The 245191-nt window shown below is 48.7% G+C and overlaps 15 protein-coding genes, 3 long non-coding RNA genes and 1 pseudogene across 40 annotated transcripts; 12 read left to right on the top strand and 7 right to left on the bottom strand.

Moving 5' to 3' along the window:
• Positions 1 to 17071: 17071 nt before the first annotated feature.
• RESP18 (regulated endocrine specific protein 18) lies at positions 17072 to 20980 on the top strand. Its single transcript, XM_036319588.1, is given in 6 exon segments — positions 17072 to 17225; positions 17372 to 17419; positions 17422 to 17502; positions 19298 to 19348; positions 19351 to 19401; positions 20958 to 20980. Coding segments are annotated over 6 exon segments (408 nt in total).
• A 3879-nt stretch (positions 20981 to 24859) lies between these two features.
• Positions 24860 to 40912, top strand: PTPRN (protein tyrosine phosphatase receptor type N). 3 transcript variants are annotated; one of them, XM_036319218.1, is made up of 24 exons: positions 24860 to 24991; positions 26404 to 26454; positions 26683 to 26796; positions 27520 to 27616; positions 28495 to 28756; positions 28840 to 28887; positions 29023 to 29194; positions 29623 to 29754; positions 30560 to 30594; positions 31263 to 31531; positions 31727 to 31813; positions 32117 to 32196; positions 32372 to 32436; positions 33094 to 33312; positions 33747 to 33947; positions 34045 to 34192; positions 34344 to 34417; positions 34657 to 34734; positions 34809 to 34928; positions 36045 to 36211; positions 39049 to 39102; positions 39750 to 39814; positions 39950 to 40023; positions 40242 to 40912. In XM_036319218.1, exons 1-24 carry the CDS (start codon positions 24877 to 24879, stop codon positions 40311 to 40313), a joined length of 2799 nt encoding a protein of 932 aa, XP_036175111.1. In that variant the 5' UTR covers positions 24860 to 24876; the 3' UTR covers positions 40314 to 40912. The 3 variants fall into 3 exon arrangements, with proteins under 3 accessions (XP_036175111.1, XP_036175110.1, XP_036175109.1); XM_036319217.1 differs by having other exon boundaries at positions 29014 to 29194; XM_036319216.1 differs by having other exon boundaries at positions 28840 to 29194.
• A 703-nt stretch (positions 40913 to 41615) lies between these two features.
• DNAJB2 (DnaJ heat shock protein family (Hsp40) member B2) lies at positions 41616 to 49479 on the bottom strand. Of its 6 annotated transcripts, none has more exons than XM_036319222.1 (8): positions 48936 to 49254; positions 48230 to 48339; positions 47222 to 47275; positions 46928 to 47050; positions 45769 to 46168; positions 45524 to 45594; positions 44475 to 44681; positions 41616 to 41827 (listed from the first exon to the last, which is right to left on the bottom strand). In XM_036319222.1, the coding sequence occupies exons 1-8, from the start codon at positions 48998 to 49000 to the stop codon at positions 41823 to 41825; spliced, it is 1035 nt and encodes a 344-aa protein (XP_036175115.1). In that variant the 5' UTR covers positions 49001 to 49254; the 3' UTR covers positions 41616 to 41822. The 6 variants fall into 6 exon arrangements, with proteins under 6 accessions (XP_036175115.1, XP_036175113.1, XP_036175114.1 ...); XM_036319220.1 differs by lacking the exon at positions 41616 to 41827 and adding an exon at positions 49312 to 49479 and having other exon boundaries at positions 42471 to 44681; positions 48936 to 49035; XM_036319221.1 differs by lacking the exon at positions 41616 to 41827 and adding an exon at positions 42471 to 43402 and having other exon boundaries at positions 48936 to 49252.
• A 6091-nt stretch (positions 49480 to 55570) lies between these two features.
• Positions 55571 to 61898, bottom strand: LOC118661627 (tubulin alpha-1D chain). 2 transcript variants are annotated; one of them, XM_036319847.1, is made up of 4 exons: positions 61754 to 61898; positions 57870 to 58092; positions 57381 to 57529; positions 55571 to 56605 (listed from the first exon to the last, which is right to left on the bottom strand). In XM_036319847.1, the coding sequence occupies exons 1-4, from the start codon at positions 61754 to 61756 to the stop codon at positions 55622 to 55624; spliced, it is 1359 nt and encodes a 452-aa protein (XP_036175740.1). In that variant the 5' UTR covers positions 61757 to 61898; the 3' UTR covers positions 55571 to 55621. The 2 variants fall into 2 exon arrangements, with proteins under 2 accessions (XP_036175740.1, XP_036175739.1); XM_036319846.1 differs by having other exon boundaries at positions 57870 to 58119; positions 61754 to 61771.
• A 1869-nt stretch (positions 61899 to 63767) lies between these two features.
• LOC118661086 lies at positions 63768 to 69948 on the bottom strand. Its single transcript, XR_004969133.1, has 2 exons — positions 68463 to 69948; positions 63768 to 64562 (listed from the first exon to the last, which is right to left on the bottom strand). It is a non-coding gene; the product is annotated as an uncharacterized LOC118661086 (long non-coding RNA).
• Positions 69949 to 70057: 109 nt separating this feature from the next.
• TUBA4A (tubulin alpha 4a) lies at positions 70058 to 74120 on the top strand. Its single transcript, XM_036318615.1, has 4 exons — positions 70058 to 70200; positions 72167 to 72389; positions 72686 to 72834; positions 73076 to 74120. Exons 1-4 carry the CDS (start codon positions 70198 to 70200, stop codon positions 74045 to 74047), a joined length of 1347 nt encoding a protein of 448 aa, XP_036174508.1. The 5' UTR covers positions 70058 to 70197; the 3' UTR covers positions 74048 to 74120.
• A 1349-nt stretch (positions 74121 to 75469) lies between these two features.
• STK16 (serine/threonine kinase 16) lies at positions 75470 to 78848 on the bottom strand. Of its 3 annotated transcripts, XM_036318616.1 has the most exons (8): positions 78784 to 78848; positions 78252 to 78440; positions 77460 to 77679; positions 77072 to 77205; positions 76785 to 76905; positions 76564 to 76659; positions 76036 to 76157; positions 75470 to 75931 (listed from the first exon to the last, which is right to left on the bottom strand). In XM_036318616.1, exons 2-8 carry the CDS (start codon positions 78335 to 78337, stop codon positions 75793 to 75795), a joined length of 918 nt encoding a protein of 305 aa, XP_036174509.1. In that variant the 5' UTR covers positions 78338 to 78440; positions 78784 to 78848; the 3' UTR covers positions 75470 to 75792. The 3 variants fall into 3 exon arrangements, with proteins under 3 accessions (XP_036174509.1, XP_036174511.1, XP_036174510.1); XM_036318618.1 differs by lacking the exon at positions 76564 to 76659; XM_036318617.1 differs by lacking the exons at positions 78252 to 78440; positions 78784 to 78848 and adding an exon at positions 78032 to 78222.
• Positions 78849 to 78890: 42 nt separating this feature from the next.
• GLB1L (galactosidase beta 1 like) lies at positions 78891 to 90532 on the top strand. 3 transcript variants are annotated; one of them, XM_036318613.1, is made up of 17 exons: positions 78891 to 79075; positions 80474 to 80592; positions 80778 to 80944; positions 81210 to 81360; positions 81519 to 81579; positions 86681 to 86775; positions 86876 to 87050; positions 87135 to 87193; positions 87299 to 87420; positions 87526 to 87566; positions 88085 to 88203; positions 88517 to 88591; positions 88694 to 88783; positions 88915 to 89028; positions 89324 to 89455; positions 89727 to 89942; positions 90105 to 90532. In XM_036318613.1, exons 2-17 carry the CDS (start codon positions 80524 to 80526, stop codon positions 90372 to 90374), a joined length of 1956 nt encoding a protein of 651 aa, XP_036174506.1. In that variant the 5' UTR covers positions 78891 to 79075; positions 80474 to 80523; the 3' UTR covers positions 90375 to 90532. The 3 variants fall into 3 exon arrangements, with proteins under 3 accessions (XP_036174506.1, XP_036174507.1, XP_036174505.1); XM_036318612.1 differs by having other exon boundaries at positions 78892 to 79075; positions 80485 to 80592; XM_036318614.1 differs by lacking the exon at positions 88915 to 89028 and having other exon boundaries at positions 80485 to 80592.
• Positions 90477 to 97013, bottom strand: ANKZF1 (ankyrin repeat and zinc finger peptidyl tRNA hydrolase 1). 2 transcript variants are annotated; one of them, XM_036318610.1, is made up of 14 exons: positions 96771 to 97013; positions 96466 to 96615; positions 95359 to 95471; positions 95050 to 95152; positions 94737 to 94930; positions 94227 to 94339; positions 93988 to 94135; positions 93495 to 93723; positions 93163 to 93309; positions 91991 to 92462; positions 91529 to 91640; positions 91230 to 91397; positions 91008 to 91093; positions 90477 to 90803 (listed from the first exon to the last, which is right to left on the bottom strand). In XM_036318610.1, exons 1-14 carry the CDS (start codon positions 96808 to 96810, stop codon positions 90680 to 90682), a joined length of 2199 nt encoding a protein of 732 aa, XP_036174503.1. In that variant the 5' UTR covers positions 96811 to 97013; the 3' UTR covers positions 90477 to 90679. The 2 variants fall into 2 exon arrangements, with proteins under 2 accessions (XP_036174503.1, XP_036174504.1); XM_036318611.1 differs by lacking the exons at positions 94737 to 94930; positions 95050 to 95152.
• Positions 97014 to 97167: 154 nt separating this feature from the next.
• ATG9A (autophagy related 9A) lies at positions 97168 to 114386 on the top strand. The gene is given in 35 exon segments (XM_036318625.1): positions 97168 to 97321; positions 98258 to 98314; positions 98699 to 98830; positions 98928 to 98971; positions 99737 to 99801; positions 100581 to 100742; positions 100936 to 101077; positions 101316 to 102064; positions 102146 to 102299; positions 102403 to 102582; positions 102952 to 103200; positions 103561 to 103739; positions 103845 to 103962; positions 104770 to 104995; positions 105170 to 105315; positions 106894 to 106940; positions 106942 to 107122; positions 108194 to 108331; positions 108584 to 108770; positions 108968 to 109069; positions 109235 to 109418; positions 110236 to 110357; positions 110867 to 110976; positions 111173 to 111238; positions 111411 to 111536; positions 111691 to 111767; positions 111851 to 111914; positions 112027 to 112112; positions 112320 to 112377; positions 112585 to 112689; positions 113086 to 113260; positions 113395 to 113507; positions 113731 to 113825; positions 113900 to 113968; positions 114109 to 114386. Coding segments are annotated over 33 exon segments (4734 nt in total). The 5' UTR covers positions 97168 to 97321; positions 98258 to 98314; positions 98699 to 98727; the 3' UTR covers positions 114221 to 114386.
• Positions 110383 to 117906, bottom strand: ZFAND2B (zinc finger AN1-type containing 2B). 6 transcript variants are annotated; one of them, XM_036318619.1, is made up of 10 exons: positions 117779 to 117906; positions 117593 to 117668; positions 117226 to 117320; positions 116921 to 117052; positions 116640 to 116791; positions 116060 to 116155; positions 115888 to 115948; positions 115733 to 115800; positions 115120 to 115192; positions 114514 to 114918 (listed from the first exon to the last, which is right to left on the bottom strand). In XM_036318619.1, the coding sequence occupies exons 2-10, from the start codon at positions 117645 to 117647 to the stop codon at positions 114874 to 114876; spliced, it is 777 nt and encodes a 258-aa protein (XP_036174512.1). In that variant the 5' UTR covers positions 117648 to 117668; positions 117779 to 117906; the 3' UTR covers positions 114514 to 114873. The 6 variants fall into 6 exon arrangements, with proteins under 6 accessions (XP_036174517.1, XP_036174512.1, XP_036174515.1 ...); XM_036318622.1 differs by having other exon boundaries at positions 114514 to 114805; XM_036318620.1 differs by having other exon boundaries at positions 117593 to 117665; positions 117779 to 117891.
• A 33-nt stretch (positions 117907 to 117939) lies between these two features.
• On the top strand, positions 117940 to 124144 carry LOC118661085. Its single transcript, XR_004969132.1, has 3 exons — positions 117940 to 118072; positions 122876 to 122936; positions 124087 to 124144. It is a non-coding gene; the product is annotated as an uncharacterized LOC118661085 (long non-coding RNA).
• Positions 124145 to 124210: 66 nt separating this feature from the next.
• Positions 124211 to 125070, top strand: LOC118661988. Its single transcript, XR_004969559.1, has 2 exons — positions 124211 to 124243; positions 124328 to 125070. It is a non-coding gene; the product is annotated as an uncharacterized LOC118661988 (long non-coding RNA).
• Positions 125067 to 131071, bottom strand: RETREG2 (reticulophagy regulator family member 2). Of its 2 annotated transcripts, XM_036320566.1 has the most exons (9): positions 130641 to 131071; positions 130301 to 130407; positions 129668 to 129698; positions 129166 to 129301; positions 128654 to 128738; positions 128222 to 128365; positions 127962 to 128056; positions 127667 to 127802; positions 125067 to 127173 (listed from the first exon to the last, which is right to left on the bottom strand). In XM_036320566.1, exons 1-9 carry the CDS (start codon positions 130901 to 130903, stop codon positions 126524 to 126526), a joined length of 1647 nt encoding a protein of 548 aa, XP_036176459.1. In that variant the 5' UTR covers positions 130904 to 131071; the 3' UTR covers positions 125067 to 126523. The 2 variants fall into 2 exon arrangements, with proteins under 2 accessions (XP_036176459.1, XP_036176460.1); XM_036320567.1 differs by lacking the exons at positions 129668 to 129698; positions 130641 to 131071 and having other exon boundaries at positions 130301 to 130406.
• A 2097-nt stretch (positions 131072 to 133168) lies between these two features.
• On the top strand, positions 133169 to 137763 carry CNPPD1 (cyclin Pas1/PHO80 domain containing 1). Its single transcript, XM_036320571.1, has 8 exons — positions 133169 to 133252; positions 133681 to 133789; positions 134589 to 134670; positions 134833 to 134953; positions 135038 to 135166; positions 135757 to 135818; positions 136199 to 136316; positions 136528 to 137763. Exons 1-8 carry the CDS (start codon positions 133184 to 133186, stop codon positions 137062 to 137064), a joined length of 1227 nt encoding a protein of 408 aa, XP_036176464.1. The 5' UTR covers positions 133169 to 133183; the 3' UTR covers positions 137065 to 137763.
• A 148-nt stretch (positions 137764 to 137911) lies between these two features.
• On the top strand, positions 137912 to 145544 carry SLC23A3 (solute carrier family 23 member 3). Of its 2 annotated transcripts, XM_036320564.1 has the most exons (12): positions 137912 to 139451; positions 139817 to 139974; positions 140093 to 140190; positions 140371 to 140444; positions 140618 to 140799; positions 141104 to 141227; positions 141410 to 141524; positions 142486 to 142739; positions 143291 to 143396; positions 143694 to 143861; positions 144829 to 144924; positions 145015 to 145544. In XM_036320564.1, exons 1-12 carry the CDS (start codon positions 139287 to 139289, stop codon positions 145305 to 145307), a joined length of 1833 nt encoding a protein of 610 aa, XP_036176457.1. In that variant the 5' UTR covers positions 137912 to 139286; the 3' UTR covers positions 145308 to 145544. The 2 variants fall into 2 exon arrangements, with proteins under 2 accessions (XP_036176457.1, XP_036176458.1); XM_036320565.1 differs by lacking the exon at positions 142486 to 142739 and having other exon boundaries at positions 141135 to 141227; positions 141479 to 141524.
• A 1031-nt stretch (positions 145545 to 146575) lies between these two features.
• Positions 146576 to 227328, top strand: NHEJ1 (non-homologous end joining factor 1). Of its 3 annotated transcripts, none has more exons than XM_036320570.1 (8): positions 146576 to 146692; positions 151017 to 151193; positions 151555 to 151767; positions 157012 to 157150; positions 157756 to 157814; positions 222968 to 223085; positions 224158 to 224276; positions 224898 to 227328. In XM_036320570.1, exons 2-8 carry the CDS (start codon positions 151017 to 151019, stop codon positions 224970 to 224972), a joined length of 900 nt encoding a protein of 299 aa, XP_036176463.1. In that variant the 5' UTR covers positions 146576 to 146692; the 3' UTR covers positions 224973 to 227328. The 3 variants fall into 3 exon arrangements, with proteins under 3 accessions (XP_036176463.1, XP_036176462.1, XP_036176461.1); XM_036320569.1 differs by having other exon boundaries at positions 146597 to 146692; positions 150973 to 151193; XM_036320568.1 differs by having other exon boundaries at positions 146629 to 146692; positions 150913 to 151193.
• LOC118661436 lies at positions 181224 to 182784 on the top strand (annotated as a pseudogene).
• Positions 227329 to 237869: 10541 nt separating the features above from the next.
• On the top strand, positions 237870 to 244532 carry IHH (Indian hedgehog signaling molecule). Its single transcript, XM_036318544.1, has 3 exons — positions 237870 to 238568; positions 240984 to 241245; positions 243111 to 244532. Exons 1-3 carry the CDS (start codon positions 238251 to 238253, stop codon positions 243767 to 243769), a joined length of 1239 nt encoding a protein of 412 aa, XP_036174437.1. The 5' UTR covers positions 237870 to 238250; the 3' UTR covers positions 243770 to 244532.
• The last annotated feature ends 659 nt before the right edge of the window (positions 244533 to 245191 follow it).

The raw sequence follows: 245191 nt of genomic DNA, 5'->3' as shown, positions 1-245191 counted from the left end.
ATGTTCAAACAAAAATTAACCAATAAGGAAGCCTTGACAAAGGAGAGCCAAATGCAACAACAACAAAAAAGAGCCAATGCAGAGAGAACCATGAATCTACCCGTTCTGGATTCCTCCACAGCACATAGCAGGTGACATTTCTAAGCTTGCATGTATGTGCCAACACACATTTATGCACACACACACATACACATGTACATGCTCATGCACACATATTCATATATACAGGTATTCATATATACCACAAATTTATATATACACACAAACACACACATATACTAGTACACATGCACAAAAACACTACCCCACACATATACCTGCATGTACATACTACACGTGGTACCCGTCTCCTTTCACCTGACATGTAAAAGGGATCGCTGCCTCAAAAGCCCAGCTCCCCCTGCCAAAGCCGCTTCTCCCACAGTAGGGTGCTGAGGGGGGAGGGGCTTTCTCTCTCTCATTTTTAAATTTTCTTCTTTATTTTTTATAATTACTGTTATCTATAATAGTTATAGAGATAATGATTTTTCCATTCACAGTGGAAAATCTTCCTTTTAAAATAATATTTCTTGAATTAAAAAAAAAACATGAATCAACTTTAAAAAATAATCCAATAACAGTACTAGTACAATGATACAAAGATAAGCCAAAAATCATGTTGGTGGTTCCTAAATAACTGGTTTTGGGAAAGCTGTGTTAAGCTATAATGCTTCCATTTTGTCAAATTAAATTTATTTGTGATTTTTCAATAACTGTATTGAGATATAATTGCCCATTTAATGGTTTTTAGCATATTTATGGAGTTGTGCAACCATCACCACAATCGATTTTATTACATTTTATCATTATCCCAAAGAAACCCATACTCTTCAGCATCACACCCATTCCCCCTTCCCCCAGCCCGAAGAAAATAGCAATTTACTTTCTGTCTTGTTGAATTTGCCTATCCTGGACATTTCACATTTCATATCTTTTGTGACTGGCTTCTTGCTTAGCTTAATGTTTTCAAGGCTCATCCATGTTGGAGCATGTATCAGCACTTCACTTCTTTTTATTAATGAATAGTATTCTATTGATAGATATATCACATTCATTCATCAGTTGATGAACATTTGGTTTGTTTCTACTTTTTTGGCTGTAATGAATAATGCTGCTGTGAACATTTGTATAGAAGTTTGGTGTGGGCATGTTTTCATTTCTTTTGTGTGGATACCTATAATAGTTATAGAGATAATGCTGGGTCATATGGTAACTCTATGTTTAACCTTTTTTTTTTTTTAATCCTCACCCAAGGTTATTTTTCCACAGATTTTTAGAGAGTGGAAGAGAGAAGGAAAGAAACCAATCGATTGGTTGCCTCCTGCATGTGCCCCGACCAGGGTCCAGGCTGGGGAGCGGCCTGCAACTGAGGTTATGTGCCCTCACTGGATTCAAACCTGGAACCCTTCAGTTCACAGTCCGATGCCCTATCCACTGAACCAAACCAGCTAGGGCTGTTTAACCTTTTGATCAACTACCAAACTGTTCTCCATAGCTGCCACCAACCGTTTATAAGGGTTTCAGTTCCTCTACATTCTCACCAGCACTTGTTACCATGTCTTTTATTCTAGCCATCCTAGTGGGTGAGAAGTGGTATCTCACCCTGATTTTGATTTGCTTTTCCCTGATGGCTATAGAATTTAGCATCTTTTCATGTGCTTATTGGCCACCTGAGTATCTCCTTTGGAGAAATGTCTATTCAGATCCTTTCGTTTTTAAAACTGGGTTATTTGTCTTTTTATTGGGGTTTCCACCTTTTTGCAGCTTTGTTAGGGTCTGCTTGTGAACTGGAGAGGGAGAAAGATTCAGGATAGGAAAAAACAGACACAAACAAACCTGGATTCTCTCCCACCCTACCCCATCTACCTGGATTGAGGAGGGTCTGTATCGTAGCAAGGTCAATTCCTGAATTGTGTAGGCTTTCAGGAAAAGAACCTGGACTCTCCAGCCCTCACTGACTGATGCCCAGTTCCATGCTTCATCCTCCCAAGGATTCTAGAACTCCTTCCAACTCTCCTCCCAGGAAGCAGCTAAACTTCTTCCTCAGCCCTAGCCTGTCCACCTATCTGTCCATTTAATTTTTGTAGCCATCTGAGGCTCTGCTCTCCTGTCTGTCCATAGGCTGCCTCTTTGCCAGAAGTCTCTACTCTTACCTGAAAGTCTATGCCAAGGGAGAGTGAGATCCAGAAGATCCAACTGGGGCCTTTTGAAGGCTTTTGTCAAACGTCCCTGCTAATGCCATTCTCATGCCCTTAGAGGGACAGAGCCAAGTGGGACTGCAGCTGGTCAGACCCCTCCAAGAGGTCATCGACCCAGCCTTCCAATCCTGGCAGGTTGCTCCAGCAGCTTATGCCTCAAGATCAGACCTGAATTGCTGCAGGAGAGAGGCCGGGCCTGTCAGATATAGGGATAGAGAGGGAATCCCCACCTCGACATTAAAAGCTCTTTCCCCAAACTTTTCTGCCTGAGCTTTCTCATCATACCAACCTCTGGACCCTTACCTCCCCGGACCCTGGGCGAGACAGGGGTGGTGGCCTCCCAGTGTCACAGGGAAGCTGTTCACACTGGGTCTCTAGAGAAGCACAGTATCTGGAAGAGTCAGCATCCATCTCCTTGGGACTGGTCCAACCCACTGGTGCTATCTGAGTGCTCCAGAGCCAAGAATAATGGGGTCCCCAGTCAGAACCCCTCCTCACCCCCACATATGCCATACTCTGAATTGGGCAGCGGGCAGCTCAGTGTATGGCAATGGAAGACATGAAAGGTGGGGTGGAGCGTGGGAGGTGGGTTCCTCAGAAAAATGTGTCTGACCCTTTCTAAAATCAGTTTCATGGTCGCAGGGTTCAGAAGTTTTGAGTTCAAATTGCTACTACTATTACTAATAGTGTCTAATGTGCGAGTAATACCTTAGTGTTTTAGCACGCTTTCCATCCTCAACCTCACTTAAGAAACAACAGCATTATTATTAAATTCCCACTTGAGCACTTACTATATGCCACGCACTGTGCTAAGAAAGTGACATGCATTATCTCCTGTAATCCTCTCACCAGTCCTCTGAGGTTAGTCATTTCATGGATGAGAAAACTGAAGCTTGGCAAATTTAATTACGTTTCCCAGGGTCACAGAGCTAGTAAGAGCAGGGATTCAAATGCTGAGGTGGGCAGAATGCAAACTTCTGTGCCCTAGCCAGTCTCTGATCCCTCCAATGACCTGTGGTCCCTGTGCACTTTGGGGAAAGCAACTTCTGGTTTTGGGGGTGGGCCAATCAGACTCTCCCAAGTGTCAACTCTCAGTCCTTTCACCCTGCAGGACTATTCTAGAAGGATGATATCACTCAACATCTGAAGACCAGAAGACACCCAGGCTCTATGAGACCAGCATGAGGAATGGGCAAACAGCCTTCACCACCAAAACCACTGGGCTGAGGTGTGTGAGGCCTGCGGTCTGGAAGACAGAGCAACTGGGAAGAGCATGAATGTTAGGGGTACAGGTAGGAGCTATGGGAAGTCCAGTGAATTGAATGAAGAGAGCACCTGGAGCACCTGTCTAATTTTAGCCAGAAACAATCTCATGCTCCATTCGTGATATCTGCAAAGAAAGGGATTAGGAAGTATGTCTGCTATTTGCTGTCCCCCATCTTTGTCTTCTAGGGGCAAGCATGAAGAGAAACTTTAACTATTGTTCCCTAAGATGAGATTCTTTCAGGAATTTTGAAATCCTTTATTTGGGCTCTCTCTCTCTCGCTCGCTCTCTCTCTCTCAAATATTTTTATTGATTTCAGAGAGGAAGGGAGAGGGAGAGAGAGGTAGGCCTGTTTGGGGCTACTGAGTTGTCCAGCAGGGGTCTGGTGATACACCTTGGACTAAGATCATGGCAGCATCACTGGGAGGCTCCTAGCTGGGGTCCATCCAAAGGCAGCCTGCATCTGAAAGGTGCTTTAGCCCCTCACTCCTTTCAAAGAAATTAGTCTCCACCCCTGTCACCATGGTAGCTGGGCCTCCTTAGCTTGGATTGGTTGCCAGACCACATGTTGGTCCTGTGACTGACCGCAGGATGGGAACTGGTTGCCATGGTTCTGTCAAATACGCAAATAAGGAACTGCCATTCTTCTTCAGGCTCAGGGGACCGACCAGGCCTGTCTAATGGAAAATCCCAGGAAGGAGACAGGATTAGAGGTGGGGATAAGGGAAGCGCCTACAGAATCTACTTCAGACTTTTACAAGTTCCTGAATCACTCATCTCAAGGCTTATTTAGACCAAGACTGCTATTGAAATTTTTTAATTTTGTGGGGGAGGGATGAGGAAGAGAGTGGCAACCCTGCCTCAGTGCATTCATTGAAAATCCCTTGCTCCTCCCCATTTTAGGATGTCCTTGAGCTATTTCCTACTTTGACGCACAACCTTGTAGCTGATTAAGGACTTGGGGGGAGAGAAGGGGAGGCAGAGAGAAACGTCCAATCCCCCACACTTTCCCTCATCTTCTCAAGAAGGGCAATTTCAGGCTGACCCAAATCTGGATTATTAAAGACAATTCTCAATTAAACTTTTTCTAGACTTTTCTGGAGGCAAGATGGACAGGATTTGGACATGGCCAGAGTCAGGTGAGACAGGAAGTTTGGGGTGTGGTGTTCTGAGAGCACAGCCGCTGGTTTCAGATCCCTTCCTCCCACAGATCATTTCGAAAGCAGTGAAAAGCGAGGTGAACTCACAGCTGGAATGACAGCCATCTCCACCCAAGCTTTCAAATGTGTCTTGGTTTTCTTCCATTTGTAGAAGGAAATCCCTCCAGACCCCAGGTCAGGCAGGCCTGGGACCTTACTCTGCTTTTTGATGGTCACTGTGTCCCCTGAGCATTAGGGTCCCCGACAGAGCAGTCATGTCAGCCCTGACCCAAGAAACCACACAAAGATTCTGCAGCCAAAGGTTATGCACATTTAACATTTTGATGCCAGTGGTCAATTTGCCCTTGGGAAAGGGAGACCAGCCATCGAGCCATCATTGCTCAGCTCATACAACTCCAGATGTCCCAATCCAAGTTCAAAGGCCTGAGAACCAGAAGCATGATGTCTGGCTCAAGCAGAGAGAGCCAACTGACCCTTCCTCCACCTTTTGGTTCTATTCAGGCCATCAGCTGGGTAGCTTATAAACAGAAATTTATTTCTCAAGGTGCTAGAGGCTGGGAAGCCCAAAATCGTGTGAGGTTACAGCAGAAAGGCACCTTCTATAAACCAGGAAGTAGGCCTTCACCAGACACCAGTGCCTTGATTTTGGACTTGATTATAGTTCACATTTTCCCTCTCCTTTACCAGCTAATTTTTTCTTATGCACTGGATCTATTTGGTTGAGATATGGTAGTGACTTTGAATGATATTCCTTTGAAGGGTGTTGACTTTGTTCTAACAGACAATTCAATTTTGGGCAAAAAAAACTTGAAGCCTGGTTAGGACAAGAATAGTTCAGTCCTGTCTTAGTCCAGGGATGTAATCCTTAGTCCTGGGACTTGGGATTTGCAGTTCACCTTGGGTGTGGTACTTGTAGGATTTCAATAAAAACCCCATGGTGTTACCAAGTCCCTCTAATTTTACAGGCCCTGGACCCCAAACGGTCTCTCTAACACTGTGGAAGCTTCCAACATTTCTGTTCAGACATTTTACTTTTTCACTAGGTTCCTTGAAATCTCTCTGTAAATGTGCCATTGAGAAGGCAGCTAAGACTTTGAAGGAACTTTGCACATGGATTTTGGTTTCCCCTCTCTGTAGCTCACTCGTTTCCCAGATGTCTCCTTCAATTTCCAGCTGCTCTGGTGTTTCGCCAGCCTCTGCTTCCTCGGTCAGTCACACTGCCACTCTCTGCATGAGCCATATCTCCCCCTGTGCTGCAGGCAATGGTAGGTGAAGTGTCCTCAGGGGAAAAGCTTGTTAAATGTGGAATGCATAGAATCCTTTTTTCAAGGATTATATTTCACCGCATTTTTCTTGCTTTTGGCTGGTCTCCATGCTTCCATACAGTTATTTTTATATTTTGTCTTGTTAGTGGGAGGGTCTGACACAAGTGATTTTGTCACTCCAGGCACTGGAGGTTTATCTTGTATCATTGATGTGTGTTATACATAATATTTTTAAATTATTGCATAAATAATATGAGGCCTAGGAGCAAATGAGTGTGAACATTCTCTGAGAAGTATACTCCTACAGGACACAGGGACAGATGCTCTTTGGCTAGCACTGTTGGAGAATGTGTTGGTAGAGGGCAAGAGTGGAACAGATCGACCTGTTAGGAAGCATTGTTTTGGCCCAGGGACATTGGGTGGATTGGATGGGGCTTTCTCAGTAGAGCTGAGCATCTCCAGCTGGTCATGCACTCTACCAGAGGCAGCCTGAACTTCAGGGGGAATTCAGACTCATGCTCTCCAAGGAAACAGCTTCTGACTCCTGTCACCATGGCAACTATGCTTCATCTGTCTGGATTGGTCGCTGGGGTGACATCATCATCACTAAGTGACTGATCCACACAGAAAAGCTGGTTGCCATGGTGCTAAAGTATGGAACCCTATTCTTCTCCAGGTCTAAGTCCTTGACTGAACCTAAAGAAAAGGAGAGCAGACGTGGAGCCAAGGGGAGGCCCGCTGTCAGGCAGGTGCTGAGTCACTCCGCCTCAGAACTTGCCCAAATCAGGACTGCTATTAGAGCATGTCATTTATTGGGGAGGGGAGGTTTATGTTGTAGAGGGGGAGTCCTCCAGCACAGAAGCACACAGATTACAAATCCCATGTTTCCTCCCATTTTAGAGCTGCCTTGAACTGTTCCCTTCACTGAGCAAAACTTTGAGGCATCCCCATCCCCCACCCCCTGCATTGCCAGAGTCGGACAACCTACCTCTGAATTTTTTGAGCGGTTTTTGTTGAAACTCTTTCTGTGGTCTTGTTTGGTGCCAGGGCAGGTGGGTTCCAGCCAGAACCTCTGAAGTAGACTACATAGGACCAGAACAGAGGGGATGTTGGGGCGGGATGCAGAATGGATTCGTGGTGGAGGGTGGAGGCCTGGTTTCTGAACCCTTCCTCCTGCCAGACATCGTTCATACTGTGAATGTAAGGCAGAGCAGGACCTCAAATGAATTGCAATCTTTCCTCAACCACGCCCACCCCTCCCTCCGCCACACTTATGATAGTCATTTTTCCCCTTGGGAAAGGAACTTCCTTTGAACCCCAAGTTCAAAAGGCTTGAGGATCTGCTTGGTCTTCTGAGAATATTGCTCTCAGAATTAGGGCCCCTCCAATAAATACCAAAAAGAAGCACAGTATCAAAGCACAGTATCATTTTCATAGCTATTTCCCTGGTAGTTTGACATCTTAAAGTGGAGAGAGAAGCACTCCCACCTATGCTCAACCTACCCAAAGAGCATCTGTCCCTGTGTCCTGTAGGAGTATACTTCTCAGAGAATGTTCACACTCATTTGCTCCTAGGCCTCATATTATTTATGCAATAATTTAAAAATATTATGTATAACACACATCAATGATACAAGATAAACCTCCAGTGCCTGGAGTGACAAAATCACTTGTGTCAGACCCTCCCACTAACAAGACAAAATATAAAAATAACTGTATGGAAGCATGGAGACCAGCCAAAAGCAAGAAAAATGCGGTGAAATATAATCCTTGAAAAAAGGATTCTATGCATTCCACATTAAACAAGCTTTTCCCCTAAGGACACTTCACCTACCATTGCCTGCAGCACAGGGGGAGACATGGCTCATGCAGAGAGTGGCAGTGTGACTGACCGAGGAAGCAGAGGCTGGCGAAACACCAGAGCAGCTGGAAATTGAAGGAGACATCTGGGAAACGAGTGAGCTACAGAGAGGGGAAACCAAAAATCCATGTGCAAAGTTCCCTCAAAGTCTTAGCTGCCTTCTCAATGGCACATTTACAGAGAGATTTCAAGGAACCTAGTGAAAAAGTAAAATGTCTGAACAGAAATGTTGGAAGCTTCCACAGTGTTAGAGAGACCGTTTGGGGTCCAGGGCCTGTAAAATTAGAGGGACTTGGTAACACCTTGGGATCTTTATTGAAATCCTACAAGTACCACACCCAAGGTGAACTGCAAATCCCAAGTCCCAGGACTAAGGATTACATCCCTGGACTAAGACAGGACTGAACTATTCTTGTCCTAACCAGGCTTCAAGTTTTTTTTGCCCAAAATTGAATTGTCTGTTAGACAAAGTCAACACCCTTTTAAAGGAAGATCATTCAAAGTCACTACCATATCTCAACCAAATAGATCCAGTGCCTAAGAAAAAATTAGCTGGTAAAGAAGCAGGAAAATGTAAAATATAATCAAGAGAAAATCTTTTTTTAAATATATTTTTATTGATTTCAGAGAGGAGGGGGGAGAGAGAGAGAGAGAAACATCAATGATGAGGGAGAATCATCGTTCGGATGCCTCCTGCACACCCTCTCCTGGGAATTGAGCCGGCAACCTGAGCATGTGCCCCGACCAGGAATCGAACCGTGACCTCCTGGTTCATAGGTCAACGCTCAACCACTGAGTCATGCAAGCCAGGCAAGAGAGATATGCTTTAAATATAATGACAAGGATTACTTGAAAGTAAAATAATGAAAAAATATATACCATGAAAATACTAACCAACAGAAAGCTGTTGTGGCCATCTCACTATCAGAAAAAGTAGGCTTAAGATAAGCAGCATTACTAGAGAGACAGAGGGATATTTCATAATGATAAAGGGTCAATTTTTCAAGAGGGCATACAGTCCTACTGTGGATGCATCAAATGACAGTTTCAGAAAAAACAAAGCAAAACTGATTGAACCTAAAGGGAATATAGACAATTCCACAAATCTATTAGGTTATAATAGATAGTTCCAGCACACAGAAATCAATACAGATATTAAAACACTGAGCATTCATCAACATGACTTCCTTGATATTTATAGAACACTAAAACCAACAATTGCAGAACAGATATTCTGACTTGAGCCTGGGCTCCAGCACCTTCTGCCTCATCTGATTTGGAGCCGGCTCAGGGGTCGTCTCCACACCCGCAGGCCCGTGTCTGTGGCCCATTTGGATGCAAGGTACCCCCTTGTTTCTGAGCGGAGCGCCTGACAGGATGTCCCTGCAGCATGTGGAGGAAAGAGCAGAGGGCTCCCATCCTAGAGGCTGCATACAAGTTCTGGCCACCCCTTCCAGTTTGTGCCCTGAAGGGACCTCTGGTGATACAGCGACATATCCACAGTTACAAGTGCACAGAGGGCCCTGGAGCCTCCTGGGTTTGTGAAAATGGGGTCTCTGCACATCAGCTGCAGAGACCGTCCTGATTCCCAGTCCAGCTCTGCTCCATCCTGGCTGAGAAGCGCCGAGGCCTGGTTCTTACCTGTGAAATGGGAATGATGTGCTGGGCTGGCTCCTGGTGAGCACTGGCTGGGCGGCAGGGATGACTCTACCTTCTGCAGTGATAGGAACGGCCAGCAGAGGGAGACAGCATCTGCCACCTCCTGAGAAACCCAAAGCAGGCAGCTGGACTGGGTGGAAACCACACCTGGTTACCCTTCAGCAGGGTAGGTGGGAGGCTGAACTATGGCTTTGGGGCCAGGTGGTCACCCAGCTGCCCTGGGAGGCCTGTTCCGCCCACCACTCTGCAGACGGGTCCCCTCTGGTAGCCACACTGCACAGGCCGAGCCCTCCAGGAGGTGGACGTCAGCAGAGGTCATGGCTTTTCCGGGGGGGGGGGGGGGGGGGGGGGGGGTGTCTGCACCCCGCTGTCTCGCAGCGGTTCTCAACCTGTGGGTTGCGAACAATGAAAATACATCCTGCATATCAGATATTTACATTACGATTCATAACAGTAGCAAAATTACAGTTATGAAGTAGCAATGAAAATAATTTTATGGTTGGGGGTCACCACAACATGAGGAACTGTATTAAAGGGTCGGGCATTAGGAAGGTGGAGAACCACTGGCACTCTAAGGGGTTGAGATGGGAATTTTGGACTGGAACGCGCGGTGTTCCCTGGGCAGAATGGCTTTTCCCGGGCTCTTTGTCCATTGGAGTTGAAGAATGAAATCACGGACTGAAATCACAGATGGAAGATGGTATAGTAAAGGTGGAAATTTATTGAAGAACAAGTAGACTCCCACCGAGTCCCTCTTCCCTGCGGTTTATAAAGGCTGCAGATCTGTGTGCCTTGATATCTCCTCTGATTGGTCACCACCCTTCTGATTTGGTCACTATAGCAACTTCTGAGCTCAAAGGTCAAACCTCGCACAGGACACGTGAGCCTCTGCTCCCTCATTGTTCTCCTATTCCCTCTGGGCGTTCTTCCTCCTTCCCTTTATTCTGTAAATGTGTACCTTTTGCTACTCCCAGCTCCCTTGTCTTATGGAAATGTAACTTCTGCTCCCTGCTCCCTTGTTTTATGGAAATGTACCCTTTTGCAACTCTGTAACCCTGTGTTTTTTCCATGGACCCCTTAATTTTTAAAATTTCCTAAACCTGCCTATTTCACCCCCCAAAATTCCTATTTTTCCCAAAAAACTCCTTTCAGGGTCAACTCACCTGCCCCTCCCAGACTGGTTTGAGGACCCTGGGGCTGCAGGCAGGACCTGGGGGACTAGCGACAAGCTGAGGCTGAATGGGGACTCCAGGGGGTGAGAGTTGCTACCACAGAGGTGGGGTGGCATCAGGGAAATGGACCAGGCGGCAGCGGGACAGAGCCATGTCTCACAGAGCGAATGCAGTAAGTCAGCGGTTTGCAGACCCCAAATCAATTTCTTTTTGAGGTAAAACAAAATCTGCCAGGGGAGGCAGGCGCTGGAAGCCAGACACAGGAAAAATAATGGTACTTTGCAATCTAAGCCACAGAGAGCGAGGGGAGGCGGGGCCTTCTCCACACAAGGCCCTCCCCCCAATGCAGCAGGACTTTGCCAAGGTTACCAGCTGGGAGGGACCACAGGACGAAGAGAGCAGCTGCCCAGAGGCACTTGTGCAATGACAGGCCCACTGTCTGCTGCGGGTGGAAGAGGAGGAGTGGGGGGAAAGGTGAAGCCCATCAGAGCAAATGGCCACAGGGTGAGGGGCTGCTTACCCAGGGGTCACAGGTAAAGGAGACACAGGCTGTGGGTAGCCCAGGGTTCCATTTTTAGCTCTGACCTTTTGCTGCTGTGTGCCCTTGAGGAAGTTGCTCACCCTCTCTGTGCTGCAGTAGCCTCACCTGTACAATGGGCCACAGCTGCTCATCACAGAAGTGTGGGGTGATTGTGTGAAAGACCCCACTTGTGAAAGCCCCCACTTATCCTGAGGGCTTTCTGCTCCCTAATCAGCCTCACTATCCTTCCCTCCCCGAGCCTTCCAGGAACTCCATAGGCTCCTCTGGACCTCTTGCATGGACTCTGGATGAGCCACTGCTCTCCTGTGTCCTTTCAACCCCAGCTGTCACAGTCCCAGCAGGAAAGAGCACGCACAATTTTCTGGAAGGACTTTGGCAAAGGGACTGTTGACAGGTGTGAGAGCAGGGACAGACAGCCAACCAGGGAGGTAGCAGCCTGGAAACAGAGACCATCCAAGGTCTCAAGGGAGCAGGGCCACGTGATCAGGCAGAAGTGCTCACTTGAACAAGGGGGCAGGTCCATGTGAACACACTTGAGAAGTCCTTCTCGAGTGAGGATGGAGGAGGGGCCATGTGAAAATGGAAGGAGTGTGGCCAGGAGCTCCCAGGAGCTGAAGAGGCAGGAAGGACCCTCCCCTGGAGCCCTTCCAGGGAGCACAGCCCCAGACACCCTGATTTCAGATTCTGGCCCCAGAATGGGGAGAGCACATGTTCCTGTTTGTTTAGGCCATCTGTAGTCACCGGAGCAGCAGCCTCAGGAAATAGACCGCTCCTTGCCCCTTTTGGGCTTTGACTGGGTTCTGGGAACAGCTGAGCCCTGTGCCCCAGGGAGACCCCCTAGACCTCTCACTGCAGGGGCTCACAGGGAGATTCACCCCTGTGTCTGTGCCTTGGCCCTGTCCCCCACTCCCCCGGGGGCTCCTCAGCAGTGGCAGTGCAGAGGGCACACCAGGGCAGGCTGCTTGGTGGGAAGTGCAGGCTACGTGGCTCAGAAACTCCTCCCCACCTTGCCGAGCCCCCAGCTGCAGGGTGCTGCAGAGTACTCCCCAGCCCTGCCCTTACCTCCCAGGCCTTCCCCCTAATGACTCCAGCCTGGGCCTCTGCTTCCTGGAGCACCTGGGTTGACAGGAGCCAAAAACTGGGTTGTTGTGCCCATATTCTAGATGCCAAAACTGAGGCTCAGAGAGGGGGAACAGAGGTCCCTACCCCCAGCCCACCTCCCCCTCAACTCAGCCCAGCTCACAGGTGGCACCCCCAGCTGCTGCCTGGTTGCCATGGTGTCGGAGGAGGAAGAGATTTCTGAGAAGCAATCCAAAAATACACACCAGGTGGCCCCTCCATACTCACTTCCTCTCTCCAGCTTCAAAGTCTCCTTTTGTGTAGGTAGGCGGGGCCTCTTCCTGGCCAGGCAGCCAAGAACAAAGGAAGTCAAGGAAGTGGGTTCCGGGTAGTGGGTTCTGGGACCCCAGGTAGTGGGTTCTGGGACCCCAACCTCACCTAGCAGATTTCCTGGGCCTGGGCGCCATCACCCTCCCACAGTTCCCAGACCACGCGGGCTGTTTCCTGCCTCCCTGCCTTCGCACATGCAGTTCCCTCCACCTCGAATGCCCTTCCTCATCCTTCAAATCCCTGCTCAGCTTTTTTTTTTTTTTTTAATTAAATCTTTATTGTTCAGATTATTACATATGTTCCTCTTTATTTTCCCCCTTTAACTCCCCTCCTCCCAGTTCCCGCCCCACCCTCCGCCCTCACTCCCCACCCACTGTCCTCATCCATAGGTGCACGATTTTTGTCCAGTCTCTTCCCGCATCTCCCACACCCCTTTCCCCCCCAGGAATAGTCAGTCCATTCCCTTTCTATGTCCCTGATTCTATTATAATCACCAGTTCATTCTGTTCATCAGATTATTTATTCACTTGATTCTTAGATTCACTTGTTGATAGATGCATATTTGTTGTTCATAATTTGTGTCTTTACCTTTTTCTTCCTCTTCCTCTTCTTAAAGGATACCTTTCAGCATTTCATATAATCCTGGTTTGGTGGTGATGAACTCCTTTAGCTTTTCCTTATCTGTGAAGCTCTTTATCTGACCTTCAATTCTGAATGATAGCTTTGCTGGATAAAGTAATCTTGGTTGTAGGTTCTTGGTATTCATCACTTTGAATATTTCTTGCCACTCCCTTCTGGCCTGCAAAGTTTCTGTTGAGAAATCAGCTGACAGTCGTATGGGTATTCCCTTGTAGGTAACTGAGTTTCTTTCTCTTGCTGTTTTTAAGAGTCTCTCTTTATCTTTTGCTCTTGGCATTTTAATTATGATGTGTCTTGGTGTGGTCCTCTTTGGATTCCTTTTGTTTGGGGTTCTCCGCGCTTCTTGGACCTGTAAGTCCATTTCTTTCACCAGGTGGGGGAAGTTTTCTGTCATTATTTCTTCAAATAGGTTTTCAATATCTTGCTCTCTCTCATCTTCTGGCACCCCTATAATTCTGATGTTGGTACGCTTGAAGCTGTCCCAGAGGCTCCTTACACTATCCTCGCATTTTTGGATTCTTTTTTTCATTTTGCTTTTCCGGTTGGGTGTTTTTTGCTTCCTCGCATTTCAAATCATTGACTTGATTCTTGCGCTCCTCTGGTCTGCTGTCAGGAGTCTGTATAATATTCGTTATTTCAGTCCGTGTATGCTTAATTTCTAGTTGGTTCCCCAATATAAGATCGAGGGTCTCATTAGTTTTCTTGTAGATCTCATTAAGTTTATCGGCGGCTTCTAAACAGTTCTTGAGAGACCTTAAAAGTGTGGTTCTGAACTCTATATCTTCCATTGACAATTTTGTCCTGTTTCTTTGTCTCCGCATTTTGTTATGCTTCCTTGGTGCACCCCCTAGTGGTCTTTGTTCGCAGTCTTATAGTTAAATCTTGATCGTTGTAGCTAATTCCAGGGAGGGTTTGACCTCCAGGCCAAGTGGCTATGAGAATCAGCTGTGTCAGCAGTGAGAGAACTTCTGTCCTCTAGGGAGGTGCTAATCTAGCCTTTGCCTGAGGCTATCCGGCAAATGCCTGTGTGCAGGGCTTGGGCGGGGCGGGTCGCACAGGATCAACAGGGTGGGCCGGAGAGAGCAGTTATGGCGGCTCTCAGTCCTGTCCCCAGGGGCTCTGCCTCTCTGAGTCCCAGCACCCACTGCAAAGCTCAGAGGGAAAGCTACACTCGCTCTGACCGAAGCCAGACAGTCCGGCTTCTCCCGTTTGAGTCTGGGTCCCTAAAGACTCGCCCGGATCTGGAGCTCAGATTCTGTGACTCCCTCCCGATTGAAAACGCCAACCGCGCCCTCCGCCGCCAGCCCGCTCTCGCACTCCGCACCTCAGAATTTGACTTCAGCACTGCGCCTCCTCTGAGTGTCCGTATGCGTTTCTCTTTCCTCCTAGTTGTAGGACTTCCATTCAGCCAGCGTTCCTGTGGTTCTGGGTGATGTCCCTTCCGTTTTTTGGTTTCACTTTTGAAGTAGTTGTTCAAAGCAGCAAACTCCAGCGTTAACCTATGCCGCCATCTTGGTTCTCCCCCTGCTCAGCTTTAACTCCACTGGAGAACCTTCCCTGAGTCACTTTGGGCTCGCCCTGCATCCTGCACCCACCCCAGTCACAGCTGTTTTCTGGATGATGCTCTCACTGGGCGGTGAGGTCTTGGAGATGCTAGCTTTGCCTTTGTACCCCAGCCCCTGGCACAGACAGGTGCTCAGTAATTCCATAAGGAAGGGAATAAGGGAGGGAGGATAGGAGCAAAGAAACACCTCTCATAGGATTGGAGCGGATCTGGACTGTGAGCACCTGGCACAGGGCTGGGCACGGAGCAAAGCCTACTCCCTTCCTGGCACCTCTACTTGAGCCTGGGCTCCAGCACCTTCTTCTTCATCCGATTGGAGCCGGCTCAGGGGTCTTCGCCATACCCGCAGGCCTGTGTCTGTTGCCCATTTGGGTGCAAGGTAATTATACCAGGATGCAGACGTGCACTTGACTTCATAAGGAGCTAATGTGTTTGGGAGAAAGCCTCCAGTCTCAGAAATCCCGGACTGGGCAAACTTGCAGGGGCCTGAGGGCTGACCTTGAGCAGGGGTTTTCTAATGGTTTTCACACTGAATTCTTTCTGCAAACAAAGCCTTACCTGATGGCCATTATATAAAACAGATGGAAACTAAGCTGATTGGGGCCGAAGTGGTGTGTGTTGAAGGTGCCCACCTGGGAGACAGGACCAGAGTCCCCTTTCCCCTGTAGCTCTGGGTCCCGGGGAGATGAGAGTTCGAGTTGGTTCTGGTGGTGGGATGGGGCAGCCAGGAGAGAGGGAGAGCCCTGGGGAGAGTCAGTGGCTGATATTTACTAACTGGTACAGAAGGGCTTCAATATTGTCAGAACTACGTGTTGTTCATGCCCGTGTGGCTGGGCCAACGAACTCATCTTTCACAAGAGGTCAGTCTATACCAGTGGTCGGCAAACCGCGGCTCTCGAACCACATGCGGCTCTTTGGCCCCTTGAGTGTGGCTCTTCCACAAAATACCACATGCGGGCGCTCACGTACAGTGCAAAGTTGACTTAAAACTTTAAGTAAAGTTTAAGTTAATTTTAGGGAACGTTGTGGAGTGAAAGAAGATGTAGTGTTGAGGATTGAGAAAGGCATGTTGAGATGGTTGGGACATATAGAGAGGATGAACGAAAGGAGATAGACGAAACAAGTATACAAGACGAGTGTGGATGGGAGAGTTGGAAGGGGTCGACCTCAGCGAACATACCTCAATCAGATTGAGGACGTTTTTAGCAAAGGCCAACTTAGGAGTACCCCAATTAAGTTAATAACAATGTACCTACCTATATAGTTTAAGTTTAAAAAATTTGGCTCTCAAAAGAAATTTCAATCGTTGTACTGTTGACATTTGGCTCTGTGGACTAATGAGTTTGCCGACCGCTGATCTTTACAAACAAAAATGAAAACATGTCCTTGGAAAAAATCATAATGATTTCAACCTTTAATGTTCTCACAGTTTCTTTTTTTTCTTTTTTTTCCATCTTGAAGCAATATTTTAGGGGAAGTATCTCTTGTCTAGAGGAAATATTTATATGAACTCAGCAATTCCATCAACTTCTCTTTCTCTTGTGAAAATCAAGTAAAATTAAATTTAAAATTGTATCTGAAAAAAAAGAATATTCTTTTCACATGTACATGAACATTCACCAAGATAGAGTATATGTTGAGCTATGAAACAAAGTCAAGACAATTGAAGTCATACAAAGCATGTTCTCAGACCACATTGAAATTAAAATATAAATAAATACCAAAAACCTTTAAAAATTCCCAGTTGTAGCATTAATTCTAAGAGATGCATATTGAATTATTTAGGAGTGAAATGCCATGATGTCTATAAATTACTTTTAAGTGTACTTTACCAAGAGAAAGAAGCAATTGTGACCAAATCTTAATAATTGTTAGTCTGAAGAAAAAAAAATAATTGTTAGTCTGGGTGGTAGGTATGTGGGCATTCATTAGATTCTTCTCTTTTTTAACATTGACATTTTTCATAATAAAAATTAAGCTTAATAAACAAAATATCGAAATGCCAGTCTAGGGTTGAGAAAGCTCACACACCAACCTATAACCAAACAAGAGTGGAAGCAAGAGTACAGTTAGTTCATTAGCTAGTTAGTTGTTGCAATAGCTCTACCAAAAAGAGTACAGTGATTTGAACCAGGGTGGTGGAAGTGATGTGGAGAGAAGTGGATAGATGTGCAATATACTAGTATTTTGCATTTCAAATCCATGTGTGCTGAAGATCTTTAGGAAGATGAGGGTAAAGTGAGCATCAGGGATAATAAAAATAAACTAAATACAGAGCATCTACTGTCCAGTCCTTGTTCATATTTAATCCTCACGACAAATGTATGAGGTTAGTACAATTCACAGCCGCATCTTACATGCAATCCATTTCTTCTACTGTGGGTCACGAATAGAGGCGGTAGTCCGGGACCTGATTTATATAAAAAAGGAGCAGGAGCCTGGAGGTGGGACCCTTAAACGGAAGAAGGAGTTGGGTAGGTGTTCCCAGGGGCAAGGCCGGCCTGCGATTGGCCGAGCTGCCAAGAGAGGGCTGTGCAGATCAGCCACGCACGCGAGTGGAAAGCAGCAGCCCAGCTTAGCCGCTCCGGCGGCGGCGGTCTCCTCCTTCTCCGAGGCTTAGGTGGGGAGCGCGCCGAGCCTGGGAGGACGCGGCGCCCGCAGTGGCCTGGGGTCGCCGGGGGCTCCGTCTGCTCCTCTGCTTCCTGCTGCTGCACAGCCGCCCAGGGGGCTGCAGAGACATTAGTGGCCACGGTCAGGAGGAAACCTGGGAAGTGCGGGCAGGGCCAGAGAGCGATCCTGAAAGAAGTGGGGCAGGGGGCCTCGAGGTTAGGACTTAGGAGGCAAAGAATATGTTTAGGGACGTGAAAGAGATAAACTGGAAATTCGTGAGGAGGGCGGGAAAATGGGCCAAGGAATCTGGGCGACCGCAGGAGAAGAAAGATGCGCCGCAAGGCCGGAGAAGAGCTGCCCGGGGCTGAGGGGAAGGCAGGGGACCAGGATCTCGGGACAGGAGCAGGGATTGCGGGTACCGGGGTCCTGGCTCCGGGGAGAATCTGGGCCGAGAGATGAGCCAGGGCTTGTTCATAAGCCCTCGGAGCCTGCTGTCCGCTATCCGGCTCTGTTAAGAAGGGGAGGGCTACGCCAGGGTAAAGCGAGGCAAGCGAAAGGGTGCAGCCTTTCCCTCCGCTCGGCTCCGCGCCAGCCGGGACCAGCGCAGACTCAGCTCCGAGCGGCCAGAGACCAACTGCGCAGCCTCGAGGATTCCCGCCTGGGGCGCGGGGAAGGCGGCGCGAATTCCTGGTCTGACGCCAACTCTCCCCTCCGGATGCTTGGGTTTAGAGGCCAATGGAGAGGACTGACGAAGAATTGTGGGAGGAGGCCCAGTGGCGGGGGACAGGAGGGGAGGAGCGGAGTTGCGGGGAGAAGAGGGTGGCGGGAAGCGGGGCGGTGGAGGACCGTCAAGCCTGGTGGGAATACCTCGTACTTCACCGCCCCGAGCCGCCTCCAGGTTCCGGCACCTCTCAGCACCACGGACAGCACCTGGCGTCCTGTGGGGCTGACCCAGGGTGCCCAAGCCCCCTCTTTTCCTATTAATCCAGCGGTTCTCAACCTGTGGGTCGCGACCCCTTTGGCGGTCGAACGACCCTTTCACAGGGGTCACCTAAGACCATCCTGCATATCAGATATGTACATGACGATTTATAACAGTAGCAACATTACAGTGATGAAGTAGCAACGAAAATAATTTTATGGTTGGGTCACAACATGAGGAACTGTATTTAAAGGGCCAGAAGGTTTTAATCCCAAAAGCGCTGCCTCAGAGAATGGTCTTCTCTTCCAGAAATTCTTTTCTTTCTCAATAGGATCCTGGAGTTTCTGCTCCTTCCTAAAGCCAGGAATTTGATATTAAGATCCATTTGACTGGGGAGAATGCCCTGTTCTTAAGGCTTGTACATAATGAGTCATGATAATTCCACTACAGCAAAAAAAGGACTCCCCCACCCCTACCACATCTAACTGCACAGCATTAGGGACTATCATCCCCACCTTCTGTCCTTTGCCTAGGCTCAGTTGGGCTAACTGTGGCCTTCAGGACAAGGGTCCAGACACGCAAACCCTATACTTCCTCCTATAAAGTTTCCAGGCCTCCTCTTGAATACCCTTCAGGCTTCAGATCCTTTCCCGAGATGCAGTTCACCTGCTTCCCGGGCCCCACCTGTTCACCTGGTTTTGTATTCCATGAGTGTAGCTGTATGAGTCTCTGCTTACCTCAGCCTCCACAAGCTACTCTTTGCCTGTAAGCTTGATTCTTACCTGGAAGTTGGTACCAAAGGTGAACGAGGTGCAGGGATTGAAACACAGGGCAGGTGGTGATGCGGGAAGGGAAAATGAAAAGAAGGAGCACTTGAAAGGAGGAGGGGATCTGGCGAAGGGGACAGAGACCAAGAAACACGGGGGTCATAGTGGAAGGAAGCTGCTTTTCTTCAAGTGGAATTTGGAAAGGCTCTGGCCCAGCTCTTTGCTGACGCCACCACTTAGCCTTTAGATGGTCAGGACCAAGTGGGAGTGGGGCAGCTCTGGCCCTTCCTAGGACTTACCACCCGATCTTCCAGAACTTGCATGTTGTACTCCAGCAGATTGTGCCTCAAGGTGAGTAAAGAGCTGGAGAAGAGAGGCTGGGGCCTGGCCAGATGTGAGGGGAGTGGGGATAGTGAGGGGCTGTTTGATCTGAGAATGGGCTTCCTTCTTCAAATGTCTCTACTTGAAACTTCCTGTCATGCTCACCTGATGGAGAAGAGGTGATATGTGAGTGGGGGTGGAGTTGGATGGGTAGGCTGTTTGCCCTTGAACACTCTTGGGAAGGGCCCAGCAGAGTCTTCTAGAAGTATAGAAGTAGCCCCTGAAAGAAGTTATCATCTAATTGCTTTGGACTAGTCCCAACCCCTGGCCCTAGCTGAGTTTTTCCAGGGCCAGGAATCCTTACGTTCTCAGCCAGGAAAACACACACACACACACACCACTCTTTGGCCTGGGCTAGTCGCTTGGTAAAGTTCAGAGTTAATTCCTTGAGATGCTTGAATTCTTCAGAATCCAGATTGGACACATCCGTCTAGCACTACCATCTACCTTTCTAGATGGGACATTGGGGCCCAGGCTGAACAAGGGACTTACTCAAAGATGCATAGCAGGTTCATGGCAGAGCCAAGTCTGGACCCAGCCCTTTCCCCACCAGCCCCTGCCTTTCCTCTCTGGGACCACAGTGGGTATTGGGCTGTTCCAAACATCAGACTCCCCCACATTGACAAAAGTCTTTTTTAAGGGACTGTGACCTGAATTATAATAAAGTGGCAACCAGAGGAAAATATAAAGGAAGTCCTCCCAGGCAGAGAGCACTGCAATGACAAGTGTTCTGAGACAGGGATACCATGGCATGTTAGAGGAACAGATGGAAAAGTCAGGGGGAGAAGATTATGTGGGAGAAGTAGGCCCAGGACTGACCATACTGGGCCTCATAGATCATGGTAAAAAACTTGAATTTTATTCTAAGTGTAGTGGCAACTTAACAGGGAACTTTTAAGGAAGGGGATTTCATAATGTGATATATGATTTTAAAAGGCCAGTCTAGTGCTGCTGGGGAATGGATTGTGAAGAGCAAGAGTAAAACAGGCCTGTAAGGAGCCCATCACCCTGGTCCAGGAGAGACTGAGGAGGCCTGGACTCAGGTAGTGGCAGTGGAACTAGCACCCCCAGCTGGCCACTCCATCCAGATGCAGCCTGCATCTCAGGGGGCTGCCAGCCCCTCCTGCTCTCCTAGGAAACTGGTTCCCTTGGTTCCCACTCCTGTGAGGTGGCAATTGGGCTTCCTAAGCCTGGATTGGTTGCTGGGTCAATGCACTCAGAGCCAAGTGACAGATCCACTTGTGAGGGACTGGTTACCATGGTGCTTCTGCGAATGCAAACAAGGTGCTGTCATTCTTCTCCAACCCTGAGCCCAAGGGAAAATCACAGGAGCCAGGTGAATTATGTGTGGGAGCCAAGGAGACAGGCAGGTGGTGGGCTGAGTCACTGGGCTTACTCAAATCAGGTGTTGAAGCTTTTGGGGAAGGAGAGTGGATGGGGGAGGGGTGACCTCACCACATACTTATTCCAGTCCTTTGTTTCTTCTCGTTTTAGGGCTTCTTTGAGCTCCCCGCCCCCCATCGTAGGCTGCAACCTTGTCGCTGATTAAGACCTTGTGTGAAACTGCTCTACGCCATTGCCCTCCCCATTGTCCTCCAAAGGAGGGCAAAGAGGGCGGTTCTAGGATGAGCCAAATCTGGGTCATTAAAGTGGACTTTCATGCAAACTCTTTCTGTTATTTGTCCTGAGGCAGGATGGGTGGGGTTTGGACCTGGCCAGGGCCTCTGAAATGAAAAAGGTGAGACCAGGAAAGGAGGTGGGGGTGAGGAGAGCACAGCTCCTTAGTGCTGATGGAGGTTGGTCTGTCTTGTTTTCCTCTTGTTGACCATTCCTAAAGTGGGGAAAGTGAGGGTGAGACTGCAGCTGGGTGAGACTACCCTTCCCAGCCCGCACCTAGCTACATTGTGTGGTCTAGTTGCCCACCCTTCCATGTCAGACTGGCCTGCACCCTGCGGTTTTATGAGGGTCTTCGCCTCCAACATTACAGCCCCTGCCAGGGTTCTCTCACTCATCCTGTTCCCAAGAATCAACAGAGAAGTGCTACAACGTGTACACATATTAACTATTTTGACTGGCTCTTGCCAGTTTGCTCCTAGGAACTGAAAAATATTAAAAGAGAGTGGGTGAATCTGACCATCCATGCTCAGCCCAACAGAACACTGGAATATCCTATATGCAGAGCTTTATACATCAAAGTACTCTTACTCATTGGATATTCACAGGTATAAGCAAATGGGTAGGTATCAAGATTTGGTGTCTCTAAGGGGTAATGGAGTTGTTTACATATACAAATAATCACTGTACAGCTAAAAACATAAGTTTGTATACCGAATATAAGTTATCGTTAAGTAATAACCTATGAACCTCTCAACAATGTAAAAAGTAAATATGGCCGAAACCGGTTTGGCTCAGTGGATAGAGCGTCGGCCTGCGGACTGAAGGGTCCCAGGTTCGATTCCGGTCAGGGGCATGTACATGGGTTGCGGGCACATCCCCAGTGGGAGGTGTGCAGGAGGCAGCTGGTCGATGTTTCTCTCTCATCGATGTTTCTGACTCTATCCCTCTCCCTTCCTCTCTGTAAAAAATCAATAAAATATATTTTTAAAAAAAAGTAAATATGATAAAAAATAATTTTGAAAAGGAGATGGGATCATTTGCTCTGATATCAAGACTCAGTATAAAGCTACAGTAATTTTAAAAGTTTGGTATTGATGAAAGGATAGACAGGTAGATCTATGAGACAAAGGGCCCAGAGATAGACATGCAATGTGGACATTTTATTTATAATAAAGATGGCAGAGAAGAGAGGGTAGTCTTTTCAATAAGTAGTTCAGGAACCATTGGGTACCCTTGTGGAAGAAAAATTTACTTTTATTCATAACTTAAAACATACACACAAATAGAATCCAGGGAGATTATTGGCCAATGTAAAGAATTAAACAATGAAGTTTATTCCAAAGCTTTAAGCCATTTGATGGTTTTATTTCACTTTCCTGAACTCCTACTTTGCAAAACTTTGTGATGATGCAATTAGAAGGTAGTATGAGATAATAACGTCATGTCCTAATGGTTGGAAAAGATTTCTTAAAAAGGAAGCAAAAGTGCTAAAAATAAAGTAAAATGTGGTACATTTAATACATTAAATTAAGACTATTGCCCTGGCTGGTTTTTCTCAATGGTTAGAGCGTCAGCTTAGGGACCAAAGGGTCACAGATTGGATTCCTGGTCAAGGGCACCTATCTGAGTTGCAGGTTCCCCAGCCCTGGTAGGGATGCCTGGGAGAGGCAACCAATCAATGTGTCTCTCTCATGTTGATGTTTTTATCTCTCTTTCCCTCCTCCCTCCCTTCCATTTCTTTCTCCATCTCCTCCCTCCCTTTCACCCCCTCTAGAAATCAATGGAAAAAATACCCTTGGGTGAGGATTTTTTTAAAAAGATTATCTATAAACTCTTCCTTACAGCTGAAGACAGTGTGAATACACTGTCTCTGCTGCTATGTGAATACAAACTTCTTCCAGCTGTCTGTTCTGATGAGAATGGAAAAGAAAGAATTTTTAAAGTCAGTGGTTGTCCAGTAGAAATATAATATATCATTACATATGTAAGTTTAAAATTTCTAGTAGTCACATTTTTTAAAGTAAAAATGAAATAAAGCTATGTCAACTCTCCTCTGCAAATTATTCAATTGGAAGCATACATCATCACCTATAAAGCATTTTGCTTTAAAAATTTTTTTAGACTTGCCCTAGCTGGTTTGGCTCAATGGATAGAGCGTCGGCCTGTGGACTGAAGGATCCCAGGTTTGATTCCGGCCAAGGGCATGTACCTTGGTTGCAGGCACATCCCCAGTAGGTGGTGTGCAGGAGGCAGCTGATCAATGCTTCTCTCTCATCAATGTTTCTAACTCTCTATCCCTCTCCCTTCCTCTCTGTAAGAAATCAATAAAATATATTTTTAAAATAAAAATTTTTTTTTAGATTTGATCCCATCAATACTTTAGGCATAACTTCCAGTTTATAGGAAATAAAATGGAAATATATATACAGGGGAAATACTAGTATATCATGAGGAAATAAACAGACAAAGTCAGAAGAAAAGCTGACCTCATCTCTTCAACACAAAAATATTAAAAATTGGAGATGGGGAAGGGGAGGAACTCTGTCTATGCTAATTGAACAGAATTAAGAAAATAAACCAAACATAATGGGGGTCTATGACTCCTATTTTGAACAAAACAGCTGAAAGGGGCATTTTAAAACACAATTTGAGAACTTTGAATATGAACTGAGCATCAAATAATAGTGGACATTATTGAAATTTTTATTGGATGTCATAATAGCATTTTGATTATGAGAACATATATTTCTTGGAGTTGCATATTGAAACATTTATAAGGAAAATGTGTATTATTTACTTTTAAGTACTAAAAAGAAGCAAATACGACAAAATACCAATAACTGTTAAGTCTAGATGGTGAGTGCATGAGTGTTTACTATGCACTACTATCATTTTTTTGTATTTTAGAAAGTTTTTACTGAAAAGCAAGAGAGTAAAGTGATCAAATTTGAACTTTAGAAAGCTCACTCCCTAGCTCATTGGGTGACAAAAGTGGAAGCCGAACAGTCGTTAGATGATTGCTGCAGCAGTCGCGAGGAAAGAGCACAGTGGTTTAGACAGGATAGTGAATGTGGAGAGATGTGGAACAATGGGAGATACAGTATTTTGCAGATGGGCCATTTTTTTAATAGACTCCGGGTGGAAGAGGGCGAAAGAAAGGAGAGTCAAGGCTAAAAAGGAAAGCAAGTATGCACCAAGTGTTTAGTATGTGACCGTGCAATCATTGTTCAAGCGATCCACACGAGCGAGGTGCTATCAGCACTTCCATTTCACAGATCAGGAAAGGGCGAATAGAGGTTAAGCGACTTGCCCAAAGTTATACCCTCAGTAGGTGGCATTGCAAGCACTGGAATCGAGGCGCACACAGAGAACCGTTCCCGCTCTTAATTTAGATACCTTTGTGGTCACTTTATGCTCCCCCGCTCGCGTATCTTTCCTGGTCCCCCTCCAGCTATAACCCTTTTTGCCAGCCCTGTGGCTGGGAAATAGAGGCGGTGGTCTTTAGGGAAAAGCATATGTCGTCAGGGAGAGAGCCAAGTGGGAATTCTCGTGAGGCACATATTTGGTGGAGGAGGGATGGGTGGGTAGGTCCCCTGCTAAAACAGTGCTCTTACGCCACGTATGACGCAAATCAGCTAAGCGTAAGAGCCGGGGGCGGAGATGTCGTCACTGCCCGCCCGGGGTTGGCCAAGTTGCAGCGAGAGGGGCGTGTAGACCCCGCCTCGTAGGTGGGTGGGGAGTGGCAGGCCCCGCCTTGGACCCTCCGGCCGGCTCCCGCCGGCGTCGCTGCAGCTCAGGCTGGGCAGCAAGCGCGCGGAGCCGGGAAGGATGCGGCGCCCGCGGCGGCCTGGGGGTCCTGGAGGATCCGGAGGTCTCCGGGTGCTCCTCTGCCTCCTGCTGCTGAGCTGCCGCCCGGGAGGCTGCAGCGCCATTAGTGCTCACGGTCAGGAGGAAAGGGGGGAGCCGGGGTGGAGGAGTATGGTGCCGGGAGCAAAACTCAGTGCGGGGTGCGGGGAAGTGTCTCCAAGGTGGGGATCTCGGGTAGAATCTGTGTGGAGTCGGGTAGGGGGAGGCCTGGCGAGATGAGGAAGACAAGAGGGCGTCAGACAGGAAAGGGGCGTAGGCCTGGAGGCAGGGCTGGGAATACGGGGCGGGACCTTAGAGAAGTGGTCTCAGGGGAAGATCGCGGGTTTGGGGGGAGGACCAGGGGTGCGTGTGGACAGAGGACTTATAGACAGGCTCCAAGTCCACGGGAGAAGCAAGTCGTGCCGAGGCGCCCAAGTGGCGACCGGTGCTGAGGGGTGGCGAGGGGGGTAGGAGGAGGGGGGGGGCATCCTGATCTCCGGGAGGCAGGCGTCGGGGCCCGAGCTTAGGAGCCCCCGCTCCCTGTAGAAAATCAGGCCAAGGGGACAGTCGGGGTTTCTCTTTGTGCCCAGAGAGCCCGATTGCTGTGTTCTGATCTCCGACAAGAGGGCGACAGCTGGGGGAGGGGGGCAGAAGAGGGTGAAGAGGGAAGGGTCTTCTCCCATCCCCTTCCCCACAGCCTGGCCCAGTGCTGACTCACATCTCGGACAGAGACAGTCAGCGCTGACTCATGGGCCGGGGGAGGGTGGGGGTTAGGGGCTCGTGGGAGAAGGGGTGCAGCCTAGCCGTCTGGCGTCCTCCTTCACCACGGGCTTGGAGGCAAATGAAGGATACTTCCTGTGGCGCCGTGTTGGTAGGATGGTAGATGAAGGCTGGAGCGAGCGGTGGAGGGGTCAGGTCCCGTGGAGACTCCTCGCCGTGTCACCCCTCCCTTCCCATAACTGCTTCCAGGCAAGCCCTCCACGGCTCCAGGCTCCAGGCTTCAGCACCGCGGACAGCGCCAAAGAACCGGGGCCACCGAGAGTGGGGAGCACTGCCTTAAAGTCACCCCACCCTTTCCCCTTTCCCACGCAGAGGGGAGATGTGCGAGGGTTTTTACCGCTTCTGAGTCCCGGGCTATCATAGTCAGGATGCTTTTGGAGATTTGGGGAGGAAAACCCCCCTTTTCTCAGAATTTGGCCCCAAACTCCCCCATGGTAATTCTATGAGAACAGAAGTGTATGACCCCACGCCCATGCACATGGAAAGCTCCTTTTCCCCATCATTCAGTTAAGCAAACTGAACCTTTAGGGAAAGGATCCAAGACTCACAGATGCTTAAAACCCAAAGCCAGACGCTGTGTTTCCTTCTCTTAAGAATTCTAGGCCTCTTCCCTTCTCTTCTTTAGGATGGAAAAGTGGACCCATCTGCTTCTCTCTTTCCCAGCCTGTCCATTCATCTGACTATTCTATGTGTGGTTGTCTGAACCTCTGCTCACCTGTCTCTCTACAGGCTGTCTGTTTGACCGTAGACTCTGCTCTCACCTCGAAGTCTGTATTCAGGGTGAGGCCTGGGTATAGGATTTACAAGATGGGGGGGCACAATAAAGACTTGGGGGGAGGCCTAGAAAGGAGACGGGGTACTGGGCTTGGGCAGCAGGGCAAGTAGCCTGGAGGAGCAGACCTCTCGGAAGCCAAGAGAGGAGATGTGGAGAGTCCTGCCCATTTGCAACCTGGACTTTGAAAGGCTTTTTGTTCACATCCTGTATTAACACAGCTTTTCTGCTCTTAGATGGCTTATTTGGACAGTGCCAGGTGGGAGTGGGGCAGGCTCGGCCCCTTTTGCAAGTCACGTCCCCAGTTCTTCAACGCTTACAAGGTGTGCTCCGACAGCTCATGTCCCAAGGTGAGGTCTGTGTGCACTGGAGGAGAGAGGCTGGAACTTGATTTGATAAGGGTGGGGAAGTGAGGGGCCACCTGACTCAAGGATTTCTCTCATGAAACGTTTCTATCACACCCATTCTTAGAGCCACACCTTTCCAGGCCTTGCTGGACAAGGAAGCAAGACAGGAGTGGGGTGGGACCCTAGAGATGGGCTCTTCACACTTAGACTCTCTGAAGGAATCCAGAGGAGGCTTCTAGAAGAAGCCACTGGAAAAAAGAAAACTAAGGTTCAGGATTAACAAAAAGAAGAATAGAAATAATAATTATGATAATGATAATAGCATTTATTGAAAGTTCACTATGTGACAGGTACTATTCTAACCATTTTATATTGTGCTATTGTAATTATCACAACAATCTTAGGAGGTATAAACCCCCATATTACAGATGAGAAAACTGAGGCTCAGAAAATTTCAGCAAATTGCCCGAGGTCACACAATTAGTGAGTGGCAGAGGACTGAAACCTAGTCTTAGGTTTGGAGGCAGTCTGACTCCAAAATCTGTTCCTGAGGGTGGGAGGAGGACAGCTCAGATCACCCACCAGGTCTCCGGACCTCTCCACTGCTCCTGCTCTGCCAAACTCAATACACTGCAAGGAGGGGTACAGTGGAGATCTCTACTGGCCCCTGTCACTGGACCCTCAGACAGTGCTGAGCCAACCTTACCCTATCCTGTCCCCTGGCAGGATTGTCCTGGCATGATGACCTCACCCAGTATGTGATCTCCCAGGAGATGGAACGCATCCCCAGGCTTCGCCCCCCTGAGCCCCACCCAAGGGACAGGTAGGCTTTATTTCTCAACCACTAGCACCATAAGGCTGGTGGGTCTGTGGTCTTGCTGGTGGACAGAGGGAGGGAGGAGGGACATGGGTGCCAAGGTCAGCAGGCTGAGGTATGGGTACAAGAAGTTCAGGAATGGTCATATACCCGGTAGGAGCTGAGTTCATCCCCAGGGATCCAGCAAAACAGAGGTATTTTTTAAATGTTGTAAAAACTTGGATATTTGGTATTTTAAAAGAAGCATCAAAATAGTCATCCTGGAAAAATTAGAATTTTATTGGACTGAAGTTGTTTAATGTTCAGTCTCATTACTGTGTGGAATTGTATATGGTAGTTATACTGTCATTTTTGTGTGCTAAGGGCCTCTGAAGGCATTGTTCAGACCCTGTAAAGGAGAGGAAAGGAAATGAGGGCATGGGGCACAGATGATGATACCATTTTGAAGAAGGCAGAGTGGGGCAGGGGTGCAGAGTATTGAATATTTGAACCTACATGGAGAGTCAGGAGTGGGGACATGCACACAGGGGCAATGGGGCAGTGCAGCCACGGTTCATCTAGACAGGCTCCAGGCTGCCTTCCCCTGCTGCTGTTCTCCCCTTCTCCATCCCTAGCCTCACATTTCCTTAGCTTCTGCCCCTGTGTTTCAGGGACCCAGGCTTACCAGGGAGGCTACTAGTATAACTTCTTCCCCAGGCTTGGCCTTCTGGCCTTCCCCATGCTACTCTCTCCTTCCCTGAGCCTGCCTCATTTTGTAAGAGGTCAGCCTCACTCTAAACTCCTGAGCCTGTCTGGCCCCATCGGCTCTGCCTTGTAGGCTCCGTATGCCCTTGCCCCACACCAACCTCCTCCCCCTCCCCCCCACACTTTGCTTTCCTCCCCAGATCTGCCTTGGTGCCCAGGAGACCTGGTCCTGCTGAGGAACTGCTTTTACAGGGCATCCCTACTCGTCCCGCCCCTGCAGCCCCACACCGACTGCTTCGACCTCCAGCAGGTGGAGATGGGGCTGGGGCTGGCTCCTCCCTGTCCCCTCTGCAGGCTGAGCTGCTGCCCCCGCTCTTGGAGAATCTGCTGCTGTCCCCACAGCCCCCTCACCCTGCCCTGAGTTATGAAGCTACCCTGCTGCAGCCCTACCTGTTCCATCAGGTGAGCCCTACACACTGCCCCACCCCCGCCCCAACCCCCCAGCCCTGATGTCTGCTCTCACTTGCACCTCTGGTTTTCCACAGTTTGGCTCCCGCGATGGTTCCCGGGACTCAGAGAGCTCCCCAGGGATGGTCAGTGTTGGCCCCCTGTCCAAGGCTGAACCCCCTGCCCTCTTCAGCAGAACTACCCCCAAAGGCATGTTTGGGGCTCACCCTGGACACTCCTATGGGGACCCTCCAGGGCCTTCACCTGCTCAGCTTTTCCAGGAATCAGGTCTGCTCTACCTGGCCCAGGAGCTGCCAGTGCCCAGCAGGGCCCGGGCACCAAACTTGCCAGCACAAGGGGACAGCAGCCAGGCAGAGGACTCCTCAGAAGGCTATGAGGAGGAAGGACTGGAGGGTCTCAGGGAGAAGCCTCCTTCCCCAGCAGAGCAGCCAGGTAACAGAGTCCTCAGCATCTGCCTATAGAGCTGCTTGGGGGCGGGGCAGGGGGGGGGGGTCTATCCTGACTCTCCCTGTACTTGTTAATTTGTCTTTAAAGCCATTCATACATTGAACTAATGTTTACTGATAACCCGATCTATGCCAGGCACTAGGTAGACAGTGTGGATACAGTGTGGGGGGGAGCTGACATGACTTTCAGATGGAGAGTCTAGGTGTCCATGGTGGGCCTAAGTTTGGTCTTGGCCCCAGGAAGGTCTTTCCCCCAAAGTGTGGACAAGGGCTGGAAGGGGAGGACATTAGTGCCTTGGTGTTTGAGAAAAACCTCTTAAATATGCTAGTCCCCTCCTACCCCCAACTCACACATCTGAGTCCTACAAGTCCATATTGCCACCAGCCTTTAGCTCTGTGTTTGGCTCCCAGCAGATGTGACTCTGCAGAGACTGGCAGCTGTGCTGGCGGGCTACAAAGTGGAGCTGCGTCAGCTGACCCCTGAGCAGCTCTCCACTCTCTCGACCCTGCTGCAGCTGCTGCCCAAGGGTGCAGGACGAAATCCGGGTGAGTGTTCAGGCAGAGAGACTAGCAATGGTCTCGTGCCCCACCTCTCAAGACCAAATGTAGCAGCCTAGAGGGGAAGGGTCAGGGTCAGGGTCAGAGTTCTTTTGAGACATGGAGTCATTGCCAGCAAAGGGCAGGGAGCAAGGGGGTGCAGTGATGAGCTGAGGGGTTAGACCAGAAAAGGACTAGCGGGTGGAAGTAATGGAAAAAGAAGTCAATAGGAGGTGTGAGCAGGAATCAGGAGACACTGGGAAAGGTAGGTGGATGATAATGAAGACCTAAAGAGGGTCATGGCCAATTCAAAGAAGGCAATATGTATGCGTAGAGGGTGGACTGCACAAATAGTTTTGAGCGGTGTGGCCAATGACAGAGGGAAAAGTTAATAAAACAATTAAGAAAGAAGCACAGAGCCCTAGCCAGTTTGGCTCAGTGGATAGAGCATCGGCTTGCGGACTGAAGGGTTCCAGGTTCGATTCCGACTAAGGGCACATGCCCAGGTTGTGGGCTTGATCCCCAGTAGGGGTTGAGCAGGAGGCAGCTGATCAATGATTCTCTCTCATCATTGATGTTTCTGTCTCTCCCTCTCCCTTCCTCTATGACATCAATTAAAAAAAAGAAGCACAGAGACATGAGGCCAGGCTAAAGATGAGACCAATGATAGAGTCTTGGTCACTGACTGAGAGGAAAGAGGCCACTGCAGGTGTAACAGGCTCAGGCCTCTGGCCCTTCCTCCCATCTGTGTTGTGTGGACCTTGGCCTTGGCCCTGGCCCTTTGCCCAGAGTCTTGTTTTCCCTGTCTCCACAGGAGGGATTGTAAACATTGGAGCTGACATCAAGAAAGTGAGTTCCCATTACCTCTCTGATTCATAAGTGCCCCACGGCAGCAAACCCTCTTGCTGAAATCCAAACCTCAGGATCAGGACCCAGAATCTGTATTCTCCAACCCCTCATTTTGGGGAAACTGAGGCCCATAGTCATTGCCTAAGTTTCACCTCAAGTTGATGGCAGAGCTCAGACTAGAAGCTAGCATTTCTTGATTCACTGCTTTTTTCAATACAATCATTTGAGACCATGCTCTGAGGAGCCCTAGGGGAAGAGGGGCGCTGTGAGCGGGCAGGTTCCTAGTGCTCTTGGAACTTGAGGAGCTCTATCTGTTTCATGTCTAAGATTCTGTGGCTAAATCAGAGTCTAAAAACTATTGCCTGCCTATTCACCGTCTACCTACCCTAACCACGCTCCCCAGATCCCCCCCACTCCAGCCCCATCCTGTGGATTATCACAGATCAGGTTCCACTCATTCAATCCTTCATTTATTCATCTACTTGGCTTACTTTTTTGGGTGCCCTCTCTGTGCCTAAACCTGCACTGAGCCCTGGGGATACAGAAAGAAACAAGTCCTAAGCACCACTGCAGGAAGCTCAAGGTCCAGGGTATAGACCCCCAGCCCAAACCCACCCCCAGTCCTTCCACTATACAGAGACCATACTTTTATCATCTCTTCTAAACAGACAATGGAGGAGCAGGTGCAGGGAGATGCAGCAGAGCCTGCACCCTCCCTGCCTACACCCTCCCTGCCTGGATACCCCACTGCCCACCCCACCTCCGCTAAAGCCCAGCAGGTGCTGAGCTCTGAGCCCCCCAAAGCTGCTGGCCCCCCTGCCATGCCTGTCCTGATGGAGAAGAAAAGTCCACTGGGCCCGAGCCAGCCCACGGTGGCGGGGCAGCCTTCAGCTCGGCCATCAGCAGAGGAGTATGGTTACATTGTCACTGACCAGAAGTAAGGGCTGCAGCCTGGGGAAGCCTTCCAGTCCCCTGGGGGTTGGGCTGGCTTGCCTGGCAGGAAGCAGAGAGTAGAAATCCACATGGGAAGCAGACAGGGGGGTGGGCTGCTCTGCACCCTTGGAGGTAGCCTTTTTCAGCAAAGTGGCCAAGGGAGTTTCCACCTCTTCCTCTGCCTGCTGCCCACCTCCAGGCCCCTGAGTCTGGCTGTAGGAGTGAAGCTGCTGGAGATCCTGGCTGAGCATGTGCACATGTCCTCGGGCAGCTTCATCAACATCAGGTGGGGCTGGTATCAGGCTGGGGAGGCAGGTGGCTTGAGTGGGGAGGTGGCTGGAGGAGCTCAAGGGAGGAGGGGAAGAGTCCAAGGTAGGGTAAGAGATGCTCCCAGATACATTGAAGGTACAGCCACAACTAGCCCTGCTGCGGGCCTCATCCAGTGTCTCCCTGGCTTCAGATACCCTTGTAGGGCATCTCTGATTGGCTCCAACCCCATTTTCTAATTGGAAGAGGGTCAGAGCTGGCCTCTCTTTCAGAGTCTTGAGTCTATGGTGGGTGAGGCAGTAACTTAGCTCCTATTCGGCAGTGTGGTGGGACCAGCTCTCACCTTCCGCATCCGGCACAATGAACAGAACCTGTCTCTGGCTGATGTGACCCAGCAAGCTGGTAAATCCTGCCTGGCCCCAGCCCCAGCCCTAGTAGGATATACCCAGGCGCATGATGGATGCTCCCTTTGAAATAGTCCAAGTCCACATGAGCTCCACCTGCCAACTGGCATAGCATGACATGAGGTGGGGACCACATGGGGCTGGAGAGAGCCTGACCTATGTCCTCCCTGTAGGGCTGGTGAAGTCTGAACTGGAAGCACAGACAGGGCTGCAGATCTTGCAGACAGGAGTGGGACAGGTACGAGCTAACTGCACAATCAGTCAAAGCCCCAGAGGGCTCACGTTTCCCACAAGAGATGGAGGCAAACTTGACAGGAGAACGGGAAGCTGAACCCTTGAATAAACTTGGCTGGCTCACCGACTTCTCCAAAGCAGCCCTTCCCCATGCAGTTTTTTTTTCTGGCCAGCAGATGGCCCCAGTGGCTCCTCCCTGTAGGACCAGCCTTCCATACATAGGAAGGCAGCATGCTTGGCAAGAACTAGTGGAAAGCACATAGCCTTCGGAGCAATCTCTAAATTCCAAGGGACAACCTTGCACAGAAAAACATTAAACTCAAACTACATTTCGATTCTTCATCCAGCACTGATGCCTCACAGTCCATTCGATTCCTTGGGTTGTCTCTCCACCTCTCTGGTTCCATTTTTAACTGCAAGGACTCCTGGTGGGGTCACCCACTAAGCCTCGAGTAGGGTAGTGTGGCTGAGTTGGTCTCACGGGGACTGAGAAGGAGGATTTGGGGTCCATCTGAGCCCTTCTGCCTGTGCCACCATGCCTCTGTGCCCAGCTTTGCCTCAGGAGTTATCTTAGCAGGAGTGTGGCACGGGACAGGGGTGAGAAGCAGCTCCTAAATCTCTCCCCAGCATTGCCCCCCTCGATTCTACCTTGTTCCCACAGAGAGAGGAGGCAGCTGCAGTCCTTCCCCGACAGGCCCGCAGCACCTCTCCCATGCGCTCAGTGCTGCTGACTCTGGTGGCCCTGGTGGGTGTGGCCGGGCTGCTGGTGGCGCTGGCCGTGGCTCTGTGTGTGCGGCAGCATGCTCGGAAGCGGGACAAGGAGCGCCTGGCAGCCCTGGGACCTGAGGGGGCCCATGGCGACACCACATTTGAGTACCAGGTGCGTAGCCCCAGAAGCTTGTAGAGGAGAGGGAATGGAAGGGGCCTGGGAGCCTGGGTCTCACCTGGGATGAGGGTGGGGAGTTGGGTGGGGAGTGAGTGCCCATCCCTCGGAATGTTTGGGAGGTGCTGGAGGAGCCCCAGGGGGAGTGTTTTGAATGGGTTGGACTAGGAAGCAGGTGGTCCCTAAGTTCTTCCCAGTTCTACAGTTCTGGGGTTCTGGGATCCCACTCTGTAATATCTGAGGTAGTCATAGGCACCACCATGCAGAACAGCCCCCAAAAGGACAAGGGCCAGGGCAGGGAGCTCCACCCCAAAGGAGATGGTGTCATTCAAAATCAATCAAGGATGAGCCTAGGGACCCAGAATTGAATGCAGGACCCTGTTGAAAAGCTTCAGGCAACCCTTGCATCCCTCTGGATCCTTCCTCTGCAGGACCTGTGCCGCCAGCACATGGCCACAAAGTCCCTGTTCAGCCGGGCAGAGGGTCCACCAGAGCCTTCGCGGGTGAGCAGCGTGTCCTCCCAGTTCAGTGATGCGGCCCAGGCCAGCCCCAGCTCCCACAGCAGCACCCCGTCCTGGTGCGAGGAGCCCGCCCAGGCCAACATGGACATCTCCACGGGACACATGATTCTGGTCAGGACCAGCCTGGGCCCAGAAGGGTGAGGGGCAGGATGGTGGGAGAAGCAGGGCTGACAGAGTGGCCCAGAGCCAGGCTGTGGTGTCCCCGCAGGCATACATGGAGGACCACCTTCGGAACCGGGATCGCTTGGCCCAGGAGTGGCAGGCTCTGTGTGCCTACCAGGCAGAGCCCAACACCTGTGCCACTGCCCAGGGGGAGGGCAACATCAAAAAGAATCGTCACCCAGACTTCCTGCCCTGTGAGTGAGCCCTGCTGGCTGACCTCTCTCTGCTGGGCGTTCTGGAGGGCTTGGGGGAAGAGGCTGGGCTCCTGGTTCAAGCTGAGAGGCAGAGATGCCAGGACCCCAATAACTGGAGGGGCACCTGGGGTGGGATGCGGGGTCTGTGCAGATGATCACGCCCGCATCAAGCTGAAGGTGGAGAGCAGCCCTTCTCGGAGTGATTACATCAACGCCAGCCCCATTGTAAGTGGTCCTGGCTCCTGCCCCCACCTCTACCCCATTTTAATTCTTTTCCCATAAGCTCCATTCCGGTATGATCACCACCCACCCCACCTGAGGCCCTGGAATTGTGGGGCCTGATATCCTAACATGGAAATGGGGGGTTCTCAGGCTTTCCCAGACCCTGGCCTGCTCCCTTTGGCCAACCCTTTCCACAGAGGCATGTCCCATTCTGGCTCATGGTGTATCTTCCCGGCCCCCAGATTGAGCACGACCCTCGGATGCCAGCCTACATAGCCACACAGGGCCCGCTGTCCCATACAATTGCAGACTTCTGGCAGGTGGGTTCTTGGAGGGAGGGCTTCTCCAGGTCCCAGTGAGTTTAGAATGGAGCTTACTGAGTCTCTGTCCCTAGATGGTGTGGGAGAGTGGCTGCACTGTCATCGTCATGCTGACCCCACTGGTAGAGGACGGTGTCAAGCAGTGTGATCGCTACTGGCCAGACGAGGGCTCCTCCCTCTACCACATATATGAGGTCAGCAGGACCCCACGGATAGGGGACAATGGGAGTGGGGAACGTGGATGATAAGCATTCATACATGTATGAATATTAGAGGTATATACACATACATATGCATACACACATATATTCACATACAGTTCAGGGCCCAGAAGCATTGTTAAGGACTTATCATAACAGTTACAGAAATCTATATATATAAAAGCCTAAGCAACCATTTCAACCAGTTGCTGTGACATGCACTGACCACCAGGGGGCAGACACTCAATGCAGCCAACCTCCCACGGCCAGCCAACCTCCCATGGTCCCTCCCCCTGGCCAGCCGTCCTTGATGAGCTCAATTGCTGGCTAGGTGGAAGGACCCCACCCATGCACAAATTCGTGCACCAGGTCTCTAGTAAAACTATAAAACTGCTGAAACTGAGGCAAGAAGTTAAGAGCCAAAAGACAGAGAAGTATGCCCAAAGACCATGATTAAGACCTACTTCAGTTAAGCCCAACTTAGCTCTGAGCTCCCTGGAAGCCAAAGTGAAGAAATAAATACCATTAGTCACATGTGGCTTATGAAAAATAGGAACGAACTTTTCCTTTAGGAGAGAGGACCGGTAGGGAACTGAGGCAAAGCAGGGGAAGGAAGAACCAATTCCCAACCAATGGGAGGGTCCCCTGTATGACAGGAGACACCAAGAGCACCACAGAAGCTCCTCGTCGCCAGATGAGCACTGGATGGTAGCTTTTCATCACCAGAGGAACACTCAATAGCTTTTTTAAAAAAAGTTTTTGTATTGGTCTTGCTCATAAAGAAAAAAAATCAAATGAAAATATTGCAGAATGTCAGTTTGTGTGTAGCACAGACACTTTCCTACACTGTGTGAGGAAGAGGAGGGAGAAACTGGCCTCAAGAAGCTCATACTAGTTATGTCTGGGTGGAAAAGCCACCGTTTGTCCTAAGCAGTAGGTAAGTGCCGCAGGCAGCTAGGATTCTCGGGCACCGCTGGTTGGGTAAGCGTCTTGAGGATTTAGAATTTGAAGGGGCCTATGAGGCTGGGAGGATTTGGAGAAGCCAAGGAGCGAGCACGCAGACATGGAAAGGGCCCGAGGTGCTCAGACCCGGACCCCATTCCTGGGCAGGTGAACCTGGTGTCTGAGCACATCTGGTGCGAGGACTTCCTGGTGCGGAGCTTCTATCTGAAGAACGTGCAGACCCAAGAGACGCGCACCCTCACGCAGTTCCACTTCCTCAGCTGGCCGGCAGAGGGCACTCCGGCCTCCACTCGGCCCCTGCTGGACTTCCGCAGGTGAGCTCACTGGATGTTGCTGGCCCGGGCGATCAATGGGGCGTCCTGAGGGAGGCTCCCAAGAGTCGGGGATCAGGGGGCTGGGAGCTGGGTTCCCCACGTTCCCCTAGCCCACCAGATCCTCCTGGCCTTGGGAGACAGACCCTCCCTGACTCAGAGCCTGGCCTCATCTCCAGCTCCCCCTTCCAAACGGCCCCAAACCAGGACTGATGCTCTCTTTCCGTGCCCATCCCTCCACCTCTGTGGTCCAGCTCCATTTCTTCTCTATCAGGCCCTTTTTCTCCCCTGCCTCTCTGTCTAGCTCCTTCTCATTTACCTACTTCTCCCAAGAGAGGCTCACTTTATTTCTGGCTCCTCCCCTCTCCTTCTCTCTCTCTACTTGGCCCCTGCCTCCTGACTCTCCGGTTTCCTCCTGTCCTGCACTTCCTGGCCTCTGGCACTACGTCTGTGTCTGCTGTCCCCTCTCTCTCTCTTACTCCCTCCTGCCCATCTCCCCTCTTTATCCCTCTCTGCCTCTTTGCCTCTATTTTTTATTTCTCGTTCCCTCTGACTTTCCTTCTCTTTCCCTCCCTTCCCTTTCCTCTCCACCCCCCCCCTCTTTATTTTTTAAATCTCTCTGTATCACTGTCTCACTCTTACCCTCTAGCCCATTTCTCTCTATCTGTACCCTTTCTTGTTCCCAACCATCTGTTTCTTCACCTCCCTCCCATCTCTATTTATTTCTGCCTCTTTTGTCTGTCCTCCCTTCCCCTTGTCTCTATATGTCTCCATGTCCCCCTCTCTTCCCCCCCCCCACACATACACACACACACACACACACACACACACACACACACACACAGCTGCCAGTGTCATTTTTGTGATCTGCAGCTAGTATTCTCACTCCAGTTGCATAGTCACAAAAGTGATCATTGGCAGGTGTGGCCGCTGCATGGACAAACAGACAGAACACAGGGCCAGGGACCACCCCAAAGGCTGCTGGGAGAGCTGGGGTTAGGGAGACACAGAGAAGGGACAAATCAAAGGGAGTGCCCGAGGATCTCTGGATTCTCGGGGGCTCAGTGGAAAGGGGTGGGGGCTGGGACAGGAAGCTGAGGGACTCACCCTGTCCTGACACCTAAACCACAACCAGGCAGGCTTCAGCTTCCTGTGCTTTCCTCTCCCCAGACAGGTGGCTGAAGCCTGCCACACTGGCAGGGCCTGCCCCGCACGAGGCCTCCTCCTGCTTCTGCGCCCCTGGCCAGGCTAGCCTGAGGCTTCTAGGTGCTGGGCAGAGAGCAGGGGAGCAGAGTTGGGTGAAGACCTGGGGAGAGTTTCTGAGCCTCAGAACAATGGTTTCTAACTGGGGCCCATTGGGCCTGAGGCACTGGCTTCTCAAAACCAAGGCGGGGGCATCAGAGCTATTTCCTGTTTTCCACATTTTAAAAATCTTTCTAGAACATGGACCCATTTTAAGGCTGCCCAGGTAAGCTAAAAGGTTATGTTCCTTTGCTTTAGGCTGAATTATGTAAACTCAGTTTGCATTAGGCACCCAGAACAAATCAAATGCTATTTAATATTGTATTTACTGAAGGTCCGCCAGAGGGAAGTCTCAGAAAGTGACCCCGAGCAAGTTCACTGACCTCCCTCTGTTTCCTTACCTGTGAGATGAGGTGATGACCCAGCCGTACTGTAGTGGGTTGTGGCAAGAATCAATAGGATAAAGTCTGCAAAATCTAGTTTAAGTGCCTGGCACAGAGCAAGGCTCAATTCTCAATACTCTTTATTATCATTATTATTAGATGGTTGGGAACCACTACTGCAACTTCTGTTCAGCCCCAGCCCTCTGACATGTGAATCAATGTGCTAGAAAACCATGTGGACTCCTTTAAAGCCACTCAAAGTCACCTTGCCCCTACAAGTCTGGGGGAATCTTCCCCTGAAACAATTTGTTAACCCCTAAGACAGTCCTCCCTATTCCTGGCCCATTGCGGGTATCAGGATTCTGTAGGTTACTCTCAAAGCAAGAAGGTTATAATGGGCAAGGGCAAGTCAGACTGGGTCACTAAAGGAAGAAGAAATCCTCTGCTCCTTGGTGAGCTGTGGTGAGGGCAGCAGAGAAGAGTCTGAGGTCCAAGTGGACCGCAAGTCTGAATGTGACCCAACCATGGAGTGCCTGTGCTGAGGTGAGGCTGATCCAGGGGGATAGGCAGCAAGCAGCATAATGCTTCGGGTTGAGGGACTGTCCTGCCCTGGTCAAAGGAGCTTTGTGCCTAGAGCTATAGGACCTCACAGCTGATGAGCACTGAAGGGAACCTGGTGGTGAAGGGGTCAGTCTGGGCAGTTGAGGAGGACAGAGGGGTGGAGTAGTGATGTAGCAAGATAGACATCTTTGAACTCATCAAAAAGCCCATCCTCCCTGTACTTCTGGGAGCTGTGGCTGTTAATATTATGTATTATCATTAATAGTAACTACATTTATTGAGCATCTACTGTGTGCTAGACCTTGCACTTAGTTATTTACATGGATTATCTCATGTAGACATAAGAACCCTAAGGAAAAGTTTACTATTATCACCCCATTTTACAGGTTAGAACACTGAGGCTCAAAGAGGTAAAATCAGTTGTTCTAGGTGTGTAGTTTGGGCACAGAGCTTTTAAGTGACAAGGCAAGCCCAGTGCTACCTACTACACCATCTCATTCTTTGCCTTCGGCCCTGACTCCTCTCTCCAGCCCTCTTCCCTCCTCTGTTCTGGGCTTGTGGGGAGAAAAGAAAGAGAGGTCCACAGATGTGTGTTTCGCTTTTCCTTTCCCTCTGCTGATGCTCACTGGCCCTCACACCCATTTCTTGTTGCAGGAAGGTGAACAAGTGTTACCGGGGACGCTCCTGCCCCATCATTGTGCACTGCAGGTGCGTGGAGACGGGCTGTGGGATGGGGATGGCAGGGGACAAGACGATCGACCTAGCCCAGAGGGCCCTGAGGTGGGGCATTCCTAAAACTCGCTCCTCTGGCCCTCCGCCCTGCCCTGTGCACATCTCCATGCACACCACCTGCCTGTCCCCCGGGTGCCTGCCGGCAGTCTACAGCCTGGGGCTATCTTCAGCTTACCTTGTTTTCTAATGGCCCATGAGCTAAGAATGGTGTTCACATTTTTTAATGGTTAAAGAGGAAAAAAGAAAAAGGAGCAACAGAGACTATACGTGACCCACAAAGGTAGAAATATATACCATCTGGCCATTTACACAAAAACCAGCTGGAAACCCACCCCATTTCCTCCTGCCTCCTCCACCCTAGGGTTGAGCCCAGGCTCTTCTTTCTTATTGGCCCACTGCCCAAGTGACACCCCAGAGGCCACAGGCTTCCAACTCAGGGCTCAGTTCCCCGGGCCCAGGTGCTGTAACCGTTCCCTCAATCTTGGCTCACTGACACCCTCTCCGAGCCAATTCTAATGGCTCCACCAGTGTCCTCCCACCCCAAGCCTTCATATCTCCTCCCCGCCTCCCCCTATCTGCTGGATCCTGAGCTGAGCCGAGGCTGTGGCCCTCTCCTGTTTCAGTGATGGTGCAGGGCGGACTGGCACCTACGTCCTCATCGACATGGTACTGAACCGCATGGCAAAAGGTGAGGACCTTCCCCACGGTGCCTGCAGCCCAGCCCCAGGCTTTGTCCAAGCCTCCCATCCCAGGATGGCCCAACTTTCTGGGTCCTGTCCTCCTCTGGACACCCCCTGAGCAGCCCTGTGCCCCCTGCCCCCAGGAGTGAAGGAGATCGACATCGCCGCCACCCTGGAGCATGTCCGTGACCAGCGACCTGGCCTGGTCCGCTCTAAGGTGACTGTTCTTCCCTGCCCCAACCCTCACTGCCACCTTTCCCCCAGGAAAACCAGCAGCAGCTGCCTCTCCCGCCTGCCTCCCCGCCTGCTGTGTACCTCCCCCAGGAAGACTGCCCCCCCCCCCAAGTGACCTCCCTGCTCCCCTTCCTAAAGGCCCCTGGAGGCCTGAGCAGAGACCAGGCCTTCCCATGACCCTCCTCCCACTGCCCTTCCCAGGACCAGTTTGAATTTGCCCTGACAGCTGTGGCGGAAGAGGTGAATGCCATTCTCAAGGCCCTGCCCCAGTGAGCCCGCGGGGCCCCCAGTGGGCAGCCAGGCTCCGTCCCTTCTATGCCTGTGTGAGCATCTATCTGTGTACTCATTCCTCATTCCGCACCCGCACTTTGGCCCCTCCTGGGCAAAAGCCCTTCCAAGAGGAGTGTTAGGAAGGTAGGGGAAGTGGGGACGGGCAGGCCTGCTCAGCCTCACACACGTGGAGCCCCAGGCGTCCCATGGGGGAGCTGGCAGCCAGCCAGGAGGAGAGTTGTGGGCAGTCACTGCACCCAACGCCGCCTCCTGCCTGACTTCCCTGACCCACCTCTCACTCTCCTGGATGCTCCTAACATGTCTGTAGGGACACCCCCTCCTCCCACCCTCCAGTGTGGACAGAACAGGGTGGAAGGGCACCACACCCAGCTTCCCCTGCTTCCCCAGCCCCTGCTGCCTGCTGTCCTGGCGCCCTGACCCACATTCTGGCCCCTCCCTCTCCTGCCCTCCCCCTCAGAGCTCCTCTCCCAACACCCTGCCTTTTGTCACGTGCTGCTCAACTCTCTCCCTCTGGCACAGAACATTTCTAGAAAAATCTACTTTTGTATCATTGTGAATAAAGTTAGTGTGTTGTGTGTGCAGCTGCAACCTGGACTCCCACGTACTCCTGTCTGCTCTGCTTCCAGCCTCGGGCCGCAGCCTGTCTGGAGCCAGCCTGCCAGCCTGCGGTCCTCGGGCGGGGCGCAGGCTCTCCAGGGTCCGAATGGAAACGAATAACCAGGCCTCCTGGGTGTCGGGCAGTGTCCTAGGTGCCTACATACTTAGAAGAGGTGGAGCTAGGATTCGAACCAGGCATGCCAACCCTCTTTCATGCCTCTCCTCTTAGATCCCAGGCAGCTGCTCTGTGCCCTTGGGCCTCAGGAATGATGTACGTTGTGCAGGATTGAGATTAAGATTAAACAAACTGCCTGCCACGCCTCAGGCAAAATTAGCTAAACTCAGGTAGACCAAGGCTGAGAGATGTCACAACAGTCAGTCACCTGGTGGCAAGGGGCACCTCTTCCCGATCCCTTTACTCCCAGAACTGCCCTTCCTGTATGGTCCCAGACGCGCCCTCCCTGTGTATCCTGAGCATCTTTGGACAAAGGTGGTGGACACAGAAATGAGACGACATGAACCTTGGGCCTGAGCTCCTTGGGAGTTACGGCCACTTCACCTTGCCAAGGCTCAGTCCCCCTCACCTGGCAAACAGGGCAAGTACCATCTGCCACTTGCAGGGAGCGAAGGGACCAGCGATGAGACCGCTGGTCCTCCTATGCCTCACCTGGGCTCGACTGAGGCGCATGCATTTACTTGTTTAATCTTCATACATTCCAGTATGTTTGACCTCTCAAAGGCTAGGAGTGGGCAAAACCACCACTTGGCAAAATTCCAGAAGATCTCTCTCCCTCAAGACAGAAGCTTGAAATTCTTCTTTCAGGTTAGGCTGCTTCCTTGCTTTCAGAAAAATACACTATGGACCCTTTGGCTATGGACGATGAGGCCAAGCGTTTATCCTGGAATGGGAGAGAGAGTGCGTGGTGAGCCACACCGCCCTGCGTGCCGATGGGAAGGTGCTTGCCCCATGGCTGGAGGGGCAGCTCTACACGTATCTGTAGAACAGGAGAGGTACCTGGCTTTCTCCTCCCTGGGTCCTGATGAGCTGGGGGCCTGGATCTTGAGTGGGGCAGACCTGTGCCACTCCACGTGGGGGAGGCGGGCCCCTGAGACCCGCCACTGGCTTTGGGCTAAGGAAATCTGTGAAAGGGCTCAGTCTATGTACATTTTTACAGGCTCTCACCACATGTTCCCTGCTTTTTGTTGTCCTTAGGCTTTCAGTCAAGTCATACCTTAGTCTGGTCCTAGCTGTGCTGCAGTGTGTTGGGACCCTGCATAAGGGGAAACACAGCTGCCTGGGAAAGCCATCTGTGGGGCCCCAGGAGGTGAGGGCAGAAGAATGGGAGCACTTCTCAGGATTCCACACGTGCTGTTTTGGGGGGGGGGGGGGTAGCAGACCAGCCAAAGAGGGGATGTCTGCTGTCAGCTGGGAAGGCTTGCAACCTCTAGGTGTTTGGGTAATAAAGGAAGGTGTGTCACCCACTGGTCCCATAGATCCCCGGGCCTCCCTGGGAAGGAAGGACACAGGAGCAGAGCACCACCGAGCTCTCCAAACTCAGCTTTATTGACCAACTTCCAGTGTTTCCCTCTGGCCTGAGCTCAGCCCAGCTGGCTTTGATAGGTCTCTGAGACACAATGTCACAGGGTCTGGCATACCCCAGCTCCACCACTCCCCTCCCTGGCCATGGGGCTCCCCAGGCAGGGAGGAGGAGAGGCAGCTCAGCTGTGGTGTTGGAAAGAATGGTCAGCAGGGTCAGAGGCCATAGAAGCCATACAAGCAGCAACATGCCTGGAGTTCCCATCGCATGCCAATCCCAGATCCACACGCGCGCACACACACACACACACACACACCCCAGAGGGCCCTTCCCTTCAAGCTCTCTGCCAGTCCACACCCATCAGCTTTTAGTGATCCCGTCCCAGCTGTTCCTCAGACCCCTGTACTGTCCACAAGAAAAGAGCCTCTCCCAGATGCCACAGGGCTTTGATTTCTACACATTTCTACACGCTAACCCTGCTGCTAGCAAGAGGTGTCAGGGGAATGGAAGCTCAGACCATTACCCCTTCATCCACATTTTCACCATCCCTGCTAGGGGCATATCAAATGATAAGTTCTCCCCATCTCACAGCCAGTGACAGGCCGACCTGGAGTGGAACTACATGTCCCAAGATGCACAGCTCCATAACCACACACCACTTCCCCCAAGCACAATCTATCAGAAATGAGGCAGGGTGTGTTGCATTCTGGGACTAGTAGTCTCCAAGAGACAGCACCAACCACCCAGTGAAGAGTTTACAGGCTAAGACTACTGACGTCTCCCACCCAGACCCCACCCACCACCCAGGCCCAGCTCTATGCTCAGCACAGGTGAGGGAGAGGAATGGAGAGTCCCCTCCCAGCCCACAGAGGAGGGCGCTGTCCTGTAGGAACTGTGCATCGACTCTGGATCCCGGACATCCAGCTCAGAACACATCTGGGAAGAGAGTGGGGGTGGGTGACAGGAGAGAGGGTCAGCAGCAAGCCGTGGAGGGTGGTGCCACAGAGCATGCAGACCTGGACTGGCCCTGTGGCCTCTCCCTGAGCCCTGACGCATGGTGAAGTGGGATGGGGCACGGTCCCCTTGTAGGCCTCCCTCCTGGGCACCCTGGCTTTATCCCACTGCTCCCGGGTTAGCCAGCCTCACCTCTGCCTAGTCCCAAGGCCTAGGGCAGGCTGAGGCAGCAAGAAGAAGGGAGGAGGAGCGGGCTCCGGTTCCGAATCTGGATGGCCCAGAGGCTCCCACCCCACCCAGCCAGCCTCCCCGGAAGACCTTATGGCCCTACCGGCCACAGCATCTTCCTCGACACACAGAGGCCTTCTTGGGGAAGGAAGAAGGGAGTCCTAGCCAGACAGCAGTGAAAGCAAGCGATGCGGCCCACGGGGAATTGCAGAGTAAGGAAGAGCAGCAGCACCAGAAGGGAAGCAACAGAGACAGTCAGAGCTCAGCACAGCACAGAAACCAGGGCAGGGTGCCCGCAGCTGGACAGGGGGAGCCGAGACTCCCCAGTGGAGCTGCCGACTCGGGCTCAGAGAACCCCAGGCCAAGTCCTCCTTCCTTGACATCATCAGCAACACAGGTTGCTGGGCACAGAAGGCCTGCCCCAAACCACTAATGCCCCTTAGAAAGCCCCCATCACATAAGAAGTGCATCCTGGCTCCTCAGGTCCTCCCACCGCTGGGCTTCACCAGGGACCTATCAGCTCAGCAGAGCAAAGCCTGAGTCCACACCAGAGGGCAGGGGACCTGGAGGGAAACTGTAGGGGGAGCATGGGGTTGGAGGGGCCACATCCCCCTCTGTTCTGACAGTGAGCAGGACCCAGGTCACCCAGAATTGGGGTGGGTTGAGCTTGGCGATCAGAGGATGAGGCACTGAGCGGCCTTAACCTCCACGGGTGAGCCAGGTTTGGCTGTGTCACTCCTTGCACTCTCCTGAGTCCCCCCCATGCCCGGATCTTGGTACTGGGCCTTGGGCTGCCCCTGCCGTCTTCGCTGTGCGTCCCGCCCACCTGCCGGTTTCTTCCCAGCTGCCTCCATCTCTGACAGGCTGTAGGCCATGGCAAGCTGCATGTCCTCATCCTCCTCCAAGAAGCTGCTGCCAAAAGGGCGTGAGGCAGGGGACCGCTGCACCTGAGCGCCCCCAGATCTGGAAGTAACAGCCGATTGCTGTTCCCGACGGCTCAGCTCCAAACCCAGTGCCAGGTCGTCTGGGATACCTACAGGAGTCACAGGCACCATGAGGCCCCCTGGCCCAGGCCAGGGGAATCCTGCCAGGCTGGCCCCATGCAGCACTCTGACCACTTCCAGCTCCTCTTTTGGAAATGGCATCCATGCATGTGAACACCTAGCATAGTGGTTATGAACATGGGCAGGGATTCAGTTCCAGCATGAGCTCCCGCCTTGGGCAAGTCATTCTACCTCCCTGAGCCGCCTTCCCTCATCTATAAAATGGGAATGATGAGAAATCCTGCACTGCCAAATTGTCCCGATGGTTAAGCCAGACAGCACAGTGTTCCCAGGGTCAGCAGGTCGGCAGGCATGAAAGGGTAGCCATGGCGACCACCCTGTACAGCAAGGAGTTGTGGTAAGAGTTCAGCTCCAGGAATCCTGTGTCCTGAGTTTCATTCCTGGATTTCCTCCTCACTAAGTAGGACAGAGCCTTGGACCTGAGGGTACTTGGGTTTATAGCCATTTAACTGTGCTGAGGCACAGCTTCCTCAAGTGAAAACTAGGGCAAACACCAACTGCCCTGCTTTCCCCGGCTGTTTGAAGACTATAGAGGACATGGTATGCATGCAAGTGCTTTAAAAATAGTAGAGTTCTGCAAATGCACCCCACTAATGATGACAGTCATTAGCTGTGCCCTGGGAGGCTCCTCAATTCCCTGTCCTGGTCCCCATCCCCATGATCACCATCCAGAGATCCTGCAAGTCTGGCCTGTGGTTGCCATTCCCTCCCTGCTCTGAGGGAGTTGAGACTGCAGCAGTTTGAGGAGGTAGCTTTGGGGCATGGGGCTGGGGCTTCCTGCCAGGGACTGAGTGACAGGGCTGCTCCTCACCATTGATCGAGACTGACTTCAGCTGCCCGTCCTCCTCCACTTCCACCCGCTCCTGCCCGTTCTCCATGATTCTGTGGGAGACAGCACAGGTCATTCAGCGGGCATGCCTGAGTCCCACAGGCGCTCGTCCAGGCTCTGGGATGCTGCAGTGAACAGGACAGACTGGGCTCTGCCCTCAAGGGGCCGACTTTCTAGTTGTATGCAGCTCCCCCTCCACCCAATATGGTCCCAGGAGGAGCCCTCACCTGCGTGTCGTGATGCGGTGTCCCTGGACAAAGGCGGTGGATGTAGAGACAGAGCGAAAAGCACCAGCCCCAGGACTGAAGGAGAAAGACGAGGAGGAGATTTCTGGCATTGGGACAGAGGAGGAGGAGGAGAGGTTGTTAGACCGGGGTTGTATGCAGCAGGCTGCAGTCACAATGGGCCAGGAACCTGTGTGCTCTCTCCACAGGCAGGGCTCCGGATGCACCAGAGAGCCTTGGAAAAGCCAGGAGCTGAGGCGAGGGGTTCCAGGATGCAGAGATGGTGAAAATGGGAAGGGACAGCACTTACCAGTGTGTCCAGGGAAGGAGGTAGAGAAGGCAAAGAAGGGGCCTGCGGGCCGGGAACCCCGGTTCTGAAGGTCTGAGAAGGGGCCCAGTTCTTCTGCAACAGTAAGCAGATTAACAATCATCTGGTGAAGAGATTTCTTCAAAAAAATAAATAAATATGTGAATCCTGCTTTAAAGTCTAGAAACATAAGCTGCTAATCATAAATCCTAAGTCTGATTTTTTTCTCGTCTGCTTGAACTTATTTATAAATAAATTCCTTTATAATATTATAGATGAAAAGGTTCAGTAGTACATTCTGTCCACAATAAAGAATAAAGGAAGGAGGTGGGAGGGAAGGAGTGAGGGAGGACAGAGAGTTCCTTCCATATAAGAAGAGCAGGACGGTGTGATGCCAGGCCAACACAGTGACGAGTCCCGCTCTGCCATCTGCTGTATCTCTAAGCAAGTGATCTGAATGTGCCTCAGTTTTGTCATCTGCAAATGGGGATAAAATTATCTGCCTCACAGAGTTCATATTAATCATTTCAAATAATGGTAACTGTTTTTGTTTGTGATGGCATTATCACTGTCACATGAGGCTTGGAGCCTTGCTTCATGGCTGTCATTGTGGAGGCCTAACAATGTATCATTGTTATCGTTTCATAAGACAAGTCTCTGAAGTGCCACTCCTGGGTCACGTGAGTTGAGGCCTGTGTAAGGTTCTGTCCCCGCTCTCACTGGATCCACCCCCACATCTTCCGTCTGTGGAATTCTGCTTCCCTCTCAGCCTTCCCCATCAGGACTTCCCAGCTGACGGAGAGTGGGCCTGCAGGGGGAAGTCAAGCTAGTCAGGGGCCTCTGGAGTCCACTCACCAAAGAGCTCCGCAAAAGGGTCCCCAGTCCCGAAGAACTCCCGGAAGACCTCCTCGGGGCTGCGGAAGGTGAAGGTGAAGCCAGGCCCACTACTGCCAGCTTCCGCCCGAGATGGGCCAGTTCCTGGAGGAGAGGCAGATTGAGGAGGGGGCTTAGAGTGTACATCCTGGCCGAGCCAGGGGACCCCACCTCAGGCATGGCCAGGAGCCCCGAGAGAGCATCCATTGTGAGCAGCTGCCCTCCCCCTCTCCTCCCTGACCCACTTCCATTTCTGGGCCCCACCACTCCACCTACCTGCTCCAGTCAGCCCTTCCCGGCCATAGCGGTCATAGATCTCTCGCTTATGCTCTGGAAGAAGAGACCAGGTCATTTCTCTCTGCCTCTGGGATAACGGCCTCCCCTTTTGGCCTAAGTCCCTCAGAAGACTGCCCAGAGACTGACACTTGGGGGCAGCAAGGTGCAAAGGGGACAGGGGTTATAGGTTTTAGCTGCAGCTCATCTGTAAAATGGACATAACAGCACCTACCTCTGAGGGTTGTTGCAGGATTAAATGAGACAATTCATGGAAACGGCTTAACACAGTGCCTGATACATAGTAAGTGTTCTGTAAATGTTAGCTCATTATGACTGTGTTATTCCTGGTCAGGGCTTAGCCTACGTGTCACTTTCTCAGAGAGGCCTCTGGGGCCATCGCAACATCCCTCTCACGTCCCCCTGCTACTTTCCTTAGGAAAACTCTTGTCTATCTATTTATTTGGGTAATGTCAATCTTCCCTGACCAGAATGTGATAAACCCATCAGGGTGAGGACAGTGCCTTCTTGTCCTCCATTGTTCCCCAGTACCCAGCAAGGGCCCAGCACCATAAACATTCAATGAATATTTTTTGAATGAATGAGAAAAGGACTTGGACTCATATTCCAGCTGTGTGATCTTGAGCACGTTACTTCACCTCTCCCAGCCTCAGTCCCCTTGCCAGTAAAATGGGGGTGATAAATTCTGCCTTGCAGGATGGCTGCGAACACTCCTGGAGATTACACCCACCCATGCCTGGCACAGAGGCGGCTGGGCATACACGTCGGGCATCCTCTCCTTTGTCAGGACCCATGTTGCAACTACCAGACATTGGGGAGCAGACACTGAGCTCAGAGGATTAGGGGAAGAACAAAAAGGTAGTTTGCACAGAGTAGGTGCTCATTTGAAGGAACAAGGTCCCAGAGTCCCTGTGGGAAATGTGTGTGTGTGGGGGGGGGGGGCAGGAAGTGGGGGTGATGGGTGCTGCCCTGCTCTGTCCCTGGCCTTACGGTCTGACAGCACTTCATATGCCTCCGCCACTTCCTTGAACTTCTTCTCAGCAAACTCTTTATTATCCGGGTTCTTGTCTGGGTGCCACTGAAGAGCCTTCCGCCGGTACCTGCAGGAAGTGGGTTCAGAGGGAAGGGCCGAGGGACAAATGCAGGCACTTCCCCTCACAGAAGAGAATGACCCACTTTCCCATTAGCCAGCCCATGTCCTTTCATCCGTGAGCCTGTTCCACCCCAGCTGCTGGGCAGCCTCCGCTGCGGTGCTTTAGCGGAGGCCTATCGCTAGGACTGCTTGTAGTAACAGGTGATAATGTGGGGGTGAGAAGGCCCAGCCCTCACTCTCCCTGGGGCTCCATGGGGCTGGGGTTGCAAAGGTGGGGGGGGGGTACAGGTGGCCATGGAGGGTAGAGGGGCAGTGGTCCCTCCTGGTCAGTGCCTGGGCATCTTTACCCAGCATCCCGAGAAAGCCCCCATCTAGGGGCTGGGGGGGGGGGGGGGACTGCAAGGGAGGGGAAGGGAAAGTTTGCTAAAGAAGGACCCAGCTCCCAGCAGAACTTCACAGCTATGGACGTCCTCCTACTCATCGGGGGTCTCCCTCCTCCCTACAGATGTCAAGGGCCTGGTTCTGCGTCTGAAGGGCCCCAAGGTGCTGGTGGTGGGAGGTGGCGGTGGGAGAGGCTTTGCGGTGCGCAGGGGAGGCACTTACGCCTTCTTGATGTCATCTGCGGAGGCACTGGGCGGCACGTCTAGGATCTCATAGTAGGATGCCATGGCAACTTGTCAGCAGTCAGGCGGGCCTCCGCGGGCTGCAGGAGAGAAGGACGAGTCAGGAAGAAAGACCCAAGGGCGCCTCCCTGGGGCCGGAGCCCCCCCAGGTGGCGGGCGGCGTTTCCAGGGGAAGCGGAGCCCACCGGGCTCTGCTCGCGGCGGTGACTAGGCTCGCTCGAGCAGCCTTATCGGCCCCCGCAGGCCGGTGCCACCGGCTATCTCGGTGCCCAGGCCCAGGGAGCCCTATCGCAGCAGCCCCCTAACTCCGCAGCAGGGCCCAGAGCCCCCAGTCTGAACAGGCACCCTGCCCGCACCTCCTCCGCCCGGAGTCCTGGGGCCCCTGCGGCGCCCCGCCCCTGCACCCCGCAGGGAACCGTCTGGCACCCGCTGCCGGGCTCGCGGCTGCTGCGTAGGACGCTCCCGGCCCAGCTGTGCGCGCAGGCATGCGTCAGCTGCACGGAAACTACTAGAGTCAGAGGAGGCCGGCCCGGCCGGTCACCTGGGGTGTGGGGAGGGGTGGGGGTGGGGTGGGGGTGCTGCTGCACGGGCTGCCGGGAGATGGGGGCGGAGCCGGCTATTTTGGGCTTGCACCGGGAAGACGTCATCCCCAGCTGGGACCTGGGAGACCGCGGCGAGCTCCATCCAGGCTGACACACTTGCCAACCAACAAGCCACCTGGCCCCTGGTCCCGCTGTCGCTTTTCTCTAAACAGGCTCAATGATCGATAGTTAACTCACCCCGGAGGAAATCGCCACCTCAAGGACTCACAGATTTCCCCTTTGGACCTAAATCCTCCCCCTTTTTCAGATTCCACCTCTAGTCCCAGGTCCTCAAAAGAGGACAGACCTGCCTCTCTCTCATAGCGTCTTGTGGCATCCTTAATCACACTTGTCAGAGTGACAAATGAGCATTTATTTGTTTATTTGATTGACATGTACTTCGCCCACTAAAATGTAAATTCCACAGGGCAGAGCTTGTGTCTTGTTTGTACTAGAGTATTAGGGCTCAGGTACAGTGGTGGGGTTCAGAAACAGCCATTGGATGATTAAATAATGCACGGTTGCCAGCCTCTTACTGGCAGTTTTGACACATTTGGGGAAGTAGGGTTAAAGGGGAAGAGGAAAACCAAAAAAAAAAAAAAAAGGAAAAGAAATTTCCTGGTTTTAAGATTTTCCTTCCCAACGTGATCCTATTAAGTAGACTTCTGCCTCAAAATGACTCCTGGGTTCAAGCTTCATGGGAGATTTAGAGAACTTTCCAGAACTGGCTCCTGCTTGATATCCACCAAGCATTAATTGCACATCTTCTCCATAGTAGATGTGGCCAGGATATAAAAAGGAGACTGTGGCCCAATCCCTGCCTCCTCAGGCTCAACTCGGTAAGATACCAGCCCGTTAATACAGCCCACTGGGAAACCCCTAAGGTTTGGAAATAGATCTGGATTTGCAGCCTGACAGTACTATGTGATTTGGGGAAAACTCTAAGGACGCCATTTTCCCTCCCTAAATACAGGGAAAGTCTAGGGCTGTTTGAAAGTCAGATGAGGTGGGGTATGTAGTCAGTCGTAGTACAGTCTTCCCTGGCATCATTATTGGCCCAAGCAGCAATGGCTATGAAGCCAGAAGGGTGTTCAGGCTTTATGACCCAGAAATGCTTCTCTGAAGAGAAGGGCTTGAGCCAGACATGGGCAAAGAGAGTGGTATTTAGAAGTGGTATTCAGAGGGAGTATTTAGAAGCTCATTTTGGCTGAGTAGCTCAGCTACATCCTCGAATAAGAGAACTTTGTCCAGTTGTCCTGGCTGCCCACAGTCTGAGCCTCCTGCCTACATTTGGGGAATTCCCATTGCGTAGGTCTTGAAGGCAGCCAGGCCAGCCACCGCCTGCCAGAAAGCCCGGACACTTGCTCTCCTAGACTTCTCGGCTCCAAGGGTGCAGGCAAAAGACACAGCTCTGCCAGTGGCAAGCTCCCACTGGGACTCTGAATCTGGATCAAGTCACAGAAAAGCTGGGACAGTTGAGAATTCATTTCTGCATTGTGATGGCAGTGGAGCCAGCAGTGGCCTCTAGTGTCCGGAGGAGAAAATGTCAGCCTCGGTGCCTGGGTGGGAGGGGGCCTCACTGCAGTGGGCAGAGGGACTGGCAAGCTGTCCTGTGCCCTGACCTTGACGGTGGTGCCGGCTGCCCACGTTCCCTTGGAGCTTACCTGTTTGCGGAGGCTTGTTTGGTGGCCCTAAATACTGATTCTGTGTGCTACCTGACACCTCTCCAAGTCTGTGTGTGTGTGTGTGTGTGTGTGTGTGTGCGTGCTTTTTTAATTTGCCAGAGTTAGTTTCTGCTTTTTACAACAAAAGTCTGACTGATCTTGGTATAAGAGGAAGGAATAGGTTAGGTCACTCTAAAATCTTCCAAATCTCTTTCTTCTTACTTCTCTTATCTCCACAGACATTTTTCTAGCACCTACCATGTAAGTGGTTGTATTAAGAATAGGAATACAAAGTGGCTTAAGTTCCAGTCCCTATTCTCAACAAGATGAAAATATAGCTGGGACATAGACAAATGACAGCTGGGAGAAATTATATAAAACACATCTAGCAAGCAGGATTCATCTCCTTTGTTCACAAAGAATTCCAACAAATCAATAAGAAAAGACAAACAATGCCATTTTTTTAAAAAATGGGCAAAGAGCACAGACAAGACAGTTCGTAGAAGAGAAAGTACCGACTTTTAAACAATTGAAAAGATGCTCAACTTCATTCATAATAAGAGAATTATGAAGGAAATCTGTGACAAAATACTTTCACTTATCAGATGATTGACCAAGATTAAAAAGTTCAGTACATCGTATGGGCAAGGCTGTGGGCACAGGCATTCTCATACACTGGTAAAGGGAGAGTAATTTGGTATAACTTCTAAACAGAGCAATATGGGGTATGTTAAAATTAAAGGTGCATAGCCTTTGACCACGATTGCAAATCTAATAACTTATGGTTGAATATATGTGCAAAGACATATACACAAGGGTTGCAGCATTTTTTTCAATAGCAAAAAAAAAAAAAAGGAAACAACCTAAATACCCATTTAACCAGTACACTGGCTAAATAAGTGATGGAATGGAATGGAATACTAAATTGCCACCAGAAAGAATGAGGTATGTTCTAACACAGACTATCTTCTAGATTTATTGATAAGTGTGTGTGTGTGGGGGGGGGGGGGGAACAGGTATAGAACAAAGTGTATGTAGTTTTGTATACACACAGTATGTATAGATGTCTCTGGAAGGAAACACTAATAAAAAGTCAACAGTGGTGGCTGCCAAGAGGGGAACCAATGAAGGAAACATTTTCATGGTATAAGTTTATTTTTGTTCATCTCGTTGGTACTTTTGAATTCTGAAGCACGTGTACATAACTGTACAGATACATACAGAATTTTTTAAAAATTGGGAAAATAGGTTATTGGCAAGAAGCTAAGCAGCCTATGCCAAGCACAAAATGAGTGATAGAGACACACGCAGTAGGGGCCGGGAGGATCTAGAGGAGGCAGAGCTCCCAGGGTTGGATGGGTTCCGGGTGACCGTGACCTCAGCTGGAAGGAATGACAACATTGAGACAAGCAGGGGGAGTGGCATTCCAGGAGGAGGGAATGGTGGGAATGCCGCTTTGGGGGCAGGCATGTTCCGGACACATCAGAGGCGAGAAAATAAAGGTGTTGGGTGGGATCCAAGGCTGGGAGCCTGTCTCTTGTGTCTGCCCGCAGGAGATAATTGTAGTCCAGCTTTAGAGGCATCACGGATGAAAGCATTCCCCTTCACTGAGGGAGTCCTCAGGAGCTCGGCTGGGTCACTCCCAGCTGCCCCATGGAGGTCAGAGTTGCCACCTCCACACACGCACACCCAGCCCAACCTAGGCCTGCCAGCACCTGCCAGCAGGGTTTCTAGCTGGGAGGCCTTTCGGGTCTGAGAGGAGGTGGCCTTACAGCTGCCCGGGGTGGGCTGGCTGGTACCGTGGACAGGAAGGGAACCTGACTGCCTCTCTGGATGCCCAGCATCTTGGCAGGCGAGGCCCTCCCTACTGGCCTCCCAAGCCTTCACCTCACCTCTTATGAGATGTTGGGGGGTAGGGAGAGGACTTTTCAGAAGGCACTGACAGCCCCAAAACATAGGCCCAAAAACACCTCTGCTCTTGTTCAGCCCAGAAACTGGACCCTTGTTACCATTGCCCACCCCCAACACATGCCTGGGCAGGGCAGAGTAAAGGGGAGTGTCACCCCCTCCCTGCCTTTGAGGCACCTGAGTCACTGTCTGGGAATTGGGCCTTGGCAGGCCCAGAAAAGGTGGTGTCTGGAGGGGGGCCTGTAACTCCTATAGGCAGGAGGGGAGGGCACTTGAAGGAGGGGAGGGCAGCAGCATAAGCTTTGGCCCAGGTTGGCCTGGGGTTTGAATCCTTACACCCTCCTTTACTGGATGAGTAACCTTGGGCAAACCTCAGTCTCCACATCTATAAAATAGGCATACATGTAACACATACTATTCAACAAATACTGAGTATCTAATAGAGGTTGGGCAGCATTCTGATCCTGAGAGTAAAATAGACTCTGTTCCCATGAAGCTTCCAGCCCAGTAGGTATAACTGTATTGACCTCAGGATTAAACCAGGTAATGTGGACATAGGGCCTAGTAGATGCTCAATAAATGACATGATTGCTTGGAATTTGAAGGACTCTCTGCCCAAAACCTCTTCCCTCCCCAAGTTTGAAACCAATCGAGAAAGAGAAAGACATGAGTCAAATAAAGATTTGAAAATCCGTTCTCTTAGTGAAAAAATAAACAGCTTTGAGGATATAGCTGAGCTATTGAGCCAAAATAGGCTTCCAAATACTCCCTTTGAATTAAATCCCCCCCCCCCCCCCAGTACTACACACATATACACACCACTTCAGGCCTCTCCCTCCAGGACAGAGCTTCCCGTGTGAGCTTAAATCCTCACATTGAGAAGGCTTGCTTTCTCTGGACAAATTACTCCAAGCTAGAAGGAGGAAATTGCTATGCCGGGCATGCCCATTTTCTTCTCTAAATCCCCCACCACTCTGTTGCTTCCACTCCATCCTCTACTTACTACAAAGTAATTATTGAAACAAAAGTGACGGGGACAGGTAATGGGTCTCTGGGAAGGCAGGAGTCACTCCATTTCCGGTGTCGCCCAAGGTGCAGGTATGTGTTTTATTAGCCTGTTTTCTCTGAGATCCATTCCTCCATCTTCCTGCCCTGCTGTGTCTCAAAGGCTGCGCCCTCTTTTTCCTTGGCCTTTTTGCCAACTAGCTTCTGCTTAGGTTCAGCCAATGGGAGACACTGATCGAAGATTGAGGGTGGGAAGAAGGGAGAAGCCAGGGTATTTCTCTCCCTCTTTCAAATCAAGGGGCACCTCTGACAGTGGTTGTGTCTCCTCCATGGCTCTGACTCTTGCCAAATTTACCTCCCTCCTTAGTCCCTCCTGGTCATTCTGGGTAGCTCTGCTGTGGCTTCAGCTCCCGCCTGGTGTCCCAGTTCCAAGCCTCTGGCATTATCATCTCATCCCTTGGCCTCCAGCCCTAGGGGTGATAGCAGCTTCCTGATGTTACTCACTTTAGGGTTGGCTTCCCAGCATCCACTCCTGAGAGCAGGAGGCTGCAGGAAGGACTGCAGAGGGCAACGCTGGGCACCGAATCTCGCTGGAGGGTTGGGGGTAGGGTGGGGTTGCTCAAGTTTCTACAGCTCCGATGGCTGAACCAATCCTCCCGCCCAGCGGGAGCTACAGAAAGTCCATATACAAAGATTTTAGGGGCAGCCATCTGGTTGAAAGTGAGGGCTAGAAGCTGTGCTGGTATAACACATGGCATTTGAAAAAAGGGTCAATTGTCTTCATCAAAAAATGGCGAGTGTTGATGGAGCTCGCAGGAGGGCAAGCCCAGCCCCTCCCCAGCCATTCTTCCATGGTTACGGCCACAGTGCCACTGTTCTGCCTTAATGCCAGCTTCTGGTCTCTCTAAACCCAACTGCCTGCCTGAAGAAGATAACTCCCTCTATAGAGTGAACACCAGCTATGTCAGACTGTGTCAGCTACATCACAGACTCCTCTAAGGCACCGCTTCAGACCCGCCTGGCCTCACCAGCGCCAGCTGCAGTCTTGTGAGGCTCCGACCAGCTTTACATACATGCTGTTTAGAAGCACCTTACCTCCTGTCCCAGGGGTTCTTTGTTGACGCTGCAGCCCAAGGGTGTGCCACCCAGAAGTTCAGGGGGGCTCGTGCTTAATGGACTAGAGGTTTAACCAATGGCAGAGTGGAATCGGTGCATCAATTCCCCCATCCTCACCACCACTCCTACCCAAGGAATGCTTCTGAGATGCCATTTATTCAGCTGCATCTGCTCTAAATTCTCCCTCCTTTCCTGCCTTACACCCTCTTCCTAGGATCACACCCATTAATGAAATCTGAAATCAGGTCTGCTTTCTGGGGAGCCCAGGCTAAGATACCAGCTTTCCTGTCTCTCACTGAAGCCCTCCCCACATGGTTTTCCCCAAGAGAAAAAGACATTTGTGAGACAATAATGCCACAGCACTTTATTTAGAATAGATACAAAGGATTCCCCTAGTATTCATCCCCCTCCTCCTCTTCTCCCTCCCCCTCCACACTATCCATGCCTACCTCCTCGTAATCCTTCTCCAGGGCAGCCATATCCTCCCGGGCCTCAGAGAACTCACCCTCCTCCATGCCCTCGCCCACATACCAGTGCACAAACGCCCTCTTGGCATACATCAGGTCGAACTTGTGGTCCAGACGGGCCCAGGCCTCGGCGATGGCGGTCGTGTTACTCAGCATGCACACGGCACGCTGCACCTTGGCCAGGTCACCGCCGGGCACCACAGTGGGTGGCTGGTAGTTGATGCCAACCTTGAAGCCTGTGGGGCACCAGTCCACGAACTGAATACTGCGCTTGGTCTTGATGGCGGCGATGGCGGAGTTGACATCCTTGGGCACCACGTCTCCACGGTACAGCAGGCAGCAGGCCATGTACTTGCCATGACGGGGATCACACTTCACCATCTGGTTGGCAGGCTCAAAGCAGGAATTGGTGATCTCCGCCACCGACAGCTGCTCGTGGTATGCCTTCTCTGCGGAGATGACTGGCGCATAGGTGGCCAGGGGGAAGTGGATGCGTGGGTAGGGCACCAGGTTGGTCTGGAACTCTGTCAGGTCCACGTTGAGGGCCCCGTCAAAGCGCAGGGAAGCTGTGATGGAGGAGACGATCTGGCTGATGAGGCGGTTGAGGTTGGTGTAGGTGGGGCGTTCGATGTCCAGGTTGCGGCGGCAGATGTCATAGATGGCTTCGTTGTCCACCATGAAGGCGCAGTCTGAGTGCTCCAGGGTGGTGTGGGTGGTCAGGATGGAGTTGTAGGGCTCGACCACAGCTGTGGACACCTGGGGGGCTGGGTAGATGGAGAACTCCAGCTTGGATTTCTTGCCATAATCAACAGAGAGCCTCTCCATCAAGAGTGAGGTGAAGCCGGAGCCGGTGCCCCCGCCAAAGCTGTGGAAGATGAGGAAGCCCTGTAGTCCTGTGCACTGGTCAGCCTAGAAAGTGAAGGCGAAGAGAAATGTGGGTGTGAAGCACCCCTGACAAATGGGAAAGAACCCGCTTGTGCTGTCTCACATTCCCTCCATGTGTCATAAAATCCTTGGAAGACTTTTTCCAAGATTGTGAGGTATCCCTTCTAATTGGCAGCATCTTCCTTGCCTGTGATGAGCTGCTCTGGATGGAGCAAAACAGGGCCTGATAAGGTCGGCCCACTCTCTCCTCCTCATCCCTCTCCCTCTCTAAAGCCTCCTGAGGTCTCTAACCAACAGCTCTCTTGAATCTTGTAACATAATCATGTTTGTCATCACCGTTTGCCAGCTCTACCCATACCCGTGTTTCCCTGATTTAACTCCAGATATTTCTGGAGGGTTTCTCCAACAATCCAGGAACTTATCCCCAAAGTCAGTCATAGAGCCCTGGGCCAGCATGATTTGGATCCCTGCTTTTCATAAGGCCTTCTGCCCTCACCCCTACCACACAAGGTGATATTCTAGGGATGCTTATGGGCCTCCATCACTTGGCCAGGCAGCCCATGGACAGGTTTGCCCTGGTGGCCATGCTGCCCAGGATTGGGCCTGTTGCTGTAGAAGATAAAGAAGACGTCCAGCTCCTGGCTGCAGCTATACACTGCCTCCCCTGACCAGGATGCAGGGCCCTGATCCTGTGTGTTTAAGACTTTTCCAGGAGGCTCTCCCAAGGGCTGGCGCTGTCCTTCTCCTATCTGGCCTCCAAACCACAACAAGAATCCCCAGCCTTTAGCCATTCTCTCACCAGCTTCCGAATCCGGTCCAGCACCAGGTCAATGAGCTCCTTTCCAATGGTGTAGTGGCCTCGGGCATAGTTATTGGCAGCATCTTCCTTGCCTGTGATGAGCTGCTCTGGATGGAAAAGTTGGCGGTAGGTGCCCGTCCGAACTTCATCTGCAATGAACAGAGTTTTAGGCCCCACTCCTCTTGTAGCCTGGCTCCCAGAGCCCCAGGATACCCAGGAGAAGTGGGATCTCTAGGCTCCAAGTCCTACCCTGGAGGAGCCCCATTCACGTTGCTGCTATTGCCCTTGACTTTACGTGTTCATCAAGAAAAGGAAAGGGATGTGGGGTGACGTTGAAACCCTAGAGCTGAGTGACAGTGGCTCTGCAGATCTGGAGTTCTAATTGGCTGCAGTAACTGGGAACCACACACTCCAGTGCTATCCAGTTGTAGAGAAGGACTTGCTGTGGTACCTGGGACAAGGCCATGGAAGAGATGGATCATCACTCACCAATCACAGTGGGCTCCAGATCCACAAACACAGCCCGGGGCACATGTTTTCCAGCCCCAGTTTCACTAAAGAAGGTGTTGAAGGAGTCATCCCCTCCTCCGATGGTCTTGTCACTGGGCATCTGCCCATCTGGTTGGATTCCATGTTCCAAGCAGTAGAGCTCCCAGCAGGCATTGCCAATCTGCACGCCGGCCTGGCCCACATGGACTGAGATACACTCACGCTGAGCAGACAAATAGCAGAAAACACCCTTAGCAGAGAGAAACGTATCATGCCTGGACACAATTCCTGCCTTCTTGCCTTCCTTGAGTGGTTCTCTGGCTGAGGGCAAAGTTTCTTGGACTCTGCTCTCCTTGCCCCACCCCCTGTGGCTAAGCATTTACAGGTGGCATTGAGGACCAACAGGCATTGGTTCTGGGGGCTGGGCCAAACCCCTCAGGGGAAGCAGAAGATGTGGGCAGTTCTCAGCTTATGGAGTCTTGCTCAGGGACTAAGCATCTTGAGGAATGTTGAGGGGATCAAATGAGTCTGGCAGAGAACCAAAGTCAACCCACTCATGTTCAGAAAGAAATTAGGGGCCACTGGTGAGGGAAGCAAGATCCAAGTGAAGTTTCAGGAGTCAAGGATAAGGAAGAGGTTTATAGAAGCAGAAAGAACTCTGGATTCATGTGACAGCCAGAAATGCCAGTGAGAAAGGAAAAAGAGGGCCTGGAATCGACATGCATGTGCTATCTTTCCCCTTGGGTGCGCATGGCCCTGGAGTGGGGTGGGGCTGGAAAGAAAGGTCTTCCTACATGATTCAAGGCTGGTGGTCAAAGAACCCTTGGCCCCTGAAACAAGACTGTTGGTCTAAGAAAAGAGAAAGGTCAGTGTCCTTCCTGGGGAGTCCCATGAGAATCAAGAAGGCTTGACTGTCTTGCTTCAGCAAAGATTTATTGAGCCTCTACTATGTACTGCACACTGTGCTGACACTGGGGACACATAACACCTATCACTCAGTCCCTGCCCTCAAGAAGCTCACTGTCTAAGGAAGGGAGAGCTTCATAAGTTAACAGATGTGTGGCAGTGTAGTCGGTGGGGTACCAGAGACGTCTCCCAGACCACTTCCCTGGGTACTACCAGAGTACTTCTCTGCTTGAGAAGTAATTTCCACAGACCTTACAAATAAAATGAGCACATTCATCAAATTTCCCCAAATTAAGGCTTAACAATACAGAGGATGCGAAGAAATGGGAACTCTTACACTGCTAGTAGAAGCCTAAAGTGATGTATCTCAAATTAAGAAGAATCATATAATATGATACCATTTATATAACCAATACTATGCATCATTGACAGATAAATTTATATATTTACTATATAGTCTTGTAAAATGTATATATTGCAAAAATAAAGAAAGCAAAGGAAAATATTAACCGAACTTGGAATAATGGTTCTCTCTGGTAGAGATGAATGTAATTGGGAAGAGATCCTTTTTCTTTCTTTTTTTGAGATCCTATTTCTTTTTTTTTTTTTAAATATATTTTATTGATTTTTTACAGAGAGGAAGGGAGAGAGATAGAGAGTTAGTAACATCGATGAGAAAGAAACATCGATCAGCTGCCTCCTGCACATCTCCTACTGGGGATGTGCCCGCAACCCAGGTACATGCCCTCGACCGGAATCGAACCTGGGACCCTTCAGTCCGCAGGCCGACCCTCTATCCACTGAGCCAAACCGGTTTCGGCAAGATCCTATTTCTTAAAGTGGGTAACAGGTGTTCATTAGATTATTCTTTATACCTTTTTACATATCTAAAATAGTTTGTACATATTTTAACGAGGACACTTTCTCCATAAATTTAACATGTCACTGACATTTTTATCCTATATAATAAAACCCTAATATGCAAATTGACCAACTGGTGGACCGGTGGAATGACTGGTGGCTATGACGTGCACTGACCACCAGGGGGCAGACACTCAACACAGGAGCTGCCCCCCTGGTGATCAGTGCGCTACCACAGGGGGAGGGCTGCTCAGCCAGAAGCCAGGTTCACGGCTGGCTAGCACAGCAGCAGTGGTGGGAGTTTCTCCAGCCTCCGCTGCAGGTGGGCAGTAAGGAGTGAGGGGTCCCAGACTGCGAGAGCCCTGGACTGCAGGGCGCGGAGGGGGATCGGGCCTAAGAAGGCAGGCAGACATCCCCTGAGGGGTCCCAGACTGCGAGAGGGTGCAGGCTGGGTTGAGGGACAACCCCTTTCCCCGCAGTGCACAAATTTCATGCACCAGGCCTCTAGTATGATATAAGGGCCTTGACTTATGATTTTTAGATGACTAGGATTAATCCATAAATCATTTGTATCCCAGCCCCATTACTTGTGTACTTGCCTCGAGCAAGTCTTAGCCTCTCTGTTGATGTCCTCCATTATGACAGGGGGCAATAATAAGAGCCCCCTCCTAGAATTTTTTTTGAGGATTAAGTGAAGGAATGCATGCATGTTGCCTGCCTCATTTCATGACACTTTCTAGGGTGCACCATATGCTGGGTCCCCCTACTAAACCCCTCAGCCCCTAATCACTGAGTCATAGAAAGAAAAGTTAATGAGTTAATCTGGGAGGGATTTAAGGACACAGGAGTTCAGAAATCCGCAGGTCCAGAAGAGAGAGCTGACTCAGCTTCTCAGCTCACCAACCACCTGGCCAGGCCAGGGACAACTGCTGCACCTCCGAGCCTGGCCGAGCTCTGTCTACCAAGTCAGACCCTGTCCTGCTGCCCTTGCTCCTTTTTCTTGACTGTAAAAATAGCACAGTCTCGTACCTGTATCCAGCAGGCTTTGTCATTATGTTGATTAGTCCCATATATTAAGCATTAATTAGTTCCAGAAACTATGCTAAGTGCTTCACATACATTTTCTCATTTGATCTTCACAACAGCCCCCTTGAGTAGGTATTTTTATTAACCCATTTTACAGATGAGGACAGTGACTCTCAAAGAGGTTAAGCAACTAGTTCAAGGTCATGAGCAAAATGAGGAATATTCAAAGCAGGGACAGCCTGGCTCCAACTATGTTCTTTTTTTTTTTTTTAAATATATTTTATTGATTTTTTACAGAGAGGAAGGGAGAGAGATAGAGAGTTAGAAACATCGATGAGAGAGAAACATTGATCAGCTGCCTCCTGCACACTTCCCACTGCGGATGTGCCCGCAACCCAGGTACATGCCCTTGACCGGAATCGAACCCGGGACCCTTCAGTCCGCAAGCCGACGCTCTATCCACTGAGCCAAACCAGTTTTGGCCCCAACTATGTTCTTAACTGCTCTTCTATCCTGCCTATGTGGGAGACAGGTTAAAGATAGCAAATGATCCCACACCCAGACAACTCTGGGTAACTGGAAGCACCCTCCCTCTCCGCACCCTCCTTCTCCGTACCCCCCTTTACTTCCTCCCCCCCTAATATGTAACTGCAGTTGGGCAGGGCTATGAGGGTGTATCCCCACAGCTGGGAGATGGGACCACAGTGAATCTGCCATGGGGCCCAGGGTGTGTAGGGCAGTGCCTACATTTTGTGTTCCAGTCCTGCTTACCCCACACTCCCTACCCTGAAATTCAGAGCCCTTTAGCAGCCCTGTTCCTGAGTCCAGGCTCAGGAAACACACACACACACACACACACACACACACACACACACACACATCCTGGTTACCATCACCCTGTTCTTCTTCACCCCTGCACATACCCCCACATATCAGCACATTTGGGAAGGAGCACACACATCTGGAAGTCTCTTTCCCCCATCCCCACCTGCCCACACACTGTAGTACCTGACTCCCAGAGATTCCTCACACCACCCACCTGGGCCCACTGGGACCCTCACTTGCATGCTTAGCACCCCACCTCTGCTCACCATGCTGTTTGGCTGAGTGCTGACTGGGGTCTGTCTGCTGCTAGATGGAAAACAGGGATGGGTGCGTGAGAGACCCACAGCCTCTGGCCTCCTATACGCTCTGGTCTGCTCTCAGGGTGGAAATGTTGTTAGAAACATCCCCGGGAGGGCAGGCCTGTTGACTTGGTTACCAGGCAGCAGGCAAGTCCTGGTCCTGGGCCCAAATAGGGGAGGGAGGTGGCGTGTAGGTGGGGCTATGACGAGTCTGTGGTGAACTAGAACAAGGAGTCCTCGGACAAGAGATCAACCTCAGGGCCTTTGGGTGGGAACTCTGTCATAGAACATAGGGAATAAGAGCTTGGTTTTAGCCTCAGCTCTGGGCCTTTGGGTGGGAACTCTGTCATAGAACATAGGGAATAAGAGCTTGGTTTTAGCCTCAGCTCTAGCATTTAACTTTTTTGCCTCCATTTTCTCATCTGTAGAATGGGAAGAGGGGAAATTGTGAGGGTTAAACAACAAACTTTCTAAGTGCTCTGTCCAGAATTGCTGCTGTTCTCCATGGGGAAAACACGCTGATGAGCAGGGCTCGGGGCTATTTGTCGGAGTCTCTCCCTATTTCAGTGCAAGTTGTTGCTGGTCTCGCCTGCCCTGATTTCTCCACCGAAGGACTCGCCCTATGGCCTTAGGCAAAGTTATGAAATAAAAATGTTAATCTCTCACATTCTGTGTTGTAGTTCTTAAGGTTGCTTCACCCCTTATCTCCTTTGAGACCCTCAACTTTGTGAGGTAGCCAAGGTGGGGCCTCCATTCCCACGATGTCTTGCCCGAGGTCACATGGGGGTTAGTTAGTGGTAGAATTAAGAATCTGGGACTCAAGCTCGGCGCTTCTCCGCTTTCCACGTGGCAGAGTTGTCTCTGTCCCTCTTCCCCGTCCTGGGTCTCTATTTTCTTCCTTCCCTTTCTCAGTTGCAGTGGTGGTCATTCTCTTGCATACCCCGCAACTCCCTGGCCTCCCTCTAGCTTCAGCAGCTTCATTTGACTAAACCACAACCCTACATAATTCATTTCTTCACCAAGTCTGTGCCTGCACTGACCCAGCGAAATAGTGGAAAAACCCCAGAACCAAGCTGATGAATCTGACTTTGAATTCATGACCTCAAATGGACCCTAATGCTGCCTGGAAACCACACAACATCTCGTCTGTCATTTTTCCAAATAGCAACCATGACCTGGAATAGGAATGCCATATTTAGCAAATAAGAGAATTTTATCTAGCAATCCTATCCAGGAAGTAGTTGCTACTGTGAAATTTCAGTCACTGTGGCAATTAGTGGGGGTTATTTTGAGGGAGGGGCTTTTCCAGAGTCCTTCTCATCACAGTTTACTAGGGAGTGACCCTGAATATCAACATGGCTACCTCTGACTTGGGTTGTAGACTGAAGTCTCCACTCTTCCACCTGGACCTACGAGGCCAAGACCCCCAGAGAGAAGACACAGTCAACCAGCACTTCAAAGGTAAGGAAGCCCCGCCTCCTACAGGGCTGATTCATGAAGCCACGGACCTCAGGAATTGTCATCCTGGGAATTATTATTCAGATGGAGGAATTCAGGGCCTACCCACTGGGCCCCAAACTCTGTTATCTAGCACTTCGTTAAACTTTTTAAAAATATGTTTTTATTGATTTCAGAGAGTGGGAGGAGGAGAGAGAGAAACATCAATGCACTGCCTCCTGCACAGCCCCTACTGGCAATCGAGCCCCCAACTCAGGCATGTGCCCTGACTGGGAATTGAACTCTGACCTCCTGGTTCATGGGTTGATGCTCAACCACTGAGCCACACCAGTCGGGTTCTTGTCTAGCACTTTAACTTCTCCCAACTGGACTCCCAGTTGGGCTCAGGGTCAACCAAGATTTCACCAGCTCTAGAGAGAGGCAGCTGGGGGAAGAAGCCTTATGTAAAACGGAATAACGAGACAGATTTTTAAAGCACATTAATGTACCTAAGTTATAAAATAAGAGGCAGTCAATACTCTAATTCCTTCAACAAATATTTATTGAGTGTCCACTATGTGCCAAGCACTGTAGCGGATGCCAGGGTTACAGTGGTGGACAAAAAGAGTCTGTGCTCTTAAGGAGCTGACATTTTCATGGGCAAACACATAACAAATTAAGAAGACGATCTCAGAGAGCCATTGCACGTGAGAAAACAAAACCGGACAATGGCCCCAAAAGAGATGGGAGGTGGGGGCTGCTGCTGAGAAGGAGCGGCTCTCTAAGAAGGTGACACTGGAGCTGAGAGGGCATGACAGGGTGTTAGCCATGCGGGATCTGGATAGAGCGCTCCAGGCAGAGAAAATAGTGAGTGCAAAGGTCCATAGGTAGGAGTGAGCCCCATGTGTTCAAGGAAACAGAGTGAGAGAAGGGGAGAGCTATACAAGATGAGATCACAGAGCTAAAGGGACTTGGAAGGAGAACAGCTTTTATTACAGGTGCAATAGCAGGGTTAAGCAAGCATCATTGCCTACGTTGTGTTTTAGAGAGATTATTACAGCTGCTGTGTGGAGACTGCATTATAGGGGTTCAAGAGCAGAAGCAGAAAACTGGTTAGGAGGCTACTGTAGGCATCCAGAAATGGGGGGTGGGGCTTGGACTAGAGTGGGGACGGTGGGAGGTGGCTGGGTTCAAAGTAGTGGGACGTGCTAATGTGTGCAGCAGACCTACCCAACAGCCTTACCTGCCCCTTGCCTCCACTTCTTCTTTGCTCGCAGGGTCCTGATTTGTTTAATTACTCCCCTTCCACTTGCTCAGGGAAGATGGCTTTTCCCCAGACCTAGGAGTGAGTAGAGAGCAGTTTAAACCATTCATGGTAATTCTAGTCCCTCCTTCCGGAGATCGGTTTAGGAATGGGGCCAGTGAGCTAAAAGGGGAAGTCTGCAAGGATGCTTTAAGGAAAGGTTTTTCTCCCTGATAAAAAGAGATGTGGGAGGAAAACCCCCTTTTCCTGTGTCCATTGGAGACATGATACTTGTAGCTGCTGCAGGCATCTTGTGATCATGAGCGAAGCTGCCACCAGCTCACTGAGGATGCCAGAGCAGAAAGCTGGAAATACTGGGTTATTGGTGACATCACTGAAGCAACCCTGGAACCGCCCTACACTCAGAATTCTTGTGGGATAATAAATACCCTCATTGTTTAAGCTGTTGTTACTTAGGCTTTTCATTATTTGCAGCCAAAAAAAAAAATCTAACTAATAAAAGAGGAGAAGGAGAGAGGGAAAGAGGAATGCAGGGTGACCCTAGGCTTTTAGCTTAAGCATGTGGGTGGAAGGTGATACTGTTCACTCAGACTCAGAAGCCTAGGACAGAGCAGGTTTGGCAGGGAGGGGGGTGAGGGTATTGAGAGTTCTGCTTTGAATGTGCTATGTTTGAGATGTCTCATGGGCTTTCAAGTGGTGATGTCAACAATGCAAAAAGTCACATGAGTCTGGAGTTCAGAGAAGTCCAAAATGGAGATGCAAATGTGAGAGTCATCAGCATATAGATGCTATTTCTTTTTATTCCATTCTTTCACTATGGTTGGGGAATGTGTAGACTCTAGTTCTGTTCCTTCTGGATAACCCTACAAATGTTGTAACTTTTTATTAAGGACATTTAAAAATACACTTACAGTAGAGATAATATAATAAAACCCCATACACTCATCACCCCCCTTCAACAGTTGCTTTTTCAGGAACAAAAACAAAGAAAAGAGAGAGCCCAGGACTGAGCTATGGGAACTCCCTTTAGAAATAAACCATGAAAAACTACCAAGAAGAAGTGGCCAGGACAAAAACCAGGAGAGGAGGTGTCATTAAAGCCAAGAAAGAAGTGTTTCAAGGAGGGAGGAAGGACCAACTATGTCAAACACAGCTGAGAGGCTGAGAAAGATGAAGATAGAGATGTAAACATTGGCAAGATGGAAGTCACTGGAGAACTTGGCAGATCATCTCAGTGGAGCATGAGAACCAAGCCTGCATAGAGAGTGGGGAGGAGAGCAGATATGGAGATATCCCTTTAGGAAGGTTGGCTGTGCGAAGGAAGGCAGCTGGTAGGTGCTCCAGTCTGAAAGGAACAGAAGGGTGTGCACTAAGGCTCCACTCCTCCTCTCCCAGAGGGCGTCAGTGGAGTCATTTGAAACTTTGAGGACCTTGTTGCTCTGCTCCAAGATGGAGGTGTAAGATTCTGGGAAAAGGTTAGAAAAGACAGAGATAACAATGGCCAAGGGGGAAAGTTTAGAAATCCAAAGAGAGTGTGTTTTGCTGGACACCCATGTATGGTAGATGAACTAAGCAATGATTCAATGGGAAGAGTGAAGTGCCTGGAATCGTCTTCTAGATTCTGTCCATGTATGTGACTGTCTAAATGTTTTCAGTTTGGTAATATGGACCATTACCTGCATATCCATGCAGAGCTACGGCCCTAATTCAGAAGCATCTGTATATATCCTGAGGATATACACACAGTCATGCACAAAATGTGTGCATGCACACAATCAGAAGTAGACTCTTCATTCCACTAACATGCCTTGGATAATTCTCCCTGCACCTTCTCCATTTTCCCTGCCAGAAGGCCTGCTCAGGGGTTTTAAACTTCTTGCCACAGGGGTCAGGGTAACATAAAACTGTAAGGTAGGCTGAGCATATGATGTTAAATGGCAACAGATACTTGTCTTCTGTGTCAGGAACACAGAATGGCATGTACTGAGTGAATTGGAGCAGCTTGTTGCCTCTCATAAAGCTCCATTTGTTGCCGTATTGGTTTCCTGTTGCTGCTGTAACAAATAGCTACAAACTTAGTAGCTTGAAACAACACAAAGTTACTATGTTACAGTTCTGAAGACCAGCTATCCACAGTTGGTCTTATGTGGCCAAAATCAAGGTGTTGCAAGTGTTGCCTCCTTCAAAAGACTCTAGAGGAGAATCTGTTCCTTGCTTTTTCCGTCTTCTAGAAGCTGCCCACATTCCTTTACTCGCGGCCCCCTTTCATCTTGAAAGCTAACAGTCACGCCTGACCTTTGCTTCTGACCTCTCCTTCCCTGACTCTGACTCTCCTGCCCCCCTCTTCCACTTGTAAGAACCCTTGTAAGGGCTGATCCCACCCAGAAAGTTCAGAATTATCTCCACATCTCAAGATGTTTACCTTAATCACGTCTGCCAAGCCTTTGCCATGTAATTTAATGTAGGCACAGGTTTGGGGATTAGGATGTGGGTCTTTTTGCAGGACTGTTATTCTGCCTACCACTGTTGCTAAATGGGAATGCAGGCCTAGTACGGCCAGACCTACCAGTTCTTTTCAATTAAACCTAGAAACCTGCATTTTTATTTTTATGTTATTGACTTTTTCCCCCCCAATTGATTTCAGAGAGAGGAAGGGAGAGGGAGAAAGAGAAACATCATTGGGCTGCCTCCTGCACGCCCCCTTCTGGGGGTCAAGCCTGCAACCTGGGCATGTGCCCTGACTGGGAATCAAACCCGGCAACTTCCTGGTGCATGGGATGACACTCAACCAACTGAGCCACACTGGCTCAACCAGAAATCTGCGTTTTTACATGACTGTGTATAAAAAAGTTAACATAAAAGGCCTGAGATTGCTATCCTTAGAAAGGCCTGCTTACAAGACTGGCCCTTGGCTGGCATCGGGGAACTTGGCGTTTGCAGTGTTCCAAATCAGCAGTTAACTGACAATGATGGTTTGTTGTGCCTAGACTCTTAATCTAAATAATATAATTTATGCTGAACAGCTGCTTTTATTCCAGGAGTCTGGAATTGTTGTATGTGCTAGGCAAAGGTGCCTATGTGACTGACACCCAAGAAAAACCTTGGGTGTTGAGTCTCTAATGGGCTTCTTTGGGCAGAAACACTGCAGAGAAATATTGCTCCACTTTTATTCTGGAGGAAGAACACACTTTGTGAGCCCTTATGGGAGGGAGAGGGTATAGATCACTCCACACACCCCTTCTGTTTTTTCCCCTTACAATCTGCCTGTGTATTGTCCTATGTCCCTGTAATAAACCTTAGTTGTGAGTACAATTTTATGCTGAGTCCTTCAAGTTCTTCTAGCTCAGTGGTTCTCAACCTTCCTAATGCCGCGACCCTTTAATACAGTTCCTCATGTTGAGGTGACCCCCAACCATAAAATTATTTTTGTTGCTACTTCATAACTGTAATTTTGCTACTGTTATGAACTGTAATGTAAATATCTGATATGCAGGATGTATTTTCATTGTTACAAATTGAACATAATTAAAGCATAGTGATTAATCACAAAAACAATATGTAATTATATATGTGTTTTCTGATGGTCTTAGGCGACCCCTGTGAAAGGGTCGTTCAACCCCCAAAGGGGTCGCGACCCACAGGTTGGCGAACCACAGGTTGAGAACCGCTGTTCTAGCTAATCTCCTAACATATGGGGTGGTCTTGGAAATGCCCCAAAACAAAGACAATTCCTGAATTTGTCATATTCTAAATGTTACAGGGGTTAACACTGTGAGAGCCAAACAAAACATTTCTGAAAGCAAATTTGGCCTCCAGGCTGCCAATTTGTAAATTCTGGCTTCTGAGATGTCTACCCTAATTTTAGTCCCATCTCTGAAGTGAAAAATTCATCCCACACACTAGCACATGCCTACCATGTGCTAAGCACCTTCATTGGAACTAGGGATACAAAGATGAATAAGATACAGTCCTTACCTTCAAGTTTGCTATGTAGTAAGATGGAAATGTGCACAAATAAATGCAGCATGATGCACTACACACACTACTACAAACGAATAAAATAAGAATCCAGATAGCTGCTTACAGTGCTTTGCCATGTCTATACACATTCCTAAATTCATCTGGTCCTCACAATCTGAAGTTATCCCACTTTTACAAATGAAGCATCTGAACCTGAAAGTCAAAGACGTTTAGGGTTTTGCCGAAGCTAAAATCTCTTTTGGTCTTCGTTGTTCGGGGCTGGGGTTGCACAAGTGGAAAAGAGCCAGGGGAGGTCTGCAGAGGCCAGGTGTTCTGTTATCACCAAGGTCCTTGCTCTGTAGAGACCATGACCCCATTTCCCAAAGCAGCCTCTCTCTTGCCCTTGTCAGTTTTTTGTGTGTTTTTTTTTATGAATGAGTCTTGTTCTTCCAACCAGAAGGTAAGTCCACTGGGAAGAGAGACCTTGCCATGTTTCACCATATTCCTTTCCCTGCCTTGCCTAAGTAAGATCTCGTTCAGCTCTTTTGTTGAGAGAAGGTTGCATGCTAGGTATTTTGTCCTACTGTGTTGTGTTGTCAGAGAGCCCTGGCCCTAGGAAACACTATGGTAGGAGCGGCAGGTGAATCCTTTCTAAGTGACTAGCAGGTGGGACAGGTTTAAGTCTGTGCCGGTGGGCACATGGGGCACTTCCTGGTGAATTTCCCCGGTGAAAGGAGACGGCTAGGAAATGTAAGGCACGTCAAGGAAAGCAGAGGTGGATTGAGGCGTTCATTCTTGCAAGCAGTGGAAATGAAACATAGAAAGAGGGAATGGCTTCTGCTGAGGCCTCCACCTGAGTGCTGATGCTCTAAAGATGCAGGTTGTAGCTCCTGCCCTCAGCTGAGGGTCAGAAGAGGACATGAAAGCCAAAATCCGCCTCGATATCAGTCTTCGCTTCCTTTTTTCCTCTTCCGCGTCAACAAGCGTTCTGATACCTCACAGCAATGCTTTCAGGGTGGAGTCGTCTCCTATTCTCCGATGAAGAAGCCAAGGGTTCAGTGGCATTAAGTCACCTGCCCAAGGTCACATAGGGCAGTCGGGATGCGAGTCCAGTGCTAAGGACTTCAGGCCAGAGCTCCCGCGGCCCCCGGGATCGGCACCCTGGGGCTCAGGCGGTGCAGCTCGCGGTCCTCGGCCGCCCACAGGCGTTGGCCAAGGCCAGCTGTCCCGGGCATGCAGCCGCAAGGGGTTCCTCGAGGACCGGCCGGAGCCAGGCGGCCTGTGGGAGCCGCGGGAGAGGCAGGGCGGGAGGGCACCTGCGCAGGCCTGCGGCAGCCACCTGGGGCGCACAGCCCCGACGGCGGCGGCCTCAGCCAGAACACCTGCGCGCCCCGGCCCCCATGACGCAGGTGCAGGCGGGACGCGCTCCGGCTCCGCGCCCCCCGTGCCGGCAGCGGAGCTCGAGAGCCCGGCATGGGGGCCCCAAACCCTGAGCGGGGAGTTCAAGTCCCGATTGCTTCACGTTCGCCAGGTGAGGGACCAGGGCGCGACTGGCGGGAGGCCCCCGCGCTGGCCCCACCCCCGGAGCCGCCGGGCCCTCGCGGGGCGTGGCCTCTGGGCCTCGGCGCCTAGTGGGCGAGGAGCGCGGGCCCGCCTCCCTATATAAGGCGGGTGCCGCACTGCAGCTAGCGCACTTCTCACTGAGACCCGTCGCCCGGACTCTACGTGAGACCCACCGCCCGGACTCAACATGGTGAGTGCGGCCCGCCAGGATCCTGCCCGCCCCCTAACTGTCCCTCTCCCTCGGGGGCGCTCGCTCTGGGGATGCGCGGAGCCCTCCATCTGGCGTTCCGCGTCTCAAGGAGGCGCAAGGGTGTTTGCCTCGCCCCCGCCCCCACCCCGTCCGGCTACTGACTTTGGCCGGGCCGTGTGGTCCACTTTCAAAGGCTGGGGAAGGGGGAGGGTGGAGTGGACTCTTCTCCAGGAGAGAGGAGCGGCCCTGGAGATCCCTTCCTGCCCCACCAAGCGTTCGCGCCCTAATCCTCCTGCGGGGAGTCACGCGGTGCGGCGCCCAGTTTCCGCGGGCGAGGGAGACCCGCTTGGCTGCCCTCCGCCGCCAGCCTCACCCCACCCAGTCCCTGGCACGGACCGAACACGTGCTTGGCGCCAGAAGGTGGAAGGGGATCGGGTGACTGGATCCAGCATCCCCTTTGCCTTCGGCTGCGTGTGCATCCCTCCTGCCCACAGCCTCCCCCCGCCGTGACTCAGCACCCCGCTTCTGAGCCAGGAATGGGGTTCGGTCTCGTGAGTCAGGCCGGCCCCTCTCCAGCGGGAGCCCGGGGGCGCGGACGGGCAGAGACAGCTGTAGCCGAGCGGGAGCCCGGGCCCAGGCCAGGTTGGGGGGAGGGGAAGAGGTGTGTGTAGGGGGTGGTATTTATAGCCCAGGAACGGGGGCCGAAATCCAATCCTCGCTTTCCGCTGGGATGTAATTGGAAAGAGGGGGGGCGAATACAGGGCGGGGTGCAGGATGGCGTTCATGCTGCCTGGGGCAAGGCGGGTTACCTCTGTGCCTCACCGCGGGTTCCGCTTCCTTTTCTGAGTATTTGGAAATCTTCACCCTGCCATTTCCGTGTGGGACAGGGCGGCCGCGCGGCCTGGCGCCGCACCACTTTGGCGCGTCAGGGGTTACTTTCAGACAGGCAGGGGCCAGCTTAGGGCTGCGACTGTCCCAGTGCTCACAACCTTATTGCCCTCACCTGCCCTCTGCACGCACCAGCATTATCGCTGCTATTTTCCTGAGGCCTGTCGCCTCGGATGAAGGTGGTAAAGACTCCCAGAGTGCAGTGTGTGTGTGTGTGTGTGTGTGTGTGTTGGGGCGGGGAGGGAGAGAAGGGAGCAGGAGAAGGAGCCAGATGGAATTGATCCCCAGAGCCAGATGGGATTTAAAGGTGGGGGAGAGGGCATCCTGATGCCAGTGTGGTCAGTTGATGCCAGACTGGAAGGCTGAGATACCTCTGCAGCCCACAGAAAAGAAAGGGGGAGAAGGTTATATGAAATTTCAGTTGTTTATCCTCCAAGCAAAGATTAAGCGAGTGGGGGCCTCTAGCTATAAACTGACAGGTCTGGAAAACCTGTCTTTTCTCAGGCTCTTCAGAAGCTGTTGTTGTGAGGGTAGGAATCAGGAACAGCTAGAAAGTTGCTTGTCCTTGTCTCAGTTACTGCACTTGCCCTCTCCACCCTCCCTGAGTATTCTGTGAGTGTGGGGTCATGTGGAGCCACAGCTCTTGCTTTTTTAAAAAATATGTTTTTATTGATTTTTAGAGAGGGGGGAAGGGAGAAGGATACGGAAATAGAAACATCATCAATTGGCTGCCTCCTGCACAAGCCCCCAACCTGGTCATGTGCCCTGACTAGGAATCAAATTGGTGACCTCCTGGTTCCATGCTCAACCACTGAGCCACACCGGCTGGGTGAACCTCAGCTCTTAGTTAACAAGGACCCCATGGAGTAGTAGGCTAAGGGGCTGGCCTGCCCTACTGGGTGCCTCCAGTTGGAGCCTGGGCAGGCTGCCAGCCTTTTCTGACCTCTGTCCAGCCCCAAATTTCTACTTTTGCCAACTGAGTCATCCTAGCTAAAAGGTGATAGGATGGGAGAGAGGTTTATAAATGAGGACTTATGGATGTAGGACTTATTCTCTGTCCCCTCTTTTTATTCCTCAGCGTGAATGTATCTCAGTCCATGTGGGGCAAGCAGGTGTCCAGATGGGCAATGCCTGCTGGGAACTCTACTGTCTGGAACATGGGATTCAGCCTGATGGGCAGATGCCCAGTGACAAGACCATTGGTGGAGGAGACGACTCCTTCACCACCTTCTTCTGTGAAACCGGAGCTGGAAAGCACGTGCCCCGGGCAGTTTTTGTGGATTTGGAGCCCACTGTAATAGGTGAGAGAAAGAAGGGGGTGGAATTGAAGGGAGTGGAGAGTGACTCTAACGCTTCTTTCTGGTGAGAGTACCTAGACCTGGCTTTCCTCACCCTGAAAACTTCTCACTCAGTTTGAATCTAATCGAATGCTGGCCTTGCACAGCAGGTCTGGGTTTCTCTCACACTGGTATCTTGGCCTGGCAGAAGGATGAGCTATTCCACATATCTCACTGCAGCTACCGCACTGAGGGAGGGAGGCCCCGGCTGAGCACAGCCTGTGGTTTGGGCCCTGACAGTGTGGTTTGTGCCCTTGCAGATGAGATCCGAAATGGCCCATACCGGCAGCTCTTCCATCCAGAGCAGCTCATCACCGGGAAAGAGGATGCTGCGAACAACTACGCCCGGGGCCACTACACCATTGGCAAGGAGATCATTGACCCAGTACTGGACCGGATCCGCAAGCTGGTGAGAGTCTGGCATGGACGGGAGGTAGCTTTTGATGATGCTAAGGGTCAGGAACATTTTTTCCAGGCCTTTTTGAGGGAGTCACTCTAATTGTACATGTTCCAGAGCATGTTGCTGCTACAGAACACTCATTAGTCTGTGCCCTGACTCCTAAGATATTTAGTCTTTTGTGGAGCGAGAAGATAGAGTTCCTCAGGACCCTCTCCCACCTACATTGCTCTTTCTCTTTCTTGTCTTTCAGTCTGACCAGTGCACAGGACTTCAGGGCTTCCTGGTCTTCCACAGCTTTGGCGGGGGCACCGGCTCCGGCTTCACCTCACTCTTGATGGAGAGGCTCTCTGTTGATTATGGCAAGAAATCCAAGCTGGAGTTCTCCATCTACCCAGCCCCCCAGGTGTCCACAGCTGTGGTCGAGCCCTACAACTCCATCCTGACCACCCACACCACCCTGGAGCACTCAGACTGCGCCTTCATGGTGGACAACGAAGCCATCTATGACATCTGCCGCCGCAACCTGGACATCGAACGCCCCACCTACACCAACCTCAACCGCCTCATCAGCCAGATCGTCTCCTCCATCACAGCTTCCCTGCGCTTTGACGGGGCCCTCAACGTGGACCTGACAGAGTTCCAGACCAACCTGGTGCCCTACCCACGCATCCACTTCCCCCTGGCCACCTATGCGCCAGTCATCTCCGCAGAGAAGGCATACCACGAGCAGCTGTCGGTGGCGGAGATCACCAATTCCTGCTTTGAGCCTGCCAACCAGATGGTGAAGTGTGATCCCCGTCATGGCAAGTACATGGCCTGCTGCCTGCTGTACCGTGGAGACGTGGTGCCCAAGGATGTCAACGCTGCCATCGCTGCCATCAAGACCAAGCGCAGTATTCAGTTCGTGGACTGGTGCCCCACAGGCTTCAAGGTTGGCATCAACTACCAGCCACCCACTGTGGTGCCCGGCGGTGACCTGGCCAAGGTGCAGCGTGCCGTGTGCATGCTGAGTAACACGACCGCCATCGCCGAGGCCTGGGCCCGTCTGGACCACAAGTTCGACCTGATGTATGCCAAGAGGGCATTTGTGCACTGGTATGTGGGCGAGGGCATGGAGGAGGGTGAGTTCTCTGAGGCCCGGGAGGATATGGCTGCCCTGGAGAAGGATTATGAGGAAGTTGGCATCGACTCCTATGAGGACGAGGATGAGGGAGAAGAATAGACCAGCTGCCTGGAGCCCACTCACTATGTTCATTGCAAAATCCTTTCGAAATAAACAGTCTCCTTGCACGATTTCTTGTTCCCTCTGTGATGTGAGTACTTGAGCTTCTGCTGCCTTCCTTTGTGCTGCTGCTGCTTCTGCCCTATTTGCTGCTCATGACCCTTTTCCCTTCCATGGCTGAAGGTGAGACTTGCCAAGGATCCCTTGCCAGACTCAGGAAACATGACCCCAGGGACCTTGATGTAGGATCCTAAGGGGTACCCAGGATAGGGAGGAAATGAGGACTGAATCCTGGACCAGTCTGTCCAGCCACAGCCTATTGAAGGATATGAGTCTTCACTTCTTTTCCAAGTAGGAGTTTTAAGTCGAAAAGTTTCTGTATTTGAGTTGGACTAGACCTGTTCTTCCTGCTGCTTCTGCATTCACCGACTCTGGAAGCAAGGCTTGGCCCAGGCACCTCTGTGTTACGAGGGCTTGGGAGTGGGGCTGAGCTGGCCCAAAGTTCCTTGGCATGGAGCCCAGTCATAAGCGTGGGGGATGGGAGGGAACAGGGCCGTCTCCTCGAGTTGTTTATGTCACTGCATAAACAGCTTTGCATAGCTTACTGTCTTGCTGCTTTGCTGGGGGCTAGGGCTGTGCCATTAAAAGTCAGGTCGTCTCCCCTGTTTGTGCTTTCTTTCTGGCCTCGGTTCCTCTGCTAGCTGGTGGGAGCCTCTTGCCAGGGCCCTGGGGAAATTTCAGCTTTGCTAATAGGCACCCCAGGACCCACACTGACGTCAGCATGTGGGGGTGGGCAGGGTTGGGGGAAAGAAGCTTCAATCTCAGCAGCAAGCGATGCCAACCCTGCCCTTGCCTCCCCTCCCTGTGATTCAGGGACGCAGTGCCCTTCCCTGGGGAACAGGTTTCCAGCCCAGCAAGGCAGGGCCCCTGTTTACTCAGCAGAGTGGGCAGGAAGTGGCAGTTGGATGCTGCCACGCCACACTGGCCTCATTAATCATTAACCGTGTGTGAGCTAAAACCATCTGGGAGAGACTGTGGGCCAACATGGCTGCCTCCTCCACTCCCTTTGCCCCCAGGCTGAGGCTGAGACCTGTTATCTAGCTGTCAAGCTTCCTGGGATGTCTCCACCCAGAAGCCCTTGCCTGGCAAACCAGCTGGGCTGCTCTAAGCGATCCACCCCTGGGAAGGAAGGAAGGAAAGAATGAGTTGAATGTGTTTTTTAAGGGACCCTGGTTCCAGTTCTTGGCATAGAAGCCTGCTCAAACCAGAGCAACTTTAAGTTTTTAACTAAGTCAAGCTAGAAGCCAATGCCAATCATGCCTCCTGACACAACACCAGTCCCGCTTTTTCCCAGGCTGTTCCTTGGAAATGACCAGACTTTGGGCCCCTTATATCTCCTCTCCAGGAACAATGAGACTAAGATCCACACCAAGCTGCTTTCACTTTATTCTTCTATTTATACACTCTCCTGCTCCCCGATTTGGAAGCAGACCATGATGTAAGCTTGGCAGTCCTGCTCAGATCCTTTACCAGAATCTATCAGTTTGCCTTTCTCCATCCCCCACCCACCCCAACTCAGGCTCCCTGTCCAGTTGTCCTGAGGAAAAAAGAACAGAGATAGAAGACGGAGCTGGCTCTCCCCAGCCCCCTGCCCCAGCTATGAGAGAGCAGGCCTAGAGAGAAAGGACGGAGATTCCAGTGAAGGACAAGGCACAGGGGCCACCTCAGCGTGGCCACTGGTTGGTTCAGATTTGGGTAGTGTGCTGGCCTGGAGTTGGGGGTTGCAGTGCTTCCAACTGACTGAGGAGGAATGGAATATAAGGGCGCTGCAGGGGGTCCACAGTCATCATCGAGGCCAGCAGCTGCCGCAATGCTGAAGAATGCCTGTGGAGGGAGGGAGGCAGGGTGACTGAGGGGCACCCATCCGCCGTGCCGAGGCTCCAATGTCAAGGAGAGTCTAACGTGCTTGGTGCCCCTTCATCACTCACCTGGGGCTTTGTGGGATGCTGAGTTGGTTCTGTACAGCCAGGGCCACACTGTCCCCCTTCTGGAACACCATGTCATAAGGGCCTTCCCCAAACATCATAGCATATAGCACACAGCCTAGGGACTGAGCATAACTGGGTTATTCCATAAAGGGGGCCAATGGAGATGGTAACTCTCCTGTTAATTCTGTTAATTCTGTAGTGAGAGGAGACTACATAAACTAAAAGGACTACGCTAATGTCAGCCACATGACAGAGAAACTGCCAGTTAGCTGGAGGCCTCTGCAACCCTTGCTTAGCTACTGCCTTCAGCTGTGACTCTTAGCTGTACCAACCCTGTTCAAAGGGCAGGGTTTTACCACTTCCTGAGCAATTGAGTACAGTGTTGGTAACAGTTCTCAGGAAGGAAGTTGAGGGGGATGGGGACATACATGGTTCTTGGGGCCCCATGCACTGGAAACCAAACACCTGCTCCTCCACAGGAGGTACAGAGCAGCTCTCCCCCCAGATTCCCACCCGCATGCTCCTCACCCAAACATCAGTCCGCTCATCGATGACACAGTGGCTCTGCACAGAGAAAAGCTCCGGGGCCCGGTAGGAAATGGTGCACCGCTGGGCTGCCCAGTCCTGGAACAGTGGCCCCAGAGCTCAAAAGTAGGGCACAGGGCATGGTCATGTGACCAAATTGGGGAATACACCAGAAGCGGTAAGGGATTGGGAACAGGTGGGAAAAAGAACCTGCAGACTCTTACCTGCAGGGCCAGAGCTTGGCGGGAGCTCTCCACATGGATACGTGCTTGCTTCATGGAACCCAAGTCCATTAAAACCGGCTGCCCCTCATCTCCAAGCAAGATATTGGTGGGCTTCAGATCCCTGTCGGGAAGTGGAAATGACCCATGAGCATCTCTGGTCAGGAAGGCTAGAATCCCAGGGAGGCATAAGAATCATGGGGTGTTCCTTAGGGGGAGAGCTCAAACCTCTCATTTCTCTTAGTGGGGCTCTTTCTGTCCCAGAAAGTACACAGGGTGCTCCTACTGACCTGTGGGCATAACCCTGGGCATGAATGGCTTCAAGTCCTCTGCAGATGCCCAGCAACAGCTGAAGGATTTCATCTTCAGTCAAGAAGTTGCCTTTGTCTTTCAGCCTTTCTATCTCATTCCACAGCGTACCTCTCTGCAACACAAATATCCCCACAGTTGGTTTTTCAGCTTCTGTTCCCTGAGTCTGATCCCTTCCCTAGGTTAAAAGTTACCAACCTTTTCACCACACAACCACACCCTACAGTCCCATTTGGATTCCTCTAAACTCCAAATTTGAAGTGATCAAACCCAAGACATAGCCTCTGATTCCTAATATATTTGACTGCTCACACAGCTCTTGGTTGGTGGCCCTGTTGCAACCCCTCCATAGCCAGGAGACTTTCTGACCTTCAAGTAAGGTAGTAGCAGCCAGGCCTCATGTTTTGTGCCCCGCTCCTTCAGACAATAAGCCACGAGGTGAAGAATGTTGGGGTGATTGAAGAGGTGATGCATATCTGCTTCTCGCTGGGCCTCCTCCACATCCTGCTGCTCGTGACACAGGATTCGCTTCAGTGCGTAGAAGTGTCCATCATGTAACCCCTCCACTAGGTCCACATAGCTGAACCCACTGTGGGCCAAAAGGGTCAGTGAAGGACCACGGTCATCTCCCACACTGCTTGGACCCAGAGGAACTCCCTTGGGGAGAATGGGGATGTCTTTCCCAGTTAGTAGGAACCCTCCCAAGATGTGACTCTAAGAGGAGTTTGAAGATTATTACACTTTGAGCTCAAGAGCTAGGACACAGTGATCTTTGAGGTCCTGTGGTCTTAACCCAGTGTTCTGCACAGGACAGATGCTCAATGAACATTAAATGAATAGTCTACATTTAGGTGCTGCGAACCTGGCACTGGCAAGACATTTCATATGCACTATCGTATTTAATCCTCACAGCTCCATCAGTGGCACAAGACAGTAATTATCTCCATTGAGCAGATGAAGAAACCATGGCTTATCAAGGTCACACAGGTCGATCAGGAGGCCTGGCTCCAGAGTCCACTGTCTTGACTAGCCTGTTACTAGGCTCTGTCGGGTGAGTTAAAGGATAGGCTACAGAATAAAACCTTGGTGCCCCTAATCATGTGCAGACTGCTGTCTTTCAATCATCATAACCCTGGGGACTAGTCATTTCCAAGCACTCACCCCTCCCCCAGTTTCTGGATGAAGAGGTAGCGCTTATTGTCAATGATGACAGTTCCCGGAGAGCAGATACACAGCGCGTGGCCCATAGTGTCTCAGTCATCCTCCTCCGGGGCGGCCTGAGGTGCCAAAGGGCTCGTCCAGGTTGAGTGGGCTCTTCCCGGCGACACGCTGGGGGCCCAGCGGGTCATGCTGGAAGGAAAAGAACGGCAGGGTCGCGGGTCGGACACCGTCCAGACGACCCTGAAGTACTGGTGTGGAGAGCTCAGGCCCAAGTCTCGGAATCGAGAGAAAACAGGTCCTGGCGATACCATCTCCAAGAAAGCTGGGATCGGGTGTCTCAAGGCCGAGGCCACGCAGCGACTACCAGCCCGCTTCCTCCACCACCCGCCCGCCTGTGGGCGGCCCCGGCTCCCACGCCCGCTCGCCGCCAAGGCAGGGCCCGGGAGTGCGAGGCTCGGGCCCATCCCTTGCAGAGTCCACCCCCGGCCTCGGCGTGCAGACCCGGGTAGGCCAGCCGAGCTCCCCCACTGACCTGGCTTGGGCAGCAAGGAAGCGCCAAGAACCGGAAGCAGTGGGTGCGTCATCATTCAGCGCCGGCTAACGGCCCGCGGTGTCCTAGCAACCGCCGGGCATCCGGAGGATGTAGGGGCGTGGAGTGGACAAGCCGGGGGCGGCTAGGCCTGCGGGAGGACGGGTACCTGGGCCCCAGGGAGGGTTCCACACCTGGCCTTCTGTAGGGGTCAGGACGCAAGCACCTACGACAGCGGGGAGCAAAGCCGGGCTCGGCCCGAGGCCCCCAGGACCTCCACTTCCCAATGCTGGAGGTAGGAGGCCTCATACCCACGGCGCGCTGGGTGGCCGAGTACAGCGCAGGCCAGGGGGTGGGGGGTACGCGGGGGGCGGGGAGGGGTGTGTGTGTGTGTGTGGGGGTGGGTGCTGGCGATCTGGACTTCTGGAACTCTAATCGGTACAACCCTGGGGGCTCTGCCTATATCGCACTACCCTAGTCTCACTGGTTAAGAGCTCAGGCTCTTGAACCAGACTAGGGTCTAAATATGGTCCTAATACTAGCCTACCAGCTGTGGGCCCTCGGACAAGTTATTTCACATCACTCTCCCTATCTATAAAATAGCTACTCACTGCCTAAGGTTAAGTGCATGAACCGTGAGGCCAGATTGCCTACTTCAAATCCCAGCTCTACTAAACTAGTTGTGAGACCTTGAACAAGCTACTGAATATTTCTGTTCCTCAATTTCCTCATCTGTAAAATGCAAATGATACTTATCTACCTCATGGAGTTGTTTGAAGATTAAATGATATGTGAAGTGCCTAGCACGATATCTGTTGCATAGCCCTCAGTAAGTGTTAAACAGAAGTATTCTTCTTCTTATTATTATTATTATCCTGATTCTCACATCTCAAGCTTGGGACTGTGAAGGCAGGAGTAATGGAAATTCCCAAATTCCCAAGCCTTGGCACCAAGCAGCTGTCCTTGACATTTCTCGCACAGGCAGGCAGAGGTAACTTAGAAAGGGGCGCACACCCAAGGAAGATGGAATAGACCTTGATGGTGCCTTTTGCTGAAATCGGGCTCTCCAGGAAAAATATCTGTTTTGTAACCTACCTCCCCAACCTTGCCCTCCCCCTTACACATCACTGGAAAGATCTCTCTACAGTTTCCCTTGTTTCTAAACCTGTTTTACTCATCCCCTCGGGGTTCTGACATTTATCTAGATTTAACCTGCTACATGTGGGCCCTGTGCCTGAAACTGAGGATTTAAGATGAACAAGGTCCCAACCCTTGAGGAGCTCGCCTAGGTCTAGTAGAGCAGGGGTTCTCAGTCTTGAATGTGCTTACGATCGCCTGGGAATCTTGTTAAAATACAAATGCCGATTCTGAGGCCTGAGGCAGGACCTGGGACTCTGCATTCCTAACAAGCTCCCAGGTGACTCATAAAGCTGGTTCACAATGCAAAGGACTTTATCGCTTCCTAAAACTAACTTGCGCTATGCATTTCTATGGCACAGTAAATCAATAAATGAAGGATGGGATAAGGTTAATGATTATTTTTTTTTGGTCTAAATAACGTAAACCACCTTTTATGGGGGGGGGGGGGGGGAATGTAGAGGACTTTACAAACTAGTAGAGGAGCCGGAGACGAAAGTCCAGGCTAATTGCCTGGCAACTTGAGGTGGTCTCCGCCCCTCCTTGCTCACTGAAGTTCCCGCCCAGGAATCCGCCACGTGACAGTTGGACCGCAGGCTAAGCGCCATGGCTCCCAAGAAGCCTCTCTGCTTTCCCTCCTTGCTGCTGCTCCTCCTGACGCTGCTGCTACCCCAGGTGAGACAAGAGGATTGAACTAGCCTGCGGTGAGACCGGATTAGATCTGGCGTAGGTGACAAAGTGAAAATAACAAAACTCTCGGCCGAGCTAGTTCCATCTCTTCTGCCCTTGGCAGACGCCCATGACCCCTCCTCCCAGCCCTTCCTCCAGACCCCTGCTGAGCACCGCCTCTCCCTTTGCAGGCAGACTCTCGGTCGTTCGTCGTAGATCGGGAACACGATAGATTTCTTCTGGACGGGGCTCCGTTCCGCTATGTGTCTGGCAGCCTGCACTACTTTCGGGTACCTCGCGTGCTTTGGGCTGACCGGCTTTTCAAGATGCAAATGAGTGGCCTCAACGCAGTACAGCTGTAAGAAGGGCTCAGGAGAGCCACGGAGGGGTGGGATTTACTTTTCCTACCACCCCCTTATGAAGGGGGTCGGGACAGGAAGACTGCTTGGGTATGATGAGGAGTTAGAGCTCCAGGGCTTCCAGGCCAAGGGTGGGAAAGGGTGGGCCAGGACCTCCTTCCAACAGCTTCCTGGAGATTCCTTGCAAGGCCAGGAGCCCTTATGCCTGCCTCCCAGGCATTTCCCATGCAAGCCTTGGGCCCTGTTAACCTCTTCCTTTCTCAGTTATGTACCCTGGAACTACCATGAGCCAGAGCCTGGGGTCTATAACTTTAATGGCAGCCGGGATCTCATTGCATTTCTGAAAGAGGCATCTATAGCGAACCTGTTGGTCATACTGAGACCAGGACCTTACATCTGTGCAGAGTGGGAGATGGTGAGTTAGTTGAAGGGATAGAACCAAAGCCACCCCCGTGGGGTTCCTAGGCTATTCCCTTCTGCCCATACTCTAGGGCCACTTCCAGCACTATACTTAATTTCTTCTCAGACAACAAAACCCATATGCTGCCTTTGTTGTCTTTATGTTTGTCTCAGGGGGGTCTCCCAGCCTGGTTGCTTCGTAAACCTAATATTCATCTGAGAACTTCAGATCCAGGTGAGTTGAAAGAAAAAAAATTTAACAAGGAAAAAAAGCAAACAATGACAAAATGGGTCATTTGGGTGCCTAAAACAGAAGAGACCATCCCCAAATTGGAGATCATACATTCAAATATATATTGAGTGTTTCCTTTGTGCCCAGCAGGATGCTAGGAACTGGGGAACTAGACAGACTCAGTTCCTGTGCAATGGAGCTTACTATGTAGTGGATGAAACAGATTTTTTAAGAAACCAAAAATCTGGCCGAAACCGGTTTGGCTCAGTGGATGGAGCGTCGGCCTGCGGACTGAGAGGTCCCAGGTTCGATTCCGGTCAGGGGCATGTGCCTGGGTTGCGGGCACGTCCCCAGTGGGAGGTGTGCAGGAGGCAGCTGATCGATGTTTCTAACTCTCTATCTCTCTCCCTTTCTCTCTGTAGAAAATCAATAAAACATATTTAAAAAAAAAAAAAAAAGAAAGAAACCAAAAATCTGTAATATTATTGCAAGTTGTAAAAATACCACACAAGGAATAGACAAGTTGAGATAGTGAATAACAGAAAAGACCTCTTTTAGGTAGGGAGGTCAGGAAATGCTTTTCTGAGATGACATTCACTTGACTAGGGAAGGAAGCGTTCTGGTCATCTGAAGAGTGAAGTGAGAATGACCAGGTAGAGGGGACAGTGTATTATAAGGCCCAGAGATGGGAAAGAACATGGCATGATTGAGACCAGCATGGCTGGAGCATAGTGGGTAAGGGAGAGAGTGGTATGACGTGAAATTGGAGATAGGAACTGCCAATGCAGGACTTTGTGGGCTATTCTAAGGGGTTTGCATTTTATTCTAGCATAGTGGAAAGTCATTGAGTTTAATCAGAGATGTGACATGATCAGGTTTGTTTTCGACTACTTTAGCCTGGATGTAGAGAATGGGTTGAGGGGAGTAAGGATCATGGTAGAGAAACCAATTGGGAGATTAAGCCTGTAGTTGAGGAGATGATGGCTCCTGGACTATGGTGATGGTGTTGGAAATGGAAAGAAAAGAGCAGAATTGAGATATAGGTTGGAGATAAAATCACCAGGACTTGTTGACAGATTTGATTGAAAGGGTAGGGGTGGCGGCAGTGTGAGTACCTAGTGAAGATGGTGGTGCCAGCCCCACAGATGTGGCTCAGTGTTGAGTGTCGATCTAGGAACCAGCAGGTCATGGTTCGATTCCTGGTCAGAGCACATGCCCAGGTTGCTGGCTCTATCTTCAGTTGGAGTGTGCATGAGGCAGCCAATCAATGATTCTCATTGATGTTTCTATCTCTTTCTCCCTCTCTCTTCCTCTCTGAAATCAATAAAAAAAAATTTTTAAAAAATGATAAAGTCTTGATGGAACACCAATATGCAGTGTAATTTTTTTTAAATGGTTATGATGATGAAGCTTATGTGTAGTCTCACTTCCTTTTTTTATATAAAGATTTTAAAATTGATTTTGAGAGAAGAAAGGAAAAGGAGAGAGAGAAACATCAATGTGAGAACAAAACATCGATCAGCTGCCTCCTGCATCTACCAGGGATCAGGCCTGCAACCCGGGCATATGCCCTTGACTGGAAATCCAAACAGCAACCTTTCGGTGCATGGGATGACACTCAACCAGCTGAGCCACGCTGACCAGGGCTGCAATCTCCTTTTTTCTCAAGAATACCAGTAACCTCTTTAATAACTCCATGGCGATTTCTCAGACCTCATCCTCCTTGACCAACCAGCAGCATTTAGCACAGTTGGTCACTCTCCTTTGAAATACATTTTTTTCGTAGCTTCCATGATACTACACTTATCTGGTCTTTGCCCCTCTCCCCACGATCTTTCTGACCACTCCTCAATCTCTTACTGGTTCTTCTCCATTTCCTTTTCTGCTAAGTGCTTGAGTGTTTCAGATCTCAGTCCTTAGGCGTTTCTCTTTTCTATGTTCATGCCCTATACCCATGGTTGGCAAACTGCGGCTCGCGAGCCAAATGCGGCTCTTTGGCCTCTTGAGTGTGGCTCTTCCACAAAATACCGACTTCTGCGCATGGGCCACGAAGTTTCAATCGCACAGTACGTGGTATTTTGTGGAAGAGCCACACTCAAGGGGCCAAAGAGCTGCAGTTTGCTGACCACTGCCCTAGACCAAGCATGTCAAACTCAAAGGCTAACACAGGCCAAATAAACAAAGTTTAAGTTTATGTGGGCTGCAAAAAAAACAAAAGCTTCAATTTTTATAGAAACATAGGTTTATTTTGATAGAGACATGCTGAATACAAAAGGCTGAAATAGCCGGAACCGGTTTGGCTCAGTGGATAGAGCGTCGGCCTGCGGACTGAAAGGTCCCAGGTTCGATTCCGGTCAAGGGCATGTACCTGGGTTGCGGGCACATCTCCAGTGGGAGGTGTGCAGGAGGCAGCTGATCGATGTTTCTCTCTCATCGATGTTTCTAACTCTCTATCTCTCTCCCTTCCTCTCTGTAAAAAATCAATAAAATAAAAAAAAAAAGGCTGAAATAAATGAGTAATTGTTAATATAAAATAATAGAGCATTTTAATAAAAATTAATATTTTTTTCTTGAATATTAACTTACCAGACACTGAATAACTGCACAAATTAATCAGCGTAACGCAAATAAACCTATTTTTCTTGTTCTCCGAAAGCAAAATACTTCCTGTTGCACACAGCAAACAAGTCAGTACAAGACTAATGACGTGGCAATCAGCTGCTAAAATATTTGCTGCTAGTATTAGTGGAGAGAAATGGTGCGCCTGCACATAAGGCATGTAAGGGAAATGAATGCAACACGATTATAGTAATCAGTCATTAGCAAATGCTGTAGTTCGTTATTAATAATCATGTATAACAGGATATTGTAAAGATTAAGTTACAAAATTTTAATTAAAACGTTTCTTACATACTATTATATTGGCTGGGCTGAAAAAATATTTGTTGGGTCCTCAGGCTGCGAATTTGACATGCTTGCCCTAGACCCGTGGTCGGCAAACTGCGACTCGCGAGCCACAGGAGGCTCTTTGTCCCCTTGAGTGTGGCTCTTCCACAAAATACCACGTGCGGGCGCGCGTACAGTGCGATTGAAACTTCATGGCCCATGCGCAGAAATCGGTTTTCGGCCTGGGCAAGTCTATTTTGAAGAAGTACTGTTGATATTTGGCTCTGTTGACTAATGGAGTTTGCCGACCACTGCCCTAGACAATCTCATCTATTTGCATAGCATTGAACTCCATTTATTAGCTAATGACTGAAATATGTTCTCTCCAAGACCTTCCTTTGGCCTCCAAACACATTACCCAACTGCCTTCTTGACTTCTGCATTTGGAGATCCAACAGTCATAATGATACAACTAAGCACTTGATATTGCCTCCCAAACTAGCTATTTCAACAATCTCCCCCTGTCAGTTAGTGGTAACTCTATTTCCCAACTGACCAAACTAAACACTATGGTGTAATTATTCATGTATATCTTTCTCTTGCACCCCACGTCATAGAATTCTGTCAGCTTTACTCTCAAAATATATTGAATTCAACTACTTCTCATCACCTCCACTGCCACCACTCTGGTCCAAACCACCTCTCTCCGCTGGATTATTTTAAGCTTCCTAACTGGTTTCCCGTCTTTGCCCTTCTCCCATGTAGTCTTATTCTCAATACAATAGCCAGTGTGATCCTGTTAAAATATGTTTATCATATCAGATCATGTCATTTCTTTGCTTAAACCTCTCCAACAGGTTCTCATCTCACTCAGAATATGAACCACAGGTTCCTTAAAACGGCCTACTAGTTCCTACCTCATTGTCTCGGTCACCTTCCTGACCTCTACTCTTCTCACTGTTCATGCTAGCCTCATTGCTGTTCTTTAAACCCTCCAGCCCTTCTTGCAGAATCCCCTTCACAGTAAGGTCTTCTCTGGGCCAGCCTTTAAAATTTAAGCTCCCCCACCTCACTATTTTATATCTTCCTTTTCTGCTTTATTTTTCTCTCCTTGGCATTAAACCACTGTGTTTTTTACCTATTTACCAACTGCTTCCCTCACTGGAAAGGAAATTTCCAGGGATTTTTGTCTATTTCTTTCTATTCTATATCCTTAACACTTACAATAGTGCTTGGTGCTAGTCACTACCCATAATTTTTTGTTGAGTGAGATTTAATGTATGCTTGGATTAAAGAAGGCAATAAAACCTGGGCCTCCTTTATGTAGAACACAAATATAAAGGAATTAAATATTTTATTTTAGTCTTTCTTAGAATTAAGTCTTTTAAGGACACAAAAATATTCTCCAAAATAACTTTCATCAAATCCACCTTCAGGAGTCTGCTATCTGCTAGGCATTGTCCTCAATGATAGGGACCAAACAAATGAACCTGACAAAATTCCCGCTCACTAGTGGGGAAGACCAACAGGAAACAATTACAAAAATAAATGCTTAATTATAATTGGGTATGTGTTTGAAAGAGAAGTATCAGGTGATATGAGAGTGTGTAACAGGGGGATCTACCCTAATCTGGGATTATCAAAGGCTTTCTTAAGGAAGTGAAATATAAGTTAAGACCTGAAGACTGAGTTGGAGTTGGCTAGGTAAAGGCAGTGGGGAGAGAGTGTCAGGCAAAGGTAATAACATACATGAAGACCATGAGTATGAATCAACAACAATCACAAATAGGAGTTGAGAATTTTAAGCCATGAAACCTAATATAATGCTCTTTCAGCTGATGACTGAAATCACCTGGACTGTCGTTCACATCAAGGTGTAGGTCAGGCATTCTACAGTTCTGTGAATTCCCATGTTAGAATACACACTATAGCTCCATTAGATGTGTTTAACATTTTTCTTACATTCAAAAAATAAATTTACAAGAAACGTTGCTTTAAGGTTTCATGTGCTCAAATTTCTTGCCATGCAAATAGGGTTGAGAGCTTTTCACAAGTTACTGCTTTCCACATTTAGTTATGGACAAGTGGGATGCAAACTGCTATTCCTACAATCTCTCCTACAGTTCAGGCAGCACTGAAGTTACTAGCATTGATGCTAGGAGTGGGGATTGTGGAGGTGGTGGTGCCCTAATGAGCAGAGCACTGCTCCTTCCTTTAGACTTCCTTGCCGCAGTGGATTCCTGGTTCAAGGTCTTGCTGCCCAAGATATATCCATGGCTCTACCACAATGGGGGCAACATCATTAGCATTCAGGTACAAGTGGAAAGTTGAATGGGCAGGGGGAAGGAGGTTCCAGGGGTTCTTAACCTTCTCCACCTCATGGCTGAGCTCTACTTTTCCTTTCTCCTGGCAGGTGGAGAATGAATATGGTAGCTATAGGTCCTGCGATTTTGCCTACATGAAGCACCTGGCTGGGCTCTTCCGTGCACTACTAGGAGATGAGATTTTGCTCTTCACCACAGATGGGCCACAGGGACTCAGATGTGGCTCCCTCAAGGGACTTTACACCACTGTAGATTTTGGCCCAGGTCTCCTGAGCAAGGGTTAGGGTGGAGTCTGGGGAAGGGTCACCTCTTCTGTGATGTTTATCTTTCACCCGTTCCTTTCTGCAGCTGACAACATGACCAAAATCTTTGCCCTGCAAAGGGAGTATGAACCTCACGGGCCACTGGTGAGAGGCCAGAGGGGAGGGCAATCAAGGCAAGAATCACAGGTGGGAATGGGTTGAGCTCGGTTCCCCATCTTGCTCATGGTGGCTCCTTTCACTTCACACTAGGTGAACTCTGAGTACTACACAGGCTGGCTGGATTACTGGGGCCAGAATCACTCCACACGGTCCATTATAGCTGTAACCAAAGGACTAGAGAAAATGCTGAAGTTGGGAGCCAGTGTGAACATGTAACTGGACACTGGGGCCAACATGAATGTAACTGGGTGTGGGGGATGAAAGTTAAGATTCCATGGGTCAGCACATGCTTTCCCCCCCACCTTCCTTCATTTCAGGTACATGTTTCATGGAGGTACCAACTTTGGATACTGGAATGGTGAGTCCAGATTGTCCCTGGGGTGGAAGCAGGAAGGTAGCAAGGAATTAGAATTTGAGGGCTGGGTGGATTAGGATATCTATAATCGTAATGGCCATCACTGCCCCCATCTGATGGCAAAATTCTCTGCATGTGCATAGATGTATTGAATTAATTAAATTGGAAAATACCACATGATCTCACTCATTCATGGATAATAGAGACCATTATAAACTTTTGAACAATAATAGATACAGAGGCAGAGCTGCCTCAAACAGATTGTCAAACTGCAGCAGGAAGGCCGGGGAGGGTTGCGGGGCAGGAGGTAGGGGGGTAAGAGATCAACTAAAGGACTTGTATGCATGCATAGAAGCATAACCAGTGGACATAAGACATTGGGGGATAGGGGAGGCTAGGGGACTGTCTAGGGCGGGGGGATAAAATGGACACATATGTAATACCCTTTGTAATACTTTAAGCAATAAAAAAATAAATAAATAAATAAAAAAAAATAAATAAATAAATTGGTTCAACACCAGGTGCTGATGAGAAGGGACACTTCCTTCCAATTACTACCAGCTATGACTACGATGCACCAATATCTGAAGCAGGGGATGTTACATTCAAGCTTTTTGCTCTTCGAAATGTCATCAGCCAGGTGCCCTACCACTTCATTAAGTACCAAAGGCTTTTATTAATTGGGGAAAGGGAGTGCCTAAATTGTTTATAAAGAGTTCCCAGAAATCACTGGTGGTTGTCTAGGCCACTAAGCCCTGTGAGCATCCTATAAAAACATTTTCTACTTGCCCAAATGGGACTACCTGGGGAGATACACACAAGTATGTGTAAAATTACAGGATCTTCATGACCCTGAAGCCATTCCCTGGATGCCAGGTTAAGAACCCTGTGCTAGGGTCTTGGAATAGGGGTTGTGTGGTTTTTCTATGGCTCCTGAGAGAATTTGGGCTCAGTTCCAGGAAATTCCCTTGGGACCTTTACCTCCCCCCAGCCCCAAGATGATGCTCGGACCTTTGACCCTACACCTGGTAAGCTCTTCCCTCTCTCATGATTCTACCATATTATCTTCTAAATAGCCCTCTATTCTGAAACTTCCCTTTTATTCTGATACTGCTTCCTTATTCTAATAGGATGGATATTTGCTGGATTTCCTACACTTACTGTGCCCCCAAGGGCCCATCCATTCAATCTTGCCAATGACCTTTGAAGCTGTCAAGCAGGTAAGGCATAATCCTACAGCCAGTAGGTAAGGCAACTTTCCTCACCAGCTATAGCCAAAGGTTCCCTAAGTTCCACATCTTCCCCATTTTTTATATCAATTTATCATAAGTACTCATTCTTCCACACTTAGGACCGTGGTTTTATGTTGTACCGGACCTATCTAACGCATACTGTTTTTGAGCCAACACAATTCTGGGTGCCAAACAACGGAATACATGACCGTGCCTACGTGATGGTGGATGGGGTATGAACCTAATTCCAGGCTACCTTGTGAGCCCCACTTTCCTCTCCTCTCAAGCACCCTTTGGCCTTAAGTTCCCCTACCTACCTTTTCCCACTGCCTGCCCACATTTGCAGGGGTCCAGGGATAAGGTGGGATGAGAAAGCGTTTGACGAAGGGTAAGGTCCAGAATGGAGAGTAATTGACAGATGAGCTACATGCTCTTTGCCCTCCAAATAAGTACCCTAATGTGGCTTCCTGTTTGGTGGCCAGGAGCTAGATGCTGAGCCCTTCCCATCACAGATCTTCTTATCCACAGGTGTTTCAGGGTGTTTTGGAACGAAACACGAAACACAGACTATTTTTGACGGGGAAAATGGGGGCCAAACTGGATATCTTGCTGGAGAACATGGGGAGGCTCAGTTTCGGGTCTAACTACAGTGACTTCAAGGTGAGCTAGCTTTGCCCCTCCTCTCACCCCACAACTTTATTGACCAAACTCCCTTAGAGGGACGTCCCACAGCTCCAGCAGCATCTGAGCAGAGGAAGAAAAATGGAAAGATAGGGGCCTAATGGAAGATAAGCAAGAGCCATGTCCTTAGCAAAGTAGTGGCTTTTAGGAATCTGGACTTGGCTACTAGTTGCATCTCGGGGTTTGATTAGGGACAATTTCACCTTAGAGGTTATTGAATGTGATGACTTTTCATTTGCCTTCTTCACAGGGCCTTTTACAGGCACCAATTCTGGGGCAAACAATCCTTACCCAATGGCTGATGTTCCCTCTGAAAGTTGATAAACTTGTAAAGTGGTCGTTTCCCCTCCAATTGCTGAAAAACTCACATCCTCAAACTCCCTCTGGCCCCATCTTCTACTCCACAACGTTTCCAATTTTAGACTCCGTCAGAGACACGTTTCTCTTTCTACCTGGATGGACCAAGGTATTGCTGATAGTAGTCGTCGGGATGAGGGTGGGAGGTGGTAAGACAGAAAAATCATGGAAGGGGGAACAGAAATTATTCCTCTGAATAGAAACCCAAAAGAGGATAATTCTACCCCCCTGAGAACTGACCATTTATTTTCCTCTCCTCCCACCATGACAGGGTCAAGTCTGGATCAATGGGTTTAACTTGGGCCGGTACTGGACAAAGAGAGGGCCACAACAGACCCTCTACGTGCCAAAACCTTTGCTGTTTCCTAGGGGAGTTCTCAACAAAATCACATTGCTTGAGCTAGAAAATGTGCCTCCCCAACCCCAAATCCAATTTCTGGATAGTCCTATCCTCAATAGCACCTTGCATAGGACATACATCTACTCCCTCTCAGCTGATACACGAAGTGATTCTGAACCAATGGAGTTGAGTGGGCACTGAAAGAAAGGTAACCCTTGGACCTGGGACATGGAGTGGGCAGAATCCCTTGGTACTGGCCAAGGTGACCACAAAGAATCAAAGGCCAAAACAACTGTACAAGTGTAGTTTCCTTGCCAAACTTTATTGAGATTAAAATTCCAGAGACAGTACCAGCTCCACACATCTCTATGGCACTGTCTTTGTCTGGGCTCCCGAGTCTCTCATCCCAAGTTTCCAATACTCCGGTTTCTCGGGAAGAAGCAGCCTAGGACCAGTGTAAATGTGCCCTCTCAGGGTCTGAGTTGGCCCTGGGTGGAGCTGTGAGATCAGGAAGAGGGCTTCCTGGCCTGACAGCGATGAATCTGGAGGCAGCGTGTGGAGCAGAAAGAGAAGTCAAGGTAGTGAAAGGGAATGAGGCCTTGGAGGGACGTCCCACAGCTCAAGCAGCGTCTGAACAGAGGAAGAAAAATGGATGTACAGGTACCCAAAAACTTCTCGATCCAAGTACCCCTGCCCCTCTTCCTGCCATTTTTGTTTCCACTCCATAGGTTCAAAGAACTTCTCACACCCCTTCAACAGCCTTTGTCTGTAGGCACTCATTCTGCTTGCCCAAACGTGGTCCACCCATCATCACTCCTGCCCCCCGCCACATACCCAGCATTGGCGATTACAGAGTCAGGAATCTGAGGGGTAGGGGCTCCCAACTGAGCAGCTAGTCGGCGCTCTGCAGCCACAGCTCTCTGAGGGGAAGAGAAATTGTGTCAAGGACAAGGCCCCAAAGGTGGATGGGGTACCCAAGAAGTGACAGTTGAACATTGGGAAGGGACTAGACCTCTAAGGAAGTCTTAGGGTGGAAGAGAAAACCTCCAGCCTCACCTTCTCTCTGTCACTGAGAGCAGCAAATCGCTGCTGCTCTTCTTGCTCCTGCTTTTCCTGCTCCCACTGTTTCCGCTGCTGTTCCTCCCGTTGCCTCCGGGCTGCCTTCTGCTCCCTTTTCCGCATAGCCTTCCGTGCTTCCATTTCTGATGTCAGTGGCCCTGGCACCTGGAGGATTTCGGGGAAGGTATGAGGTAAGACCTATACAAACTATCCTTGGTAAATCTAAACAGTAGAAGAGATCTAGCCAGGATATATGATGCAATCCCACTCTGCTGCTGCTTCCTTTCCCAGCTGACCTGAGCCTTGCTGTAATCATAAGCATCTGGATTCTTCTCCATGAACCTTCGGAACTCATTACGTGTTGCTTTGTCAGCTGCAACCATATATGGTGGCCGAGTCCGGAAGTCCCTAGGTGTGGAAACCCCCAAAATGGGTTCAATTTGCCTATGGCATCTCCTAACACCACCTCCAGTGGTTCTCAACCTTCCTAATGCTGCGACCCTTTAATACAGTTCCTCATGCTGTGGTGACCCCCAACCATAAAATTATTTTCGTTGCTACTGTAATTTTGCTACTGTTATGAATCCTAATATAAATATCTGATATGCAGGATGTATTTTCATTGTTCACGACCCACAGGTTGAGAACCACTGGTTAACCAGACCAAGGGGAATACTGTCAAGTAGCTAATGCCAATGTTAGTCTTCAGATCATCCTCTCTATACCCTAAAGGGCTCGCTATGGGGACCCTTACTTACCGGATGGTGGGGTCAGCACCTGCCTCTAGCAGCAACTGAACCACTGAGCCTCTCCCAGCTGCAGCTGCTGCATGCAGGAGGGTGAAGCCACTGGAGCCCAAGGGGGCATTGAGCAGAGACAGAACTTCAGGGTCTACGGGGCTGGCAGCTAGCTGGATTTTCAGCATTCCAGTATCCCCAGCTTTGCAAGCAGCGAGAAGCTTGTCCCAGAGCTCTGGCTGACCAGGGACCTTGGCCTCATCCATGAAAGGCTCCAAAGGGACTGCATGTGAGAAGGCCTTGTCTTCTTGAGGTTGCTGGGGAAGAGTCACATGTGCCCCAGCCTCCAGGTCTTGGCTTTTCTCCCTCTTATTCCTTTTTCTCCTCCTCCGCTTGGGCAATACCTCAAATTCACGAAGATCCAGGGTCCCTATTGTCGACTCTACTAGATCCAACTCTACCTGGAAGCCATCCTCTCCCTCTGACTCTGAAGCTAGGGAAAAACACGACATATTAGATCCCTCTAAAGAATAAAGGGAGGGTGGACAGATGTGGGCTACCCCAGATGCATAAGAATGTACATATAGAGATAATCCAGATTATCTTAAAATAAAATTATCTGTATTGTCATCCAAGATAAAGTAACACATTGAGAGCTGAATCCATTAGTACGATATGCAGAAATGAGGCTCTCAGGCCAGACACGTACAGTCCCTAGATCAGGGGTGGGCAAACTTTTTGACTCGAGGGCCACAATGGGTTCTTAAACTGGACCAGAGGGCCGGAACAAAAGCATGGACGGAGTGTTTGTGTGACCTAATATAAATTAATATAAATTCAAAGTTAACATCATTACATAAAAGGGTACGGTCTTCCAAGAGTCTGCAGCCCAGGAAGCATCCAATAAGACAGGTAAATTCTGAGATTCATGCAACACATTTAAACATCTACTTCATGCTAAGACTTTTCTGAGTACTGGGGCTATATTAATGAACAGAAGCAGTAATAGGAGATCTGGAAAGGTCACTAAACATGTCTCAGTAATTGCTATCACATATCTCATTATTAAAAGACCTGTGTGTGTTGCATGAGGCTCATCTATAAATAGGAAAGCGAGAGTAGGGGATTTGCTACTGCATTACCAGGACAGACACCCAGATAGAGATTTGACAGTTGACAGGTGGTACTCAAACCTTGTTTGGGAGAGTCCTCATTCTGCCTTACTGCCCCATTTTCATCACTGGGGACCTTTCTTTCTTCCTCAATAGCCTTCTTCTCTCGCATTGTCTTCCAGTATGAGTGAGGTGAGTCCAACCTGACTGTCTCCCGGGGGTCTTCTCCTGCCATAAAACAAAAGATGTTGCTCAAGTTTAGCTGAGGAGAACCCAGCCAGGTTTTCTCAATGAAGATGGGATTGGGCTGCAGTCCAAGGACTAGAAAATCATCTGGATGAACAAATGAGAACCTGAGATTTGGTTTAGAAGGTACCAGGTCTATGGAGTTGGAATTGGGGTCAAAGGCTCACCATGGATATGCAAAGTGGTCAGCTTATGGAGCACACGCTGTAGTTCTTTGAAGGTGGGTCTGCGGGTAGCGAGGGGGATATCCCAAAGTCGGGGATCCCCCCGTTGCAGGGGTGCCCCTTGGCCTCCGAAGAACAAGGAGCGGCCAGAGCGGGGGGCACGCAGCAGTATTGTCCCAGCCTCCCCCAACGCCTTAGCCCAGCCTGGCTCTGCCAGCAGGTCACGAACGTCCTAGAGAAGAAAGTCACAGCCCTGTATATCTTCACTTGTTTAAATCTCCAACCAAAAAATGACCCCATGTGTAGGAGTGAGAGGTAGAAATTAACAGAGGGAGGAAGGACAAGACTAAGATTACTGAGGATCCATCCTATTCTACCTTAACCAAAAATAATGAAGACTGGAAGATAAAGGAGTCAACCTCTTTACTGTAACATTTAATAAGTTGAGGGGAAAAGGTATATTAGTGGACCACAAGATCTGAGATGCCTAACTTACCTTGTATAGTGCAGCTTCATTGTAGCGCCTCAGGTTGGCTCCAGCAGAGCGAGAAGCCCCACCCCGGGCATCATGAAGTCCCTGGGCCGTACCACGCTTGGCCCGTACTGTGTAGCGGTGAAAGGTTTTGTGTGTCACCACTTCTCTTCTGTAGACAATACAGACTCAGTACTGGAAACCTGGTACTCCCAGTTGGGAAGGATCCATTCCATCCTTAACCCCTCACAGCACCCTCTCACCCTTGGAAAATGGCACCAGCAAAGTGCCCAGCTGCAGCCATGAGTACCACGCAGTGTCTAGGACCTCCACTCTGCAGGTTTCGTAGCAGCAGTTCTGACTCCTCTGGGAGCACCTAGATGACAGGAGCAGCACAAACATATCTGGTTACATTCATCGAGAGTAAGGAACCAAGTGCCAGTGCTAACTGCTTCACATGCATTATCATTTAATACAACCACTTGAGGCATGTCTCCACTTTATATAGACAAGGAAATGTGAGGCTTGTAGAGTTAGTCAAGATCAAGTGGTAGAACTATAATCCAAACCTAGATTGGTCTGTTTCTAAACTTAATTCCATCACACTTGACCCAAGATTCAGGCCAGTTCAAAACAAGACTGTGCTGTCAAGCCTGACACCCACACGCAATAGGAAGGAAGGGGAGAAGTGAGAAATGGACTGAGCGAAGTGGAAATCTATGCTGAATGTACAAAAGGTTGGGGTTAACCACACAACCTGTGCTGTCACTTGCCTGGTGAGGGCCTAGGACACAGCGATAGGCATAAAGAAATTGGCCATGGGCATTTTGGAAAAGAACCCGATGGGAGCAGAAGCCTTGGGATCTGTTAGACTTCTCAAACTCAACCCTCTCTTCATCCAGTATCTGTAAGTCCTCCTCAGGGGCTGAGTCTGAGTCTTCTGATCCTGAGATGCTGGAAAGATCTCCTGAAACATGAGATATATAAGTTTGATGCCTCATCTTTGAACTTCACTCAAGCTCCTAAATGAGGGCCCTCTTCCACCCCCATGTCCTGCCCCCACTAAGGTCTCCCAACAGACATCACCTGTGGAGCTCTGCTTTTCAAAGTCCAGGGCAGACAGGAGAGGCTTGTCCTTGAGACGCTGCTTTAGGTTAAACCGATGCCAGTCAAGCTTATAATGTTCCCTCTGGTAGGAGTCAATGAGGGAAGCAGAATGTGGAAATATGCCCCAGCCTGGCCTTTTATGGTACCCAAGACCAGCAGTATGACTGGGTAACACCAACTGCCTTATTCAAAATGTGAACCTTTATTCATTAAACACAAATGTCTATCTCTCCTCACCCACTGTTCTACTTTTGCCTCCACCATTTAGTTTTGCACCTGGTGTTTTACCTGTTCCTGATGGTTCTGGAAGGTCTGGTCACAGGTTGAACAAAATAACTTCCCTGAAATATCCAGAGGACCCTGGAATGGTTTTCTTTCTGGGCTTGTTCTCACCCCTGAGCCTAAATAAGGGAGAGTAATTAGAGGTGGAAAGGGAGTCCAAATGGATAGTACCTGGAATTTTATTCAGGGTTTGATATATATAGCAGAGGAAGATACAAAAGAAAGAGATGGCATTTAAGGAATTTATAGTCTAGTAATCAATAAATAAATAGCACATGCCCAGCTGGTGTGGCTCAGTGGTTGAGCATCAACCTATGAACCAGGAGGTCACGGTTCAATTCCCCTTCAGAGCACATGCCTGGGTTGTGGACTCAATCCCCAGTGTGGGGTGTGCAGGAGGCAGCCGATCAGTGATTTTCTCTCATCATTGATGTTTCTCTCTCTCTCTCTCTCTCCCTTCCTCTCTGAAATAAATAAAAATATATTAAAAGAAATAAATAGCACAGTAATCACTTTATACAATAAAGATGCTTCTGAAAAGATACGTGTAAAATGATTATAAGTCAAACATTGTATTTAAATTAACCAAAGGGATTTAGAGGAATCTTGCAGAAAATATATATTGGTACGGTTAAAATTATTTTTAACTGTTCAAAAACCACTTCCTGAATGCCAATTTTTTAGTTTACGTTTCCAATTACAGTGTGCAGTTTGTTTAAAAAAGGTTCAAGAAAAACATAGCCAGAGACAAACTAAAGTTGTACATAACCAAATATGACATTGTTTTACATTCAGCATGAATGAATGATTGATTGGAATCCAGTTAAATTTGTACTATAGGAATTTTAAAAAAGATCTAGGAGTTTTTGAAGTGTTTTTGTAGGTAGTGGCATTACTGAGACAAGAACATAAGCAATGGCAAGAGACTTATTTGGAGATAATTCAGGGGTCTGGGTTAGTGAATTTAAGATACATTTTATCCCGTGGAAACAGGTGTCAACAAGGGCTCCTAAACTGGGAAATGCCAATAGGAATGTGTTCTCTGGAGGAGCAATAAGCTGCAAAGCGCCCTGTCATGTTTCTCATGGGTTCACCCCAAATCTTCCCGGATACCTGGAGAGGAAGTCCGCAGTGCCTGGGCCAGAGTCTCCCCGGGACGGTGTCTCACTAGGCTCAGGCCCCGAAGGACCGGAGCATCCACGCTGAGATCAAACAGGGAGACCGGCGTGGGAGCCTGGGCTGCTGCTGGAGCCGGCGACATGGCTGCGCAGAAAAGAGGGGAGAAAAGCAGAGCCCTCCCCAAGCGAGATCCGACCGCCGTGTCTCCTGCCTGCCAGACTCGGTCTCCACCGCGCTGCAAGCAGGCTCCAGGAGTCAGCTTTGGGGCTGATACGTGACCCCAGCCCGCTTTCTCATACCTCCAGTCTCCGGCCACACAGGAGTGAAATGGGAGAGCATCCGGCTTTAAAATCGAATCCAACAGAGTTAAAATCACTGAGGTTCCCAAAGCGACCGCTCTTCGCTTCTCGTGCGATGAGCTCCATCAGTGACTAAGCCGCGAGGACTCCTCCCGGCCCTCCGAGGCTGCACCGCAAATCCCAAACTGCTGCGAGTTACGCATGTCCGCAGTTCCAAATCCGGATGTCGGCAGCTCCACAGCAATCTCGTCACTACGGGGCCGCGAACGGGACAATCAGCAGCGCCCTCACCTGAGCCCCGCCCCACGCAAAGCCCCATTGGTCTTCTGCCGCTCAAGACCCGCCTTTAGTCCCGCCCCCGAAGCGGGGGGAAAAAAATGGGCCGTCGTGTCCCCGCCCCATCATGCTCATTGGCCAGGCTGGCTGCTGGTGACAGTAAGTGGCAGGCGCCGGGCCTAGCGCTCTGGGTCGGGTCGAGTCCTACGAAGCTGTCGGATCCCCAGAATCACCGGGGTCACGGTTCCTGAGGTGAAGCGCGAGACCGGTTACTGGTATGTCAGGGCCCGGGCCGGACCTGGCCGGGGGCGCCCGCGGAGACCTGAGTGAGCTCGCGGCGGGTAACGGGGGAAGGGGCGCCGCGGGCGGGGCGGAGGCGCGCGGCCGGAATGTTTTGATAGCAGGGCATGCGGGCGGGCGCGCGCCAGCGGCGGGGCCGCGCGCAAGGTTGTCCGCTGTAGGGAGCCGAGCCCCGGGCGTGACCCTGGGGCGCGCTGGGCTCCAGTCGTGGCAGCTGGGTGTGGGGAGGCCACCCAGCCCACCTGGGGTATCCGCTGTCGGACGGGCTCTCACCTCCAACATCCGCAGGAACCCCTGAGCCCAGGCCCGGCCGGCTGGGGTTCCATGGGCCCTGGGTCCACATTGCCCGGTGACTGGCGAGTTCCCCGAGGGTTTGACCAGCTCCTTTGGACCCAGGGCTCTCACTAACCCAGGGAATCCCACCGGGGTCGGCCGGGCCGTGCTCCAGGGCCCCAGGACCGGGTGAGTGCCACCTAGACCATGCCTGGCTCCGTGGACCTCCAGAACACACAGTTGGTCCAGGATCTGGATCTACCCCGACCCGGTCAGGACTTCCCATCCAGGAGTTATGCTTGCCCGCTGGCCCTTCAGTGCTAGGGGAGCAGGAGAAGAGGCTGGCCAGAAAGGTCTCCTTGGGTTTGCGGCTTTGTGGACCCTGTTGGCCTAATTTCTGAGGCTGAGGTGGAGCAATGGAGAGATCTCAGGCCTGCACTGACTGGGTCTCCACAGCTTCAATAAGCCACTGCTTGAGCTGAATGAGTGGTCCTTTATAGTGCTGCCAGCGGAAAGCGCATGACCCTAGGCTGTCCCAGGCTTGGCCCCTCTTGGTGGGGTGGGGGGCATGCCTGCAAAGGTTGTTTTTTTTTCCTGTCCCCACTCTACTCTCTGGGGCCTGACATCTTCTCCTCCAGCAGCTGCAGAGCCAGGACATCAGAGCTGGAGTGAAGCAGACACTGTCCATGGAGCAGGTAAGGCCATGTGCTTATTTCAGACCTTTGTTTACAAAATGCTTCCAAACTGCTAGTCTCTTAGGAGACCAGGCTGCTCCAGAAGGGCAGGGAAAGGGCCCCTTCTCTCTACTAATAGAAAATGAAACAGATCCCCCAAAGGGGCGGAGTCTGGCTTCAGGCCAGCAAGCCTCAGCATATATTCAGTAAAGGCTCTGGGAATGACTGACCTCATTGGCCAGTTAAGGTCTCCCAAGCCCTGAACTTACTCCTCCTCTGTCTTTGAGTCAAGAAGACGGTAGTGGAAACCAAGAATTCTTTCTCACTCTTGGTCTAGTAGGCAGGACAGCAGACCAGCAGTATGGGGGGGCTGACCCTCGGTCTCTTTTTCCTCATTTCTGGCAGGTGGATAAGGTGGACAGGGGGCGGTGGTGATGGCGCAGTTTGACACTGAATACCAGCGCCTAGAGGCCTCCTACAGCGATTCACCCCCAGGAGAGGAGGACCTGTTGGTGCACGTCCCTGAGGGGAGCAAGTGTAAGTTCTTGGCCATGACAGCCAGAGCTGGGGCATGGGGGAGAGTTGGTGGAGTGGGGAGCAAGGGGCTCTGACATCTCTACTCCTGTGCCCACAGCACCTTGGCACCACATCGAAAACCTCGACCTCTTTTTCTCTCGAATATCCTTTGTGTCTCTGTGTTGGAGCTGTGGGACCTTTAGCCCCTCTCTAAGCCAGGCCTCTGGTGGGAAGTTGGGTTGGGTTTGACTATAATCCCTGTAAGGGGGATGGAACTATTGAGGTTAAAAGAGGATGGGGGAAATAATGATTGTTCTAAGTAATGATATCCCACATTTACCAAGAGCTATGTACCTTTCACTTCTTTTTTTATATGTTGGGTTGTTTTTTTAAGTATTTGTATTGATTTCAGAGAGGAATGTGGAAGGAGAGAGAGACAGAAAGATCAAGGATAAGCGAGAATCACTGCCTCCTGCACGCCCCACACTGGGGATCAAGCCCACAACCCGGGCATGTGCCCTGATCAGGAATCGAACCGTGACCTGCTGGTTCCTAGGTAGACCCTCAACCACACTGGCCAGGCGGTGCCTTTCACTTGTGGTGTTTATTTATAAGGGACCTCTCTAAGAGTGCTCCTCCTTTTTGATGGGATGCTAATAACCATAATAATTAATGTCTTTTGACTCATTCTGTGTCAGCTCTGTGTTAAATACTTTACATGCATTGTCTTAGACCCAATAATCCTTTAAGATAGGTGCTGTTATTCCAAATATATCACTGCAGACAAAAGCTTAAAGAGGTTAAGTACTTGGCCAAAATTACACGGCTAGAAAGTCATTGAGCCAGGACTTAAGCTCAGTTATGTGACACCAAAGTCTGTGCTCTTAATTGCTGTCTCTACAAACCACTTTTTCTTAAGAATTACACGTTTATAATCTACACCAGAAGAATGGCTTCACTTGTATGCTCATCGGGGAGATCTTTGAGCTTATGTAAGTATAAAAAGGGATGGATCATTTGGTAAAGGAATACATCGCAGTCTTTACTCTTCTTGAGCTCACCCCTGGCCCTACCTGCCAATGCATCTCAGTCCCAGGCTCAAAATTCTGCAAACCTTTGTATTTCAGGGACTGGATATGGCACCAAAATTTACAGCCTTCACCATTTTTATCTCCCATATAAGCTTTCCAAGTTCTGTCTCTCCCATGAAGAGAATTCAGACTTGATCATTTCATCAGAGCTCCAGTGGAATGGGCATGCTTCAGTCAGAGATGCCAGCCACTTGAGAAAAGTGTCTCTGTTCTGCCGTGGTTGCGCCTTAGACCTGCTGCTGGGCAGAGAGCCTTCTAAGAGGAAGGAGCCATATGACCTTGCCAAAGAGGAAGGGGTTGGGAAACCGTCCCTCAGTAAGAAAAGAGTTCAAATCCCCAAAGGGCTTCTAACGACTATATCAAAAGGAAGTCAGGGACCAGGAACCAGTGACAACAATCAAGACTTTTGAAAGAGTCCAGTAAGCAGTGGCAGAGATTACTGTGAGGCGAAAGACAGAAGCACACTGATTCTGTAGGGCCTGAAGCTAAATGCAAAAAATAGGAGCTTGTTTGTAGGGCTGAGCAGTAGAGAGAGCCCACGAGGAGCTCCCCAGCCCCTCCATTTCCCAGAGGCTGCTCCCTAATCTTGTCCCGCTGCTTCCAGACTCCTCTCTTTTCCACACTATTTCACTGGTGCCTCTCTGACCCTTGGGCTGCGCCCCCTCTTCCCAACTCTCCAGGCAGTTCCTCTTTGTGGTTGCCTTCACCACTTTTCTGGTCAGCTGTGTGGACTATGACATCTTATTTGCCAACAAGATGGTGAACCACAGTCTTCACCCCACCGAGCCCGTCAAGGTCACTCTGCCAGATGCCTTTTTGCCTGCCCAAGTCTGTAGTGCCAGGTAAGGGCTGCAGGTCAGAGGGCATCAGAGCCTGTAGTTGTGATCGAAGGTGGGGAATGGAATGGAATGTGAGGCAATAACACATTCCCTAGAACAGAGACTCAGGCCCAGCCTTGCCAAATCCTCCAGGAGAGCAGCTTATCTGCCAAGACTCCTTAAAGGCACCCCTTCTCGCCATTTTTTACCCCACCAGGATTCAGGAAAATGGCTCTCTCATCACCATTCTGGTCATCGCTGGTGTCTTCTGGGTCCACCGGCTTATCAAGTTCATCTATAACATTTGCTGCTACTGGGAGATCCACTCCTTCTACCTGCATGCTCTGCGCATCCCCATGGTGAGACTGGGAAGTTGGGCAGTTAGCGCCACAGCCCAAGATGCCTTCTTCACCTTGGTAAGGGTGGGGTGTATTCCTGGGCATCAGGCCTCCTTGGCTGTCATTGGCAGGTGAGGGAGCATCTGCTTAAGAGCTCCACTCAACTAAGCACAGGACCCTGGGCCTCTCAGGTAATGCAGGGCAATGGGTCAAGGCAACCATCCCACCTTCCACACCTTGTCTCTTCCCCACCCCACAGTCTGCCCTTCCATACTGCACGTGGCAGGAAGTGCAGGCTCGGATTGTGCAGACCCAGAAAGAGCACCAGATCTGTATCCACAAGCGTGAGCTGACAGAGCTGGACATATACCACCGCATCCTCCGTTTCCAGAACTACATGGTGGCACTGGTTAACAAATCCCTCCTGCCCCTGCGTTTCCGCCTGCCTGGCCTTGGGGAGGTTGTCTTCTTCACCCGTGGCCTCAAGTACAACTTCGAGCTGATCCTCTTCTGGGGACCTGGCTCTCTGTTTCTCAATGAGTGGAGCCTCAAGGCTGAGTACAAACGTGGGGGGCAACGGCTAGAGTTGGCCCAGCGCCTCAGCAACCGCATCCTGTGGATTGGCATCGCCAACTTCCTGCTGTGCCCCCTCATCCTCATCTGGCAGATCCTCTATGCCTTCTTCAGCTATGCTGAGGTGCTGAAGCGGGAGCCTGGGGCCCTGGGAGCACGTTGCTGGTCACTCTATGGCCGCTGCTACCTCCGCCACTTCAACGAGCTGGAGCATGAGTTGCAGTCCCGTCTGAACCGTGGCTACAAGCCAGCCTCCAAGTACATGAATTGCTTCTTGTCACCTCTGCTGACACTGCTGGCCAAGAATTGCGCCTTCTTTGCTGGCTCCATTCTGGCCGTGCTTATTGCCCTCACCATCTACGACGAAGATGTGTTAGCTGTGGAACACGTTCTCACCACCGTCACACTCCTGGGGGTCACTGTGACCGTGTGCAGGTGGGTCGGGTAGCAGGTGGGAGCGAGCTGACTAGCATTCCCTGGCAAGGCTGATGTCTCACTGTGACCCTGGTCCTGCAGGTCCTTTATCCCAGACCAGCACCTGGTGTTCTGCCCTGAGCAGCTGCTCCGCGTGATCCTCGCTCACATCCACTACATGCCCGACCACTGGCAGGGTAATGCCCACCGCTCGCAGACCCGGGACGAGTTTGCCCAGCTCTTCCAGTACAAGGCAGTGAGTGGAGTTGGAGTTAGGGCCTGCTAGAAACTGGCCGATAGCTTGGTGGTGAGGCCTGGGATCTCTCCTGCTCTCATGGCCTTGGTCCCTTCCCTTGTAGGTATTCATCTTGGAGGAGTTACTGAGCCCCATTGTCACACCCCTCATCCTCATCTTCTGCCTGCGTCCACGGGCCCTGGAAATTATAGACTTCTTCCGCAATTTCACTGTGGAGGTCGTTGGTGTTGGAGATACCTGCTCCTTTGCCCAGATGGATGTTCGCCAGCATGGGCATCCCCAGGTACTCGGAGAGGAGGGGGCAGGTGGCTAGAGACAGTGCTGGCAAACTCCAAAAAGGTATCTCTCCTGAGCCAACACCTCACAAAACAGCAGCCCTGTCTCCAGGCACACACTGCTTGATAAACAGGAGCCTGGGCTAGATTTTAGCCCTAAACTGGCACCCTTGGCCAAGAAGCTCCCTGAGAAAGGCACAAACCAAGCAATTAGCTCAGTGTGTGGCCACTCCTGGGGTGGGCACCAGGGCCCTGGACAAGATACAGCAGTGTATTGCGGTCTCTGTCCTCCAGGGGTAAACCTCTCCCTAGCAGGAAAGGTACAAAAAGGGTTCCTGTAAGAGAACTCTCCTCTCACTGTGGCCTTTCTTGTGCAGTGGCTATCTGCTGGCCAGACCGAGGCCTCAGTGTACCAGCAAGCCGAGGACGGGAAAACAGAGTTGTCACTTATGCACTTTGCCATCACCAACCCTGGCTGGCAGCCACCACGTGAGAGCACGGCCTTCCTGGGTTTCCTCAAGGAACAGGTTCAGCGGGATGGAGCAGCTGCTGGCCTTGCCCAAGGGGGTCTACTCCCTGAAAATGCCCTCTTTACGTCCATCCAGTCCTTACAATCTGAGTCTGAGGTGTGTTCCTGGGGGCTGGGAGATGATGGGCAGAGTGGACTCCAGGAGCTGGAGTTGAGAACTGGGCATGGGGTGGAAGGGCCTACCCCAGTGGTTGGCAAACTGGCCCCTTGAGTGTGGCTCTTCCACAAAATACCGCGTGTGGGCGCGCACGTATAGTGCGATTGAAACTTCATGGCCCATGCCACGGGGCCAAAGAGCTGCATGTGGCTCACGAGCCACGGTTTGCCGACCACTGGCCTACCCTATAGTTTTCCTTCTCTCTGTTTAGTCTGTGTCATTGGTTCCTGATATAAAAAATATTGGGGGCCCCAGAGGCTTCCCTCCTGCCCTGAGAATTCTCACCCCTTTCTTTCATAGCCACTGAGTCTTATTGCAAATGTAGTGGCCGGCTCATCTTGCCGTGGTCCTTCACTGCCCAGAGACCTGCAGGGTTCCAGGCATAGGACTGAAGTCGCCTCTGCCCTGTGCTCCTTCTCCCCTCTGCAACCTGGTCAGGTTTCCACGGGCCGGGCTCCCAGTACCATGACAGGCTCTGGGTGAGTAGAGGTGGGCCAAGATGGGAGGGCATGGCAGTAGCACCTAGCATTTTATATTGGTCTCAGAAATGTTAATAATTGCTGTCTCTGTGCTGGGCGGGACAGGATGGATGCCAGGACAGCCAGCTCTGGGAGCAGTGTGTGGGAAGGACAGCTGCAGAGCCTGGTGCTGTCAGAATATGCATCCACTGAGATGAGCCTGCACGCCCTCTATATGCACCAGGTGAGTGGGCCGCAAGGAGCAAGGCCATGGACCCAAGGTAGCAGTTGAAAAACAGAATAGAGGGTTTTAGAGGTGGAGAAGCAAGACGTAGGTTCAAATCTCTACTCTGCCATTTACCTGCTCTGCAATTTCCATTCCAACATATACCCTCTTACTATCCATTTAGCCAAGCTTATTCTCATCCAGGGCCTTTACCCACTGTGGTTTCCCCTGCCAAGAACCCCCTTCCCTGAGATATTGATATGGCTCCCTCCTCCTTATCAGATCTCTGCTCTTAGCTTTTCCATGTGACAGTCTCTGGCCACACTGAGTAAAAACTTCCCTTGCCCGCCCTTCTGAATCTTCCCACTCCATTTTTCTCCATAGCATTTAGCACCATCTGACATATTGTATTATTTCCTTATTTATTTATTTATTTATTTATTTATTTATTGTCTATTCTCCCCCCTTCCTCCCTCCTAAGTATATAAGCCCGAAAAGGGCTTGGATTTTGATCTGTTTTTCACTGCTATATCCCCAGCACCTAAAAGAGTGCGTGGCACTTAGATCCATAGTTTGTTCTTAAATCAAGTGACTAGATACAATGGGTGCTATTATAACCTTTGCACAGGCTCATTCCAGGGGTCTGCTAAGAATTTAACCTGTAAAATATTGTATGTATGTTACACACTATTAACACAATAGATACTCTGGTCAGTGATTCTAGGTGAGATGGTATAAATGGGAACTGGCTGATACCATGGTGGGGAGCAGCTGTTTCAGACAGATACCCTTCTGTTCCCAACTAATGAGCCTCCCACTTCTCAGCTCCACAAGCAGCAAGCCCAGGCTGAACCTGAGAGGCATGTGTGGCACCGCCGGGAGAGTGATGACAGTGGGGAGAGTGCTCCTGAAGAGGGGGGAGAAGGTGCCCGGCACCTCCAATCTATCCCCCGCTCTGCCAGCTATCCCTGTGCAGCTGTACCCCGGCCTGGAGCACCGGAGACCACTGCCCTGCAAGGGGGCTTCCAGAGGCGCTACGGTGGCATCACAGGTATCCAGTGGGCGTTCAGGAGGACACAGCCTTTCTTCGCATCCCTCTTGGTGAAGAAAGAAGTGAGAGGGACCAGGCCAAGGAGAATAACCCCTCTCTGTCCCCACACAGGGCAACCCTTCCCCTCATTCCTGTTTGTATTCGTTCTAAGAGTATGTTTACTTGTGTCTCTAGATCCTGGCACAGTGCCCCGGGCTCCCTCTCACTTCTCTCGGCTGCCCCTTGGCGGGTGGGCTGAAGATGGACAGTCAGCATCAAGGCACCCAGAGCCCGTGCCCGAGGAGGGCTCTGAGGATGAGCTCCCCCCTCAGGTGCACAAGGTAAGGGCTCCAGGACCTGTTAACCGCCAGAAATAGCAACTTCCAGGCTGAGGTCAAAGCTCACGTGAAGGAAGTTGGGCCTCTCAAGCAGAGATTCTGCACCCTTTCACCCAAAATACACTCCCCTTTCTTTCCTCGCCTGCTCTGAAATACAGGCCTTGATTTTTCCTTTGCTTACCTCCCCAAGAATCAAGCTTTCCTTTTCTTTTATCTCCAGGCTTCTTTTAGGTAAGCAGCAGATAGCTGAAGACTATCTCTACTACCAACCCTCTTCTCTCCACAGGTCTAGACAAGGCTGAGGAGGGTCCCTATGCCCCAGGATGCAGGCATCTGTTGCCCTGCCATCCCATCCACCTGCCATGGAGGGCTTCTCTGAGTGTTGCCTGGCTCCACGCGTATGGTGTTTGTGTGTCCGTGCCTGGCCAAGAGAGGTGCCAATACTAGGCTCACCACAGCCCCACGAGAGAAATTGGGGGCCTAGGACCAGGGCACACAGGACTCTAGCCTCATCCCCAGGAACCCACTTGGCTCGGAGTGTGGTGCTAGCAACTGGTCCCCAGCCCAGCCCCAATACTGCCACCTTTGCACCTACCCCTACGAGTTTCCAGAGGACTGCCCACCACAGAAGCTGCCAACCAGGGAGAACCTGTGCCAACTGTGGAGTGGGGAGGTTGGGCCTGGACCCTCAACCTCTGTGGCCTCCCTCTCCTCACCCTGAATAGATGAGCAGCTCAGGCTGTGGCCCTTACCTCACCCCCAGTTCTCCCAGTGCTACAGCCTGCTCACCTCTCCCTTCCTGCACATCACTGGCATGTGAGCTGCTTGCTCTGGTTCTGTTCGCTTGTTGCCCTTCTGTTCAACTTTTGATTTGCATTGGCATAGAGGCCCTAGCTCCCAGCTCCTCTCACGCTATCTTTTGACACTAAGGATGGTTTCTAAATTACAGGAGCAGGATGGAAATTTTTTGCTGCCCTGTCCAATTTTTCAGATGGCTCCTGGGAGACTGAGGCCTTCCTGGCCCCCATTACTGCTTATTGTACCCCCATCCCTCCCACCTCCTGCACAAGGGACGGGGTTGGAGTATGCTCTGGTCCGTCTACCTCCCAGCAAGAGAGCTCTGACCTGCCTCCTGTTGTCCCCTAGAGGGGGACAGAGGGGCGGCAGGATGGCTTCGCCCTCGGCTTTGGGCTGCCGCATTGCATGCTGGGACCCAGCTCTTACCCTCAGCCCCACCCTCGGCTCTGGTCCGCTGCGGGGAGTGGTGAGTTGCGCTGCCTGAACTCGCCGCGGGACGCGGTGGTGACTGTGTACAGCTTGATTACCCTTAATAAAGAAGGGACTTTGACCAGGTCGCGGCCATGTTGTCTCCACCGCTAGGGTTCGGGGAACACGCGGAGTGGGGTACATGGGGTCCCTACAGGTGGCTGGGGACCGGGACAGGCCCCGTAGGAAAGTGGGCCTGTGCGGTGTCAAGGACATACCGAGCCAGCTGGCTTAGCAAAAGGGCCGTTTCCGAGCCAAGGCTCCTTGGAGGTCAAGGTCTCCAGCCGGATGGGCGGTCAGATTTCCCGCTCTGAGCACGTGACCGAGCTGACTCCGCTGGTTTGTTTCGCCTTCCCCAGCGCCCCTTCCCCCGCCCCTTCGGTGACACATCGCCAATGGCTGGGAAGGGACTGGGCGGTTACGGTGGGCGGAGCTGCTGCGGAAGAATGCGGCTCGAGTCCGGCCCCACATCCGTGTGGAGCGGACTCAGCCCGGCGTCCCAGCGAGCGAGGGGCGGCCGGCAGAGGCGGCGGACGTGCCCTGCGTGAGTGCGCCGAGTGCGTGGCGGCGGCGCAAGCGCGGAGCGAGTGGGCGGTGTGGCTGGGACTGGGTCCACGTGCATCCCTGACAGCGACCCCCGCGGCTCCATGACCCGAGGTCGCCCGGCATCCGTGCCCCTCCCCAAGCGGCTGGCCCCGTTCGCCTGTCCCGCAGCCCCCGCAGCCTCGGCCTGCGGCCCCGCATTGCCATGGTGACTGTGGGCAACTACTGTGAGGCCGAAGGGCCCGCGGGTCCGGCCTGGGCGCAGGGTGGCCTGAGCCCCTGCTTCTTCTTCACCCTCACGCCCTCGGTGCTGACGGCCCTGGGGACTCTGGCCTTGGTGCTGGCCCTTCCCTGCAAGCGGCGGGAGCGGCCAGCAGTCGCCGACGCGCTGTCTTGGGGGGCCGGTCCTCGTGTCGCTCCCTACGTGCTGCAGCTGCTTCTGGCCACACTTCAGGTGGCCTTGCCCCTGGCCAGCCTGGTTGGTCGAGTGGGCACTGCGCGGGGGGCCCCACTGCCAGGTTACCTGCTGCTGGCTTCCATACTGGGCACCCTGGCCGGCGCCTGTGGCTTGGGACTGCTCGTTTTGGAACGGAGCCAGGCGCGGCAGAAGCTAGCAATGGGCGCCTGGATCAAATTCAGCCACAGCCCCGGTCTCCTGCTCCTCTGGACTGTGGCTTTTGCAGCCGAGAACTTGGCTCTGGTGTCTTGGAACAGCCCACAGTGGTGGTGGGCAAGGGCGGACTTGGGCCAGCAGGTGAGGGGCCTCATGGGAGAGTGGAAGCATGGGTGGCAGGGGTTGGGAAGAAGGATGTCAAGTCTGGTCATACTGGCTCCACGCTTTGGGGTGACTCTTAAGGGAAGAGGGAGGGGCTGACGCTGGCTGGGAGCTGATAGCCAGCTGGTAGGGCGTGTCCGTGCTGAGTCATTGTGGATTTTTCTTCCCAGCCCATTAGATGCTGGGCCCCGAGGAGGAATCGGGGTGCGTGCCCATGGTTCAATCCCCAACCCTGTTATTAGTAGTAACAGTGGGATTTGGCCCTGTTTGATACTCTCCTCACATGTTTCATTCTAGGTACAGTTTAGCCTGTGGGTGCTGCGCTATGTGGTCTCTGGAGGGCTTTTTGTCCTGGGGCTCTGGGCTCCCGGACTTCGTCCCCAGTCCTACGCATTTCGGGTCAATGAAGACGATCAGGATGTTGAAAGGAGCCAGGTACACCTCAACTTCTGAACCTTAGGGTCTGTCTTAACTTCATTTCCTGGCATCATTTTTTCCTACCATAATAAACTGTTTCTTACCCAAACCTCATATTGTGCCCTGTTAGCCTTTCTGATCCCATCAGGGCTTACTTGTGGGTCTAAAATGCCTGGGGTCTGCACTCCCTTACATTTTTCCTAGAAGGTTTCTGGCTAGTGCACTTCTTTATGATTTCTAAGCTTCCCTCTATGTGTTTCACCGTCCTAGGTTCAGTCAACAGAGGGGCCACCAGCATCTACCTGGCGAGACTTTGGCAGGAAGCTCCGGCTACTGAGTGGCTACCTGTGGCCTCGGGGAAATCCAGCTCTGCAACTTGTTGTGGTCATCTGCCTGGGGCTCATGGGGTTGGACCGGGGACTGAATGTGTTGGTGCCCATCTTCTATAGGGATATAGGTGAGGGAGAGGGGTGCCAGCTTAGCACTCTGGTCCTTCATTGGACTGGTTAGGGGTGGGGGGCGGTCAACCCAGGGCACTGCGACAGAGTTGAGAGCTGGGTGGTCAGAAAAAAGCTATGGCTGGTGCCTGGGGCAGTCTCTTCTGAAGAGGGGACTAGGGGGCCATAAGTGGGCTCAGACTCATGTTCTCCATAGTAAACTTACTGACTGAGAAGGCACCTTGGCACTCCCTGGCCTGGACTGTTACCACCTATGTCTTCCTCAAGTTCCTCCAGGGCGGTGGCACTGGCAGTACAGGTATGGGGGACTATCACCCTGGTTGGTACTGGCCCCTCCCTCTCCTCCCCATAGTTCCCTCCCACAGGCATTCCTCCCCTGGACTCTTTGGTGCTTTCTGACCTTTCACATCTGGGTGCTGGGCTGATGTCAATTGTCCCCTTAGCCCTACTGAATCCTCCTCAGGCTTTGTGAGCAACCTTCGCACATTCCTGTGGATCAGGGTGCAGCAGTTCACATCTCGGGGGATGGAGCTGCGCCTCTTCTCCCACCTGCATGAGCTCTCACTGCGCTGGCACCTGGGGCGCCGAACAGGGGAGGTGCTGCGAGTCGTTGACCGGGGCACAGCCAGTGTCACTGGGCTGCTCAGGTACCAAGCCCATGGAAAGGAGTGTGAGGGGGTGGGACAGGAAAAGCAGGGGGGCCTGAGAACTGACCCAGCTTGGGGAGCTGCCCCTTCGCCCTCTTCCTTTTTCTAATAAGGTTAATGTACATATGCTCTGTAATAACTTAAAGTAGATTGTGAGCATATCTCTTTTGAATTCTACTCACTTCTTCAGAGGTTTCCACTGCATTTAGTATGCTGAGTTCTGCTTCTTGGCATTTTTACATGTATATGTGCAGACTCCCAGAACTAAAGTGGTATTGTGAAGGTTTTTCCTAAAACAGGCACAATATAGGGGTCATCCTCAGAGTTGCATTTTTTTTTTTACTTTTTAAATGTATTTTTTATTGACTTCAGAGAGGAAGGGAGAGGGAGAGAGAGATGGAAACATCAATGAGAGAGAATCATTGATTGGCTGCCTCCTGCACGCCCCCTACTTGGGATTAAGCCCACAACTTGGGCATGTGTCCTTGACTGGAATCGAACCCAGGACCCTTCAGTCCTCAGGTGACACTCTATCCACTGAGCCAGACCACTAGGGCCTCACATTTGATTAACAAAATGTTTCGGAGATGTATTCTCATTGGAGCATGAAGATCTCCCTCTTTCATTATGATAGACCCAGAGCATTCTGTAGTTTGGGCATGCTGTGTTTACTTTAGCCATCCACCTCCTGAGGGGCATTTAGCTTGATTGCAGTCTGTTGCTGTTGAAAACAGAAAACCACACTGAAACTGCTAGAGGTAGAGTTGCTGGCTCTGAGCCCATATACTTTTCTTTGTCACTTGACTTCCCCTCCCAGCTACCTGATATTCAACGTTCTCCCCACACTGGCTGACATCATCATTGGCATCATCTACTTCAGCATGTTCTTCAACGCCTGGTTTGGCCTCATCGTGTTCCTGTGCATGAGTCTTTACCTCAGTGCGTGCTGCTTGGTGAAACCAGCTCCCTGAACTCTCCAAGGACTCCCTTGAGCATGAGCTCTGACCCCACTTGGGTGACCCAGTTTGGAAGACTATAGATTAGTGGACTTGAATAGTCTCCTCAGCTCCCCAATAATGGTGGATGGGCATACTCCTCTGCCATGGAAATGTTAGCTTAACCTGTGTGGAGGGCCAGGGCATCGTGGTCACATTAGGTCCCGTGTGGATACGAGTCAAGGAGAAAGCTCACTATGTCACAGATGCAGCTTGCCTTGATTTGCTCATCAAAAGCATCTTCACAGATGAGGCTTTGTACAGGCTGCAAAGATATCTTGGACACAGCCTCTTCCCTCAGGGAGCTTAGGATGTTCTCTCTTCAGAACCTGGGTCCCTGGGCTGTGACATAGGGTTAGTGTGTAGTAGGCATCAGACATACACATGTGGTTTCTGCTGTTGAAAATGTTGTCTTGATCTCTTCTCCTTTTCCCTCCTCCTTTCATGCTATAGCCCTAACCATTGTGGTCACTGAGTGGAGAACAAAGTTTCGACGTGATATGAACACACAGGAAAATGCTACCCGGGCACGAGCCGTGGACTCTTTGCTAAACTTTGAAACGGTAACAGAGGCCTTGGTGGCAGTGGTGTGAAGCATGGAAATATGGAGGTTTGTGCCTGGGACCACCGAGGCTGCTGAGGAGCTGGGGGGTGCAAGATGTGCTATTTAAAATTAGGAAGGAGGGATTGGGGATCTGGAAGCAGTGATCCAGGTGCTGAATGCTGCAGCCATGTCAAATGGTGCTTTGAATTCATCAGGTGAAGTATTACAATGCAGAAGGTTATGAAGTGGAACGTTATCGAGAAGCCATCATTAAATATCAGGTGAGCACGCTAGTTTGAGGCCTACTGACAGCAATGGCCTGGCCTTGTGGCATTACCAGAGCCAAAAAGAATAAAATTTGGGCTGTGAGGTTGAAGGTGCCTGGGCCCAGGTTTGGATTTGGTGATGGTCAGCACATATGTGACATTCCTCTCTCCCATGTTATTTCCACAGGGTTTGGAGTGGAAGTCAAGCGCGTCACTGGTTTTACTAAATCAGACTCAGAACCTGGTGATTGGACTTGGGCTGCTTGCTGGCTCGCTGCTTTGCGCGTACTTTGTCAGTGAGCAGAAGCTACAGGTGAGGGAATTGTGCTAGGGACAGGAAAGAGGGGGCCTGGGGTCTATGTCTGGCCACCAGGCTCCTGGGTGGGAAGCAGAGAGATGACAGGAAGTGGGCAGGGTGATAACCTGAAGGCCTCTGGTGGATGATCCTCTTCCCTGGATCTCCACAGGTCGGGGACTTTGTGCTTTTTGGCACCTACATCATCCAGCTGTACATGCCCCTCAACTGGTTTGGCACCTACTACAGGTAACCTGATCCCTGGCCCTCACCTGGGCAGTGCATTGTTTCCCCAGCTCCTCAGAGGAGCTCCAACCATTACCTGCTTGCAGGATGATCCAGACCAACTTCATTGACATGGAGAACATGTTTGACCTGCTGAAGGAGGAGACAGAAGTGAGTGAAGAGAGAGGAGTGGGGCTTGGGGGAGTGAGAGCCGCGTGGTATTTCTGGTGTCTGGAGAATACCAGACCTGTAACAGCGCCACGCCTTGGTGACACTCTCCCAGGTGAAGGACCTTGCTGGAGCAGGGCCCCTTCGCTTCCAGAGGGGCCAGATTGAGTTTGAGAATGTGCACTTCAGCTACGCTGATGGGTGAGCCCCTCCCCTTTTGCCGTCCCTGGACCCTTTCCCACTGTCTACTTACTGCCTTCCTGTCCCTCATCCCTGCTTCTTAGCCATCCCTGCTTCTTGGGAAGAGAGCCCACACAGGGGAGGGTCAGGGCCGAGTAGTAGCTCTGGTGATGGAAGGGGGCACTGGGAGTGCAGCAGGCCTGCTGACCATACCCGCTCTTCTTGCAGGCGGGAGACCCTGCAGGATGTGTCCTTCACTGTGATGCCTGGGCAGACCCTGGCCCTGGTAAGAGGAAACCCAGCCACTTGGCCCAGCCTTCTCCATCTTCCCTTATTCCAGTGCCCATGGTAGCTTGTCACCCAGGCTGGGAGTTAGAGAGCCCTGTCATGTGTGGTCACATGTGAATTTAGCAGCCTCCATGGACATTGGTACCCTCTTGGAGAAAAAGCCTTAAAAGCCAACAGGCCTAAGAAGGAGTTTCCCTTACAACAGGTGGGCCCATCTGGAGCAGGGAAGAGCACAATTTTGCGTCTGCTCTTTCGCTTCTATGACATCAGCTCTGGCTGCATCCGAATAGATGGTCAGGACATTTCCCAGGTGAGGTTGTTTGGGAGGAAACTGTCATTGTGTGTAAAAGAATGGTAACTGCTGAGCATCCAGCGAGAGGAGACCTCACCTCTTCAAAAAGCTGGGGCAGGAGACCTTAGCCTTTCTAGCACCATCTTACTTACACTAGAGTCATGTATGGTGCTGTACACGGTACAAAGATCAGCAGCAGTCTAGGGAAGCAGGGAGAGAATGGGACTTTTCTCTTTAGCGATGGGGAAACAGACTCAGAGAGGTTGAGTGACTCGTCCACACAGCTAGGGCTTGGGGTGGTGGTAGCAGGAATTTTACCCAGGGCCTCTCATCCCATGTGCTTTCTGCCAGCCCATCCTTCTTCCTAGGCCTGGGGGGATCTCACAGGCCAGGAATATGATCTCTTGGCCCCAGGTGACCCAGATCTCCCTCCGGTCTCACATTGGAGTTGTGCCCCAGGACACCGTCCTCTTCAATGACACCATTGCCAACAATATTCGCTATGGCCGCATCACAGCTGGGAATGATGAGGTGCAGGCTGCTGCCAAGGCTGCAGGCATCCATGATGCCATTGTGGCTTTCCCCGAGGGTGAGCTTCCCTGGCCCTGTGTTGCCCTGGGCTGTTACTCCCTCTGTCCTCTGTTCCATCCCTTCCTTGCCTCATCTAAACACAGAAACCAAGTTTATCATGTGTGACCTGAGGGAGGTGGGCAATATCCACAGGGTATGAGACGCAGGTGGGCGAGCGGGGACTGAAGCTCAGCGGTGGGGAGAAGCAGCGTGTCGCCATCGCCCGCACCATTCTCAAGGCCCCCAACATCATTCTGCTGGATGAGGTGAGGGCCCTGGGCAGCCTTCACCACCACCCCCCCCCCCCCCCCCGCCCTGCCTGTGCCCATGCCATTCCTGCGGGGCACTGTTTTCCAGGAATTCATGCTTCACAAAACACCTTACAGTTCTCAAGTGCAAACAAGATACTTTTTGATACCTGAGACCTTGGCCAGCAGCTTGCTGGGAATTTGGGTGGCAAGGGCAGTTTTACCCAGACCCTCTCTGTAGGCAACATCAGCGTTGGATACATCTAATGAAAGGGCCATCCAGTCTTCTCTGGCCAAAGTCTGCGCCAACCGCACCACCATTGTAGTGGCACACAGGTACAGGACCGGGGCAGCAGGCAGCGGGGCCACTTTTGGGGGTGCGGTGGGTAACTGGTCTCTTGACTCCTCAGGCTCTCAACTGTGGTCAATGCTGACCAGATCCTCGTCATCAAGGATGGCTGCATTGTGGAGAGAGGACGGTAAGGGGCACGGCAGGATGAACAGGCTGGGCCTCAGAGAGGAGCTCTCGCGCTCCAAATCCGTTATCTCTGCGGGCTGGTGGCGAGGACTCTTGTGGTGAAACTGATAGCTGGGACTTACACTTTCCTCCTTGCTCCAGGCACGAGGCCCTGTTGTCCCGAGGCGGGATGTATGCGGACATGTGGCGGTTACAGCAGCAGGGACAGGATGAAATCGCTGAAGATACCAAACCCCAGCCTAAGGCATGGTGACCAAAGTTGTGGCTACTTCCTTCCCAAAGGGTCACTGAAAGGGAATAAGATGTACCCTTCTTCCATGGCATATTTTATCCTGGTCTTGGGGTGCTGTGCTAGCCAAAGTGGGGGAAAGGGACCTTTCAGTAAAGCAATTTTTGGGGAAATAAAAGTGTGGACTGTGCTAGGACCACTGTGACTTCATGTTGTAGCACATTGCAGTAGGCCTCTACTCTTAGATTGGGTGAGCATTCTTGACAGGACTCTACTTGTTTTGGTTGGAAAAGAGAAAGAAACACACCACTTGGATGTGCTATTAACTACCAATATCCTTTATTCCTCCCAGGACCCTCCCTGTCCCCACACGTGCAGGCAGCCCCAGTGTAAGGGGGATGACATGATGCAGGGAGTTGAGTGGGGCCTGGCCAGCATCCCCGAGGGCCCAACCAGGGAACAGTTCACAGCTGCTATCTCCCACGTAGCTGGAGGGCCAGCAGGGCCTTCTATAGACTGAGTTCCACAGTTGTTTCTCTTGATACTCCCTGGAAACAGCCTTTGCGTCATTCCTCGTCTTCACTCCAGGCTGCTCTTGGCCTCCTCTCCCTGTGGACCTTAGAGATGTGAGGGCCACAGTCCTCCTCAGCTAAGCCTCCCTCCCCAAGCCCAAGGCCCTAGCACAGGCTGCAGTTGGACGGCTTCAGGCTGCGGCTTTGGGCCTGGAGCAAGGAGAGGGGGAGGGGAAGACAGGGTGTGATGTCATGGAAATGAGGGGGCAGTCCTCACTTCCAAGCTCAGCATGGGCCGGAGTCATACTGAAAACAAAAAGATAACCACCATTCCAAAACTTTCAACCACTTGGAAGAACCCCCAAAACTCCTATTCCCAGTGCAGGACCCATCTCTACCCCATCCTCATACCTGCTGCCGCTGGTACTCTGCCTCACTGGCTGACAGTGCTTGTGCTAAAGCTAAGTCTTCTTCCTCCTGAGAACTGGGAGAGAGGAGCAGCTTAAGTTGGATGACAATAATATCTAAAATATAAGCATCTGATCTGTTAGGCACCATTATGTTGAACACTTTTGAGTATTATCTCAATTTCTATACAACCCTACAATGTAGGTATTAGTATGATCCCATTTTATAGAGGAAATTAAGACCCTAATGGGTTAAAAAAACTTGTCAAACGTAATATAGTTAGTAAGCTTAATTTTGGGCTCAAGTACCTAACTATTACCTTTTTATTCTTTTAATATATTTTTATTGCTTTCAGAGAGGGAGAAAGAGATAGAAAAATCAATTATGAGAGAGAATCATTGATTAGTTGCCTCCTGCACACTCCCCAACTGGGGATCAAGCCCAGAACCTGGACATGGTCCCTGACTGGGAATCACACAGTGACCTCCTGGTTCATAGGTCGATGCTCAACCACTAAGCCATGCTGGCCAGGCCTAACTATTATCTTGCAACAGATCAGAGTGTTCCCACCTATCTCTTTCCCACATCCCATCCTCTTTCACCAGAGAGTAGGTACCTTGGGACCTGGGGTTTGGTCTCTGCCAGGGACAATTCCAGGGCTCGCTGCAGAGCCTCATCCTCACTCTGCAAAAAAAGAGAAACAGGACCAGTTGCCTTGGACTTTACTCTGTGTGGGTTTGCTTCTGTCCGTTCAACCTCTGCTCAACTCACCAAGCCATTCTGCAAAGCAATCACTGGAGGGGCAGTCCATGATGGAGACTGGGCTGTGGCTCTAAGGCAGACATTCAGGAGGCAGAGGTCAAAAAAAGAAAGAAAGAAAAATAAAAGAGGTAGAGGTCAGAGATAAAGGAGGAAAAGGGAGAGAAGAAATGGGGAGGCCTACCTGCTGGGAGAGGTAGATGAAGGCAAGGTCTGACTTGGGCTGGGGACGGTGCTTGTAGAAGAAGCCAGACCTTGTGTTCTGGAGATGGCAGCAAGTCTGTAGGGAAGAGACATTCTTGGCATGTGTCCTAGGGTAGTCAGCTCGCATGCTCCTCCCAGGCCTTACCAGGGAACTCAGGAGGGAGTTCCTCCAAACAGTCTGGAAAAATATGCACTTGAAAGTTAAGAGCCGAAACCGGTTTGGCTCAGTGGATAGAGCGTCGGCCTGCGGACTGAAGGGTCCCAGGTTCGATTCCGGTCAAGGGCATGTACCTGGGTTGCGGGCACATCCCCAGTGGGGGATGTGCAGGAGGCGGCTGATCGATGTTTCTCTCTCATCGATGTTTCTGACTCTCTATCTCTCTCCTTTCCTCTCTGTAAAAATTCAATAAAATATATTTTAAAAAAAAGAAAAGAAAGTTAAGACTCCCTAGTCAAAGAGGACAGGGTTCAAACTTCCCAGCTTGTAGTTATAAAGACTAAGTCAGTTCAGAAGGATGGAACGGTCCCATAGGTTAAGTAGAAGACTTGGCTGCAATTACCCTGCCAGGCTGGTTGGGTGCCCCTTCCCAGAGCAATCATGGTCCAGTGGGTGACGATGCTTGATGCAGAAGTTTCGGCCACAGCGTTCACAGGTCAGTTTCATCATTTCCCGCTGCCGGCAGCCAGAGCGTTCACACTTATTGGTGAAGATCTGAGGTGGAGTTGGGAAGGTTTGTCTCTGCTGAAACTGACCCCCTTTTCCAACCCAGTAAGAATAGTTGTTCAGGTGTCCAGGCATCCATAGCCCGGCTGGGTCATGGCCAACCCCTCCAGTGCTTACCTTACGTTTCTGCTGTGCTGGATCCGAGCGACAGTCTCGGTCAATGTGCTCCCCAACAGCGCGGTCAGGCGGCTCCCCTCTGGCCACAGGCACAGGCACATTACAGAGTGGGCAGACAGGTACTTGGATATCCTATAGTTAAGGAACAGAGCTCAGTCTGTGACCCACTCCCGCTTCAACCAAATCTCTGGTCCTGAAAGAAACTCAGACAATAAAGGAGAGGAAGCAGGAGGCAGAGGAATTGGAGGGATTCCGCATGCATCCTCCATCACCCTCAGACTGCATGCATCCTCCATCACCCTCACCTTTTGGTAAGCAGATCCACAGTGATGCTGAGCATAGGCCACATGGTCTGCACAGAAGATGCCCGAGCAGGCGTCGCACTTGAGCGGCAGAAAATCTGCAGGGAATATGTCAGACTGCAGGTCCAGCGGGACCCTGACATCGTTCCGGGTCGCTCAAGCCTTCCACTCCGAGGAAGGAAAACACCACCTTGTTTGCAACAAACCACCCGGCTCTAGTCCACGCTCCTTAGCCACGCCCCCTTTGACACCGTCCCAACTTCGAGCCCGCCCCTCCCGGCATTCCCAGCCCCGGGAGCCCACCCTTCGTCTCGTCTGCACCTCCAAGCCCCTCTCCACCCGGTCCCACCCCCTCGCGCTCCGCCCTCACCCAAGCGCTGACAGCTCGGCTCGGAACAGTGCGCCCCGAGATCCGGAAACTCCATCGCTGGGCCGGGCGAGGCCTGCTGGGAGAAGAAGAAGCGATGCTGAGCATTTCTAGGGCTCCCGCTCCGGGTCCGGACTCTGGGGGGGCTCCCTGCCCCTCCCCATCCTCTCCCCCGCCCAGCCGTGTTACCGGAGCCTCTGCGCCTCCCGGTCCAAAGGTCCCACTCCTCCCCCAGCGCGCACGGGCGCACTGACGTCATCGCGCAGAGCGGCACATCTCGCGCAGTCGCAGGGCGGCCGAGCGGGCCGAGCCCCGCCCGTGAGTGGGAGGGGGTCGCAGACTGAGCTCTGTTCCTCGGCTGTAGGATATCCACGCACCTGTCGCCCACCCTGTAATGTGCCGGTGCCGGGCTAGGGACTGGGTTGGTCCTGCGCCGGGACTCAGCTCCGCGTAGGGCGAAAGGACCCGCGAAGCCGAGCACAGGTGATTTGTTGGGGAAGGAGGATTGGGGTGGATTGGGATCTTTCACAAGACGGTCCTTCGCCCACTTCTCACTCTACACCTGGCCATTTCATTCACGGCCACGGCTGCACTTACTCTCCCCCAGCTGACTCCCATACTTCCCCAAAGTACGGATTTCTCTCCAGAGCTGCAGATCCTTCCTTCAGGCTTTGCTCTGACGCCCTTTCTGTAAGGCTCCCCGAACCATCCCCAGTCTGAGCTAAGCACACCGGCTATGTGACCTCCCCGGGTCTGTTCCAGCATCCGTGTCATCTTATTGTAATCGGCTGTTTACACACACAAATATACTGGGAAGTCAGGAACCACGCCTCCCTGGTTCTGTTAGGTTCCTGGCACCCAGCGCGGTGCCTTGAGCTGTGTGACTTCTGTGTGAATGCGAATTACCCACAGAGCTGGTTTTAAATGTAGATTCCTGTGTCCCGGAGCTTCTGATTCGGGAGGAAGCACCCAAGCACACAGATGATCCATGTACAACACACTTTGAAAAACGTGAGACTTGAATATTCCGAGTGCATATTAAATATTTCTGGAATGAGGCATGAGAGTCACCGGACTGGTGTTCTGCTTTTCCTCCGGCAGCTTCCAGCTTCAGCACATTTTGCTTCTCACGTGCCTCTCTGGCCCCTCATGACTGGGAATGGTCGCACCCTTAAATTTATCTTCCCATAAATTTGACCATGAGAGCACATAAGTTTAGAGTTGAGCAATGTACTCCAAAATGGAGGGTTAACCCAGGCCACAACTGGAAATGAGAAGACACTCCCTTCTTATTCTTCCCCTCTCTCCCCCCTCTAACTTTTGGCTCTATTTCACGATGTGTTTGCTTCTTCCGAATCCTTCCACGTTCCTGTCACTGGATGATACATTCAAAGAAAAAGACATACAGGGTAATATGTCAGTACTTTCCAGGGTCTGACAAGTGTTATTCAAGCCAAAACCTAAGGGGTGAGTAGATTTTGGCTAGGTGAATCCAAGGAATGTGGTAGAAGGAGATGGCATTCCAGGCGGAGGCAACAGCAGGGACAAATGAAGATAAGAGAGAACCAGGTCCTTTAAATGAGCTTTAAAAAAAGCTTGGGGTATCTGAATCTTATGGTATATGAGGCAGGCTAGAAGGGAAATGAAACTGGAGAGCTAGCAGAGGCCAAATCACCTCAGGTATTGGAGGCCAGTTAGTATTGAGAATTTTAACAAAAATACAATGAGAAACTATAAATAGTTTTAAGCAGGTAGCGACATGATCAGACTTGAATTTTGGAAAAGTCACTTTGGCTTCAGAGTAGAGAAGAGATTGGAGGAAATATGAGATTGGAAGAAAGGAGACCAGGTAGGAAGCTGTTGCTGTAACCCAGGCAAGACATTATGATGGTCTGGACCAGAATGGGGACAATACTTAGGTATAATGAAAACTCAGTAGAGAGGTTAGATATAAGATAGATTTTTAAAAATAAGTAGCTTTCAAGTGTGTCACTGTAAGAATAAATGGAAAAAATAAATTCTATTTCCACAGTAATCACAAAGTACAACATAGTCCCTGATTTATGATGAATTTATGATTTTTCAACTTTACAGTAATGCAAAAGCCATAGATGATCAACAAAAACTGGTTAGACTAAGCTATGATGATCGGTAGGTTAAAGGCATTTTTTGTATGTCTTTATTGATTTCAGGGAGACAGAGAGAAAGAAGCATCAATGATGAGAGAATCATCAATTGGCTACCTCCTGCATGCCCCTCCACTGGGGATCAAGTCTGCAACCTGGCCATGTGTCCCAACCAGGAATCAAACTGTGACCTCCTGGTTCATGGATCGATACTCAACCACTGAGCCACACCAGCCGGGCTTAAAAGGCATTTTTGACTTAATGGTATTTTCAATTTACGGTGGCTTTATAACCCCATCAAAAATTAAGGAACGTCTATATTCAGAACAATGTTTTTAAAAGAAAAATTCCAACTTTATCTGCAAGAAATACTTTGACCTACTTCTATGCAAAAATTTCAACCAATTAATATATGGGACATCTTTGACCAATCCTTCAGGGAAATTCTGGCAGCTGCTTCCCTTAATCTGTCCTTATGCCCTGAGGTAGGCTGTGAGTGGCCATGTGTCTACATATGGAATGATGTACCTCAAAATTGTCCCTCTAAAGGTCAGGAGGCTGGGCTGACTTCTGTCTTCTATAAAAATTGGGAGTTACTGCTGGGGGTGATAACTCCCCCGGCCCACCTCGCTCAGCCATTCTACACCTGACTAAGCTGCAGAGACTTTGAGGAAAGCCCAGGACAGAAGTGCTGAGGCTGTGCTTTGAGGTGGGAAGCCATCAGAGCTCAAAGGAACTGTCCACAGCAGCAGCTGAAGTCAGAAATAGGCCAAGTAGAGGTAGAACAGAGCACCAAGAACACCTGCTACATTTAGCCAATCGGATTCAGTTTGAAATCAAGGCCAAGAGATCAATGTTCATAATACCATTGGGCCTGTAACATATAAGTGATGGGATGTCCATCTGCCATACTGTCACACTGACAGAAGGACAGGAAGAGATTATTATGTGCAATACTTTGACTGATGGGCCACAGTGAGCTCCATAAAAATAGATTGATCTTGTAGTTCATACACATGGATTTAAGTTACATCATTACCTGACTCTTTTGCATCCTCCCAAAGTCCGCAATCCCCAACAAAACTGTGGCTAACTGCCATTACTTCATTGGTTTCACTTTGTCTCTTAAGATAGTTATAAGTTATACCATTAGATTCAGGACACTGTATTTCTCAAAGTTTGTCAGAATCTCTGGTCACAACCTGAAGTCAGGCTTATGACATGTAGGAAATTCTTGATCCAGGTGTGCACCTAAAGGCCATCTGCTGTGAGGATTCAGCTTTTGAAAGACAATTGTCAAAGATCTAGTCATTTGTGAATTCCAAGACTCCGTATCTGTGCTAACCGCTACACTATGGAACCGCACCCAAGACTCCGTATCTGTTAGATCCAGCATTAATCCTGTTAGATTTAAAATTATGAAATTGCTAATGTGTGCCTTTTTTAACTAAAAAACACACACAATAATTTTGTATGGTTTAATCTAACCTAAGCAGCACATGTCACAGCCAAGAATTATTTTTCTGACCGTCTAATCCTCAGTCTGCTGGGTTTTGGAACCCAGACATGTCAGCAAACAGTCACTGTCTGAGAGTGTGGTTTAAAGTCCATACACCTTAAAATCAGGTGTGCCAAATTTCTATGAACCTTAGTCCTTCAAACTTCCACCATTTCCTGCTAATCATGTCTGTGAAGAACAATTAGGGTAGCTGTCATGTCCTGATTTTAGTCAAGCAGCCATAAAAGTTAGTGTGGTGAGGAACTGAGTGTGCCATTTTGGAAGCAGATCCTCCAGCCCTAGTCAAGCCTTCAGATGACTGAAGCCAGCCCTGGCTAACATCTTTATTGCAGCCTTGTGGGAGACCTTGAACAAGAACCACCTAGCTAAGCTGCCCTCAGGTTCCTGAGCCTTAGAAATAGTGTGAGAACATGTCTGTTGTTTTAGGATGCTAAGTTTTGGAGTAATTTGTTATGCAGAAATAGGTAATCAATACACTTTGGTACTGCACTTTTTTCCAAGTTGTATGACACATTCAGAAATGTGTACAGGTCAATGAATTTTCATGAATTGAACACTCCCACATAACCAGCACTCAGATCAAGAAATAGCCGAAACCGGTTTGGCTCAGTGGATAGAGCGTCGGCCTGCGGACTGAAGGGTCCCAGGTTCGATTCCGGTCAAGGGCATGTACCTAGGTTGCGGGCACATCCCCAGTGGGAGGTGTGCAGGAGGCAGCTGGTCGATGTTTCTCTCTCATCGATGTTTCTAACTATCTCTCTCCCTTCCTCTCTGTAAAAAATCAATAAAACATATTAAAAAAAATAAAAGAAATAGAACATTACTACACTGGCCGATGTGGCTCAGTTGGTTGGGCACCGTCCAAGCACCAAAAGGCCAGTCTGATTTCTGTTCAGGGCACATGCTCAGGTTGTGGGCTCGATCCCCCATAGGGGGTGTACAAGAGGCAGCTGATCCATGTTTCACTCTCACATTCATACTTTTCTCTTTCTCTCCCTCTCCCTTCCTCCTTCTCTAAAAAAGTCAATAAAAATATTTTTAAAAAGAAATAAAATACTACCAATCCCCAGAAGACCCCCTCCATTCACGGCTTCCCTTCCCCCAAGAGTAGCTACTATCTTGACTTCTAACAATATTAATGTACTTTATATAAATGTAATCATATATATTCTTTGTATCTATTTTCTTTTACTCATTTTATGTATGAGATTCACCCATATTTTTGTACTTATAGTTTATTCATTCTGTTTAGTTATCTGAATATACTACAATGTATTTATCCATTGCACAGAAAACTTCTGTTATATTTACCATATGTATTTCTCCACAACATTTTGCCACATTTGCTATATTATTTTCTCTCTCTCTCCACATACATCATATATTAATATACTAATTCTTACTTGTTTATTTTATTTCCAAACAGTTTGGTACAATTTACAGAGAACAAATCCCTTTACCTCTAAAATATTCAGAATGTGTATCCTACAAATAAGGATATCCTCATATATAATCAAAGTGAAATGATAAAAATCACAAAATTTGATCTTGAGACAATCTTTTTTCTAATATACAATTGATATTCAAGTTTTACCAGTTGTCCTAATAGTGCCCTTCATAGTAAGTTTTTCTCCCATCCAGGTTCCGGTGGTGAAGTGCACAGTGGAAAAAGGATGTATCGTTTTGGAATGTTGAGGAGAAGGTACCCATGGAACATTCAAATGGAGATATCTCATTGGAAGTTCTGGGAAAGGAGCTAAGATTTACAAGTCATTAACATATGAGTAGAAGCTAAGTGGGTGAACACTGAAAGTGCCCAGGCAGAATACAAAGAAAAGTGAGCCAGTGACAGAACCAATTAAAAAAAAAAAAAAGCATTTAAGGGAGCAGGTGGAGCAAGTCCAAGGAGACTTTAATTCAGTGGTCGCCAACCTTTCTGACCTCACAGATCACCAGTGGTCGGCAGACCACCGGGGGGCGACCGATGCTTTAGTTGGACACTAAAAGCAAAACATGGTGATATATTGTCCTTCCATAATGGGATGAACAGTTCTTAGAATCTCTGTTCTTGATCTTTTGTACTTTTAAGGATCATTGAAATCTACTGTTTTGCAATATCTCTTGACCAGAAAAACAATTCTGCCTAGCACTATTATTAATCTCGTCTGAAAGATTTAATTTCTGCCCTCTGAAGTCCTACAGATAACCCTTCAAAGTCTGAAGGCAGCTAATGTGACTCAACTCAGGTCTCTCTCCTGGCTTAAACATTCTCAATTCCTTCAACGTAGTTCCCATATGACGATTTTCAGCCTTTACCTCTGGAATCTCCTCTCTTGGGAACACTGCAATTTGTCAACTTGTCCACAAATGTAGCAAGACTCCTCTGGCAGTATTCTAACCTGTGCACAGTAAACCATAGGTATCTTCCTCGCTTTGGAGACTATTATTTCCAGTAACGTAGCCTAAAATTAAATTGTTTATGAGCAGCCATATTACATTGTTGGCTATTGGAATGTATAGTTAAGTGCACTGCCCTGGTCACAATATAAACATATAACCAATTCTCCTTCCTCCAGTCTGTACTTCTACAACTGGTTTTTATTTAGCCTAATTGTAGGTTTCACATTTTTGCTCATTTTTCTTTCACTCATATGAAAGCTTTCTTCTTGTTCCTTTCATCTTGGGGCAGGAAATGGCCTGGACACCTGATACAAAATTGACATAGCAACCATCAGATGAGGGTGAATGTCAAGAATGATTCCTCATGCCCTAGCTGGTTTGCTCAGTGGATAAAGCATCGGCCTGCAGACTGACGGGTCTCAGGTTCTGTTTTTTTCCTTTTCTTTCCTCAGGTTCGATTCTGGTCAAGGGCACGTACCTGGTTCCTCCGTTGCAGGCTCGATCCTCGGTCTCAGCTAGGGCGTGTGCGAGAGGCAACCAAAGGATGTGTTTCTCTGTCTCTCCCCATCCCTTCCACTCTCTTAAAGATCATTGGAAATATATTCTCAGGTGAGGATTAAAAGAAAAAAAAAAAAAAAAAAAGGACCCTCATGGAATTCCAAACCTATGGTCAATGTTTTGATCCAACTACAGGCTTCTGTCTTCAAATTTCAAGTTTAACAAGAAAATCGATTAAAGGTGGGTATCTTTCTGATTGGTTAATTCTCATTTTTAATTGCCTATTTATGATTAGAACTGTTTTTCCATTTTCTTCTGAGATCTCTAGATGATGAAAAGTTTCTGTTCCTTCAGTGGAAGTGGACAGAGACTCAGTTATCCCTGAGGATTTTCTCAGGCAAATGTGAAACAAATGGAAAGAAAAAATTTCTCAAAGCTTACAGGAGATGTGGCATAGAAGCCAACCTCAAAAAGTCAGGTAGCATTGCCACATGGATCCTCCAGCTGGAGGCTGAGGAGGTGAACTCATAAAGGCCATCTGCTTAGTTCTGGGCTTTCTCCAACATTGTTCTTCCCTAAAGAGCAAAGGTTCCGTGTCCATTCTTTGTGAAGTCAAGATATTAGATTGGTTCTCGAGTGTCCATGTCCTTGAGTGTCTCTCCACTTGTGCACTATTAATGGACAGGGGCTTCCTGTTCCACTGTGATTGCTGGAGCCACTGCTTGGATGTGGATCCTGGCTCCACCCTTTAGTAGGACTGTGGCCTCCTGGAACGTTAGACTGTCTATAAAATGCAGTGAATAACAGTGTATCTCAGGATTGTGAGGGGAAAAAATAAGTATCAACTCGTTTTAGAAAAGTGCTAAGCATATTTTATGTATTCAATTAGTGGTAGTTACTACTCTTTAAAAAACGTTTTTATATAAAAAAAAAAAAAAAACGTTTTTATTAATTTAGAGAGGGAGAGATAGAAACATCAATTGGCTGCCTACTGGGAATTGAGACCACAACCAGGTATCCTGACCTGGAATCGAACTGGCAACCTCCTGGTGCATGGGATAATGCGCCACTCAACCAACTGGGCCACACAAGCCAGGCAATAGATACTATTTCTTTAGTATTCCTTGGTCTGAAATCAGTTTTGATACAGGTATAGGTCCTGCTTGTTTGGTCTCCCCTGTATATATAAACCAGAGCTGAGTTATTGCATGTAGATGGGTAAGAGTGTTAAGGTTGTAGGAAACATAGTAGAAAACTACTGTTATGGAACCAAATTTGTACTGATTGGGAAGACGAGGCAATTTCTTCCTGCATACTTTATTCATATATGCTAAATCTCTCTAAACACGTAACCCCATCAGGGAAAATTGCTAGGGCTGTTAGGGTAATCCCTGTTTCTTGCCTTGTTTTGCACCAGGTAAATAAACATCCAGGAATAAGATTGGGGACAAGGAGGTAAGGGGTGAGGATGGCACAGAGCAGAGTGTAGCAAGCAGTTCACAGTGAGGCAAGCAGGTAGGCAACAGCATTTCTTGCCAATCAACATTTTATTTTTCCAATCAACACCTGCACAGATGTTACTGTCCACTTCCTCACTCTAGTAGGGGGTCCTACCACACTTGAACTACTCTTGGCCCAGCGGAGCAGGTCTCCTTTTCTTCCCTGGGACAGTAAGAAGCCCCTCTTCGCAACAAGACAGAGCTCCTGCTCACTAACACAGTGCTGTACACGTGCTGTGGGATCCCTGCTCTGCTCCTGTATCTTAAAAGGCTGGGACGAACTAGGCCAAGGGTGCAGTGGAGGTTCCACAGGCTACAGTAACCTAAGTGCTCAACTACTGGCCTGACCCACCACCCCAGGTTTAGTCTGTACCTCCCAAACAGGAGCCTCCTTAAAGTTTAGCCAGGGAGGTGGAGCTGGCAGAGTGGGGATTCAGCTGCTAAAGACAAGACACAGCAGGGAAATAAAGCAGAGAAGAGCACAGGACAGGAAAGAAAAATGATAAAGTGTCTAAACGAGCGGGACACGAGGACAGACCGGCACAGGTCCCTGAGGATAGGAGGAAAAATAAAGAGAGAGACCACTAGGGTTTAGGGCAGAGTGGAATGAGAATAGAGATGAGGCAGGGAGGCAAGTGCAGGCTGTGGGAAGAACTTCCCTAGCCCTGTTCACATCCACTAACCCAAATGTAAAATTATTTACAAACTAAAAACCAATCCCAGGCACTGTAAGCAGGCCTGGGACAACAGGCAGGCAGGTAGGCAGAAAGTGAACTATCACCTGACAGCCAGCTTCCCCACGTACTGTCACTCCTAATAGTAGAGAAAGGAGAAAACAGTGACAGCCCCAGCCAGAAAGCCTTATTACTGTGCCTGCAATTTCTTCCATGGCTCATGGCTCTGCCATGGTCTCAGCTTCTTGGTCTGACTGTAGCAGAGAAAGGGTGTTGGGCCCTAGGGGTGGAGCATCATGGGGCTCTGGGGATGTCTCTGGCCCCAACCCCAGCTCTGCATTCAGCTGCTCCAGCTCCCCCTGATCCAGCAACTCGAAGTCCTCAGAGGCAAGTGCCTCTTCTTCCTCAGGGGCAGGCAGGGGCTGGGGAGAGTCCTGGGGAAGAGGTGGGAGCACTGGGAGGGAAGGGACTGGGTCACTTTCAGCAAGGCAAAGTAGAGGTGACAGGGTGCTCGAGGGCGTGGCAGGGTCACCACTCACTGCCTCTGGGATCAGTGTCTCTACTGGTCCTCCAGGGGAGAGCTTTACTTCATCCGTGGGAGAGCCTGCCCCATTGAAGTGCGTGTTCACAAAGTGAAGGGGGGATGAGAGCCGAAGCAAGGTTTCCTTGGCTGCCACAACTTCCTCCTCCTCCTCCTCTTCCTCCTCCTGCTCCTCCTCCTCCTCCTCCGAGTCCAGGTCTTGCCTTGAGAGGACCTCAGGGGGGCCCAGCAGGTTTTCGGGAGGGGCCATCTCTGTCTCCTCTCCCTCGCCCAGCTCCCGGCTCAGGGCTTCCTCTGGCTCACTTGGCAGGCTCTGCTGGTCCAAATCTGTGCAGAAAATAAAGGGTTAGGAATGGGCCTGCTATTCTGAATGACCATAACAGGCCAATATGTTCAAGACTGAGAACTTGGGCCCCAGCCAGTTTGGCTCAGTGGATAGAGCGTCCACTTGCGGACTAAAGGGGTCCGGGGTTTGATTCCAGCCAAGGGCATATGCCCAGTTGCAGGCTCAATCCCCAGTAGGGGGTGTGCAGGAGGCACCCGATCAATGATTCTCTCATCATTGAGGTTTCTACCTCTCTCTCCCTCTCCCTTCCTCTCTGAAATCAATTAAAAAAATATTTAAAAACAAAACAAAAAAAGAATGAGAGCTCGGGACATGCAATGCTGAGCTAGGCCTAAGGTGTTAAGCAGGATCTTGAGGTAGAATTAGAGGGTCAAATTTCCAAAGAAAACAGTTATGGGGCAACAATTAGAGAGCACGATCAGTATCTCACAAAAGGGAACAGGAAGATCGGGAAGGGCAAAGGATTGCCCATACCTTCAGAGACATCAGTTAGTTGTGGAGTTGTGGCCCGGGATACTGAGAAGCCGCCACTCTCCAAGATAGATGCCTCCTCATCTGACAGCTCTGAGTCTGTAATGGCCAAAGCCAGTGCTGTTTTCTTCACATCCACCTGCAGGAGAACCAGGATGAACACAACAGACAAGGGGATAAGAGAACCAGTTTTCTAGGAGCACCCCCTCACCAACTCCCACCCCTTGAGAGGTATCTGCTCTAGACCAGAGATTCCCCTCAACCTTCTACTTGATAACCCATCTCCTTTGGATCTCACCACCGGGGAGAAGCCAGCCAGTTCTGCCTCGCTTTCACTCTCTGTGTCTGCCAGTGGCTCATCACTTCCGGGGAGTGCGTTCTTCCCTTGCCGCTCTAGAGAAGCAAGAGCACCACGATACTCACCAAGCAGGGACAGTAGTGGGGGGCAAACCTGGCCAAGGGACTGGAGAATATCTAAATTCTACGGTGTTTTATGAGCCATAAGCCAAGGCCCTCCCTGCGCCCCCCGCCCCCCACCGGGTTACAGGAGCCCCTTACTCCTCTTGTCGTGTTTGTGATGCAGGGTGTCAGCTTCTGCCTTCATGCTATAGTCCAGCTGCATGAGCAGGGGCTCGAGGCGAGTGTACATCCTCTGGATCAGCTCATGATAAACCACCAGGGGCCACAGCAGGATACTCAGCACTAGAGGATAGAGCACCCACTCAGAGCTCCCTATGCTTATTTCCTAAGGGCCCTTATTCAACTGGTCCATGAACAGAAAGGGCTGAAGGAAGACAAGGTCCTTTCCTGAGGCTGTATCCCCTGCCCTCCTCCCCGATGACTCCTCCACTGTTACTAATACTATAGCAGCCCTTGGGAATCTCTATAAATGGGCAACTGAGCAGAGAGAGAGCACAGTCCTCCCTGTATGTCGGTCCAGGGAAAGATGATGAGAGGGCTTTGGGAAGGGCATGGTTAGACTCTACTCACAGACAATGTAGGAAATCATAATCCCTGGAACATAGTGTCCCAGCACAGCCAACACAGCACAGCCAGAGCAGACTCGAGCACAGAACTGTGGAGAAGAGCACAGGGTCAAAGGACTTGGGCTGAGGTATGTGCCCCACTCATTTGGGCAAGAAATCACTGCTCAGCTGGTGAGAGGAGGGGTATGTCCTCTAGGAATATGGTGGTATGTCCTCTAGGAATATGGTGATTCAGTCTAGTCAAGAGGATGCCCAAGACCACCACCTGGTCAGGAAGTCTGCATTAGCTGCCACCAAACACCTGTAATTCAAACTGGTCTGCCTTGCAGGAAAGTGTCAGAACATCAGCTTATTCCTCGAGACAAGACTGCCTCCTGTACTAGGCTACCAGCTGTGAATGTTCCTCAAGTAGACACTAGGTCTCTTCCTAAAGTGTCCAAGCACTCCTCCCCACCCCCACCCCAACCTCTTCTTCCCCACCTGCAGGGAACTGTTCTGTGACATGGGGGAGGTTACCTGAGCTGGATTCTGCCTCTTGTACTGCAGCAGCTCCTGCAGGTGAATCTGGAAGGTGAGCCAGCTCTCAGCCAGGTATCTGCACAACTCGGGCACACTCAGCAGGTGCGGCCGGGCGCCTGACCCCGCACCCTCACTGGGGAGACATGACATGACCCCTGGAGGCCTCAGACACCAGTTTCCTAAGCACTTATATCCCTCTGAGAATGTCAACGAGATCGTCAGTCTAAGGAAATGGATAACCCTACCTCCCAAAGGGAGGCTGTCCTGGTCCAGGGAAGCAAAGCCCAGAGCTCCCAACCCTGTGCCCCCAAAGGAGAAGGCACACAGACACCTGCACAGGAACCTAGAAACAAGCTAATTATCAGTCCATTCGCTACGCACTCTGCTGGGGTCTGTGCCTACAGAAGCTGCAGTGCTGCCCGGCACCACGGTGACACTGGCACTTTGCAAAGCAAGACAACATGTGGGCATCTGTCTTCAAGAGGCGGCCTGCACTCACCTGTCAGAGTGTGGCTCCTCTGGGGATGATGCTATAGAGAGAGGAGGGGACAAGTTACTGAGGGGAAGGGGCTCTGGGAGGCGCTCCCCCAGGCGGCCGGTCCCAGAGGCCTGCCGCCAGATGCCAACTGCAGGGAGCATGATGGGGTACCGTTTGTATGCGTCTCCTGTTTTAGACCTGGCCCTTTTCAAACACAGGAACTACATCTTATTCATGCCCACATCCCGAGCAACTGGCACACAGCCTGGCACCTAGTTACTCCAAAAAGCCTATGAAGTAAATGCGTGAGTTACGCACGCACGCACCACACACACAGAACGGTGAGGGCCAGCACGCATGTAACTCCCATCACACAGGAGACCTCCCGATGAAGTCAGTTCGATCATCCCTGCTTGACAAGTGAGGAAACGGAGGCAAACAGAGACAGGGTGGCTTTGACGAGGCCGCACACACGGTAAGGGGCGGCGCAGACCATGGAACCCAGGCAATCGGGCCGCAGAGACCACAATCGGGGCCACAGTCACAGGAACACCCATTCCGAGACAGGGGCCGTTCCTAACGGGAGGGCCTGCTGCCCACCCCCCTCCCCACGCACCCCACCCCGCAAAGCTAACTGCAGGAAGTGACACTCACCTGCCATGTCAGGGAGGAAGCGAGGCTGCCAGAGATCCAGCAAAAAGTAGGCCAAGAGCGAGACGCTGAGGAGGAAGATGGGCCGGAGGGACGACGATGACAGCAACCTTCGGGAGAGACAGGCGCCTCATTGGTGGAGGGGCGAGCGCGGCCCCCGCAGCCATCGCCAAGGGCGGGCACGGGAGCCTCCGGGCCTGACTCGGGACCCGAAGCCGGAGTCACCGGGCCACCGGGCCACCGGGCGCAGGACGGTCCTCACAAACCCGGGGTCGGGTCGCGCCCCAGAGCCAGTGTCCGCCCCCGCGCGCCCGGCCCCGCCCCCTTCCTCCGCGGCCGTTACCAGAAGAGGCCGTTGAGCGCGGCCGCCGTGACCAGGCTGTGCAGCGGCTTCTCCCAGACCAGCAGCCGCTGCGCCGCCGCCAGCACCGGCTCCCAGCCGCGGAGCCGCAGCCACAGCGTCGTGGCCAGGCGTCCCACCGCCTCGGCCGCGGCCGCCTCCTCGTCCGCCTCGCTGGTGGCCTCACCCATGCCGAGGCTCAGAACCGGGCCCGGGCCTAGGCCCAGGCCCCCGCCCGCGTTACCCCCGCCACCGCCGCTCGCCATCGCCCCGCCGCAGCCGCCGCCCGAGCCCGCGAGGAGCCAGGGCTGCGCGGCCGCCGCCGCCGCCGGGGGCGCGTCAGGCGGAAGGGGGCGCACGCCGCGGAGAGCGCCGCGGAGGCAGCCGCCGGGCAGCACGTGATGGCGGAGCGGCGGGCCGGTCACGTGACGCGCCCTAACCGCCCGGATGGGGCGGCCCGCGCCTGCGCGCAGGGGCTGCCGGTGACCGGCTCCTACGCAGGTGTGCGCTCCCTGCTGGAGTCGGGACTCCGGGCCGGCGCCAGGTGGTGTCCGCCTCCTCTCGACAGAAGGACTGTGTCTGAGTGTTTCCCACCCCAGCCCCGTTCCTTCCCCCTGGGTGGCCCGGGACTCCGGTGTGATGCAGCCCGAAGGGGCAGGGAAGGGGCTCCCAGGGCCCCCCACCCCCGGTAGGCGCTGCTGCTGCCGCTCTGGCTGGGCGGCCCTCGACGGACTGGTCCACCCACGTCCCTCCTCGAAGGGTAAACAAACCCCAGCGTGTGACAGGGCCGACCCAACAGCAGCGTCACCCACTCAGAGAAGTTGTTTCCTTCCCGTGTCTTTCTGTAAACTTCCCCGCCCCCGTGTATCCGAGCTCCTTCCAGTCCCCTTGCTCAAAGCAGGAGATTGTGGTCAGGGGATGAATTTAAAAATAAAACCCCGTTTAAATGCTGTTTAACTCTTTGGGAGCATGTTAACACCCTTTATTGAGGCTTCCAGGTACCAGGCAGTTTATAGTCCCTTGAACCACTTAATGCCTGCAATAACCCTACAAAAGACATGTTTCATTATGTTTAAAATGCGGAACTATACCAAAAGGTATACAGCAAAAAATAAGCTTCCCTGCTTGCTTGTCCACAGTTCCTCTGTTACCCGCGAGACCTCGGTTCTTGTCTTGTTGAGGGAAAGAGATCAATCAAGAGACAAAGTGTAGAAAAGCAAGAACTTATTGGCCGCAGCAAAAATATACTTAAGGGAGTGAAACAAGGAAGGGCATAAACGAAGCCACAGGAGAGCCGGGCTGGGCTGCCCCAGCTCCCTGGGAAGTCAGAGAACAGGGGGCCTTGGAGACAGGCTCGGCCCTGGCTGGGCCGCCGCTGCCCATGGCTCCCCTGGTTACGAGTCTCCTGGGGTCCCTTAGGGGGCTCTGGGGGCATGTGGTGGTGGGGAGGGGAGAGGACGGAAGCTGTGTTCCCTGGAGGGAAAGCAGGTGGGGACCTTCATTTTCAGTTTAAAAGTTTGGGCATTTAGGGGAGGTCTTACAGCTGGATCAATAGAATATTCATCAACTTTTTGCTGATGTACCAAAACGAGATTTATTTTCTTGATTTGTCCTTGGGTGTGGCTGGCAAATGGCACTAAGTGGATTTCTGTTATCTGTCTCCCGGAGTAGGGTGGTTTAAACTACCCTCTGGTTGGGGAGAAGTGCAAACTGTTTGCTCTTACGTATCCTTGGTTTAGGGAAGACAGGATTTACTGGGTGGCTGTCCTGGAATTTTCCTAGCTTCTTACTATTATACAACGCACCCACTGTCAAGTAGCTTGTGTGTTCTTGCCAGCTCTTTTTAGGTACATTGCTGTGTGTGTGTGTGTGTGTGTGTGTATCTCCCCTTTTAGAAAACAATTGGGGAGCAACTCGCGGTCCTGCATCTTCGTTTTATTCCCATTAAAATCTACATCAGTACGAAGTCAGCGCGGCTCCTTCATCTCCAATGCGGCACGGTTCCCTAGGAAATGTCCCCACTTCTCAAATGGGGGGAGGGCACGCTGGGCTCGGCTCCGTGACCTGCCCCACGCGGGGCGAGCGGGCTTCGGAGCCCGGCGGCTTCCCGGCCTCCGGAGGCAGCGCCCCGCCCCGCGGGCGGCAGGAAGTGCCGACGGCTGACTCCGCGATACCCCCGCGGCTGGTAACGCCGGACGGACGCGCGGCGCGGCGCGACCTCGGCTCCGCACGCACAGCCTCGCGGCCAGGTCTCCTCTCTGCTGTTCGAGGTGAGCGATCCGGCCTGCGAGCCCGGGGCCCCGAGCCCCGAGCCCCGAGCCCGGCGTCGGGAGCCCCGCCCGGGGCGGAACAGGAAGAGGCGCCCTCCTGCCCGGCCCCGCCTGCGGCTGCGGGCGCGAGGGGAGGGGCGGCCCTGGCGAGGGCGGCGGCCCGCGCGGAGGAAGCCGAGGGCAGGTGGACGGGCGGGCGGGCGGAGACAGTTCGGCAGCCCTCTTTCAGCTCGTCCCCTTCCCGTCCACCTTCGCAGGGCGGCGACTGGCGGCGCGATGGACCTCGCCGGGCTCCTGCTGGACGAAGAAGGCGCCTTCTCCCTCACCGGCTTCCAGGACTTCTCGGTGAGCGCGCTGCCCGCCTCCTCCCCGGCCTCCCCGCGCTTGGAGCCCGGTCTGAGCGGGGTTGCGAGTTCGCCTGACCGTCTGCCCGGGAGTCGAGCTGTGCTTACTTGCCCCGGCCGGTTGGGCCCTGGGCAGAGCCGCGGGGTACAGGCTTGGGGATAGAGGTGGCCAGCGAGGGCTTTTCCCCGGAGAGCCTCACTTGGGGAGCCCTCAGTGGAGGAGGACCTTCCCCCTGTGGGTAGGCTGCTATTGGCCATCCAGCCGGAGAACGCGGGGCGGGGTGGGGGATGGGGGGGCACCCGACCTGCTGGTACGAGCAGCGAGACAGGCCTGCGGCCCCGCACCCCCTTGTAGCCCGAGGCCAGGATATCCTCTCAGTCATACCCTTCCTCGCCGTTACCCTCCACCACCCTCCTGCCCTGTTTCAGTTCCTTCCAGGACACCAGAAGCTGAGTGCCAGGATCCGGAGAAGACTCTACTATGGCTGGGGCTGGGAAGCGGACTGTAGCTTGGAGGAGCTCTCCAGCCCCATGGCAGGTGAGACAGTGTTGTGTGACCCGGCAAATGGGAAGCAAGAAAATGGGGTTGTCAGTGGGCACCAAAATGGCTAGGTGCAGACACTTCATAGCTAGTTTACTAGTAGTTGGTATAAGCGCTGGGTTTATTTATTTGTATTTGTTTATTTATTTGTTTACTTATCGCCAGCTGGGCCACTTACTTTTATTTTAAAAAATATGTTTTCTATTGATTTTAGAGAGGAAGGGAGAGGGAGAGAGAGAAACATTGATTGGCTGCCTCCTGCACTCCCCCTACTGGGGATTAGGCCTGCAGCCCCCAGCATGTACCTTGACCAGGAATTGAACTATGGACCCCTCGGTGCATGGGACAGTGCTCAACCAACTGAGTCACACTGGCCATGACCAGGACTGGGTTTATATTTCACTTTTTTTTTTCTTTTTTAGCCCAAATGAGTAAAAAACATTGCTATCTTACAAATCTTTATCACTCTTGTTTTGTATAACAGGATTTTCCAAGAACATGTTTATTTCTCAAATGAACAAGAGTGGGAGACAAATTTAAGTAACTTCAGGTGGCTGGTAAATAAGCCTTCCTACTGGAAGGAGCTGCAGTTCAAACTTGGGATGGACTTTTTGTCTCAGTGTGGGAGAATTGATCTCTGTTACTATGGTCCTGTCTCCAAGACCTCAGATAATAGAGAGCTCTCTGGGTCTTCTGCTGAAAGAAGTGGGGACTAGTGTGTGTGTGTGGGGGGGGGGGGGGTTGAGGGGGGTGGATGGAGTTGTTTGCTTACTCTGTTTTCCTTCTGCCCCTGAAGACATTGCTGTGGAATTGCTCCAGAAGGCAGCCCCCAGCCCTATTCGCCGACTCCAGAAGAAATATGTAGCCCATGTGTCCCGGTGAGCCTGGAATTGAGGGGGACAGGATGAAAGTGTTTGGAACCTAGAAAGAAGGGAATGATTATCTCTAAAGAGAAGCTGTAAAAACACAGGGATGGGCCTCAGGAGTTACAAGAGCTGAAAAGCCCTTGGGTTTAATTACTGATCCTTTCCACCACCCAGGGAGGCATGCATCTCCCCGTGTGCTATGATGCTGGCTCTGGTGTACATTGAACGGCTCCGGCACCGAAACCCGGACTACCTACAGCATGTGTCCTCCTCTGACTTGTTCCTGATCTCCATGGTAGGACAGCCCCTCCCCTCATTTCCCTGGTGAGCCAGGAGCCCAATGTGAGCTCTGTTGACACCACCTCTGGTGCCTCTGCAGATGGTGGCCAGTAAGTACCTCTATGATGAAGGGGAGGAGGAGGAGGTCTTCAATGATGAATGGGGAGCTGCAGGGGGTGTGGCTGTGCCCACTCTCAATGCCCTGGAGAGAGGCTTCCTGAGTGCCATGGTGAGTAGCTTCTCTCTCTCTCTCTCTCTCTCTCTCTCTCTCTCTCTCTCTCTCTCTCTCTCTCTCTCTGTTTCCCTAGCCCATCTTTATGTTCCTTTCACCCTTTGTCTTTTCTCTCTCAGCCTTCTGTTTCTTAATTTCTCTTTCTGTCTGTCCTCCTTGTTAGTATCTTCCCCTTTTAGCCCTCCGGACTAACTATAGTCTTTGAAGGTGCCTGGTGTAGTGAGGCCAGAAATGGAGCATCTCTGCTCCCCCATTCCTCCAGGCCCACCTGGGTACACTTTGAGACAAGAGTTTATCCTACTGGGTGCTGATTATTTGCTTCCAGACTTTCTCTACTCCTAGCCTCATGGGTCATTAGCAGGATTATTTTCTCCCTGTGCCATTAATGGAGGGTGTAATGTGAATGCAGATATGTGATGATTAAATTAGTTAATATATAAAAGCTCTTGGAATAGTATTTGGCACATAGTAAGTGTCAAGTAAGTATTATGCATAGTGGCAGTTGTAGTACTGTTGCCGCTCTGGTTATTAAATGATTGTGGCTCATGTCTGAGCCTGGTTTGGTGCCCTTCTCTTCGTACCCACAGGATTGGCGTCTCTACACTGAACCTCGGGAGATATTTGAAGTGCTGAGCTGGTTAGAGAGCTGGTAAGTTCTAGGAGTTGAGGGGCTTAAGGGCTGAGGCCTAAGCCATAGGAGCTAGACAGAGATAAGGGTCTGTGTTACCGGGGGGTGGGGGGGGGGGAGGTAAGGGGGGCGAAGGGAGGAGACAGGGAAGAGAATTGTCCAAGACAGTGGCTCCCAAACCTGCCTGCCCTTTTTGTAATCAGTCAGTCACCTTTGGGAGAGTGGGAGAAGATTATAAAAAAATACAGATCAAGATCTCACCCTCAGTTTCTGGGATCAACAGACAACCTAGGAATCTATACTTTTAACAAGTTCCCCAGTGTTCCCTGGTGGGTCCCTGGGAGAATGTAGGTACCATTGGGCCAGCTGCAGATGCTCTGTCTTTTCTCCCCTCCCAACAGTGTGGCTGAGCATCAGGGACGGCGACGGGGCTGGTACACCTACACAGACCTGTGTGTGCTGCTGGAGCAGCCAGCCTGGCAGCTGGCCCTGGGCTCTCTCTGCCATCGGCTGGCAAAGGTGAGAAGGAGTTAGGAAGGATAGGAGGCTTGAGCAGGTTGATGTGTGGTTGGGATGATGTAAAGCAAATGCTAAAAGGGTTTAGGAGAAGATGGTGACAGAGAGCTCTAACTTGAACTTCTAGAGACGGGGTGGGTGTGTTACGACTATCAGAAGCAGATTTTAGGGGGAGGGTAATTGACACTGACCTTTCTTATCTTCTCTCCTGCAGCTGTCCTGCCTGTTAGCTGTGGCATACGTGAGCGGTGTGGCCCTGGCTGTGGCATCGGTGGCTGTAATACACCAGTCTTTGGGGCTGTCCTGCAGCCTGTCACCGGGCCCCCCAGACCTTGGACTGGCTTCCAGGTGCCTCTTGGAACCCTGCATACCTTCTCCTGTGCCACAGTGCCTGCCATCTCCTGCTAATGTCTCCAGCTTCCTGGAAGGCGACGTAGGGCTGCGTTCACTCTGGGGCAGTCTTCTGGCCTCACTGACCCCCCCACCATTGCCTCCCCCAGACCCTCCTGCCCCTCCTACTCTTCTCCATAACTGTCCCTTTTGCCAGAAGCTCCAGAAAGACTCACCAACCTGTCATGCCTGCCACCATCCCAACCATACGGGGCCCCCAAGCCCCTGGTACCACTCCCATGGCCTGGCTCCACCCTGGCCCTGGAGCCCAATGCCTTCTCTGCTCCCACAGCCCCAGCAGTGTTCCATTTTCAGCATCATGGAGCTGGCCCGCCTCAAGTCTTTCATTTTCCCAGGCTAGGTAGGGTTCTGAGGAATGCATGAAGAGGACTTGGGAGTCCCTGAGAACCTGAGGAGTAATGCTTGATTTAGATCCTCTCTACCTCTCTGGGTCCTTGGCTGGTCCCTTGTTATTCTGGGTGAGGGAGCTTAAGGGGTTATGGGGCTAAAGGACTACAGGTCTCTTGTTCTCCTGGACCTCAGTAGCTGGCTGCTTGGCCAGGGCAGTGATGGCGCCAGGGAAAGCTTCAACCAGGGGCAAGCCACAGGTGGATAGAGGAGAAGCCCTTGTCTCTTCATCTCCTCTAGGCTCTGTTAGACTTTAGCTGTTTAGTTCTCTGGGATGGAAGGGAAAAGGTGGGAGATGGGAAATGTGGGCGAGGGAGGGAGGAAATGTTGACCAGGTCTGTGTGACGTCTCTGAGGCAAGAGAACCAGGGATTGATAGGGCCAAGGTGGGAGCTCGGAGGGAAGGCAGGGGAGGTGGGGAGCCCAGTCCGCACCTGCCCCTGGAATGTAGTCTAAAGGAGCCTGGACTGCTGGGACCTTCGACCTTGCCCTTTTGTCTTCCAGCCTTATCATTCAGTACCCTACTCCTGGGCTTCCGCTCTTCTGGTTCCTCTCCTGGGTGTTCTCTTCACAGGCCTCTCTGGCCGCCGCTTTGTATCTGGGTTTTTCACGCTTTTGTAGAACTGAGGTTTCAATAAACAGTTTCAGTTGCATGGCCTGGACTCTTCCTTCTCTGGCAGCCCTTGGAAGCCTCCCTGCTTCCCAATCCCATTACCTACGACTCATTCTCTCTGAGCCCCATTTCAGAACTTCCTGTTTGATAGTCATAGGTTTCCATTCCAAACTTCCCTTCATCCCTGCTCCCAGCACCCTGGGGTCACTAACGCTGCCCAACTTGGGTGCATGGGGCACGGATGGTGACTGTGCCATGTTTGGGGTTGGCCGTGACTGTTGAAAGTTCTGGGTGAGCACCACCCTTGTAGTTTCTGAATCACATCTTAGAGAGGCCAAGCCACGTATCCAGCAAAGCCCCATCAGCTTCTTGAGGGCAAGCCCCAAGGACACCTATGAATCCTGGCTTCCAATCCAGTCTGTCACGTGGTGGTAGTTGGTGTTAAGAGCAGTCCCAAGCTGGGTTATCATTGGAAGAAGGAAAACCTTTCTGGGCAGCTGGACTGAGGGTATTTGAGACTGCTTATGATGACTCATAGCAGGAGCCTACTGCCTGCCTTCTGGCGGGCATTTTGGAAATGTATGAGGCACTTTTTGCTGCAAAAATTTGAAGGTATGCTACTGGCATTTCATTGGCCTGGGCAGAATGCTAGATATCCTGAGATGCTCAGGACACCACTTATTAGGAAGAATTCCCAAGATGACTTTGGAGTGACCGGCTGCACATCCTGCATAGGAAAACCCTGTTCATATTGGACCCTAGAACTATCTAACTTCACATGTAAACACAAAGCCCTTTTGGCACATTTTAAAAAAGACTCCGTTTTCTAGAAATGCACCTCCTTGCAAATTAAACATTACTTTGCTTTAGCACTTTACCATGAACTTTGTACTACTTCGGAGCATCAGGTCACCAAGGACAGCACTACCTGTGGTCTGGTCCATGAGTCCACGGGAAAGGACCAGTGTCGGCATTGTGGCTACTGCATCCACAGGGATTCATATGGGGATGGGGACTGGATCACTTCACTGCCTTCTCTTTCAGTTGGGCCCAAACTTTCACATAATGAAATACCTTTTATCATAAATTATTTTTATTTCTCCTTTATGTTACCATGAGGACGGTATATAGGTTGTCATGTATGTCATTCATTACCCATCCATTACCTTTTAAGGTAGTCCAAGGGCTTTGACCCTGAAAGGGTAGAGGACTGTAGTGTAATGATGGTTCTAAATTGCGGTGGAGAGGAGGGAATAGAGTCTAAAATCTTCCCAGGTTATTTTCTAGATCTCCTCACCCCTCTTATCCTGCTTTACAGAGATGGAGATTCTTGGGGGAGGAGTCCAGAACATGGCTCCCAGTTAATGGATGATGGAATTTGCACAAGAACTGGGCAAAGGTGAAAGGGCTGTGTCCTCTCCCAAATCTCTCATTCCTTCGCTCTGCTTCATTGGCACTCCAACCACTCCAGGCAGCCAAACTCTGACTTTAGCCAAACTCTGACCTCTTACTCTACTTAATTCTGGCTCAGGGCAGTCAACACAAGAAGAAAGGCAGGACAGCATGAGCCGATCACACCCCCAAACCATCCAACTCAGATCTGTGGGCTCCCAACAAACCCGGGCTCCCCTGTCTCCACAGCTTGCTGTCCAGAATCCCTCCTCCCACTCTTGGGCGTCTCTAAGTGGGCCTCCTCCCTGGGCCCTCGGCTGTCTTCTGGCTTTGCAGGTAGGAGGCAGATGTGCAGGAGTTGGTGCTGGCTGAAGGGGGTGTTTGGGGAGTAGATGTGGCATTAGAAATTCTCTGGAGCCCTGACTGGTTTGGCTCAGTGGATAGAGTGTCAGCCTGCGGACGGAAGAGTCCTGGGTTCGATTCCGGTCAGGGGCATGTGCCTTGGTACGTCCCCAGTAGGAGGTGTGCAGGAGGCAGCTGATCGATGTTTCTCTCTCATTGATGTTTCTAGCTCTCTGTCCCTCTCCCTTCCTCTCTGTAAAAAATCAATAAAATATATTAAAAAAAAAAAAAAGAAATTCTCTGGAAATGTATTTCTGCCTAGTTCTGAAGACCACCCCTTCCTGTACCTCCACCTGCAGCATATTTTGGTCCTGGCTTCTCTCCTCTGTGCCTCGCACCTGCTTCTGCTTCGAAGTCTCCCCGCAGGAGGACTCTCTTACTCCCCTGCCCACCTCCTGGCCTCCAGCCTCTTTGCATGTGGTGTGTCTACCACCCTGCAAACTTGGATGGGCAGCAGGTAAGTGGGGGCTCCCTAGAGGGAGAGGGCAGGTTCCGGGGGGGGGGCTAGGAGAACCTTGGGAAGTCCTTTTGGCTGCAACCTGTTTCCAGACCTGCTGGGGCTGCTGTTCCTACAGGCTGCCTCTTGTCCAGGCTCCGTCTTTTGAGTTCCTTGTCCCTGCTCTGGTGTTGACCAACCAGAAGCTGCCTCTGGCCATCCAGCAACCTGGAAACTGTGAGCACCGAGCAAGGCTGAGGGTGGGGTTGGGTGCTAATCTGAGTGTACAGGTGTAGGTAGGTACAGAATTGAGAAAAGGCACCTTGGGGGTCTTGGAGCTGTGCAGGCATCAGCTAGGACTGCACTGCTGTGGGTCTCCATCCCATTTACCTCCTCTCCATGCCCCCAACTTTACAGCCTCCCACTTGCTGCACCCGTGTGAGGGACCTGGCTGCCATAGCCTGGAGCTCCGGAACACTTCTCTCCAAGAGGTAGTGCCTGGGGCTAGGGAGGCTCTGGTTTCCATTATGCAGGGAGTGAGCTGCTCTGAGAGGAGCCGGTGGGGGTGCTCTGCGGAAGGGACCCACCCTGGAATTAGGAGGTCAAGCCAACGTCAAATCGGTCAAGCAGAATGTTTTCTCTGTCCTCTCTTCCACTCCACTAGGTGTCTGGGGCAGTGGTGGTGTCTGGGCTGCTACAGGGCATGCTGGGACTATTGGGGGCTCCTGGCCACTTGTTCCTTCACTGCGGACCCCTGGTACTGGCCCCCAGCCTGGTTGTGGCAGGGCTCTCTGCCCACAGGGAGGTGGCCCTGTTCTGCTCCGGTCATTGGGGGCTGGCCTTGCTGTACGTAAGTCCTAAGAGGCGTGGGGTGGTGACCAGCGGGGTGTGCAGGACAGGACAGGGGGAGGGCAGAGTTGCTGGCCCTACCAGATTGAGCAGCTATCTGAGCAGGGACAACTTTGTGGATTCATTTGTTTTCCCTAACTTGCGCACAGTCTTCCGCTGACCCCCAAAGTGCCGTCCCTCCCCGTCCATGGGGGCTTTCTTCTCTGGGACCCCTTTTGGTGGAATTCTGCCACTCCTGCCTCCATTGCCTGCCTCAGGATGCCTGCTTCCTCCTGCTCCTCAAGTTCCTTCTCTCTCCTAGGCTTATCCTGCTCATGGTGGTCTGTTCTCAGCACCTGGGCTCCTGCCAGTTACCTCCATGCCCCTGGAGGCCAGCTTCAACCTCTTCAACTTGCACTCGAATCCCTGCCTTCCGGCTCCTCTCGGTATGTGGGGGTCTGGGCAGGGGCAATCAAGATTAGAAGGGCCAGCATAGTACACTTGCTCAACCCACCCCCTACTCTCTGGCCTCTGTTACTCCTCTAAGGCTGGCCTGGAAGGATCGGGGGGGGGGGGGGGGGGGGGGAGGTAGAAGGAGGTTCTTTTCCATCTCAGTTTTGCCCCTCAGGTGCTGGTCCCAGTGGCCTGTGTGTGGATCATCTCTGCCCTTCTGGGTCTCAGCGTCATCCCCCTGGAGCTGTCTGCCCCCACTGAGGCACCGTGGTTTTGGCTGCCTCACCCAAGTATGTTTTCTCCTAGTCCTCCATCCTCTTGCTGAAATGAAGGTGTCTCTTTCTTTCAACTCAAGATTTAATGAACTTAATTTCTGAGTTAAATCCTGTGTTTTCTCAAAACACACAGGAGAGAGAAATTGCCATTCTCAGGGGCAATGCCAGCCCCTCACCACAGATGTCTGCAAACCCCAGCACTCTCTACTGATCCTCCTTACCCAATTTACACATTTATGTTACCTACCCCACAGGCATTTGAGTTAGTTACCTGTGTATAAAGATTGCTTTTGAGTCTTTGCATCTGAAATCTGCTCATTCATCCATTTAATAAAGGCCTGTTGAGTGTCGATTAAGTGCGAGGTACTTGATAGGGAACATAGTGATAAACATGACATGCATAGTACCTGTTCTCATGAAACGTATAATCTATTGGGCAGTACAGATCCTAATTAAGTAGGCATCCAAGTAATGCAAAATTGCATGTGGCAAGTGTAACAATGGGGAGTACATTGTATGATGAAAACTTATAATGGGGAGTCTGACTTTATCAGAGAGTCAGGAAAGGTATTCTTGAGGAAGTGGTCATTGAGGTGAGATATGAGTAGGAGCTAACTGGGTGAAGGAAGACAGAAGAGCATTCTAGGTGGAGAGAACAGCATATGCAAAAGCCCTGTGGTAGCCAGAAGCACAGCAAATATAAGGATCTTAAACAAGGACAGTGTATCTGGAGTGAGGGAAGTCAGGCAGAGTGTGGAGGGAGATGAGGCTAAAGGGACAGTGGTAAGGTCAGACCCAAGAAGACCGGTAGACCCTGGTAAAAGGATGGTTTTTATTCTAAGAGTTTGATGGTTTTCTCCTAAAACATCTTCACAGGCAATGGGGCCTCTAGGATTCTTGTAGCACAGTTCTTTGGAGGTGGGGGGATGCTCCAGACTTGAGTCTGGCCCCAAAGTCACTCTTTCTCTCTCTTCAGCTGAGTGGGTCTGGCCCTTGCTGACACCCCGGGCTCTGGCTGCAGGCATCTCCATGGCCTTGGCAACCTCCATCAGCTCCCTGGGCTGCTACGCGTTGTGTGGCTGGCTGCTGCATTTGCCTTGCCCACCTCCACATGCCTGCAGTCGAGGGCTGAGCCTGGAGGGCCTGGGAAGTGTGCTGGCTGGGATGCTAGGGAGCCCGTTAGGCACTGCATCCAGTTTCCCCAATGTGGGCACAGTGAGTCTTATCCAGGTATGTGGATGGGATGGGGTGGGGGCTGTGCTGGAGGTGCAGGAGAGGGAAGGGAACTCACATGACTGACAGCTGTGTGCTATACTCTGTTAGGCACTTCACATCAGTGTTCTCATTTAGGGAGGTGCCTAGAAGTGGTAAGGGGCTAGGAGTGTAAGGAAGACACCAAATCAACATTGAACTTCTTCTATGCCTCGGGCACTGTATTAGGGCTGGGGTTCCAGTGAAGAATGAGTCAAAGTCCCTGCTCTCTTCGGGACTTCAGAGAGGGAGTGGTGGACAATTTGAGAAACACACACACACACACACACACACACACACACACACACACACACATCCCCCAGAACATAAATAACATAATTTCCCGAAAACAAAGCAGGTAGTGGGGTAGTGGTTGAGTAAGGGAGGCCCCTTTAGGTAGAGTGCTTGGGGATGCTCCATGGAAGGGTAACATTTGAGTTGGGATCCAAATGGTGAGAAGAGGCCACCAGGCCAACACCTTGAATAGTCAAAGAGGTGGCTGTGTTTTCTAACGTCTCTTCTTCATGTAGGCTGGATCTCAGCGAGTGGCCCACTTGGTGGGGCTGCTCTGTGTGGCGCTTGGGCTCTCCCCGAGGCTGGCCCACCTCCTCACCACCATCCCGCTGCCTGTTCTTGGTGAGTGAATGTATCAGCAGAACTGGTATTGACCTAGTATCCCCCTAGTATTGACCTAGTGGCCCAACTGGTTGCTGTCGCTGGCACCCTTTTTTTCTGAATAGTCTCCCTGATACATGGATATGTATGTCAGCTGCCTTCCTTTTCTCAGCCCAACAGAAGCGCTTGATTTGGCTTCTGGCAGAATCAGAAACTGCCTTTTGGTCATCTCTCTCCGTCACAATCTGCCCCACCCTGCAATACCCCCTGCTATGCCAGCCCTCACTCAGCTCCTTTGATGACTTTCCTATGAGACAGGTGGAGTGCTGGGCGTGACCCAGGCTGTGGTTGTGTCTACTGGATTCTCCAACTTCCACCTGGCTGACATTGACTCTGGGCGGAATGTTTTCATTGTTGGCTTCTCCATCTTCATGGCCCTGCTGCTGCCGAGATGGCTTCGGGAAGCTCCGGTCCTGCTAAGCACAGGTGGGAGGGAGAGGGGAAGAGTTGCTCAGTATCGGGAAGCCAGGGCTTGAGGCTTGAGGCTCTCTGAATTGCAGGCCCTACACCCTTTTCTGGTCTTTCGTATAAATAGTTCATCCATTTGTTTAGCAAATATTTATTGAGCACCATGCAAGTTCCTTGGGATACAAAGGTGCCTCCAGATGTTACAGTCTAGTAAGAGAAATTAGATGTGTAGGCACATAACAGGAAAGGTTCAGATAAAGAGCTGTGCTGCTCAGTGGTGAAGAGATGGATGACTTATGGATTGAGATGGTCCAGGTAAGTTTTATGGAGAAAATATGTTGAGCTGGTCTTGAAGGATGCTAAGATTTAAGCACATTTGGTGAGAAGGTCATTCCTGGTGGAGGAACCATCATAAAGACATAGAATGAGGAAGTCATAGGGGATGCCCTGAGAGCAGCAAATAGCTTAGTGTGTTAGTTCAGCTTAGCAAGCAGCAATGGTTCTCAACTGAGAATGATTTTGACAATGTCTGAAGACATTTTTGGCTCTTACAAAAAGGGGATGGGGAATTGTTACAGGCATGTAGTGGGTAGAGGGATGCTGCTTAGTATCCTACAGTGCACAAGACACCCCTCCTCAAAGAATTAGCTGGTCTAAATGATTAGTAGTACCGAGGTTGAAAAACCCAGGCTAGAGCATAGAAGGTAAGTGGGAAATAAGGTTGGGGGTTTTAATACAAAACTTTCCAGAGCCTGGAACAATCAAAGCATATCTGGAGGGCATGTGGATGCTCAGGAGATAGGGTGTTGAGCAGGGATCCTGTGAGAAGGGCCAGGGTGGAGAAGAACAAAGGATGAAGGGGGTGGAACTACGATTCAGAAAGATCTGTCCTTAGTCCAAGACTTATATTTAAGTCTGGAAGTATGAGACTCATTGGCCTTGCATAGTATCAGGGTTCCCCACCTGCCTGGTCCCAATCCTATAGGCTGGAGTCCCTTGGATGTGTTACTTCACTCGCTGCTCGCAGAGCACATCTTCCTGGCGGGCCTTTTGGGTTTCCTCCTAGAGAACACCATTCCTGGTAAGTTGAGGTCAGGCCCTAGACTGGGAATGGCCAGGAAGCCAACACTCCCTGGATTGGGCAATGGCCTGACCGACTTCTGTTTTGCAGGCACACGGCTTGAACGAGGCCTAGGTCAAGGGCTACCGTCCCCTTTCACTGCCCAAGAGGCTTGGATGCCTCAGAACTCCAGGGAGAAGGCTGCTCAAGAGTATGAGCTTCCTCTTCCCCTCCAAAACTTGTGTCCCTGCATCCCTCAGCAGGCCTGTTGCCTCTGCCCATTGCCTGAAGACCCTGGGAATGAGGAAGGAGGGCCCGCTGAGCCAGGAGAGACAGCCGACTTGCTGCCTGGTTTTGGGGAGCAGTACCCCCGGTCTAGCAGAGAAGAACTTAGGCCCCATTAATTCCAGGATTCATACTTCCGCTCTGGTTAGATTGCTCTGTCTCCCAGCTTGCTGGAGAGTCAGCTCCCAGGTTCTATTTTCTCTTAGGGAGTGTGTGTGTGTCTGTGTGTGTGTAAAATAGGTCTACTCACGGGTCTTGTTTCCCAATAGATATGTTGCCTTTCCTTCTCTTAATTAAGTCCAACTGTTTCAGAGCAGAGGCCATGAATGAATAAACGAGATTTTGCCTGTAAACTATCTATACTTGAACTCTGGCATTCACTTAAATATTTACTGAGCGCTTCCCATGTGCAAGGCCCTGGAACTACAGGTATGGATAGGACAGGGTTCCTGCCCTAGCTGGTTTGGCTCAGTGGATAGAGCGTTGGCCTGCGGACTGAAGGGTCCCAGGTTTGATACTGGTCAAGGGCACATGCTTGGGTTGCAGGCTTGTAGGAGGCAGCCAATTGGTGATTCTTTCCCATCATTGATGTTTCTTTCTCCCTCTCCCTTCCTCTCTGAAATCAATACAAATATATTTTAAAAAACCACTTATGGTTTTAAAAGACTTATGTAATTACTAACTAAAATCCAAAGCAGAAGGCAGTCTGTATCGAAGATTAAAACAATGCTATGGGAGCAAAGAGGAAAAAGCAATTAATTCTGACTTGGGTAGTGGGAAAGGCTTTATTGAAAGCAGCAGCTCTGAGGCTGGCCTTAGCAAGAGGAAGATTTGGGGTTGTGGAAAATGCACCAGAACAATTTTCCAGCTCAGGTATCCAGCTCAAGAAAAACCGTAAGTTGTCCGAAGTACAAGATGATTTGAGGGATTTCAAGCTTCTCAGTGGTGATGAAGCCTAATTATGGCAATGTAGGGGAGGCAGGGGAAGTGACATTTATTGACAAGTCCAAATACAGGACTCCTCTCCTGCACCTCACTGGGCATAAAAAAAACAAAACAAACAAACAAAAAAACAATGAGACTCATTGATCGGCTGCCACCTGCACACCCCTTAATGGGGATTGAGTCTGCAACCCCGGCCTGTGGGCATGTGCCCTGACCAGAATCCAACGGTGACCTCTTGGCTCATGGGTGGATGCTCAACCCCCGAGCGGCCCGCCCGACATTCTTTCTTTCCACGGGGCCAGCCCCGCTCCCCCTCCCCCTCTCCACCAGCGGGCCGCCCTGCCTCTCCCCCTGGCCAAGGTGGACCTCCAGGTCTGAGCGCTCCTCCAATCAGCTCCGTGGGTCCAGATGCCCCGCCCATGTCGGCCCAGGCTCCGCCCTGTGTCCCTAAGGCCCCGCCTCCCGTGGGGGGTGGGGAATGGCTCTAGTCTAGGCCTTTCGGTTTGCGTGGGCGGCAGGCCTGCCGCGGGGAGGGTGGGAGCTGTTGCAGCCGCTCACGGTAGGTGGGGTCGGGCTCGAATGGGGACCAGAGCCGGGCCGAGAGGCGCGGGGCTGCTCCGACCCTGCGTGGTGCCGCGCCCACGGGCGCTTTGTCCCAGGAGGGACCCGCGCTCGGCCCGCGTTCCTGGGCCGACCTCCCGGGGTGGGCGGGGCCTCGGGGGCCGCGCGCAGCACAGCCAGCCTCCCGGCCGCGAGGCGGGGTCGGTGAGGCTACTCCTCGGCGGGCTACTTTGTGCGAAAAAAGCAGCGGGTGGTTGGCTTTGTTACCCCTGAGGGGTCCCGAGCCGCGCCCCAGTGCAGCCGAAGCTGTAGAAATGCTGAGGCGGACGGCGAAGGCCCGTCGGGCGAGGGCGCCGGGCGCGGCTCCTGGGCTGGGGCTGGAGTCGCGGGAGCGAGGGTTCGTCCCTCCCACGGGGGCGGGGCGTGGCCCAGCCCAAGGGTCGCCGGGGCCTTGCTGCCATCTGCTGGTTGGCGGGGGAACTGCGCCGAACTGCAGGCCGAGGGGCGGGGGTTGGCGCAGACCCGCGTTCCCCGGTGACTTCACCTTGCTGTTGGCCCTGGGCGCACCCCCACTTCCTTCAAGAATAATAAACGGGTTTGCCGGTGGCTCAGTGGTTGAGCTTGGACCTATGAACCAGGAGGTCACGTTGGATTCTGATCAGGGCACATGCCCGGGTTGCTACTGGATCTCCAGTTGGGGGGCGTGCAGGAGACAGCTGATTAATGATTCTTTATCATTGATGTTTATCTCTCCCTCTCCCTTCCTCTTTGAAATCAATAAAAATATATTAAAAAATAATAAACGGGAAAATATGGTTAACGTGAGGGTGAAAGGGGATCTTGAAGAATAAAAGAAAAAGGGGATAGAGAGCCTTAGACTCAATAGGACGTGGGTGGCGCTAAATATCTGACCTTTTTATGTGGCCTGTTGACCCTGGCCACACTTTAAACTCCTCCCCTACCTCGAAAACAAAAAAAAACCGACAAAAAACCACCACCACATCCCTACAGTTTGATGTTCCTGAGCTTCCAGGCTTTCTGAAGTGACCGGCCAGGATAACCCAATTTTGGTGAATCAGACAGTACACTCGAGGTAGTGCCACTAAGGGAGAGTAGGGTTTGGCGACTTCACTGTGTCTGCGACCTTGTCAGTGAGTTCTGGTGCAGTGAGGATTACTTAATCACGGTAGGAAATGTGACTGATGTACCATTCAACAAAAACATTTTGAGGCTGCTGCAAATGAAAGTCACAATATTTCACTTGTCTACCCACTGTACAGATTAAATTATGTTACAAAGCTGTGTTTAAAAAACTAGGTTATGGTTGGAAGAATAATGGCTTAGACCAGCTGTGGGCAAACTACGGCCCGCCCCCGGTTGAAATGAATAAAACTATTGAAATAAAAGACCGTACCCTTTTATGTAATGATGTTTACTTTGAATTTATATTAGTTCACACAAACACTCCATCCATGCTTTTGTTCCAGCCCTCTGGTCCAGTTTAAGAACCCATTGTGGCCCTCGAGTCAAAAAGTTTGCCCACCCCTGGCTTAGACTGAGATGGAAATGCCTGGAACAAACCATGTTAACTTTGTTAATGAAACCCAAGGAATTTTCTTTATATTCTGAGATGCCCCCCCCCCCCACTTCACTTTGTATTTATATACTGAAATAATAAAGGACATTATAACACTCCCCCCCTTTTTTAACCCACAAGAAAAAGAAAACTTCTTGTCAAGTAGCCACAGTTGCTGACTATCTACTAGGTTAAGGCTACAGATTGAGTTGTTGAAGTAGAAAAGTTGCTTTCTAGTAGTTCCAGGATGTGCAGTAGGGCAGGGCATCATCGATGGCAGTGCCCTAGGGTGGGGATGTGGGGGCTGAGTGAAGTGGGCGTTCATCATCTCTACCTCGGTGATGTACTCTGCCTTGTATTCATGACTTCTTAGTCTTTCAGGTTCTTCTTGAATTGGGATTTGGGCTTTCCTGTTTGCTCTGGACCCAGTGTTTATTAGCTTCTTATTTGTGTGTCATTGATCCCTTTGAGAATTTGTCCATAGCCGTGGACTTCTTCTCCCCAAATGAATGTATGCATGCATGCACAAATTTTGCATGCAATTCCAGAGGACTCATATACATAGATTCTAGATTAAGAATCTGTCTTAGGAAATATATATTTATATTATATATGTAATCATTTATTATATTTGTCATTATATTATATATATTTTTAGTATATGTATTTTGTTCAGTGAAAATAAAAGTGTTATATATATACTAGAGGCCTGGTGCACAAAAATTTGTGCACTCGGGGGGAAGGGGGTTCCCTCTGCCCGGCCTGTGCCCTCTTGCAGTCTGGGACCCCTCGGGAGATAATGACCTGCTGGCTTAGGCCTGCTCCCGGGTGGCAGAGGGCAGGCCCAATCCCTAGGTGCAGCCCCTGGTCAGACTCAGAGCAGGGCCGATTGGGGAGTTGGGGCGCTGCCCCTGTCATGCACAGAGCAGGGTGGATCGGGAGGTTGCGATGCCACCCTCAGTCACGCTCAGGGTAGGGCTGATTGGGGGGTTGGGGCACCGCCCCCTGTCATACTCAAGGCAGGGTCGATGGGGAGGTTGCGGTGCCACCCCCGTCACGCACAGACCAGGGCCAATCGTGGTTGGGGCGCTGCCCCCTGTCACAGAGCAGGGCCCATCAGGGGGGTTGGGGCTCTGTACCCTGTCACACACAGAGCAGGGCGGATCAGGGGGTTGGGGCGCCGCCCTCTATCACCCACAGAGCAGGGTTGATCAGGGGGTTGGGGCGCCGCCACTCTCACACTCAGGGCAGGGCTGATGGGGAGGTTATGGCTCTACCCCGTCACAGAGCAGGGCCCGTGCGGGGGGGGGGGGGGTTGGGGCGCCGCACCCTGTCACACACAGAGCCGCAGGGCGATCAGGGGGTTGGGGAGCTCCCCCCTATCAGGCACAGAGCAGGGCTGATCGGGGGTTCGGGCGCCTTCCCCTGTCATGAACAGAGCAGGGTGGATAGGGAGGTTGTGGCCCCGCCCCCATCAAACACAGAGCCGCAGGGCGATCAGGGGGTTTGGGCGCTGCCCCCGTCACGCTGATCCTGGTGCCAGGAGGCCTCGCGGCTCTGCTGATCCCGGTGCTGGGAGGCATATTACACTTTTACTATATAGGGTAGAGGCCTGGTGCATGGGTGGGTGCCGGCTGGTTTGCCCTGAAGGGTGTCCTGGATCAGGGTGGGGGTCCCCACTGGGGTGCCTGGCCAGCCTGGGTGAGGGGCTGAGGGCTGTTTTCAGGCTGGGGGTGACTGAAGCTCCCAATCGCTCCTTTTTTTTTTTTTTTTTTTCTGGGCCAGCTTTAGCTTTGAGGCTTGGCTCCAGCTCTTAGGCCTCCGCTGCTGAAAGTAGGTTTCTGGCCTTTGCTTACAATGTTGCGATCCTGCTGGCTGAAGCCCGGCGGACTAAAGCAGGTTTCTGGGGTTTTGTTTAGCTTCTATATTTGTTACATAGTTGCTTAGATTTGCAGCCCAGAGGCCTGCAGCGGCAGGTGGGGAACGTTGGAGTCCTCCATCACTGAAGCAAGCAAGCCTCATGTTAGTTTCAAGCTGCCTGGCTGCCGGCTGCCATCTTGGCTGGCAGTTAATTTGCATATTGCCCTGATTAGCCAATGGGAAGGGTAGCGGTCGTATGCTAATTACCATGTTTCTCTTTTATTAGATAGGAGATATATATATATATATATATATATATATATATATATATATATATATATATATTCTGAGAATTTCCAGAGTTTTGTTTTTAGATAATGATCAAATAATTTGAATTTTCTCTGATGACACTTATGATTTATGATGTTTTCTGAGACAAGAACTATTCCTTCTCCTAGAAGTTCTGGGAAAAGATAACATTGACATATTTCTTAGGAATGTGATAAATATGCAACAAGAATGGTTTAGGTTTCCACATTAAGTTATATTATTAGAAATCAAAAATACTAATACCAATATGCTGAGGCTTAAACACTATCGTAGAAAGAGATATTTTATGCCCTCTAGGAACTTAATATGGAAAAAAAATTCCTCAAAATTCTAAATAGATTTTTAGTGGCAAAGAGTTAGTAAGATTGGTGCTCAGTTGGTTATATACTGAGGTTGGGGAGACGGGGTGATGAGTGGGGTAGAATATAAACCCATGTTTTCTGTTTTATTAGGGAGGAATTTCATGAGACTTATTTGATATTGAACTGTCTGCTGGTCTTCCCTGCCCCCAGGCCTGTAATATCCTGGGACACTGCTAATTAAGACTTTCCTGCAGATGGAAGAACTGGAGCAAGGCCTATTGATGCAGCCATGGGCCTGGCTACAGCTTGCCGAAAACTCCCTCTTGGCTAAGGCTTATATCACCAAGCAGGGCTATGCCTTGCTGGTTTCAGATCTTCAAGAGGTGTGGCATGAACAGGTGGATGCCAGTGTGGTCAGCCAGCGAGCCAAGGTAAGTGTGAAGAGAAGTACTGCTGTGGTAATGGGTATAATTTATTTCCTACGGATGGCCAGGGGACATTAACATCAGCCAGCTTGCTAGCCTTTCAGTTGTCAAGGAAGGTTGAGTCAGGTTGAGATAATTCCAATTAATATCCTGCACTTCTACCGGTAGCCCTGGGATCTTCCCACATGGTCTCTGTATTAGTTTATGTTCTGCATACAGTCAAGGCAGAATTGTGAGGTAGGCCAGTTGGTCTCTCTTCTCATGCCTCTGTCTTCATGTTAACTAGAGTTTTCCTTTGCAGTTACTTATGAAGAAGTCAGTTTCCTCTTAGCACCCTCACCCTGTACAACTCCCGCTACCTTTTTAGGAGCTGAACAAGCGCCTGACTGCCCCCCCTGAGGCTTTTCTCTGTCATTTGGATGAGCTGCTTCGCCCACTGTTGAAGGACATTGTTTGCCCTGGGAAAGCTACCTTCTCCTGTGAACGTGTGGCGGAGGCACTGATACTGCAGGTGCGGAGTGAGCTCTCTGGCCTCCCCTTCTGTTGGACTTTCCACTGCATCCTGGCTAGCCCTTCCTTGGTAAGTGAAATTCAAATATGGGTAGGGGAGGGGACTTCTAGCTGCTTTTTGAATGATTTTAATTGAATTTCTTGTGACATTTTCCATCCTGTTTTATATGCAGAATTTACCTATTTTGTTTAAAACTCCTGTAACTTTTTCTAAGTAACACCAGGGGGCACTGTTCCCTCAATAATGCTTGTTCTGGGACCAAAACATTTGAGAAGCCCAAATGATGGTTAATCTCATTTTGCACTACACAGCCCTAGAAACTCAGAATAGTGAGATCGGGGAGGCAGTTCTCCTTGGAGGCTGATGAACTCTAACAGTTTTTCTTTCAAAAGAATACTGATATTACAGTTGAAAATATGTAAAGAAAAAACTATTCTAGGCCAGCTCCTCTAATTGGGGAGCTTCATTAAGAGGCAACAGTTTTCAGAGTGAGATGAGTTTTGGTTGGCTGTGGGAGGCGTGAGTATTGAACAATTGATTAGTGATTATGTTTTAATGTAAAATAAAATAATTATTTTTGCAAGAAGAAGAATGCCATCCCAGGGAAATCCCAGGACCTGAGGAAGCTTTATAGGGAAAAAGTTAGAGCCAGTGGACACTGGCAAGGACGTAGGTGGATACTATTTCAAGTTCATGTGTGTGTCTGTGAGGTCACACAGTCATAATTTTTGTTTGTTACTCATCCTTGTGATAGCTTTTAAATTTTTTTGAATGAGTAATTCATGAAAAGACAAACATTTCAGACATTTAAGGGTATACAGTGGAAAAAAAAATAGGTTTTCTTTCTACGCCCTTTCCCAGTCTCTCATTTTCCTTCTCTAAAGGAACTACTGATATCAGCTTGTGAATTCTTTAAAAAAAAAAAAAAAAATATATATATATATATATATATATATATATATATATCTTTATTGATTTCAGAGAGGAAGGGAGAGAGAGAGAGATAGAAACATGATGAGAGAATCATTGATTGGCTGCCTCGTGCACACCCCCCACTGGGGATCAAGCCCACAACCTGGGCATGTGCCCCTGGCTGGAATCGAACCTGGGACCGTTCAGTCCGCAGGCCGACGCTCTGTCCACTGAGCCAAACCAGCTAGGGCTCTTGTGAATTCTTAAAGAAAGCTCTGTATAGGTACATGTATGTATGTATATGTACACATAATCAAATATTATCTGGGTATATGTATGTGTTTTCACAAATGACAGCATGCTATTTATATGGTTCAGTACCTTGCTTTTTTCACTTAATTGTGTAGAACTTAGAAATTACTCATCACAATACATTTAGTCAGGCAGGGTATTATAGGCCTGGGGGCAGGAAAGTAGGAGAGTACCTGTTTCCTCTCTACAACATAGTGTATTCACATTAATAATTTAATAGTTCTTAGGTCTCTGCAGAATATTATGGAATATATAAAGCTTCAGGTCTCTGTTTTCCAACTCTGAGCCCATTTCCACTTCTGGCCAACTTATCTTCTCCTCCTTTCCGTTCTGTATTCTTTCTAGTATTTAATGTAATTCTTTTTGTTGTTTATAGGTATTTTTCTAATGTAATTCTTGGTATTCTATATTTTGACTTTCAAATTTGTCACCTCTTTGGCCATTTTATAATTCCTAGGACTCACATGCAAAGGTTTGTTTTTTTTTTTTTTTTTTTTTTTTTTGTGTGTGTGTGTGTGTGTGTGTGTGTGTGTGTGTGTGTGTGTTAGAAAGAGCAAAGACCTCAGGCTTTGGAACCAGCAGACCTGAATTTGTAACTCAGCTCTGCCACTTTCATTGCTTACATGATCTAGGATAAGTTACTGAATTTTTATGAGTCTCGGTTTCTGTATTTGTAAAGTGGAGATACCAATTACAACCTTACTATGGAGTTATGAGGATTAAATGAGAGGACATATGGAATATTACTTATCCTTAGCATTATAGTGGACCCGTGAGGGCAAACACTCCAACTTCATAATTTTTCTCTTTTAGAAAGGATTGAGACCATGAGAGTACTTGGGGTTAAGCCATTTTTACATCTAGGTAATCCCAGAGCCAGAACTAGAACCGAGGTCTCCTAATTCCAAGTCTGTAACCCTTTTCACTGTATCCAAACCTGATACGATTCATCTTGAGATGGATAACTGCCATTCTGCTCTCCTGCCTATGACTTGTGAACATTTCTATGAGAAATCTGAAGACACTGTGGGAAATTATAAGCAGCTTTCCCTCTGGAGAAGATTGCCAACTCCTGCTTCTGTATCCACACACTTCCTGACCTCCTTAACTCTTGCGCTCTTTGAGGGCATAGGCCTTGTGGGGTCAGAGCACATACTAGGCACAGAGTAGGTATTTGTTGCACTAACTTGTTGAACTGCATCTCTTCCTGTATTGCTGTCTGTAAATGAAGGGGGTGGGGTGGGTGTGCCCCTGCCCTCCAAAAGCATTTCAAGATTTTTCCTTGTAGTGTCTGTGGATTTGCTTTGAAATCCATTCCTTCAGCCGCAATGCCTTGTTCTGATTAACTGATCTAAGTTAGTGTTCATCTAACTTTGAAGTGAGTTATACCCCAATGATTCAGAGTGATGTAACTCAAGCCTATGAAATATTTTAGAAGTTAAAATATTTACTGATAAAAAGCTGCCCCCCTCCCCCCTTTGCTATATAGACCCTGGGGTCCAATAGATCATTTTAGTTGCCTGGTACAGCATTACCATGTTTAATTAGACATGGAAATTATTAAAACCTGTTTCTCATCATGTTTCATGTTGTTATCCTTATTAATACTTAAAGAAATGGCTATTAAGGTGGAAGGAGGCTGGTTAATTAACTTTAGGAGTTTCTGTTATTTGAAGGCTGTCACCAAATGGCTGGTGATGCTGCTTGTGCAATTACTTTCTATTAAATATATTTTTGTTGATTTTTAGAGAGATGGAAACATTGATGAGAGAGAAACATTGATCTGCTGCCTCCTGCACGCCCCTGACTGGGGATTGAGCCAGCAACCAGGCATGTGCCCTGACCTCTTGGTTCAAGGATTGACGCTCAACTGCTGAGCCACACCGGCTGGGTAGCAAGTGCAGTCAGTTCAACTCACCAAATATTGACTTGCTTTCATACAACTGTTCACCTGTTTTTCTTCCTGATCTATCTTGAACAGAACCAAAGTTACCAAAAACAATTCCTAGGAGAGAAGGTTGGGTCTAGTGCAGATAAATTTTCCCAAAGCATAACTGCCACATTCTGAACAGCACTTCCTGGAAGCTTAAGTTTACACCAAGGATCTGAGCTGGCAGACAGCACCAGTTGGGATGTACTGAGTGATGGAAAGAAGTGACTAGTATCTATAACTGGACTCGATTTCTGGCCTTCCACTTTGTGCTAGTGCCCCAGCATTTCTTGGGTCACGATGCTGGTACAAAAGCTGCTGGCACTAACCCCTAACACCTAACACTCCCCCCCTCCCCTCCGCCCCCAATGAGAGAAATGTGGAAAAAGTCCTTTTCTCTCCAGTTGAGCCACAATACAATTGGAGTTTTTAGTAGGAATTTTTACTAGAAAATTAATGGAAGACAAAAACACAAAAATCTGCAGAGTTCAGACTTCTCATCCTGACTGAATAAGTCTGGCTTGCACATCTTTAATTTTTTAAATATATTTTTATTGATTTCAGAGAGGAAAGGAGAAGGAGAGAGAGATAGAAACATTAATGATGAGAGAGAATCATTGATCAGCTGCCTCCTGTATACCCTCTACTAGGGATTGAGACCACAACCCAGGCATGTGCCCTTGACCGGAATTGAACCTGGGATCCTTCAGTCTGCAGGCTGACGCTCTATCCACTGAGCCAAACCAGCTAGGGCATGGCTTGCACATCTTATAGGACACTCCCGGACCGCCTCCTCACTTCAAGCCTGTGTAGGGTATCTTGCTTAAAAGTTCTCTGTTTTAGATTGAGGGCTGGGGTTGGTACACTATGGCCAGCAGGCCAACTCTGGCTTGCTGCCTATTTTTGTAAAATTTTGTTGGAACCCAGCCACCCTCATTTATTACATGTTGTCTGTGGCTCCTTTCATGCTACCAAAGCAGAGTTGAATATTGCGACAGGGACTTATGGGCCGCAGAACCGAAAATATTGACTCTCTGGCCCTTACAGAAAATGTTTGCTGACCTCTGGTCTAGGGCATTTCTTAGTGCCTCCTTCAGCTCATCTCCTTGGGGGAAGGGAAAGAAACTCTGATAACATCCTCAAGCCACAAATAGATTATTGATTTTAGTTATTTTCTTTGGCTAAGGCTTTTATCTTTCAAAGGCTAATGGACACTTTGCATAGGCGAATTAAATGATAATTTTGTATTGCTGTACATTATCACATGAGAACACCATCCTAGCTGCACTGCAGTATGGCTATGCTTGTGACCTTCTTACCTCTTATTAAGACCAAGGTGTGTTGGTGGTTTATTTCCTCTGAGGCTGGTCTCTTAGTGACTGTCTTGCTTCTATTACAACAATGGCCTTAGACTTTGTGGCATTGGTGGAAACAGATTGAAACTCTGGGCTCATTCTGGGCTATCATCAGCCCTGAAATGGCTCTTCACTAGTGTATGGATCAAATTCGACTTTGAAGTCTCTCTACTTTCTGTGATTTTTGTCTCCTTTTATACTCCAGCTAGCATACTCTGTTGTAGCCACAATTAATTTCTTGAAGGTTTAGTTGGCTCTTCTGCTTTTGTGCCTCAGTCTCTGCTAAAAATTGAGTTAGCACTTTCCTCTTATCAGCTGTACCACATCCTTCTCTTGAAATCACACTTTCTAGGTAGCTATTCATGAGTATTCTTTTGAAAAAATGTTTTTGTAGATTTTTAGAGAGAGAGGTAGAGAGAGGGATATATAGAAAGAAATATCAATTAGCTGCCTCCCTGCTGGGGATTGAGCCCGCAACCCAGTCATGTGCCCTGATGGGGAATCGAACCAGGGACCTCTTGGTTCATGGGTCGATGCTCAACCACTGAGCAACACCAGCCAGGCCATGAGTATTCTTTATTCTTCCCATCTTTTTGTCTGTGACTCAAAGAAAATCCTTGAACTTCTTTAATATACTTACTTATTATATTTGTGTTTATATTCATGTAAATGGATTGCTTGCCTATGACCCTGTAAGTTCCTGCGAAAACATTTATTCTTCAGTATTTTTTTCTAATTCCTAATGCAGTATTAGGGAGTATTTTATAAGTATCTGCTGGTTAATTGCTATCTCTTCCATGAAAGGTCTCCCAACATTTGATTCGTCCTCTGATGGGCATGAGTCTGGCATTGCAGTGCCAAGTGAAGGAGCTGGCAACATTGCTTTGTATGAAAGACCTAGAGATCCAGGACTACCAGGAGAGCGGGGCTACATTGAGCCGAGGTGAGAGGACATTCTTTGAGATACTGAGTGGGAAATGGTACAGATAATCAAAGGTGCCTCTGAAAAGGGGGAGACTTTATTTGCTTTAGAGAGGGCTTCCCCAAGGGTGGGTGCTAGGTTCTGACCAAAACTGGAGACTTGATGCTTGGTGACACCTCTCTCTGCCTGGAACACCTGGCTGGCACCCAACTGGCCAATAGAAGCTGTGACTGAGTCCAGACATGCCCTAGACAGTGGCAAGGAAAGACTTTGGATAGGGGCCAGCAGCTATACAAAATTGTACGAGGGCAACATGAACTTGGGACTTTAGGAAGTTGCATAGCTCCAACTTCAGAGTAAAAATTCAGTTTGACCTTTGTCTTTATGTTGCGAAAAACTTCAGGAGCACATGCTGCCACCGATTCTGTTGTTTGTTGCTAATCACCCTCTCCTCCTGTTTGCCCACACACTCTCATCCCTTCTCCCACTGGACTAGGTGAGTCTGGGTATTGCATCTTTGTGCTCTTTCCCAAGAAGAAGTTTTGGGCTCTGTTTCCTTTCCATCTCATAGGTAGGAAGCTTGTCCTAAGACTCACATTTCTTTTCTGTATCCTTTCTTATTACAGACCGGTTGAAGACAGAGCCATTTGAAGAAAATTCTTTCTTGGAACAATTTATGGTAGAGGTAGAGTATTTTTTATTTCCTTTGTCCTGTGCAACTTGGCTTTACTTCCTTTTTCCAGGTGCCCGAGTGGTGACTTGCATTTGGGTGTTAGGTGCTTGCATGGTTGGAAAGCCCTTTCTCTGAAAAAGTTGCCTATAGAAAGTCTGATAAAGCTTGAGATGTACATGGGGAAGATGGGGGAAAGAAGAGGTAAGAATGTAAAAGGCAAAGTGGGCTGATTAACATTCATAAAACATCTCTGTTAAAGTACCTAGGTATTTCATTTGGAATTTTCTAACCTTGGAAAGCTTGGTTGCCCAGTTGCTAAATCTTTGCTTGTTGAGATCTGATCGCAAGTCTGGACTGTGGATCGGTAGGCGGGGAGGGGTAATTATTATTACTTGTCGAGGCCCCTTTAACATCTCGCAGTAGAGGAAGGTGGAAAGCACAGGGCTACCATTTGGGGACTGTCTTGTGGGCACAGTAGGCTGTGGAAAATCACAGTGTTTATACAAGGGGACTGGCAAAGGAATGAATGGGGAGTAGATAATTGTGGCCTGTCAGAAGCTCCTGCCTAGGTTTCCCTTCTAAGGATTGAGCTTGGCCAAAAGAAACATCTGTTAAATGCCAAACAGGGGGAGTATTATTAATAGTGACCTTTGATAATCCCAGTCAATATTGATCTTCTCTTTCTCTAACTCTTTTGGGACTTGTTGGTTGTACAGTTAGTACCTTAGTATTATTGCCTTGTTTTCTAATTGTATATGTTACTCAAGTTGGTACTTTCTTATGTAAGTAAATAATGCTATTATAATACTATGTTATATGTAATTTATTCATATTTCTATCTTGTCTTCTAAGTGAATTTGTAAACTCCTTGTGGGTAGGGGCTGTCACTCAAATGTCTTTTGAACTGCAAATTAGTGCTTTTCACAGAGCTAAGCATAAAGCAGGTGTTCTTAAGGTGGGACTTTCTGTTCTGCCTCTGTGTATTGACTGAGCAATGACTCCATAATGCTTGGGGTCTTAAACTAAGGACAAAAAAAAATGCGAGTAGAATGCTAAGTCCATCTATTGAAGCAATTGTAACTCTGGAGAAGGAAAGCATATATTGTTAAGTCCTGAAGCAGAAAAGGTTTCAAGTCTTTATGGGGAAAGAGAGACCATTAAACCTAGACTTATAGTAGAGAGAGACTTCCTAGGCCCATTTTCTGCCAGTTAGCTTCCCTTGTCTATAAGTTTGGGGATAAGGTTAACATAGGCTGGAGATGACATGGTTTGTACATCAGCCCCTTAGTTAAACAATGCAAAGCTTACTCTTAGCTCAGCAGAGGGGTCCCTTCTTGATCTAGTGCCTACAACACTGGCCAGCTTGGTTTCTTGACATTTTTCTTTATGTACTTTACGCTTCAGCCATATAGAATAACTTTCAATCACCAAAGGTGCTTTTTCTCTAACTTTATATCCTTGAACACATTGTTCCCTTTGTCTGAATGCCCAATGCCCTGGACTTAACTACCTTGTAAACTTCTATTAATTTTTTAAGTGTCAGCTTCAGCCTCTTTAGGAGACCTTTCAGGACTCTCCTTTTATTTATTTATTTAAATATATTTTTATTGATTTCAGAGAGGGAGAGAGAGATAGAAACATCAATGATGAGAGAGAATCATTGATCGGCTGCCTCCTGCAGCCTCCTATTGGGGATCGAGTCTGCAACCTGGGCATGTGCCCATGACCCGAATTAAACCTGGGACCCTTCAGTCCGCAGGCCAACACTGTATCCACTGAGCCAAACCAGCTAGGGTTAGGACTCTCCTTTTAAAGATAATACTTCATCCCTGCTACTGAGGTACATTGGAAAAATTGGAGGCTCATCTCTTCCATGCTGTTGGGGTGGGTAGAAACCTACAGACCTGAATGTGAAAGCATATAGAGCCCTGGCCGGGAGACTCAGTTGTTTAGAGCACATACGGGAGGCAACTGATTAAAGTTTTTCTCTCTGTCTCTCTCTCTCTCTCAAAATCATTTGAAAAAACAAAACAAATAAAAACCCCCACACATATCCTCAAGTGAGAATAACACACACACACACACACACACACACACACGCACACAAAACACAAAAGAAAGCATATAGAATCCAGGTGCTAGTCCAGGAAGGATCTTAGTGTTTTTGAACCAACCACTTCAAGAATACTGGTCCTTTAGGCTTTGGGTGGATATCATCCAAACCTCATAGACTTGTAGAATTTTATTATATCTGCAAAGGATCTGAGAGACAGGTAGCTGTAGCTTTCCATTTCATAGATAAAGAAATTGAGCCTCTGACAGTGGATAGAGCATCAGCTTACGGACTGAAGGGTCCTGCGTTCGATTCCGGTCAAGGGCACATGCCCGGGTTGAGGGCTCGATCCCCAGCAGGGGATGTGCAGGGGGCAGCCGATCAATGATTCGCTCTCATCGCTGATGTTTCTATCTATCTTTCCCCCTCTCTCTTCCTCTCTGAAATCAATAAAAATATATTTTTTAAAAAAGAAAAAGAAATCAAGCCTCTGAGAGGTTAAGTGCCTTGCCTAAGGACATAAAACTATAGCTGTATGTTTGGGACTGCCTACATTTATTGTCTAGGATTACCCCTATTTTGTTTTGCTACTTTGGTTGTACATTCCAATTAGAGGAGAGTTAAGGGCTAGGATAATGTGGAATTCTTGTGACCTCTGGGATCACTGAATGTCCTGCATCACTGCTAGAGCTGAAAGGATTCCTAATGGGACTGCAGAATCTCTGATGGTCGCTGCATCTTTTCAGTTACTCTGCTTGCCTGGGGTCCTACAAACAGGACACAGAAGGGTCAAGGGGTCATTCAAGACTGAGCTAAAAGGATGTGCCATCAAAATAAGCAACATAGGAAGATAAACAAACCAGGGACAGAGAGCTCGGGATGAAGGTGCAGGAGGGCCAGGACTGATGTCAGAGGGCCATGCGGTCAGTGTCTGGGGTCTGTTTTCCCTAGTTCTTGTTGGGACTATTGCTGGATAAGAGGCCATAGAGATAGGGCAAGGGGCAGTAGGACAGAGGTTTCTAGGATACTAAGACCAGGAAAAATATTTAAGGATTGAACAGGGGTTATTTATCCATATTTAGTCCTTTTTTCCCCCTTCCCCCCAAGAGCCTCTGATCTCTCATTTCCAGGGAGCCCAAGGGGGCCAGGTGATGGTGGCCTAACTAGAGGGGAAATACTGGCAATGTTGATACAAGTCACCTGGGTGGAGTGGCTGTTGGCTTGATTCTTAGAGAGGGCAAGAGCCCTTTATAGAGCATTTCCTAGGACTAGGGGTTGAAAGTCACCTTTAGCCCTAGCTGGCATGGCTCAGTGGATAGAGCGTCAGCCTGTGGACTGAAGGGTCCCAGGTTCGATTCCGGCCTAGCGCACATGCCTGGGTTGTGGGCTCGATCCCCAATAGGGGGCTTGCAGGAGGCAGCCTATCAATGATTCGCTCTTATCATTGATGTTTCTTTCTCTCCTTCTCCCTTCCTCTCTGAAATCAATCAATAAATAAATTAAAAAAGTCACCGTTAGCAATAGAAGACGAATCAAGGAATTGGGGACTATTATTGCATGGCAGTAGGAACTATGTTAAAGGGGAACTTTAGAATGATTGGGCTGGCACAGCCCACTCTCAGTCTAGTCCACTGGAGGGAGTTCCTTCCCCTGGCCCTGTCCATGCCTTTCTCTTTCCATCTGGTTGCCATCAGGCTGTGCGGCTGCTGGCGGGGCTCTTTATTTATTTATTCCAGTGTAATGGGGTGAGGAGGGAGCTGGCCTAAGGCTGGCATTCCGAGGCCAGGCCACTGAGCCACAGGCGGTTTGCATGGGTGTGTGAGTCACTGGGGCTGCATGCTGCTCAAACCAGACTTGGCCAGGCTCAGGGACAGGCAGCCCAAAATAGAGCCCCGCCCTCTGCAGCTGGCAACCCCTGGCTAGGAATCAGCCCTTGACACCAAAACCTGGGCAGTTGCAGGAAGTCGGCTTTCTTAGGGAGGGGAGCCTTAACAGAGATAGACATTTTGCAATTCTCTTTTCTCTCTTCAGAGGAGAGTATTCAGCAGAGCAATCACTCCTGTTGCTGTATTCTGTGAGACTTAATCTGTTCAGTATAATACTTTAACCAACTCTATATAGTTTTAGTTATATAACTGCAGTTAACATTGATTTGACTCAGCATCCTAAATGTAGCCATGGCCTTTGTGTCCTGTCTAGTTTTAGTTACTATCTTCATCCACTGTCTGGTTGCAGCCTGATTCTAGAGTAGATCTTTCAAGCAATGAAGTTACTCATTGCAATGAAATTATTCATTGCTGCTCTTAGGAAGAGTGTATCACTGAAGATGGGGAGTTTTTTAACTTGAAAATTGTTATCCTGTTAGGTTCATTCACAGGCAGCTTCTACTTGGTTTTGGGGGACTGGCTTGCCATTCTTTGCCTGCCCCTTAAATGTTAGTATTGCCTGGAATTGTGTCCTTGATCCTCTCACTCTTCACTCTCTTCCTGAGTTACGTCATCCAGATCCTAGTTTTAACTCTCATAGTGCACCACTGAGCACCAGGTTTCTATCTCCATTGTGTTTCAGGCCATATTTCTTCCTGCATGCTTGACATTTCCACCGGGATGTCCCACATGCAACATGTCCAAATTAATACTAGACTTCCTCAAACCTATTTCTCTTCCTATATACCTTATCTTGGGGAATTGTACCATTATCCACTCAGGTGTCTAGCTAGAAACTTAGAAAAAGTGGGAGTTATGTACTTTTCTGTTTGTCCTTGCTTCCAAAGCCCAACTTGTCAGCTGTCTTTTGAATCTGCTGTTTTTCTATATTCCAGCTCCCATGACCTTAGATTCACCATACCCTGCTCCGTTTTTGGTTTGACCATACAACAATCTCCTAACTTTTCTCCTGGTCAGTACTGCTCCCCTCCAGTTGAACTTGCAGTTGTGTCAGAGTGACCTTGAAACAAAACCTGATTATGTCACTCTCTTGCTGAAAGTCCGGTAGTGGTTCTCTATAGCCTATAGGATCAAGTTCAAAACTTCTTGCATGTCACACAACTTCATTCATGATTCGGTCCTGCTGACCTCTTCAGCCTGATCCTCAGTCACTTGCCCATAGTATCCCCAATTTCACTATTCTGAAGTATTGACAGCTTCCTGCCCATATATCTCTGGACCCATTTGCTTTGTATTCTCTTTGCTCTTGTCCCCATGACAAACTCCTATTTAACTTCCACAACTCTGCTCAGGCATCATGTCTTTTGTGGGTTTTCCATGATAATTTTTCCTTTCCTTAGCCTGCTCTCCTTCTTCCAAGCATAGGTATGCTATCCTGCTATTCACAGCCACCTGTACCTACCTCTGCCACTCTGGTCTGAGCCACTGTCGTCCTCTCCCTGCATTTTTGCAATAGCCTCCTTACTGGTATCCCTGCTGCTACCCCTTCCCAGCTTCTGGCCAACAAAATGATCTTATTAAAACATAAATCACATCATGCTCCTCTCCTGCTTACGATGGCCTACAAAACCCTGCATGATCTGGATCTCATTACCTTTCTGACCTCATCCCCTACTACTTTCTCCCTCACTAACATACTGCAGCCACACTGGCCTCGTTATGTTTTTCTAACACCTGCCTTTAGACCTTTATGCTGCTTGTTCCCTCTGCCTGGGATGCTCTTTCTTCAGATATTTGTGTGGCCAACTCCTTTATGTCTGTATTAATTATCTATTGTTCTATGACAAATTGTTCCAAAACTAGTGGCTTAAAACAGCAAACATTTAATATCTCATACAGTGTGTGAGGGTCAGGAGTCTGGTAGCAGCTTAGCTGGGCAATTCCAGTTCCTGGTCTCTCATGAAGTTACACTCAAGATTTTGGATGGGAATGCAGGCATTTGTCATGTGCTGGAGAATTCGATTCCAAGCTCTCACACGTGGCTGTTGGCAGGAGGTGCCATTTCCTTGCCACATGGCCTCTCCATAGGGCAACTCACATGAACATCCCTGGCTTCCTCCAGAGCCAGCAATCCCTGAGAGACCAAGACTAAGACCAAGATCAAGATCACATTGGAAGCTGTAGTCATGTTATAACCCAATCTCAGAAGTGACATCCCATCACTATCTTGCTGTATTCTCTTATTAGAAACTAGAGGCCTGATGCATGAAATTCGTGCAAGGGGCTCAGCCTCGCAGCTCTGGCTGCCTGTGGCCCCGCAGCCCCGAGGTCCCGCCCCTCGTCCACTGGTCGTTCTGAAAGGTTGTTTAGGAAGGTTGTTCTGCCATCTGTTCTAATTAGCATATTAGCTCTTTATTATATAGGATGAGTTACTAAATCCAGGCATATTCAAGGGGAGGGTAATTAAGTTCCATTCTTAAGGGGAGGTGTGTTAAAAAAAAATCTGTGGACGTAGCTACATGGGCAACAATAATGTCTATGTTCAAATATCACCTTCTCAATGGAGTTTACACTAACTATCCTATTTAAAATTGTGAGCCACATGCCTGCCCCTCTGCACTGGCACTCCCATTTTACTTTGCCATTCTCAACTTTTTTTTAAAAAAAATACTTCTTTATTAACCTCAGAGAGGAAGGGAGAAAGAGAGAGAGATAGAAACATCAATGATGAGAGAGAATCATCGATAGGCTGCCTTCTGCACACCCCCTACCGGGGATCGAGCCCGCAACCCAGGCATGTGCCCTTGGCAGGAATCGAACCTGGAACTCTTCAGTCCACAGGCCAACGCTCTATCCACTGAGCCAAGCCAGCCAGGGCCATTCTCAACTTTTTATTTTTTCCATAGCCCTTATTTTCCAACATATTACCATAACATCCACTTACTTGCCTATTGTGTATGGTCTGTCTCCTCCTCCCTGCTAGAATGTGTAAGCTCACCAAGGAGAAGGGTGTATGTTTTGTGCACCAATCCCTAGAACAGTGTCTCTGCAGAGTGGGCACTCAAGAAATATTTGTTGAGTGGATGAAGGAATCATATCTTCCCATTCCTTTTTAGTGTCCCTATCTTATGACTAGTCCATCAACTTATCACTTATTGGTAGCCTGAGGCTCAGACAGTCCTATGGTAAATAGATGGGTAGCCTAAGGAGAGGACCACTGTTAGATTGCCATTCTATTACCTGCCTTGTTTCTTTGAAACTTAGTTTACTGAGAGATAGTTCCCAACACTGAGATGAAACATAAACCTTGAATCTCTTATCATGGAAAGACCCTAGAACCTCTTTTCTAGATCCAGGTAAATTAAATATCTCAAAAATCAAAAGAATAAGAACTTAACGAAATCCTGGAAAAAACATTAGTCATAGAGCCAAGTTAAGTTTCTTCTTTCCTCAGTCTTTCCTCTCTCTGGGGTCTACTTCCACAGTTGGGAGCACTGCTCCTCTGCTATGCACCTGTTGTTCAATATGTAGAGGAAGACATAGGATTCAGAGCATGTTTGTCAGTATACTCATGGGCATCATACAGAAGGATAAGCCTAGAGGCATCAGAATGTCCTCCCTACCATTGTGTGTGTCACTTCTCTGATCCAGAGACACTTGCAGTTAATTCATTCTTCTGGAATTCAGTATAGTGCATGTGCACTATGCCGGCTTCTGTGAGCATATAAAGTTTGATAATATTGTCATCAGAGAGCTCACTGTGCTTAATGAGTGATAGTAGGGGCACATTAGTGGAGCGATTGAAAAAAGCTTCCTGTAAAAGGTAGCTCTTGAACTGGACTGTAATGATTTGTTTTCAGTTTTCTAGAGAAATATTTGGAAGGTAATTTAGGTGGAAAGTACATAGGCAAAGGATATATGATAAAAACAAGAGTGGGTGGGGATTAGTAGGAAATGAGGTTAGCAAGATAATAATTAGAGGCCAGGTTGTGGAGGGCCTTAGATGCTGGTCTGGAAGATGGGTGCTTTATTCTGAAGGGAAATGTTTTTTAGCTATTTTTCTGCCTGGAATTTGTTTATTTGCCCATTTCAGTCTAGTTAACATCTATCATTACATGCAGTGATTCTCAAACAGAGGCACGTCTCCTAGGAAGGAGATGGGGGCACTTCCTTCTCACAGTTATTAATTACTGTTGTAGATAGCGGGAAGCCATTGAAAGTTTTGCCTGAAGAATTGACATATGAAAGTAATCTTTCAGGAAGATTAGGCTGTCAGTGGTATGCCTGTGTGATCTGAAGAATAGTGGTACCATTGACAGGCTGGGAAAAATCATGGGTGTGGCTCAATTAAATCTAATCTTGGGCATATAAAGGAATGGTTTTCCTTATTTAAAACACAAATCCACCAGTATTTGAGCTCTGGAATGAAAATCTCCAGGGAGGAAGGGATGGCTGCACATGTTTCTCAACTATATTTCTTCTGAATTTTGCCTTCTCTTTGGGGTTTTTCTCACTGTGACTCCTGTAGTCACCACTGAGCCCTGCTGCCAGGGGTCACCACTTCTTTTCTTTGGGCCCAAGAATATGTGAAAAGGCCCCTTTCTTTATTTTCCTTTTATAAAGCTTTATAAGGGCTTATACTTTCAAAAGAAATTTATTTAAAATCAGAGGGAAAACTAAAAGAAAGTCAATACAGAAAATGCAAATGGGTAAAAGGACCCATTTCCAAAAGATAGGCTTCTGATTCTGGGAATCTCAATAGTGAAGGACTTTATCATGTTCCAAATTCTCTTACCTGAAAAAAAACCTCAAAACCAAATGTTTAAACCCAGATGCCTATAGAGGATAGGCATGTAACATAAATATGTGTATCTGGCTGGACAAAAGACAGTAGAGATTTGTGGGAGCCTGTGGAAAACTAAATCATACATCCCCTGTACCTAGACCTAGATAGGCTAGCACTACTTAACAGACACTGCTCCAGGGAGTTGTGTATCTCACTTCATTCAAAGGAAGTTACCAACTCTTCTAAAATAAAAAAACTATTTTGTTGTTCAGCTTCACCAAATCTACTGTTAGTCTCTCAGGTGGTTTTAATCTCCAGTCTGAGAAATGCACTTAGTTCAGAATCGAGTTTGAGGCAGTGTGAATTGATGCCTTATTTCTGGGAAATATATAGCCCCTTTAGCCCCAACCTATAAGCTTCACATGCTTCTGGGGCATTTTGCTGTGATTCATAGTTGAATCTTCCTCTTTTCCTCTCTTGTAGAGGAAGGGTTTCACAAAACTCCATTGGTTACAGTATGCCCATTTAAGAATGCCTTCGCTTATTAAAAAAAATCGATGGCTTATATATAATTAGTGTTAATTTGAAAACATAAGATGAAGATCTTTTAAAAATGTTTTTTATTGATTTTTTCTTTTTATTTATTTATTTTTAAAATATTCACAGCAGTTTTATTGTAATAATGATTTTTTTTTTCTTTTAGAGAGAGAGGAGGGAGAGGAATAGAGAAACATCGATTGGCTGCCTCCTGCATGCCCCCTACTGGAGGTCATCCCACATAACCTGGACATGTGCCCTGACTGGAAATAGAACTAGTCACCTCTTGGTTCATGGGTTGATGCTCAACCACTGAGCAACACCAGCTGGGCAAGATGAAGATCTTTTTCAATACATACTGAATTTAAATGGATTATAGGACATACAAGTGGGAATTCAGGAAAGTCTAAAAAATAAGGTTGAAGCTTAGGTTGAAAAAAAGGACCTATAGAAATAGATTTGGGAGTCATCTGCAAAGGAACAGAATTGGAAAATGGATGCATCTTTTGCTGGGAAGAGCAAGGAGAAAAGAACAAAAGTCCAATGATGAGATTTTGGGAACAGTCATAATTGGAAGGAGTCATAAGAGCCAGTGAAGGAAATGTGAGTGAGATAGGATGAGGATCTAGGTAGAGGAGTAAGTTAGCCAAGAAAGAGGAACTAACCATTATCAAGTACATACTGTGCTTGTGCTAGACACAGTGTTAGGTGCTTTATCTAAATTATAACTTTCTAAAAAAATGTATATATATATTTTGATTTCAGAGAAGAAGGGAGAGGGAGAGAGAGATGGAAACATCAATGATGAGAGAGAATCATTGATTTGCTGCCTCCTGCACGCCCCCTGCTGGGGATCCAGCCTGCAACCCAGGCATGTGCCCTTGACCAGAATTGAACCCGGGACCCTTCAGTCCACAGGCAGACGCTCTATCCACTGAGTCAAACCAGCTAGGGCTAAATTATAACTTTTATTCCTTACAACAAACCTGTGAGGTTAGTGACATTATCCTCACTTGAAAGATAAAGAAGCAGAGGCTCAGGGGTTACGTAATTGGTTTCAAGTCACTCAGCTGATTTACTCACATTTGTCTTTATCCATGCTCTTCCTGTCCAACCAAGTAGGGTGACTCACAGTGTCACATGTGGGAGAGAGACCAAAGAGAAAGGGTGACTGCCTGACTGCCCGAGGAAAAATCCTTTAGGCCAGTGGTCGGCAAACTGTGGCTCGGCAAACTGTGGCTCGGCAAACCGTGGCTCGCGAGCCACATGCGGCTCTTTGGCCCCTTGAGTGTGGCTCTTCCACAAAATACTGGCTCTTCCACAAAATACCGACTTCTGCGCATGGGCCATGAAGTTTCAATCGCACTGTACGTGCGCGCCCGCACCTGGTATTTTGTGGAAGAGCCACACTCAAGGGGCCAAAGAGCCGCATGTGGCTCGTGAGCTGCAGTTTGCCGACCACTGGCCTATCCTAACATGCCATGCCCATCCTCAGTGCTTCCCACTGGGTAGGACAGTGATGGCGAACCTTTTGAGCCCGGCGTGTCAGCATTTTGAAAAACCCTAACTTAACTCTGGTGCCATGTCACATATAGAAATTTTTTGATATTTGCAACCATAGTAAAACAAAGACTTATATTTTTGATATTTATTTTATATATTTAAATGCCATTTAACAAAGAAAAATCAACCAAAAAAATGAGTTCACGTGTCAGAGGTGACATAGGTTCGCCATCACTGGGGTAGGAGCACGTGCTGATTCCTGTGGTGTAAATACTCCCACGGTGACTACCGTCCAGCTGCCAATGTGATTCTCTATGTCTCTGAACATGGGATGGGCAAGGAATGGACGCAATTGGCTTTCCCGAGCCGGTCCAGCTGGTTTGCCGACCACGGCTTTAGGCGATTTGTAATCTGGGCAATATTAGCAGATTGTGGTAGTTTAAGAAGGATCAGTTGAACAGGCATGGAGACATCGAATGTAGAACCCTCATCAGAGAAGTCTCACAATAAAAAGGAAATGAGAGCTAGCTGGAGAGCTAGAAGCGGCTTAAGCAAAACCCTTTCTTAAGATGGGAAGACACATATGTTTAAAAGCACAGGAGAAGCCATTGGAAAAGGAAAGTGTGAAAGCAGGGACCTGCAGAGCTGAGCAAGTGGAAGGATTAATACTTCCTCTAGGGTTTGTGGACAGCACCGAGGCACAGGATGTATTTGAAGATAAGATGACTTGATTTCTGCCTATTTCCATCCCCTTTCCCCAGGAGATGTAGTTTTTCATCCCAGAATTATAAAGTCCTTTCCAATGGCATTCAGTCTGCCTTGCTTAAAAATAGGATCGTGTTGCTTAGTGTTGAGCAGCCAGGAGGTCACGGTTTGATTCTTGGCCAGGGCATGTGCTGGGATTGTGGGTTTGATCTCCGGTAGGGGGCGTGCAGGAGCCAGCTGATGAATGATTCTCTCTCATCATTGATGTTTCTATCTTTCTCTCCTTCTCCCTTCCTCTCTGAAATCAACCAGTGAGCTTCACTGGCCGGGCTAGCTGTACAATATGTAGGATTCGTGGGCATCCTTGTTATCTCCCATAGGGAACTGTCAAGGCAAACATTACTACAAAGTCTCAGGAAGCATTTTTTTCATTCTGTGTGGGAGATCTTTGGTCTATTTGGAAGCCTCAGTTCTATATGGATAGTACTTATTAAGCACCAGCAAAAATATTAAACCATGATAGTTAATGTTTTATGATACTGAAAAATTAAAACATGGTATCTGCCCTTGAAAAATTGACTTTTAAGAGAGATTAGACCACTGAAATTTACACATACAAAGAATATTCTAAATACATAGAATGTATGTTATCCGAGAGGAGGAAGAAATAGATTCATTTGATGGGACCTAGGGTTCATACCAGGCTACTTTGGGTAAGGTATTTATGGAAGAGATGAATCTTGAGCTAAGAGTTCAGAGGGATTTTGTATAATAAGTGGCTGCCAAAGGGAAGACACACTGGATGTTTTATTCAGTTACACAATCTGAGAGGCTCCCCTGAGGTGTGGTGGTTTGAGGGAATCCTTCAAAAGCTCTTTGGCATCTGTTACTCTTATGCTTGAAGCCGGAGCAGTTCTGATGTTGTACATGGTCGCTTAGAGTCTTTTACTCCAAAGAACCCCTTCTGAATTGATGTGAGTAAAGCTAGGAATGAGGAGGAGCTTTGAGACAATAGGATGACAGCACATCTTGGCTTAAAGAAAGAACAGTTGAAGATCATCTTGGTATTTCGTTTTGTGAAGTCCCCAGCAGCTGGGGAGTGAGCAGAGGAAAGTGCTGAATTTATGGGTCCCTAAGGAGATGCAAGTCTCATGCAGAGTATCCCTCTAAATTTGGGGTAACCTCTGATAATGAGATAAATAAGAATCAATATAAAATGGATGAGATTAGCCATCTATAGAAGTAACTCGCCCAACTGTTTGTAAATATGTTATTGCTTATGAGACAAGGTTGCAAATCTCATCAAGGGCCTAGGCAGGGAATCATGACATCTCTGATACCTCCTTGTACAGAAGATTAGAGCAATCGAATTTTATGAGCTTTAAGGGAGTTTATCAATTTAAGAATATATCAAGCCTCTTCATTTTACTTATGAGAAAATTAGGGCCCACAAAGATAAAAGAACTCTTGTGTAGACAACTGATAGTAGATTTTGGCATCAGGACTCCGAATTTAGCACCAGAACACAAGGCTCTGAACTTCCAGTCCAGTATTCTTCCATCATGTCCCGTCGCCTTGCCACTTGTTACACAGCTACACATGGAACTTTTTTTTTAAAAAAATGTATTTTTATTGATTTTAGAGAGGAAGGGAGAGGGAGAAAGAGACAGAAACATCAATGATGAGAGAGAATCACTGATTGGCATGTGCCCTTGAACGGAATCGAACCTGGGACCCTTTGGTCTTTAGGCCGGTGCTCTATCCACTGAGCCAAACTAGCCAGGGCTACACATAGAACTTTATGTGGACAGTAGGCAAGACTGGCTCCCACTTCTGAGCAGTATAGAGACCTAACTTAATTGCAAGATAGGAAAATGGTGCATGGCTAGAGGACTCTGCCCCAAGTACTGCCTCATTTCTTACACTGCCTTCTTTCTTCCAACTTTTGGTCTTGCACACCTCTAGGCTCTTATATGCAATTTGAGAAAAACTGTTAAACAGTTAATTCATGACATCTGAGGAGATGTACTAACAGAGGGGCAGAATGGCATAGAATTAAAAAAGAAAAACCAATGAGTTGCACTTTTTAAATTTATCTAGCACAGTGCCAAAGCAATACTATAGTAGAATGTGGATTAATAATGTGTAGCTCTTTCCACACAGTGTATATGAACTATCCCATACAGTCATTTACTGGTTTGTTTGTTTTTTTTTTGCTTTTTTCTGTGTTCAACAAGTAGCACTCTCACTGTTTATTCAGCTTCCCAGGAAAAGTCGGCTAAAGATATATCAGTCACTGGAATGGTATAGCCCCCACCTTGTAAAATTGACATTTTAATTTCAAAAATACTCTCTTATGATTTTAGTTAGCATCAGTCAACCCTCTAGAGTCTGATTATCCTAAATTAACTAATGAACACCAAATTAGGGACTTGGACCTCTGGTCACCCCTGCAGACCCCTGTAGACTCCCCACGAGATGCTGCTTGAGCAGCCACTCAGGGTCTCTCAGTCCATGTATCCATTGCCCTTCCCCCAACGCTTCCTTTTTTTAAATATATATGTATATATTTGTTGATTTCAGAGAGGAAGGGAGAGGGAGAGAGATAGAAACATCAAAGATGAGAGAATCATTGATTGGCTGCCTCCTGCACGCCCCCTACTGGGGAATCGAGCTTGCAACCCAGGCATGTGTCCTTGACCAGAATTGAACTTGGGTCCCTTGAGTCCACAGGCTGACGCTCTATCCACTGAGCCAAACTGGCTAGTGCTTCCCCAACACTTCTTATTGAAAATACTGAATGCTGGGGCTCCTCTAACTCCATTTTAGAGTATCAATCTGGCTTTAAAAGCATTGCAGGCAAGTAGCAGAGAGTAGTCATTGGACGCTGTGCCTTTTGTTCAGTGCAATACGTATGTGGACTTGACCATACAACTCCTTTCACTGAACCTGCCATGTGCAGTAAAAAACCCTCCCATCAATGTTGGGGCTTTGCCGAGCTGGAGAGGCCCTTTGGGTGGTGAGAGGGAGGCGTGGAGGGGGTCTCTCTCAGCACTCTCTTAACTCATAGGTTCCCTTTGACTTCATCCACCAGTGAAGAAAGTGCTCCTTTACCTCTTTTTCTTTTCTCATTTTATGAAATTTAGTGTCAGAGGAGATCCCAGAGTTTTGGTGTAGAGAGCCCTAATCTAGAGAGCCCTAATACCCAGAGTTTGAAGATTGGTTCTAGCTTTTCTGATCTGGTCAGAACCGCCTGGATCAACTAGCAGTGCTATATAGACCATAGCCCTTCTCTCCTGAAACTGCTTCTGAGGCCTTAAAGCCTGAATCAAATAGCCATTGTACTAACTCGTATTGGGGCTTAGAATGTCAGTTTTCAGCTTGTCCTTATATATAAATATAGGTCTCTCTAGATATAAAAAGTGAAAGAGTCTGTAAGTTGCTCTTTTTTTTTTTCTATACCCCCTTTCATGGGACAAGCTAATGAGATGCATATCATTAAAGACCTGATGTTTTGTGGGACGGAGCCTTTTAAACTGGATGTGCCTGGCTTAGTCATGGCAAATATTTACCAAAAAAAAAAAAAAAAAAAAAAAAAAAAAAGGGACATACCATATAAAATTAGAGTTCTGAAAATAGTACTGAGAGAGGGAGAAAGAAAGAAAAAAAAAAAAAAACAGTGCAGAAAATACAGGCCAGTCTGTTTGGGGAAAAGGGAAAAAGAGATAAAATGAGAGAAACCTCGGCAGTAAAAACAGCATCTTGGTAAACAGACTATAAAAAAAATTGTGACCTGCTTTCTGGCAGCCCCGGCGGCTGTCGAGCGGGTGAAGGTGGCGGAGCTGGCGTCTGTGTGGACACACGGTGCCCGGGGCGCACGGCTCCCCTGGCCGCGCAGGGCGTTAAATTTAGCCACATAATGATGGGCCTGAGGACAGCCTCTTGTTGACCACGCCATAATTACTGCTTCACTTTATGAATTTTATTTTGCTTATTCTGTTTCCTCCTTCTTTGGCATGAAGGAGGCCTGGAGTGGGGGGAGTCCCGCCCCCACACTCCTCCCTTACTGGATAAATGAGTCTTCATAGAAACATGGGCTCTTGGGCCATGAGGGTAAAGAGTAAGCTTCCTTGATTAATCAGAAAGAGAGGAAGGTTTGCTGGTCCCTAAGGCTTTTGATTGTTCATAGCAGAGTCAGAAGTGAGACTTGCTAGCTCTACCTCTCAGAACTCTTGGAGAAAATCCCAGATATCTTTGGTCTTAGAAGGCACTTCCATGTGAGTCTATAGAGGTTGACGCTCTTATTCTGTTTGTACCCCAAGAGCTAGTCTCCCAGGTTTGTTGGGTTTTTTTGGTCTTTGGTCCTAAACTCCTGGCTACCTACTTGGAAGTTTAGTTTGGTCAACCTGCATCACGAAGAGGTACATTGTTTTATATAGGTTAGTCTTGGTGATAACTGGGTTCTTGAAGCTGAGGGTCTAACATAATCAAGTGACTGTTCACGTAGCATGAAAATACTTGATCAAAATATTTTTGAGACCTCAGATTTTGTTCTTCTTGGGGGATGATGCAGATATTCTTGGTTTTAGAGTTAAAACAACATGGTTTGGTAGAGCATACCATGGAGTTTGTCAGAGTGGTGCTTGGAGGCTTAGCTTTACCTACCACTCTATGGAAGGGGCCAGAAGCCCCTGGTCTCAGCAAAAAGTACTATATTGGGGAGAGAAAGTAGGCTGTATAAAGGGCATTGGAGGGTTGTATAGAATAGGTGCTGGGTCATTGGGGGTGAAGTTCTTGAATGGTGACCTAGGCTGGTGGCTACTGATGGCCCCACAGTGGCCCTCCAACTGAGGAAGTGGTGGAAAAGGAAAAGCAAACAGGGGTTGTGGTCAGGGTACTGGCTTGTCTATCATTGGCCAGGACTGTCCTGTTTGTATGTCAGGGGTGGTTGGGCTTCTCCGAAGCAAGGCAGGATCGTGTCAAGGAGAGGCTTCTTGCAGCTCTTGTTTTCCCAAAACAAAGGAAGCTCCTTGCATTGCTGGAAGTCGCGTGCTTGGATGCTGAGTTTGTTATTGCCTGATAACCTGGCCACCAATTCCTGCCCTCCTCTTCACCCCGGCAGCCAGGGCCCTAGTGGGGGCAGCTTCCTCTTCCTCATCCCGGCAGCAGATTCACTCTCTATTGTATCCAGAGGGGAAAGAGAGGAGAGCTAGCCCTCCTACCCCCATACCTATCCTCTTCGCTTCTCATGGAACCTTCTAGAACAGTGCTTTTCAAAATAATTTGACACATGGTTTTACTGTGCATAGCTAATATGCAGCACATGCCACATGTGACAAGTTGAATAATACTCAAACCATTTTATACCCTGGTCATTGAGATGCATCCTCCGAACCTGTGTTTGGATGTCATGGTAACATCAGATTGCTGTAAAAGTTTTGAAATACTTACATTCAGTCTCTATGCTTACCTCATTATGGGCTAGTAACAAAGAGTTCCTGGATTAGCACCAGGCTGGCTGCTGATCACACTGAATAGCATTGTTTTAGTCTAGAACCTTAAGACCCAGTGAGTCTTAAGGTGAGACATAGACCCAGTGAGACATAGAGCTCCTACCCTAACCCTGTTTAATAGGGGATGCATAGAAAAAGGAGTTATTAAGGACATTTTAGGCAATAAGAAATAATCTGACCTCAGTTGCCATGCCATGCCAAAGAACTCTGACACTGAGGTGGAATGTTGGACTAGAGGGTTCAAGCTTTCTTTCCCAGTGCCGAGGTTCTGTTATTCTAAGGTTAAACAGTGAGGCCAAGAGATAAAGTTAATAACCACGATGATTTTCCTTTAGGGCAGCAATTTTCAACCGTGTGCTGAAAGAATTTTTAAAACATGCAGTATCTGACTATTTAGTCAGGGGCACTGACCGCCTTCCCCTTAGATTGTCAAATAAAAAATGACAACAGCCAGCACAAGAATAGCCTTCTGAATCAAAATTATACCTATTTATTTGTCAGATTGACCCAGAAAATTTTTTTTGGTGTGCCAAAAGGTTGAAAATTGTTGCCTTTGGGTACTGTTTCTAACCTTAAACTGCAGCTCTAGGTGATGTAATGAGGTAATGAAAGAAAAGGAGTTATGTTTTTCATAGAGTTTATTTACTAGTGTGTCATTACTGCCTGGATATGAGGTCTTTCTTCTACAGATTGATCATGTGTTTGGTCAGCATTATCTTAATCTTCTGTTAGAAGGCCACCAAATTGTTTCTAAAAGTTGAGAGATCTAGGATTGAAGGGAAAAGTAAATATTGGCAGAGTTGGTGGAATTCAAGTAAGAGATAAGAAATGGGTCTTTGATTAGAAATGTGGATTATTGGCAGGGTTACCTGACAGCCTTAGTTGGGGGTGGGGTGAGGCTAATAGCCCAGGTCCATAGGACAGCTGGTTGGAAAGGACTTGGCACACGGTCAAAGGTTATTCTTTGAAAGAGAGAGAGAGGAATAAGGGGACTGAGAGGGAAGACTGTTTGTAAAACAAGACATGATTTTAAAGGGCTAGAGACTTCCATGAGGAAGGGAGCATGAACCTTCTGGGTTCCACCGTTGCCAGAGGATGGAAGGAAAAGAAGTAGGCCCAGTCTCACTTCTGCTTCCCTCACTAACTTCAGGGATCTGCAATCAGGAAAAGAAATCAGATGGAAGCCCCCAATTAAAGAATTCTGGCCACATGTCCCTCTTAAAATTGATCAATGCCTTGCTATTGACCTTAGGATGAAGTCCAAACTCCTTAATAAAACCATTAAGGCCCTTAAAAAAAAATTATATATATATATATATATATATATTTCAGAGAGGAAGGGAGAGGGAGAGGGAGATAGAAACATCAGTGATGAGAGAGAATCATTTATTGGTTGCTCCTTGCATTCCCCACACTGGGGATCGAGACTGCAACCCGGGCATGTGCCCTGATGGGGAATCGAACTATGACCTCCTGGTTCATAGGTCGACGCTCAACCACTGAGCCATGCCAGCGAGGCCATTAAGGCCCTTTTTGATCTGATATGTACTTGCTTCTCTGGCTTCATCTTCTCTTCTGCTAGGCTACACTGCCCCCATTCATACTCCCTACCTTCTGTCCCAAATTTATGCTTTAGTCACAGTGAACTACTGTCAGGTTCCTAGAGCCCATTATTCTCTCTCTTATCTCTGGTCCTTGGCACATGCTGTTCCCTCTGGAAACCCCCTGGCACCACAGCAAACCTTCATACCTGCATAGCTCCTGTGTGTTGCTTAGATTTCAGTGAAGATGTTACTTCCTCTAGGGAATTTTCCCTGGCTCTCCGGTTTAGTTTCGTTGCCCTTCTTATGTGCCACTTTATTTGTTCTATCACAGGCCCTATCAACACTGTGTTATAATTACTGGTTTTCCTGGCTCCCTCCACTAGATGGCCAGGGATATTAACTATCTTTGTTCAACTTGTTTGCTCCATTGTAAGAACTCAGTAACTTTTGTGGTGCTATGCATTCTGCAGAGAATTTTTTTCTTTATTATTTAATTTAAGCCTGATAAAATGAGCAGGCTTCATTCAGTAACATTCAACACAAATATACTGATCAACTATTCAGATAAAAAGAAGACTAAAAAGAAAGAACAAATTTCCATACCCTTTTTTTTTTTTTTTTTTACCTCTTCGGGCCACTTCGGGGTGAGGAGCTCTGATGGATTAGCTCAGAGAAATTAAGTGATCCTGAACCCCACAAGTAATTGCAGTTGAAACCAGAACCTCATCCTTCGACTTTCTAGTACAGAGCTTTTTTCCACTATCTCACACTGTCTCAAAGGCTCTGTTCTAATGAACTATATTTGAGAAGGGAGGATGCTCAGAGACTAAAAAGTGTTCCTGTAACTCTTCTTAAATCTGCCCATTGAAACATAGACCTGAAATTATAGAAAAATGGCTAAGCACCAAACTGGAGTATCATCACATAGAAGGTCAAGAAAAAAATGTTAGGACCATGAGACATGGAATGAGCTGAGACACAGTTGGAGGGGAATCCTCTATCTTGGAGAAGGATCTGAGAAACACTGACATTTTCAACTGCCAAAATGTTTTCCTTGGGGCCGCCCTGAGAACAGGATAGCCAAGTGGGATGAGAACAGAACTGGAGGCCGGGGGGTTAGGGGAGTTTGCTGGCTCTCTTCCCAACTCTAGCAATTTCTCGGCCACTGAACAAGTAAGGTAGATAAGCTAGAACCTTTAAGGCTGCCTCTCAGCCCTTTTTGTCCTTAGGTTCTTGGGAGCTAGAGGGAATTGGTATCGCCCAAATCAGCGGGAACCTAGTCTGTAGCAGAGCTGGCCAAAGGCCAGGTTCAAAATTATTCCTGGGCCTTGGCCTTGGGCAGGGGAGAGCGTGGCCGGGTTCTCTCACCAGCAGGGATCAGTAAATTCTAGCCATACAGGACCCAGACGCTCTTTGTCCAGCAATGTTTTCCCAGTGTCTCCTGGGGAGTGATTCAGGGCCAAGGTGACAGTGGGTTTGGAGCCCAGATGAAAGGATCGCAGGGACCACAAGACAAGATCCCTTGTGTGGTGGCCGGCTGGAAAGAGGAGGGAGTGAGTATGTGCGGAGGTCAGTGACGCAATTCTCCTGGCTCGCAGAGATGGAGGAGGAGAAGGCTCGTGGTGTGTCTCCTTATAAAGAGGCCCTTACCACATGAAGCAGGGGGTGAAGGTGACCCCACTGTGAGTCACCCAGGAAGGGACGCCGTGTGCCCAGAGCCCAGAAGAGAGGACTTGTGGATTTCCCACTCTTTCCTTCTATGATGTTTTGCGTAATATGGTTCCTTTAGTCACTCAAGCTGCGCTGCTTCTTTGTCTTCCAGTCTATTCTTGCTCCTCACTCTGTACTGTCCCTGATGTGTATGGGTTTTCGGTCTATCAATTTGTTTTTGATTTCTATTGTTGTTGTTTTTTAATTTTTTTTTTTAATCTGAAGGTTGATATCTGTTGATTGCAAGAGACCCAAACCATACTAATTGTGTTTGCCTTTGAGAAGATGGCCTGGGGGCTCTTTGCTAAGCGGGTTGTTCTTAGATTGTGTTTGCTTTCCTTCTTATCTTCAACCAAGGCAGGTATCATATCCTGGACTGGAATCTGAAGGGATTCTAGGGGCCCCCTGGATTCAATTGCCTGCCCTTTGGTTGAAAGCAGCTCTAGTCTGGCCTTTATTGAGGTTTGGGATTGCAGAGAGCTCTGGGGAGTGTCCCTGTAATCAGCTAGCCACCAACCCCACACTGCCTTGTAATAAAGCAGCTCTATATTTGTTCTGTTTATAGTCTCCTCTGTAATAATGCCATAGCCCTCACTGTTCTCTCTCTTTGGGGAGATTTTCTGGGTAATAGAAAATTTTGAAATGTTAAAGAGGATTGTAGGCTCAAAATGTTTTTATCTAGGATGTGTCTTAAGTTGGGAAGATGCCTAGGAAATCCAGGCAGCCAGTGCTCTTGGGGAGGAGTGTGTTGTGGTGAGCTTGTTGTGTGTGTGACACTGCGGCATAAGGACCATGGGTGAGGAGGGGAGGTCTGGGAGAAGCTGTGGGTGCATGCGGTGTGGTTGTGTAGTTGTGGAGCACACTGCCCTCGTGGTGGTAGCAAGTGGAGAGTGTGGTTGGAATGGGGAGTGTGAGAGGTGTGCAAAAGGGCAAGTGCAATGATGGAAAACCCTATTTTGGCAAATTTCAAAACTGTCAGGTTTGTTGGATGGTGAGACCTAGAAGTTTAGTCTCAGAATGGAACCTTTAGAAACTCACATTCCATTCATTCTTTCAACTGACAACCCCTTTCCTCTGGTCCCCAGACTTTCCAGGCCTAGGCTCCGCACAGTTCTGCTGACATTCCTTCTTCTACCTTCCGGTTCCTTCCAGTTTCTCATCTCTTTTCTTTGTAAACCAGGAAGAAGTCAGAGACAGACTGTTATGGAGAGGAGGTGAACAGTAAGCCACCTTGATCTAGGTTAATGAGAGCGAGCCGGATGTCCCAGGCTGATGGCTTTGAAGTTTACCTCTGTGGTGAATACTGGGAGTTGTTGTTGCCAGGGCTCTTGCTAACAATTCTGATTCCTTCTTTCCCTTCTCCCCCCTTTACCTTTGCCCACCCCCAACCCCCGGATTCTATAAATACTTTATTATATGGCACTAGTAAAACTTCAAGTATTTTTTTTTATTAGAGCTACATAATATGGTAATTGTGTGACAGAACACAGCTCCCGTGAGCAGCCCCCACCCTCTTCCTAGGTGTGGCCTCTCACCACCTCGGCTTGGGCTAGGCCGGCAGGCCTCTCCATTCCTCTTAAGTGTGTGTGAAGGGGGCTGGGTCAGCTTTTCAGACAGAGCTAAGGGGTCAAGGCCTTTGAGTAGGATTAGGCAGAGGAGTAGAGGCACTTCTCTAGTTTTAAGCACAATCTGTCCTGGTGTGTGAGTACAGAAGGAATCTTATTATTAGCATTAATTTTAATCACTGCATAAGGCCACTTAACCTGCCTTTCCTTTACTAGTGTTGTCATATGCCATTGAATAGGTGTTGAACTTAGACCCAGGTCCAGGGGTGCCTGAGTTTCTTTGGTTGACTCTGATTCACAGCACTTCTCCTTTATTTCTTTATCTATAATAATAAAAACAAATATGCTAATTAGACCAGACAGCCAAACAACCAGGGGCCGAGGCAGAGGCAGTTAGGGTGATCAGGCAGGCAGGCAAGTGAGAGATTAAGAGCCAGTGGTCCTGGATTTCGAGAGGGATGTCTGACTGCTGGCAGTCAGACATCCCCCAAGAGGTCCCGGATTGCAAAAGGGTGCAGGCTGGGTTGAGGGACCCCCACCCCCATGCACAAATTTCATGCACCGGGCCTCTAGTTTTTAATAACAGGCACCATTCTTTCTGGTATCTCCTGGTTCAGAAGCTATCAGAGCGGAAAGAACCCAATGCCTCCCATCTCTTGTAGCTTCAGCCCTGGAACATGTTTCTTCTTAAACCTGAGCCATTGTTCTCTGTGTCCACTAGTTTCATGAAAGGTGTGGAGCTAGAGACTCCACAGTCTCTAGGTCCTTTGTTACTGTTAATGTGTAACTTGCTAACTGTGTATTTTGTTGCCTAATTGAGCTTTTTTATTTGATTCAGGTTTCTTCCCAAAGAGATCTGACTTTGAACCTTCCCTACCTCTCTCTCTACTATAGTGATTGAACTAGGTCACTGTGTCTACCTGTTCTCCTCTGAATCGAGGTCTTCCTGTTTCTGCATCCTAACTGCTGCAAAGCGTGAGGATTGGGGACTTCTGCCTGGGTAGCAGCTAACAGAGCCCTCAGTGCCAGGGACATGGGGTACAACATTGAGTCCCTTCTTAACTGCCCTTGTGTCCAGTGTTTGCATAGGGACTAACCCCCAAACTAGACTCTGCCACGCACCCTTTACTCCCCATGGAGACATATGGGCATATGCTCTTCCCACCTTTTGGGCCTAGCCAAGGTTAATATTAGACCTTCTTGCTGGGCTGCTGTTCCCGAAAACCACAGGGTGTTGTTAATATTCATGTGACCGCAGAGGTTCATCAATATTCATGGGTATTTGCAGTCTTCCTTTAGGCCCTTAGCTTGAAGAAAACAGGAATGATTAGAGTTTCTAGGACTTAAAACTAACCTTATTTCCTGGAGTCTCTGGAGGAAGAAGCAAACCTTAAGAGTAAATGTCTGGGCCAAGAGAAAAAAGGAGTTTCCAAGCCAATATCCTAAACTGGTCCGACAGCATAGTGGAGGTGTGCTGGATGGCTGCTGGTGATATTACCATCCTTAGCCAGTGTTTATGGACTCTTCCCGGAGGTTAGGTTTTTGCACGAGGTGCTGCGGGGCTAGGGAACTAGCATTGTTAAGTACTTGTGACTGTCAGGGATACAGCAATGGCTAACATGACTCCTGCCCCGAAGGAGAAGGGGAAACAGGTAGGTGTGCTTATTTATAAACCTGCAACCCAAGGCTAGAGTGCTGTGCTGGTGATATAGACAAGGTGCTGAGCGGGACAAATGAGGAAGCCGTTCTCTGTGGGGAAATTAGTGAAGGATTCCCAGGGAGCTCCTGACAAGGGGGTGGATCTAAGTAAAGGAAAGCAGAACCTTCTGATTCCTTTACTAGCCCTCAACCAGGCACACACCCCTCTAAGTGCCCTCCTGGGCTCCCTGCACACCGACCTTGCCTGCTACTCCTTTTATCAGATGCTTTAGCTACTCCAGTATCTTATGTAATAGAATGTCTTTCCTATAAAGTACCTTCTATTTCCTAGGTGGGAAAATGTCCCCCTTTTTCCTGAAAGATTTAACTAGGAAGAGCTCCCAACTGTGACATAGTCTTTGGCATAGTTTGGGTGAATAAAAAGATGAACATCATTCCAGATTGTATCAATAAGAGAAGGGCATGAGATCCTGAGGCCACTTTCCTATTGATTTAGCACTAGTGGGCCTCTTAGGATTTGAGGGTCACGCTTGAAAGATGCATAGGGCCCGAGTGCCCATAGGAAAGTTAGGACAATAATAAAAGTGATGGAAACAGAATTTTAAAAAAATAGTATCCAAGGAAAGTGGGATTATTTAATTTGTAGAGTAGATTGAGTAGGGGTAGTAGCTTGGTCTTTTAAATATGAAGATTTAGCACATGCAGGATAATAAATAGCTTTTTTTTTTATTTCATTCAAGATAATACAAGAAAGGATGAACTTGAATTGTAGCAATAAGATTAAAGGTGATGTAGAGAGACGACTTTTCTACCTGACTAGATTGCTACTAGGAAAGCTTTGGAAACTCCCTTCCTAGAATTCTTTAAGATTCTTTTCCTGACTTCCTTTTGTGGGTGGTGGTAAATGCAGAGAGAATGCTGTGCAGGCCTCGGGCACACTGCAAGAGTACCAGGTGGTGGGGTACAAGGTGGTGCGGTGCTGCCTGCCCACCCCCAACTGCCGCACACCACCCCTCTACCACACGCACATTTTTGCACTTAACCATGTCGTTGCCAAGTCCCGCTTCTGGTACTTTGTGTCTCAGCTAAAGATGATGAAAAAATCTTCAGGGAAATCACCCTTCGGGTGAAGAACTTTGGCATCTGGCTGCGATACGACTCGAATCCCGCAGTGGCACCCTCAACATGTACCAGGAGTACCAGGACCTGACCACTGCAGGCACCGTCACCCAGTGCTACTGAGACATGGGGGCTGGCACTGTGCCTGTGCCCACTCAATCCAGATAATGAAGATGGAGGAGATTGCAGCCAGCAGTCAAGTAGCTCTACAACTTCAAGATCAAGTTCCCGTTTTCTCACCAGGTCTTTAGTGGCCAGCATGAGCCACGCTTCACGAGCACCAAGAGGCCCCAACACCTTATTTTAGATGCAGGGCCTCCCTATCCCCTGGTTTGCCCAAATAAACTCCTTGGGAAAACCGGGGGGAAAAATATTCTTTTCCTACTGACAGGTGTAGTCTAGAGCTGCTTGGACACAATTTGAGAGCAAGAGTAGGAGAGGGCATGTCTAGCCCTAAGATTCCTGCAAGATTCCCAGTAAATCAGGGGAATGATTGGCTCTGTTCCCCTGATTTACTGGGTCATGCTAGGGCCTATCAGAAGCGTCTCCGTTTACCAGATGACAATGCTTTTTATGGAGCCCCACATATTTCCTGTGGTGACGTTTGGGAAAATACTTGCATGTAATTTAAACTGTCAATCCCAGGCATCTCTCCATAATTTCTACTAAAGATTTGTAAATCTTGAGGTCTGAGGAAGCTGACTTTGGAAGCTGCATGCAGTTCCTAGAGTTAGGTCCAGGAGTGGGTTTTAGGGGTAAAAAATACTTACCCATAAGGAATATGATGAAACAATAATTAATTGTCCCATTCTGTATATCCTTCCTTCTGTAGCCTTTTATATTTTTTATTCTGTCTTTACAAAGTCTGTTGACATTTTTGTCTTGCTCTTTTTTTAAAAAATATATTTTATTGATTTTTTACAGAGAGCAAGGGAGAGGGATAGAGAGTTAGAAACATCAATGAGAGAGAAACATCGATCAGCTGCCTCCTGCACACCCGCTACTGGGAATGTACCCACAACCAAGGTACATGCCCTTGACTGGAATCGAACCTGGGACCCTTCAGTCCGCAGGCCGATGCTCTATCCACTGAGCCAAACCGGTTAGGGCTGTCTTGCTCTTTTTTTTAGAAATATATTTTATTGATTTTTTACAGAGAGGAAGGGAGAGGGATAGAGAGTTAGAAACATCGATGAGTGAGAAACATCAATCAGCTGCCTCCTGCACATCTCCCACTGGGGATGTGCCCGCAACCCAGGTACATGCCCCCGACCGGAATCGAACCTGGGACCTCTCAGTCCGCAGGCTGACACTCTATCCACCGAGCCAAACCGGTTTCGGCGAACCTGGGATTCTTCAGTCCATAGGCCGACTCTCTAGCCACCGAGCCAAACTGGTCAGGGCTTTGTCTTGCTCTTTGTTGTTCACACAGGTATTCTTTAAGATGAGTGAGAAATTGCTAGAATTCCTTAATACACCAGGTAAATGATGTTAGCATGGAGGCTCTATGAGAGTAGGAACCTCATATGTTTTACTCTCCCCATACCTTCAGCTTGTGCCTAGTTCATATTAGGTGCTGCAGAAATATTTGTTAAGTGGATGAACAAATGTTTATATTTGTGAGATGAGCTTACTGCTTGTTAAATGTTTGCCCAGACCATCCTGAGGACCACAGGAATGGAGAGCAGTGTAAAATATCTAAGTTGTTGCTCTTTGGGTGACACTGCTTTCATTCTACTGTTTGATGACAAAGGATCATGTCATCTTGGTGCAAAATTAGAATTTCTACCTAAAACCAAGAAAATCAAAACTGAAATAGAAATAATTTTAATGTATATGGACTCTATGAAATAGAGAAAGGGCTTATTGAGTACTCACAGTTCTCAAATCAGAAAGACTCTTGGAGAAGGACCTTCATAGACTAATGGTTGTTAAGACTAGAGCTAAAAACCCACCGAGTAGGCTCTGGCTAGTTGGCTTTCCTAAAACATCTGTCCAGGAAACAGGGGGATGGGCACTGGGGTTGGCCACTGTGTGCTGTGGGAGTATTCCCTTTGGTAGAAGTTTGGTTTCTTTTCTCTGGGATTCCATTCTTTTGGGGCTTATGATGAATTAAAGAAGGTGAATTTGAGGTCCGTCCAATTTTAGGATCTATTCTACTAAGCTGTCAGGAAAGGACGGCAGGTGGCGCCAAAACATTGTCATACATCTCATGCTGGCTTTGGGGAAGGAGGTGGAGAGGGAAGGATTCTCTTTTGAACTGGGGACAGGGGGTGCTCTGGCTGTTGCTCAGGTAGGAAAGCCTTGTGGCTCAGTGTTTGCTAGCTTCAATCAGCCAGTATCTGTACCTGCAATGTCCTACTTTGGGAGAGGATTGGTGGAGAGAGGGACGTCCACAAATCAGAGTGGAAGAAGAACCTGCTTACTTTTTGCCCCTGCGTGACAGTGTCTCCTTTAGGGCCTGATGCTATAAGATGCCACGGTTTCTTATAAGGTTCTTGCCTTGTTCTGTGAGCCTCTTTTTCCTTTCTGTGAATTTGTTTCTATCTTTTGATAGATGTCCATCTTAGGATATTTTTCTTGTTTCAGGACACGTTCCTTATGGATAGATTTCTGTTTTTCACCTGCCTCCCACCCCTGTTTCTTTGGGAGGCTGGGAGTGGGGTTAAGGGTGTGGGAATGGAGAAGGGTGGGAGTGGGGGTGCTGGTGGGGAGAGCGGAGGAGGGCAGGGAAAGCTGGTTCATTGGTTCTGAGAAGGAAGCAGAGCACCATCAAGATGGTAGGACGCCAAAGCAAAGAGTTAAAAGTCACCTCCAAATTGGCCAAAACTCAGAGCGAGGCCTTTAGCGGCCACGGCCATGCGCTGGAGCAGGCACAGCTCCCAGCCTGATTGATTCCCACAGCCTGGGCGCGAGCTCGCTTCCAGCATTGTCCCTGACGCCCCTCGTTTCCCCACTCCCTTCGCAAACCCGCCGGGCTGTCTCCAACCTTCATTCCTTGAGCTTGTTCCTTGGGCCGCCCCCCTTCCCTGGGCGGGTTTAAGGGCTGGGCGGAGCTGTCCGCCTGAATCCCTTGTGGCCCCTTTGGTTCCTGGTTCTATATATATCCCTGTCCTTCTGTGAACAGGGTTTGATAGGGCTTTATGGGCATTTCCATCCGCTTCACAGGCACAGCCATCACAGAGACGTGTTTCACCCGAGAAACCTCAGCGGAGCCTGGCCTGTGGCGGACTCAGTCTGGCCCCTGAATCAAGGCTCTCTTCTCTTCCTGCCCTCCCCCCGGCCCTCCCCTCTGGCTCCTCACTACCTACCCCCAAGTGAATAACAGAGCTCTGGGGAGCACTCAGCCTCATTGGCAGGGCACTTTGGAACTCCAGAGACTCATGGAGAATGCTTTAGTGTCCCTTTCTCTACTAAGCTCGCCAGGAAGATATGAACCCTGGCTTCTGGCTTAGATGCTGTAACAGGGCAGTGTGGCTTTTCTTGAAAAGAATGGAACCCGGTGGGTGCTGGCAGGTTTCTCTTGAGGCATCAGAAGAGAAAGAAGAGCCTTTCTGAAGGGAGGCTGGAGGAGCCAATGGGAGCTTAATGAGGAGGGTCATGGCCAGAACTGGGTCATAGGAGTTCAAAGGGATAAAAGGACAAGGGGATTCAAGACAGTCGGTAGGAAAGAATACTTCCCCAAGAGACCCCCTTTTGGCTCATTCTCTGGCCAGGAGATGGACCGATGGAGTCTGGTTTATTAAGGGAAAGTGTGCATAGAGTAAAGGGAAACCTGTTAAGCAGGCTAAGATTTGCCAGGGGAAGCAATAGAACACCCCTCACAAACACATTTTAGGATGTCTAACATCCCAAAGAATAGGTACAATTTTTGTACCTGTTGAGTGCCAGGCCCTCTGGCTGTAAATCTCGTTACTCTTCACAACCTTTTTATGAGTTGGTATTTTCCCATGGTACGGAAAGTGAAACAGATTCAGAGAGCATAAGTTGACCAGAGTCACATAGCTCATAAATAAGTGATGAAGCCAGCTTTCAAAGCCCATGCTCTTTCCACTACACCATGCTGCCTCCCTCAGGAGCCCATAAGAAGGTGACAGAACTGATGCCGACTTAGTTTGTGGTCTGAATAATGTTTAGTCTCTTTCCGTTATTTAAAACTTCACATTTCCACATGGTTCTCTGAACCTGACATCTGTGTTTACTTGTGAGTTTTCTTTTTTTAAAATATATTTTATTGATTTCCTACAGAGAGGAAGGGAGAGGGATAGAGAGTCAGAAACATCGATGAGAGAGAAACATCGATCAGCCGCCTCCTGCACACCCCCCAGTGGGGATGCGCCCGTAACCAAGGCACATGCCCTTGACCGGAATCCAACCTGAGACCCCCGAGTTCACAGGCCGACGCTCTATCCACTGAGCCAAACCGACTAGGGCATACTTGTGAGTTTTCTTGATATTCTGGCTGATTCCTTGAGCCTGGGAATTCCCAGGGCACCAGGATGCTTGGCTGTACCCCATTCAGGATAGGCCCCTTTGTGTGCATCTCTTTATTATTATCTGGCTGAGCTCAGTCCAGAAGGCAGCTCACTGTTGTTGCCTAAAAGGCCTTCATCCCTGGCTTAGAGACATCAGTCCATTTGTGACTTTGCTGTGTCCAGAGTGGCCGAGTTAGGTATTTTCTTTTCCCTGCTTTGTTTACTGTTCTTTCGTGGGATTTCAGATTTCCATGATGGCGGAAGGCTTGTAAAATTCAGGGGTGGGGAAGGGTTACCGTGGCAGAAGCCCGGGCCAGGCCAGGTCGAGCCAGCATTACAGACAGCTTTTATAATGGTGTGCAAGGCTAGGAGGCTTGTAAAGGCAATGCAGGCAGATAGGGAGATAAATCATGCAAGCAGTGGGCAGGGTGGTGAGCCGAGGTTAGAAATTAACTTTGTGTTGGATGGAGCCCAGGTTGTGGAATGGGAAGAGAGGCCTCTCCTCTTTTCCTCTCCTCTCAGCTCTGTTCCTTGCTCTCCTTTCTGTTGGCCCTATTCACTGCAGGCTGTGACATGTTTGCCCTGGCCTTTCCTGTCCCTCCTCCAAGTTGCCTGAACTAAATCAACAAGGGAGAGGGTACCCCAGAGCAAGGGAAGAAAGTACTCATGCTTCTACCAATCAGATTGCTTTGTTTTATTGCAAATAGGGAATGGAACTTCCTTCCTACAGCCACAGACAAGGATGCTCATCCCAAGCTCCTTTCTGCTTGTTCTCATCTATTATGCCTTTTACCTAGAAAATGGAACTGAATCATTCGGGATCATACAAAAAGCAGAAGATGCCCTCCAGCTCTTCTGAGACTCTCCCACATGATATAGGGTGTCAGCTTGCCTGAGCCAAGGTGCAGACTTTGGCTTCTTTTGAAGGCTGAGGCGAATCCTGATAACTTCATTCAGGAATTATATTTGATGATGGCATCTTTTGGGGGGGTTGGGGGTGTCTCTGTGTGTCACATATGGAAATGAGGAGGGAGCTGGGAGAAATGCAGAGAGAGTCCACATGAGTGGTCAGAGTGGACTTAGTATAAAAAGAAGTCGAGGTTAAATTCTCTGCGGACTGTGCATGTGTACGCAGTGGCTGAGTGTTGAGAAGTGGGTACTCATTGCAGGGACAATCTTCAGGTCAGAGTTATGGCTGTTATGATCTTTATTTCTCCTCACAGCCCTTTGTGTAATGCTTTGCAAATTGTGGGTGATCAATAAATGTTTTGGGCTATCTTTTTTTTGGCTCTTGATTGACTCAATCAGCCAGCCTCTAAGTCCTCTTCTTCCATCCCTCCCTCTCCCTCCAGCATCTCTCACCATAAATTGTCCCTCTAATCATCACAGCTTTCAAGTGGATGGCTCAGCCCAAACTCAAGTCATTGACTGAGTTTCTTCCTCCCCAGATCTGTAATAATAGCACTGCCACTTTTCTTTCTAATTAGGCCCTAATTGAAAACTGGTTGCATTTGGACTTTTCTTCTTCTGCTCTGCTTTTTAGTTCCAGTGGTGGAAAAACATTCAGCTGAGGTTTGGGTTTTTCCTTTCTTTCCCCACCCCTTTTTTTCTTCTCCCTCTGCATCTTCTTCCTTTTGAATATGGTGGGATTCTTTTGGAAAAGCTGTCCCCAGCCTGGTGGAGCCCTGCTCACAAACCCCAGCCTTCTCCGAGAAGACCGGGTCTTTTCAAGTGGTTTGCGTTGAACACGTCGGAGGCCCCCAATGCCTGTGACAGTTTCTGTTAATTATAGAGGCTCTTTCCCCCTCTCACATTAGTCAAAGGAGTTTTGTGTGTTTTAACAGCGTTTTCCCTTGGCTTGAATAAGACTCTGTTCAGACATTTCCTAGCGCTGGTGAGTCGGCAGCACACACTGGTACCCGGTAGCAATGTTTCCTTATTTGCTTCTCTAGGGGCTTCAGAGATTACAGTGGAGGGATGCTTCCTACTAGGCCTGAAATTTAGTTGTTTCTGGGTTCCAAACATAGTGCTTACACAAGCAAACGCTTCTGCAGTGCCTGGGCCTCAGATATAAAATAGACGTGCCCTTGTGTGTGGAGGTGTTTTCCAGGTCTCTGGGTCTCTTCTGTGTGCTTTCAATCTGCTCCCAGTCTTAGCCAGTCCCTGTAAGAGTCCCCTTCTAGTCCTGTTGTTTTTGTTTTCGGGTTACATCAGAGCCTTTCTGGGGACCCTTGCTTCTATTTTCTATTTATCTTTTTAAAAAGTATGTTATTATTGATTTTAGAGAGAGAGAGAGGAATGGAGAGAGAGAGAGAAGCATCTATGTGAAAGAGAAACATTGATTGGCTGCCTCTTGCACACCCCCTACTGGGAATTGAGCCCACAACCCAGGCATGTGCCCTGAGAGGGACTCGAACCAGTGACCTTTTGGTGCCTGGGACCACGCTCAACCAACTGAGCCACACCGGCCTGGGCCATTTTCTATTTCTTAGGCCTTATTAGCATTATCTCTTGTAGGCCTTTGGAAAACTTACGTTGCTATTATCTTTTTTTTTTTTTTTTTTATCGTTGAGAGTATTACAGGTCTCCCCCCCCCTCCCCCCGCCATATCTCCCTGCTATTATCTTTAATATTAAAGTGCCCTTCTGTCTTGAAGCCCCCAAGAATGACATTTTGCTTGCTTAGGTCAAGGCGTTCTAAATAGGAATCAGCTCTGGCACATGATCTGCTTAGGGACTTCTCTGAGAGGTCAGTCTACCCCGGTTTGGCTAGGAGAGAGCAGAAGACCAAGGAGACAAACAACATGGGACTGGACCTCCTACGTGGGGCTGCATTTTGCTGGATTCTGTTGGATGTAGGCAGCCTGAATTTAGTCTGGGAGGAGGTCAGCAGGGTCTCACAGATGGAGCTGTGGTTAGAGGGTTGAGGGACCCCCTTACAGGCAAGGTGTCATGGGCACAACACTTCTAAGTGCTGGATGGTAATTGCTTCTCCCATTGTGGGCTTTATTGTTGTGTGTGTGTGTGTGTGTGTGTGTGTGTGTGTGTGTGTTTCCCCCAGAGATTTACTTAGCTCTGAATTTCCCCTTAAGAATATTTTGCTTTTGATGATGCTTGTTTTTAGCACCTGCACCATTTTTCTAGCCTAGAACCCTCCCTGTCTGAGGCGTTGATTTTATTTGGATGAGAACATTGTGGGAGGAGGACCTTGAAGAGTGATAGACCGATGGGTTCTGTGCGGGGCTTCTCCTGTGAGCTCTGTCGCTTAGAGCAGGAAGGATGAACTTTTTTGGAGTATTATGGGGGGTGACAGTCATGCTGATGCTCACTTCCCTTTTCCTAGAAGTACGGTGTACTTGAAATTAACATCAGTTCTGGCTATAGCTTAAGAGATTTGACAGGAAGTCTTAGGTCACACAGGGAAGGTCAGCTAGCTCAGCTTCTCCATTGTTTATAGAAAGAAGATGGAACTAAGACCTGTGGAGGTCATTACTCGTGGAAAAGATGGGCATGGAGTGTGGAGAGAACTCTTTTCTAGGTTAGAAAAATAGAATCCTTAGAGGCCCTGAGTGGCTGGACCTGGAGGCATATCACTCCTCTGGAGCCCCTGGAGAGGGACGAAGCCCTAGGAAGAAGGTGATGGAAATTCATAAGGATTACATTTTGTGAAAAGTCCTTGGACCCAAATTCAGGGAAGCTGGTTCCCCACATGGAGTATGATTTCCCCATTGGCTTTCCCTTTTCTTTCCTGTCTGTCTCCCCCTCCCCAGTTTGTTTGGAGTCCCGTGCAGCACATGTTTGGTGCACAAAATGCAAAACATCTCCCTGTCCTGTGACCAGGGAGACTGCAGCGTTGGAAATTCTTCCTGAATTGCTGACATGGTGCTGTACATTGTTTATGTTTTATGACACACGTTTAACAATATAAACTGTGATATATTAAGGTCAAACATTGAACAAGTAAAGCAGAGTCAAGAGATACTAGTGACGTGTTTGGTCAGCCTGAGGAGCAAAGGACTTTAACTTCATCACTGCAGTTTCCCTGTGCCATAAAGTGACAGACGCTTGTCTGCCCCAGGCTTTGAAGATGTGGAGTGTAAACAGTGTACCACATAAAGGCACAGGGGCTTTCTGTAAAACTGGGCAACTAATTTCAGCAACATCTTTTCATGTATTTTTCAAAGTATATTTATTTGAAATACTTTCAGATTGTGATTCTTGGTGGCACAGTGTTGGTGGGAGGGTGTTGTCATGCTCTACTCAGTGGTGATTGGATCAGACTTTTATGCTTATTATTAATTGTGGAAGTCATGAGTGTAAGGAAAATATAAAAGAGGGTGAAGGCAGCAGAGATTCAGAACAGAACTAAGTAGCCCAGCAGCTGTGAAGTTTGTTCCTGAAAAACCGTGGGTTGCTAGAGATCAGCTGTCAGGAAAATAGTATTGATGAATCCTTTCTTCCCCTTCATATTGGGACCTTTTGCAGCTGGGAGTATGGCTCCTGGGGCATCGTTCAGCAAGTTGGCCTCCTCGTTATCCTGCAGCAAGGGAAGGGTTTAGGTGTATGCTTTTAGGAGGCTTTTGACAAGTTCAGGGGAAGCTCAAGTTCTCCCTTCTGACCTAGCTCTGCTCTTAGAGAGACTGCAGTTCATTGGCCAGTTTGGAGTATAAAGGTGCACAGTTAGTTTGGGAGAATTAATAAAAGTAATGATTGATATCTGTGCGGTGTTTACGGTTGGCAAAGTGCTTTCACTCGCACTGTCTTTTTTGGGTTCTGCCTTTGTGAATTAGGACAAAGTTTTTGTATTATTACTTCTATTGTGTAGATGGAGAAACGGGGGTCCTTCAGCTTCCCAAGGCTGCATAGCAATGAAGCAGCCGAGCCAAGACTCAGACCCGGTTAGTTTCGATCGTTCCATTAGGTTAAGTTGATCACCTGGTCTCCTACCTTATGACTCTTGGTTTGACCAAGGGCCAGGGTTCAAAAGGATAAGCTCCTAGCATTCTCTCCATTCAGTTTCAATCTCTGTTATATTTTTCACTATCTGTAGCAACCTTTTTCTTTCTCACACTTTCTTTTTCCTCTCTATTCCTACTTTTCTGACCCCCCACTTTCAGGGACTGCCTTATTTGCTTTCCTAGAAATTTCTCTTTTAAGGCTTTCGGGAACTTTGACCTACCAGTAGTAACTACGTTTAAGAGAGTGTTTAAAATCTCTCCTGCCCCTCTCATTCACCCCCCACCCCCAAAGCATGGCCTCGCCCCATCCTGCCATCACGCTGGCCAAGCGCGTGGGGCAGCTGTGGTCAGTCCCATTTATAAAACTGGTAAATATGGGACCGGTTTCTGTCCCCTCCAAAGGTCAATATTTGTGCAGAGTTTAATTTTAACTTAACAAGCAGTTGTTTTCTGCAGCTGCCCTAGTGTGTTGTGTTGTGTGTGCTTTCCTTTCCCCTCCTTCCCACTGACTGTATGCGTCTGTGTGTGTGTATCTGTGTTCACACTGTAGACTCAGTTCTGGTCTTCAGAACCTGCAGCCACGGGCTTGGCTGGGCTCTGTATCACCAAGGACATTTGGGCTGAAGGAAGCTAGACGAAGAGCAGTGGCCCTAGCAATTGGAAACAACACAGCCTTTTTTTTCTAGAGATCAGGGGACAGAGAACACTATTTAGTGTTCGGTAATCCTAATGCCATCACCATATCATCCTTTGCAGGAGAGATTCTTGAATGCAGGAGTTGTGTTTTTATTGATTTCAGAGAGATGAAGGGAGAGTGAGGGAGGGATAGAAGCATCAATGATGAGAGAGAATCATTAATCAGCTGCCTCCTGCATGCCCCCTACTGGGGATCTAGCCTGCAACCTCAGCATGTGCCCTGACCGGGAATTGAACCATGACCTCCTGGTTCATAGGTCAACATTCAGCCACCGAGCCACACCGGCCCGGCACTATGTTGCTTTCTAAGGAGTGTTCACCCCTTATCCAAGAACCCTGGGCTCTAATTTCAGCAGCTGCTTCTGGAGTAAGATGAGGGGAATACATAAGATCATCTCTTAAGGCCTCTTCCAGCTTTTAATATTCTATGATTTTATGAATATTAGGGTATTGGACTGGGTATCAAGAGTAAATTCTATTCCAATTCCTAGCTTTAACCTCATTTAAAGAAGGATTTTTTGGGGGATATGACTTTTGTTCTTTACAAGGATTTTGTGTGAATGGATGAGATTTTATTTAAAAGAACTCTAATCTGTTTAAACAAGGAGAAATACTTTAATACTAAGCTATCTTACCTACCTGTGTCCCCTTTCACCAAGCTACTTAAGTTCCTTTTGCTTGTGAGCATGTCCCTGGCTTAGACAATTTAGTCCAACAGGCAATCAGCCCAGCTCCTCAGAGCCATAGGATGTACAATGGAGGAGGAACTGTCACCAAGAATGGCTCCAGGCATAGTGGCCTCCTTATGACTCTTCCTTGAACACACTAGACATGTGCTGCACCTGAGCACCTTCTCACTTGCTGTCCCTCTGCTGAGGATGCTCTTTCCTCAGAGACCTGCGTGGCCCATTCCTTCTCTTTGTTTGGCTCTTTTTTCATTTGCTACCTTCTAGTTGAGGACTTCCTGGCCACCCTCTGGAAAATGTCATCCCCACCCCCTCCAGCACTCTCCGTTCCCCTTTCCTGCTCTGTTTTTCTCCTTAGCACTTATCATTACCCAACATACCGCAGATTTTGCTTTTTTTATTATGTTGTTTTTCTCCCCTGGGAAGGCATGGATTCTCAATGAGGGCAGGGATTTTTGTCTGTGTGCTCATTGCTGTCACCCCAGTGTCCTTAGAACAATGCCTGGCATATCAAAGCTTTTAAAATGTGTTTGTTGAATACATGGAAGGAAGGAAGGGAGGGAAGGAGAAGTAGGCTCCCTAAACTGATGATTCTTCACCGGGGGGTTAATAACCCATAGGGGAGGTGGTCAGAATAATTTGGAGGCCTTTTCAAACAATTCATACCCTTGCCAAAAAATTCTGATATATGTCCCCTCTATCCCAGGATGGTTAGGCATCATTACATAATGACTTAAAGTTACTGATGAAAATAGGTGATATGCTTCATGTGTGTTGGGTGGAAAAAAGTTGGGAACCACTCTCCTAGGCAGCCTGACAGGCCTGTCCCCTCCTGGCCTGTGAATTGCAGGCAGCCATCATGGCTAGGAAGAGATTTGTTGTTTTCTTCCTCTCCCCATCTTCTCCTACCTCCTATATACCCCCAACCCATGCCCCCTTACCCCTCCCCTTTCCTTTATTCTCAGCCAGACACCCACCCGCCTCAGCACACAGAGGCTGCCTACATTGTGAATGGTTGTAGTTGGGACACAGAGAGCCCTTGATGGCAGCAAGTGCTTCTTGTGACATCAGCTCTGTGGCTTTAGGGGGAAGGCTGTCGCTCTGGGTCCCCAAGGGAGGGGGCTGTTTTTCTCTTCTTGATCGTTCACGTTGGTGCCGTCTGACTTATAAACTTTAATGGCCAGTTTTAAAGGTTACTGCCATGGGGCACCTTTGTTGCCAGTTTTAGTTTTTTAATTTGGAAACTTTTTTCCCCTTGTGGTCTTGGGAGGAAAGATTTGGGGCCATTTGGGGCTGGGAATTGGCATTTGTGGGTGATGATGAGATAGCACAGCAGCATTCTGGTTCTGGCTCCAATAACCAGAATCCCTGGCATGTTAGCCAATGGCCCAAATGAACCCCCAAATGAGAAAGGGAAGATTGACATTGGGATGTATAGTCTTGGACAGTATTGGTCAAGGCTGTACAGGTTTGGGAGTTTGTTGGGCTGTTTGAGAAGAATGGTAACCATAACATTGAGGCACTGAGAAAGGAAGGAGACTTCTCTTTCTTATTCTAAGCCTCTTAACTCTTCCTTCACCTGAGTCCCAGTCCTTTCCCCTGAATATGAACCTCATTGACAATGGCCAGGTTTAATTGGGATGGACACAAGGCTTCAGATATAGAATTGCTAGTAGGGATGTGGCCCGTTGGTTATTGCCCAATGTAGCACGGATACGAACTAACAGAGAAAGCCGAGTCTTTTAGCCAAGAGGAATCTGCTATCGAAGGAAGGGATAGCTCAGATCTCCAAGATGCATAGTACGAGGGCAGGGCCTTCTGGCTATATAATACAGGGTCTTGGATTCAGATCTCATTCCTCGCTGCTCTCCCTGGGCTGGACAAAGCTGGATTTGCTTCTTGTTCCCTGCGTTGCAGGGCGGGGGAGGAGGTGTGGGGTTGGCTCAGGGCTGGGCCACAATTAGTGACCTGGAAGCTGGGCTGGGCACCCAGAGCCTATAAATAGAAGACGTGGAGCAGTCGCTGAGCGGACTCGAAGCCCAGCCAGACTAGCCGCGTTTCAAGTGGTCTGGGTGGGATTTTTTTTCTCTGTTAACCATTTGTACATCTGGTTTCCTCAGTGTTGGTGGGGGCAAAGGAGGAGGGTGGGGTTGTGAGCAGAACCAGAAGTGCGTATGTGGAGTAGCTCCCTGATTAGTTTTGTTATATGTGTGTCTTGGAGCTTCTAGGGTCCTTGGCAGGCATCTGGGATGGCGGCTGCTAGAAGCTAAGGTCTCAGAGCAGGACACGTGGTGTGGGAAATGCAGAAGTTCTGCAGGGCTCCTGTCACTAAGGTGTCGTGGGTGTTCCTGAAAAGGGAGAGAAGTGGAGTCTCAGATGGAGCCACTCAGATCATTTGGGAGTAGATCGGGGCTTCTTATTTCTCAGTACCCTACAGAACTCAGTACCACAGGACCTCAGTACTCAGTACATGGTCCCTCTGTCGCAGCCAAGCCTGTCTGCTCACCTTCCTTTTAGGCATTGCTCATTTTCACTCCTCTGCATTTGTTCCTGTCACCTGCTCTCGATCTGAAGTCAGAATAATTTGATTTGAATTCCAGCTCTTCCACTTACTTATTTGTCACTTGGACATATTTTATTTAAGCTCCCTGGGCTTCTGTTTAGTTCATCTGTCAATGAGCAGTTTTCATAAAATACACCCTAAGGTTCCTTGTAACTTTTATAAACCCATAAATTGAATTCAGTCAGTCCATTTCTGTTTTTCTTCTTCAAGAAGAAAATTCACCTCTGCCAGGAAGCCTTCCCTGAATTATTAGCTGAATCTTATTTTCTTCTCACTCCACAGACCATGAGCAGTTACATATCAATAGTTTATCCTATTTTCTCCTGTATTTATCATCTCTTTCTTTGCAATTATTTTCTTGCTTTTTTTCACATATTTATATTTTGTCTCTACAAGTAGATTACAAGTTCTTTGAAGTAGGAAACTGTATCTTCTCCGGCTCTACCACTCACAGCACTTACTGCTGATGTTGTAGGCACAATCGAAGCCTACTGAAAGTTCCTGAGAAGCAGGCAGGCAGGTGGGCTGGAGTGGAATGGGAAACAGGAAGAAATGAATATGTTTTCAGCAAACTCCACTTTGAGAGTTGGCTTTGTTCGAGTAAAATGGAAAAGAGCGAATGAGAACACAGATGGGAGATTTCCTGCATTTTACCTGACCATGGGATTCCTTCCAGTCCTGCTGCTTTTCTGATTCTCTTTCTTGCTCCTTTTTCTTCTTTCATCCCCAGGTGCTTTGACTTATGGGTGCAGTCTGCATCGGTGGGTTCTGGGGACACTGCTTTAATGACACTGAGTATGGGGCTATCTTGTGTGTAACGGTAAAAGAATTTTCTGTCCCAAGCATAGGCTCTTTGTATTCGGTTTCAGTTCTAGTTTCAACAATCCATCTGTTTGTAGTCTCCTTTATGCCTGAAGATAAGGATAATAACACTTGTTGATATCTGTAAAAATGTATATGACATTGTTTTCTGAGTCCAAGGAGAGCCGTGTCTCTCCTGGTTGGCTTTTCTGTCGCAGGACTTTGATCTTCCATCCTTGTTTCATCCTTTCTCCTGCTTTGAGCTCCTTGGGCCAGGCTAAACAATTCCTCTCCACTTGGTGTTTACACTCTCCCGATGTTAGCAGAAGGTTATCATGTCTAGTCTCAGACGTCACTTAGGCCATCTGCCTGGCTTAAGCCCCTAATCGCTCCTTTTTCATTCTTCCCTCCCCCACCCAGGTCAGTTATGTTACTCTTCCTGGAACTCCCTCAAACTTATCTCTACATTTTGGTGCCAGAGTGCCGGATACTTGGCACATGAACCAGGCAAGGTCTCCTAACACCAAGGGAAAGAGATGATTTCTCTGTCTTCAAGGTGTGATGTCTTTCAGCCCTGGGTTTTGAGGCAAAGAACCTGATTTTGCTGTATTATCTTTCTTTCAGTTCATTCATGTAATAAACATTTATTGAGCACCTGTAATGTGCTGGCTTCTTATTAGATACCAAGAATATAATTCTGTTTTATTAAACTTAGCAGACACTTAAGTAATTGCTGTTTGCAAGGCATTATGTTAGAAGATGGGGATTCAAGAAAACTGAATCTAGAATTTACCTTCAAGGAGCATATAACCCAGGAGGAGGGTCAGACATGTAAATATTAAACTGCAATGCAGTGCAGAATGAAACGAGTACAAAAATAGGTCCAAGTAAGGTGCTTTGGTCAAAGAGAATAAAGAAGGTTTAACTTTGGCTTTTTGAAGGAGGTAGATTTGTGGGCAGCAGGAAACGATCAGGGAAGACTTTGAGAAAGAAAAGAAATTTTAGCTGGAGCTTGAAGGATAAGAATTTCTTTAAGTAGAGAATGTGAAAAAGGATATCAGAGTGAGCAGCATTCATTCTTTCTTTCCGGGTATAATTTTTGAGAGGATGGGAATAGGGAATATTCAACGAATGGCACTATTTCTTCTTTAAGTATTTGTGAGTGCCTCCTCTGTGTCAGTTACTGTTCTAGATGCAGTGACAGAGCAATGACCAAAACAAGTTTTACTCTCCTAGAACTTACAGTCTAGTGAGTTGTCAAAATAGATGTGGTACTTGTTTCCCTGTCCCATTGCTCTTATTCACTACCCTTTTTACTCTACTGAGGTCTTTGAACTATAAAGGAAATAATGTCTCATAACCCTTTGGCATTGTCATCTCCTTATTCGGTGCCATCTACATCTTTCTTGATTGTTTCTTTCTAGCCAGGCTTTTGCCAGGTCAGTAACTGAGACCGGATACTGTCACTTCCTTAGACAGTAGTGACAATTGATAGTTTTGATAAACACCCAGGTCATTGGAAGATTATGTGGTGTCTTATATTTTAGTGTTATTTTTATTTTACAACATATTTTCAAATTCTTTGAAAATCGATCATCTGTGTGAGTAGCAAATGGTAAATATTAACTAGAATTCCCCTACTCAATCAAGCCAGTGATTGGCACTCACTATTGCCATGTTTACCTTGGCTGACTCTTCTCCATTTCTTCCAGTTGCTGTGCCGATCCTCAGGGCCCATCTTTTGCCTAGCTGATGTGTGTTTCTGTTTTACCCATGGTCTCTTTATGGCTTTAGGCCATTTTAATTTGGTCAAGTTAAGCCTTTCTTCCCAAGTCTGCAATTGCCTTTGCCTCAATTCTAAGAGAGGCTGACAGTAGGACTGAATCCAAAATTCCATTCATTTTATATTCACCACATCTGGGTTTCTTTTAGCATCATTTTTCCCCTTGAGAATATTTTCAAGGTTCTCCTAATTTTCTAGTGGCTTTTTATTTTTATTTTATTTTTTGGTGGCAGTGGAGGGGTGCCTTTTGGAAGATTACTAAGACATTTCCAGGGCTGATTATCTAGTCTTGAGTCTATTTATGTCTATCTCCCTGCTTCTCTATCACCTTCTCTCATATAGTAAAATCATTTCCTTTTCTCTCTTCATTTACTGTGTAGGCATCTTATTCTTATGACCTGAGTTATTGGTGATACTTACCCTGTGTTCCCCTTTGTATCCTAAGGAACCATTGATTCCCCAAAGAGGAGTCTTGATTTATCTTGCATTCTCGTGTGTGAGAACACTCCAGTGCAGCGGTTCTCAACCTGTGGGTCGCCACCCCTTTGGGGGTCGAACAACCTTTTCACAGGGGTTGCCTATGACCATCGGAAAACACATATATAATTACATATTGTTTTTGTGATTAATCACTATGCTTTAATTATGTTCAATTTGTAACAATGAAATTGGGGGTCAGCACAACATGAGGAACTGTATTAAAGGGTCTCGGCATTAGGAAGGTTGAGAACCACTGAGTTAGAGGAAGCAGCAATTCATTTTCATGTCTCCTGATTTCACATCAGCAACTACCCTAGTTCTGTCAATGCTGGAGCTCTCTAGCTAGACATTTGCAGTTGTCAACACTATTCTCAACCACTAGGGGACACTCTGTTGGCCTAATTATGGGGAGAAATCTCCCTTTTCCATTAGTCAGTCTGCAGCTGGTCCTGGGGCCCACACTCAGCTCTGTAGGTTGTGTACTGCACAACTCCAGTGAATTCCATTCACATAAGTATGATGCCTCTGGAGTCATGCAGTTGGGTTTAACCTGACTTTAGCTCAACCAAGGCAATGTCAGTATTTTGTTTTTCAAACCGTAGGCAAAACAGAACCAAAAATACCCACACAAGAACCCTCCCTGCAAAAAGGTTAGATAGGAAAACATTCTTCCCCACACTATCATTACATTATTCATATAAATAATACTAGTTCTATTAAACACACAACAAGCAAGCAAACACTTTACATATGTGTGCTCTGGAGTTAGACCTGGGTTAGAATCCCGACTGTAGTATTTACTGGCTATGTGGCTTTTTTTTTTTTTTTTAGCAAGTTACTTGTCTAAGTAGGGAATCCAGAGTCAGATAGCCTGGGTTCAACACCTGGTTTTACTCAGTTATTAGTTGTGTAATTTTGAGAAAGTTACTTAACCTATCTAACTTTAGTTTCTTTTTGTATAACATGGGCATAATAATTCCCTATATGGAGTTGTGGGAGCTCAATAAGATAATATAGTTAGGTACTTTTCATAGGGTCTGGTACATAATAAAAATTAAAAATTAAAAAATTAAATGTATGTAGTTATTATTCTCATGTTTCTTTTCCTTTAGCAATCAGTATATTTTATGAAGATGGTATCCTCTTGGTTCAATGTTTAAATATACAAACAAATTTGAAAATAGTTTTTATTGTTCTTAAACTGATATATCCTCCTCCACCAAAACAAACAAAACAAAAAGGCATTCACATTAAAAGATGAATGAGGTTCTCTCCTCCTATTAGTCGGCAGAAATTAGGATTGATTACTATAGCTTTGACAAGAGGATGGCGTATTGGGCATTCTACATATGATTTTGATGGGAAGGTAAATTGATACACGATTTTTGGAGAGCAATTTTTTGGGCAGTATCAGATATATCCTTTCCTTCAGAAGATGGGAATGTAATCTGTAGAATTATTAACATATGAAGACATGCACAAATATTTTCAAAGCAGCATTGACAACATTTAAAATGCCCATTGTTATGTAAGTCTGAAAAATTATGGTTCATCTATACACTGTAGTACAGTGAACCCATTAAAAAGAATGAGACAGACCTGGATATACCTTGAAAAGATGGCCGTGATATACTTACTATTAAGTGAAAAAAGGAAAATGCATAAGAACATATGTAATGTGATCCCATTTGGGGGTGGGGGGGACACCTCAATGTGTGTATGTTTGCATAAGAATAAAAAAAAGGCCCTGGCTGGTTTTCTCAGTGGTTAGAGTGTTGGTCGGAGGTCCAAAGGGTCTTGAGTTCGATTCCCAGTCAAGGGCACATACCTCAGTTGCAGGCTCCATCCCCAGCCCTGATTGGGGCGCATATGGGAGGCAATCAATCGATGTCTCTCTCTCACATTAATGTTTCTCTCTCTCTCTCTCTTTCTGTCCCACCCACTTCCCTCCCCTCCACAATCTCTAAAAAAATCAATGGAAAAATATCCTCGGTGAGGATAAGAAAAAAGAATAGAAAAAAAACCTGGGAGGATACATACCAAATTGTGTACAGGTTACCCCTGAGGAGTGGGTTGGATGAAGAGAGGGGGTCTGTTACTTACATACTTCTGTAGTGTTTAAACTTAATGTTAAGCATAAACTTAAGTGTTAAGTCGGTATGTTTTGTGGTGTGTGTGGTTGTTTTTTGTTTGTTTGTTTGCTTGTTTTGTAACTTTTTAAAGGGAGGAAACTAAATGGATGAGTTTACGCAGCACAATGCCTTATCCTGATAGAGTTATTTGCCATTTCTTAGCTCCACTGGTTTAGCTTCCTGGGCTCACTAGTGTAGGTTCCTTTCCTCAACTCTCTCTGGGCTGGGAGTGCGTGTGTGTGTCTGTGTGTCTGTGTGTGTGTGTGTGTGTGTGTGTGTGTGTGAGTGGGGATGGGGCGGGGTTCTCAGTCCCTCTGGGAATTTACATTCTAATTCTCTTCCGGAGTGTAAGCACTGATGAGGTCCTCTTGGCCATATTAATAGTCTCTTTGCTACTCTGCCCTTTTTAGAACACCCTAATTTCTAATTCACTAATGAGGAATGTACTTTCCTAATTAGTCCCAATAATTCTACTTAGGGCTTTAAGTCTATCTGTACTAACCTTGCACAAGTTTCTCCTTTCTTGAAGATTTCCTTAATTCCTGAACCCTTGAAAACCTGTTCTCAACTCTTGACAGAGGTGTGTCTGGTTGACTTCCTGATATTAAAGCTGGCACTGTTCTTTGGTGAAGCTTAGAAGAGTATCCTTTTGTTCTAGACTCGTTCTAGCCGAGGGTTGGTAATAATAATGTGACTTCTAGTGACATAGCCTCATTCCTGGCATATTCTTACCTATGTTTACCTTCTTGCCAAAATAACAGAAGGCTTCCTTCTTTTCTGGTTTTGAAGATTTGTGTCCTCTACACCCCCATTCCCCTTAGTGGACCTCCTACTGGACTCCATCTTTTATTCTGCACTTCTTCATCCTGTCCTCTTTTCCTATCCTTCCCCAATTCCTGAACCCTTCCCCTGTGCCTTGTGAAATTGGTAGTGCATCATGAGCAAAATCTTATCTCCAGCCTCTTCTCTGAGCATTCTTTTCTCCTTCTTGCCCAGAAACCTGGCATTGCCCTGAAGACACTTCTTTCTCTGCAGCCTTCTCACAGGGTGGCTGTATTTCCCCCCCTAGTCCTGTAACCACTGACTATTGAGGTGAGGTGTATCTTCCTTGCTTCTAATTGCTGCTTTCTCACCATTTTCCTTCCTCCCTTAAAAAGCCCGGTTTTGAATCTATCACCCAGTCCTCTTCATTGTTGTAATGCACTGACTCTGAGTCATTCCCACTCATTTCTTGAGGACTTTAGTTCCTGACTCACTGCCACTTTCTCCAGTTTTCTCTGGTTGTCTTGACTTCTGCTCTATCTCATTCACTGATTTCTGTAGGCATGCTCTAGAACAGTGGTTTTCATCGAGGGGAGATTTTGCCCTTAGGGAAAATTTGGCAATGTCTAGAGACTGGCATCTAGTGTAGTAGATAGCATCCGGGGACATTGCTCAGCATCCAATAGTACACAGGATGGCCCCCCCATGACAAAGGCTTGTCCAGCCCCAAGTGTCAGCAGTGCTGCTGTTTAGAAACTCTGCTCTAGAGTCTACTCTAGACCTTGTCATCTCCAAAACTGTAACCCCCAGAAAGCTCAATTTTACACATCCTCCTTTCCAACCACTTCCTCCTCTATTGTTCCTGCTCTCTCTCTACCTCTACTCAACATTCCCTTAATCCCACAGAGACCTGCAGTTAGTTCATTGATCTTACCCTCCTTTATTGTCCTGACTCCTTTGATGTCCTGCTTTCCTTCCTTACCCAGCTTCTATGGTCAATCATTATAATTATTTCCTGCACTGACACTTGATTCTACTGACCATCTCTTATGTTGTGTACAGTTAAATCCAAATTTTCTACCTCTTCCATACCTGCATATACAGTCAAGCGTAGTCAAGAAAAAACAAACACATAACCACCAGGCTGACTAGTTTCAATTTAAATTCTTGAACGTGAATCTCAAATGTACCCTTAATACTGCCAGGCAATCATAATATTTCCCTAATCTATTAATTTTCTGATCATTCTACATGACTTTCACACCCTTTTCTCTTTCCTCAAGTCCCTGATGCCTTAACCTTACATCCTATTTTGCAGGGGGGAAAAAAGAAAAGTCAGTCAGAAGTGAACTTTAACAGACTTACACCATCACTTATATTTACTCTAACATCTATTCCCTCATATACTGCTTTTCTACTTGTTACATAGATGAATGAGCTGTCTGTCTGTCTGAAGTGAGTCCCTCCATTTGCGCATTAGATTCCATGCCACCTATCAAAGAATTCTGTCTGGTAATTCTCCTCTCTCTAACTTTTGCCGGAGTCCAACCCCAGCAGGTCCAGGGGTCCCCAAAGGTGTGGACGGAGTCGGCGAAGAAGGAATGACACGGAGACAGCGTTCAGTTGATCAGCAGCCTAGCCAGGATCTCTAGCTAGGATCTCCAGCCAAGTTCTGGTCTGGATCTCCAGCGAAGTTCTGGTTAGGATCTCCAGCCAGGTTATGTGTCCATGTTGTCTTGCTAGGTTCTCCAGCCAGGTTCTGTAGCCAAGTTCCCTCGCTAGGTTCTCCAGCCAGGTTCTGTCCAGGTTCTCCAGCCAGGTTCAGTCACTAGGTTCTAGTCAGGTTCTCTTGCCAGTTTCTGTAGTCAGGTTCAGTCCAGGATCTTTTGCCATGTTCTCTCGCTAGGTTCTGTCTCTAGGTTCTGAGGCCAGTTTCTGTCCAGGATCTTTTGCCATGTTCTCTCCAGCGAAGTTCTTCTGTCTCTAGAGAACGTTCTGTGTAGGTTCTGTGCCTAGGTTCTGTCTCTCTTGGTTCCGTATTCTAAGTTCTGTCTCTTGCTGTCTTATTACATCTGTATTTATACCAGTTGATTCAATCCTATCAATCTCTATTACAAAGGTTAGGGCGTTTCTTATCTCCATTCCAGGGAGTAAAAGATTATGTAGCTTAAGCATGATTGTTCGTAGTTAAAGTGATTAATTACCCGCCTGGCACTTAGTTAAGAGGTTTTATTCCCTCCCTAACTTCAGGGGAAAATCCCTACCTGGGGAAACAACCTTTCTCAGAGACCTTGGTTAAAACACATAGTGCCAAGAAGGTGAGCAAACATATTAAGAACAGTATGCCATATATGCCAGGTCCCTTGAAACAGCAAGCATGTACCAGCTCCCGGCAAACTTTTTTCTTCCTGTAGGCTTATCTTATTAATATACAAATGTGCTATTATGTTTCCCATTTAAAAAATCCTCCTCTTGATACCCCAATTTGCCCACCAGTGACTACCCTACTTTTTTGCTCTCTTTACTACAAAACTTCTTACAAGAGTTGTTTATTTTTATTATGTTCCTCTTTTCCAGTTCTCTCTGGTTCTCATCTTATCTAGTCTATAAGCAGCCTTTTATATAGTGGTCATACAATGCTCCTACTTTCTTTTTCTTCTTCTTCCTCCTCCTCCACTTCCTCCTCCTCCTTTTCCTTTTTCTATATTGTATTTGGAATTGACAAAACATTTGGAACTGAAAAAAATCATCCTACAGATAAAGTTCTAAGCACAGAGTCTGTCCCCAACCATAAAGTTTTACATCAACTGTACAGAACAAAATTAGCAACAAGTAATCTTTGGCACTAGAGTGGGTAATTCCTTAGCTGTTCATACAATATCCAAACAGCACACCACATGACATTAGATTGCTGGTTAACAGTTGAATTTTACATTTAAGTTACCTTAAAAAGTTGAAAGTCCTAGCTTAGTTTGTCAGTATCAATAGACTAACCATAGCTAACAGTGCCTAAGGTAGAGACTTCTGTGAGAGGTTTATTAAAGAAAACACAACTGAGAGTACAATAAAGAGGAAGGTTTCCAATCATGGAAGCATATAGCCAAATGTCTTTGTTCAACAAGCCAACCTTTGAAATGTAGAACTCTGCTTCTTTAATTTCTGTAGAGATTTTGCATAGGATAGAACTTTCTTCTGTTTGGACTCCTGGATTTTAGAATAGCTCAGTAATGATGTTAACTGATTTTGGGTTGTGCACATTCCATGTTAATAATCACCCAGTCCTTCATGACACACTTTCTTCATTTGGCTGCCAGAGCTGTGCACCTTCCAGGCTTTATTTTCTACTTCTTGCTTCCTTCTTCACAATCCCCTTTGCTGATTCCTTCTTTTCTACACTAACCTCAGGGTTCAGTCTTTGTTCCTCTACTATTGTCTACAAACATTTACTCTGTTGGTGATTACATTCAATCTCATGGCTTTAAATACCATCTTTAAACCTATATCTCCATATCTCCAGCCCAGACCCTCCCAAATCCCAAACTTGTGTTTCCAATGCTTTTTCAACATTTCCACTTGAAAGTCTAAGAAATATCTCAAACTCGACATATTCAACCTGAACCCTGATTTTTCCTCCTCTCCCTATCTCACATACTCCAAGCATACTTCCCCTATAACCTTCTCCTCCTCAACTGATGGCAACTCCAACCTTCCACTTGCTTGGGTTAAAAATTTTGGAGTCATGTTTGACTCCGTCTTTCTCTCATATCCCACATCCAGTCCATCCGGAAATTCTTTTGGCTCTTCCTTAAAAATAAATACAGGCTTTGCCACTGCTTCTACAACCTTGATCTGAGCCACTATCATTTCTTGCTTAGATGACTGCAGTAGCCTCCTAACTTGTCTTTGTGCTTCCTCCTTTGCTCTCCTGAAGTCTCTTCTTAACTTGGAAGCTGGAGTGATCCTTTAAAGTTCTTACAAAAGCCACCTTGGTAGTTAGATTCAATGGAAGTGAGAAAGGAAGAAAGCTGATTAGGCCACGTGTTTCCTACTGCTAGCCTTTCTTTGTATCCACTGTCCCCTATCCCTTTCTAGCTAGGGATGGATACAGTCTTTCACATCCCTGGTCAGCCTTTTCTTTAGATCCTCCCTTAGGTGCTCTTCTCCTCTATCTAGTGGCCTGCGGGGGACGGGATGGTATTATTCCCTGGTATGGGAATCAGAAGGAATACAATTCCTCTCTCACTCTCTTCTGTTTTGGTGGGCTGGAGGGCTGGAGCCTTGACAGATAATGTTTTATTATCAACAGGTGTTCAAGATGCCCTGTAACCAGAGCCTAGATTTGGTCCTTCCTTCATCCCCTCACCTGGAGATGAACCCTGGAGTAGCTGCTCTGTTCCCTAGGGTCAGCCTGGTGTCAGGGCTGCCTGTTCTCGCCTTCTAAGTGAGCCTGAGGATAGGGGGTTAGCAAGTCTGTGGGAATCTTTTTTTAAAATATATATATTTTATTGATTTCAGAGAGGAAGGGAGAGGGAGAAAGAGAGATAGAAACATCAATGATGAGAGAGAATTATTGATGGCTGCTTCCTGCATGCCCCCTACTGGGGATTGAGCCTGCAACCTGGGCATGTGCTCCTGTCTGGAATCGAACCTGGGACCCTTTAGTTCACAGGTTGGCGACGCTCTATCTGCTGAGCCGAACCAGCTAGGGCAGTGGGAATCTTAAACCCACAAAATTATGGCTTCCTGTATCAGTTAGGATATTCTAAATTAGGTAATCAGGAACTCTCTTCTCTTCAGTACAACCTAGATCCAAAAGAGTGTGTCATGTACTGGACCTATAAATGAGCTGGAGTTTTGAGTTTCAGTACCATAGACAGGAGAGAGAACAAGGAATGCATAAGTCCTGGCCTGAGGAGCCAGAAGTCTCAGGAAGCAGCTTTTAGCCTCAAGCCGTGTTCACATTCATGTAGAATTTCCTCCTAATCAGACCTGTCTTGACTCCTCTGCAGATTCACACTTCTCTCCTTCTCCAGCCCTTTTCTCCCACCACCCACCCCCCTCACTACCCCCTACAGTGCCACCACACTCCTGCTCTGAGTTGAGGTCTGACTTGAAGTCTATCTTTTAACCTCTGGTTTTTGTTTTTTTTCTCCCTATATTTCATTTTTTCTGGTATCTCTTTAATGTCTCGTTGGACCTGCTTAATTTTCCCTGGGCACTAGATTTTAGAGTCATCTTTGGACAATTTTAGGTTACATCCTTCTACTGCTACCTCAGCCATGGATTAGGCAGGTGCCCTGTTGTGAATGAGTATTTTGAGTTAATAACTAGCAATTGACCTTCTAGCATTTCAACTTCCTAACCCCACAAACGCCAGTCTTCTAGACTTTCTGGAAAATGACTTGATATCCAGAATGGTGTTTTTTCCCCCTAGAACTTCGAACTCCTTGGAATCCTGCGCTTCTTTAAACTCAGAGTCCCCGGGGCAGGCATGGGTATAGTCTGGAGAGTGTGTCCCTCAATGGACTTGTGGTGCTTGAACTTCAGCAGTCAAGCGGATGTTGTGTTAAGTAATTTTCACTTTTTCCTTTGGATGTTTGATTTGGATTTCACTGTTAAAAGATATATATTTATTTTAAAAATATATATATATTTTAAAAAATATATTTTTATTATAAAATATTTAATACAAATAAAAATCTATGAGGTATATAGAATAACAAAACACATTATGTACCCATCACTCAATGCATTTTATTTTTTACTCAATGCATTTTAAAACACTTAATTAATAGTAATATTCAATCCCTTATACCCTGACTTTCCTGTATGCCCTCAGTGGGATTACAAACAGTGGGAAGAGCACTGGACAAAACTACTGTGGCACTAGCAGTATCTGTAATTTTGTCACCAAAGAAATCACAGATATTTTCCTACATTTTTATTGTTGCTGGGGATATCATGCAATGTAGTTTATGCTCATCACTACTTGAAATATGATAGTTGTTAGAGCCACTACTAAAATGTTAGAGCCACATTTTTTTAATGTGTCAATAAAAAAACACATGTTATTATAAATTTGTTTTTTAAATACTTGGATAATGGCATTTTAATTAATTGGTTTATTTGATAATGCTATCTGTTTTATTTTATGCATTTAGAAAGGACCCAGAGCCTTCACTAGCTTGCCAGAGGAGTTCATAGCATAAAAACAACAACTAAGAATCCATGCTCACGACTTTCAGGTCACATGACTGATGGAGAGAGTCTGGTCTAGGGATTGAGTTTTCTTGGGTCAGGTGTCCATCCGCCATGTAATTTTCTGGGGCTGGGGGATTATGGTCACAGATCTTCCCTCTCCCTCATTTTGCCTTTTCAAGGAGGGCTATGGGGGAATAGGACATACTTCCAAAGAAGGGAGTTTTCCTGAATTGGCCACCTTAGTTTATCTGTATTCATTTTTATTTGATAAAGAGAACAGTTTTCTTTCATAGTAATCCATCTAGAAAATATGTGCTATTGATCATCAAAGGAACCAGGAAGTAGAGTGTAGATATATCAATATGAATTTAGAAGGAGCCATACTGATGGCACTAAGTAGCATTACTATACTGGTTTGGTAAGAAAACATAGTAGTGATTGGAATAATAGCAAAGTTTCGATGTTGAATGAAAAAAATATATTTTCCTCTCTCCTTACTCAGGATCATGGATCCCGGGAGAGCCACTCTTCCACACTCATTTTCTCCAAATTATAGTATATTCCATGTTGATTATGGAAGGGCTCAGTGTATTCATCTAAGATTTGCAAGTCCTTACACCAGGAGGACAACATGACCCTACCTGCTCAGAGAGGGTTGAGGGAGAGTAATGTCGAGATTAATGCTGGGGTTGAGTTCAGAATTTGAGCAGAATGTCCAGAGAATCTCATTTTCCGATAACACTCTCACACAGATTTAGTTGCAGAACATCATTTCCCACATAACACTGTTTCTCCTTGCCAGCTCCCCTACAGGCCCATCACTAATTCTGCTAGACCTGGCAGCAGTGATTTGGGCTGAGGCTATTAGCTGGCTGGTTCCTGTGGATTTGCCTTCTGTTTTCAACCCAACATGCTATTCTGATTTAATGGACATACCTTGACCTCATTCCCACCATCCAGATCTACCCCATGGTCTTGCTTCTGTTTGCTGCCAGTGCAGATTAAAAGCAGGGAGTTTGGGGGGTAGGGCCAGGAAATCCCTGACAAGGATGAAAAATCCTGCCTGCTTTCTGCTGTTCTCTCATAGTAGACTGTGCACAGACCCCTATCATAGAACTGAACATATTTTGCCGAATGCACAATCATTCAGTTATTTCTTTGGACCTAGAACAATCTGGCTTAGAGATGTCTAGTAAGTGATTCTTGAATGAATAAATGTATTTGTTTTTGTAGCTTGAGACTTTTCCTCTGATTCTGTTTTCATGACATTATCTCCTGTTATTAAGCAAGGACTTTGTGTGTGTGTGTGTGTGTGTGATACACCCTTGTTCATTTAATGAATTTGAAGCAGCTTTTTCAATAATCCTTTGACTTCTGTTATCTCCCAGTCCTAAAAAAACAGTGTCCCTTTGATATATCCTAAGAGTTCGCAGTAGAATATACTTACTGGCGACTAATTCAGCATTCCTAGACCTCAGGCTGGCTTTAGCAGGAAGTGCCCTTTGGGGTGAAGTCAGGTTGAATGGTCTGAGAACCTCAGGGCACTGACGTGGGAAGGTGATGTGGGCTCAGCACTTCCAGGTCTAGTTATTCCTTCTCTGTGGGTCTTAGGGAGACTCTCATTAACCTGCTGCCCGCACCTCCCCCAGCTAGTACATCCCTTGCTTGATAGCAGCTGCTCTTGCCCTTAGAATGCCTATATGAAGAACTTTATAAGGAAAGAACTTGCAGAAATGGCTCTGAGGTTGTGCTGCTGGCCCTAGCTTAAACTTCATTGGGCTGTGGGCATGGGGTTCCAGGAGTCCAAAAGGAAGAGCCAAGAAGTCCCCAGTTTCAGCCTTTTGCTTTTTGGACTCAGTGAGAGATTGCCAACCAGGGGCTCATATCCACCTGGCCTAGTCAGAAGAGGGGCCTCCACCAGAATTGAGATAATCTTCCACCACAAAGCTTTGCAGCAAGTATATATGCCATAACATCCATGAGGACAGTGGCCATGTCTTCACCCCCAAATGGAATTCCCAGCACCTACTTCAGAACCTGGCACATAGTAGATACTTGGTAAACATTTGCTAAATGAACCTGAACTCCAGGAGCTCACAGCCTAGTGGAAACACGTAAACAAATAAATAATTGAAAAGACAGTCATTCTGAGGGAAAATAATAGAGTGCAATAAAAGAGCAAACACTTTAGATGACAGGGTTAGGGGCCTGAAGTGACATTTAAACTGAGATCTGAAAGATGAGAAAGAACCAAGCACTTGAAGAGCGGGGAAGATAGTATTATAGGAGATGCCCTTAAGCCCTGGCCAGTTCATGGCAATGCTGAGGAGGCCGTCTGCATGCCTATTTATCTAGATTTTTGTAGGCTATTTATAGAAAAAAAGAAGGGTCTACTGTTGATTCATGGTTAGTCTGTTCACCGCTGCCCCCACCCCACACCGTTCCTTACATATCCAGCTTTGTTTTATAATGCCTTAGACCTAGTGTTATTGACTGGGAATCAAAGGCTCTAGTGTGTGCCTGGCCATGAAGAACAATTATTTGTTTATGTGTCTGACTCCCTAGCCAGACTATGAGCTCCTTGAAGGCAGTGAACTCCATCTTCTCCTTAGGACACAGCATGCTATCTGGCCCACTCAACAATTTTGTTTAATGATTGAATTAATAATAAGAGTTACTATTTATTGAGTGCTTTCTATGTGCCAGGCAGTCTAGTGACACTTTACATGCATTATCTCATTTAATCCTCATCCTAAAGAACAGTTTCCCTCGTCACTTTCCTCATGGTGGTTATTATTCCTATTATACAGTTGGAGAAACTGAAGCTTAGAAAGGTACAGTAATGGACTTGGGATTTGAGCAGTTCAATTCCAGAACCTACACAGTTTTGCTTAAATAAAGTGTGTTTTCTGGTTGCCTTCAAGTAGCTGAGATTGATTGGAACTTTCAAGGGAAAAGACTTAATGTGTTACATACATGGTCTCTTTTAACAATCCTCACAACAAGCCTCATTGAAAAGAATTATTTTATTCATTTACAGAGAGAAAATTGAGGCTCAAAGAGATTAAGTTAACTTAGCCAAGATCATAAAGACAAATACGTAAGTGGTGGACTTTTTTTCAAAACTAGTCCCATGTGACTCTACCTCCTGTGCTCTGTCCCCATTCTATGCGAGCTACCATCACTCGGAGTCGCTAGGCAGTAATCTGCTCCACTGACTGTGTTTAAGTCATTCAAAAGTTGTCCAGGCCTGTTGGGAGCCAGAGAGTCTATTTCTGAAAAAAGGGAACAGAATGGAGAACAGGCAGAGGAAAGGGGGAGAGTGGAGAGTTTATCTTTTTAAAATCCTTTTTCAAAACTGAGAAATAATTCACATACCATAACATTTACCAAAAAGTATACACCGAAAGTGTCCAATAGTTTTTACAATAATAAATGGTTTTACAATATTCACAAGTTGTGCAACCATAACTACTATCTACTTTCAGAACCTTTTCATCACCCCCAAAAGAAACCCTGTACCCACATGCAGTCATTCTCCATTCCCCTTCTCCCCTAGCTGTTGGAAAACACTAACCTACTTTCTGTCTCTGTGTGGATTTGCCTATTTGAAATATTTCATACAAATGGAATCATACAATATATGGCCTTTTGTGTCTGAATTCTTTCTCTTAGCATTATGTTTTCAAGGTTCATCCATCAAGGCAAGTATCAGCACTTCATTCCTTTTTAAAAATATATATATTTTTATTGATTTCAGAGAGGAAGGAAGAAGGAGAGAGAGATAGAAACATCAATGAGAGAGAATCATTCATTGGCTGCCTCCTGCATGTCCCACACTGGGGACCGAGCCTGCAGCCTTGGCATGTGCCCTGACTAGAATTGAACTGTGACCTTCTGGTTCATTGGTTGATGCTTAACCATTGAGCAACACTCGCTGGGCAGTGCTTCATTCTTTTTTATGACAGAATAATATGCCTTTATTTGGCTATCTCATATTTTGTTTATTCATTTGTCAGGTGATGGGCAGTTGGGTAGTTTTCACTTTTGGGTTATTATGAATAATGCTGCTATGAACATTTGTGTGCAAATATTTATTAATCCTTACCCAAGGATATTTTTTCCCACTGATTTTTTAGAGAGAATGAAAGGGAGGGAGAGAGACAGAGAAACATTGATGTGAGAGAGACACATTGACTGATTGCCTCCTGCATGTGCCTCAACTGGGGCCAGGGATTGAGCCTGCAACCAAGATACGTCCCCTTGCCTGGAATTGAAACCATGACCCTTCAATTTGCAGGCCAACACTCTAACCACTGAGCCAAATTAGCTAGGACATGTGTGCAAGTGTTTGTATGAACATATGCTTTCAATTATTTTGGGTATATATGCTGAGAAGTACTATTGCTGGGTAGCACAGTAACTCTACATATAACTTTTTGAGGACCTGCAAAATGTTTTTTTTTTTTTATCATGGTTTATCTTTTATTAATAGTCTTTTATTAATTGAAATATAAGGTACATACAGAAAAGTGCCCATATAATAAGCATATAGCTTAAAGATTTATTTCAAAATGAGCATAGCCATGTAATCAGCACTCAAATTAAGAACTAAAAAATTGCCAGTACTCAGTATCTACCATCTCTAAAGGGTAACCACTCCTCTAACTTCCAACATGATCCTACCTAATAAAGAGGGAACATGCTAATTGACCCTTGCACCATCGCAAAGATGGCGGCGCCCAATAAGGAGGGAATATGCTAATTGACTGCCATGCCCTCAAAGATGGCAGTGCCCACAGCCACAAGATGGCTGGCAGGGGAGGGCAGTTGGGGGGAACCAGGCTTGCAGGGGAGGGCAGTTAGGGGAGACCAGGCTGGCAGGGGAGGGCAGTTGGGGGCAATCGGGCTGGCAGGGGAGCAGTTAGGTGTCAATCAGACTGGCAGGGGAGTGGTTAGAGGGTGATCAGGCTGGCAGGCAGGTGAGTGGTTGGGAGCCAGCAGTCCCAGATTGTGAGAGGGATGTCTGACTGCCAGTTTAGATTGGGCCTAAATCGGCAGTCGGACATCCCCCGAGGGGTCCCAGATTGGAGAGGGTGCAGACTGGGCTGAGGGACACCACCACCTCCCCTCCCCCCCCAGTGCACGAATTTCGTGCACTGGGCCTCTAGTAGATTAATATGCCTATTTTGAATTTCATACAAATGGAATCATGGTATATACTCTTTTGTGTCTGATTTCTTTCACTCAACAAAATGTTTATTAAATCCATCCATGTAGTGTGTAACAGTACTTTGTTAATTTTCTTTTTTTAAAAAATATGTTTTTATTGATTTTAGAGAGAGGGAAAGGGAGAGAGAGAGATAGAACATGGATGAGAAAGAAAAATCAACATCTATGGGCTGCCTCCTGTACGCCCCGTACTGGGGATCAAGCCTGCAACCTGGGCATGTGCCCTCACCAGGAATCAAACCGGTGACCTCTCAATGCATGGGTTGACACTCAACCACTGAGCCACATGGGTGTAGCATAGGCTAATTTTCATTTCTGTATAATATTTCATTGTATGACTGTACCACAATTTGTCCATTTATGTTGGATATACAGGATGGGGCAAAAGTAAGTTTACAATTGTGAGTATGCAAAACACAGTTTATTCTTGTATTATTATTTATATCATTTTCCATATGGACAACTGTAAACCTACTTTTGCCCCACCCTGTATGCACAAGTGAAATGGTTGTTTCATAGTTATGCATATGTTTAGATTTAGTAGCTACTTCCAAAGTGACTATATCAATTTATATTCACACAGGCAGTATTATGAGAGTCCTAGTTGTATCATATCCTTGTCAACACTTGTGTTGTCTTTTTCCATTTAGCCATTATTGTGGTTTTGATTTCCCTAATAACTAATGAGGTCCTGTACATTTGCATGTAAATATTGGTCATTTAGATATGACCAAGCCTTTTGCTAATTCTCTGTTGTGTTGTCTTTTTCTTATTGATTTTTAATAATTCTTCATATATTTTGGAAACAAGTCTTTGTTGATTACATGTATTGCAAATATTTTTCCCATTCTATAGCTTACTTTTTTTGATCTTTTGTGTCTTTTGACGAAGAGATTCCTAATTTTATTCTTTTCACCTTTGTTTTTAAACCAGAACTTTTCTTTTTCTTATTTTTCTATTATAGTTTACATTCAATATTATTTTGTATTAACTTCAGGTGAACAGCATAGTGGTTAGAAAATCACATACTCGCCCTGCCCAGTGTGCTCAGTGGTTAGAGTGTTGGCCTGTGCACTGAAGTGTCATGGGTTCGATACCTGGTCAAGGGCACATGCTTGGGTTTCAGGTTCAATCCCCAGTCTGAATCGGGGCATATGAGGGAGGTAACCAATTAATGTGTCTCTCTCACATGGTCTCTCTCTCTCTCTCTCTCTCTCTCTCTCTTTCCCTCCCTCCTTCCCTTCCACTCTCTCTAAAAGTCAGTGGGAAAAATATCCTCAGGTGAGGATTAACAAAAATGAAAATCATATACTTTACAAAGTGTTCCTCCTGATATTTTCTTTAAAAAAATTTATTGATTTCAGAGAGGGAGAGGGAAATAAAAACATCAATGATGAGAGAGAATCATTGATCAGCTGCCTCCTGCACACACCCCCACTGGGCAAGGAATTGAACTATGATCTCCTGGTTCATGGGTCGATGCTCAACCACTGAGCCACACTGGCTGGACCCTCCTGATATTTTCAATACTCACTTGGTACCATACATAGTTATTATAATAATATTGACTATATGCTATACTTTACATCCCTGTGACTATTTTGTAACTACCAAAATCCTTTCACTTTTTTCACCGAGTCTCCCAACACCCCTTCCCTCTGGCAACCATCAGTCTATTCTCTGTATCTATGAGTCTATTTTAATTTTGTTTGTTCATTTATTTTGTTCTTTAGATTCTACATATAAGTGAAATCATATGGTATTTGTCTTTCTCTAACTGACTTACTTTACCTAGCATAATACCCTCTAGGTCCCATCCAAGCTGTCACAAATGGTAAAATCTCATTTTTTATGACAGAGTAATATTCCATTGTATATATGTACTACAACTCTTTTCATCCACTTGTCTATTTATGGGCACTTGGGTTGCTTCCTTATCTTGGCTATTGTAAATAATGCTGCAGTGAACATAGGGGTGCATATAGTCTCTCGAATTAGTGTTTTGGGTTTCTTTGTATATATATCCAGAAGTGAAATCACTGGGTCGGAAGGCAGCTGCACCGATAGTGAATAGTAGCTACACCAATCTGCATTCCTACCATCAGTGCATGAGGGCTCCCTTTTTTCCACATCCTCACCAGCATACTTGATTTATTGATGATAGCCATTCTGATATGTGTGAGATGGTATCTCATTGTGGTTTTAATTTGCATTTCTCTGATGATTATGATGTTGAGCATCTTTTCATATATCTATTGGCCATCTGTATGTCTTCTTTGGAGATATGCCTATTCAGATAGAGGTTCCTAATTCTAATGTAGTCCAATTTATCTTTTTTTCTTTCTTTATGATCTGTGTCCTGTTAAAAAATCTTTACCTACAGGTCGTGGAGGTCAGGCCTTGATCACGAGTGTGTGTGTGTGTGCATGATGTGGTATATCACCCTATAGAATAAGATGTTGCTGGGTGGAGAGGACACTGTGTCACCCTACAGGGAGCAGGCAGAGTGGGGTCAGGGAACTCATGAGATCACAGCCTTAGTGGGCTGTGTTCCCAGCTGTCAAGCGTGTAATCTGGCGTGAAAGAGAATCCCTTTGGTGGTAGATGTTCTACAGAGAATACTGCTGGGTCCTCTAAATCACCTCTGTGCCCTACACACCCAGCTGACTGTCCTCTGTACTCCACTGAAACAGAAAAGAAAAAAAAAGGAATGGCACTTACGCGCTGAGCTCGTGGCACAGGGCAGGGATCCGAGCGCTCAGAGCCAGATGCCTGCCTTGGAGCTGAGTGTTTCTTTTTGTTACTAAATCTGATGCTTTTTCCTTTCTGCTTTCGACCACATTGCTTCATTTCCATTTGGGAAAAGGATGGATTTGAGAGAGGTGCAAAACTATCATACCCTCCCCCCCACCCCAGGCTGGTTGGAGCCCCCTCCCTGAACCAGAGCCGACAGGAACTGCTTGTTCTCCTCGGAGAAGGAGGGGGGAGAAAAGAAGGAATGAGAGTTGCTACTGCACTTTCTGAGGGCCTCCGAGGATCCGTCCCCCCAGGAAACCACTTTTGTCCCCCCAGCCCCTTTGCTGCTGTCAGTCGCTCTCCAGACTAGAAAGCCCTGGTTTGTGTGTGCCTGGGTGGGGCTTCGGGACAGTTAGGGCTCTGGCCCCCGAAGGGGAGGGGGTGCTTAAGGAGTGAGCAAAGGGTCACAGCTTAGGCTGTACCATTTGCTTGTCACCTTGAGAAGTTCCACCTTGTCTAGCAAAACCTCCTTTCAGAGGCAGCCACCACAAAGGGCTCTTATGAGAGCAGCGGCCCCTGCCCCCACCTTTACTTCCACTCCCTTTGCCATTATTTTTCTTTTGGGGCAGAGCTGAGGGGCCTTCCTGCTATGGCTTTGAGGGGCTGTACTTATTTTAAAAGCAATTTAGAATCTAGAGCCTCCCCATACCAGAGATTCATTTTCCTGATTTTCTGGTACCATTGGAGGATATTCAAGGGGTTAAGTCAGCTTTCCTTCTCTGGAGGGCATTGTGTCTTTTCCTTCTTCAGCCTCTTGAGCTATTTGGAGATTTAAGGAAGAAGGTGAGAGCTAGCATCTAGTACGACTCAACTCGACCTCAGAACAGGGACCAGCCTTCTTCTGGGGTGGGTGGGAGGGAGAAATGGGGGTTTCATTGGGTGATTCTAAAAGGCATCAGAGTGAATGGTTCAGTGTATGTGCTGGAGCTCAGCTTCCTGGGTCTCTCCCCTCCCCATTCTGCCGCTTTTTAGCTGTGGGCTTGGCCAAGTTACTTAACCTCTCTGAGCCTTTGTTTTCTCATATACAAAATGAGAATGATTTTAGTGTCTAACTGATAGGATTACTGTGGAGGTCAATTGAGATAATGCATTAAGTGCTTAGCCTAGTGCCTAGTACTTCGTTCCAAAATGTCAGTCTTACCAATATCATCCAAGTGTTCCGTTTGGACCTCTTTATATTGTTTTTCTTCCCACCTTCTGTCTCTTCTGACTGTGTAGTTCAGGGCGCTAGGTAAGTCTCAAATGGAACTACAAACACATAAATAATATAAGCAAGACTGGTCTTTTATCTCAAATTGTTTTAAACTCTGCACCTATCTTATCTCCATTGTATGTCCAGCACCATGAGAGAGAGTGAAGCAGCAAAAGTAACCCATTTTGGTAGGCAGTCACAAAGCAAGTGAACTAATGATTTGACTAGATTGCATACATGCATGCTTGAGTGTATGTATACATGCCTTCATCCATCCTCCCACCTCGTTTTAAAAGGGTAGAGGGGTGAATAGACTATAATTAATTTGCAAGTTTCAAATACAAGATTAAGTTCAGGCCTCTGTTTTTCCTTAGCCGAGCCCAGCATTGAGTGGGTGGTGCCCAGGAGTCAGAGGCGGATGGGAGAGCATGCAGAGGTCAGTGGCGGCAGGCGGAATGGTCAGGGTAGGCCTTGTGCGGCACAGACCCAAACAAAGCTAACCCAGACCAAACACAGGAGCAGTGTCAGCTGTCTCGTCGACTTCACATACGATCTTCAAGGGCAACGTGCCTTGTATACTTAGGGTACTGTGTTCTCTCCCAAATCACCAAGGTTTGTGCTCAATGAACTGAGAGAACAGAGGGGTATTCTGTGAGGAATAAAACAGAGGGACCCCTCGGGGTTGGATCTTGCCTGAAACTCAGAAATAGCTCATCCAAGTGAGATGCTGTGCAAATATTTAAAGTGAGAAGAAGGGAGAGGGAGACGTTTCTCTTTTAAAAATCTGAACATCGCCCTAGCCGGTTTGGCTCAGTGGCTAGAGCGTCGGCCTGCGGACTGAAGGGTCCCAGGTTCGATCCTGGTTAAGGGCATGCACCTTGGTTGTGGGCACATCCCCAGTAGGAGGTGTGCAGGAGGCAGCTGATCGATGTTTCTCTCTCATCGGTGTTTCTAACTCTCTATCCCTCTCCTTCCTTCCTGTAAAAAATCAATAAAATATATTTAAAAATAAAAAAATAAAATATATTTTAAAAAATAAAAATAAAAATCTGAACATCACCACCATCTCTCTTTCTTTTATCCTATCAAAAACCATTTGGCTGTGCCCTGGCTGGTGTGGCTCAGCTGGTTGGAGCATTGTCCTGTGGCACTGAAAGGTTTTGGGTTCGATCCCCGGATTGATGTTTTCTCTCTCTCTAAAATCAGTAAAACATATCCTCGAGTGAGGATTAATAAAAAGAAAAAAAACAACATTTGGCTGTTAACTATTTGGATAACATATCTGCAGGTCCTGTTTTTCTACTTTCAAAATAGTCTTTATTGTGTTACTTTAAAATGGAAATGCCAGCCCTGGCTGATTTTGCTCAGTGGTTTGAGCGTCTGCCCTCAGACCAGAGGGTCTCAGGTTTGATTCCTGGTCAAGGGCACATACCTCAGTTGCAGGTTAGATCCCCAGCCCAGGCTATGGTCGGGGCACGTGTGGGAGGCAACCAGTCAATGTGTCTCTCTCACATCGATGTTTCGCTCTCTCTCTCCCCCTCCTCCCTCCCTTCCACTCTCTCTAAAGATCAATGGAAAAGTATCCTCATGTAAGGATTAACAACAACAACAAAAACGTAAACCAGATCATTTCACTCTGTTTATGAACTCTAATGGCTTCTCATCTTACAGGGGAAAAAAGCTGATAGATTTCATTATCTCACAATTTTAAATAAATACAGTTACATGTGGCTACCTACCATGCTCTGATATAGGGTGACCATATAATTTATTGTCCAAATTGGACACTTACAAGAGAAAAGGGGAGCTCTATTAACAAACAATAAACATAAACTGGAATGGACCCAGATATTTGGAACATACTCTCACTTCCATTTAGGTCTTTTAAAAATGTCACCTGTACACCTGAAACTAGCACAAAATAAGGTTGAATGCAAACTGTAGTTAAATAAAATTTTTAAAAATGTCACTTTCTTTGACCTGTATTTAAAGTTGCAATACAGTCCTGCCCCTGTACCATTATGCTTGTGCGGGATTTATTTTTCTCCATGGTGCTATCACCATCTTGATCTCCCCTCTCTAGAATGTACACTTCAAGAGGGCAGTTTTTTTTTTTTAAGTCTCTGTTGTTCAACATACTATATCCCCAGCATCTAAATCATCCTGGACACTGTAGGTGGTCAGTAAATATTTGGTGAATAAAGTACGAAAATACAAGATTAAGTTCAGGCCTCTGTTTTTCCCAGAAAGAGCTCACGTGGATGTAGCAGAAAGACTAAAAAGGGAAACCTAGAGAAGCTTCTGAGTCCTCATCATTGTATCAGTTTGGAGCCCAGGAAGCCTTGGCAGGCAGTTGTATTGTAGAGATACAAAAGGAAATTCCCATAGGCACAGCCTTACTTCAGAATGCAAAGTCCTTTGCAATCTGATGGATATGAATTAGCCTCCTGGTCTCATTTCCCCTGAGATACATGTGTATAGCCTCTGTGCCTCAGAAACTTCCAGCACGTTCACAGTCTAACCTTGCAAGGCTGACCTTGATGTCCCCATCTCCAAAGCCTTTCTGAGGACTCTCAGTCAAGATTCGTCTCCTTCTTCTCTGGTTCCTATTACCAATTGTTTATAATTCTGTTATAGCATAACACTTGAAAAAAATGTATCTTCATACATATCTCCCTCTCTCCCTTTGAGGCAGGGACTCTGACTCATTCCTGTTCCGAGGAGGGAAGGACTGATGCGTCCATTTCCCCGCCCTCAGTCCTGCAGAGCTTGGCACATGGTGGAGTCTCACCTTTGCTGAGTAGCATTGATTCTGGTTAATCAGATGAACACATTATACAGTAGAACATGTTACACAATATTCTTCCCCTCCCCATCCTGGGCAGTGACCCGCTTTGTGGCTGGTACACCTTGCTCCTGGCTCAGTCATACTTAGAGCAGGGGGCACTGCTATTTGCTTTTCTTAGTCCTGACTCCAGCATTCTCCCTTTGATCTCCGCCACCCGCCCCGGCTTGCCCCTGCCATTGTCCTGGGCAAGGAGCTAAAGTTTCTCTTTCCCAGACTCAGGCCTCTCTGCACCTCTCTCCCCTAGCACATTCTGCAGACGCTGCCCAAGGAATCAGTGATGACAGGGAATGGCTAGAGAAAGATTAAGGTTATGACTTTTCAGATCCTGAGGCTTCCAGGGAGGGCCAGCTATCTTTTTTTATGTGTTCACTTTTTCCACCATCACTGTCACCTTCACCGTCACCGTCACCGGAGGGAGCTTGTTCCTGGGCTGGATGGAATATATAAGCGGATGATCTGTGATGTGAGGGACTGAGGGTTGTGATCCTGGGAAAAGCTATATTTCCCTTTTTAAAACAATGTTTTATTTTATTTTATTATTGATTTAAGAGGGGAAGAGAGATAGAAACATCAGTGATAGAGAATCATTGATCAGCTGCCTCCTGCATGCCCCCTACTGGGGATCTAGCCCACAACCGGGCATGTGCCCTGACCAGGAATCAAACCATGACCTCCTGGTTCACAGGTCAACACTCAACCACTGAGCCATGCCATTTTAATGCAAATTATGCTATTCAGAGAAGTAAGTAGAGTAGTCATTATATTTATGGGCCCTGAAGTCAGACTGTTTGGATTCTAACCCTGTCCCGTCACTTAATTGCTGTGGCTTCCTCGGGGAAATGGGACATACTATTGCCGACCATGTTCATTTATGCACAAATAGTTATTGCTCCCCTACTGTGGGCCAAGGGAATAGCAGTGAATAAGGCAAAATGGTCTAGCACATATTAAATATCAGCAAATGGACCCGTATTCATTTCCTAGACCTTTGGCAGCAACTGTAGCACCAGATCTCTCTGGGAAGGGGAAAGATAGAGGGAGGGCTAGCATATAGGTTCTAGATTTGGACTCAGATGCAGGTGCAGGACGGCGCTGGCATTAGTGGCCTCTCAGTTCTGACACTTCATTTTGAGACTAAATACATGAACTGGCTACAGATCACCCAGGAAAATGGATGAGTCTGTTTAGTTCCATAGAAAGGGCAGGAGGAGATGACCGTGGCTGTCTGGATTCTACCTAGCCCATTTGTACAAACAGTACAGTGCCAGCCAAGCTGTGTGTGGATGACGCAGAGAGGCCGCATATCTTGAGCAAAATGAAGGGAGATCCTAGAGACCTGAGGTAGAAGGGAGGGCTTTCTGGCTGTGGAGTAGAGGACCTTCTGGGGGAGGAGGTGGCTTGGGGATTGGAGAGCTGAACCTGGAAGGAGAGGAAGGTGAGGTGGAGGTGTGTGGCTTGATAGTTGGCCTTCCTTGTTTCAGTTCTTTCCTCTGATAATGATGCAGAAGACAGCTGTTTTACTCGTAGTGTCATGACTGACTGGAGTAAAGTTTGCACTCACGGCTTCTGATTCATTGTCTGTGGCTTTCAGTGAAAGTCCAAGACTGGTATAATCTTTCTGGTGGGAATCGGGTTAGAGTAGAAATGTATGTTACATTTCCTGGGATCACCAAGAAGGTTTTCCAGCTGCCACTAGAAGATAACTATATAGTCTTGACTATGGTTCACAATTACTTCACTACTTCTCCTGCGATCTCTTCCATCTTTCTCCCACAGTGCATTTTCAGAAATGAATGTCCTTATAGCCCAGAGAAAATGCCCTTGACAAGAGATATGGGCCAATCCACGATTTTTGGGTTGGTTCCCATATGAGCTGCTGGCATGGCTTCCTTGGAGACCTGCTAACTTGGCTGGGAACCATAACAATTTGCATGCATAGGGATAGATGAAGTAGTTCTGGGCCATTTCCAAGTTGCTTAAGTGCAGCCAGGTTTGGGAACACCGGATACCATACTCTTTCATCTCGTTTTTATTGCTCTTTCTTCAGTCTTCAGCATTATTTCACTTCAGTTCAGCCAATATATGAAAGTCAAACTAGGCAAAGCATTTTGCTATGAATATAAATCCACATAGTTCATTCTTTATTGAAGGAAACATAAATATAATGTGATTTTAACAATGTTTTTCAACTTTTTTTTCATTATCACCTCCCTAAGGAACCTTTTAAGACATTTTCTCCTAATCACTCCCCTCAGGAAATCTTAATATTAAAAGGATACCAAAATTCTGTTTATGTTTATATGTATCTGTGCTTTATACTTTAAAGAGTAAGATTGTTTTCACCCCTCAAGAACCAATTTTCACCCCCTTGGGGGCAATATCTGTCATTCGAGTTCATGGATTATGACAAAGCACAGTGGGATTACAGTCGGGAATATAAAATGTCAGTTTAGCCTCCAAAGCTTTGTAAACTGTTTCTCCCATCGGCTCTGACGGAACATCACGACTCCATAATTTTTTCTTGTCCCGCAGTCTGTCATTCCCCTATTGCTGTCACTTCCCTATCCTGGATCCCATCTCTCGTCATTTTTCTCTCTAGTATGGAGGGTTAGGAGTGAATTTAATTAAAATAGTAATCTGTATAGCTCAGGGATAATTTAGGGACAGTGATTTCCTAAAACAGTCCTCTAAAGATCATCCCTTTAGAAGAAAGAGCCTAGAGACCTATGGGGTATTAATGGGAAAACGTAATAGATCTAAATATTGGGGGAAATAAAGATACATATTTGGAAATTGCCTTTCAGAGGAGAAGATTCTCCAAGAGTCCTATGTATTGGTCCCATCAGCCTTGGATATGGGTGCCCTCAGATATGAATCTGACTTCTTTATGTGAATTCTTTCGGGGTTTATGCCAGTGGAATATCAAGTCCCTTTTCTCTAGAAACAATGTAATCAATGACCGCATCTCCTCTCCCCTATAGAAACTACCAGAGGCATGCAGTGTTGGTGATGGGAGACCCTTTGTCACGAATCTACAAAATCTGTATATGGCAGTCACCAGACAAGAGGTCCAAGTGAGACAGAAGCATCAGGACGCTGGTGAGTAGCTCCAGAGGAACTTGGTCTGCCGGGGTTAAAGTTAGGGTCTAGGTTTGTACAGTCTAGGTCTGTGGTAGCTCTAGCTACTTGTGACTATTTAAGTTTAAATTAATAAAACTTAAATAAAATGAAAATGTTATTTTTACTTGCTCTAACCACATTTCAAGTGCTCAGCAGCCGCTAGTGGCTACAAGTTGGACAGCGGAGATACAGACCATTTCTATCACTGCAGAAAGTTCTATTAAACTGATCTAGGCACTTAGGAGAATTAGTAAGAGAACCAGGAGAAAGAGGAATCTCTGTGCCTGAGACATGTCAGGAAATGTGTAGAACAGTTGGCTATTTTGAGTCAAGGAAGCTCTTTTCCTACCTGGTAAAAGTGGGCCTGGGGACTCTTCAGAGTAGAAACAGGGCTTTTTGAAAGGCAGCTGGAAGTTGCATGTGTGGCTACTTCTGTCTGTTTATATATTAACTAGAGGCCCAGTGCACAAAATTCGTGCATGGGGGTGAGGGTGGGGTGGGAATCCCTTAGCCTGGCCTGCACCCTCTCACAATTCAGAATACCTTGGGGGATGCCTGACTGTCGGTTTAGGCCCAGTCCCACAGGGATCCCTGCAGGATTGGGCCTAAACCGGCAGTCGGACATCCCTCTTGCAATCCAGGACCGCTGGCTCCTAACTGCTCGCCTGCCTGCCTGACCACCCCTAACCACTCTCCCTGCCTGCCTCATCGCCCCAACCACTCGCCTACCTGCCTGATTGCCCCTAATCCCTCTGCCTGATCACCCCTAACCACTTGCTTGCCTGCCTCATTGCCCCTAACTGCTCACCTGCCTGCCTGATCACCCCTAACCACTTGCCTGCCTGCCTGATCACCCCTAACTGCCTCTGCCATGGCTCCCACTGCTGCGGCTTCATCCAGAAGGACAGGATGTCCAGAATGATGTCTTGGAGGTTGTTCAGCTGTCCGGTCTAATTAGCATATCATGCTTTTATTATTATAGATACCAGCCCTGGCCTTTGTCAAAATGTCTGGTAAATTCTGATATCTTCCTTGATCTTTCTGAGTTTAGGAGATCCTCAGACCTCAAGTAGTGCTTCTGCACAAGGAACTGATAACCAACTTCTGAACCAGCCAGAAGAGCCAGTTTCCTCAGCACCATCTCTCCCAGTGCCTGACAAAGAACCCACAGTGAGTCCCGAGCAGCTTCCTGGATGGTGTTCTAAGTATTAGAGAAGTCCATAGCCTCCAAGTCTGTGGTCCCTGGAATTGCCACCTAGTTGATGCTGCTTTAATAATATTGGGGGATATTTGTCACCAGGCTTCCAAACTGTGGCTTTCTAGATGGACCTTGACTTCTTTACTATCTTAGCCACTTCCAGTGATGGTCTGTGAGGTTATTCCCTGGAGAGAGGATATATGCGCCTCCTGCATAGGGTCTTTTTTTTAAAAAAGTATTTTTTTATTGATTTTAGAGAGGAAGGGAGAGGGAGAGAGAGATATAAACATCAATGATGAGAGAGAATCATTGATTGGCTGCCTCCTACACGCCTCACACTGGGGATTGAGCCCACAACCCAGGCGTGTGCCTTGACTGGGAATCAAACTGTGACCTCCTGGTTCATAGATCAACTGAGCCTTGCCGGCTGGGCGTCCTGTCTAGGGTCTTTTATCACATAGACTCCAAAACACTGTGTCAACCACCTCAAGAAGGCCTCATCCTAACCAGAGCCGTAGGAGGAAGAAAGGTCCTTTCCTAACTGAAGTGGTCTGTTCAAAACCCCTATTAATTTGGGTTGGTTTTTTCTCTAGGGTACTTCAGGCCCTGTGAAGAGACCTCAGCTGTCCAAGGTCAAGCGGAAGAAGCTAAGGGGGCTCTTCAGTTAAGCCACTGTCTCAACTGCTGAGGATGGACCCAGAGAACAGTTCCTGGTGCAACCTTGAAAGGAGCTCCTGGGGCAGCAGGAACTCTGACATGGTTACATCATCAGAGGCTGGATCACTGAAGTTCATATTCACAGGCCACCTGAATGAGTGCTATTAACTGACAGAATCTTGGCTCCACCCATTGGGCATTGGCCTGTCCCAGTGGAAGCCAGTCTCTGGGAATCCCATACCTTCCTCTCTTTTGGTGGAGGCTCTCTAGACCCACGACCCTACCATGGACTTTAGGTGTATAGAACAAATCAGCAAAAAGGCACAACATGCTTAGGAAGCCTTGCCTGTCTTTCCCTAGCCAATTCCAGGTGCTCCTCAGAGAGGCTTATCAAAGGTCACACAACTAATAAGTAACAGCCAGAATTTGAACCCAGACAGCTGAGTTCCTCATTCTATACGTTACTGAAACCATTTTCCAGGGAGGATGTCAGATCCTTCTTTCCTGTCTTCCACTGTGGCATCCTTCTATGACCCTGCCTACTTTCAATAGGATGTTCTAGTCCTCATTGCTCCTCAAGGCAGGAAACTTTAAAGACTCTGGGACTTACCTCCTTGTCCTTACCTGCTGGTAGAGTCGGAGAGAGTCACCAGGGCTCATCCCAGTAGCTGCTGTTAACTTTCTTTACCTCCAGACCACAGTGTCCTAGGGTGTACCCAGTCGTGACTGTCATTGAAGTGAAGTCATTGGGAACCAGGTAAAATCAATCTATAGATGCCTCATTTTGTTCTTTAGTTTCTTTTTGGCATAATTTAGGTAACCAGGTTTCAGGATCTACAAGATCTGAGACCACATGGGAAAATGGAAAGACTTCCCCAGCAAGCTGGGAGAAAATGTGGGTTCTTCACCTGGATAATCCCTCTGCCTTAAGAGCATAGTCTCCAGCGTCGGCCTTTTTCATCACAGGGGGTTCTGGGGTGTGTGAGTCCCCCCAAATTATAAGTAAAACCCTAGAAGCATAACTTTGTTTCATGTTCTCAAAAGAATGTGTACTTTTTTAAAAGGTTAAGTAAGAATATGCCTAATTTCCTCTCTGTCCACTGCCCACTGTATCCCCAAAAGGCTGCTGTCTCCATGGGAATATTGCCCAAATACAACCTTCTATAAACATTGCTTCCAGAGGTCCTGCCTCAGGCATTCTTGCCTTGAACCTCTTACCCCCAAACCTAGGGGTGGTGGTTGAGAATCTTTCGTCCAGGGCAACTCCAGGGAAATCCCTGCCTTGACAAATTGGCCTAACCAGGCTGTATTCCAGCCCTGCCCCCTGGCTTGGGCCCCTCCCGAAGGCCCCCAGCCTGGCCCAACCCCCACTCCACATGCACATAAAAGGGTCGAATTCTCGTGGCTGCTCCATAAATTTTATTCCGTAAATATTAGTTTTCCCTGTGTTTAATAAAGCAGTGGCCCACCTCCCCGCCTACCCGCCCGCTCCCCGGGGCCGGGGCTGGGGCCAGGGCTGGCTGGTGGGAGAAGGGACTCTTTCAATTGCTTTGGAGTATTTTTAGAAAAAAAAATAATATAAGGTGGTTTACACGAGCCAGCCAGCAAACCAGGAGCAGGACTAGAGACCTCGAGGAAGTTCCTGCAGGAACTTGACCTAAAAAGTAGAGAAATAGCGCCACCTAGGCTGCAAGGCCTACTTGGCCTGGCTGGCCGGCTCACCCCTCCCCCACAGTCAGCTCGGACTGGCCAGCTCTTTGCTGGAAAAGAAATCTTCACTCCTTAGCACTCCAGCTGGGCAGCATCTCCTTTACTCAGGCCTCACAGAGGGCTCTCCCAGCAGTCCTTGAAGGCAGAGCCCAAGCTGGGTCCTGGAAAATCCCACTGGGGTCATTCTCTTTCCTCCCGTGACAGGCAGCCAGTCTCCCAGATCAAGGAGTGTTTCCAAAGGATAGTGACATTATTGAGAAGGTAGGAAGGAGCTCCTAGTCTGTCTTCCCACTGGATCCTGAGGCTCACCCTGGAATTCTTAGGGTGTAAGGTGGCAAAGTGAAATCGGTGCTCCTTGGCTCTGGACTTGGAATCTCTCCCTGTCAGACCTAGGGCCTCCCACCATCGCCTCTAATGCAGGTCCCCACAGTGAGATACTCAAGTCTCCTGCACACGCGGCCCTCCTGCTTCTTCACTTTATCCTGTGGTACATCTGAACCCCCTTTTCTTGCCTTTCTGTTCACTAAAACCTCCCATTTTCCGAAGCCCTTATATCCTCCTCCTCCCTGGTCCTCTGGAGATAAGCAGGAGCCCCATGTGTCACTCTCCATAGGAAGATGGCGGAAGGAGCAGGAATAAAAGGCCGTGCCCCTTCTGGTCCTGATTCAATCTCGTTCTTAACATTGTCACCAGGGCATTTTCTTCTCTCCAATTATTATGTCCCCCATTTTCTCCTAGTTTTTTTTGTTTGTTTTTTTTTAACAGTGTTTTGATACAATCATGAGATGCTTCTCTAACCTTTGAATTTTTCTGAAGAAGAAACTGTTCAAAAGGAGTAAGTGACACACTGCAGGGAAGCCACCATTCTCAGAGCTCAAGGCCCTTGGTTCCTAGTCCCTGGTACCGACATCAGTAAACCTTTGGGCTCACAACCTTGTAATGGATCCTGCCAGGCACTTAGATACAGAGAGAAATGCCAGAGGAGAAGGGAGCCACGGTTTGGAGGAAGGGTTTTTTCTAAGACCTCCTGGAAGCTGCTACTGGGTATGCCTGTTGAAGGCTCCTACTGCTCTATTTTTCATGTTCTCTTGGACAGGGCCTCCACAGATCCACCCCTAAGTGGGAGGGTGTGAGGTGCCTGTGTGTGAGGGCTAGGGACCCGAGGGAATCCCTCTCTACTTGAGAAACCACAAGCCCATCTGGCCTCCATATTTCACCCCACAACTTCAAGGACTACTTTCTCGTCTCCTAAGACTTTGCTTTGGCGGTCCTTTCTGCTTCCCCTCAATTTTGGGGTCTCATGTCTCTACTCCGGCACATGGGAAGTCATTAGATAGCATGACTTCCAGAACATTCTAGCAAAGGCTCGATTACTTTTCCAACCTGTTAAATCCTATCTGCACTCAGTATCTCTATCTGGGGGGGGAGGGGGGACAGCAGGTTTTGCTATGCTCTCCACACTCCCTTTGAATGAATACTCACTTCTCCTCACCTAAGTCTCATGGGTTCCGGAGGCTCTGGGCTAGCCTGGGGGAACCCGGAAGAGGCATTGGAAGAACTCCAGGGTGTGGGGAGCACACAGCCATTGACTCACCTGGGAAGATTGTGCCCGGATTACTTGTCCTGCTGGGCCAAGGGCCAGGAGTTAAAAGAGCATGCAGTACCACACTCTTCCTCCCCTCACTCGGGCCAAAATCAGTAGCAGGGTTAGAATTGGGGACTAAGACTCCGGGGCAGCTTGGAGTCCCTTTTGAAATCTGGGTGTTGTATTTACTTTTTCATATTGGCAGCTGGAAGGGGAAGCCCATCCCAGCTCGGCATTGTTGTCTAACATGGTTAATCAGATCCTATAATCCTGCTGTGGAAATATTGGGCCTCCCTCAAAACAATAGAGACCAAGAATATTGTGGTTAAATTTCAACCAACTGCCTCCCTGGCCTGTTTGCCTAACCTCTACTCCCCTCTCCCGGGCCAGAGTCCTCCTGGCTTTATGGACCCCTGATAGGATCGACAGCGGTCAGAAATCGGTGACAGGAGAAGGGAGAATGGAGTAGGGGAAGGGTAATCCTCTTGATTGGCTCTCTATCCTGCCTGTCCCCTCCCACCCTAGGCCTTGAAGGGTGAGCAGGGAGTGGTGAAAGCAGTTAGAGCTGGTGGGGAAGCCCCGCGGGGTCTGGATCTGTGTTCAGGGGTCAGGGGTCAGGAGCAGTACTTCTGGGAATCTTGGGTGGTAAAGAGTTCCCTTATTCAAGATGGAAAAAGACTGCTGCTGGACCAGGAGGAGACTGCTGCTTCAGTTTATTATGGCTGCCTGGCACTTCTAGGGCACAAGGCAATGCCAGTTTGTCCCATGTCACATGGGAGAAATAGGAAGGCACTTGTTGGGGGAAGGGGAGTTGGCAAAAAGGACTTGTATTTGATGAGTAATCTGGTATAACAACAATATAAGTAACAATATAAATAACTAGAAATTCGTGCACGGGTAGGGTCCCTAGCCTCCCTTCACCCGGCTGCCTGCCACAGCTGCCGGCCCCGCCCCCCTGGTCGAACTCCTGGTTGAATTCCCGGCTGAGGGGACAATTTGCATATTAGGCTTTTATTATATAGGATAGTACTCTGATGATGTGTGGAGTTTTCTGGTAGTGCTAATGTCCACTATGTCCTTTACACTGAGTACAAATTAAACGTGGCAGAATGGGACTAAATAAGTTGTACAGTGACATTGTGAATCAAAAAAGGATGCAATGTCTGGATGGGTGGGGGGAAGGAGGTCCTAATACATGGTGACAGGGAAAGATTTGACTTTGGGTGGTGGGCACACGGTGGAATATGTACAGATCTTGTAACATAGAAACCCACACCTAAAACCTATATATTCATGTTGACCACTGTCACCCCAATCAATTTAATTTAAAAAATAAAGAATGAAAAGGGGGGGAATTAACATGGCGATATGTTCACCAAGAGACAGAGAACATTCCTCTTGCAGATACCTAACTTGTGAAGTCGTCGACTTCTAGATTGTACCGGGCTGTCATGCACCCAGAATGCACTGGGCACAAGTTGCAGCCACACTGTGTTGGAGTGTCAGCAGTCAATGAGGTAAAGCACAGTGAGGCCCCAGCTCCAGCACTGTGGAAAACTGAATGGTCAAAGTGAATGTGCATTTTTAGGATTTAAAAAAAATATGTATTTTATTATTGATTTCAGAGAAGAAGGAAGAGGAAGAGAGAGATAGAAACATCATTGATGAGAGAGAATCATAGATCGGCTGCCTTCTGCATGCCCCACACTGGGATTGAGCCTGCAACCCGGGCATGTGCCCTGACTGCAATCAAACCGTGTCCTCCTGGTTCATAGGTTGACGCTCAACCACTGAACTGCACCACTGGGCTGTTTTTAAGATTTGAAGAATGAAATAGCAGAGTTGTGCCAAATGAAACTTTATTTACTTAATCTATTCATACAAGATGGGGATGGAGGAACAACAAAGAGCACTTGATGTTTCTCACCTAGGGTGCTATGAGATAATTCAGGGACTGACATGGTTCCTGTGGATCATTCATCAAAGCCATTTTAAAGCAGGGACTGCTTGGTGGGGGCTGTGCTTCGTACCACAAAGGCATGTGGAATATAGTTCCTGGGAGTGAGACGCTAAGAGGTATGTTTGTTCAGGAATCTCAAAACTAACTTAATGGCAGACATCAAATGGCACTGTAGCAAATATGAAACTGACATCAAAAGGATCTAATGAGCCCGGCTGGTGTGGCTCAGTGGTTGAAAGTCAACCTATGAACCAGGAGGTCACAGTTCGATTCCTGGTTAGGGCACATTCCCGGTTGCAGACTCAGTCCCACGTGGGGGGCATGCAGGAGGCAGCTGATCAATGATTCTCTCTCATCATTGATGTTTCTTTCTCTCTCTCTCCCTTCCTGTCTGAAATCAATAAAAATATATTTTTTAACAAACATCTAATGATGATGGAAAACATTTCAACAGCTGAGCAACTTGAGTAACTAGTGCGAATAATTCAATGAGAAGAATGATCCCCAATGGAAGCTTCAGAGAATGAGCCATGTTCCTGACTGAGAGGGGGAATGAAGAGGCCAAACTAGTTCGTTTAACCTTATGCTACACATAGACTTGAACTGCAGATGGGAAAGTCCAACAGGAAAATCCTGGGTCACTACAAAGGAATTCAAAGGAGTGCTACAGGCTTGTAGGAAATGTGTGGGGAATGAGATTGAAAAATCCATATTCAAGCCCTAGCTGGTTTGGCTCAGTGGATAGAGCATCATCCTGTGGACCGAGGGGTCTCAGGTTTGATTCCGGTCAAAGGCAGGTACCTAAGTTGCAGGCTCCTCCCTGGCCCGGGCCCTGGTCAGGGTGCGTGCAGGAGGCAACCAATTGATGTGTTTCTCTCATATCAATATTCTCTCTGTCTTTCCCTCTCTCTTCCACTCTCTCTAAAAATCAATGGAAAAATATCTTCGGTGAAGATTTAAAAAAACATAAAATAAATCCATATTCAACAAGAAACAGGAATAATTAAAAATGCATTTACTCAAGTCATAAATATACTCACTAGCATCTCACCAATTGACGTTATGCTACATATATATGTACATGCATACATATATATGGCCACAAAGACATACTCCTGCTTTCAAGGAAACTACAATTCAAAGATGATTTTAAAAGGTTAGATTTTTTTTCCTAAAAATTTTTCAAGCATATGAAGTACGAAGTGAGAGTCATGACTATGTATCTCTTTTTTAACAAGTTTAAAAGAATTGTATGTATAAGTGCTATTTGTTACCTGCTTTTACTTTTGCTTAACTATATTGTGTCTATATTTGCATGTAACACAAAGTTCTTTAAAGGGTACATTATCTTCATGCTGAGCTTTATAAAAAGTTTGAAAAACACCCTCCTCATCATAAAGGAGAGTCAAGCTTACTCACTCCATTCTCCCTGTAGCTTCATCTTCCACCACGCTGGTCTCCTTGCCACTTCTATAATATGCAGGCATGTTCAAGCCTTTGCTCTATGCAGTTCTCTCTACTAGAATGCTCTTCCCCCAGTTAACCTCTTAGTTGAAGGCTCACCTCTATCAGGTCTTTGCTTAAGTCCCACCTTCTTACTGAGGCCTCCACTGACCACCCTGCCTGGCAGAACACCTGCTTCCTGACCTTTCACCCTCTTCCCACAAGCTGGCGGTGTGCTTCCAACCCTTTTACACCATCTTTGTGTTTTGTGTTCATAGTCTTTCCTTAATCCCTTCTAAACCATTCTAGATTTTACTTATTTTTATATTTATGTGTGATTACCGGTCTCCCCACGGCCTCCCACTTGAATAAAGCCCCGTAGGAGCAGAAATCTAGGCTTTTGTTCTTATTGTTCTCTCACACCCAAGCACTGCGAGCAGTGTCTGGCACGTAGTAGGTGCTCAAAAATAGTTGTTGACTGAATAAATGAAGAGATTGTCTCTCTTACACGCACACCAATGCACACATCTGCTCACACCAGCAGCATCTTGAAGTGGTTTTAGAAATTTGTGGAGATAAATGGATGTAATCTTTGTTGTTTGCAGCAACCAGTTGTAAAGTGAGAGTCGGGCTTAAATATCATTTTGTTAGTTATAGCCATAAGGGGACAAATTTATCGTTTTGCAGAAACTAAGAATACAGCTTATTTTTTAAAATATATTTTTATTGATTTCAGAGAGGAAGGGAGAGGGAGAGAGAGATATAAACATCAATGTTGAGAGAGAATCATTGATAGGCTGCCTCCTGCATGCCCCCCACTGGGGACCGAGCCTGCAACCCAGGCATGTGCCCTTAACCAGAATGGAACCTGGGACCCTTCAGTCCACAGACTGATGCTCTATCCACTGAGCCAAACTGGCTAGGGCAAGAATACAGCTTATTAAAAAGCCAGTGCCTGTATACCTTCCTTCTTTGGCTACAGAGCCCCAGCATCCTTAGGGTGCTATCTCTACCAAGGGAGACTGGTGAAGCGGTGGCCAGCATAAACCCAGTTACAGAACGCCGATGTCAGGAGCATCACTTGAGCATCAAGAGTAGTACCCCTAGCCCACTTTACTGAACATTCGATGGACTAGTATTTTCCACGATTCTCTTTAGGCAACTATTTCTTCCCAAATAGAGACACTGGGGTGGAAATAAAGCTCATTATTTGGTAAATATGTTATTATCCACACCAGAAGTATATTTATATGTATGTCTTCCTGTCTATAAGAGTTTCCCACAATCTTTAGTCTCTGATGTGAGGGGAAAACACATTCTTTTTGTAACTAATTCTGCTGCCTTTTCCTCCCCTTTCAAAGTCATCAAAGCAAGGAGCTCTCTGAAGTGCCTTGTAATGAGCTTATTGTTTGGGCAAAGGTACCTTGACATTCCCATTTCTAATCAATAGCTAGCTTTCAAAGCATTGTTAGTTTCGAGTGGCTCTAATTGGATCTCTGAATGCATTCTGGACTGATCTGAGGCTTGAAAGACAGGCATGCTCCCATTTCTGCATTTGGTGGAGTTGCTAACTTCTTACAAAATCCAAAGTAGAAGTTCAGAGTGTACCCAACCAGCTGGGGAAGTGGTCAGTCAAATAGAGTTTGGAGTCTTAAAAGCCCAAGATGAAGATAACAGAAGAGTCCCCTAGATATAGAGAGAAAATGAGTGACTTGAACAAAGGTCAACAGCCCAGCATGCCTGTCCTAGGAATCACTCACCAAGATACTGATTATTATGGAGTCAAACAAGCCTGGATTCCAACTTCAGTTTCCTTACTGACAAGCTCTGAACCTCAGTTTCTCATTCATAAAATGAAGATAATGGTGTCAACTGCATCCGGTCTTCATGAAGGTTACATCAGGAGATATTAGGGTTTCCTCCATTACTACATCATTCAGCGTGGCTCTTCCTCATTACTAGTGCCATCATCTTTGCTTGGACCACTGCCCTTTTCTGTGGATCTTCTTCATTCTTGTCAGTCACTTCTTTTCCTCCTTCAAAATGGACTTTTCCCACAAGAGATCTCATAACAGGCTCATCGTTGTTTTTTTTTTTTTAATTTTTAACTTAAAAATTACAGCTGACATTCAATATTATATTAGTTTCAGGCTTACATCATCATTTCTTAATTCCATATTCTTCTAGAGCAAGTTCAGCTTATCTATTAACCTACCTGATTTATAATACATTTTTCTGTACTAACTAATGAGTGGCATTTATGGATTTGTAACTGCCTTTTATTTTCATGATTTATGCTTAGGCGTAAATGGTAAATTCCTTGAGGACAACAACTGTGTCTTCTACTTTTCTGTTTGTGTTTTCTATCCTTATGTATCCATTATACTCGTGTGTACACGGTAGATGTTCCCTAATAGAAAGAAGTAGGGCCTCCTAATCCCCACTACCGTTTTAGGGAGAACATACATGAGCATCCTAGACGGGTAATAGGCTGCCTCTAGTGGACCCAACAGAGGATAAAAATGAATTATACATTCGATTTGCACTTTACAGCTTGTGTTTTAATCCTCTTAACAACCTTACGAGGTAGGTGATCTTAATTTTCACTTTATAGATGAGAAAACTAAAATTTAGAGAAGTCGTGTGACTTACCCAAGGCCACACAGGTTGAAGGTTATAAAGACAAGTATTCAGGCACAGATCTGCCAACTCCAGGCCTAGTGCTCTTTCTATTGGCCAGAGGTGCTGTGCACTGGGTCATGGGAGTATATTTTTCTGACAGCATTACTGAAGCTTGTTTGACTGTGGCTCAGCACCAATATATTTAGAGTGGATTGATTTGGTCAAATGGCAGGATTAGGAGAAAAAAGACTAGTTGAATATAAAAGTATGGACTTAGTGTGTATGTGAATATATACATAACATATATATTTACATATATATGAATACATCACTATAAGTACGCTATATTTGTATGAGAGTGTTACATTCAAGATTGACTGAAAATGCTAACTTGGTAGTCTACTAAACAGATGTTAAATAATCAGGTTCTGTGGTGTATTTTCCTCCCTCCCTTTTCTTCCAAGCTATTTTCCAACTTTCACTTTTGTGAACAAAAAAAGTGAATCATGTTATCCAAAGAAATATATTTTACTTTGTTCTCTTCAAAATAGAGATGTTTGAGGAGTACAGAGCTCTAAAGGTGAGAGTAGAAAAGTGATTTTACCAGTTGGCCCAGGACCCAGATCAGGTGCCCTGATCAGGCCCTGCCACCTCTGCTCCGACCCCAGGCCTTTGGTGCCTCCAGAGTGGATACCGCAGTTCCCCAGGTTCCCTGCTGGCAAGAGCCTGAAAGTGGCCAAAAGGAGAGCCAGGCTTAATTTGATAGATCTAATGGATCGGCCTAATTCCAAAGCTACCGCACATCCACTAAACAGCTAAGAACATAGGCAGCCAAGAAATGATCAGGGTTCTTAGGCACAACTTGGTTTAACAGTGCTGCAGGGTCACTGCTGTAGAAGGTATGATGCTTCTAATTTCTCCCTTCCTCTCCCCCTTCCTCTGCTGAAGGATATTGGACTGATGTTGATCTAAATTTGAGCTTCAGCTCTTGAACCACCATTGTGTCCTGAGAAGGGACTATAGCTTTGGAGTAAAAAAATCTCCAGGTTCAAATCTTAACTGTGTGATCACAGGTGAGCTACTTTACTACTAAAGCTCTAGAGTTGTAGATCTGTAAAGTGAGAATAATAACTACTGTGTACTGAGTGCTACTGTGAAGATTTACTAAGTGTTTAAAAGCTTTTTCATAGAAAAGATTTGGTCCCTGTTAGCCCCATTTGCTTCTCCCAGTACACACCCTTATCACTGCTCTGAAGACTGTCAGACCGAGGAGGGTCTGGGTTCAGTGCAGTACAATCCAAACCAAGGTCGTGCAGCTGCAGAAGCACCCTCATCCAAACGACACCAGCACTGCATAAGTAGTTCTTATTTGACACTGATCCGATCTTTACCAGAGATTTGTATTGAACAAGACCACAGTTTAAGAGGAGAAATAAAGAGGAAGAAAGGCAAAATTAAGAAATCATTATAAAGGAGAACTTCTGAGGGGATCTTAAAGAAATAGTCTTTCACTTGGAGAAAAGAAGATTGAAAGTGAGTCTAACAACCCTTCAAGACCATGGGTAGGAGAGAATAAACAGGGTAATAGCCCTAGTTGCTAAGGCCAGAGAAAGAGGAAAGGAGATGAATTTGCATTAGAGAGGGAGGAAGAAGGAAAGATTGAACTTGAGGCAAAACTTGTATAGAAAATGAGTATCTTTTATACCCATTTTCTATACAGGTTTTGAACTCTACAGGATTTTCTCTTTTGGAACTCCATCAAAACAGGGATCTCCTGTCTGTGTGGACTGGACGAGGTACTGAGCTGGCTGCATGGTCTGTCCCAGAAATCTGAGGGGAGGGGGATATTGCAGGGATCATTCTTAAACCCTGGAAAACGTAAGTGAAAGCACTCTGAAAGCTTTCAAGGAAAAGAAGCAACATTAGCGTGATCTGTGCGTCCGAGACATAGAATCTGAATGCTAATGTGAGGATGAATGAGGCGTGGGAGGAAATATGGGCAAAGGGGAAGGAAAAGAAACAATCCATTTTGTTTCCCAGTGACACATGCCACCCCACTCCTGGTGGAGCTGCCCTGAATTCCCTGCTGTGAGCCCCAGTCCTTTTCTGTAAGATGAGGTGCTTGGGCTAAACCTTATCTTGAGTGAGTCCCTCCCCATTCTGAACTTGTGTTCACAAAATTGATCTAGAGAAAACGTGAGTCCATCTGCGAAAAGCCATCTTAGCCCCAAACCTGAGCTGTACTGAGTGGGTGCTTTGCAGAGAGGGGGCCAAAATATGTGCTCTGATGTCCCCCAAACCGCACCGTCACTGGAATCCCCAGGGGCAGGTTGCTTGTCCCCTCTGAAATTCAAAATCGTCACTTGTAACGTGGGGATATTAGCTCATTTGGGGGGGGTGAGTTTAAATTAAATATTGCAAGTAATAATATCTAATAGTTTCCATGTATCGGGCACATAAGCACCTATTGTATCAATATTCTTGGAATGAGAATTTTTAAACCTTTTAATTGCTCAGCCTTTTATTTCTATTGCTATTGACTTTGTAGAATATACACAACTAAATCATATATGTAGTTTGTTGTGTGGTGTGTGTGTGTTTTACACACTTGCCTTTTCTTGTTTTAGCAGAATGAAACCTAATTCATTCAGCTTTCCTGAATGGCATATTAAAATAAACACACAACCCATGTTTACTTCTCCAGCTGCCTCTACATATTCTCTGTCCTTGTTAATTTGTAAAGTAGAAGGAAGAGAGTAATTATTTAGCAGCTCCAGTAATTACTTAGTGGCATATTTGTATGCCACTGGCTTTTTTTTTTTTTTTTTTTTTTTTTTTTTTGCATTCTTAGCAAGCCCCCTGCGTTGCCCCTCTTTATGGTGGCCAGTCGGGGTTTCTTTGGTATTCTGTTGATGTCACCATGTTGGCTGCACTTCTCTACACCTTGGCTATCCCCTTGCAATTTCATCTTGCTTCTTTTCACAGCGTTCCGTTCCCAGCTTCACAAACGGCGGCTGAGAGGGCGCGTCTCCTGCGCCAGGGTGGGGCACCAGGTTACCAGCGGCCTCCTGCCTTTTGGGTTTACTTCCCCGCAGGGGACACCGTAGGCGGCTGTGCGGTCCGGCCACTGCCCCCCGCCCCTCGCGTCCGGCCGCGCCGTGGGTTGCGGTCGCTGTGGGGGTGGCAGCTCCTGTCCGGGAGGTTTGCTCCTGGCGGGGCACCCCGGAGCCGCGGGGAGCCCAGAGGCGAGGCCAAGGCGGGGTGGGGCGCGTCCGGGCGGGGAGGGCAAACTCAGGCAGCGCAGGGGGCGCTGAGGGCAGCGGGCGGGCTGGTGGACTCGCGGTGGCGGAGCGAGCGGGACGAGGGCTGGCTGGTGCCGGGGGCCGCCCGCCGGAGGGGGAGGAGGCTGCGCTGCCCTTGTTGCAGGTTCGCTGTCGAGCACACAGGAGGCAGGGACATGGGCAGGGTGCGGTCTGCGCGGGGCCCGCGCCCGGATCTCTTCCATTTCCCCTCTCACTCGGCCCCGGGCTGCGCCGCAGACAGCAGCAGCTCCCGCTCCGCCCGAGCCGCCTGACCGCCGGGCCGGGGTGCTAACCGCGGGGCCCGCCAACCCGCCGGCCCGGCCAGCCCAGCCCAGCCCGGCGGCCCGCAGCCCCGCCGTCCGCCGCCCCCCGCCGCCGCCGCGTTGCCAAAACAAACGGGCCGGCCTATTTATTGGCGGCGGGCGAGCCGGGCAGCTCAGAGTCGAGGCGCCGAGGGGGACAGCGCGCCGCCACCAGCCAGGGCCCCGGGCCCCCGCCCCGCACCTGAGTCCCGCCGGCCCTGCGCCACGCCGCGCAGCCCATGGCGCCCCCACCTGGAGCCCCCCGAAGCCACCCCGACGCCTGAGCCCCCTCAGGGCCCGGGTCCACTAGCCCACCCATCAGCCCACCAAGCGCCCTCGCCCGCCGCTCTCCCGGGCTCCCGGCCATGTCTCCCGCCCGGCTCCGGCCCCGACTGCGGTTCTGCCTGCTGCTGCTGCTGCTGCTGCTGCTGGTGCCGGCGGCGCGGGGCTGCGGGCCGGGCCGGGTGGTGGGCAGCCGCAGGCGGCCGCCGCGCAAGCTGGTGCCGCTCGCCTATAAGCAATTCAGCCCCAACGTGCCCGAGAAGACCCTGGGCGCCAGCGGGCGCTATGAAGGCAAGATCGCGCGCAGCTCGGAGCGCTTCAAGGAGCTCACCCCCAATTACAATCCCGACATCATCTTCAAGGACGAGGAGAACACGGGCGCCGACCGCCTCATGACCCAGGTGAGCGCGACCCGCCCTTCCAGGGCGCCGCTGCCGAAGCACCGCCACCTGCCCGGCCCTATCCGCCCTCCCTGGCACTTTTGCTCCACTGGTTGGCACGCCCCCTGGCACCTGCCCCTCTCGCCAAACCCAGCTGCTTCTTGCCCAGGATGGGACAGCCAGGGGTCCCGGCAGGCGTGTCGGCATCCCCGATCGATCGTGCCGATGGCTATGAGAAGAGCTCCCTGCCGCCGAGCGCCACAACCCAGCGGGTTGGCCACGGCCCCTCCGCCCCGGCGCGCTGGCAGCTCGGGTCATTCGCGGCATCCGGCACCCGGAGGCACCTCGATCTGGCTGCCTCCTGCGCTACCGGGATCCACGCGGTACCTCCTGGCCTAACCCTCCGCACGGCTGCGCCTCTTTCACTTAGAAGCCATTCGGCACCCCGAGGCGAAGCAGCTCGAGGTGCAGAGGGCCCCACAGCCTTTGCTCCACGCGCGGTCGCTGTGGGGGTGGCAGCTCCTGTCCGGGAGGTTTGCGCCTGGCGGGTTTGATGCGCTGCCCCCGGTGGGGTCTGGGGTTAAGGAACAGCGAGGAAGGGGAAGGTGGGAAAGAGAACTTGCGTGAGAGACCACGTGTCTGTGCAGAGAGCTGAGAGGCGTCCCTGCTTAGAAGGGTGGGGGACGGGGGCCTTTGAGCGCTGGGGCCGAACTTGGGGGACCCCTGGGCTTGATGGCGGGGATGGGTTGGGTTGAAAGGGAGGGGTTCGGGTGCCGGCGAGGCAGAGAGCAGAGCTAAAGTTAGTCTTTGCATGCAGGGACCAGCGCTCAGCACAAGCGCTGAGGAGTGGAGGGCGGGGTGGGGGTGGGGGTGGGGGTGGGGGGCGCATGGGGGGGGAATTGGGGGGAGACACAAGCTTTCTTCACTGCAACCAGGTCCGCAGAGGAAGAGACCTACGTCCCCTTCCTCAGCGGCCCACCCATGCGCCCCCCCCACCCCCCCAAGCAGGCAGCCCACGTTCTAAGTTCTTTAGGAAAAGCAGCTAGACCAGGGCCCTCGGCATGCGCCCTGGCGCCGGGGCTGGCCGGCCAGTGTCGGGGCGAAGGTTGGCTGGTGGCCGGGCCGGGCTGGGCGCAGTGGAATGCAGATAAGAATCCGGGCCACGGGCTGGGCAATCATTGACAGCGCGCGCCCCGGCTCTGGACCCGAGGGGGCGGGGAGAGAGGCGGGGAGCAGGGGCCCCCAGAGAACATAGGTGGGGGGCTAGAAGCCTGGAGGCAAGAGCACACGGAGCTCCCTCCTGGGGCAGTGAGCGCCCCAGCTAGCTTGCCCGCCAGGGAGGACTACGGGCCTTGGGCTGTAAACGTTGTTGGCTCCTGGGAGACAGAGTCCAAGGGTCTGTGGGGCTGGGCTCTGCCGGGCGGGGGTAGGTTGAGACAGGGGCTACCCACGCCTGGCGGCACCTCGAACTTCAGAGTCAAGGACTGTGGAAGGGCCCCCTCTCTTGCCGGCCCCTCCCCCCAGTCAACTGCAGGGTCCCTTGGGCTGCAGGCACGTGGGGAGTCAGCACAGACAGGTGATCTCTCCCGTCCTTCCCGCGGGCGCGGCTCTACTCCCACCCCGTGTGAGGCGGAGCGTGGAGGCGGCTCCCTGAGATTAGAAGTTCGATTTCTGAAGTCCCTTCCCAGATGGGAGCAGCGCAGAGGCGCGGAGGACTCTGGGCTCGGGGGACATTACCTAAGACGATCAACCCTGCGGAGACCCTTGTAGCGGGAGACTCTCCAAATCGCCCTTAATAGGGCCAGGCCGGGCACTAGTCCTTCCACCAACTTCTGGGGACAGGGCTGCCCTGCCTCGGCAGGGGTGCGGGCAAGTTTTGGACATAAGAGGGTCCCAGCAGGAATGCTTTGTGGTGCCCGAGGGATCCAGGTAGGCCAGGGATTCCCTTCCAGTACACCCCCATGCTGCTGGGTCTCCGCACCTGCCGTGCCTCCGGGGCTCGTGTCCCCGGGCCTCAGCCCTGAGGCTACGGTGACACCTACTGGGCATCTCTGGCCTTGCACGCCTAGTAGGCCCGCCGCAGGCCGCTCCCGCCCCTCGAGGTAGCAGGCGTCCCGTGAAACAGAGGGACTGGGCGTTGGAAAGGTGTAGGCTGCGGAGGAATTGGTACCCGAGCGAGGCAGAGAAGGGAGGGGCCACTTAACCGAGACAGGGCTTGCCATGCGCTTCAGATTTTCCGCGTCACTGTGCGGTCCAGGTCCGTGGGGCAGCCGCTGCTATAACGGAAGTAAGTTAGGGCTCTGTGTTCCGAAGCGAGAGGAAAAGAGCCCCCTTCCCGGTTTCCCAACTCCAGCGGTTGGGCTGGGAGAGCGAGGCTAGGACTCCACCTGCACGCGGGCCAGCTCCTCCCCCTAACTCGGCGCTTTCCTCTCGCAGCGTTGCAAGGACCGCCTGAACTCCCTGGCCATCTCGGTGATGAACCAGTGGCCCGGCGTGAAGCTGCGGGTGACCGAGGGCTGGGACGAAGACGGGCACCATTCGGAGGAGTCGCTGCACTACGAAGGCCGCGCAGTGGACATCACCACGTCGGACCGCGACCGCAATAAGTACGGACTGCTGGCGCGGTTGGCAGTGGAGGCCGGCTTCGACTGGGTGTATTATGAGTCCAAGGCCCACGTGCATTGCTCCGTCAAGTCCGGTGAGCCGCTGCCGGGGGACTGGGCCCGGGGCCGGGGCCGCAGGGCGTGGGCAGGCGGCGCAGGGCCCTCTGGGGCCGAGAAGAAAAGACCCGCCCGGGGATGGAGGCGGGAACCCCGGGAAAGAGGACGTCGGCGGCACTCCCCGCTTCCTCTTGTGACCGCCTGCTCCTCCGGCGCCTGGTAGCGTCAATGTTGGGAGCCTAGTGAGACAGGGCCCGTCCCGGTGCTGCTGGGTGCTGACCTTGAGGTCCACAGTCAGCGGTTCTCAACCTGTGGGTCGCGAACAATGAAAATACATCCTGCATATCAGATATTTACAGTACGATTCATAACAGTAGCAAAATTACAGTTATGAAGTAGCAACGAAAATAATTTTATGGTTGGGGGTCACCACAACATGAGGAACTGTATTAAAGGGTCGCGGCACTAGGAAGGTTGAGAACCACTGGAAGCCTGCTGCAGGAGGTTCAAGACAGCGAGCTGAGCGGATGTGGAAGCCAGGCTGTGACAGACACAGTCTCCCCACCCAGTCTGGTGCAGAATGAGGCGGGTGGGGTGGGGGCAGGGGCCAGGGCTGCCCAGACATCAGCAAGTCTGACCAGGAGCCAGGAGCCCAGAGGTTCAGAACCGACAACGGGGCTGCAGGCCAGACCCTTTAGGGCACTAGGTGTGCTCCTCCCAGGGGGTGCAGGCATCCCCACCTCTTCCTCAGGCCCTGAAACTGGGCATTTGGGGGCAAAGCCAACCACGAGGGCCAGAATAAACAGAATGGACTCAATAAAGTGTATTTTCCCAAATTTGCCGCCTTGTTGATCCGAATTGGCAGGCACTGGGGCCTTGCCCCTCTCTCAAATCTTGTCAGCATCCCTGTCACCACACTGAATCCAGTCATGGATGTTTCAAATGTTTCCTGTGGGACTGCCAGCCTGGCCCCAGGGCTGCAGGCTCAGCCCGCCATGCTGGTACCAGGCATAGTCACATGCACAGACCCTGCACACGGAGACCAGGCCCCTTTTTACTATTCCTGATCCCACCTGGGCCCACAGGGGTGACCCCACCCCCACTCCCACACTGCCCTTCTCCTCAGCACTTTCCTGCCAATGGTATCTGTTTCAAGTCACATCCACTCTCACCTGCAAACACTGGCCCGGTGCCAGCTCCCAGAGAGGCCACTTTCATTCCTTATTCCTGACCCCCAAACACTGTTCTCCATCCCACGCACTGATGCCACTGTGTCCTGTTCCTGCACAAGGACCCAGCACATGAATTGAGACAGTGATTTTACCATTGCCACTGAGCCAGGCTTCCCTGGAGTCTATATTCACCCCACGGCTGGCCTTCCTTTCACTTCCATTTGGACTCCAAGGGCCAGCTCTGGCACAGGACTTGGCATGTCAGTCTGAGAGGGCACCATTGGGGGAGTGAGAAATAATGGCACATTTAGACCCCAGAGGAGCTAAGTGACTCGCCTTCTCCACGAGGCTGCAGCTTTCTGGGTGTCAATCACAGCTGATCACTGCCTGGCTCAGCTGACCTCTGACCTCTCTGACTGCTGCACAACATTGTCAGGATTGAAAACAGATGGGGACTTCGCCTGGGCGTCAGGATGGCCTCTTCCTTCTCCCTCACTGGAGCCACAATATGCCCCTCTCACTGGCAAAGGATCAGACTGGGGAGAAGGGCAGAGATCACATTGTGGGTTGGAGTGGGTTCAAGGCTGCATGAGAAGTGGGGATAGGAACCAAGATATGGTGATGGGGGCTCTTTGGGAGCAAGAGGGAGCACTGGCTGGGCTTGGGACGGGTGCTATGACTGGGGATTGAGCTCCACAGCAGTAACACCTTCATGTCCCTTCTTCCCACAGAGCACTCGGCTGCAGCCAAGACAGGTGGCTGCTTCCCTGCTGGAGCCCAGGTGCGCCTGGAGAGTGGGGCACGTGTAGCTTTGTCAGCCGTGAGGCCAGGAGACCGGGTGCTGGCCATGGGGGAGGATGGGAACCCCACCTTCAGTGATGTGCTCATTTTCCTGGATCGTGAGCCAGATAAGCTGAGGGCCTTCCAGGTCATCGAGACCCAGGACCCCCCGAGACGCCTGGCACTCACACCTGCCCATCTGCTCTTCACTGCCAACAATCACACAGAACCAGCGGCTCACTTCCGGGCCACATTTGCCAGTCAAGTGCAGCCTGGCCAGTATGTGTTGGTGGCTGGGGTGCCAGGCCTGCAGCCTGCCCGAGTGGCAGCTGTCTCCACACATATTGCCCTTGGGGCCTATGCCCCACTAACGAGGCACGGGACGCTGGTGGTAGAGGATGTGGTGGCCTCCTGCTTCGCGGCCGTGGCTGACCACCGCCTGGCTCACTTGGCCTTCTGGCCCTTTCGACTGTTTCACAGCTTGACGTGGGGCAGCTGGACCCCGGGGGAGGGTGTGCACTGGTACCCCCAGCTGCTCTACCGCCTGGGACAGCTCTTGTTGGAAGAGAGCAGCTTTCACTCACTGGGCATGGCTGGGCCAGGGAGCTGAAAAGATTCCTCCACTGTCCTCCCGGAACTGCCCAACTGGATCCAAAGACCTCCCTACCTGGAGGGCATTGGCCCTGGAAGAGACCCGAGCAGGGGGTAATGGATCCCACCATTGCCGCACCCTACAGAGATATACCATTGAGACTTGACTGGGCAATGCCAAAGTCCTCCACCACCATCTTGGTGTAGTGACAGAGCTGCAAGCTGAGCTGGCAAAAGGGTGGTCTGTCCTTCTAACTATAGACCTCTAGACTGGCACAGTGGCTCCCAACCCAGCCAGCTCTCACTACGATTTTTCATACCTGCCTCCCCCAATGGGGAGAGCCCATTCTATCTGTCTTAGGCCCCCCTTTGGTGGGCTTGCACCTCAGTTGATGCTGCTAGATTCCCTGGGAGCCAGCAGGGAGCTGGCTGGACTCAATGCTGCCTGGAACTGAGAAGGCTGCAGGGTGGGGCAGCCATCCTGGCCATCCTGAGACATGTCCTTCCTCCCTGGCCACACTCCTTGGGACACATCCAGAGACTGTTGCTGTCAGTGGGCAGAGTTCTGTGTTCCAGCCAATGTGACCGTAGAGCCCGGGACAGGGGAGTGGGCTGGATGTCCTTCCCATCCCTGTCAGGCTAAGTTCCCTCTTCTGCTGAACCCCCGCCCCCTCCTCTGGTCAGTCTTCCCCACCTTATTTATTGGCGCCAAGGGGGAAGCCCATGGGAGATTTGAGGGATGTTTTGGTGTTTTCTTCCTTTTGTAATAAAAATTATTTAAGTTGTTAGAGCCATAGAGTCCAGAATGCTGAGTGGATTCAATACTTGGATAGTCCGGAGTCAGGGATGTGCTACTTTCCTCTGAGGACAAAACCTCCAGTACTCCACCCCCTCTGCAGGCCTGTTCTCATCAAAGCTCTGCAAAGTCCCAAAAGAAAGCTGTGTTCATACCAGGGCAGGCCTTAGCATGCTGACCCCAAGGTTGGACCAGAGAGAGAGAGGGGAGGTAACTAGTTCATGGTCACTTCACTCATCTAGACCACCACCTCTAGTTACGGTGCTTTCCCTGCTGACTCAAGTCTTTCTTGGGGCCTGGGTTTCTGATTCTTCATTGTGATCATGGGCCATGGCATGAAATTATTCTGGAGACATCACGTCTGCCTTCTGACTTCTTGGATAAATCAGAGGTCCCTAACCTGCAAGTTCTAAAACCTCAGAATCACCTAGGCAGCTTGTTAAAAATTATTCTTGGCCCTACTTCCAAGATTTTGCTTTAATAAATCCAGAGTGAGGGCCCCGGTACACTTAATTTTATAAGCACTCCAAACACGGCAGATGGCCCATGGATCACACTTTGAGAGACGTTACTTAGTCTAGAGAAGGCCCCGTTTATTGCCAAAACAGAATGATACTTTTGCCAGCCCCGCCCAAAAGAACAATC

Source organism: Myotis myotis, unplaced genomic scaffold, assembly GCF_014108235.1.
Source record: "Myotis myotis isolate mMyoMyo1 unplaced genomic scaffold, mMyoMyo1.p scaffold_m19_p_8, whole genome shotgun sequence".
Classification (NCBI taxonomy): domain Eukaryota; kingdom Metazoa; phylum Chordata; class Mammalia; order Chiroptera; family Vespertilionidae; genus Myotis; species Myotis myotis.
The sequence above is the reverse complement of the archived record's forward strand: the minus strand, read 5'-3'. Positions and strand labels throughout refer to the sequence as shown.

Coding starts and splice junctions, on each gene's coding strand:
- RETREG2 (XM_036320566.1), bottom strand. CDS start 130,903: ATGGCGAGCGGCGGTGGCGGGGGTAACGCGGGCGGGGGCCTGGGCCTA. Junction 127,803..127,961: donor TGGCTGGCTTCTCCCCGGTG/GTGAGATCCAAA, acceptor GTTCTCCTGCAG/GTGGATGTGAAGAAAACAGC. Junction 127,174..127,666: donor ACTAACTGATGTCTCTGAAG/GTATGGGCAATC, acceptor TTTTCTGCACAG/ATTTGGACCAGCAGAGCCTG.
- PTPRN (XM_036319216.1), top strand. CDS start 24,877: ATGCGGCGCCCGCGGCGGCCTGGGGGTCCTGGAGGATCCGGAGGTCTC. Junction 26,797..27,519: donor CCGACAGCTCATGTCCCAAG/GTGAGGTCTGTG, acceptor GTCCCCTGGCAG/GATTGTCCTGGCATGATGAC. Junction 34,735..34,808: donor CAATTGCAGACTTCTGGCAG/GTGGGTTCTTGG, acceptor CTCTGTCCCTAG/ATGGTGTGGGAGAGTGGCTG.
- SLC23A3 (XM_036320564.1), top strand. CDS start 139,287: ATGAGCCGATCACACCCCCAAACCATCCAACTCAGATCTGTGGGCTCC. Junction 140,800..141,103: donor CATTGGGGGCTGGCCTTGCT/GTACGTAAGTCC, acceptor TCTCTCTCCTAG/GCTTATCCTGCTCATGGTGG. Junction 141,228..141,409: donor CTGCCTTCCGGCTCCTCTCG/GTATGTGGGGGT, acceptor TTTGCCCCTCAG/GTGCTGGTCCCAGTGGCCTG.
- NHEJ1 (XM_036320570.1), top strand. CDS start 151,017: ATGGAAGAACTGGAGCAAGGCCTATTGATGCAGCCATGGGCCTGGCTA. Junction 151,768..157,011: donor TCCTGGCTAGCCCTTCCTTG/GTAAGTGAAATT, acceptor CTTCCATGAAAG/GTCTCCCAACATTTGATTCG. Junction 223,086..224,157: donor ACAGAAGCATCAGGACGCTG/GTGAGTAGCTCC, acceptor TTCTGAGTTTAG/GAGATCCTCAGACCTCAAGT.
- LOC118661627 (XM_036319846.1), bottom strand. Junction 57,530..57,869: donor TCTGGAGCCCACTGTGATTG/GTGAGTGATGAT, acceptor TGTTCATTGCAG/ATGAAGTTCGGACGGGCACC. Junction 56,606..57,380: donor TGGACCGGATTCGGAAGCTG/GTGAGAGAATGG, acceptor TTCACTTTCTAG/GCTGACCAGTGCACAGGACT.
- GLB1L (XM_036318613.1), top strand. CDS start 80,524: ATGGCTCCCAAGAAGCCTCTCTGCTTTCCCTCCTTGCTGCTGCTCCTC. Junction 88,204..88,516: donor TTCGAAATGTCATCAGCCAG/GTGCCCTACCAC, acceptor ATTTGGGCTCAG/TTCCAGGAAATTCCCTTGGG. Junction 88,784..88,914: donor CCTTTGAAGCTGTCAAGCAG/GTAAGGCATAAT, acceptor TTCCACACTTAG/GACCGTGGTTTTATGTTGTA.
- DNAJB2 (XM_036319220.1), bottom strand. CDS start 49,000: ATGGCATCCTACTATGAGATCCTAGACGTGCCGCCCAGTGCCTCCGCA. Junction 47,276..48,229: donor ATATGAAGTGCTGTCAGACC/GTAAGGCCAGGG, acceptor CTCTTCTTCCAG/AGCATAAGCGAGAGATCTAT. Junction 45,595..45,768: donor CACCGCATCACGACACGCAG/GTGAGGGCTCCT, acceptor TGTCTCCCACAG/AATCATGGAGAACGGGCAGG.
- IHH (XM_036318544.1), top strand. CDS start 238,251: ATGTCTCCCGCCCGGCTCCGGCCCCGACTGCGGTTCTGCCTGCTGCTG. Junction 238,569..240,983: donor CCGACCGCCTCATGACCCAG/GTGAGCGCGACC, acceptor TTCCTCTCGCAG/CGTTGCAAGGACCGCCTGAA. Junction 241,246..243,110: donor GCATTGCTCCGTCAAGTCCG/GTGAGCCGCTGC, acceptor TTCTTCCCACAG/AGCACTCGGCTGCAGCCAAG.
- STK16 (XM_036318616.1), bottom strand. CDS start 78,337: ATGGGCCACGCGCTGTGTATCTGCTCTCCGGGAACTGTCATCATTGAC. Junction 77,680..78,251: donor ATCCAGAAACTGGGGGAGGG/GTGAGTGCTTGG, acceptor TTTGGCCCACAG/TGGGTTCAGCTATGTGGACC. Junction 76,906..77,071: donor GCCCAGGGTTATGCCCACAG/GTCAGTAGGAGC, acceptor ACTTCCCGACAG/GGATCTGAAGCCCACCAATA.
- ZFAND2B (XM_036318619.1), bottom strand. CDS start 117,647: ATGGAGTTTCCGGATCTCGGGGCGCACTGTTCCGAGCCGAGCTGTCAG. Junction 116,156..116,639: donor CACCCAACCAGCCTGGCAGG/GTAATTGCAGCC, acceptor TCTTCCCTACAG/ACTTGCTGCCATCTCCAGAA. Junction 115,801..115,887: donor TTGCTTTGCAGAATGGCTTG/GTGAGTTGAGCA, acceptor CTTTTTTTGCAG/AGTGAGGATGAGGCTCTGCA.
- TUBA4A (XM_036318615.1), top strand. Junction 72,390..72,685: donor TTTGGAGCCCACTGTAATAG/GTGAGAGAAAGA, acceptor GTGCCCTTGCAG/ATGAGATCCGAAATGGCCCA. Junction 72,835..73,075: donor TGGACCGGATCCGCAAGCTG/GTGAGAGTCTGG, acceptor CTTGTCTTTCAG/TCTGACCAGTGCACAGGACT.
- CNPPD1 (XM_036320571.1), top strand. CDS start 133,184: ATGGACCTCGCCGGGCTCCTGCTGGACGAAGAAGGCGCCTTCTCCCTC. Junction 133,253..133,680: donor CCGGCTTCCAGGACTTCTCG/GTGAGCGCGCTG, acceptor GCCCTGTTTCAG/TTCCTTCCAGGACACCAGAA. Junction 135,819..136,198: donor CTGAGCTGGTTAGAGAGCTG/GTAAGTTCTAGG, acceptor CCCTCCCAACAG/TGTGGCTGAGCATCAGGGAC.
- ANKZF1 (XM_036318610.1), bottom strand. CDS start 96,810: ATGCTCTCCCATTTCACTCCTGTGTGGCCGGAGACTGGAG. Junction 94,136..94,226: donor GCTGGTGCCATTTTCCAAGG/GTGAGAGGGTGC, acceptor TATTGTCTACAG/AAGAGAAGTGGTGACACACA. Junction 93,724..93,987: donor ATGAAGCTGCACTATACAAG/GTAAGTTAGGCA, acceptor TTTCTTCTCTAG/GACGTTCGTGACCTGCTGGC.